The sequence below is a fragment of the Camelus dromedarius genome, chromosome 17 (genome assembly GCF_036321535.1).
Source record: "Camelus dromedarius isolate mCamDro1 chromosome 17, mCamDro1.pat, whole genome shotgun sequence".
In the NCBI taxonomy this organism is placed as follows: Eukaryota; Metazoa; Chordata; class Mammalia; order Artiodactyla; family Camelidae; genus Camelus; species Camelus dromedarius.
Window position 1 is genome coordinate 14,054,134 of NC_087452.1, and position 288,358 is coordinate 14,342,491.

At 36.9% G+C, this 288,358-nt stretch overlaps 1 protein-coding gene across 1 annotated transcript; it reads left to right on the plus strand.

Annotated features, from left to right (window-relative positions):
* Window positions 1-572: 572 nt before the first annotated feature.
* Window positions 573-225,234, plus strand: CNTN3 (contactin 3). The gene is made up of 22 exons (XM_064496308.1): window positions 573-704; window positions 24,995-25,121; window positions 36,969-37,144; window positions 89,071-89,166; window positions 133,268-133,471; window positions 134,915-135,017; window positions 135,549-135,733; window positions 138,145-138,281; window positions 139,435-139,564; window positions 142,401-142,551; window positions 163,177-163,304; window positions 166,060-166,235; window positions 190,500-190,617; window positions 191,850-192,008; window positions 192,107-192,256; window positions 193,734-193,804; window positions 194,787-195,021; window positions 198,326-198,441; window positions 209,519-209,702; window positions 220,527-220,639; window positions 221,272-221,440; window positions 223,245-225,234. The coding sequence occupies exons 1-22, from the start codon at window positions 650-652 to the stop codon at window positions 223,343-223,345; spliced, it is 3,084 nt and encodes a 1,027-aa protein (XP_064352378.1). The 5' UTR covers window positions 573-649; the 3' UTR covers window positions 223,346-225,234.
* The last annotated feature ends 63,124 nt before the right edge of the window (window positions 225,235-288,358 follow it).

Sequence of the window (288,358 nt, forward strand, 5' to 3'; positions counted from 1 at the left end):
ATAGTTTCATTTGCAAGATTCTCAGACTGCACAGTTTCATCATTAGCATTTTTTATCTGTTTGATGCAACATATGTAATTGGATGCTTTCTGCAATTTGTCTCTGAAAAAATAGGTTTAAGATGAACATTGATAATGCTGTTTATTGTGTATATGCCTTATGAGGGATTCAGAGACTATGAAAAGTGGTGCTTCAAGATATCTGCTGATTTGACCCTTTTAGTTTTATTAAAATGTTATCACGAGAGGAAATGAGAAAAGTTAGAATTTCAGGGTAATATTTTATTTGTTGTAATTACTATCTAGCAGTACTTCATTATTTAATATACTAATATTGAGTATTTTAGTATTGTTCAACATTTCTGATTTTGTGAAGTTGCTTCCACCTGCATATTAGTTACATAAAGCATTTTTTAAAGTGTGTACATTTCATACATCCTTTTTGCATCAAAAATATTCACTTTGAGGGTTTTGAGTGGCTGTGAATGGTAGTTTATGAAAAGAACACAATCTACTTTTTAAAGCAGTTTGTTTTTTCAAGTCTGACTTCTTTGTAAATATATTTTACAGATTAAAGGATTTACCTGAAGACAAAGCAGTCTATTCATCAGAGACTGGACAAGAGTTACTCTTGCTTTTGGCAATTAAAGATGATGTTGTCATGGAAACAGCTGATCCTGCTTTCATTCATTGGCTGCCTAGGAGGTAACAATAGGCTGTATTTTCTAAGTTGAGGTTAGAACTATACTTGAGTCATATGTTAAGTAATTTTTAAATGTTGAAGTTATACTCTACCAGTAGCAAAGACAATTTTTTCCCAGAAAGAAAATTCTAGTGTTCTCTTCTGCTAATTGGATTCTCATTTCACTCCTAAATTTTTGCAAGCCATTTTATTTTCATAGCAAATATAATGGAACTTAATATTACAGAACTACTGTAGTATTACGAATTTAACAATTAATCAGAATTTAAGAATGTTAATCTGTGACTTTTTTCCAAAATGGCTAAATGTTGTAATCTTTAGTGTAAATGGAGAATATAAATTTTAAAGAATGTTGATATTTTCATATCTAATCTTAAAAACAATACTATTTCTCTTTAAGCAAATAATTTATTTAAGGGACCAAAAATAAAGATAGGATTTTTTTTTAATTTGAAAGTTTGAAGTTTAGAACAAAACAAAGATAAAGGAATAATTCGCGCATATCCATCATACAAAAGCAACTCTAAAAAATTATTTGATGTATTTCCTTTTGTTCATTTTGTTTTGTTTCCTGGAGGGGTGGAAGAGTAAGATAAGGATTCTTATAAATGAAATAGTTTATTTTATCTTACTGTTTTCTTTCTGTTTATTTTAAAAAATTCTCTGGCACCTAAAAAGTTGAAAGAATAGCACAATGAATATTCACATATGCACCATTTAGATTTAACTATTGTACAGTTTTACTATATTTGTTCTGTCTATTTACATATGGGTATGTATTGTTTTTGATTGATTGACTATACCACTTGAAAGTACATTATAGAAGTTATCATCTTTTACCCCTAAAAATTTCAGCATCCATCTCCTGAGAAGACCAATTTTCTAGATAATCATGAGTTCTTTATGATACATAAGAAAATTAACAAAAAATGTGGCCTGTCATTTTTCTTTATATGAGGAGGAAATTGGTGTCGAATAAGGCCAAATACACTGTCAGGTAAAACACATGTTATTTGAAGACATGTTTATGTTGGAGTAGACGTCTAAGCCCTTAAGTCAAACTTTAAACAGCCTTCAAATATTTAAATGATATTAAAACCGTCAACTGTTTTTAAAACCGTCAACAATTTTTCAAAAAGCATGAAAAATTATTTAATGACAGTACTCTTGAAATTACACGTCTGTAAAGAGTATCACAGTAATATCATGATGAATTTTGTTTCTGGGGAACAATCTAACACAGAAAGACTCACTCGATAAGCAGTTGGAGAAAAACCTCCAACTTTGAAAATAAAGTTTTTTGAAACAGGTTTTCCCCTGTGATGCCTCAGTTTTGTTTCCTAAAATATTTTCTTTGCTACTAACCTAGCACTGAGGGAAAAACGAGTAATTATTTATAAATGCCTGCCTTTTTAAATAGTCTTGCAGAAAGACCAATATGGATATCAAAATACATTTGTTTTTCTTGGTTTATTTTATTCATTTACAAAATTTTAAATTTGAGTTTTGTTGTTGTAGAGGGAGCAAAATGAAGAGAATATACTACAGCAGTATTATTATTCACAATACCAATTTTCATAGAAACAACCCTGAAATTTTCCAATTAATTGGAAACAGGGAGAAACACTCAGAAAGTAGATATGCAGCTAAAGAAAATGAGATTAGTTTTTCAAAAGTTTAAAATTTTAAGTTGTAATTTTACACTATGTGCGAATTGTGTTGATTGTTCTTCAGCATTTATTAGAAATGCTCTACATATTTATGAACAGACTTATGGAAAAAGCAGTATCCATTTTTCTAAAATGTTAAGACATTATTAAAAATTGTAAAAGTCAACCTGATTTTCTGGATATGTTGGTGAAAAAGCTGTAAGGGTTGATAAAGGAGAATTGGATTAATTGATATATGATAAACTATATGTAGGATATTACTTAGAGATTTGGTCATCTTTACAAGTAAAATATGGAAAAGAATTTGGCTCTAGTCAATTTGCTAAGGAGTATTAATTGTATACAATTCTTCATATACTGAATGTTGGTACTGCTTTTGGATTGATATCAAATTTAGATTAAAAGATCCGCTTGTAAATGTTATATTCTGTTACCCAATATTGGGTCATTTTTAAGTAAAGTTAAAAATCTGTTCATAATATAAGGAAGATCTCTAAATAAATGCCAAGTAAAAACACATTGTTTGAATTCACTTGCTTTGAGTTTAGCCACAGACGTAAACTCAATAAATGCAGTAAATGCTTGATAATTTGTGTTTTCTATTTTCTCAAGTTTAAGGTTTTTGTTATTCATTATTCTGTGCATTTTTCTCCATGCTCTTCTGTTGTTGTGTCTCTGCATGTTTCTCTCTGCAGCAGAGAGGCAAATAGTCATTTTTAGCCGGGAGTTTTTCCTAAGATGAACTTGATTTTGTTTTTCCTCAAAAAAAAATTTAAGATTCATTCATTCTTTAAAAAATATTTATTAAGCATCTATTATGTGTCATGCGTTGTTTCTGATGAAGAAAATGGACAGGGACCTGTGTCTCTATGGTATTTAAATTCCATCATGTTGGGTTGAAAATGACTTAGAGTTAGTTGATATAGAAATGATAGTGTTATGAAGGAAAAAAAGCAGAATAAGATGAGAGTGTGGGGGGCTGGCATGTGGGTTACCATTTTAAGTGACGTCATCCAGTTCATCTTCATTGAGAAGGTGACATTTGAGCAAAGACTTACAGGCGAATGAGTTGATCTTGTGGCTATTTAGGGAAGAGAGCTCTGGGCAGAGTCGGCAATCCATGCAAGGTTTTAATATATGACATGCTGAGTATTTCTAGAAACAGCAGAAAAGTTAGCATGGTTGAACAGGGAGGTATTATAGGAAAGAAGTAGTAGATGAAAGCCAAGAGGTAAGATGGAGTTGGTTGCAGCGAAGAATGGAAGGCCTTGTGTATCACTGAAAATATTTAGAGCTTATACCCTGAATGTCTTCAGGAGCATTGGTTTGGTCAGAGACTTTTTTTTTTTCCCTCAAGAATCTCACTGGATGTCACGTTGTGGATTGATTGTAAAGGGGCAGGTGAGCAGGCAGGGGCACCTGTGAGAAGTTAATGCAATACTCAGGCAAGGGCTCATGGTGACGACTCCAGGGGGCAAGCAGGGATGGTGGTCAAATTTGGGTTATTATTTTGAAGGTAGATCCATGAGGATTTGTGGATGGAATGTATGTGATGTATGTGGGGTATGAGAGAGAAGGAAGGGTCGAGGATCACCTCAAGGCTCTGTGTCACCTTATGTATACATCACCCTTGTGTGTGAAATGAAAACTCAGCACAAAAAAGGGATGAGAGTTTTCCAAACTGAAGTTCACTACCAAATAGTGGATTAAAAAAATCAATTCTGTGGATCATAGCCAGCATTTTTTATTAGAATAAATGAATTAAAATTAAAATAAGAATAGAGTATACTATATCAGCATGTACTGCCCGCTTGGTAAATATTGTCTACTGGGCACTTCTGGGCATTTGGGATATAGCAGTGAACAAAACAATGTCCCAGGCCTCATGAGCTGTCCTTTCAATACATGTGTATTGCGTCGTGATCTTACATACATTTCTTACTGAGCTGCTGTGAAAAAAGTTTAAGAGCTACAGACCTAGGTAGAGAATAGAGAGCTAGAGACAAGAACTCTCCAGAATTCTGAGAAGAAACCAGGAAAAGAAGGGACACTCAAATCAGGAAAACAATAGTGATAACAGTAAAATTAATAATACCAGCAATATTAATAAAGGGAAGCTCAGTCACTGTATACCAGGCACAATGAAAATGCTTTACTTAGGTCACCTAATTAACAAAAATACAATAAGATAGATATTATTTCTATTTTGGAGACAAGGAAACTGTCTCTAAGAGTTTAAGTAATTTGTCTAGTCTATTTAGTCGTCTCAAAATTTCTGTTTATGTCTAAAATCAAAGTAGAGCTCCCTAGTCACTAGTATTTACCACTTCAATGGTTTCTCTTCTGGAATAAAGTCAGAGGTATAGGCCATGGGCTAAAAGTCATCAGGGATCCCAGGAGATTGTCGTCTTGCTTCTTAATTACCTATCAGTTCGTTGCTTAACTGCATTCGATACTTTAGATGTTCACTATCCTATATGGGAGCCACTAGCCACACGTGGCTGTGGAGTGTTTGGAATGCAGCTAGTCCTAGTTGAGATGTGCTGTAATTGTAAAATGCACAGAGAATTTTAAAGAAGTTACCAAAAATATTGAGTTTAAGTAAATTATTTAAATATCTCAGTAATTTTATATTGATTAGATGCTGCACTGATAAAAATTTAGTTGTATTTGTTCAAGTAAAAATGTTGTTAAAATTAATTTTGCTTGTTTCTTTTAAACTTTTTTAACATAGTTACTAGAATTTTTAAAATATATGTGTGACTTGGATTATATTTCTCTTGGGTAACATGACTCTAGATATTTATGAAATAGAAAGCTGTAATTTTGCAGAGGTTTTCTAATATTTAATAGCCCGAAGGGGATCCAAATTGTGGAAGCTAATGAGAACTTTTTGATTTCATATGAAAATTTGTAAATATTTCCTGAATGTGTATTAGCAGCAAATCCTGACTCCTCTGTCAGATGAGTTCATGTTTCAGGCATCATTGCTTAATGAATGTTGACAAATTCTCAATCAATGCAAGTGGAGATTCTCCACTTTGTGGAGAATCTTCTGTTTTGGTTTTAGTTTTAATCTTTTGGTGGTACCAGCAAGGTAAATGTAAGTCTTTTGGAAAGAGAAATTTCTTTGGATAGCTAAAATGGTTATCAAAGCCTAGTTAAAAACATCATCATGGAAAATATCCTACTTCTGTAAATGTTCTACAGTTTTCTTATTTCATCAAATTATTTTCTTAAAGTTGTAGTGAACAATCAACATATTGGAATCTATTGTTATTTTGGTAGTATCCAGAAATTACTTGTGAATGTAGGTAGCCATTGATTTTGGAAGGGATTTGTCCTCAGAGGCAAGATGATTCTTAGTTGTCCTTAACTTTCTTTTTGTGTATATTGTGTTGGTATCTCCAGTGTCTACTGTTTATCGCAGCCATGAAGCAGCCATGAGGCCTGAGAGAGGCTGACCCTGGGCAGAGCTCCACAGATGGATTCATCTCCTTTGTCCCAGTGATTGGTCTAAGCCAGTGAGCTCATGGCTTTTTTCCTTTTTTTTTTTTTTTTTGGCCTTAAGATTTGATTGATTCAAGGACTTTTGTTCAAACTTTGTGGAAAATGTCCTTTCTCCTAGTGCATCTGAATGAGGAATCTCAGAACCCTGGTTGCTGTAGGTGGCCAGCCTACAATCATCAGGGAAGCTAGCCTGAGGGAAAAGCTGATTCAGTGCATTCAGGTCAGAGAAATAAGAAGACACCAGCTCCTCCCTGATGTCATGTTGACACGCCCCCTTCTGGCTTAAACTCTTCAAAAGCAGTAAATACCCCACCTGTAGATCCTGTGACCTGTCATCCTTATTCCACAGAGCTTCAGTGACCTATGAAATTTACCTTTGCCTCTTTGGGGAGTTACCAAGGCAGTAAAGGCCTGTGTCCTCTCATAGGTATCTCTAAATGTATTATAACCGTGACCACAGGTCAGCTTTAGGAGATGATTTAGATCACCTTGATAAAATCATTTAAAAATTCTTAGTATTATAATTAAGGATAAAATGTGTGATCACCAAACATGAACCTTGGCTTCCTTTAACAGTGTAGATTTAGTGATAGACAACATGGACAAACAGAATCACTTGCTTGGGCTGCATTTGCAAATCATAAACTCTGCTTGTTTTAAAGCCATTAGTTTGTGTGCGAATAGAACCAAACCTACTAATGCACCTTCGAGTGCCTTCCATTATAGCCTCTGTCCTATATTTTGTCATCTTAATGTGAATAACTTTCCATGCTAGGCTTTCATCCAAATAGTGATTAAGGAAAGCTTTGAAAGCAAAATAAACTTTCCAAGTTCTCCCTGAGATAATTGAGGAATATTTTTCAATTGGTTTTAATCCTGCCACCCTTGTAATCACTGAGAAAATGAGTTTGTGGCATTGGATGTGGCACTTGAAGTAAATGGTTGCCATAAACTCAAATGACTGTCATTTTTTCTGTGGTATTTGTGTGCAGTGTGATATGATTTGATAACATTCATACTGGTGAAATGGAGATGTCGCTGATCTCTCCTTATAAATCTTGACATCCTCCATGTTTTTACCAGTAAACTTATTTCAAATCATTCCCTCAATTGCAACACCCTAAATCTTGAATTGCTTTTCATTTATTCCATTTAAATCTTGACAGTTTATCAGAGTATGCATGTAAAACTCAGGGGGAGGAAAAAGCAAACATTGTTAGTGTGTTTTGTTCCTATAACCTTGATCTCCTCATATCTGATTTTTCTAAGCTTGATGGTGACTAAGAAGGCTTTTGAGGGACTTAAAAAATAATATGTATTGGAAATGCTGTTAGAGTTCAACAAAAATATAAGGCTAAATAAAACCCACAATTTTATTTAGCTCTTTAAATAGCTATTATTGTCTCAAAAGTATCTGCTGATCAGTTCACTGACTCCTGCAAATAAGGTGCTCATTCAAACCAGTTTCATTGACTATTGCCTAAGTGTTCAGCAGTCTTAAAGCACTCATCATATAAAAGTGTTTTTAAGTACCCCTGTGCAATTATGTTTTCCCACGAATTGTGGTAGCAGAGCTAAATGGACTGGGTTCTTGGTATGTAAGGGTGCATTCCTAAGTATTAACTCATGACTCGTGGTGAACTTTGAGTATAAGATACACACACACACATTTATGCATGCATTTATTCAAGCCACAACAAAAGGAACCTTGATGCTAGTCATCAACATATATTTTACATGTGTTTTGCATGCAATGTATATTTAATACATGCTAACATGTATTTTGCAAATACTCTTGTAAGCAAGGAGAAGGCAGTAGTTACACTGTTATGGTTTATACTTCCTCATCATTGTCCCCTATTCTCACCCCATCCCTGTTCCCACTTCCAGGATACCATTCCATAGGCAGCTCAGGTCTTTAGTATCTCTTATCTTCACTCGTGCCCCAGCCTTGCTCCTCCTCCCTCTGCCTGCTCTTCCTTCCTCTCTGCAGTGCATCTTATATGTTGCAACCGGAGTTCTCTTTTTGAGCAGCCATTCAGCAGGCATTTACGGAGCATCTGCTTTGTGTGAGGCATTGTCATAAGTGCCATGGAGGAGTCCAAGATGAATCAGCTGTCTGTCTAGGAAGGAAAGAGGGCATGTGCAAACAATGGCAGGAAGAAAAAGGCTAAGATTTAAGATCCTATGTAAGAAAAATATGAAAAGACTGGCATTAAGTTCTAAGAGAGATCTTATAGAAAGGAAGATAGAAAATATTTGTGGCAAGAAGCACATTTGAGCCGGGTCTTAAAATAATAATAATTAAAGTGAACATGCAGTGAGTGCTTACTTTATACCAAGCACAGAGCTAAGGGCCTTGCCTGAATTCTGTCCTCTGAGCCTTGTGTTATTGTGACCCCTATTTTATAAATGAGGGCTGGAGGTCCTGACAGGTTAAGGACTTTTCTAAAATTTACACAGTTAATAAGGGAATTCAAACAGCAGTATTTAAAACAGCCTCACTCCACTGCCCATGGAAATAACTATTTTGTTAAAATTGGACATAATCTAAGAGAACATAATCAAGAGAAGCAGGTTTTAGTCTGCTCAGATTGCTATAACAAAATACCATTGACTGGGTGGCTTAAACAACAGAAATTTACTTATCATAATTCTGGAGACTGAAAAGTCCAAGGTCAAGGTGCTGACTGATTTGGTTCCTGGTGGGGACACCCTTCGTAATTTTCAGATGGCTGTCTTCTTGCTGTGTCCTCATGTGGCAGGAAAAGAGGAAAAGCAAGCTGTCTGGTCCCTTCTTTAAGGGCTCTAATCCCAACATGAGGACTGCACCTTCATGATTTCATTTAATCGTAATTACCTCCCAAAGGCCCTTCCTCTTATTCTCATCATGTTGGGGGTTGAAGCTTTAACATACGAGTTTTGTGGGGGACACAGACATTCAGTCTATAACAGACAGGAGCAGTCATTCAAGTTTAGAGAAAAGTGTAACAGAGAGTTGGTTCCTAGTTTTATATTTATATTTATATTTATATTTATATTTATATTTATATTTATATTTATATTTATATTTATATTTATATATATATGGCATGCATGGAATAGCTTTGATAATGTCAACCCCAGCTTGAGCAATCTATTTGTGTTAATTTATTTAATATAATTCTCCCAGTAACTTTAGATATTAATTTACATGAGGAAACTGAGGTACAGAGAGATTATTACTTTGCTTAAAGTCACAGGCAGTTAAGTGGAGCCAGGTTTCAAACCCAGACTGTATTTCTCTAGATGTGCACTATCCAGTCTGGTGGCTACATGTGCCTGTGGATCACTTGAAGCATGGCTAATCCAAGGCAAGAGTTGTCGTAAGTTTAAAATATACACTGGATTACAAAGGCATAAGAAAGGACAGAAAATATTCCATTTATAGTTATATTGATTGCATATTAGAATAATATTTTGATATATTGGGATATACACAATATATGAATAGATTAATTTTACCTGCTTCATCTTCCTTTTTTATTACTAGAAAATGTAGACTTATGTATGTGTTGTGTATCTTTATTTTGTGAGAACATGTAAGTTCTGCTCTCTTAGCAGACTTCCCTTGTACAATACAGTGTTATAAACTATAGTTTTAGTTCCATTGGAAATTACAGGTCTAAACTATATGCCTGTCACACACTTGAAGACAAGTGGTAGGGAGAAGACTAGGGGAAAAAAAGGTTGTGTCTAGAGGTTGTTAAGTGAGGAATGTTGGCATCTTAGTTTTGCTGTATAAGACCTTTGAGCCCATAGGAGGTTTGTAGGGTAGATTGGAAGGAATAAAAACAAAGAAAGAAGATCTGCTTGGAGGATATTGTAATACATCAAGTGAGGGGTAACTTATGCTCAAACTAGGACAATGGGAGTAAAAAAAGATAAGATTGGAGATGAGAAGAGGGGCAGGTATAGTTCAGTGGTAGAGCACGTACTTAGCATGCCCGAGGTCCTGGGTTCAATCCCCAGTACCTCTTCTAAAAATAAATAAATAAATAAAAATCTAATTACCTACCCCTACCCCCCAAAAGAAAGATTGGAGATAAGAGAAATGACAGATCCATGATTGAAAGGATGGTGGGTGTGACAGGTGAGAGAGAGGAGATTGTGAACAGGGACTTTCAGGCTTCTGAATTTGAGTGGGAAGATAATGAGGCAATTAACAGAAATAAGAAACATAGAAGGAGGCAGGGATTTTGGTGTTTGGGGCATATGGAGTTTTGAGGTGTTTGAAGAGCGTCTGGGTGGTATGAGCCGGTAGTCTGTTGAAACCAAAGGATTAGAACTCAGTGTGTGGGGCTGAGGTAGGTTTCAGAGCAAGAGATCAAGATTAAGGGGAGGTGTCTTCAGAGTGATACCACCCAGTGAGACTGTTCAAGGATAAAACGTGGAGAGTTCAATGCAAGGGGGTAGACCTGCACCCAGGGCCGGGGTGTGACAGGTGAAGGCAGAGCGGAGATGTGTAAGGTTCTCCAAGCCAGCAGGATATGGTGAACATTGAGGAAGCATTTCAGGGAAAAGGAGATGGAGAAGCAGATGTGGTCTGAGGAAAAACTCCTGAGGCTTGTGAACAGGAAGTGCAAATTGTGAAGGAAGTAATCTTTGGTAAGAAAGGAAGAAAATACACTGATAACAGTCATCTTTGGTAAAACTGAGTTGTATTTTATGCACATGCACATCCATATGCTTTTGTACATATTTTTGTGTATTTCAGACTTTCCTCACATCATAAATCAGAACAGGGTGGTTTAGAGCATTTCTGGGACTTGCTCACTGTCACACAGCCGGTTACTGAGTTACTGGCCGAGGGAGTGCCTGAATTTCTGTCTGTGGAGCCTCCAGCTGAACTGAGACTTTGCTGAGTATGATGGGTTGTAGATCCTTTTAAGAAAAGAACCAGATGGTTCCTCCTTGAGGCTGGGTAAGGGACAGTTTTGATCCTTACCCCAATGTTTGAGAGACAGATGTGTATGAGGCTGGGTGTGCACTGACAGGAGTTGTGTCCTGAGAACATCTTCATGTGTTTTCAACTTCTTCTACTTGCTCTCCAGGTGAATAGCCTCAAGTGAATGTGCATAAACCATTGTCCCAGGGAGGCTGGACTCCTGCAAGGAAAATGGTTCCTGTGAGATAGAGCCGCCTCTAAGTCAGAAAACGTGAGGTTCAGTTGGTATTAAGTGACTCGAAATTACCTTGGTGAACCAAGTGGCTTAGGGATCAGATTTCCATTCATAGTACAATGGGCTTGGTGTTTGGTAAATTCTAGTCCTAGCATCTGTGTTTATCTGCTTTGTCTTTCCCTCTTGAGGACTGAAAAGTGCTTTCCTGGAAGGAATTGTGTGTTTCAAGCCTCTCTCATTCCCTACCCCGGTCTCCATTTCTGCAAATTCACAGCTGAGACATAGAAAAATGTCCATTCACAAGGGCCATTTCAGCATCCATATGACTTTCAAAGGGAAACTCTTACTTGAGAATGGCTGCGTATGTTAATTTGAGAAGTGGCAGGGCTCCCTCTTCTTGTTTTGCTAGTGAGCCCGAAGGTGCCACGTGCCTTTTTCTTCCACATAAGTGAGACATGCAGGTACAATTTGTGTTCACTTCTGCATGTTCCTTTTTTTGAACATTAACCCAGCCTTTAAGGTTGAGACAATGACAAGTGACAGAACTCTGAGATTAGATACGCAACACTGGATGCTATTTTAGAGAAAGATATTTTAAATTTAAAATTATTTTATGAGAATAACATGCAATAGGGAATAATCAAATTATGTATGCATCATTACATATTTAAGTATCTGTGTGTCTAATTTGAAGAAACTAGGAGAAGATAGTCATTTTCTCTGTTGTGATATGGCTTTCCTTAATTTTAAAGCAGTATCACATTATTGAACAACTTTCAGAGTTTTTATTTGCTAACCGTGGCAAGGAGGGATTTAGCCAAGGTATTTTACTATGGTTATTAGTTGTCCAGTGATTGGCAGTTTTCTTTTGTTTTCTTCTGAAGCCTAACTAATAATGCCACAAGAAACTCCATATTAATTTCTTTGAAGTGTGTCAGAGAAAATGAAAAGGCACATGACTTCTAGAAAGAGATGAAATGTTAGAATTCATTTGTCTATCAGTAAATAAATACATAAATGAAAATTATCCAACATTTTATTTATTATATTTTTTGTCTTTCAAATCAATGACATAATATTTGGAGCCTGAAATAACCACCACTGCATTAGAAATTCAATTGTGCAATTTTGCATCATGGTGATACTACTACTTATAAAATTCCATGTTAGATGGTTAAGATTCAAATATCGCTGATAATAGAATGTTTACTCAACATTGTGCTCATTGTGAAAAGCATCTTTTGAGTGTGAACACTGCTTTTTGGCCATGCTGCATCATTGGCAATTATTGCTTAAAAAGAAGAAAAACAACAAACTTTATCTCGGCAAAAAAAAGACAAAAACCTGTACCCCTACCTGGCCACTGGATTTATCCATGTGCTTCCTCTTTCAACTTCTGCTTGGCAGCTGAGTAATTAAGCTCTTATCTTGGTATTTGACTTACTACTATCTCTTTATACAACTTGGGTTTACTTGTCTTATTTATAAGACTGCTGGAGACAAAGGTAATATTCCCACCTGTCACTTAAACAGGAGGCAATTTGTTCCTTTTAACTAAAAAAAACAGTTTAAAAAACAAAAAAAGGAGTACTGCTTCAGGTAGACCTGAGACCCAGCTTGTGACAAGTGACCTTGGGAGACTGTTTCAAGGAAGAAGCAGCTCTTTTCTTGGACCTATTGAGTAGTCATGGAAAATCTATCATTGGTTGTGGAAGATAGTCAAGAAAGAAAACTCAAGGGATGGTGTGTGATGGTGTAGTGACTCACAAATCCATGTTCTTTAAATCTATAATTATTCAGTTTTTTTTTTTAACATAAACATCTTTGTGGTATCTGTTGACCTGAGAGAGTAGAATTTGTAGGCTGCCATTTTCAATGGTTCTGGTGACTTATTCATTGTTTATTCCAACCACAGAGGGGTGGTGAAGGCTGCCATTGCCTGGACTTAACACCTCCAGGCAACTCTGGGATCGGGTGTTGCCATTGTGACATTGATTGGTGTCACCCATGAACCTGACACTAGCAAGTTTCAGCAGCTATTCAAGGGACACTTGAATTCTGGTTCATGAATAGGGTTTCCCTGTTCTACCTTGTTCATGGTGGCATCATACACTCTCTTGTTCTGAGAACCTGTACAACTTAAGGGCCAATCTGATGTGCCACCCAGGGATTTTTAGGACAGATGGCAATTTGCATGTCTTTTGTGTGTTTTTATATTAGCCTTAGGTTTTTGTAGCAGGGCTCCTGGAATTTTAGTCTCTGAGTAAGATTTTTCACTACTAAGTGTTCTTTTGTAGGATTTTAAAATACTTTGTATGATTTTAGACCATAGGAAAACAGCTTTTCATTCTAATCCCACGAGTATGTGTGTGCGTGTTTGTGTGCACTCCCACACATACTTGTGCATGGTATTTAAACTGGAACATATGTACTGGAAATATAGAGAAGTCATATTCAGAGCATAATTGTGTAGATAATTATGAAGTATTGGCTGTTGAATGATGTACCACATGTGTTTCTGGGTGACCATCCATCTTTTAGTTAAGAAATAATATTTACTGCAGCATACACAATGCTGCAAATGCCTTTTTGTGTGTGCTTGATTACACAGCAGAGTAAATTGAGAATCCTCAGTGCTCTGGCTATTATTCCTATTACGGGAGAATAGGGAAAATAAACATTCAGCTAATGACAGTATAAAAGAATCTCATGTTTTTTCTGCTTCATGGGGTTTTTGAAAGCTCTTTGCTGCTTATTTTGAGTTTTCCATTGATACTGCTTTGGTGAGTAATTATTGGAAGAGAGAGTGGAGAGTAAATACTTGTTGGAGAATTGTTTCCGTAAAGAGCTGAGTGGGCCGTAGAGAAGACCCCCCCCCTTTTTTTTTTAGCTATTTGAAGTTATCACCCTCCACAGATTAATAAGCACCTTTTGTCTTAGACATAATACTTGAAATTATTTGCTCAAACCAGATAAGTGAACACAGGTGTCAGTGTTCACAACCACTATGAAGATTAGGACAGCTCCATCCTATTTTTCATGCCATGTAGATATGAGGTTCTAATGAATGAAGTCATTAATTAGACTACCTTCTCATAAATTAGTAGTCCTCAGTCACATGTAATTAAAAGTTTGATACAAGGGCAAAGCAAAAATATGCAATAATAATGCCATTTATGGCACTGCTGCTGTATTAAAAATTTTTTGCCTATCCTTGTATCAAAAACTGTATATATAGTGTTGGTATCATTTCCATATAACAGTAGAGAACTCAGGGGCTCTGAGAGCCTAAATGACTTGCCTAAAGCTTGGTGAAGGTATTAGAGAAAAAATCTTCTTCATCACAAGGCAGAGTCATTGTTCTGCTAGTAGGCATGCTTCTTCCTAAAGCAGCAATCAGCAAACTTTTCCATAAAGTATTCAGATAGTAAATGTTTTTTGCTTGGCCCCCCATATGGTCTCTGTCATAACTACCCATCTCTGCCATTGTGATGCTAAAGCAGCCATGGACAGTACATTAACAAGTGAGATTGACTGTGTTCTAATGGAACTTTATTCATGGACACTGAAATTTGAATTTCATATAATTTTCATGTGTCATAGAATAATATGTTTTTGATTCATGGGTCATGCAAAAACAGGTGTCAGTCGAATTTGGCCCATGGGCCATAGTTCTCTGATTCCTGTCCTACAGCATAAATAAGGGTTTTTTTAGATCATGTTTTATCAAACCCTTATCATGCTATCATGTGCAAGGTCTTTTTCAGTGTGCTGTATGGGAATCAAAAAAGGCCAGAGGTTGAAGGAAAAAGAGGAAACATACACACAAATTACTGAAATACAGATGCTTTGGGAGAGGTATAATCCATACACTAAACTGAATTGCTGAGAAAGTGGGAATTCATTTTGGCTAGACTATCAAAAGAGACTCAATGTCTTGAAAGATCAACTGGGAAAGCCTTCCAGGAAGAAGAATGGCATCAGTCAGTTCGAGGGAACTTCTCTGGCAAACAGTTATTTCGTACATAATTACAGGTGAAGTTCTTACTGACAGCCCAGCAGTCTCACTCCCTGTAGGGCTGCCTTCTGGGAAAACTAAGAATGTGCTCTCTCTGTATGACGGTGCCCAGATGAAGGATTGCCAGGGGGAAAGAAAGCTCAGTATTGCTAGACTTAGTGATTTTTAAAGGTGAAGTTTCACTTGATGCCTAGTACATTTGGATTTTTAAACGAGGCCAACCCAGAGTTTCCAAATATATATGATAGGTCACATCATACACGTTTCATATAATTTAAGAATCTCTTTTCACAGTCCTAGAAAGACAGCCTAGTTCAGGTTCTATCTGAAAAGTGAACACAGCGTCCTAAGTAGAGCTCAAATCCTGTGGTAAAGAGTTCAGGCAGTCAACAGGTGCCTGACACATCCTAACATTACAGCCTAACCTTAAAAGATTTAGGCTAAAGTAAGAATTGCACGCTGGTTACATTGGTAAGTAAATTCATGGTTCACATAAATGATTTATCATGATTTGGGGATATTTTGCAAAGAGAGCCATTCCATGTAATGGTAAGACCTGATGTTTTGAAACCCTCTTGAAAACCCTCTCGAAGATAACTTTGAGCCCAGTCAACTTTCTTAGAGGTCTGTTTAGTAAGCAGCCCACCAAAAGCGCAACTTTTTTTTTTTAAATGACTTTGGTGGCTGTTACATTCAAGCAAGTCATTAAAATCCAGAAATGGGGCTTGGCTTCAGCGCTCATAGTTATGCAAGAGACTACTAATAAAGCACTGTTGCTTTTCAAAAGTGCTGTTCATATGTGGCTTTAGGGAAGCAACTCCTATATAGTACCTGTATTTTCAGTGGCCAGAGAGTGTGGCTGAAGTGTAGTGGCCAAGCTCCTGCAAATTACCCAGATAGAAACAGCCCCCAAATAATAGCAAATACCTCTACTGTGAGAACACAGCAGGGTATTGTTAGTCATAGATGCAGTTATTCAGTTAGCTTCTATAAGTTCATATGTTCATATAATAAATGATTTTGTCATTGGACATACATATTCCAGTTGGAGATAGAATATCTGCTTATGGTGTTCTGAAATGACCAATTTTTTTCTTTTGATCAGCTGTAAGATTTTGTGAATTAAAATCATTTGCAGTGAAGCATGAATGCATGCATTTCCATTCAAATGTTAATGTACCAAGTTTTCTAGTATATACAGTAAGAGAGGTATGCCTAGGTGGTAGAAATGTGTGTTACATGTAGTCACTATCTTCTATAAGTTTAAAGACTGGGGATGAAGGAGGTATCAGTTAAAAACAAGTAAAGATAATGTATAATATACAAAAATTGTTTTAAGAATTCAGAATGGGGAAAGATTGCTACTAAATGGTTATATAGAGGGAGAACTAATGAAATAATCTATCAGAGTTTCTTTAGACTTCCAGCATGACTATAGCTTCTCTTATATACCACCAAAAAGTTCTCCAGAATGGTGGTACCAAACAGAGAGAGAGAGCATCCACTGTAACTCATCCTCACCAGTCCTGAGGATTATTATTTTTAACATGTGCCAGTATTAGCTAAAGCAGTACCATTCAAATGAGTACCATTTTTTATTCAGTTTTAATATTCACTTAGAACTAAGTGACTTGGTGGATGCATAGCGTCTAGTACAGGGCCTGGTAGTGAATGTTTATTTTTTCTGAGTTGACATTTGAGACTGTGCATGTGTTTGTAAAGTATGTATAATGAGTGATGTTGCTCCATACTGTACAGAACTGGGGAACAATGTTTTTCAGAATAGAAGAAAATGTTTCCTTAATTGCCAAAGCTACAAGTAGTACACAATATTATTTGTTCTCCCCAAGACTACAGAGGATATAGCAGTTCATCTGATTTGGGGATGGCTCTCTTGTCATCAGTAGATCTTGGGACCACAAATACTCTTTCTATTTTGAATATGGTTGGTTCTTCTCCTTCATTGCCAAGGTTGGTATTATTGCTAAGTGAAGGAAATGAAAGAAATACCTTACATTCCTTGCAGTTCTACCCCTCTTCAAAAAATAATAATCTAAGACATCGGGATCAAGGAAGGATGCTACTAGACCATGGATTATCAAATTAGAGGTAGAAAATCATTGATGGGTAATGATATTAATAGAATACTTTATGCTTACATATGCAAAAATGAGTAGGACAAAACAGATTGAATGGAATGGAATAGAATAGAATAAAATAGAATAGAATAGAAAAGAAAAATGTTATGATTCAGCATGCTGTAAGAATTTTTAATCAGTTGTATGTGTGAGTGTGCACACTGTGTCTATAATAGATCATGGGGAAAAATAAATCTTAATTGTGGATCAAATGAAAAATAATTAAAAAAATTTTTTAACTATTCAAGTTTCTGCAACTCTGAAACTCCCCCATCCACAAATCATAGTTCCAGATACAGTTTGGGGAGTGGTTGTTCTTTGTCCTATTTCCTCTGACCTGCATACCTACCCCACAACCCAGCTTAGTTCCCCTCAATGGTCTAGAGATATAAAAGCAGGATCCTTGTTTGGGAAAAGTGGGAAGAGGGAGCTAGATGGTATCTTATATACTCAGGTATCTACAAACACAATGCTGGCTTCTGCTTACCAAGGTGCAGGTGGGAAAGATTATGCTCTCTTCTACATTATGAGATTACAGCTACAAAAATATGACAAAATGCTATCACCAGTTCACATTATTTCTTAATAGCTTCTCCATTACAACCATTTTATAATAGGAATTCTTTATTGTATAATTTTTTTTCATAGAAACAATAGCCTTCAACTAGAGTTTGATAGAAAATACTCTTATGAAAATACACGAAGGGAATCATGCCTGAGCCCCAGAAAACCTTGACCAAGTCTCTCTGGTAAAGAATAGAAACCACAAATATAATCAACTCTATTAAAATCTTTGAGAGAAGAAATGCTAAAGAAATGTTTTTAAAAGAGTTGATTAATGAAGTCTTTTCAATTCAATATCGTTGGTGAGAACCTTGTGAATTTACACCCTTCAAAGATGTTCAGTGAAAGTTGGTAGAATGGAAAGTGAGGATGTTAGGTGTTTTTTCTTTTCAAATAAATGTCATGGGTTGGATTGTATTGTAGCACTGCACACTGCATCTAACAATAGCATTGTAATATTTTTTTAATCATGTGGAGTTGCTATTAAACCATCTAGCAAGAAAGGTAACGTTACGGGCTGGGAATTATGGTATGGAAAGATGTCAGGCAGGTTCAAAAGCACTAGATAGAACTCACCTTCATAAAAAGACAATAACATGGGTTTAAATAAAGAAATTGACAAGGTATTATGAAAATGTTTTAATCTACAAAACTTCATCCCATCTCCTCTCAGCTTGTTTTCCCTCCAGTACATTATTTCCTGCAATATGTAAATTGGTTAAACACATTCAATTGTAAAGAATATTTCACAAATAAGAAGTACAGCTGTTGGATTAAACACACCAAGACGATATATTAGGCACCCTCAGAATTACTCCCAAGTTTTCTTATTTTACTCAGCTATAGTACAAGTTAAATATTAATCAATCCAGTTAAGTAAATGATAACTTTTATCAAAATCTGTAATCGGTTTACCAAAGTGCTAAAATCCAGAGATACAACCATAGACACGAATGTTGTGTACATAACGTGTGTATGGGTGTGAGCATTCTTGTGCTTTTTTTAAGCAGGTTACAATGAGAGGAAAAATAGAATTCTTGGTTAAAAAAAAAATTATCATGCTTTGAAAGAGCTCGGCCACTCCAAGGAAAACTTAAAGAGACCCTTTCTGGTCTAATTCCCTAGCTATTGAATATTTCTTTCTATGAAGTTACTCTATTTCTATTTATGGACAAAGTATGAAGTAAAGATGGAGCAAATCATGTAGTGGACTATCAATTTAGCAATTTAAAGAATTTTTATCACTTTTTATGGGCCTTTGTCATGCTTTGACAGAGGTGTTTGTCACACTCCAACACTTTTTCTTTTAACCTCATGGCTTGATAAGATTTCCAAATGCGGGAAATGGATAAATTAGTTATTCCTGGTAAGCATTTTATTTTTTGCTCATCTAAAGTATGCTATATTGTCTTTTCCCTTTTTTAGCATGTAGGTTACAGTAGATTCAGCTGCAGGTAACAACAATGTATTAGAGGGTATTTTTCTAACATACGATGTTTAGAGTTAATGTAGTTCATGTTGATTTAAGAACTCAAAGATGTGAGGGCTCTGGGCTTGCTTTTCTGTGACATGTGTGTGTGTATATATGTGTGTGTATGTATACCTGTATATTTATTCCATCTCATGGTGTCTAGATGACCCCAGTATGTCCCAGCATTCCTTCCTTCTTCACATGACAATTTCCATATCATAAAGGAAGAGAAGCAAGATCAACATTTCCTTCATTTTCCCCCTAAAATCCAGGTAGAGGCTCTTTCCCAGAAGCTCCTAGCAGATTTTCCCATGCTTCTTGTAATGAGTTGAATTGTATCTCCTCGATATTTGTGTTTCAGTGTCCCAGTCCCCAGGACCTCAGATTGTGACCTTGTTTGGACATAGGGTCATTGCAGATGTAATTAGTTCAGATGAGGTCATTAGGGCGGTGTCCTCATTAAAAGGGGAAACTTGGACATAAAGACGCACGTATAAGGTGGATGAGGTGAAGAGACATAGGGAGAAGACAGCCATTTACAAGTTAGGGAGACAAGCCTGGAATAGATCCTTACCTCAGAGCCCTCAGGAGAAATCAGCCATGCCCACACCTTGTTTTGAGAATTCTAGCTCCCAAACTGTGAGACAAGTTAGGTTCTGTTGCTTAAACAGCCCAGTTTGTGGTACTCTATTATGGCAGAGCTAGCAAACTAAAACACTTGTCTTTGGGTGTGGTTGGTCTCATAACTCAGGCTCCCCTGTCTACACTATTGCCCAGTAAAAACCCTTTAACAAAGAGTTCTCGAAGGGTAGTACATCTGGTGCTTTCAGTACCTCTGGTGAGAGGCAAGTTCTGAAGGCAAGGCGAACAATCAGAAGAACTGTTGGGCAGACAACCAGCAGTGTCTGCCAGGGCTTATTTTTCACATGCTGCATGTGTCTGGCATTCAAATATCTGTTAAAGAAATGAATTATCTTAAGATTGAATTCTTCAGCCTCTCCTGACTTTGGAGGAATATAAATGGAATTTTATTTTAGCTGTTCCTTGTCTCTTTTAGCATTTTCTAGCTGTACACCGTCAATGCCAAAAAAGAAAAAAAAAAAAAAAAGATGACGTCCCACTGCTTCAAAATGTTTCCATCTTAAATTGTCTTTCCTGTGGAGTAATACAGCCTAGAATACAGATCTCACCTCATCAGCGACATGCTATTTTACATTCTCTGGCCCTGAGATAGAGATCATTCTGTTTGGATTGGATATCTCTTAATTAAATACATTAAGAGAACGTTGAGTATCTTTCTAGATTTCACCTTCTCTTCAGTTCTGCCTGAAATGGTGCTGCCCACCTTAGCTGTCTTTTGGGATTTACATTCTTCGTTTTAAAATCTGCTCCTGTTTTGTGTCTTGTAGATAGGATGTAAATCAGCAAGGGAAAATGGGATATGCTTTCCTTTACTGTAGGAATTTCAGAGATAATGTTGTCTTTTAGGAATTTCATTTATTTTAGTAAAAGTAACACAACTGCCTGTAATCCTTTGTCTGTTTCTCTTTGTCATTCTTCATAAAAATTGTATAGAGTACGACCATTAGAATTGATTGGCCACAGTTTGATCTTTTAGTGACATTACCTTAGGAGCTCATAAAGCTTGTACTTACATTCCAAGGCAGTTACTCCTAGTAGCCTCTGGGTGTTTGGAGGGGGAAAATCACCTCAGGATTGGACTTTTGGACTTATTAATCCTGTTCGGAAATGTTATATGCCCTTTATTTTAGGTTGTAAACTTAAAATTGAGCTCAGGAGCCAGGCCAGCATATCAAAAAAATACCCCTGTCACAAAAAGTAAAGTTTAGCATCAATCTAAATGTTACATTGAATCCATTTAGTTAAGGGTATCCCCTTCTGTTTTCTGCCAAGCTGCTTTTTCACTAGTTATGAATATCTTTGTGAATAGTAAAGGTTTTGTCCTTTGGAGGATCAAAATGTGTTTTGAAGAAACTGTTGGATAATTTCCTTTAGATTAGTGAAGACTTCAGAATTTTTTTCCTTTTAAGCTTATATTGCTAGCAGGAGACTAGAATTTTATACCCTAGAATCTCTCATCACCTGTTTCATTCCAGGGAAACAAGATTGAGTGGCCTTTGTCCCTTTTTCTGAGGAGGAAGCATGGATCAACCTGTCATGTTTGATTATTAATTCGTACTTATATTTTAAGAGTCGTATGGCTGCTGATGTTCTGAAAAGCCTTTAGGAGCCTTAAATTTCAGAAATGGTGGGTATATGTCTCACAGGCTGTTAACTCCAGTGTCATCAGGAAATACTGAAGTTGAAAAAAACAAGCTGATGGTTAATTTTCACCTTTGATCATATTTAGAACAGCGTGGTTTAATGGAAAGGGAAACAAACCAAGAATATGAGCAACAGGGTCTGATCCTAAAAGTTTTTGGTCTCTCACCAAAAAACGGTTTTAGTATGATTGGTTATTTAACTTCTCTGGGTCTCATTTCTTCTGGGGAGGCCAGACAACTACAAGGTAATAATATAAGCTCTGAAATTAAAATCATACCTTTATCAATCACCAGCTGTAGAGTAGTATCTGCCTTTATATTGAATTATTGTGAGAATTTTTTCATTCATCTTAATCATCCATTCAGCAGACAGATATTGAATATCTGCCTTGTTCCAGGAGTTGAGGATGCAGCAATGAATTAGGTAGAAATAAATAACAAACATATATATAAACATGTATAATGTTTATTGATAGCAAGTTACAGTGAGATGTGCTTTGATATATCTGTGACTTGTGAAAGTGAGGGGTAATGATTTTAGATGGTGGGAGGGGAAGTCACATTTAAGCTGAGAAGGTGGCATTTATGCTGAGTTCTGAATGACAAAAGGAAACAAGAGCACAAGAATATCAAAGAAGTCAGCCCAAAACTCAGCATGTCTGAGAGTCAAGGACAGTGGTGCAGCTGGACCTCAGAAGGTAGGGGCTGGGTCAGAGGCAGCTTGGGAATAAGGGAAGAAAGGCTTGTAAATGGCTAACTATAGTGCCTGGTACATAAATGTTAGCAAATTAGCTATTATCATCACTCAAAAGGGTCTCAGAAAAATGTGCTTCTAGCTTTTTAATACCGGCATCTGAAATTAATAGTGGTCTCTAGAGAAGAGTTAGAACAGCATTTGGGATTTGACTTTTCTTAGATGATGATGGATATTTGACTTTTCATGGTGGTCACTTGTAAGAAAGTTTTCAAAACACCTCTCTGAGTCTTTTTTATTGAAATCATTCTCTTCTAATCTAGACCTAATTTTCTTCTGTTGTTTCCTTCTCCAACTTACCTGTTATTTTCAAACATATACCATTATGTTATTATATTATTGCTTTCAAGCGCTACATACATCAGTTTGTCAGGACAGTGATGCTATACCATCTCATAAATGAGTGAAATGTGTTTAAGTCACTCAAAATAAATCAGAAGCCATAGCACTAGGAAGAATGCTATGAAATATCCACCCTCTTAGCCAGTGTTTACAAACAGACATTAGAAGTATATTCAAATTTCTAAGACAATAAATTTGATTAATGAAACACTGCTGTTTTTGTATTTATTTTTATGCAGTAAACTATTTGAAGGGAAAAAATTCAAGAAAATGACAAAATTGGTTCTTTTTGATTAGAGGCTGTTTGATTAGTAGCTATTTCAAAATCCCTTTCTCCCAGAGGTTGTCCTTTTTAGCAAAGGAAAAGTGAGATTTTTTTCCTTGTGACATTTTCCCCTTGTAGGTAAATAAAAACCAGGGATGATGGAGGATATCACGCTGCTTTCTTAAATCATGATCGGCAGTATAAGGGTTAATTGAGTGGTGATGTGTTAGTGGAAAGTGCCCAGAGTTAGCCAAACATTGAAGTTTGAGTGCACATTCCCAGACTGCCCTCATTTCTAACACGAACTGCAAGTTCTGGGTTTGACAATTCACTGGAAGGACTGACAGTAGTCACTGGAAGCTGTTATACTCATGATTATGGCTTATTACAGGGAAAAGAGCCATATTAAAATCATCCAAAGGAAGAGAAGCATAGGGCAGAATCTGGAAGAGTCCTAAATGCTAAGCTTTTATTGTTCTTTGGATGTACTTCCCTTCTGGTGTTGACATGTGATGATACATGAGTAGTGTCGCCAACCCGAAAGCTCATCACGCCTCAGCATCCAGAGTTTTCTTGATGCTTTATTATCAGTCATGGTGGACTGAGTGCACACGTGGCTGAGCTCAGTTTCCAAGTCAGCTCGTACCATGTGACCCAGGTCTCCCACTGTCAGTCAGGTGGTTGGTCGTTCTGGTGTGGACAGCCCCCATCCAAGCTGATCAGGTGTTGACAGTCCCACCATCAGACCCAGGGTGGCAGTCCTCACAGTAAACAAATTACCTGTCAGGCTGGACACAGATTACCTGTCAAAGGCCAGATCCAGTGGCAAGGCCAAGTTCATTGGGCAAAAGGTCGTAGGGTGTCTGGCCCCTAGAGCCAAATCATCTACAGCGTATCCATTTCAGAATGGACAGCATTCTAAAATGCTCTGTGAACTTGTTCACGTCACCTCACAGCTCTTAGACTCAACACTTCACTTCTGCACATTGGGAATAGTTATGGTACTTACCTCTCAGGGCAGTGAAGATTAGAGAACAGATGTGGGCACATAGGATTCACATGGTGGCTTTAGCTGTTGCATTTCTCATCATTTCAATGATTATTCTCAGTATTGTGTCTGCCCTATTACTATGGGAAATATTTTTTATTAATGTTATAATGTTATTACTACTTCAGTAGCAGGTTAGTTTCTGGGCTTTTGGGGTGCTTTTCCATGTCATTTTCTTTGTCATCTGTCCGTGGTTCCTCTTTGTGTCTTAGTCTGGTTATTCATGAAGTTTTACTCAGCATTTCAAGATGGGAGAGTAAAGAGGTGTTTTTTTTTCCCCCTGTGAATATGTTTGTTTTCCGAAATGCTCTGGCAATGATTATACAATTGCAGTAGCTTAAGCAGTTGGTGATGGCATTATCTCATTCCTTTTTACATTCATAGTACAAAGACACAGTTTTTAGTTTTTTGTGTGCATATGTGGAAATTCTCAGAACGTTCAAGTTCTCTTAACCAAATTACAAACACTTTCTAAAAGACATTTATTCAGTGCTGTATCCTTCTCTTCAATTTGCTAGTAATAAAATAGAAATCCCACCAACTATTGAGCGTTTTGGGGTCAAAAGACAAAATAACATTGTCAGCCTTCAGATTTGTAGACATGGCAGATTTCATGAGAAAGACAGTACTCAGGGTTTCCACTGATTTTACAGCTTTGGTTTTGTAAAGAGACTTAGGACAGAAGGACTTCCTGGAGTAGATAATTCACCAGTGATAATTTTGGTAGAGCTTATGTTATAAAATGTAATTAGTACAGCCTTATTTGTTCTTTTAAGTAATCTTATTAATATGGCAGTGGTTTTGATAGTAATTTTCATTCTCTGAGAAGTGTTACTAGGCTGTTAAGGACAGCTTAATTGATGCTCATAAACAAAGCAGGATCTACAGAGCATCTTTGTGGACAAGGGAAGAAGCAATGCTGCTTTTTCTTTCCTTTTTTTTTTTTTTTTTTTTTTTAAAGAGCAGACACTAGTTGCTTGCTTTTATTCTTCAATTCTAGAGTACAGCTTATGCAGTACCTTTCACTTATGATGGTTATTTTTTGGATGTCTCCCACCCATATAGGTGAGCTGCTCTTACAAGGCCCAGTGTTTATCAAAGAGCCCAGCAACAGCATTTTTCCTGTTGATTCAGAGGATAAAAAAATAACTTTAAATTGTGAAGCACGAGGCAACCCTTCACCTCATTACAGGTACAGTGGAAAGTTTGAAAATCCAAATTAAGAAAAAATGATGTGGCAATTGTGAATTTTTTTTTTTGCTTCAGTGTATTTATACCATCAGTAAGGAATAATACATGAAGCTAAAGTTGTCTGCTATATTCAACAGAGCTAATCTGTACACATTTGGATCCATATTGTGTATGTTTGATTATTCACTTTACAGGAAGGTTTATTGATTAATGAAAAACATAGTAGAGTCTCTTAAGCAATGTTTTTTCATTGTTTTGTGGTAGAACTTAATGTATAAACTTGGATTTACATGCATTCATTGAGAACATATCCATTGTGGGGATGAAATTACATTTGTTGTAAAGGTATGTAGCAATCATAGTTTTAGAAAAAGATACTTCAGCATCTGTCCTTCCTTTTTTATTTTACTGGGTACATGTTAGAAGGTTCATTAAATATAGAAGAATAAAATACATTCTTACTAAAGTCATTTTAATTATTCTTGAAGAGGAAATAAATGTATTAGATTTTTTTCACGTAAAGGTATGTAATTTTCAGGTTATATAAATAATACTTGTTCACTGAAAACCTTCAAACAACACAGAGAGGTATAAGGAAGAAAGAAAAAAAAATACCTCGACTTCCATCACCTTAAAAAAAAATTAGCATTTGGAGGAGGATGGTGGATTATTTGGATAGGATGGATATTTACTTTATTAAATAATACAAGATTAACAATTTTTTTTACTCTTAGGGGTGCTTAGGAGACCCACTTAAATGAAGAGATGAATTATTTATAAATAGCACATGCTGCTTTCATATAAATGGTGATGAGAAAGTACTTGAAGTACCTTGAAGGCAACATGCTCTATTGAGTACTGTGAGCATTTGTCTCGAAAACTCTGTTTACAATATTAGTTCGCTTGGCAAAACCTTCTCTATAACTCGCAGAACAAGCCGACTTTAGCCTGTTATTAATGACATTCTAAATTTTTTGATGTAGCGATGTAGATCTTACTGAACTTCTGTTGTTCTCTTAACCCGTGCAGATAATAGAAGCCAACAGGCCAACAGTCAGTTAAATTGAGTCAGTGTTAGGTAAGAAGGTAGACCTTTGTATTTTTGCATCTAGAAGTCATCAAGGTCTATCTCTTTCAACATTGTTCAACAACATATTTATTGAACACCTGCTGTGTGTTTTCAGCAAAATAAATGTAATGATTCCAGGTTACTGGTCAGAATTGGCACAGGTGATAGGAAGTTTTCTCTCTGCCTCTTCCTCACCCCATAGAAATAAGAGAACTATAACATGATTAAAAAAAAAAAAAACTAAAACCTACGTTTTATGAGCCTGTTCAAATTAATCAGATATTAGCACATACAACATTTGGAAATATTTTCTCCTTTTGGGGAAAGAGGAACAGATAAACTTAAGATATTATTTTGTAAACATTTATTTTCCCAGCATTTTTGTAGGACTTTCTCACACTTTCTTAGTGCATCTGTTTGTTTCTCCCTGAAATGGAAAATCGTCCTTTTACCTATTACTGTAAATATTATAAAGAATCCATGTGAATGACTCATGGGTGGGCTGCTTTTTTTGTTGTTGCTGTCAGTAAATTTATTTCCTGGCATTTATCTTGTGAATAATTTGGTGATAAATGTGTTTAGCTGAAAAACTATCAAGATACAAGATACAGTCATACAGGAGTGTGTGTCTAAATGAATAGATTAATTACGTTTGTGAGGTTTAATCAAACAGCAAGAAGTCTTGAGCTTAGAAATCCAGAAATAGCTTTTTGTTGTAATTATTTCTTTATATATCAGGCACTTATTTTAATACTAGAGTAATACATTTAAAATAATACCAGATATTTACACAATACCATTTTATAAACACAAAATATGTGTTTAAACATACTGATAACCTGTATAACATTTTGATAAAGTTCTGCAATTTGTAGAGTAGTTCCTATGTTTTATTTTGTGTCCTGACATAGTATATGTTGCAATTTTTACAAAAATCTGTACCTGAGACTGAGAGTTGTGTGAATTAAGTTGATTTACTCCTTTTAGTTCTGATAAATGAAAAAATTTAACACGCTAGGTATTGTTTCAAAGTATTTGGTTTGTAGCCAAACAGAGCAGATGCTTTCACTATAGCTCCAAAGATTTTCTAAAGTTGAGACTCCTAACTAGCGTAAAATGTCACTTTATAGTGACTGGAAATTGAGACCTTGTAAAAGCACGAGGGAACCTCTTTTCATTGTGAAAATATTAGGCTTTCCTATAATAAGAAACAACTCCCCATTGTCCGTGTTATCTGTGTAAGTGATGGATGATGGTGATGGAGTAAGTGAGGGTATAGACTCATGTGAGTTGTGACCATAACTACCTACTTAGACAACATCTTCATCTATGGCCTGATTTTTTTCCCATAGCTTTTGACTTTAATAGTCAACCAGGTAATATTCCATATTATTCTTTAAATGTTCTAGAAGAAACTATGCTTGTTTATTCTTATTTGTCTTGCTCTCACTTAAAAATTACAAATAGTGTAAGTATGTAGTTACATTGCTGACATAAAAAATAACATAATTAAAAAAATTAAGTCTGAGGAAGAATAGGTTTTTATCAGTATTTTTAAACGTAAGTGGACAGATAAATAGTTAAGCAAGTGAAAGAAAGAAAGAAAGAAAAGAAAACGACAACAAGGAGAAAAATTAACAGTCCATGTGAATCTGTAAGTTAAAAGCAACCCAAACATATTTCTCAAGATACAGATTAAAGTTGAAGAGTCTTGTAAAAGTATGTTCTTTGAAAGCCCGGGGCCTGTCTTGTAGACTGAGGCAAACTCGTCTGATGAGAGATCTTGTCTTTGTTATTATCCCACTGGGTAAAAAGAACTCTTAATTGGCCATATTAGAAATCCAAAAGTTCAGAAATTCTCAAGAGAAATAACACGTCTTAGGATTTAACTGAGAATTTTATTCTTTCTTTTGCATGTCCCTGCCTGAGCCCCAAAGCCTGTATTTAAAGGTTAATTAATATTCGGTCTCATCGTAATTGCTGACAATGCTAAAAGAGGTTACCCTGAGGAAGTATTAATAACTTTTTTTAAATGGGAAGGATTTCCTCTGACTTTTCGTAGGGTTAGAAATACCCAGCATTTGCTAAGATGAAAGATCCCCAAATCGGAGGTTCCCTGGTCGCTTCTACTGCTGCTGTTCAGCCTTACAAGAGACCACATGTTTGGACTAGCCTGGGGCATAATATGCAAATACCAGTGGGCACTGGGCAAATAACAAAACTGAAAAAGGTGGCCCTTACAAATATGTGGGCACATTCAATAATTCCTGAAAACTGTCCCACATGCAGCTGTAGGTACATCCAGTGATCACGACTGCATCTCAGCACTGGCCAGTTGTCACCAGCCAGGACTCCTGGTCTCATATTACAAAACCTTTTCAAGAGATGTTTAAAGCTGAGAAATTTTCTTTTTGGAATCTCTCTATTTCTCGGGTTGACTCTGTTTTTGTTTTTTGTTTTTTTTTAAACATAATGTAGGCTAAAGGAGATAAATCTTAAAGGTGCATGTGGCCCATGTGGGCTTTGGGTTTTCAACGTTTCGTCTGGCTCCAGATTTACTTGTGCTTGTCCAGTATGGTAGCCAATAGCCAAATGTGACCATGTACGTTTAAATGAGTTCAATTAAAACTTCACTTCCGCCGTCAAAGCGGCCTCATTTCAAGTGCTCATAGCCGCATGTAGCTGGCAGCTACCACATTGGACAGCACAGATGAACAGTTCTGTGCTTGCAGGAAATTCTCTTGGACAGCACTGCTCTACTCTGACCCTTGGATCCACAACTCTTTTCTATAATGCTCTTTTCTATAAATGCTCTTCTGTTTTTCTGTTTTTTTGTTTTTCTCATTACAAGGAAGCAAGCAGAACATCATTCTCTCCCAGCTTTATATAACAAGTAAACAATTTTAATAAAGTTCAGTGTCTGGCATCTTGGATATACACATTTTAAGGACTACGTATCTTTGCAAAATGCAGCTCTCTCCTGGTGACTATTCTCCCTTTTAAGTATGCTTTCCTATCATGGAGTTACATCCTACATGTTTAATTTACTCAAAGTTCACTAAATTCATTCAGTATAAGAAAGAGGAAAAAATAATGGACCAATTTCTGCTCACCATTTATTCAAGGAGCAAAATTCTCTTGGCCCTAAGGAAATATAGTCCATTATGCTACATTACTAGGCCCAATTCTCTCTGTTTATCCTCAAATTCAACTCCTTTTAACACCCTGACTTTTCTAGCTGATGAGCTGTGGTCCCCACTCCCACAGTCAGCCATTGAGAGCAATGAAATGTTTACATAGTTGGAATCATTGCAAACTATAAAAAAGAAAGAATCTCTATAGTGCCTGAGGCAAGTAGAGGCAGACAACATCTCTTACAGGGCATTTTAGACTTGGCTGCACTGCTGTCTCTCCCAGAGGCTTCTTTGTATTCTCAGTGCTGGTTCCGTCCTCCAACCATGTACTTACTGCTCATTGCACCCATGCCTTCCTGAATGCTTCTCACAGTGAAGCGTGACTGCCCTGGTTAGATGTAAGTCCCATAAAGGATACATTCAAAATGCTTAGCAAAAAGCGAAATGCTTAGTGAAAGCTGAATTGGTGACATGAAAAAAAAATGGACTGAAGTTAACAGAGGGGAAAATCAAACAGAGGAAATCTGGTATTAGATCATGATTCGGGAGTCAGGAGTGTCATGAAGGATCTTGGGATCAGAAGTGATCCAGAGTTTATTCTATAAGATATTATTGAGTTTGGATTGAGTCCCCTTTTTTGGCTCTTATTTCAAGACAGATTGCCCTTGAGGTGACAAAGATGACTGCTTAGAATGCCAGGTCCACTTATATCCTCCCCAGAATATTACCTGGAGAAAGAGGGCATCTTTCCTATTCATGTCATCAAAAGCTCCAAATGGTGTCAGAAAAACATGAAATGAAAACATAGCGAATACTGCCAGCAATCAAAACCCAGGTGAAATGTGGAGGTTAGAGTTGAGATATTAAAGATGGCAGTTTAAAAAAAATGAACATCTTTTGGTTGTTGTTGTCCTTCTAATATTTTTGCAGTGGGGTAAGGAGGAAGGAGAACACATACTGATCAGACACAAGATAAATAAATTGGGTCACAGTTGTGCTCTTAACCAATCACTAAGCCCTGAGACATGGACTGTTCTCAGTGGCCAGGCCTGGGTCCTGGGAGGGGTGCCCTGTTCAAAGGAGGATGAGAAAGACGGTACCAGAAAAAGCTAAAATGGGTGCAGGGAAGGCAGAAATAGTAGCCGTCTTCTATGATGCTCCTCAGAATGATTTTGAGACAATCACAGATCAATCTGGACTAGGCTATAACAATGTAAACTGAACAGTTGTTTTTAATGCCAGTGTAGCTCTATTCTCTGTTGCTTTTTTTTTTTTAATATATATGCTTAAAATTCATCAGTGAGTGAAAAATGGGAATCTGTGTAATAAAACACATTAAAAAAACTTGATTTCTAAAAACATAGCATCACAATTTAACTCATTTGTATCTTCAGCAATTATTGCTGAAGCCTAACTAGTTATTTTTGGATAAAGTATTGAATATGCAAATTCAGACATTCATTCTTTCAAGGGCTGCAATTATTCTCATCACTTCAGTAAACATATTAACAAACATTGCATTTGAACACAAATGTATTTGCTTATTAACTTGAAAGCTGCATCTAAAACCACAAATTGCTTCTGTGATTAAATTCCTAATTTTCCTGTCAGACCCCAAGTAAAGTATTGCCTATTGATTTAACAAATATTTAGTATGAGCATATTTTCCAAACCCTGGCCCATCCCCCTTAAGATTTTAGTAAATTATTTTGTTCTTTTTGCTTGGTTTTGTATCAAAGTCTAACACATGACATTTGTTTTTCTTCAGAATATTGTTTATATTTCCATTTTCCTGACCAGATTTTAGCTATCTTGAAGGAAAATAACTTTGTACAATCAACCATGAAGTGAATTACATCCTGGGATTATTTTGAGACAACCTGATGTCACTCAATTTATTGTCACTCAGTTTTGTTAGTTTCAACTTCAAAAGGTGACACTCCCTAACCTTGTTAAAGAATTCTAGTGGAAGACCAGTTTAGAACTGGGTGCCTTAATTATACTGACAACACGATATATCTATGTTTATCTTCATTATTCTCATTCCATTGTAGTGCCGTTTTGCATGAGAGATCATCATATCCAGTAATAGCTAATATGGTCGATAAATTATAGCTGGTATGGTAAATGAAAATATCTATGCATTTATTCCCCATCTTTGAGACGCTTGTTAATAACATGGAGAGTTGGGGTTAGGGTTAGGGATGACTATATGGAGGTTAATAATAGCTAGATTAGAGGCTAAAGTAAAATTATTCAGGAAACTTCTATGAGTACCTACCATGCATCCTGTATTATAGCTGATGGTGGGAATTCAACAGTGATTGAAACAGTCATCATCCAATGCTTTTTATGTTTTAAAAAGCACCTTTCAACACTGAGGATATAGGCTTTTAAAATGGATTTAACTCATTATTATATAAATTTGTGTTTACCCAGAGACACACACACACAATCATATACAGAGTTTGTTCTTTGTATTGGAAGGCAGTGATGCATATACTCTTAATTATTGAAAACAATGATAGTTTTCATCATTTAGAAGTAATAACTACCAGTTGAAATATCTCTCATGTCAGACACCTTATATTTTCTGTTCAAGATTCAAAAACTGTTAACCTGAGGGCCTGCACAATATTTTAAAGAAACTGTATTCAAATTCTTTAGCGGAAAATTGCCATAGACTTCACCATTCTGTTGTGGTGGGGTTGGCCTTGTTTTTCTCAGTCACTTTACCTGCCTAGCCTCTCTCCAGTGAGGTTCAAACCAGTGTCCTGTTCTGTAGAAGGTGTAAAGGAGGTTTAGAAGTGGATTGATCAGACTGCTGCCTCGGGTCACCCAGCAGGCTGAGCAGCCCAGGACTGCTTCCTACACCCCATCCTCTAGTTATTGGCCTACAAACCAATTCACATATAGCCTCCACACCAAGCAGTTAGAGAGGATGAGAGCTCATTGCTGGAGAATGTGACTTGTAAAATGTGAATAATGAACCGTTTCTCACTTGGGGATTCTGAAAGCAAATCCTAATTCATGTAGAATGAACGTTTGAACACTGAAAGCTGACACTGAACTTACAAGATCATTCAAGAGTGTTAGAAGATGGTGATTATGCAGAGGTGCTTAATCTTGCGACATTTACCACTAACCTAAAGCTACAAGCTTAGTCTGTTTCTAGAGTGCAATGTAAATGTTATATGATTGAAATGCTGGTGTATGTAGCCCCAAGAGCCACAGGGCTGTCGTCTTTTGCTCCAGATCACTGCATTAAGCCTTTTTGGAATGGAATTTGGGAATGCAAATGTTACTTTTATGAAGTTTTCAATAATTTCCATATTGCAAAAAGATTTCATCCTGAGACATGAGAGTTCCTCAAAAATTTCAGAATTTCTTCATAAGAGTAGACATCTGTAACTTTTACAAAGGATTGTAAATGTGCAAAACTAAAAGGCAGTGTCTACTTCTAAAAGCTTCCTGAATTTATGACCTGAATGTGCCATTTTCATGTCACAGTCATACTACTATGCAGTCTGTTCATGAACTCTGAATTGTGGGATTACAAGTTACTGCAAAGGAAATTAGTCTAATTTGTAAATTTACTGGAAGGAGTATGTGTATGTGCCTTCAGTTTCCCTGAATATTTCTTACACTGAAGAAAATATTGTAAATATTTAGAAATCAGGCCCAAACATGAATATTTTGCATTAGGAGCTTAACTACACACTTTTCTCAGGGTAAAATCACGTTTGGATGCTTAGGCCCAGACATTGCTTACACATTGCTGAGTATAAACCAAGACAACTCTTCTGAATTCACGTATTTTCAGCAAAAGGGAGAACAATCAATATTTAGTAAGATATTAAGAAATTTTATATCACTTGGGGATGAGTTCCATTTAATGATGAATAGTGTTAAGAAGGAGAGAAATAATTATATTGCTTTGACAAAACATTCTTCACTGTATCTCAAGTGTATCTTCGCTCTGAAGAGTTTGCTAAAACAAATGCTCTCATACTTTTGGTGTAGCAGACAAGTGTAAAAGAGAATAATTTTTGCTTCTTCGCATAGTGAAATAATCTCGAGATTGTGTCTGTATGACAAAGACTGAGCTAAAAGAAATAAGAAACATTTATGCATGATAGAAATCTTTTCCACTTTTGAGTCTTCAGTCAGAACTTTGAGATGAAAGCTTTTAGATCTTAGATGCTTACTGAAATAAGGGATTTTCCCACATACTTTATGGTCTCTTAAATATCTCCAACTATTAAATAGGCAAGAAGAAGTGCTTCTCCATATTTTTATTTATCTTTACAATTTTCCAGATAGCCATTGTACCTGTATTATTCATCAGTTAAATACAAAAACAGAATTTTCAAATGAAACCATCAGTCATGCCTTGTCAGGCCATAAACATTCCAGATTCCAGAACTGAAATCTTTTCTTCCCATATGAACTGTTCTTTGTAGGTAACAAAGCCACAAGGACCCTTTGTCATGAGAGTCTTCTATTCAAAAAGAACGTGAAAGTCACAGCATCTTTCCTCCTTTGCATTTAGAGGTGTTTTCCCCCCAGGCAAGCATTAAGTCACTTAGTAACTGACAAACCCTTTGCAGCTTAAAAATTCAATCCACCCACTTGTGAATTACTGTCAGATTCATCCTTTGAAGATAAAGCCCAGCATGTGTCTCGTCCCATGTTCCACTGACTTCTCAGGCAGGTACAAATGCAGACAGACCATTTGTGGAAGACACAGTCCGTTCCACATGAGAGATGACCAAAAGCACTGAGTCAAATAGGTTACGTATAACCAACATCTACTTGAAGAGGATGGAAGGAAAACAAAGCAGACAGGTCTGCAGCCTTTATGGAGTCTCTTCCCACACTAACAGTGGCGCTCACCCATTTGTTTGATGGCTGCCATAAGCTGCAAGCTGCAAGCTTTCCATACAGTGTCTGAATAACTTGATAGAAAAGCCCAGTGGGAAAGATGGCATTCTTTTTATTTTGCATGTTAAAAACTTAGGTCTAAAGGAGTTAAACAGTTGGCCCCTGGTCACACTGCTGGTGAGAGATGAGTCCAACCCACTCACCAAGGAGCACTTGGTTCTGAATCTCATTTCTGTTCATTCTGCTGTTACATGGTAGGATCGGCTAGGACCCGGAGACTAGACAAGGATGCAGAGACAAGACCTAGGAAACAGTAAAAATGTCTCCACAAAAAAGTAAGGTCCATGAAGGCAGGAACCTTTTTCTCCATATCCTTAGAACCTAGAAAATTGCTTGACATTTAGGGACTTAATAAATTTTTTTTTCCCCACAAGGAAGGCAGGAAGAGAGGAAGGGAGGAAGGAAGGAAGGAAAGTAGGTTGACTTTTCTAATTCTAATTGTTGAATATAAAATATGCTAAATCAAGAGCAAGGAATTCTTATCTGCTGTGCCTCTATGGTTGCTTCTTGGGGATAGTATATAGACCAGTTCTTCTCAAATTTAAATGTGCATATTAAGCACTTGCAGATCTATTTTAAGATGCTGATTCTGGTTCAGTAGATCTTGGCTAGAGCCCAGGATTCTGCATTCCCAGCGAACTCTCAGATGATGAGGAGGATGATCTTGGTCTGCAGACCACCTCGTGTATCAGGAGTGCAGAGTATTCAAACAGGATGTTGATGGACAGTTGTCCTTGATTTCATTGCCTTTTGTGAACTTCTGTAGTTCTAGGATTTTAGCAGGAATAAGATGAAGGAGTCTTAATAAGTATTCATGTTTTGACTTAACAAACTCCAAGGGCAAGATTAAAGTCTGAACAGAAGAAAGTGACCTCAACTGCACATGCAAATATGCACTTGCCCTGAGAAGGATCAAAAAAAGGTTACTCTACAAACAAAGCAAAATCAAACCAATAGCTGAAATCTGCCCCAAGTGAGAAAACAGTTACAGCCTTTTCTATTTCTTTGTAATTTTGCTCTTTTAAGTTCAAAAGAAAAGACATGAGGCCTCCAGTTTTTCCTCTTAATTTTATTTTGGTTTTTCAGAAGAAATGTTGCTTTAGACCTGGGAGACTTGTGTGGGAAGATGGAAAAAACTCAATAAAGTCTTGATTTTGAAAATGAGCAAATGATAAAATATTACTTTAAGCAATAGGAACTGGACTTCTAAATTTATTCGTTTTCTGTGGCCTCTGTCATTACAATTATGTTATTCATTATTTCAAATATAGAAAATGAAGTAAACATATAATCAAGTATAATGACGAACATCCATATACCCACTACTCACTTTAATAAAACCAAGAAAGCTAAATTTCCCAATGTTTGCCCCAAAATGTATCCCTCTTTCCTCTCCATGCGAGCTTTAAAGTCTCTTAAACTTGAGGTTTTTTATTTTCATACATTTTAAAAGATGTTTAATACATTCCTAATACTGCTTTATGTGTTTTAAACTTTTATACATGGTATCAAACTGCATTTAAAAATGTTTTTATCATTATTGGCAAGATTTTTCCATGTTTACAAAATTCATACATTTTCACAGCTGTATAGTATTTCATTTAACTTTACGCACTTTCATTTGTGATAATACTCACATTTCCTCTCTTTGTATGCTTTCACAGTGTATACCATTTCCAGGTTAAATATTTGACATATGAATACAACAATTTTTATATGGCCCATGACAGGATGAAAGATCTCTGGACTAGAATTCAAATGGATACTGTTTCTGATCCAGCAATTAATAGTTTGGGAAGAGTTGACATCCTCATCTATAAAATGGGCATTTTATTACTCATTTTCTCAAACTTACTATAAAGAGAAGTCACAATACCCTAAAGTTTATAGAACTGATAGCTGTGTAATTTTAATATAAAAACCAAATCTTCTGGGAGGTAGCTGGCTTGATTTATACAGTGGATGTGTTCTTGATATTTTGGGATATTTAATAAGTTTTTAAAGGCGATACCTACTTTGATGTCAGGTGTACTTTCTATTTAAAAAATTCTGATTTTTCCATTTAAAAACCAGCTTTCTTTTTTTTTTTTCTTCTTTTTCTTTTGGCTTCCCAGTGATAAATATGGCTCTGGGGTTAGTGTCTTTACTGTTTCAGACCCCCTAGGTGGCATTTAGGGTCTTTTACCACAGTGTACCATTTAGGAAATAACACTGTGATGGCTTGGAAGAGTGGAGAGAGCCTCTGGGACAGGTATTTACCCAGACAAATTGAAATGGATAGTTGAGCACTTTGCCAATTAATTTATTAAATGTGCTCAGTCAGTCTGGATAAATCAAAGAAATGAGGTTTTTCTCACCTTGATCGGCAATATGAGATTGGCCTGAAGTGCATGAGATAATTACCTCAATTTTCTACTTCGCCTATACAGACCTAGCCTAATTTTTCCCCTAGTGAACAAACTGAATTATTCTCACCTCTTCAGAAAATCTTTAACTTTTAGATGCTCTTCTGTTCTGCTTTCTAGTATAATTTAACCTTTTGTTTCTGTTAAAAAAAACTTGGGCATATTTGATCTTCAGTTATGTAACAATTCAGTGATATATTCGTTGCCTTTCATTGATAAGAGAGCTGATGTTTAAAATGGATAAAAATTTTTTAATATACTGAAAAGGGGAAAAATCCTGGATATTTGTTTTACAGATGGCAGCTGAATGGAAGCGATATTAACCTGAGTATGGAGTATCGTTACAAGTTAAACGGAGGAAATCTTGTGGTCATTAACCCCAACAGAAATTGGGATACAGGAAGTTATCAATGTTTTGCAACAAATTCACTTGGAACAATTGTCAGCAGAGAAGCTAAACTCCAGTTTGCCTGTAAGTGTTATGTTCACACATCTAGCCAGTCCAAGATTTAAAAATATATTACTGATTTTATAGTCATTTTGGATTTCAGAAACTAGACATAGATTTTATTAAGTAAGTTGAGAAAACAATTCAGTATGATTTTTTGGAACTCTAACGACTGTGCAAATCAGAGCTTAAAATGTGTGTATGTATGTGCGGGTGGGTGTATGTGTGTGTGCATGTTTTCTGTTTTACTATTTTGTAAGGATTCTGTTGAGGGGAGGAGGAAGAATATAGTTAAGGATGTGTTTATTCATTAGTTACTCTGTGCTTTGTTCTGTGTTGGAACTGAAAAGAATACGAACGAATTGTCAGGCATGACCTTTGCTCAGGAAGAGCATGAAGATTAGAGTATTACATCTAACAAATCTGAAAATATTAAGGCACAAAGAGTGTGAGAAAGAAAAGAATGTGACATACCTTTGACCTCCATTGCCTGGCTCAGGATGACCTTCAGCACAACCCTCATGGAGGCCTGGCTCTGGGAGCCAAGTTTGTATTAATTGGAGCAGGGTGAATCCATGTCCCAACCTGAGAAAATCACATGCTTTCAGCAGGGAATTTAGAATTGGGACCAGAGATTGCATTTAGTGTTTGTCTTCCTATTTTGTACGTTTTGTTTCTTCTCTCTAGTCTCTCTTCCTTTATTTTTTGGTGCGTATTTCATATACAGTGAATATCAGCGTTACCTTGGTTCTGCAGTTTCTTTTAGTTCTTTACACCTCAATAATTCTAAAATTAGATTGCATGTGTTCTTATAATGGTAGCAGTCTTCCCCCCCCGCCATTGCCACAAACCATTTATAAATTGATGAGGTGTCATTTAATGCATGGTTTATTCTATTGCTTTCTGTTTTTGATAATGGCAATGGTTGGTTTTATTCCTGCCATTATATTCTGTGTGTTCTGCCTTTCATACTTCCTTGCTCTTCCTTTTGATTCTCTGTTTTTTTTCTTTTTTCCCCCTCTATGAACATTTTTTTTTACCCTGAATTTTCCCTGAGTATTTTAAAAGCTATATATCATATTTATATTACATAAGGTTAAGTTTACCTTTTAATTTATGGAAGTACCTTTTAGTTTATAAAAGTTTGCTTTTCTAGTAGCCAGAATTTTAAATTTAAATTATTTTTTCAGAGTCTCCTCCTTTTGAACAATGAGTTTAGCTCCTTTTTTTGTCGTACTGTACACTTTACATTCATAGTGACTCACATATTAGTGATTTACATTGGTATGATGTCATTTTAATATATATATAAAATCTGTGTGAACATATATGATACTATTTATATATGCAAATATGTGTTTATATATAGTAAATATAAATGATATTCTCCTTACAAATAATTTTATATGTATATATTATCTTTAACTAGGATTTTGCCAAAATTTATGATACATCTATGTTTTACCTGGCTGCAGTGTCAGCCACAAGATTTTCCTGTCTTTTCAGAATTTCTCAATTTTTAGATATTTGGAATATTTCATAAATTACATTGAAAAACAACTATATTTCATCATATTGCATTTTAAAGAATTTTATTATATTGCTTTAAATATGAAGACACCTGATTGGTACAAGTGTTGGATCTAAAAACTGTTTATCAGAGAATCCTAAGTGTGTTGTTCTGTTGCCTTCTGGAATTTGTGTTACTGAACAGAAGTCCAGGACTAATTTCTGTTTCTTGGGAACTTACTGCTATCTCCTTTTTTGTTGTTATTTTTTTTGTTTGTTTCAGCTGGTTGTATTTTTTGTTTCAATTGGTTTTATCAATGAGATAATTTTTTCTCCATCCTTTTAGTTAAAAAACAAATACATATATGGAAATACATATATGTGTTTGTGTATGTGTGTGTGTGTATATATATCTCCAGCATATAGCTAGGTTTAGATCTCTTAATTTACTTTACTTAGAACTTGAAAAAATTATTATTATTCTTACACATCTTATACACAATTCAGGAAATTTTCCTATATCTTTTAGTTGTATGTTTGATTTGATTATATTTTTAAAGGATTTATTTTTTTGTCCCATTTCTTGAAATACTTTTTATTTCAGGCTGTGCTTTCCTATGAATTTCTGTTTCTGATTTATTATATTATTCTGAGGATAGAGTCAGTGTTCTGAAATGCTGTTTTGGATCTTAAGGCAGTCTTCTCTTGTACTTCCATTTGATGTTTCCATTCTTAGGCTTAATATCTTGAATAGGTTGTGAAGCAAATTTTGTCCAATCTAAGGCTTTATCAACAGATGTTAATGGACTGCCCTGGCTCTGCTGTCTTTGCCACATGCAGTGACCAGATTCTCTTCTCTGATCCACAGGGGAATACGCAGTTCCCAGTCTAATTCCCTATTTCCAGGGGTCTTTCACAAAACACATTATTCCTCTTAATATTTTTCTACTGCAGGTTCTTGATACCCCATAATAACTGAAGAAGTATTATTGACTTACAAGTTTTTCCCCCTGTACAGTCTATCCTTCCTAAAGAGTGTGGCTTGTTTGGAAACACTTCTAAAATTATATCATGTCTCTTGCAGTCTGCCTCTACTCCCTGGCCAGTACTTTATCGGCAAACTAGGATAAAATTATTAAGTCTGAGATTTTATTGTACCGTACTTTCAAACTAATAAGCTAGCCTGCTACTATTCAATGGATGGTGGCAGATGATGTGATATTCCTGGGTCAGTAACAAATTATTATTCACAGCATAGCAAGCAGTGTGCTCTTGCTGTCAACCCCGAGTCCCATGGAGGTGATACGATTTGGGCAGGACAGATGCTGCAAGTGCAGCTGAGGAACACTGAGATTAGAGAATCCACCTCTTTTCTAGCAAGCAGTAAGCAAGCCTGCTCTTTGTCCTAGTGGGAGAGTTTGTCTTACCCCTCCTGGTTGCTCTCTGAAAACACATCCCTGAGAGTCACTGGGCCTTTCATTCTTGGCACACGCAAAAAACTTTCAAAGAAGCTAAGAGCACATAGTGAGTGGATTGCCTCTCCCAACAAGTTTTGTTTTTTTTTTTTTTTGGTACTGTCCTTGAGTTTCTACATTGGGTGCACCCTATGAGGATACATGTGGTGGGTAAGGTACACAATGTCTTCCTACCTTTGCTGTAAATTTTCTCTTTCATAAGGAAAACCTAGAATGTACCATTTAGTCCCTTGGGTTTCCCCACAGTCTATCCACATCGGCCTGATAAGTTTTATTTACTCCTGTGCTTGCTGTTAGATTGCTTTTGCAGTCTTGATGACAGTGAGATTTATTGTTTTGTTTGTCATTTTTTTTTTTTTTTTTGGTGTTGTCTTAAGTGGTTTTTGGAAGTTACAAAAAGCAATGTGGGGTATTCTTAACTTGATGCCACATTGGACTAGAAAGGTAAAAAATGAACTTTTGAATTCATATGGTTGAGATAAAGGTTTCTGGTAAAGAAACCAAAGAAGTTGACAGAAGTGGAGGATATTTAATACATCAGGGATTCCAAATTACTAGGTATAAGAGAGCATTGCTTTTACTTGACAGCCGTGAAGGGAAGTAATACAGTAACTGAAAGAAGGGGTTAGCTAATAAGGAGACCCTTGTACTACTACATGCAAGTCCTATGATCCTCTTGACTCCAGTTCAGGGGAATCGTGACTGCCTTTGCCGCAGGTAAATGGTCAGTAAAGTGTCACTGAAAAATGTTCTGATTATTCTATAGTTAGTTACACTATAGTTACATCTCCTCTTGACTATATTGTATGTTTGCATGCTTAGTAATACTTGTTTCTGTCAGCCATGCAGAAAGTACTAAAAATGTGCTTCCTGGAGAAACGAGTAAATGATAGTATTCTCAATGCACCACTTTTTTTTAAATCTATTTTTATATATCGTGGCTAACTAACATTTGTAAATCTCAAACTCCCAAGCGCACCACTTTTAACACTAGTGAAAACACAATGAAATTTTGTTAATTTTCAAGTTGGTTAAAAATAATATTTGTAATAAAATGAAAATGAAAAGCCTATTTGTAGTTTAAGAAGCCTGCTTTCGGTAGGTATTCTCTATTTTTTTTAATAGATTCTTTGTGGAGCAGTCACAAAACTTAGGGAGGGGAAAAAATACCTAAAACGATGCAGTGTTTGAGTTGCAGACATTTTCACAATTATTTGCTGTTATGTTATATGTGTATAATTCTTGAAGCTTGTTTAATACATTTGAAAATCTTTTTTTTAGATTCTTAATTCTAACCCCAAAAGGTCAGGATAGTACCTCCAAAACCCCAAATATTTTTGCTTAATTAATACTTAGTTTTACTTTTCTTATTCTTGAATTTCTTGTCAGTCTTTATAAAAATTTTTTCTTTTAGCCATTTTTGAGGTACAGTATATTTTTCATCATAAATTAGACATACAAGTGGTTTTGGAGGAAAGTCTGTCTGTGTAGCCACAACTTAAGATTTAAAGATTCAAAGTATAATTAAACCTACCTGATAAGTCACCTGATGACTTTTCCTTCTCTCTTAAGCCCCCTCTGCATTAGGTATTCACTGTTTGGAATTGAATGTGTTTTCTTTATCCTTTGAATACATATGTATGTGCTTCTATACAATGTGGAAACCTGGTTTACCTTCTTAATTTCTTAAACTTTTATATAACGGCATCATACTGTACTCCTACATCTACAACTTTTTCTCCCTCAACATTGTATTTGTATCTGTTGATCTGCATACTTGCCAACCCTTGTTATTGTTCTGTATTTTAATTTGTGCAAATTTGGTGAATTTCAAGTTGTATTTTACTTTTTAATTTGCATGTTCATTTTTAACTTAAAATTTAATTTTGGTTTTAATTTGCATTTCTATAATTATAGTGAAATTAAGCTCTTTTTCCTTTTTCATATATTTGTTGACCATTTATGTTTCTGTTATCTAGATACTTTTCACTGTATGGTAGTCTTTTTTTTTTTTTTAAACTTACAGTTCTTTGTATACTCTGAATTAATCCTGTCAGATATATGAATATTTTCTTTTTAGTGGCTACTTTTTTTCCTGATGCTGTCAAATGATGAACAGATGTTCTTAATTTTACATAAAGTATTGATTTTTCTTGTAGCTTATGTTCTCTCATGAGTTGTTTAAAGTTTTTTTCTTCCTTGTCCTGAATGGTAAAGACATTCTCCTAAATGTACTTATAAAAACTTAATATTCTCCTGTTTACATGTAAGTCTCTAATTACCTGGAATTGACTTTGTATATCATGTGAGGTAGAGGTACCCATTTATTTTATCCCAGGATGGGAAGTCAATTCTACTAGTTCAATTATATGGAGGCCAATTATCAAGCAGCCAAAATGCAGTGTCTGATCATCACCTCTGGTTTCTCTGGGCTTTTGTGTTTGGAGAATCATATTATCTGCAAACAATGAGAGTTTTGTTTGCTCCTTTAGTGTCTTCTATATGAGCGCACTTTCTCTTGTCCAATACAGTGTTGAATAGGTGTTTTGAGCTTGGATAACTTCATCCCTATCTTGCTCCTGATTTTAAAGAATGAATAAGATTAACATTTCACCATTTGATATGATGTTTTCTGTAGATTTTATAGATACTTTTAAACAAGTTAAGGTAGTTCTTCTCTAAGTTAGTTTGTATCACGAATACTTTATTTTTGTACTTTTCCTGGGATGGTCATGCTGTTTTTCTCCTTGAACCTGTTAATGCCATGAACAATTTTTAGTATTAGCCAACTTTCTAGTCCTGAATTAGTTTCAACTTGGCTTTTATGTAAGTTTTTTAATACTTGGATGTTATCTGTCAGTTTTTTAGCATTTTGCATGTATATCAATATAGAAGATTTTATTTTCTGTTCTCATACTATCCTTTTTTTGACTTTAGTATCAAAGTTATATTCATCTCTATAAATAAGATGGAGAGTACTCTTTATTTTTATATTCCCTATAAAATCTATAAAATTTTGAGAAATATTGGAATTATCTACTCCTTGAATAAGAAGTAACACTTATAAATAAAACTGTCTGGACCTGGAGTTTTCAGTAGGGAAGTATTTTAAATATTGATTGAATAATTTGAATCATTATAGGACTAACCATATTGACTCCTTCTTTATGGTCAATTTTATTTTTTTTAGGAATTCCATCCATTTTGTTTATGTTTTCTAATGCATTAGCAGAAAGTTGTTTCAGAACATTTTCTTTTATTATCCTTCTTGTCTGTGCTTTATCTACACGTACATTCCTATTTCATTCAAAGTTTTATTTTAGTATCAAACTTGTCAGAACTTGATGTTGTTATTCCTTACTTTTGAATCTTTATATTATATTTCATTCATTTTACTCTTACGTTTATTGTTCTTTCCAGCTTCTTGGATTATTTTCTTGTTCTGTTTTTAACCCCTTAGTTGTATGGTCAACTCATTACCTTTCGACCTTTCTTCTGTTCTAATTTAAATATGTATGGATTTAAATTTCCTCAAAAGCACAGTTTTAGCTGTAAACCAGGGTTTTGACATAGAGCATATTTATTATGGTTCAGTTCTATAAATGTTATGATTTCATCATAATTTTCTCTTGGACCCATGAGTTATCAAAATATGTTTCTAAAATTTCCAAACATAGGAATTTTTCTAGTCATCTTTGGTTACTGATTTCTAACCTAGTGGTCCAATGACCAGAGAGGTGTCCTCCATATGTTCTTTGGGTCAAGGTTGGTAATTGTGTTGCTCACATCATATATTTTCATTAATGATACTTTGTCCAATTAACCTATCAATTTCTGTCATGGTGATGGTGAATTTCTCAGTTTATCCTGGTATTTTTGACTAATTTTCTTTATTAATTTACCAATTACAAATTATTTATAATTAGTAAATTATTGATATCTAAGAATTGATAATGGGTATACTTTTGGTCAATATGAGGTGACACCCTGTCTCTAATAAAGCATTTTGCCTTACTGTTTGGATATTAATATAGTAATATAAAAATGTTCGTATTTGTGTTCTTCTCTTTGGACTGATTGAAAATTTATTTCCACCTCAGTAACATTGAAAGTTATACACTCTATTTATTTTCTTATATTAATTGCCCTAGAAATTTTAGTACACATCTTTAACAAAGTCTAAAGTTAGTATCTCCAACAGTAGAGGACTTGGCAATATTTTAAACTTTTTTCCCTCCTCCAGGATACTGTGCTATTGTTGTCCAGTAATTTTGTTGAATTTTTTAACACCATGTATTAGGTATTATTGCCACTGTTCCTTTAATTTTCTAGTTTTCCTTATATGTATAAAATAATGTAAACATATGCAAAGTTCTACATAGTTTTGGGGTTTTTTGTTTGTTTTTAGAAAAAGTTTTCAAGACTTCTGCCCAATCCTTTTTATTTCTCCTTTCCTAGAGGAACCAACTTCCAACTTTTGGACTGGCTCTTGATATTTATCTCAGCATTTTTTGTGTTTTTTTTTTTAATTACTTGCTTATACTGCTGCTGCTTGATTTTTCTGTTTTAAGCATTACTGTTGGCCATCAAACATTCTGGTACCCTTGGCACCTCAGAAATGTGAGGTTGCCTTTTTATGAGGTTTATGGGAAAAAAAAAGCATTTTTAGTCATAGCTCTTACAAAAGCATAAAATTAAAAATAGGGAAGTCCACACTATATTTTCACTTCTTGTACTCTGGATAGAGTCCAAGTGATCACAAGCCAGTTAGTTTCCCAACCCTGTCCCCATCCAAACCTCCACAGAGAGTAAACATTTTCACCTGCCTCTGTTTGACACTGGGGGGCTGGGAAGAAGCCAGTTGCCAATTGATTAATATTTGAATATGCATTAATTCTGGGCATGTTATTGCAGGATTTTATTGGGTCAAAATTTGAATTAGGTCAACATTCAGTGTTTACATTATTATGACTTTGTAAATGATATTCAGAGCTGACTTTGTGGCAGACTATAATAATGATTGTTTTTTCCTTCTTTGCCTAATTTTTCTTTTCCTGTAATTCAGTAATCTTATTTTTTGATTTCTTAATTTTCTGTGATCTTATGTCAGCCAAAGTTTTGGCCAGTTTTCTTGATGTCCTCTCAGATTGTGAGAGGTGTCAGATGTTCTGTCAGTTTTACCTTCGGGGAGAAATCTGTCTTGAAAGTTTTTGTATGTTTCAGTTTACACTGATTTTCCTGAACATCGGGGGCAAAACTGTCTTCCCAGGATCTCCCTTCAGCAGTATTCCACCTCCACCTCTTCCTCGATCTTGATGTTCGTTGTTTTAAAGAACCATGTCCTCAAGTTTTCTAGCTTCGAAAATTTTATTGCACTTGGCTTTTTCTGTTTTCCTGTCTTCATGGGTTTGTGTCTCAAAAAGTATCTGTTTACTGCAAGCAAGTCTTAGTTTGGGGAACATCTCATAGAAAGAGAAAAAGTATATGTGTGTGTTTTGCCTAGGAGATTTACTCTTATTTCATATAATCAGTATTTTTTCAGATTTACCTACATATTTACTGTTTCCTTTGTGCACCCTCCTTCTTGAATCCTGTCGGGGGTTGGAGATCTGCATCTTTTAGAAATCCATTTAGTAAGTTTTTCTTTATAGTCAGTACTGTTTTGTTTTTCTTCTCTTTTCTCCTTTGGTCTGAGAGTGTGTTACTTGCCCTTATTCTTCAAAAAATAATTCTTCTGTAAAATGTACTGTTCAAGACACAGAGACTCGAGCCAGGCTGCCTGGGTTTGAACCCCAGCTCCACCACTTAGCAGCCATGTGACTTTGGACAAATCCTGAACCTCTCTTTGTTTCCAACTCTTCATCTGTAAATCAAAGATAACAGTAGAACTTACTTCATCAGGTGTGAGAATCAAATGAGCTAAAACACGTCAAGCATCTGGACCAGTGCCTGGTACACAATGTGTGCTGTGCAAGGGTAAGCTGTTATCTTTTATTAAACCATTCTAGAATATGATTCCTAAGTCTTGAAATATACATCTTATGGAAATTCTGAAAATTTTACAGCTGTTACCTCTTCCAGGGTTGTTTATCCCCATGCCTGCTGTTTACTCCTTCTGCATGTATTTTTAAATGTCTCATTCTCACGATCTCTGTCAACCTGTCTGTCATGTTTTCTGTCTCCACTTACTTAGTTCTAGTCTGTAATTCACTAATTTCGTTTCATCTCCGTCTCATTTACTATTAAACTATCCTTTGCATTGTTAATTCCATTGACTATTTTTTCATGTCTAGACATTCTCGCTGGCTCTTTTTTCATGTATTCCTGTTCTCACTTCAGAGCATCCTATTTTTTCTGGTGGTTTGACACCAACCACATTTAAAAAAAAATTTAATTGTTTAAAGTCTTCAGTATTGAGATATTCTTTCATAATGCTGTTCTGTTAGCTCAGGATATTGTTGATGTTAACCTATCATTTGTTGGTCTGTTGGCTCTCATTTGTAGTAAGTATTACCTTTTTGGGGGGGTAATTTTTCAGGTGAATTTGATCTTTTGGAGAATTTCCCCCTCCCATGCCAACATAAGATTCTTGTTAGCCTTGGTTTAAGAAATGCCCATACCCAGCAGTTTTCATTGCTTTTGCCTGGAATCTCAGGGATATACCCAACTTGGGAGCTGTTTCGTGTTAATGTATTGGCTTAATGTAGCCCACTGTGTATAGTCAATTTTTATTATTCATGGTCATTATCTTCTATAAAGTCACTGATAAACCTGAATTAGCAAATACTGCACCATCACTTCTAGAAAATACAGGGTTAGATTCCTACAAACCTTGGTCGTAACGTCTTCGTCAACCAGTTGGTACATAACCTTGTTTTATGAATGTTTCTATTTAAAGGCATCTTATGTAATATACATTGTTGATTCACTAACATTAAACTAATAGTCAAGAGCTCTCAAAATTATACCTGAACGAAGCTTATCTAACACATGTTTTCTTCAGAAGGCACAGCTTCCTGGTGCCTGAGAAAATTAGATAGCATTTCTATGCTTGGGGTCTGCTTTAAATAGCGAAGTTCACAAAAAGCACAAAAATGCAACAGCAACAAAAAGCACTAAATACATAGCAAAAAGGTCCCTAATTTGCAGTCTGAGAGCTGAAACAAGAAGGCAGAGCATTGCTTTATTCAACTTCTGCTGGGAACATGTGCGTGGATTGAGTCAAATTTTTCACCACTTTGAGCGTATCTGAAAATGACCTTTTATCTGCCCCATATATGGATTAGGTGCTTTACAAATAGTTTAGGGAGTAGGTAAATTCACAAATAAATTCACAAATAATGAAGATCAATTATCTGTTAAATACATGTGAAGCCCCAAATCCTGTGAAGTATAGACCCCACCTAGTGAATCCTTTATTAGAATATCTGCTCCCTCCAAGCCCTCTGACTTCACCACAACCTCAGTCCAAGGAGGAAAAGATGGACAGGTTACTCCCTAGTTCTCTCCCTGGGTCCATGGGTGGGTTTAAATGTGAGTGCAGCCCTTCAAGCATGCAGCTGGGTGCAAAAGGGCTCATTTCTAAATGGCCAGTTCCTGAGTTCCTCATCATCTACTGTTTCCACGTGGACAATTTAGCCTCAGCTACCAGATTGCCAAGACTGATTCTCCCATTCCCTATGCCCTCATTCTGCTACCCCAGCAGCTGCAGCACCAGCTCTAGAATTATTGCTCTGCTTTTCAGCCTACTTTGCTTGCTTAGCTATGCATTCAACTTAATTTGTATTTTAACCAACATTGCAGAACAATTTGTAGCACTAGAAGTCTTCTACCATTTCTTGTGCTTCTTTATATTTCTATTTGGTTTGATTACTTAGGAAGATAACGTTAATAAGCAAAGCCACTCTGTGTAAGCCGTAAGGAGCAATGAGATCTGGGGTGGACCAGATGGCATGATCTTCCTGTAGGGGGCACCCACTCTCAGCTGCCCAATATTTACTCCTAGAAGTCACTCTTGCAGCTTTGAGCTATCCCCGAAACTTAAGGTTCAAATAACCACCTGCCAGTTCTCCTCTGGATATCAGTAGACATCTCACACTTAGATTTCGAAACCATGATCTTAATTTTCCCCATAAATCTGCTTCTCTCCAGAGGCATCCTTGAACGCAGTCTCTCTCATATTCACCCCCCACGTCTATCCACCAGTCAGTCCTGTTCGTTCCACCTTCAAAATGTACCAAGAAGCAGATCCGTTCTCAGCCCCTCCACTGCTACCATTTGAATGGGAATCGCGTTCAAGCCTCATCTCACATACTGCAACAGCCTAATGTAGCCTTTTTTTTTTTTTTAATGGAGGTACTAGGGATGGAACCCAGGACCTCACGCATGCTAAGCATGCACTCTACCACTGAGCTATACCCTCTCCCCAACATAGTCTTTTTAAAATTTATTTCTTTTATTTTTTATTTGTGTTGAAGTGTAATTGATTTACAATGTTCTGTTAGTTTCTGATGTATAGCGTAGTGATTCAATTATACATATATAGATTATTTTTCATATTCTTTTTCACTATAGGTTATTATAAGATACTGAATATAGTTCCTTGCACTATACAGGAGGCCCTTGTTATGTCTCTATTTATATACAGTAGTTCGTATATGCTAATCCCAAATTCCTAATTTACCCTTCCCCCCTTATCCCCTTTGGTAACCATAAGTTTGTTTTCTATAACATAGACTTTTAATTCTTCTCTTTTCCTAGTACCACTCCCCACCTTTCTCCTCCTCTCCCTGGCACTGCCCACAATTTTCTGTTCTCCACTCAACAAGCAGAATGATTCCTTGAATTTTATACTTGCCAGATCAGTCCCTTTCTGCTCAAAACCTCCAGTGGTTTCCATAAGAATAAGAACAAATCTCACTCATTACATTCGCTTCTGGTTCTCAACCTGTCCTGCCTCCCGTACATGGTCTCCTCACACTTCCCCTTCCTCTTTCCTCACCACCAGCCCCACTGACCTAGCCTTTTCTCACTCTGCGAGGAAGGCCTTCACCTCGGGGCCTTCTGTCAGATCTGTACAGCTTGCTTACTTCATTCAGGTCACTGCTTTAATGAAGTCCTAAAAAAGACAAGTGAGAAGCAGATCACTATCCTCTGTATCTTTCCCGTGGCCTTGGTCCTTACCTGACATTTTACATCTTTTTACTTGTGTATTTTTACTTGTGTCTCTCTTATGCAACTGATAGATTGTGTTGTTCACTGTTTCAATAGTTATTCAATGAGTGAAATGATGAATGAGAAAATTCAGGAGTAGTGTTACCAAAGCTAAAGCTAATCACTTTCAGGATAAACCAAAATCCATTCTTTACGTGCAATGTCTTGACGTTTTTACTAAATTTAATTTTTATGAAAACACTGTGTGGGCCAACTGTGTTGGCATCAAACAAATCTGAAGGCCAGGTATCGCCCATGGGTCATCATTAGTGACCTCTAACCTAGATGTTGAGAGCACATAGACTATGAATTTAAAAGGATTTCATTGGATATGAATGGTCCTACCTCCTTCTCTCAAAAAAGATATGTAAGGCAGCACATCTGTTGAGCCCAAAGTTGCTTTTTCCTTTTTTGTTCCTTCCTTTTTTGCTGCTGTCCATTTGCAATCTTCTTGTAAAGCAGAAGTTGACCATGTTGCCCCTACAAAGGGTTACTCCCTCCTTTACCAGCAGAGGGGGTAGAACATTATTCACTTTAATTAGATTATAATCTTTAAAAGAACATAGAGACTTAGAAAAATAAGTTTGACGAAAGATTAAAGAAATACAGAAATTTCTTTGGATGAATCCCGGAGTGGCTGGTTGTATCTGAAAATAAAAATGTTAAAGACTAATTAACTAAAATTGTTGTGTTATAATTAGTAGGAGCTTAGTTTGCTGTGAGTTATAGGCAGTCCTGTTTCTCATAACTAAATAATACAGCTAAAACCACAAATTTCATCTTTGAATATAATGACTTTGATGAAGTTCAAAGCTGCTTTGCTCTGATGGTCTAAAAACAAGTTGACTTTCAAACAAAAGGTTATAACTTTATCAGTACACTATTCATTCCATATAAATTTGAAAAACAAAACCAAACTTTTCAGTCAAACACAATACTTTTTTAACCCAGTCACATAAGAAGGTTGTGATATTTAAAGCTAAGATTCTATAGAAGACAACATTGTTTTAGTAACTTCTCAGTATGTGTTTTTTTTTGCTTTTCAGTATAAGTGGAATATATTTGTTGCTTGCCTTTTGAATCATAAAAATGTTTTAGTTTGTAAAATGTCTGCAATTATCTTAAGATATTCATTATATGACAATATTATTTTAGCTCTGCCTTTTGGGGAAAAAGTTGATGGTGGAGATTCCATTGACAAGTATCTTAGTCTAAATTTCCATTGAGTTTGCTGTGTTTACCCACTGATTTTCTTGTTTTTGAAATGTTTATATGTGAATGAGTGGGATGGAGCTGGCAGAACACATATGACAAACATACCTGATTTAATCAAAATGTTGCCCTGTCCATTTTCTCCTAAAAACATATTGATATGAATTTCCATCCCAGGACATTCCATTGTGTTGGAATACTGGAGAGTACAGTATTATCTACACCTTTGAGGTTGAGTTGCAGTTGAAATCTTCATCATCAAGATCTGCATTGTATAAGCATACCATGATTCAATTAGTTGGCCCAATCATGATAACATAGTTTCCAAATATAAACAAAGCTTTTTCACTGTAAAGTTTATCATGGTAAGAGTCAGTCACCAAAGGAAGTAACAGACTCCACAGCTGGAGTTCTTCATTTATTCAGTAAGCATTTATTGAGTATTTGCTGTTAATGAGACATTTTACAGGAGGCTGGGCATTCAGGGAAAGATCTTATTTTCATGGAACTGAGGGTCTCGTGGAGAATAGAATGTCATCAAATTAATGCAAAAATATGTACTAACCACCTAATATGAAGGAAAACAAAAGCCTACCTTTTCCCATAATCTTTGTTTGTTACCTGAAATTCTCCACTTCAGTCTTCATTCTTTAGCTTCAAAGAACATAAGGTGGGAAAGAGCTCAGTATGATCTAGACTTGAATGAAGGTCAGTTCAGTGTAGCCAGTGAAGGGAAGAATGGCATGAGATGATGCACAGAAGTATTCACAGGCTAGATCGTTCAAGTTCACGTAAACTATCCTAGTCCAAGCATTAGAGGCTGATAAACAGGGTGACATGTTTTGATTTATAAGGATCAAATTGCTGGCTGTTCTGTGGCAGTAGATCAAAGGGTATCAAGAATTCAAACAAGGAGACCCATAGGAAACGAGTCCCTGTGTTTAGACAGTTGATGAGTATTAAAGGGGAGATAACATTTTGAAAGCTTGAGACAAAAATGATATAACTTGGTAAGCAGTTGGACATGGGGACTGTGGAATATTTTTCTCATAGATGTGAATGGAGGGTGGAACAGTTCATGAAGATAAGCAACATTAGAGGACCAGTATATTTTGTGGGGTAGGGGTTGATGGGAGGAGTTGTCGGCTCCGTGGAAATCATGTATTTGTTATTAAGCAGACTAATCTGATGACATCATATATAAGTAACCTGAAAAGCATCTCTTCCATCTGGTTTGTTAATAACAGAGGGATATATCAGTCAGCACCACCATGTGTGTTTGTTCAGGCTCCTTGATGAGTTCCAGCCAAGAGTTCTTTTTCTGCCTGCCCTGGTTCTAGCTGGGTCGGCATGGAGAAGGAGGTGACTTTCTAATTGTCTTGCCCAGAGAAAGCAGCTTTGTATAATTTTCACACAGGCACTATATGTGCTAACAATGGTTCTGCCAATAACTAGGGGCATAGTGAGTCGAGACAAGGGACAGGTTCAGACGATATTCTTTTATGACAGCTTGATTGAGATATAATGCACATTACCATATGATTCCCCATGTAAAGAGTGTAACTCAGTGATTTATAGTATATTCACAGAGTTGTAAGTATACTAATGCACTCTTGTATATTGCATATAATTTACAACTCGACCACCAGCGCAGCCAATTTTAGAACATTTTCATCATCCCCCGAAGAAACTCTACCCCATTAGCAGTCATTCTCCATTTCCTCCCAAGCGTCCCCTCACCTCAGCTACTGGAAATCAGTAATACAGTTTCTATCTCCATGGTTTTTTCTGTTTTGAACTTTTCATATAAGTGGAATAAGATAATATATAGCCATTTTTGATTGACTTATTATGCATAATGTTTTGGAGATTCATCTATATTGTCATATATCAATATTTCATTACTTTTTTATTGCTGAATAATATTCCATTATATGGTTATACCAAGTGCTGTTTATTTCTTCATTAGTTGATGGTCATTAGGGTTGTTTTCACTTTTTGACTATTATGAATAATGCTGCTATAAACATTTGTGTACAAGTGTTCATGTAGACCTAGGTTTTCATTTCTGCTGGGTTTATACCTAAGACTGAAATTGCTGGGTTATGTGAGAACTCTATATTTAACTTTTTGAGGAAATGCCATACTGTTTTACAAAGTCACTGCAGCACTTAACAGTTCCACCAGCAGTACATGAGGGTTCAAATTTTTCCCTTGTTAGACAACATTTGTTATTATTTGTCCTTTTGATTACAACCATCCTAGTGGGTATGCAGTGATATCTCATTGTGGTTTTGATTTGCATCTCCCTGATGGCTAATGATGTTGAACATGCTTTGAAGTATTTATCGACTATTTTTCTCTCTGCTTGGGAGAAAGGTCTATTTATATCCTTTGCTCATTTTCTATTTAGGTTATTTGTCTTTTTTTGATTAAGTTGTAAGAATTCTTTATACAGTATAGATACAAGTCCTTTGCCAGATACATGCAAATGTTTCCTAACATTCTGTCAGATGAGTTTTTGAATCACCTCTTTAAATCTGTGGGGTCAGTGGTAGAAATCTGTGATTAGTAGGCTGAAAAGGCTGAGAGTCAATTAGCAGGGTTAAAATGAAAATACTCTCCTTTTTACCATTGTATTATTCTAAGTTTAAAAATAAAGCTGAATTGAATGAACCTAGGTTTCCTTTCGAGGCAAAGATCCTAACTTCAAGACTTTGAAACAACTAAGAGCTTTGGATGGAATATTTCCCCTTTTGTTTTTGCTGAAAATTCTCCAGATATCAGAGTACAATGGTCCTTAGAATCCTCTCACCTTTTTCTCTTCAAGGGAGTACTTGTTGAAACTAACAACTAAATGGCAGGTTTATAAATTCTGTTTCTAGAAAATGATGTAATTCAGTTTGGAGAGTAAAAACTCCTCAAAAATCTCATCTGAAAGAGGTTCATCTGTCACATGGATGGTGATCACTGAAAGTGGCTCTCGTTTGCTATAACCACACGGTTGTTACTCTGGAGAGTCTAGAAGCCTCCTTATTCCAGTGTTGAAATGTGGTAGCATTCATGGAAACCCAGTTAATTGTTAATGTGTTTGTTTGTTTTTGGTTTTTTGAGGTTGTTTTGTTTGTTTATTTATGTATTTATTTATTTTGCTTTTTATCTGGCTGTAGTTTGTGTTATCCAATTAGGTTTGGCTAATTCTATCATTAAAATTGATTAATTTTAAGAATTCAATTAGGGCATCTCACTCAGACATGTTGGTATTAGAATGGAATCACCTCCATCAATATGGGCCAAACACAGGGTATTATATGAAATTCATTAAGTTAAACTCTTTGGTAATGATGACAGTATGTCTCAGGTCTGAGCATCTAAAAGATTTCTGATCTCTTAATTACATGTACATTTTAGTGTTTACTCCATTTCATTAAAAAAAAAATTAGATCTCCTTTGATGTTAAACCTTGGCTGGATTTTAGCTCCCTCTCCTTTTCTGTCAGTTAGCAGTCATGGGAAACTTCTAGACCCAAGATTTCACTTGAGCAGTAATAATATCTTATTAACTTCCTATAAATATTCTTTAATACAAAACATGTGTATATCACTGTAGGGATCAAAGAAAAGTGCTGAGGGAAGATATAGCTCAAGTGGTAGAGCACATGCTTAGCATACACGAGGTCCTAGGTTCAACCCCCAGTACCTCCTCTAAAAATAAATAAATAAACGTAATTACCTGCCTCCCCCCCAAAAAAGTAAAAAAATGCTGCTTATTCTTTTATGAAACTGATTCTGACTGCTTTCAAATTGAATGCAATTATATACATATATAATGCACATGAAATCCTGTCTAATCAAAATCCAGTGTCTGAGACTTGAAAATTTCCCAAAGTTGGCAACATCATCAGCCTTTTTTGGCCCTTTGATTAACTGGCGTTCTTCCATATGGATTTTCTTCTGTTCCAATACAATGCCATTACAGTAGTAGATTGGATACTTCTCAGGATAGATCAGTTTTATTTCCTTGAACCTCAGAAAAGTTCTTGCCTCGAAATCATCTGCCTGTTGTTTTGTTTTACTTTCCCTCTTTGGTCACTGTAGGAGTGTTCCTTTATTGATGCTCTCCTGGGATTTTTTTCTTTTTTATCATTTCTTCTTAAGAACTCTAAAAGCAATTTCTTGTCTATAGGAGAACTGTTATGGCTTGTCTGTGAAAGAAAGTGTTGCCTGGTGAAGGAAGCAGCTGCTTGGGTGGTATATTTAAAGTTAAAACCAAATGGCCTGTGAAAAGGCTGGAATTGAACTCAACCCTTTAATTTAGGCTAAGGCACTATTATACGTATGGTATTTTATAGTGTATCATGTACCATAATTTTTAGGCTGTTGTGTTCTCCTGCTGCAGCATGCTAAAAATATTCTGTAATTTCTTCTACGGGAGCATCTATTTAATTGAGTCCTGGTTTAAAGCTCATCCATTATATTGCAGTGATTCCATTTTGCAAATGTTGGAAAATGTCTTTAAAATCATACCTGAAATCCTGTAACTTTCAGAGTAATGATCTCTTTCAGAGGATTTTTTTCTCTCTCTCTCTTCTTCCCCCTCTCCCTTATTTGTGTTCAATTTGGAGTTATGGCTTTAAAAATCAAAATAGCTTTTATATGCTTTACATCTTTTCACATATACACTGTACATCTTTTCATAGTTCTACATTTGGCAAGGTATGTTTTGTTTGTCAGTTTTAGAATGATGTGATTTGCAAAAGACATATGAATACTACCTTTTCTTTTCCTTTTGTGAATTGTCTGCCCTGATCCTTCTGTGATAAAGCCAAGAATTTGCTACTCAAGAGTACAGTATGTCTTTTTAAAAAAATTCTTTTTTACTATAAATTATTCTTCAGAACTTCAATTTCAAAATCTCAAAGGACAGTGCTTTATAAAATAGAATATTTCATTACTTTGGTTATTTGATTTGGTAAACTTAATGATAAAAATTTTGTACCATGAACACTAATCAGTTTTTCTTCTATATATGTACAGACTATAACTAACAATGTTGTCACTTTCCCACTAAATTTGTATTCCTTTCTTCTCAAATACACTTACATAATGATTTTAAATCAATAGACAACATTTATTTCTTTCACATTTCTTTTTTTATCCTAATATCTTGATTATGACTTTGATGATCAAATTCACATTTTTTGTGGTAACTGCCTTCTCAAATTATTAAGTTTGTTTTAATGTGTACACTGGAAATGTTTCCTAAAAATCTATCTTTAGCTCCAGGTTGTCTAGTAGACAATTTATTAATAAAATGTCTCACTCAACCCAGAGTTTGTAGACAAATTTTCCTCCGTGACAACTAGTCTTCAAGCTCCTATTAGAATAGATATTAATGATAAGGCATATAATTATACATATTCTTATTTTTCTTACTATCAAAATAGTTATGTCTCCTAATGCATAATAGTAGTTTTTACAGCATAAGTTTTAGGAATTGATCTCAATTTCATTATTTTTCTTTCTTTTTTGACTATGAATAGCTTTGTTATTAATATTTTAATCATTTTTTTTTCTAAGACTGTTTTGTTGCTGTCAGCAATTCAAAATCCTTTTGTCTCGACCATGCCCTGAGTTCCTTTGCAAGGAATTCAGTGTCCAGTAAGACTAGTATTATGCCACCTAACATTTTTATCTTCTCCCATTTCTATTACTACCTCCTACCTGGCCTCTGCTCCAGCTGGGAGTCACTCGCCCTCCCACCAAGCTCCCTGGTGTTCATCTTTCTTTCCTGCTGGTAGCGTCTTTCTGGATTTGTGCAGGCGCCACTTCTTTTAGTTTAGACTCTTTCAGTGACAAGTGATAGAAACTCAAGTAAGAACTGGCTTAAGCGCCAAAGAGAATTTTTAGCTCCTGCAGCTGAAAGGTCCTAGGTAAACTGGCTATAGTCAAGACTGTATCCAAGGGTTCCAGTGATGCCCCAGGCCTTGGTTTCTCTGATCCCTATTTTCCTCTCTGTCGGCCTTACTCTGGGTCATCCTCTGTCTGCTCCTTATCAGGATCACTGCCAAAATCCCAAGCTTAGCAATCTCAGGAGAAAGGAACTTGCTTCTCCTTTAGGGCTCAGACATGGCTCCCAGGTGTAAGCCTTACCACCTGGAATAGGAGACCTACCTTTCCTGGACCAACTCTGACCAAGTAGCTGGAATACAGCAATTGGTAAGCTTCATTCAGTCTTTTTACACTGAGGGATGTTGGGCAGGGTTAAATGACCTGAAAGGAAATTAAAGTTTCTGTTACCAAAAGTGATGGATCCTACCTGAACAAAAATAAGTATTCCACCGTAACCATTTTCTTGGCCAGAGAGATATATTTTGTGTGTGCAAAGATGACTCCTGGACAAGGATAAGGAAGTATTTAATGCCCTTGGAAACAAGCGCTACTTTACAGTGCTTTCTAGATTCTTTCTTTTAGAGAAGCAGCAGGGGAAACCATTTCAGAGGTAGTTGGCTAATTGAGGTTGTGGTCCAACTGTTTGCTTTTATTTTTTTACTATTACAACTTTTTACTATCTGGTTATATTTTTTTCTTTATTAAATGGTGTACCAATCACCATCCCCCTTAACTGACTTGTGAGCCTAATAATAATGTTAATGACCTTTATTTTTTGTGCTTTTTGTCTATATGTACAATACCTAGCACTCTTTGTGGGATCATTTTATATACTTTCTGTCCCCAGAATGGTACACAGTGCGTGACAGAAAATATTTTTGGTAGCTAGCTGTTACCTACAGCCTCCTATATACCAGCTGCTTTCCTGAGTATTTTGGAAAGCATTTAAGGATCAGCTGGGTTTAACAGGTAACTGAGATTGTCAGGGGATTCTTAGAGAATATCTGTTTACTAATTTCATGTGAATTATAGAATCACATGTAATAAAAACAGTAAAACCTGTTACCTATAGTCTTGGCTGGAAATCACCATTTCTTTTCTTTGTGGATTTTGTTTAATATGGATTTACTATATAAAATAGTTTTTTTTACCTGAGTTGGCACATTTCACATGCTGTCCCCTGGGTTCAGTAGCTCTTCAGTAAGTGTTTTTGATAGGCCTCCTCTGGACTGGGATGTAAGTACTATGGTCTTTGGCAGCTAGTTTTTAAGCTGTCAGCATGTTCTACTGTCATTCTCTCCTTTAAATCCCTCTTCTTAGGTCTGTCTTAGCACTGTTTTTCTACACTCTTGCTCTTATATCTGCATATACTGTCAAGTATTTCAGCAAAGAAGAAATCAGACTACATCAGCTTGGGTCCTATAACCAAGTTTATCTGGAGGTCAATACATTCACCTGAGAATTTTAAGTGCTGCTTAAAAGAAGCACAGATTTTATGATTTTTTGCATGTATATATTTGAGATCTAGAAATGATAAATACTATCTGTTAAGCATTTATTATGGCCCTGCACAGTGCTAATAAAGTCATATATGTAGTCATCTCATTTAATCTTTATAACAGTTCCATGAAGTCACACAGCTTCACCCACACTGAAGCATAATATTTTTCATCCAAAGTCCATGCTTTAACCACTACTTAGATTTTGACTCTAGAAGAAAAGAATTATGGAAAACATTTAAGGCCCAGGTAGATTTAATGGGAAACTGACATTGTCAAGGGATTCTTAGAGAACGTTTATTTACAAATTTCAATTGGATCAAATGTAATAAAAACAAAACAAAAAAAAAAAACAGGCATCTCCACCCTTGTCTGGGAACCACTGTTTCATGTCCCTGTGGATTTTTGGTTTTAGACTCAACAGTTGTGTAATATGGAATGATTTAAAGATGCTGGTGGACACGACAGAAGATTATTTAGACAACAGCATCATTTCATTTGAGAGAAAGTGAAGGGTGTGAGTAAGATGCGCTGGCCCCCCAGGAGATGTTGACCTGAGAACAGAACAACAACACAGACATGTTTTTCAGGTTTCCCTAAATGACTGACCAGGAAACCAGCCAGAACAGTGTTAAACTGAAAACATGTAATGTTTCTGAGGTAGTCTGGTCCCTGCTGTGAGATATGTCTGCGCGAGGTGCAAACTCATTTGACATCTTGTGTAGGAAATCTGGAATCCAGAAAACCAATTAGTTCCTCATCGTGGCATTCACGAAGGGAGTCGGCTTCATAATGAGAGAAAGAACCATGGATTCTAACAGCAGGAGGCTAGAGTAGGTATGCCTCACTCCCTCTCCAGGCTGCCCAGAATCCTGCATAGCAAGCTTTTAACCATCTACTTTTACTTACTAACTAAATTTGTGTCTATTCATATTGATGTTATCGATTATTTGCAGATATTCGTAGCTATTAAGCATTATGGGAGAGAAAAGAGGGACAGGCTCATGTGGTTTCCAGTCTTTTGCAGAAAAGAGACATACACAAAATGCAAACTAGCTGAGTCTAGACATCGTAGAATCAAACACTTAATGGATCAAAGCTTTTACAGACCTTCATTGAACCAGTGATTACTTGAGCACATTTAATGCTTTATTTAAATTAATATTCTTTATTAGCAAGTTCTATGTGCCAGTCTTTATGCTAAATATGGGAGATATAAAGACATACTCCCATGCCTTTAATTGACCCATAGCTTACCAGGAAAGACAGACTGATTTACAGATAACAATTTGAAGAAATCATTGAAGTGCAAGGTAGGGAGAGATTAGATTAACAACTTCAGGAAGGATATGAAAAATTGTACTTTGGAGATGCCAATTACTCTTGAACTTCAAAAACTTATATAGGTCTTACTTAGATAAATAAAAGAATGGCTTTATTCTAGGTAGAGTAAGGACATTAAAGATGAACCTGGGAGCTCTGGACCTCAGGAAGTTTACAGACTAAAAGGGGAAATGACATATGCTATTACTATTGAAAAGGAACTGATTTGATCCTTACTTTAACATCTAAACAGGACTACTGGAGTGCAGAGGAATCAATAGAAATATTGCAAAGGAAGGAGCCTAGCACATACTTTTCTAAAGAAAGCTAAGGCTTTGTAATAGGACTGCTGTAAAACCTGTACCAACTAGTAAGATTTATCGGCTGATAGTCTATTTGTTGGTACCCATGTCATATAGCTCATCAAAAACTTTGAATATTGACACTGTTTTCAATTTTTAGAGATGATATTCTAGGCAGTCATCCTTTTAAACAAAATAAAGACGTATGGCCACAAAGGAATAGTTTTTTTGTTGAGTACACAAAGGAGAGTGGTGAGAAATAAGATTGGATGACATAGGTCTCATATGATATTGTGTGGAATTAGAAACCTACCTTCTGGGATATGGAGAGATATTAAAAGTCAGAGTTGACATGGTGACCAGATTTGTGTTTTAGGATGTTTAATCTGGCAGGATTGTATGATGGTTTGGATGTGAAGTAATTAGAAAAAGAAAAGCTAATTAGAGGATGTGGATAGAGGCAATAGGAAAAGAATAAACATGTTCAACATAGTCTTGAGTAGACTTGGGTAATGAATAAATAAGCAAGATGACTCTGAAAATGATTCTTAGCTTTTTTTTAATTTTAATTCTTAGCTTTCTGTAAGATTGAATAGTGCTGTGATAGAGAAGACTGGGTTAAAAAGGGTTTTGTTCTTTGAGAAGTTTACTATATAATTCAACAGCCAATATTTTAGTTGTTATGTACTAGGGGAGAGAAAAGTTTACATGTAGTATAAGGAAAGGACACGTTGTTGCCTGCCTCAGTATATTCTAAATTAGAAGGATGAATTATAATGGAGGAGCATGGGAGATAGGTCATTTAAGGGATAAGATGCCTTCTTAATATACAAGTAGTCATTATCTGATTCCTTATAGTTGTGAAGTACAATTGGGTAACAAAGTGATTTTTGACAAGAAAATATTCATTAATGAATTGACCATTTATAAAAGCATTTCACATTGAAATATCCCTCCTTAGTAATATCCCTAGTGTCAACTATGTCCACTCCTAATTTTTTTTGTCAAGCCATCTCAGTGATTGATAATTTAAGTATCCAATAATATGATGCAAGTTAGATGCAAATAAATTGAAAAGTGAAATTGCAACTTTACCAAAACTCCAAATTAATGGAGCTTAATGTGCCCAGGTGGGGAAACATAATACTTCAACCTGGTAGTCAATTTTAACATCACCAAGAAAGAGGCAACCAGAATTAGATGCCTCTTGATTTGATGCCATAGAAAATATACAGCAACACCTATGAACAATGGTTAATGTAAATAAATAAATAAATAATAACTTTAATCAAGTATATAAGGCAAACTCCAGTTTAGGAGATAAAAGTTCAAATTTAAAAAACCACAGAGATGTGGTTAGTTCATATTGTAATCAATTCAACAGCACAAATGACTGATTTTATTCAGCAAATAAATGACATGAAAAAAGAGAAGGAGTAGGAAGAGTAGGAAAAAAAACATCAGTTTTTGTTTTTTGGTTTTTTTTTGGAAACAAAAAGCTTGTTGTCTTGGTCCATTTGGGTCAATTTGGGTTGCTATAGCAAATATCACAGACTGGGAGCTTGTAAACAACAGATATTTATTTCTCACAGTTCTGGTGGCTGAAAGTTGAAGATCTGAGAGCTGGCATGGTAAGATGAGGGCTCATTTCTGGGTCACAGACTTCTCCTTACATCCTTATATGGGGGAAGGGGTGAAACCAATCAGTATAGTACATCATACCTACATGCTACAGAAGAAAAATCATATGGCCATGTCAATTGACACAGAAAAAGCATTTAAAACAAATATAGCACTTATACATGATAAAATCTCAAGTCATGCATAATAAAAATCTCAAGGATACAAGGGTATTATTACCTCACTAGTAGGTAACATTATATTTAATGGTGAGACTCTATGCTTTCCCCATAAAATCAGAAATAAGGCAAAGATGTCCATTCTCACCTTTCTTATTCAACATAGTACTGGAAATGTAGCCACTGCAATAAGGCATGGAAAAGAAATAAAAAGTATACATATTGGAAAGTAAAAAGAAAAAACTGTATTTGCAGATATATCTAAAATCTGAAGGAATCTCTAAAAATCTTAGAACTAAGTTCAGCAAGATCAGAGAAAACAAGTCTGCCCCAAAAATAATAATGTTTTTACATGATAACAAGTGAACTTACTGAAACCAAAATTACAAACACAATATCAGTTGCAGGTGCCCCAAAGAAAATGAAATCCTACGGTATACACTTTACAAAATATATTCATCACCTTTATGGTAAAAGTTGATGAAAGAAAACAAAGAATATCTAAATTAATGGAGTGACTTACCATGTTCATAAACTGGAATACCAACATTATGAAGATGTCAGTTCTCCTCAAATTGATAAGTTTAATGTAATTCCAAACAAAATCCCAACAAGGTTTACTTTGGTTTGTTTTGTTATACTAGGCACAGACTCTAAAATATGTAAAGTAATCTTGACATAGAAGAATAAAGTGTGAGGAATCACTGTACCTGATATTAAGGATTACTACTTAGCTATAGTAATGAAGACTGTTACATTGGAGGATGGATAGACACAAAGATCAAGGAATAGAATAGAAGATCCAGATATAGACCCACACATATATTCTAAACTGATTTTTGACCAAGATGCAGAGGCAATTCAAGAGAGAGAGGATAGCTTTTTCAACAAATGGTGTTAGAGCAATTGGATATGCATAAGAAAAACAATGAATCTTGACCTGAACCTCGTACTTTATACAAAAGTTGACTCAAAATTAATCATGAACTTAAATGTGAAATATGAAACTGTAAAACTTCTAAAAACTAGGAAAAAATTCATGAGAACTAAGACTAGATAAAGTGTCCCTAGACTGGACCCCAGAAGTATTATTCATAAAAGGGAAAAATCTATAAATTCGGCCTCATCAAAATTAAGAAAAAAAATTTGGTTTTTTTTGCTCCATGAAACAACATGGGAAGAGGATGAAAAGATATCCTACAGACTGGAAGAGAACATTGCAAACACTGTGTGGTAGTGGCAAAGCTGTTTTGTTAAGTGAATTTAAAAAAGGTCCTAGCTATCAGAAATAACACTGCAGTTCAATTGTCCCTCTGTATCCCAAGGGGACTGTTTCCAAGACACTACCCCAAACACCAAAATACCCCCTTTCCAACCCAAATGCTCAAGTCTCTTATATAAAACAGGGTAGTATTTGGGTATAACCTATGCACACCCTCTTGTATACTTTAAATCACCTCTAGATTACTTATAATACCTAATACAGTATAAAATGCTATGTAAATAGTTGCCAGCTCGAGGCAACTTCAAGTTTTGCTTTTTGGAACTTTGTAGACCTTCTTTTTTTTTTTTTTTTTAATATTCTTCATCTGTGCTTGGTTGTATCCCAGGATGCAGATCCCATGGATACAGAGAGCTGACTTTATTTAAAGTAAAATAATGAGCTGTTTGGATTTGCTTTAAAGTACTACAGGAAAAATATAAAAGTAGAATTTATAAAACCTACTAAAAGTCTGATTGGAAGTAGTGAAAGACAGGTATAATTATGTTTGGGAACATTCAGGCAAGCTACTTTCAAGGTTAAAGACAGCTTTAAAGTGAGAACTCATGGATGAGTAGGGGCTGGAAGAGGAAAGTGAAAAGGTGAGGAAGAGTCAAGCAGAGGGAGCAGCACGTGTAAAGGTTTAGTGGTTGTGAAAGCGGCAAGCATAGGACATTCAAGGACATGAGGGAAGTTTGATGGTTGAACCCTATTATTTACAGAGATTAGTGGAAAAGATGAGGCTGAGGAAGCAGGCAGGTAGAAATCTTGCAAGCCTTGTCAAGAAGTCAGGTCAGTGAGAAGAAATTGGAAAGATTTAAGCCGGGCATTAGGGGAGCGAGATTTGCCCTTGGATGATTGTGGGGACTCTTTGGTAGAATGCATTGATCATGGTGGCCTACATAAGGATCTTAGCCCTGGAAATGAAGAGGAAAGGCTCAGGAGGTATTTAGAGATAGAAGTATCACAACTTTTTGATAGATTGTTAGAAGGATGAGTCAGCAGTGCTAGTGAGATCCCCCTGGGTCTGGGAGAACGAGGAGAGCATGAAGAGGTAACAGGGAGTAAAGACAGCCAGCACCCTGGAGGAAACTTTGCACAAACATCCTGATACAAGCTGACGATCCAAGGAGCCCTGAGGAGTCCAGTCAGTGTAGAATTTATGGAGCATTAGATCAGTCAAGTGGAGAAAGGCTTTGGCTCATCTTCACACAAGGCAGATGAGTTTAGCAATCTTGAACTGAATAAAATACAGCTCCTGTATTGAAAGATACCTGAATTGAGACAGGAGATTTTCAGCTGGTCAGTAGCTTCCAGCTGGTAGAAAACAGCACTGGTAAGAGACAAAGCTGTGCTCTATTGAGTGTGCATTGAGTGTCTATTGAGTGTGTCCAGCCAAATGTTTGTCTTCTTGATGATTTTTAGAAAGCTCAGAATGAAATTTAAGACTCTAGTTTAAGGAAGTGGGACTTTATAGCAGTTCCTGGCTCTATTTTATATGTTGTATATCACTGCTTTTACTTTTTAAGTTTCTTAGATCCTTCTGGTTTGCATGTTGTCATGCTTTATCTGCCCTTCTGAGTCTTGCAAAATGTTTTCTTAAACAAGGCAAGGCATTAAAAAGTTAATGAATTTTATGTTCTATCAGACTTTCTTTATAAACATTGAAAGTAAAAGATTTATTGTTTTTAATAATGAGTAAAAGGAGCAATGTTTTTTAATTAACCTAATTATTTTAAAAGGGCAATAGGAATAATTCCACAACATCTCTTACCCTCTATGCTGCAAATAATGTTTTAAATTTGAATAGTAGGTGTTTTTTTTTGTTGTTGTTGTTGTTTTTGGTTGGGGTTGTTTCTGGGAGGGGTATCTTACTTAATTTGGTTGAAATAAATGATATTATTCTATTATTCCTGTTTTACTGATGAGAATACTGAGACTCAAAAGAGTTTAGGTGATCTGCCTTAGGCACACAGTTGATGATGAAGTAGAAATGCAAACCTTGGCTACTTACCTGTAAATGAAAGCCTGTTAATCTATGCATATCTGACTTGTAAAATTCTGTCCTAATGCCGAGTTATTTTCTGAAAACTATTACCCATTTGGAATACATTAAACATTTGCAAACAATCAAAACACTTTTTAATTTTTTCACTCTTACGTTAAATGGTGACTTTTTTCCCACCTAAGTGAATTATGTAATCTTGTTTATCACAGGCTTCTACAAAATAATCAGATTTTAATAATCATAAAATTAAATAGATTATTACCTCCTGGAATATTAATGTCATCATAGAAATTTACAAAATATAGTATTTAATAACATTAAAACAAATTCTGTCACTAACATGTAACATGTTTGTAGAAGGAGTTTTAAAACTTTAGTGTTTATTGGCCCTAACAATTATTTGCTCTATTTATGTAGTATGCAAAGTACATAAAAAAATTTCTTGGTACATTTTATTTTTCCTTTGCATGTACTCTGAGTAATTTGCTATTTCAACACAAAAGGAACATTTCAAACTCTCAGCTAGAAATGAACACCACGTGTTCATCTGCCAGAAAAGTTTAACCTAAGTCATAACAAGGAAAATTCGGAAAGTTTTGTGTTTCTTTAAATTGCCAATGCAAAATTACCTGCAATGAAACTTCCTACCAGTCGTTGGCTTCCTTTTAGAGAAATGTTCAATAACCCAACTGTTTTTGACAATTTACTTTCCACCTGTGAAACCTGTATGAATATCAGGTGCTTTTACCAGCACATACCGCCTAATGGTAAATGAGCAGATTATCTCTTTCTGTGTTTTCATCTGTTCCTACATGCTGACATTGTGTTACTATTTTAGTATTGTGCTTTACTGCTCTAAAAGAAACACATCATTTTTCATATTCATACCCCTCATTCTGAGCCCATTAATGCAACATGATTCTAATACGTTGCCAAGAAAATGTATAAGTGGAGCTGGCTTTAGGATTCTCTAGATTTCAAATTTTATGCTACTGCAGTACTTTTGAAGTAAGACGCTCCTGGGCAGGGAAGGTGATATGGGGTTTTGTAAGTCAGTTGAGAAGTAATTAAAGTTGAACATTGTTAAGTCGCTTTTTGTTCAGTAAATAGATTTTCATTTAAAAAATAATATATATGCATATAAAAATGGAAACTGACTCACAGACAAGGAAGACAAACTTATGGTTACAGGGGAGGGTGAAGGGGATGGTAAGGGATAAATTGGGAGTTCAAGATTTACAAATACTAACATATATATATATATAAAATAGTTAAACAACAAGTTTATACTGTATAGCACAGGGAATATATTCAATATCTTGTAGTAACTTATAATGAAAAAGAATATGAAAATAAATATATGTATGTATATGTATGACTGAAACATTATGCTGTACACCAGAAATTTATACATTTTTAAACTGATTATATGTAAATAAAAAATAAAAAAATAATTGATTGAAGAAAAAATGTTACTAAGACCAATGTAAAAAATAGTATATGTGCATGTAAATCTTTAAAGATACATAATGAAGAGGATGCTTCCTTCCCACCCCCATTCACTTGGTTGCCAGGCAGCAATTCCTATTTACTATTCAAGCATATATAGGTATATAGAGTCTTTAAAGCAGTAACACCAAACAGGCTGTTCAGCACCTTACAATTCCCATTCATTATATTTTGGACATTGTTCCATATCAGAATATATAGCTCTTTTCTCTCCCCCACAGCTGTGTGTGTCCATACCCTAGACCAGAAGATTCCAAGGGTGGTTACTTAAAATCAGTAGCATCAGCTTCACCTGGGAACTTATTACAAATCCAGATTCTTAGACCCTACCTCAGACTTACTGCATCATACACTTTTGGGTGGGACCTAAGAACCAGTGTTTAAACAAAGATCTTAGGTGATTCTGATGTCCACTATAGCTTGAGAATCAGGACTTCAGATGAAACCATCTTCTTTATAATCATGTCTGTTAAGAATCATTTATATTTTCTTCTAACCTTTTTCTTTTATAAGTAGTGCTACAATGAAGATCTTTGTATGTAGACCTTATAAAGAGATTGATGGAAATTTGTCAAACTGCTTTCTCAAGTTATACCAATTTAACAGTTCCATCAGTGATATGTGAGATTTTCTGTAGTATTCCTGAAGTAATGTTTCTTGATTTCTTCTATTTTTTGTAGCTTTTAAAAATTAATGTTGGTAAGAAGTGGATGGCAAAGAAGACTAGATTGAGGATCTGTGAGGGAGAAAAAAACCTTCAAAAAAGACTGGGCAGAAATGATCCTAGAGGTAGGTAGGTGATTACAGTAGGAGAGAATTAAAAGGGGGCTGTGGTAGGTTGTGTTTTTCAGGATGGCCATCGTACAATGTGATGTTGAGAATCCTCCCATAGAGAGGTTGGGGTCTGTGCTCCCTTCTTGAATCTGGGCAGGCCCATAACTATGGCAGAAGGGACTCGATATGATTTCCAAAGATGAGGTCAGGAAAGGCAACACTCCTGATCTTCGTTTGAAACCCCCTCTTGGAACCCAGCAACTATGACAAGAGGAAGCCTAAGCCACCCATTGAGAGAACCAAGGCTGCTGGCTCTCAGGTCTGGCTGTACTCCCTGCTGACAGTTGGCCTCAACTTACTCTCTTGGAAGAAAACCTTCCAGTCCCAAGTAGCCGCTCCACCTGATGTCACCTGGAGCGGAGATTAGATTTCCCTGCTGAGCTCTGCCTGCATTGCATATTTGTGAAGAAAAATATATTGTTTTAATTTTAAGCCATTAATTTATTGGGGTTGGTTGTTACACAGTAGTGGACAACTAAAACAAGGGCTGATCAAGATCTATTAGGCATCTAGCACTCGCAAAGCAGTGGAGGTAGAGACAGTTGCTTAAGAATAATAAGTTTAAAGTTAAGTATTTTGTGTTCTGAGTTCTCCAGTCAAACCAACTGGGAACTGAGCTACTTAGAATGAGCAAGTCCTCACATTCAGGATAATTTATAGACTGCACATGTGTGTAATTAGTCTAAAATATTAAGTCCCTGGTGTGCTCAGAAAATTGAATACCTGGGGTATGTCTATATTCTTATAACTGAAAGATTCAAAGCCTTTCTTTTTTAACTGTTTCAAAAAACTGTATATATGTAAACTGTATTTCAAATAATTACAAAGCATAATATAAAACCCTCCCTACCAAAGCACAAGATGCTTATAGCTACTATTTACTAAAAGTCTGTACTATGTTTTAGAAACTTGGGTCACTCAATTTTCATGAGCTTGCAAGCAAAGGACTATTTTCATCTTTTAGATAAGGGGTGAGGGGAATAGACTCAGTGTAATTCATTCTCTTGGCACTAAATGATTATGTAACTACATATGATCACAAAAAATTATTATAAAAATAGCAAATGTACTTTAACATGCTCTTTTCAGAAACATGAAATTATATTGCCTTATGTCCAGAATTTTCAAACTACTTCTCTTGTTTAATGACAGTTTTCCAAGGATATTCCTCTGGATCTTAGGGTCCTGGGTAAATATGTTTTTTACTTACTCTGTAATGGAGTGGGCAGCTTTTCTCCTGAATATTTGGGAAAAGACCAATTAATGCTAAATGGCTTTTGGTAAATGTTAGAATCAAAATGACTTCAGTCAACACAAGCTTACCTTTTAATGAAGGATAAAGTATGTCAGATGGTTTTACAGCCTATCAGGTAGACTACCCCTTGGTGCGAAATATTAAAATGTGTAGGCCTCAGATCATTAGCCAGACTTATCTATTCTATATTTGTATTTTATGTGTGTTTCATATCTAATAAGTCCAAAGCCCTTCCCCCACCTGCAGAATCAGAATCTTTAGAGTTGGGGCGTAGAAATGTTCACTTTAAATGTGCTTCCCTGCTGATTTACAAACCAAAGTGGATTTTATTCTTCTCGCTATTAAAAATGATGGCTGGCTTTCTTTTTAATTGAGCAAAGATGACTAAAGAGATTAGTGTTCTAAAAGAGCATATAAATAATTCAGATTTAAACTCTTTACTATAATGGTGTGATTTACTTAAGACTCAGAACCTCATCTGAAATGATTAATTTAATTTTCAGCCCTTTTCTCTTACTTTGTCTTTCTTGTGGTAGGATGTCAGCTGGCAGTGAAATGGCCCCAGAGCAGGCACAATAAGAAGCCACAGTGAATCTCCATTAGATTTTATTATATAATACATAGATATTTCTTTATGATTTATACTTAATGGCTTCTGAAAAGACTTGAATTGGCTTACAGAAGGAAATTAATATAATATAGGTCAGTCACAGATAAAAATTGAAGGAGGCCATTTAAAAGAATTAGAGGCACCGGGGAGATGTTGATTCTAACAGCTGGGAAGTATCCTGATAGCTACAACCAAATGAAGCATGTTGGTTTATAAATTTTTCATCTTTGATATAGAATTTACATATGATGATCAGAAGAGGCTACATTTTTTCCTTGAACTAAGTAAGCAAGGATGAATGTGGGATGTCTAGTGGATGGATATTGCAAAACAAAGAAAATGAGGAATGTTTTGCCAAAGATAGAGAAAAATGTTTGTGTACCATTCTGGTAGACTCTGAGGGCCTTTCATTAAATGTAGCCATGAAAGACACTTCTGGTTGGGCTGATACCTTATAATAACCGGTAGTATTTATGTTTGTCCTGCCCCTGTATTTGGTATCTCATTTAATCTTCACCAGAAAATCCAGAAATGTATTCCTTGTTTTACAGCTGAGAACCTTAAGTGTGTATAGGAAAGTTAAGCAACTTGCGTTGCTCAGATCAGCAAGTGGCACCTTGACTTCAGAGCCTGTTATTACATTTTATACTTTCATACTTGTCGGATTCGTCCACGTGGTTTGCTTGCTGATGCCCTAAACTAACATGATAAATTGCACAGAAGGGACAAAAAGGATGACTAGAGAGTTAGCAGTTACATTATCGCAGTCTTTAATTTTCTAGGTCAAGGCAAATGTCTTAATCTGTTTATCTAGTGTCTTGAGATGAAACTAGTATCTAGTGGTTGTGTGGTTATTCTGTGTTGTTGGTTAAAAGAAGCCTGTCTGCTTATTTGTCTTACATGGCCATGTACACAGCAAAAATGTGGGTTTGGAAGGCATATAAACAACAAGGAAGGAAGACGAAGTTTCCTCTTATTCTCACCTAGATACTGGGCTATCGCACTTCAGTGTGGATGTGTATGATGGAATTCCTGAAATAGCATACAAAGGTTCTCTGTCCATAGAAGATCCAGGAATCATATTAAGCATGTGGTTAATGAAGTTGGTTAAAAACTCTAGAGTTCTGTCCCATGTAGCATCAAAGACAAGGCTTAATGCAGGTATTCCCAGCTGAGCGCCTTGTCCCTAAAATGAGATCAGGCAGCCGGCTATAGTGGATCATTGAGTTTTAAGCTGGGCTGTGTCCTGACCGATCTGCCAGAATGAGTTATTCCCCAGGGAGCTGAAAAAATTCACCGATAGAGATTATTTTCACCTCTTCATTTTAAAAGGGTTCATGTTTTTCAAATAGAGCAATTTAATTTGGGGTCCAAAACATCCATTCTCTTGCTTTGAGAAACTTGGAGCTGTGTAATGTCTTATGAAATCTTCACCTAAGGGATAATAACGTCCATAACACCAGATCATTCATTCTGAAAGAGAAAGTCGATGGTAAATCTGGAACTTGAACATAGGACAGATGGTGAGAATATTATGACATCACTGGAGACAAAAGTGCCAGTTTCTTCAACTAAATTCAGTTAAAAATGGGGAAGTTTCTTAGTATGTCTTCTTTTCCATGTAATTACTGATCCCTTTATTCACTTCACTGACAAGAAAACAATGAAAAAGATAAGCTGTGCTCGATGTCTTCCATCTGTCCTTCCAGATCTGCCTTCCACCATGTTGGTCGGCCCCCGGAGACCCACATAGAGTGCGTCCGAGGGTTCTCTTGCCGTCTGGCTTTTGGGTGGTTTTGGCAATGAGAGGCAATGGTAGGCGGTTGTGGAGTGGGAAGAGGAAAGGTCAGGGAATTTACTTGCCCAGCTCTCTGCCTTCCAGGTCACGATGTTGTCTGGGAGTCCTCCTACCACAGGCCACCACTCCTGACAGCACCCTCTCCTTAATAGCTCCCTTCTCTGGGTTCTGGAAACCTCCTGTCCCCTCACCCTTCAGGCCCAAGTACATTCTGGTTCCCCACTGTCACTAGCCCCGCAGTCCTGCTCCATCCTTTGTTGGCTTCCTTGTCCCCTGCTCTTTGTCATTCTCTCCTCCAGTTACCCCACTGAGGTGTGCCGCCTGCGTCCTGCTAGAAGCCTTGTAAATACACATTTATGAAATAATTGTAAATGGAACAAATGAAGGAAACAAATGTCTTTGGAACTTTCTAACTCCTTGAATTATATTCACTTATAGTATGACCTGGTATGGAATATTTGTACAGAAGATATTAGAGTGAAATTTATCAGCATGCCCTATAATGCAAATCTTTCTGTCTAAAGGTCAAAACCATACCTTCTGACCCCCAGTCTCTGGAAAGGTATGTACTAGAATTTTGGCTTCCAGAGGCAAAATACTCTTAAGACAACACCATCCAGTAAAAATATAACTTATGTCACATTTGTAGTTTAAAATGTTCTGATAGCCACATTTATAAAAACAAAAAAAAGGTGAAATTAATTTTAATAACATATTTTATTTAACACGGGATATCCTAAGTTTTGTTTTCAACATGTCTTCAGTATAAAAATTATTAGTGAAATATTTTACATTTTTTACACCAAGTCTTTGAAATCCAGTTGCACCACATCCCGATCCAGAGCAGTCACATTTCTAAGGCGCAGTAGCCACATGTGGGGAGTGGCTATGGTATTGGATTGCATTAGTTCATGCTTGTGAAACACTTAGAGCAGTGCCTGGTGCATGGTAAAACTTCACATATGTTATTTTTGTTGCTGGTTGTCATACAGACTTTCTGAAGTAGTCCAGGTGAGAATTCCTATTCTACAGATGAGGAAACTGAGTCACAGAAAGAATAAGCAACTAGCCCAGAGGTACAGAGCTGTTAAGTAACAGATCATGGACTCATATCCAGTCCTTCTGGCTCTAAAACCAATGCACTAGAAGTCAGAGATGAGTCCTATAGGTCTGACAGGGAGGGGCGGGGGTTGACCCTTAGGGGTTGACGGTAGGAAGGAGAGAAATTCAGATCTGGCATTTGCTTGCCTTTGCCCTAGGCCACAGCATTGTGAGTTGGTGCAGTGTGGTGTAAAGATCAGGACCGTGGAGACTTGGCATTTAAGCAGAACTTCTTTGTGTGATTGACAGTTGAGCCCAGCACACACCGTCAGGGCGCCAGTCACATCATATCCATGTGAAAGATGCTCACTTGAGTTACACAGTACACAACCATAGGTGGCATAGGTGGCAGCCCTGACCTCAGGTCCATATGGGCCCCAGACCAGTAAGCACAGGCAAATTACTAAACTCTCTCCTGCTTTTTTCTAACCTACGTGAAGAATATATGCTGATGCCATCACAGAGGCCCTGTCTTGTCCTGTGATTCCTAATGGCAGGGAGCACATCTTTCTCCACGAGCTTTGCTCATTTTTGGTACCCTTGCTTTGGCAGTACACATTAAGAAGCTGCATAAAATGTACTGCTTTCCAAGTGCATGCCTTACTAGCGCTACTTTTGCTTGCTGTCATAGTTAAATACATATCTTATTAAAGCATTTCTCTTTAATTTCATTGAGCCTAGTAGAAGGCACTCATAAAACAAGAGTAGTTTTTAATGTTCCCATACGTTACTGTCAGAAGACTGTGACATTCTATAAAGTGTTGCATTGCAAACATCAGTTAACCTCGTAACTAACATAAATCATTAGTGCATTAAATATTATGAATGCCATTTGTGGCATCAAGCATGCTGAAAGGCAGTATTTATCATGGAGTAATAATGCAGTAGACATTTAAACACTACATACTTTATTGAAGCTATTCTGTTTGCCGACTTCAGGAAAGATAACTGTATTTAATTCCTTCTGTGTGTAGTTTTCTATCATCTTTCTGTGTTAGCCTATGTGGCATCATGAGTAAGATATCTTGGTAGTATGTAAAAATATTCAGAATCATTTATGTTCGACATTACCTAGTTTTAACCATTTGTGGATTTCAATTAAGATTAATTTTTTATGTTGGCAGTGTCCCTTAATTGAGCAGTAAAGAAACAGGTCATATTCAGCTAGTTCTTCACAGGTTTTATATATATGAATATATATATATATATATATATATATTATAATTGAGAAAATTTATTTTTTTGCTAAAAGTACCTGAATTAAAATGGTTTTCTTAGAAGTATATCAAGATTTAGTTAAAGTGGTAATTAAAAATAATTTAAGAGAAGATACGACGCATTTAGTTTTAAAATGCCCATTGGGTTGGTAGTAGGTGACACCAAGAAAAAGAATATTTACTGAAAACTCAGATATACCTCTGCTGGATGTAAGAAGAATCTAAAGAAATATGTCATGATCTTGCATGTGAATAAACAGGCTCAGTTGTCTGCAGGTGAAAATTTCTGGGACAAGATGTAGGAAGTGTGACTTTCAGTAGGATGCTGCTCAGCATTCTGTCACCCATGTAGGTAGTGTGAGAAATGCTTGAGTCTGTATTCTTAAATTTGCCTTTTGCCCCAGACATGACACTTTCACTTGCTTTATTCATACTATTATTCGCTACCTGTTGTGGGTTGAATTGTGTCCTCCCAAAAATGACATGTGAAAGTCCTAACCCAGTACTTCAGAATATGCCCTTTTGTGGAAATAGGGTCGTTGTAGGTGTAAATAGTTAAGATGAGGTCATGTTGGAGTAGAGTAGGCCCCTAATCCAATGTGAGCAGTGTACTTATAAGAAGACGTCCATATAAAGATGGAGACACACAGCGAGAGTGCATGTGACAACAAAGGTAGAGATTGGAGTGATGTGTGTACAAGCCAAGAAATGCCACAGATGGCCATTAGGAACATGAAAAGATGCTCAGCATCACTAATTATTAAAGAAATGCAAATCAAATCCACAATGAGGTATCACTTCATACCAGTCAGAATATCCATTATCAAAAAGTCCACAAATAATAAATGCTAGAGAGAATGTGGAGGAAAGGAAACCTCCTACACTGTTGGTGCGAATGTAAACTTGTGCAGCAACTGTGAAGAACAATATGGATGTTTCTTTAAAAACTAAAAATAGAATTACTCTATGATCCAGCAATCCCACTCCTGGGCATACCTCTGGAGAAAACTCTGATTTTAAAGATATATGCACCCCAGAGTTCATAGCAGCACTATTTATGATAGCCAAAACGTGGAAGCAGCCTAAATGTCCACCAACAGATGACTCAGTAAAGAAGATGTGGTATATATATACAAAGGAATACTACTCAGCCATTAAAAAGAATTAAATAATGCCATGTACTGCAACATGGATGGACCTAGGGATTATCATACTAAGTGAAATAAGTCAGACAGAGAAAGACACATAGCATATGATATCACTTATATGTGGAATCTAAAAAAATGACACAAATGAGTTTATTTACAAAATAGAAACAGATTCACAGACATAGAAAATAAACTTATATTTACCAAAGTGGAAAGAGGGGTGGGAGGGATAAATTTGGAATTTGGTATTAACAGATACACACTACTATATATAAAATAGACAATAAACAAGGACCTACTGTATAGCACAGGGAACTATATTCATTCTCTTATAATAACCAATAATGGAAAAGAATCTAGAAAAGAACATATTTGTGACTGTGTGTGTGTGTGTGTGTGTGTGTGTGTGTGTGTGTGTGTGTGTAAGTGAATCACTTTGCTGTACAACTGAAACACTGTAGGTCAACTATACTTCAATAAAAAAAAATTCTTTTTAAAAAGAAATATTGCCAGCAAGCCGCCAGAGCTAGGAAGAGGCAAGGGAGGACTCCCCTACAGATGTCAAAGGGAACATGGCCCTGCCAACACTTTGATCTTAGACTTCAAACCTCCACAACTGTGAGACAATAAGTTTCTGTGGTTTTAAGCCACCCAATTGGTGGTATTTGTTAGGACAGCCCTGGGAAACGAATACAGCACCTATTAAGTGCTGAGTCTTGACCAAGAGTTCCCTCCCCCCTGAAGCTGACATGGTACATAGTAGGTCAAACCCTTATGATAAGGAACCTGTAACAAAGACCTCCTGGGTGGGGCACAGTGTCTCAGCGGAGACTGAGGGGGTGAATGGTAGTTAGCCACGGGGAGGGAGTAGAAGGAAGGCTTGATCAGGAGGAAGTCATGTGCCTTCCACTTAGAGAAAGGAATTCCATCTGTCTAAAGTGTGGAGTGGGCCGCGGGCAGTGGGGCGGCGGTGCAGGAGACCAACAGGGTTCAGGTGCCCCTGGCCCACAGAAGCCACGCAGAGGAATTTGGGTTTTCCTCTAGCACTTTTTTTTGGTTTCAGTATTTCCACACAGTATCAATTATCTAACTTTACCTCTCAGAGGTGTTCCTGAAATTTCTCTTTCTATCTAGTTTCTACAGTCTTAATTTGGACCTGTTTGCCAACTCATCTGTTTTACTGTCACAGCCTCCTACCTGCTTATGTAATCATGAAGCAAGAAATGCAATTGAATAGGAGTATCGAAGTCTTGTGTTGAAAAATTCAAGCTTATAGAATATATACTTAGGGGAAGTATTTTCTGTGAGAACAGTAGCCTAATTTACTGTGTCAGTTAAAAGCAAAAGAGAATGTATTTATGGAAAGAAACATCATACGCGGGTTTTTTTTTTAACATTTTTTTATTGCGTTATAGTCAGTTTACAATGTTGTGTGTAATACGCAGAGTTGATGGAGTACGTCTCCTACCAGCTTCATGAGTTCTGCCACTTTGAATAAACAGGTCCAAAGGATAATATAACCCATTTGATAAGTTGGCACATTTATTCTAACAATAATATATTTACATTTGTTCCATTTTCACTTTATTTTACCCTTTGCCTCAGAACATTTGCCCTAATTGCTTTCTAATTTGTATACATGCTTGTGCTTAAAAAATTTAAACCAAGAAACATTTTACAAAGGCTCTTTAAGTACTGGAGTGTGGGGAGTCTACAAGACTAATGGAGCCGCGTGTCACCTAGCATCATGTGTAATGCATTTCTGTAGCACAAAATCGCACTCTTGTTCTTTGCTTATTCAGGAACTCAGATATAACTTATAAAGAAAACAAGTAGTGTGAATTTGTGCTTATTTTCTTAGCCAGAGAAACACAGGCAAATACATGTTCAGAGGTCTACTGATGGTGATGTTTCCATGGCAACAAACAGGCTATCATAACATTTATAACCATCTATTACATGTTAGTTTATTTTAGGGTATGGTGTTAAAATGACAAAATAATATACACGTTTATCTTCTTAAATAATTTTACCTTAGGTTGATTTTTTTTCTGGGTTAAATATTTTTAAAACCTCATAAAATGTAGACTTTTATTGTTCTCCATTGGTTTTAAGTTATTTACATGTGTTTGTTTGTTTATAAAAGTTTTGAAATTGATGTACATGACACAGTAAGTCTCACCAAGTATTAAAGTTGGGGAGAAATACACTCATACACATTTCTTTAGATTTCACAATTATATTTTGTGGGAGATTTTTTTTTTCTATAGCTGTTTTGCTTTGTAAGCTTTAAGTTCATAATTCAAGAGATCTGCAGCAGAACTACAGAAATCAACTGTGCACAAGGTAGTGATCTAAGATATTACCAATCTTCCACCAAAAGACAGAAATTAGTTGTTTTGTGTTGTTAATATAGGGGCAGAAGAGAGTGATCTTTTACTGAAATCATGGTAACATCTGTTTATATACTTAACAGATAATGTATGTAAAACACTGTTCTGTGTTCCCAGGATGTAAGAGTGAAGCAGAAGAAAGACTATAATCTTATGAAGCTTACTTCTAGTGAGGATGGGGTGTGGGTGGGTACTAAATCAATAAACAGTAAACACATTCTGCAATATTGTATCATGACTAGGAAGAAACATAAAACTGCATAAGACTGTAGAGAATGATGACAAATAGGAGCCTTCATGACTAAATGTGGTATTGTCGTGTATACTTTGAAAGCTCTGTTTCACTGATCATTGCCTTTGATCGTTATATCAAATCCTAAGGGATTCCTGGGCAGGTGTTATCCTTCCTGGTTGAGAAAGAGGAAGCCAAGGCACCGTGTGGTTAAGGAACGCATAGGCAAATTTCAGAAGGGCAAACACATCCTCTCACTCAGGCTTGTTGGCACTTAGTAACATTTGTTGAATAATTGAATGAATGATTGAAAGAATGAACAGATACCTTAAATATGACTTGCAAATTATTCGTTTCAGTTTTCTAAGGTAGAATGTCTAAAGACTGAGAAGGTGTCAGAAGCTTAAACTTTAATTTGGATGTGATGTTTTTCCTTTTTCTCCAAGTTAGAAATCAAAGAATGTCATCAACCTGGCTCTGACACTTAATTAACAGTGTGATTTTGGGCAAAATATAACCTCTCGTGAACCTGGTTTGCTCTTGTTAAAATTAGGAATAATAATAATATATATCTACTAATATATATAGCCTATCTCACAGATTGTTTTTGAGAATCATATGAGATAAAATATGACAATCTCAAGATGTTCTTACATATATAAATTATTTTGATGCTTTAGAAAGTAACCTCCATTTAACTTGCATTAGGTAAGTATTTTTTTCATGCAATCCATAAATAATCTTTGATATCTCTCTTTGTCTTTCACACACATATTTTGATGAAAATTTTCAGTATGAAGTGGTCATGTAATTAAAGAAAAATAAAACTAATTTGCTTCTTTCTGTGTGACAAGGGTGATCTTTGAATGCCAGACCATAGGAGTTCTCATCACCTGTGAGCCAGGCTGTTAGTCTACAAGTGTGCTGCTGAGTGAGTCATTAAAATTAAACTATTTGTAAGTAAGGATAAGGATTCAATATTTGGTATTTCTTTTTGTAGTGTGGAGGATTATTGCATTATGCTAATTTATTTTTATTTTTCATTATTTCTATGTTAGATAGAAGTAAGCATATAGTTAACACCATATATTCATTGCTAAAATTATGTGTCTTAGTGACAACTCTTCTATGAAATTTATAAACAGCCTCAGTGACTGATACACTCAACCAGTGTAGCAAATATCAGGGGCTTTGAAAACTCCCTTCATGTGTTGAATTTCAACAAATGTTACTTAGCAACTACTCTACTAATTGCAGGGGGAAAACAAGAGGAATTATGATGTTCCTGGGAAGAGAGACATGTCTATAAAAAGCAAGAGGCTAAATATAAATAAACTGGAGTAGTTATTGAAGGCTTCGAAGGAGAAAGAAAACTCAGCTGGTCTTGAATGACACAGCTCCAGATAGATGAAGATAGAGAGACATGTGAGCTTATCCTTGCCCGGGAGAGGGGAAAGCTTCCCAATACTTACTGAGCACCTAATACCGTCAAGAATGCTGCATTTATATTCTTGTGGAATCCTGTCAGCGGGTTTCTGACGCAAGTCATATTATGTGCATTTTTCAGAAGAATCTGCATATCAAAGAGTCGGAGAAAATTGTCTAAAACCATAGAGCTAGTTTTAGAAGCAGGTACTCTCACTACAATCTAACTTCAGATTCTTTGCTCAAGAAGCCACTGGGACATTTTAATCTAGATTTTTAAAAGCTTTTTTAAAATGTTTGAGAGTATAATTAAGATAACTGCATTGAAGTGGTATGATTTGTTAACATATCCAGAATATTGTCAGTTTGTGTGATCTTTTTATTTCCAAATTGGCAAGTAGATGTTTCTAAGTAAAAAGACTTAAGTATATCTTTGTATAATTCATCATTAGAACTTTGTGACATACCTAGTGAAGGTTAGTTTTTGAAATATAATGTCCTTAAATAGTCTTGAAAAAGATTTTCTATATTTGGTAATATTTGGTATAAGAATGCTTGCTCTTTCCATGGCCGTATTTAATCAAATTGACTTTTAAAATTTGGTTTTCATGCAGATTTGCTGAATTATCTCAAACTTCTGGTATACCTGGAGATCTTAATTTCAAAGAAAAGGAAAATGATTTGTAGTATTGCCGCATCCATTTTTTTAAATGTGGTTTTAATGACAAAACTAGCTTTTTTTAAATATACATGAAGTATAAGAGGAAAAAGTTCTCAGAAAGATTTATATTACTCTTCAGTTTACATTAAACTGTTCATGTTTTAAAACTTAATGTTACAGATGAAATTATCAAATGGGAAGATATTGTGTTCGTTTCTTTTTCCTAGATTTAACATGCTAGGAGAGCAAATCTGCCAGTATCAGAAACCTTATTCTTAATTTACCTTGTTTGAATCCTGTATTTATTTTTTCCAAATATGTAAGGGAATTTTTTTTTTTGAAATAGTCTGGACCAGCAATAATAACTGAAAAATTTTCTAAAAACAGGTAATAATTTTTTAAAAAAGTACCTATGTATTCTAAAAATTTTATTTTTGCTTCAGATATGAAACTGTATGTGTCTTCTGCTTTTTGTGTTTTTTTTTGTTGTTGTTGTTTTTCAGTGTAGGGCCAAGCACTCTTTTTTGAGGGAAGGTTATTATATATATTTTTTTAAATTTGAATGATAATTTGAAAATATTTCTGGAGCAACCTGGGTACAGAAATAGTCTAGAGATTTTTATTTTTGTGTTTGTAAACCTTTATGATATGTTGCCCTGTCTGTCCCACCTATTTTAGCCTTAGTTTTGGGGAAAGAGTGAATTTCCTTTATTGAAGTTTTCAAAAATCTTCAAATTTATCTTTTATAAACAACTGTTCCCTTTCTTATCATACACATATTTCATCAACTTTTTTAGTATTTCTCTAGTAATTTAATTTTAACAAAAACATGTAACAGGAGTTTTCAGTTCTGTTAACAAACACAAGGAATTCAGCTGATGGAAGCTGAAGGAGGTGCTGGAGAGTGGCCAGGAGGCACAAGCTTTCTGGGTGCTCTGGAAGCTGACGGCATCTTTTATAGAGGAATGAATCATATTGCTTGAGTTGAAGCCATTTGTACTGGAGAGGTGTTTTTTGAGGTCTGTGGAGGGCAAAAAGAGGAGATGGAGGTGGGCCCAGCTCTCAGCCTTGGTCTTGTGATACAGCCTAATCTAAAACACAGTGACCATACAGTTCAGAATTATCAGAGAATTTTTCCTTCAAAAAAGATGACCGTTTTTAACTAGTCCTTGAGATATGTGAACTTAAGTTGAAAGGGGAAGGGTGAAGCGTAAGTAAAGTTTTAGAAGCAGAAATACTCAAAATGACAGTCCATACTCTCTTGTCCCAATACTTGGAACCAGAGGTACATATATCACACATATATGCACGTGCATGTGCATGTACAAATACATACACAGCTGTTGAATGAATGACTCAATGTTAGGACAAGAAAGTGGACTTCATCATCTAGAAAATGAGAAATTCTTGTAAATTTTTAATCAGGCATTGAAAACTAGAAGTGTGTTTTATGGGGAAAAAAAACTGAACTCAACTTTATGGGTACAGAATAGATGGATTGGATGGGAGTGGGGAGACCACAGGTGGAGAGACCAGCCCAAAGGCTGGATGGACTTAGCACATAGTATAAAGATAAAAAGAGCTGGTCTTGAAATCAGTGGAACTGACACCATCACTTACTGTGTCACTTTTATCAAAGTCCATAATTGCATTGAGCCACAGCTTTCTTGGAAAATGGAAAAAATATTACCTCTATAAGAGAGCTTTTATGAACATTAAATGAGATAAATTCCAGGAAATTCTATCACAGAGCCTAGCAAATCCATTCATCCATTAAGTCCTGCATATATCAATTTAGTCAGTGTTGATAAAGCATATTCTTATGACACTGGGGATGCTGAGATATAAAGACAGACAAGCATACTGGAGCCATATGCTTAATACATGCCAGGTGAATTTGCATCATAAAATTGTTCCAGTAAAATTAAAATAGTGGTAGTGAGAAATCAGAGAGAAATGGAGAGAGAGAGGCTGAACTTCGCAAAGCAATTAACATGATACAATTGAATGAAATGAACAAATGCAGGAATGAGAAGTGACAGATTAGACATGGGAATCTTGGAGATGAACATCACAAGAATGGAAGTGGTAGGGCTTTGTAAGGGCCACTGTAAGCGTACGAAAATGAAATACTGAGTATGAGATGGCAACTGGAAATCCAAAATACATTCAGAAGGCATGCAGAAAATGCATATATTGAATCAGAATTTTGATGGATACATCATTGGTATAGACACAGTGGTAGAAGCTCCAGACTTGGCGAGGTTTCTTAGAGAATGTAAAGAAAAATGATAACTGTGTTTATTGAACACTTATAGATTAGACACTGTTTTAAGTAATGGTGTAGATTATCTTATTTCTTCCTCACAACAGTAGCAAAGATAATTGATATTATTATCCTGAATTGACAGATGATGAAACTGTGGATCAACAAGTGAAGTATCTGCCCTGGGTCTGATAGTTAGTGTCATGAAGGGGATTTGTAGCTGGGTTTGTCTGACTCCAGAGGACAGAGACATGAGCTCAACCCAGGTTAAAAAGTGGAGTGAAACAGAGGTGGTCGGGGGGAGGGGATGCTGGTTTAAGAAAAGTGGAGCCTGCAAGTTATTGGAAGTTGTATTTTACTTTTTAGATGAGGTGATCTCTGCATGTTTCAAACCATAAAGGACAGATGAGAGAGACTGAAGGAGAGTTGTAAAATCAGAGATTCAGAAGAAATAAAGGACCTTGTGCGCCTATAATTCTTATTTTTCAAAGGGCTTGTAGATCTGTGATGCTAGAGCTCCTCTCTCAGAAACTCCTGTGAGGCTCAGAGGGCAGGGGTTGTCCTCACTTTCCAAATGAAAAGCAGGGAGGCACAAACCAATCAAGTGGTATCTCCTCCACTAGTGCAGGTCTGGATTATTGTGGAGCAAAGATGGGACTCCTGGTATGCCCATTCCTGTGTTCTTTTCCTAAATCTCACTGGTAGGAAGTTAGGAAATCTGCAACCCAGGCACAGAGGATTTAACTTTGGTGGGGAAACCCACTATAGAAATTCCAAGGAAAATGATAGGATGGTTGCAAAGATAATTTAACTCATTTCAGACGTCTATTGATGACCCCTGCAATGCCAAAAAATATGTTATAATATAGAAATATAAAGATGGAAATGACAATGCTGTAATCTTGGTGGAGCCCTCAGATTAGAAGAAAAATGGAAAAATATGAAAGTATAGAAAACACAGACGTGAAAGGATGGAGGTAATTTCAAGAATTTTAAGAAGGAGCTGTGGATGGAGCTGGTTTGGAAGATGAATAAGAGTGTGCAGTGTCATTGAAGGAGTGGGAACACTGTTGCATGATTGGACCAGCTGGAGGGAATCCAAGTGTTTGTTATTGTTTGAATGTGTGTGGCTGAGAGTTGGGGGTGCTAGAGCAACAGGGTGATGGGAGACAGGGAGGAAGCAGAACTGTGGGTTACTCATGTGGAAGGGCCTTGTCAAGTATGCTTAGATGCTCAGAGGTCACCTATTGCACCCATATTTCAAATGTGTTTAAAGAACAAAAACAAAAACAGTTCCTGTAGATGTTAACATACTAAATGCTTCCCTGTTTCCTAAATAATTTTAGAAAATACAGAATACTTAACTCTGCTTGGAAGCTTCCAATACAAACCTGTTTTAAAACCTTGAAAAAGACCAGGTTTTAAGTAGGATATCTGTTTGCAGTAGACATTTTTGGTACCCCCCAAATTTATTATATCCCCTCTGCCCACCTCTGATTGATGTGCAGTGGAGGGTACACAGTTCCAGGAAAGTTCACAGTCAGGGCACTGGTGAGTATGGAGGTATTGTTGCCTCCAGGGAAAACCCTCCACTGTTAAGGTTGGGAGCCTGGATACAAATGCCCCAGAGTCCCATCTTTGCTGATTCTGTACACTTATCGGAGGTTCATGCAGAGTCTAGCCCTCATTGGCCACAGTAGCAGCTTCAGTAATGCACGCAGATGATGGTTTTTCTTCCATCCCTCTTTTACTTGCCTCAGCCCCTCCCTCCTACCTCCTGAGATCACCTGCCATATAAACTAAGTCACCCAAGTCCTTTCTGAGGCTCTGCTTTTGGGGAAAAAAAACTAAGATACCGTTGACCTTTGTTGAACAAGCCATTGTTTTTACATAAGGGGACATTCTAATTTTCCTAAGATGCACCTATTGCCTGCCATGGTAGAACTTTCCGTTAGAAACTACATTGTTGATTAAATGTTTTGAGAACTGGACTGACATGTTAAGTAGGAAAAGGAACAAAATAAGAGGAGACAGTTTGAATTTGGGGGTTGGAATATAGAGCAGGAAATGATAGTTAAATTTAAGTCTTGCTGATACTGAAGATGATTAAGACTCAACTGGCTATGTGTTATATTCCAATTCGAGATAACCTTCCAGAAGCTTCAGCTGTGTCAGAAAAAAGGAAAAGCTATGATCATCCACTGAACCAAAGTTTTGTTTTTGTTTTCTTTTTGTAGTAGGACATGCTTTAATGTGCAACTAATTGAAATTTTACCTCTTGATCATGGTAGCTGGATCACTGTGTGGGATTCTTTTTTTTTTTAATAACATCTGGTCTGAGGGAGATTCAGATGAAAACCTTAACCAAACTGCAGTCTTGATTTTTATGGTCTTTTTGGGTGTGTTCATTGGGGTTTTTTTCTAACCTTTTTTTTATAGAAGTGCACAAGTTTCTGTTACTGGAAGCTCTCTGATTTGTTCAGAGTCAGTCTTGTCATTTACACTATTTGGATAATGATTTAATTTGCTAACTACAAACCACTAAGCATTTTAACATTAAACATTAAAGACACTTAAGGCATGATGCATGGGAGACTATTACATTGCTTATTTCTGGGTCCATTTACAATATATTTACTATCACTAGTGGGCAATACTTTGCATTTTAACTGAAAAGGTAGCACATCACCTCACAGCATGAAACAGGGTTGTGTTACCAAAATAGTAAAGCTTACATGCAATTTTCAGTGATAATGATTTTATTAGTTCCTCAGTCGAATTGTAAGTGATCTCAAGGTGTTTTTAGACTGAGCTCTAAATTTTTAAACTTTGGGACCATTTAGTCAGCTGACCACAATTTCAGACCTATTGCCACTTTTGTGTGCCATTTTAATTCTCTTAGGGGTATATTTTTATTTTACTTTGCAAACTCTTATTGTCATCTTTTTTATATTTATGACATACCCAATTGCACATGTGTACCAAATCCAACATATGCCCATTGCCAGCATTTCTTATAAAATGACCTACACAGAATTCTTTGGTCAAAAATGTTCAGGCCATTTTGGAACATCCATCCCACCTTAGTAGACCTTATCAGCATGTGTTATATTTTGGGTCTCTGGCCTATTCTACATAAAGACTCTCACTTTGCTTAGCTTAACACAGTGTTTCCCAAACTGACTTGTTGGGAAATAGTAGTCGTTCTTTGGCTGATTTTAAGTCATACAGAGTAGACTTGTGCGTGACAGCTCTGCAGCTATACTGCGTGACATTTCACACCCCCTGCTTGATAGCCTACCTGGATCAATCCACATGGAGAAACCAATGCCAGCAATATGTAGCCAGTGGAATCAGATTCCCAACTGAGCACGTGAGCGTCAGAGGGGATCAGTCTCCTGTCTCTTTACTCTGTGTGCAGTGCTGCATTCTCATCCTCATTCTTCCCCCTGGGGGAAGTAATAGTGCTGCACTCTTATTTACTTATAAGGACAGTCTTCCCATCTGTGGGGTTACATGCTTGGATTTGGGTTACATACATAATCTGCCAGGATATTTCAGTAATGTGAGACTTTCAAGATATTGATACCTGAAAGTGATGTGCTTGAACAGCCCATAGAAACTTGGCCCAATATGGAAAATCAACAGACAAGTGTCAAGGTAGAGTGTTTTATACACCAGGAATGGTCCATGTTTATGTTCAGGGAAAACAGTCAGAATAAGTAATGTATTTCTCTCTTAGCTCTTTATGCCTCTCTTTGATGTCACTTTGGGAAATCCTGTCCCCCAGATGTGGCTAGTGTTCTGGGATATCTTAGAGGATCACAGCATAGCTGGTGGCCAGAAGGGCAGTAGGGGGTGTGGAGGAAGAGGAAGGAAAGTAAAAGCGTGTGGAGAGCTGGATTTTATCTTTGTTTTTTAATTCAGATTTCCCCAGTTGTATATGCACTTATTTGTGTGTGTGTGTGTGTGTGTGTGTGTGTGTGTGTGTGTGTGTGTGTGTGTATTTAGTTCTATACAAGTGTATTACGTGTATCCACCCTATGGTCAAGACCCCTCCAAGTGCCCTTTTATAACCACACCTCTATGCCTGCCGCCAAATTCCCTAAACACTGGCAACCACTAATTTATTCTCTATTTCTGAAATTCTGTAATTTAAAATCTATTATATACATGGAGTCATGAAGCATGGAAGCTTCCAGGATTGCTTTTTTCATGTAGCATCATTTCCTGAAGTTTCCTCAGGTTGTGGGGTGTATCACTAGTCCACTGCTTTTGATTGCTGAGTGGCATTCAACAGTATATAAACTCCACTGTTGGTTAACTGTTCATCCACTGAAGGACAGCTTGGTTGTTCCCAGTCCAGGGCTATTACGAATAAAGCTGTACAGACTTTTTGTACAGGTTTTCTTGACAGTATATGTTTTCATTTCCCTGGGATGCATACCCAAGCATGCAGTTGCTGGGACAGATGGTATTTGTGTGTTTAGCTTTTAAAGAAACTGCTCAACTGGTTTCCAGAGTGGCTGTAAAATGCTGTACACTCCCACAGCCACCAACAAGGTGTGAGTGACCATGTTTCTCCACATCCTTCCTTTCCCGGCTTTAGTGTTGTCCCTGTATTTTACTTTAAAAACTACTCTAATGGGGGTACAGTGATACCTGGTTGCAGTTTTAATTTGCATTTCCCTATTGGCTAATGACATTGAACATCTTTTTATGTCTTTATTTGCCATCTCTGTATCTTCTTAAGTGAAATGCCTGTTTTTTTTTTGTTTGTTTGTTTTTTTGCCCAATTTCAAAATGGATAGTTTTGGTTTTTACTATTGAGTTTTAAGAGTACTTATTCCAGATTCTCTTCCTTTACTGGGTAGGTGGATTGAAAATATTTTCTCCTGATCTGTTGCCTGTCTTTACATTGTCTTCCATGGACTTTCATAAGGCAAAAGTTTTAAATTTTGATGAGGTCCAATTTATTATTGTTAAGCCTAATAACTTTTTGCCTAACCCTAGATCCCAAAGATGTGCTCCTATCTTTTTCTCTTAAAGTTCTATAATATTTCTTTATTTTTATGTTTTGCACTTAAGTTCATGATCCATTTTTGAGTTAATTTTCATATAGGAGTGAGGTTGAGGACAGGGTTCCTTTTTTTTTTTTTTTTTTTTTTTTTTTCGCCTATGGTTGCCCAACTGCTCTGGTACCATTTCTTGAAAGACTGTCTTTCTTCTATTGAATTGCTTTTTGCACATCTGTCAAAGACCAGTTGAGCATTTTTGTGTGGGGCTGTTTCTGGGTTCTCTGTTTTGTTCCACTGATCTCTGTGTCTGTCCTTCTACCAGTCCCACGCTGTCTCACTCACTGTGACTACATAATAAGCCTTAATATTAGGCAGAGTGATTCTCCCACTTTTTTCTTCTTAGTCAAGATTATCTTAGCTATTCTAGGGTCTGTGCTTTTATTTATAAATTTTCGGATAAGCCTGTCTGTATCTACAAAAAACCAAAAAACGAAACAGAACAAAAAACCCGCTGCTCTCTCCCTACAGGACCAATCCCGCACCGATTTTTTCTTTTTTCTTTCTTTCTTTCTTTTTTTTTCTCTTACCGGGTTTTGTGAGGACCCTCCTGCATTTTGAAGCAAGAGACACCCTGCCAGAGTTCAGTAGGTGTTCTGTGCAATTCAATGGGTTTGTAGATGTAATTCTTGGTGTACTTGTGGGAGAGGGCGAGCTGTGAGTGTCTCTACTCCGTCATCTTGGCACCTCCCCTTTTGTGTTTTTAATTTTGGTTTCTGCATGTGTTGTTGCTATCTAGAAATTGTATCCTGTGACCTTTTTAACTCACTTTGTAGTGGAAGTTCTTTGTTTGCTTTTTGTTTTTTGTAGATTCTCTCTGATTTTCTATTTAAACAATCATATCATCAGCAAACAATGATATGGGTAGTCTTATGTTCTTCCTTTCAGAACTGTATGCTTCTTATTTTGTTTTCTTTCATTATTGCAGTGATTAAAACTTCTGTTGTGATGTTGAGTATCAGTGGCAGGAATGAACATCGCTGTATTCCTGATGTTGGGGGATGCAGTCAGTCTTTCACCATCAAACGATACTAGTTGTAGTTCTTTGTAGATGCTCTTCATCACATTGTTTTTTTTTTTCCTAACGTCTGACTAATTAGAGGTTCCAGAATAATATCAGAGCTTGCAAGAATCAGAGAGGAGACAGAAAAATCTGAGAAGTTTCTACCAAATAATACCTGGAATGACTTCTTAATTATTTTGACTCCTAAACAGGGCTTGTTCTAATATAGTTCTTACCAAGATTGGACCATGTGCAGTGTTGACTTGGATTTGGGTTACATGTATAATCTGCCAGGGTATGTCGGTCATCTGAAACTTTTTAGATATTGATACTACTTTCATCTCTGTTGTCCTTAGTGTTCAACAGAAAAAGCCCTGAAAAACACTTAAGTCCACTACAGTGATTTTTCTTTGCTATTCCTGATTCGTATGTTCTATAAACTGGCCACATTGTATATCCAAAAAAGAATGTTCCTTGCCCTTATATACTGTAGAGACAGTATCAATGCAAGTGTCTTGAGCAGTGGGCAAACCTGTGACCGACAATATTAGTGTTTGGACAAAAGAGATTTGCATCTCTGGAAGAGAGGAGACATTATTAGTTTCCTTAGAAATTATTTTTATCCTTTTTTTGCATATTCTAGGTAAAATCAATGATAAGTATCTTCTATGGTGTGAAGTTATGTAATGGGAGAAAACAAGGAATTGGATAGGAAATCAGTAATTATGATATGTACTTGGTTGTCAAAAAATACTAATTTCAAATTAATTTTTCCATGGATGGGCTACATTCTGATATAATGTACTCCTCCATTTAGTCTTTGGGAAACATTTGGATGATATAGTTTGCAGTTCCAACTCAGTTGCCCTTCAAGGGCCTTAATGTTTTGATAATGTTCATTTTAGTTACAGATTTAAGATGATATAATGCTATGTTGTATCATTTTGGTCGGGTAACTTGTGGATAAAATAATAAGTACAACTTTTTTTCTTTTGCAGTTGCACATTTGTGAGTTTTGCTGAATTGCTTTTACTCCATGCTTATAACCTAACAATTTAATACTATTTTTCAGTAACTATAAAATGAAACATGTAGACCTTCTTATTTCCCTCTGATGTATTGATTTATGGTGCTTAGAATGTTCTTGTGTCTGCAGTTTGTAGTTTTATGAATCTGAAGATGATGATTTTGGTTTTTGCATTTTTCAAAGCAAACTTGAAATTTTTCAAGTTGTCTTCTAAAACGCATACACTGCCTTCGCTTTTTACAGGCAATTTGTATCAACCCTTAAAAGCTATGAAATGAGTATATCCTTTCACAAAATGACAGTGCAATTGTTCTGATATGGAAAGTGACACCACTCAGTATTTTAACTATGGAATTTACAGTATTTTTTTTAAAATCAGAGTTCAGAGAAACAGTAGATTTTTCTTTTTTCTTTCCCCATAGTCTTAAGCTTTGTTCAAAATGAAGCCAATAGAATTTTCCCCATGCTAAATTTAAGCTGGAGAGTGTGAATTGTAATTAGCTGTCCTGGGATTGTTATTGGAAGAAATTAAATTTTTTTTAAGTAAGTATCGGTGATCAAAATCGTGTTTGCCTTGATTACTTTATCAAACACTTGAAAAAATTTGGGGGGCAAAAATAAAAGCAGTTTGTATTTTTTCACAGCTACAGATAAAAAAGAATATGTAGATTTAATTTACCAGATTAGTGTGTGTGTATTTTAATTCTATTGCTGAATTTCTAGAAGCCTTCATAAAGAAGTCAAAATTCTACTTTTCCTTCTCAAAACAAATGTTGAATATTCTCCCCCTGAAGTTCCTGAGAAGGGATTTTAAGAAAATTGTTCTACAAAATAATGTCTCTGTGTGAACATTTTAAATGTATGGTCCTTTCTGAAATTCTGTTTTGTTTTGTTTTTGAATCAGATCTTGAAAATTTTAAGACCAAAATGAGAAGTACAGTGTCAGTCCGTGAAGGCCAGGGAGTCGTCCTGCTCTGCGGCCCCCCACCACACTCTGGAGGTAAAAAGTGCTCTGTTTTGGCTTTTTGTATTTATTAAATAAGTTTCAGGGCAAGAGCCACAGCATATATACTGTTATTGCTTCCATAAATTACCCCGAGAAACTTGATAACCCAAGCATTGGATTCTGTCAGCTGAGCTGCAATATGAGAAACTCTACAAAAAATAGTCTATCCAGAGAAATATATAAACATAATTTACCCATTCCAACAAGGAAGGTTCTAAAGGCAGGCAAGTTCAAGTTCATTTCAATTACCTAATGGTGCTAAACAATGCTTTATCCTTACATTGTTATCATTTATCATTTAGTTGTAGGCTATGACATAGGATGGAGTCTTTGTGGCTTCTCTCTCACTCTCTCTCCCCCTCCCTCTCTCATACACACAATCTTACACATGCTTATTGCTATATGCTGTTGGACCCCTTGATATATGTATAATATATATTGAAAATTATATATGTATGTATATTCCATCATTTTTATTGAGTTTTTGGAATTGCAAATTTTGTGCCTCATTGGTATAAATTGAAATATGGCTGGAAATTCAGAAGCTTAACAAAATAGCTACTAAGAGTGAAAATGAACTTCTGCACACATGAAAATAATTTAATAAGCGCCACTCCCCAGGAAGAGCCTGGAGTGCTGGTTTGATTTTCCTCTCATGCTCAGTGTTGTGAACTTCATCACTTGTAGGAACAAAGAGGGGCATTATTAGTGTACGAATCACTGTTCTCAGAGAAGCAAAATCATTCTGTTATGGAGAGGATGAGAATTACTGAGAGATAAGTAGGTTAGAGAGGATCCTTCTGACCAGAGGCAAAACTGAGTTTTCTTCCCACCATAGTAAAGTTTATTCAGATGAAAATGTGCTGGACTTTATTTGTTCTCTGGACAAACCAGAATCCTTTTCCCCCAGAGACTTGGTAGTTTTAATCACAAAGCCCTCAGCCCAGTAAAATCAACATTTCCCATCTTCAGTATCTGATCACTTGGAATGTCTGAGCCAGCTGCACACTGCAGATTTGGGACTGGATCATCAGCCATGATTGCCCTTGTGTTGGTGGGTATGGGTATAAATTGGGATCCCCAGTCTACTTCAGTAGTGCATGTGTTGCTGAAATCTTAAAGTTCCAGAGGAACTTTCACTTTGAAGGGAACCATAGACTCTCTTGATTAGAAATTAAAATAACTGAGCTCAAACTGGCTTGAAGAAAACAGGGAGTTTCTAGGCTCACATAGCTGGGGTGATCACGTGGTTTCTAGTAGAGCTGTATGGTGGACACAGAGATGTGCCACCCAGGGGGACTCGCCACCTCACTGTGGGTACAGGGTCAGAAGGTGGCCTGCAGCCCTCAACTCGTTCCCCATTTGCCTTGGCTGCGGAGAGCCACTTGCCTGTGGTCTTACCCTTCCAGGGGCTGCCCACATCTGGTGACTGAGCAAGGTGGTGACATAAGGGACCAGCCCTTTTTCTCCAACACTGGACAGTTCTGGTGGACAGTACTCAGTCCAGAGCTTCCTGCCAGGATGACCAAGGCTTTGTTGGATCACATCACATTTTGACTTCTTTTTTGTCTCAAATCCTGCTTCTGCCTCCTTGCTTTCACAGGTTTTGATCATAATCATTGATAAAATCTTTGATTCTAAACTCTAATATTTTCTCCCTGAGAACCCTGTCTACTGGACTCAGTGGTTCAACCAATTTCATAAGCAACTGGTCTTTCTTGGTGTTTCTTGGCTCTGCTTCCCTCCTTGTTGATTCCACTGTCTTGTGGACTCCTGTGGTGGCACAGGTGGCCCCTGGCAACTCCAGGCTCTTATGGTCCTTAGTCCTAAAGATCCTAATGGACCTGTTGCTTAGTGGCTCCTGATTTTAATTGGATCAGCTTTGCTTATGAGGTTTTCCCTGCAGCAAAGGACGAGAGTCAGCTCCATCTACAGACAAGCACTGGGATGAGAAAGACGGAGTTTCCAAAAGAAAAGAAGGGTTTTTATTATGAGGGAAAAAAAGAGGGAGTGATATATTAGATAGAAACTAATAATGGTTAGAACTACACCTAGTAGGAGGCATCAAAATAACTAATATTTTACAAATCAACATAAAATAATAGCTGGACAGTCTTGTCTATGATGAGTTTTGAAAATGTTGATCCAATTTAAGAGTCTGACTAAGGGATCTTCTTTAAACATTTTTATGATTAGATTTATTCACTGGACCTTTTAGTTGACTGGACATGCACACAGTGAGAATGCTTAAAAAGCTGTCAGATAAAACATGTTCCAAAAGATTAATCTTTTCTATTCTCATGAAATTGGAGAACTGTTGGCCAATCACAGCTTTCCTAAGTAATGACATCCTGATCTACCTCTGCCCTTGGGGACTTCATATAGTTCTCTTTTCATTTTTAAAGCTCATAGTATGGGTTGACCATGGAAGTCAAGTAGAATTATAGGTGAAGAAGGGAAGAAATCTCCCCAGATATGGCACGTTAGCTTTTAAGAACGTGGTGCATGCACCGGAGAGCAAATAACTGAACAAAAGCATCCTTTCCTTAGTGCCAGATTGTGCAAGAAAATGATCAGGGCCAGAACATCAGGCTGAGATGCTGAAGATATGATTCTCATTGATCCAAGTCTACCTAGAGAGAGTCAAAAGTTACATCCTCTGCCCTGACTCCTTGGCTTGGGAGCTTCTTGAGGATAGAGCCTAGGTCCCTGTTTGCTCTGCACCCAAGTGCCCAGCACAAAGCTGATTTGTAGCAAGCAGTCGGTAAATATCAGTTGAACAAATGAACACATTCATGAAGTGAATAAAGGAATCCTTTTTAGATTTGACCAGTTATAAATGCTTTTTGAGAATGCACTGCAAACTCTGTTTCTGGAGGTAGAAGCATTTAACAGCCAGTATGCCCTGGATGCCAAGCAAACAGGTGCAGATACTGACAGATCACAGTGAACTCTGACCACAGCAGCTGGTACCAACCCTGCTTCAACCCCTTGTTGACTGAAGAACTTTTAAATCAGTGGAGGATGTGGGTCACAGAGCAGGTGAAGCCGTGACTGCAGGGTTTATTGGTACGTGCGATATGTGGCACTCCCAACCCACGCTGTGATCCGTTTTGTCCTCTTCTCTCAAAGTCCCACCATCCCTGCAGGACATGACCTGTCCTTCTCTATCTTCACCACTGTATTTCTTTTATTCACTTTGTCACGTTTCTCCAGTTCTACTTCGTCCCTTCTCAGTGGTTGGAAATTTTTAATTTTGTTTTTATTTTCTGATTATTGAAGACACCATCATGTGTCATTCATCCAGCATATTTTTGAACAAAGTCACAGAGTAGACACAAGGGCAAAATAATAATAATAATAGCAAATAATAATAATAGTGCCTTCTATTTATTGAGTGTTGCTTAGTTGCTAAGCAGTGTGCTGGCAGAAATAAATCATCTGCTAGGAGATTCTTTCAATTAAAAGTATGGGAGGGAACTGATAAGTGACAAGGGGGACGTGCAAGGAAAGAGTCTATATAGAAGTCCCAAGCATGAAAACTGCCTATGTTATCCATACTCCCTTAACTAACTTGTCTATGCAGATTATTTATAAGGAAGTAGCAGCAACCTGGGGCTGCTTTGCTTAAGAGCAGTCGCCATTTATTTGATGCTGTAAAACAGAAAAATTGTTTCATGGTGGGTGACAATTAGAAATGTTTCCTGGGAGTCCCAATAACTCCTAAGCAAAACAGGTTGTTGTCATCGGAGAGCAGTCTTGTCTCCCACTCATTCTGTGACATTTTCTGCCTCTTCCTTTTCATCGTCTTCCCTGCAGAATAATCCAGCACCTCTCTAAGGCAAAAGGAATTAGCATCCTCTTGAAAATTAGCTGGAAAACTAGAAATTGACAAGCCAAAAATAAGGTACCAGGCACGGATTCTCTGTAGCTTAATTATTAATCGAATTACCAGTAGTGTGGAAATCTGGGAATTTGTGTAATTACCACACAGTTGGTGACATCACTACAAGATCGTTAGAAATCAAGGTGCACAAGAAAAATTACCGCATATAAATAAGGACACAAGACTAGTCTGTGGGCCCTGCGTGATAGATACTAATTAGATAGGGATTCGTAAATGAATCAGGTTATTGAAGACACACATGATAATAGAATTGGTTTTTGTCCAAGGATGGCTGCTGAGATTCACTCTGAGTAAGAATGGTCCTGAGTGTTTCCCAGTGCCTCATAAGCCAACAACTTTAGTCTCAGCTCCTGTGCATACTCTTCTGGCAATGACAGCCCTGGACACGGCCATCCACTTAGAACAACATAGCCTTTGGGATGTGGAAAGGAGAATGTGAGAGGCCAAACAGCAGGTAGTAGAGGAGGAAGCGACTTCATGCTAAAAATTGCTTTGTAAATCCCGGTGTGACAAAGGTGAGAACTGTTAGCATCATAACCAGATGGCATGGGATTTACACCCACTGTATCAACATCTTTTTAGTTTGTTTTTTTTCCTTTCCCTAAGACCAAAAAACAAAAGTCATCTCAGGTAGCCAAGATGGGGGAACCTGAAGAAAAGGTGCTAAGTAGGAATGTTCTAGAAAGACTTGTCCAGTTGCTAGACCTTTCGTCAAGGTGACGAGACATTAGCTAGTGTTCTTGGATGTGGTTTTGACTCAAAACAATAATTTCCCCAAATAATGTATAAGCTTAGTACCGTCTTGTCTTAGGCACTCATTTTTACTTGAACTACACTCCTCTCCTGTTCACGTTTGTAATTTGGTCAAACCTAAAACAGTAGCTTTTTACAATACTTCAAAGTAAAGAATACGTAATGTGTTCATGGGCAGAATGTGCTTTATGGCTCTCATGATACTTGCACCACTGGTTTCCCCTTCCCTAAAGCAGAGTATCTGAAATTTGCATCGTAGCAGGAGTTTATATCATCACAAATTGTAAGATAAAGGTAAAGCGGGTGGGTTGCTGAGGAATAAGCATCCCTCTGCACTACAGGATTTTGCTCCTAATTTATCGCTCCTAATTTATTGCTCCTGACCTTAGGAGTCGGGGGTATGTTAACATGTCGTGGCAGAGAGTTAGAGAATCCATCTACAGACTCAATGAATAATATATCACAATTGTAAAACTTTTTTTTTTGAATACATGCCGGTGCTGATATGACTGTTGACATTTACAAGACTCCAGAATATTAACAGATTCATAGTAGCATTCAGACAGGTATGTTCTGAATCAATTGACACATACACCTCAGCTGCTACTGTGTGGATAACATCAAAATATTTTGATCTCTAAAGGAAGTATCTGTTGGAGTGAATAATCTTAATTGTTGAACATCCATTTTGTAGTTGGAAATGGAAATGAAGAATTCAAAGTTTCTCCAAAGTCCTTGAATGTGGAAACCATGAATTTAAAATATTTACTGAGTTGAGTTTGCCCTCCTTCCTTCCTTGCTTTCTTCTTTCATCCATCCATCCATCCTTTGATCCACCCACTTTATTCCTGTTTTGATTTACTCATGCATCCATCAAATATCAGTTGATGTGTAGAAGATGTTTTACATCTTATAATTCTATTTCACTGTAATATAAGCATGGCCCTTTACTTGCATGATCTTCGTATTTAATAGAGAAAAAACTGAGAACATTGCTGATAAACTTGATAGGAATGTATTCAAATCATTATTTTTTAAACCCCACCCAAAGTGCTCCCCAAGTGAAATGCACTTCCCTCAGGGTGCAGGAGATAGAAAGGTAAATAGGAATCCCTCTGTCCTCAGGGGCGTGGTCCCACAGGAAGTGAGAAAGGAGGGCTTGCAGGTGAGTGGTTAACCCTGTGATGTGCCATTATTCATCTGGACACTGGGTTTATTACTCATACCATCATGGAAGGGAGTATCATTCTCATTCAGCCTTGACAAGCTGAGGCTCAGAGTGGTTAGGTAATTTGTCCAAAGACACACATGCACCAGTAAACTTGGGCTTTAGACCTAGATCTGTTGCTTTTTGATGAAAAATTTTCTCTTGCTTACAAAAATTATAGGCTTCAGTTTTTTGATTTACACATTTTCTGCATTCTAGGACAGTGTTCTCCAAATCCTCTGGTAGATGCACTGGTACAGTTAAAACATTTTTAAGCACCAGCACCCTACACACACCCAGGTGCACACACTCAAACATACCTGGGAGGCATAGTGAGTATAAGCCAGGCATCTAGGAACTAGACTGAGTTCCAGTTCTAAATGACAGTACTGCAAACTTTGGGCAAGTTGCCTAACCTCTGAATCTCTATTTCTTATGTGTAAATAGGGAATATCACAGAACTTATCCCTAAAGGATGGTTGTGAGGATTTAAGAAGGTAATATATGTGAATTGTCTGAAATGTTTGATTTTTATATAGATAAAAATATATGTTCCTAATATGTTTACTAGGTAGAAAAATTTTAAATACATAAATAAATCTGTAAGGAGGGTTTATTATATTTTCTTCATGTACCCAAGGGTACAATTTGTCCATTTGCCTGGAATATTTGTACCCCATTTTAGAAAACATGGTTCTAAAAAACATTTGGGTTTCCTTCCTCCAACCATAATGGTTGAATTATCTGTGATTGGGGATTTAAGAACTTGACTACTTTTTGTTTAACAACAGTTAACAACAGTTACCCTTAGAGATAGAGGTGCCGGTCCTGTACAAGCATCAGTGATGGCCTGTCCTTGGGAAAATCCCTCCCCTCCACAGGCGGGACCCACACACGTAGGCAGTTCCAGCTGCCCTCAGCTGATTGGCCCAAGGAGGGCCCCTGACATGAGCTGGTCCAATGAGATGCTCTCTATGGGAAATTTGCTAATTGACCTGACAGGCTACATTTTCGAGTTTGGGAGTTTGAGGTAGACCCCTTCTGTCATGCCAAGAAAGCTGGTGCTCGTGGAGCAGAGAAATGGCCTTGCAGAGACTGAAAACAGACCGGGCAGAGAGTAACGACTGATGACTGCCCGGCCGCAGGCTCTCCACCCTTCTCCCTTGGCAGCTGCTTTCTTGCCCTTGGGTGCTATGCAACAGCCCTAGGATGTGGATGTATATTCTGTAACCTTCTTTATTTTAAACTGAATCTGGTGGTTTCTGTTTCCAACAACCAAAGCCTAATAGCTACTGCAAAGGACTTTATTGTTAGAGCTACACCAGTAGGGGTGGGTGGTGGGGTCAGGGGGAAAGTAACGTAACTGATGTAAGGAGAATAGGAAATTTAATATAAAAAAGTAAAGGAACAGAGGCTGCAGGTCTCAACAAGTGTCCCTGGGCTGTTCCGGCATCTTTTTATGATTGGAGTCAGCAATGAACACGGCACAAATAGCCCTGCAAGGAGGTAGGGTCACAGAAGACAATTTGAAGAAACTGTGCATTCATGACTACTTACATATTCAGCCTGGGAGTGTGAGTTACTCCAGAATTTCAAGGCTACCACCGACCACCCCACAAATATTTCATCCCAGCGGTGTGGCTTCCTGCTCACCCCTCCCATTTTCTCCTCAGATCCCATAAATGGTCTGCCGTAGTTTGGTGAGAAAATCATTTTCTCCCACTCTAAAGACCGCCGAGTTTTCCTTGCTGTGATTCCATCCACCCACAGACAGAAGTCAGAAGGAGCCTTAGGCTCATCCAAAAAAAAAAAAAACATTTATATGCGTAAGCTGAAAGTTTAAATCCACTGTTACAGCAATAGTACTTCAACAAGAGTTGACTTAAACATAGCAGAGCTCTAACTGATGTTTTCTGCTGTAAGTAAAAATTGCATTGTTAATTTAGTACAAATTAAGGGTGGTAAAGGCTTTGATTCCTAACATCTTAAACAGAAATTAAGGATGATTATTAGTTGGTGCTTTTTATTTGGGAAAAAACAAAACACCATAGTAGCACTAGGTGAAACCTAAGAATCAATTCCTCCGCTTGCAAGAGGAACAGTTAAACATTCATTGCTTTGCCATACAAATGCATTTACGTATTCTTAGTTTTAATTAAGATTGCATGAGCTACTGTAACAAAGAAACCTGAAAATATATTAGCTTAAACCAAACTGTGTTTCTTGCTCAAAGTCCAAACTAAGTGTTTTTGATCATAGGTCTTGGTTCCATCCATGAAAATGCCTCTTCATTTCAGCATCTAAAATCCATGGTCACTGCCTCTGTCTTAGTCAAGCTGGCCGAGAAAAAAGGGGGAGAGAAGTCACCTGGGTGGTTTTCATGGACTTGTCACCTTTGTGCACACTCTGCTGATTGGTCATCAGTCGCATGTCACACCAAGAGCAGAGGAGGTCCACTCTGTGCCAAGGGAGAAGTGGGGGGATGGACTGGGAGTATAGCTGGCGTGCTCTGCCATGCTTAGGTAGACCTTTGCTTTTGAAAATAAGCACAAGCACGTTAGGACCGGAGACATAAGACAGTGTGTCTAAAGGGGCAATGTTTGTGAGCAACTGGACTTGTTAGAAATGTATATTCCACAATCTCACTCTCAGAGACTCTGGTTCTGTAGTGTGGGGTTTTTCCTGGGAATCCACACTCTTTATAGATGAACCAGGGGATTTTCAACCCAGCTGGGCCTCAAGCCACACTTTGATACACACTGTCATCAAGTGATATAAATTTAAATGTGTTAAAGAAATGTTTCAAGGAATAGAGAAATGTCACTTATTATGGAGCCAGTATAAGTGTTCAAATATTTCAGTGTTGCATTTTATTAAGTAGGACATTTGGGTCTGTAACAGGGAAGTGGAACTCAGCTTCTGTGGGACATTGATGTTCATTTATTTACAAGCCAGGCAGTTCCTATCTCCACTGAATTTTTTCTTCATTAACATTAGCTGCCCTAGGGGGCATGGTTGCTGGTGTTCCTAGGTGTACAGCTCAGTTCCTGGTGCTCACCCACCCTCCCAGGTGTCGAGTAGTTAGTTTGATGGGTTCTTGGCAGTCAGCTGGGCTTGTGGATAATCACAGGGACTGAGCACGGGTTACGTTTGTACAGCTTTTAATCCTCCGGGCACTGCTTGACATCTCATCCCTGAGTAGTTTGGACTTGTTTATTGTTGTCACTGTGTCTGTGTGCTTGTGTGTGTGTTCATCTCAAGAGGGTGTGCCTCTCTGGAGTAAAACACAGATGGATCGCGTAGATGGGAGTTTCAAAACCCATCACTTTCTCTTTTCCCTTTGAGTCCTCGCTCTTGTTTAAAATCTCCTTTTCCCTATTAACTTTAGGAAGTTGGGCTTTGAAATGATACCAGGATTTAAAACTAAGACATTATGAAATGAGTCATCTGAAGTTTTCAGTAAGATTACAGGAATCAGTTTCTAAACGCATCCATGGATTCATCCCAGTGATCACCTTTCCATTTCCTCCGAGGTCTGCAGAGGCCAGCCAAGTGATTCAGAGAAATGAGCAGGGCCAGTTTTGAGACGGGCAATTTATTCTCCCAGTAACATAGTTAAAGCGCTTAACAGCATCATTTACTTTGTATGCATTTTTTAAAACATAGAAAATACAGTTCTTTACTGAGTTTATTAAGAGTTTTGTCACACATATTTTCCATTTGCTGGTTACAGTTCTTACTGTGGCTTTTTTCCTGTTGTCCTCTTAAGTTAAACTCATTAGATGCAGACACATTCTGCATATTAAACACACAGAGCTATTTTTCACTATTTATATGAAATTTGCTCCTTATCAGTCAGATTTTACTAGGTTCTGTTGCGGTAACAAATGACTCCAAAGTCTCAATGGCTTATAATAATGAGGATTTATTTCCAATTTGGTAGGCTCTAGGCTATGGGTTGGCTGCAGCTATATTCCACATGACTTCTTTATTTGGGGAAAAAGCAGCCCCTCTCTGGGATATGCCATTTGCACGGCAGGAAGGAAATTGTCGGAACCATTCAGTCTTTTCACAGGTAGTATATACATCATTTCTGCTTTCATTCTATTTTGCAAAGCATGCTTTACAGCCAGCGCTGATCAGATGGCCAGAAACCATTATGTCACGGAGAGGAGCAACAAAGGACCTTAATAATTAAGATGACTGACTCTATATTCTCTCTCATTTTTCTCTTTAGCCATTTGGCCTTTGTAGTCTTTCTTTGGATTTCCCCATTTTGATAGAAATCTGGATGCAATAAGTAGTTTACATTATCTCAACTCTTCCAACAAGAAAACATGAGAACGACAATATATCATGATGAAAAATGGTACTCCCAAAGTGCTACCACCTAAAGGGTTCAAATGCTACTCAGTCCCTGCTGATTATACCATGGAGAAAGCAAGAAAAGCTAGAAACTACGTGTTGTCAAAATCTTCCAAAATGTTAACAATGTGGGTCAAACAGAACATGGTTTGAGGGTGACCTTTAGCCTGTGGGCCATAGTTAGAAGTTTCTTCTTCAAGGACATTTAATTAATGCTAGTCTGAAAAAAAAAAAAAGCCTCATTCACTCAACAGTCTAAGTGAATACAAATCTGAGAGACAGTTAAGAGTATTGTTTATAGCCTTTAAAAGTTCACGTTTATTAAGTTCAGGAATACATAAAATAATTCTAATCAAACCTAATTAAAACCGCTAGTTGTGGGCTTCTGGAGGCCTGCAGTTTTTGAAAGTGGCATCTCAATCCTTCTGGAAACAGTTTTCCAAATACATTTTACATCTGTTTTCTGAAGTAATTAAGCATGCTCCCTTTCTCGTCCAGTTTACATTATTACTTTTCTTAGCAAATGTTTTATGCCCCCAAAGCCAGAGTAAACCAATCAACTAAACACAACAAAGTCATGTGGGTGTCTCACGTGTGAGATTTTATTATATGTTAGTACAAACTCCCTAATTTTTGAGACCGCATTCAATTTTATCTGGAAAAGAATGGACTCAGAAGGTCAGTGATAGGTGTCAGCTAAAGCCCGATTCCCATGAAGAAGCATTGCATTCCCAAGAGGAAGGAAGCGCAGTAATTAGACAGAAACATAACCGATTCTTTTATTGTAGCTGTAAGTAAATAATTTGTTGTTCCTAATGTAAATTTTTATGTAAATCTAGAAATTCAAGGATTTTTTTTCTTATTTTCCTAACATAATCTTAATTTGTTCAGTGACATTATTATATTTGGAAGTATTATGCATTTTGCAACCCACTGCTGTTATTCCTTTTAATTTCCCCTTCGATTTTCACTCAACATGCCTCGTACTCTCTGCACTGGCTAGTAATGATCACTGTCCACCAATAAGGGACCTTACTGTTCACTGTCTCCCTGCCAAGACCGGCTAATACATGGGTTGGTACATTAAATATAGTTGGTAAAGGTAAAGTCTGTGTTCCTACCACAGACTCCTGATTTTCCCTTTTACTTTTACTCACAGACCATTTGTGTGACACTGAGCAACATTTTTCACTATGTGTTCTTTTGAAATAGTAATAGGCATCATGCAAAAGAGTTAGATTTTGTTTTGTTTTGTTTTGTTTTGTTTTGTTTTGTTTTGTTTTGTTTTTTAAGCAAAACACTTTTTCAAAAATGCTGGGTAAAGCCAAAGAAAGCATCTTTTTTTTTTTTTTAAATTTCTCAGAGCTTTGACTAGTACAGTATTAGTTTTATGTATCCTAGAGGAGGGGTCTAATGTGCAGCTTCTCCCAAATTTACCTGACAAGAGGACCCTTTGTCTCTGTCTCATCTTGCAGGATCAAGTGTTCTGAGAAGTACACTTCAGGAAATGCTAACCTAGGTTGAAAATCATGCACACCAGTAATTTTCAAAAAATCCTCTACCATATGGTCCAAGAGTTTGTGATAGGGGACAGCTTAGTGTACAGACCTTGAATTTCCCCAACTTCCTCTTCAAGTAGAACAGTTCTGTTTTTACATAATTTAAATGTTGTCATCCTATATGAATATTCTTTAAAGATAGGATTCTGTACTGACAAATTATAAAGATAAAGGAAGGAAAGGAAGGAGGGAGGAAGGGGAGGAGATAGAGGACAAGTATATCTTATTTTGTCAGTGAACAAGTGGAGTCATTTCCATGAATTTGCTCAGATTCATCTTGGCTGTAGAATTCTGGATGTGTTAGGGAGTGGTTTCTTCATTATATCACCATGAAAACTGGGGAAGAAAATTAAGGGATGCTTTGACTAGTTAATATACTTCTGGCATTTTATAAATTCAATTAATTATGTGTGGATCACATTACATCTGTTATAGTAATAACAACAGGCTGGTGTTTTCTGGTAAGGAAACTAGTCCATCAATCAGCTTACAATCATTGATCTTCAGACAAGGGACCCATGGTGCCTGGCTTATAGTAACCAGAGTATGCTTTCAACACTGTTGCCAAAATATATCATATTCCACACATCTCTTAAGAAGGCCTCTTCTGTTTCCACTTGAGATGTGAAATGACAGCTGAAGTGGTGATATATGTAGACTTAAAGCAATCTTTTTCAATCATTATAACCTTTAAGCACCACTAGCATCTCCCAGGATTCTTTGACCTTTTCTCTCTGTATTATGCTTTTTGACAGCCCAGAGAGAGGAGTGGTATGCCTGACATCTGGTATAAACATGAAATGTTAATTCTTGGCACATACTTAATATTGCCAACCCCTTACAGATGCTCATGTGATATATTTTGTATTTCCCATGGCTATAACACAGAATCTTTATGAGTTTTCTTAATCCAGTGCAGGTAAGCAGGATAAATTGTTTTGTGGTTTTCCATAACTGTGGTTGTGAATCTTGGATTCCTCACCATAGATTAGGCAGGAGATCAAGTTTCAACAGTCCTTAGCCACGCAGTGAGACGATTTTGTCCTCTATAGTACCAGAGTAGAGAATAAGGAAAGTTAAAGGACTATTAGAACAAGATACAAACACATAAGGAGAATTGTAACATCCAGAGGGTAAAATTAAGGCTTTATTAATCTTTCTATTATTGAAGAATAGCAGAAGCAGAATCCCATATCTCCAAAAGGCGTTGGAAGGTATCAAAACATCCATGACTTCTTTCTGATTCTTAGTGAAGTTATATTTGGAGGTATGTATTCCAAGCTATGAGACATCATTAAGAATTCTCAACTAAATTGAAAGAAATGCTGGCTTGCTAAAACCAAGTCATTATGATCAGAACATCATAATACAGTGAAGGAAATCTCCAGGAAGTAAAAGGAGTCGATGAAATGCAAGACTTGCTGGATATGCAGATATCTCCAAGTTGGGAGAACTTGAAAACAAGTCTAGAATTGACTTCCTCATCAAAGGAAGCAAGCCTTAAACAGACAGGCTGGAAATTTCAGTTGAGAGGATTATGTAGAGAAAATGTGGAACCGAAAATGTGGGAGGGTTCTGCCCAAAGAACAGGATCTACGTATATCTTTTCGTTACATTTGTGAACCTCCAGGTCTTACGCGCATGATTAGAAACTGATTCCTTGAATCTATTTTAATAGGAATTGGGACAGCTAGTAATGGGGTTATTAGGGCTTTGATAAGACATCCTGATAGGAGACATAACATACAACCCTTACACATATGCAAAATTCTTGAACTATTTGTGTCATGGAAAACTGCTGCTTCTAAGCTGTGTGTAGTATGTTGGCAGAAGGACTTGAGAACCTTTCCATTTGGAATTGAATAAAATATAATAGAGTTGATAAGTGTATAGACAATCATTATTCTATTTTAGTGCTAGCAGAATACTAGTAAGACTTAAGGAAGCAACCTTCAAATGATCTCTGGAACAGTGGGAGGCTTCACTGGGAGACAGAAGGGCAGGCGAATTCTATGAACATTCTTTTGGAATTACAGGGTAATTTTCCTGAAGAAGAGAAAGGAATTCTTGAACAAAGTTGCATAAAGATTCCACATGGAAAACAGGGGACATTTTCTGAAGAATTCCAAGTCAGTTTACAAAGTTTCAGCATAATCTCTGCTAAGATTGAGGGGGTTGGGTGTGAATGAATATGAGAATGTCTCCAGCAATCTGGTCCAGTTTGGAAATACATCAAGAGACATTCAAATTGCAAGCCAGCTTCAGGCCTCAGTCATGTCCTTTCCAAGAACAGGGACAACTTCCAAATCCAAGTGCAGTTGAAGGAATCAAAACATGTACTGCCCCCTGAGTATGCCCTATTCTTGTCTTTCTTATTTCCGTGATACCTTTTAAAAACCAACCAGTTACTGTACTAGGGAGATAATCCAGGGATAAGATTTACTCAGCACAAACCTTTTATTAAAGGCCTACAGTGCTGTGTTCTGGAGAATTTTGTTTTCCTTTGTTTAAACGCCAGTTAGATCAGATTTTCAAAAGCACATCAGAAATATTCCTAGTCTTAAATCCAGGGATTTATACAACACAGAGTTGCAAGACCAATGGGAAATTAATTTCCTTTGAAGCACATGAGCTTGAAGTTTGCAGCCTCCCACCGTGGAGCAGAATTTGTTCAAGCATTTCTAATGACCTCTTAAGGTCCTTTCTACCCCAAGTTATAAGTTGACTGCAGGAAATCAGTGATTGCCTGGACCATTCTGGCTAAGCTGGAAAATACCTGATCAAAGAAAGATTAGCTAGAGGCTCATCATGTTGCTCACGACCATCAACCTTCATTGGAGAACATCCCATGTTTGTATGGCCTCTGTGATATGCGCCTTCTCCAAACAGGACAGAGAAAATGGTTTCTTTAAATGTCAACAAGGTGTTATATTTTATCACACTGAGGTATCGTTGCATGCCTGCAATGTAGTGTGATGTTTTACCATCAAGTATTTATTTACCAGTACATTCTAAACTTGCTGTTTAAGATGCTTCTGTAGGGGCAAAAACAAAACAAAACAAAAAAAATGCTGGATCTTCTGCGAAGAACATTTGCCACACTTATATTTCACTCCCACCTTTATATTTTCTCGGTTATGATTCTTCTACTACCACTAAGATTATGTATTCCTCAGTTCATTGTGTCTCTAAAGTTCCACATTGCTTTCTCTTGGACATTACATAGAAAAATACAACAAATCCCAGTTGAATACTAAAACCAAAAGACAACTTCAGTGTTCACTTGTCAGGGAGAATACAGGACCCCTTCGATTCTGCCACATCACTCTTCCAAACCTCTGGTCTAAGAATTGGATGCTGAGAAAGAGAACTTTCATTGTTCTTTTAGTCCTTTGTATAGTTTTAAAGATACAGTGTAACAAATGAGGTGGTGGTGTCATTTTAGCCCTGAAAAGAATGAATAAGTACATGTTCACAGCTGAAAGTCTCCTGTGTATCTTTCCTTTATTGCCTTCTTCCTCTGGCAGAAACAAATAATTATTAGCAATGAGGAATAATGTAGCTGTTGTATTTTAGGAATTTATTTCCAATGTACATATGTGCACAAGTGTAGCTTCTTTTGCTTTTGGCAAAATTATAGATTTACTAAGGAAGACAACTGTTTGGACGTAGGAGAATTGCACACATGGAGAAAGGAGGTATTTATTGGCACACAGTCTCCGTATATAGTTAAACTGAGGAACATATAAAAAGTTAAGATTTCAAAATGAAGCCAAGCTTTTCCCTTGAAGGTACTTTAAAATAAAAAAGAATTTGTGGTGTTTTGCTTTTTTTTTTTTTTTACAGATGATAAAAGCAATGATGCTTATTATAGAGCATGTAGAAAACTTAGCTGGTTTAACTCACAAAGGTAGAATCACCCATAGTACCACTTTGCCAAACTAGCCATCATTTTAGTCTGTGTATTCTGCTCGATTTTTTGGTTACTCATTCTTTTTTTTTTCATAATTGATAGCTACTCTACAGACAGATTTGTCTTTTTTTTTCTATTAATGTTACAGTGTAAGCATCTCCCTGTTATAAAGACCCCAGAAATAATCTTTTTTGTAAGAAAAAAGAACTTTAACTATAAAAACAGTGCCTTTAAATCATTCCTTATATTTTTAAGATGGTTAGCATTTTGTTTGTTATACATGGCACATTTTTTTTCTAATTTGTTACCTTTTGTTACTTTATTTAGTGGACTTCATTTATGTTAGTTTATTTTGCCTTATTAGAGAATTAAAATTTTATATAGTAAAATCTCTGATTTTTATATATACTTTTCTGCCTGGTCATTATTAAAAAAGTCTTCAATTAAAAATATGTTCAACTGTATTTTTCTTTTAGTATCTCTGTGATATTTTTAAATTTTAATTTTAATTCATCTGGAGTTTGATGTAAAATGCAAGATAGGGATATGACATCATTTTTGTCATATGGATACCTAGTTATCCCAACACTCTTGAGTGGATAATCCATTCTTTCCCTACTTCTTTGAAATGCCACCTCAATCATATATTAATCATACAGATTTATTCATATAAACATAAATACATACATATATACACGCATGGGTCAGTTTATGAACTCTTTATCTTGTGTTATTCTTCTATTCCTACAGTGCCACTATGATACTTTAAATGCTATACCGAGTTTAATTCCATAATGTTTTAGCAATTTGTAGGACAAGTCCCCCATTATACAACTCATTTTGCCAAAAAAGAAAAATGTATTTATTTTTTCAAATACACTCATTCTTCTGAATGCACATCAAAATCTCAGAGTCTTCACATTTTAAAAAAATTTAAGAATTTGATTGAAATTATCTGACATTTGCATGTTATTTTGAGAAAACTGATATCTTTAAAATATTGAGATTTCACATTTACAAATATGTTATATATCTTCAGCATTGCAAATCACAGTGTTTTGCAGTATATTTCTGTTTCTTTCTGCACAAATGAACTCCACATATCTTTTTAAATTGTGTTGCTGTTTAGCCATTTACATATTATTTTTTAAACATGGTGATTAGATACAAGAATACCTAGTTTTCTACATTTATTTGCAAGTTTTCTAGTGTCAGTAGATTCTTGGGTGACACTCAAGTGTTCCCAGAAGATATATAATCACAAGAGCCATTTTTGAAATACACCTGAGGAGAATTTCATTGGTCTCGTGGAACTAAAGTTACTATTCTCTGTAGTTCTGATAGATAATCATTATCATGTTGAAGGAAGAACCCCTTTATTCTTCGTTATTTTTTCCTTTGGTCGTTTAGATTGCTTGGACTAATGCTGTTAAAATGCTATGATGAATATCTTTGAGTGTAGAGTTCAGTTCATTGCTGGGTTATCGTGAAAGGCTTTTCTCTGTTTGAAATCTCTTTTAAGAGCACAGACAAGTAGTGTGGACTATTGATAACATTTCTGTAGTTGGAATATGAACCACTTTTATCTAACTCATCTTTTTTCCGGTTGTTTTCCCCTACTTTAAAAATGTTCCTACAGAAAATAAACAAAATCAGTATCTTGGGCAAACTCCATTGTTTTATAACTGTGTCAGTGTTTTGCAGTAGTGTGCTGGGCATGAAACACACTGTGGAGAAATCTAATTTCATTTCTTTATTTTACAGATGAGGAAACTGAGACCTCAAAGTCTGATTTGAGCAAAATCATGTGGTATACGGCAGGACTGTACTGAGACCAGGTTTCCTAGTGACTCTAATCCTTCTTTTCACTAGAGCATGCTATTTTCTAGGTTACTTTAAGAACATGTTGAGTTGTGCAAGGAAAATCCTTTTTTAAAGCTCTTCTTAAAAAGAAGCAGACTTCAGTTTCAGTTGGGAAGAAAAGGTGAGGTTATAGTCAAAGAAAGACAGATGTGGAAATGATTTATCATATTCAAGGCCTCCTAGTTTGAGAAACCTGAGTAACGGACATTGAGAAGACTTGGCCATCCTCTTTTTCTCCTATTTGTCCAATGTGTACAACATCCCTAACACATTTGGAAAGGCTTATAAATAGTTATTGAATTAACAAATGTTTATAACTTCACTTTCACCAAATAGAAATTAAAAAGAAAATCCCTGATTCCTTGGCATCTTTTCTAAAGTAGAATGTTCACCTTAGCCTCACAGTTTAGGTAATTGTTCATTTTGTATAGATTTATTTTATACCTGCTGTACTAGGGGTGGGGGTTCTATCAAAGAGGTAAATCAGAAGCAGTTTGTGGTGTGTAAGACTAGACTTTGATCTAAATAAGGAAAGAATAGAGAATGGTGAATCCCACAAGAGCCAAATGAATGAAAGTATTATAAACGTAGAAAAGGGAAGACTTCATGGAGGAGGCAGCTTGTGAAAGATTGTTTTACATAATAAATAGGAGTTTCCTGGCAGAGGAAACCTCTAAAGTCAGAGTATGGAGTATCAATAAATCTAGAGAAAAGAAAATCAGAGGAGAACTAATTTAACTCCCTTTATTAATGAGTTTTATGGCCACACAATGGATAAGGAGGTCAGAATGTTTCTAAACGTCCAGAAAGTTCTGTTTGGTTTCATGATCACCTTGAACAGGCCCCAGTTTCCTGTAGCATTTTTATGAGTATATACTCTTGAAAACAAACAAACAAAAAACTGAAATTTTAAAATATTGTGGTGGGGGGATGTTGTAGAGGGGCATCAAACACCCGGTTAGGCAGATCAGATTCAACCTTCAGCCTCTTACGTTTCGCCTTGCCTTTCTGAAGTACTGGAGTTCCCTAAGCGATCAGTTGACATTGCAGGGTTTGTGGGGTGGAGTCCAGATTCTGGTCTCCGTCCTGATACTAAGTGTGCCCCTGAGTCCTCAGGCTGTAAGGAAGAGCGCAGGTGGGAATGCGTGTGAGGCAAGCTGTGTTCTTCGCTTTCCTTTGTTTTCTGTCAGCAGCTCCACTCAGCAAACTCTCCCACAGTTTTGCAATTCTCTAAATCTTGTCCCGGTCATGGTGCTTTCCCAGTTCCACTCTAGCCTCTCCCTACAATCATTGTCCCCATCCTAGCCAGTTATGGCTTTAAAATGTATGTTCCATCACCTCACTCCCTTGCTTAAAGCACTTTAGCAGTTGCTTATCACAGATAAAATCAAATCCAAATTCCTGATCCTGCTCCCGAGTCCCAGAGCATCTGGCATCAGCCCAGCTCAGGATCCCCCCTCATTCCACTCTCCCAGCCTCTCCTTCCCCAAGACTTGTCCTCTTGCTCCTCCCAGAAGCCCTAGCACTTAGGGCAGTGGCACTGCTGTCCTGTCTGCCTCAAGTGTTCCCCCCCGAATCTTTTCATGGCTGACATCTTATTTCTATTGACGACTTTGCTGAGGTGACCTCTGTCCTGACCACTGCATCTAAAGCAACCTCCTCTCCCTGTCACTCTCATATCACCCAGATTTATTTTCTTCATAACATTTATCATTGTCTTCCATTTTACTGCTCATTTATTTTGTATATTTAAAAAATTGTTTCCCCTTTGCCAAAACAGTGAGAATCTACTTCCAAGGGAGTTAGGACTTCGCTAAGTTTTTTCACCCTGTACCCTCAGAGCCAAGAATAAAACTTAGTATATAGCACGCCCCCAATAAACAGGTACCCAATACTGCTGGGGCACTGGAAATGTTATTTACCACCTACTAATTCAAGGTCATGTGCTCTAGGAAGTTTGTATCACACAGATTAACCAGATACAGTTTGTGATATAAAAGAAGGAGAAACAAGCGTGGCTCTAAATAAGGCAGGGTAGAAAGTGGTCAGTTCCAAACATTTTTCTGAACTTAGATGAGGCTTCCTTTGGTGCGCTGTTATTTAAAAAAGTAAAAAGTCATCATTAAAGACCCCACCCAGCTAGATTACCAGAAACTTCATCTATTCTTGATACAATTCCATATCCATGCCTTCAGCAGTGCCTCTGTATTTTTTTTCCTGGGAATTGGAGAGAAAAATCACAGACCTCTGGGGTTCTGGGACATAACCATGGGAGACCAACTATCAGCCCAAGAACCCTTTGAAGTTTTCACATGTTACTTTGAAGATTCTTGCAGTTGGCGCCTTCTACCCCATAGCACGTGCACGTGGTAAAATGAATGGCCTTGAAAGATGTGTGCTGTGCACCCCAGGGCCTCACGTATCCTCAGCACCCAGGCTTCTGCTCTGGGGAAGCATACCCTCCAGTCCAAGAAACATGAAAGAGCTGGTATCTTTTACAAAGTTTACTCTTAGGAGAAGATGGGCTTCTTTCCTAAGAGCTTCCCAGCCAAAGCCTATTGCTTAAAGCTAGGTATAAAATCTTGCCGCTGTAAAAGCTTAGTTATTGGAGAGAGATGAGGGTGGTTGGAAGACTGGGCTGTTCTGGAAAAATGACTCGCTGAGGAGCAGAGACCTAGGGTATGTGGAGGGAACAGAATGAGGGAGAGAAGGGATTGGGGAGCAGTCATCACAGAATCGTCATCTTCATCCCTGTGGCTTCCCTGGATTATCTCTTGGCATCAGTTTATTAACTTACGTTGCTTCATGCTGCTTATGCTGAAAATGTTAAATTATGTTTCTCAGATACAATGTATTAAGAGATAGAAGTGTCATACATTTTAGAATGGTTCTTATGAATACCATTTTTTAATGTTTAACGAGACCCCTAAATCAACTTGTTTCAGATAACTGGGAAGGGGCGTGGTGGGGGGAAGGATGCATGAAAATATGAATAAAGCATTCAAATTCACCTAGAGGGATTGAAGACCTGCAGTTTAGAAGTGAATTGGCTAAAAAAAAAAAGTTTCTGTAAATACTGACTTCCTATTATCTTTTTTATCTTGAGTTCATGCTTTTATGAAAACTAATTTGGTTACAGTAAGGACAGTTTGAATTTCTTTTTTAGTATGAACAATTAAGAAGTTGTGGTTAAAGAAAAACTCGTCTTGTGTAATGATTGAGCTTCAAGAGTAAATTAAGTTGAATCTTTTTACATAGTAGAACTTGTTGATGAAAAATTAATCAATGTAAGAAAGAAATGGAAATTTCTATTTGAGCCAAATTTGAGGATTGTAACCCGTAAAGAGCCTCTCAGAAAGCTCTGAGAACTGTTCCACCGGTTATAAATCAAGGCAAAGTTTTTTGAGACAGAGGTCTGTACATCAAATGAAGTATTATTGACAGTTTACATAATCCAGATCTAAGCATCATCCTGGTGGGCCATGTGACCCCTTACGAGATCAAGAAGGACTGTTATCTTTTAAGGAGTTGTCTTGTGGTTGCTGGGAGAATGATGCTCTTTACGGCTGAGCAGGTATCCCTGCTGATGAGGGAGGTTTGGTTGATGCATAATGCAGATAAACACTGCACAGTCAGGGGACAAAGTAGGCCAAAGGGCAGAGAGAATTTTTTTATGTTTAAGTTTTTCTTACCTTGTCATAAAATATGAATTTTATTTCACAAGCCAAATGTATTAAACTGTTTTTTTGATATTTTCATTAATAATTAAGTTGAGTCTCCTCGTATTCCCGCACGTATAACTTGTCGGTTAAGATGCATTTTTCTATTACAAGGTCACCAGTTAATCCCTCTTGAGTTTTTCTTTCCTCCCCTTCTTACATAAACATTAATTTATCTTTGAAAGAAGTAGTGAAAGTCATGAATGTCTTTTTATTTGGAAATTCAAGTTAGAGGGAATCCTTCACTTTGATCTCAGTACTGATATTAAACACTGGTCCACAAACTTAGGGAAACAAATACTGCATTAAAGTTTCCTTGGGTATGCAGACCAGTTCTTAAAATGTCATAGTTGTTGCTGGATTCCCATAAATGGTTCCCAGGAGCTGAAATGTTCATGTACACCCACGTAGCCCAAAGTAATCACCAGCACTCATTAACCAAGCTGAGTACCCAGAGCTTTTATCTTATCCTTTGTAAAGGTCACCCAGTACAGGCTGCCTGGTAATCTTAATTCCCTAATTCCTTAAAAGTAAACAGCTAGAAAGGGGCACATTGTGTTGCCATGGTTGCAGAGAATTGTTGATCACAATTACACTTTTAAACCTGAAATGGCATGGTGATTTTCACAATGGTCTGCAATTGCAAGTTCGTATAAAACTTGCCAAAATAAGTCTCTCTCAAATAGAAATTTTCCACACTGGAGCTCTACAAAGGATGATTATTTTGCAGGCTAAAGAAAATGTGTTAATTACTAGGAAGCAGATTCTAATTGAAAGAGTAATGGAGGATGCAGGACTTCTATCATGACCCCAACTGGGATGGTGGTCTTATTTGAGAAAGCAATTTCACAGCAGCTCTGAACTTCAGTGTTCCCATCTGTTAAATGGAGATGATCATGAGCACCTCCTGTTTGAAGATAAACAAATGGGAGAGTTAAAAGAAAAAGTAATGGGGTCTTTGAAGGAGAAAAGAAGAGCCTTATGTTAATTTGGAGAGTCTTGTCTTTGTGTAAAATTTGCTGACAAATTTTAATTAGACACATCTTTCAGAAATTTATTTTTAACCATTTAAGACCCAGTTATACATCTCTATCCAAAGCGGTTGAACTTTTTGATTTATATGACACAGCCAGGCACAAGCAGACTGGTCATGAGTTTTTGAGATTCTTCCAGTGAAACTTGTTCATTTAACTCAGCAAGCGTTTATTTTACTCCATGCTGTGCTCAAAGGATATTAAAATAAATAAGACATCTCTGTTGCATTGATACTGCTCATGGTCTGTTGAGGGAGAAGCATATAATAGGCCATAAGCCATATGATAAGCAATAAATGGAGGCTTATACAAACTGCTCTGGGGGTAAACAGGTGGGAACCACAGGTTAGCAAGGTACTTCACCTTTACTTAACAATCTCTCACACCTTTCTTTTTGTATGTCTTTGCATCATCAAAACTTACTATATCAAAAGTAAGCTATTTAAGAATAAAGTTTGAGACACACATTAAAACAGTTGAGCTAAATCAGTTTTAAATGTGTAGACCAGAGCGTGGAGAAAATGAAGTAAGGTTTTTTGAACACCTGCGTGCTAAATACTTTTCTATTCATTTTCACATTTACTCCTGACAAAGACCCTGTGAAACAGGAAGTATTCTATTTTTCAGATAAAGAAACCCAGGCTCAGAGCAGTAAAGTAAGTTTTCCAGGATTGACAAGGTAATAGCCAGCATAGATATGACCTAGATTGGTTTTTGGGTTTTGTTTTTAATAAATCGAGCACTTATGTAACCCTTAGTAAATGCCAGACACTGTCATAAATGTTTCATAAATATGTACTTATTAGGATTGAGACTCAAGTCTGTCTTGCTCTAATTTCACGGTTTTTCTAACGTGTGTGTGTATGTGTGTGTGTGTGTGTGTGTGTGTGTGTGTGTGTGTGTAAAGATACAGCAGGCAATGGTGAATGCTTAGCACACTGATGGTTACAGATGAGCTGAATCAAGCCAATCTATTACCCAAAAGCTGGGTTTCCCTCTTGGTGGGTGTTGAGCCAAAAGACACAACCAAGCCAATGATCAAGAGAAGGAGGAGTTATTATTGGCAGCAAATACGGGGAACGCTGGGGCTTTTTCCCAAAACAATATCTCCCCATCAGCAAAACGGAAAATTTTAAGCTAAGGGTACATGCACAGTTATGAAGGGGCTTGGGTGGTCCACAGAGTCCAAGCTTTACTTGAGTGACATCGCGAGGGTCAGAAAAGGTCAACATCATCATCCTTTAGGTTCCATTTGATCTAGTGGTTGAGCTAATCTTTACCATTGATACAGAACTGGAGGTCTTTACAACTGATGTATTATTTGCTATTTTTACTCTTCCTGCCTGATAACAATGTTTCTGCATTCTTTTGTTCCCTTAAAATCATTTATTACTGAGACCTGTTCAAGAACAAGCATTTTTGCCAGACTTAGATCACAAAATTGCTGAGGCCAAAATTGGCTTCTCTTATGTCAGGAAAGCCATGCCTGATTCTTTTTCTCTGGGGACCCCCTACCCCTTTTGCTTACAAAGCTTGATTTTTATTCGCTGAAGCATGTGGGTTTCCCATGGTTGCTGATTAGGTGTGGTGGTTCAGGTACATGGATTCATACATTTCCTGACCTATTACACCATCCCACACTCTGGAGACACAGAGGTGAAATTATATTCCTGCTGTGAGATGCTTACAGTCCAGTAGGAGAAACAAAAAAGAATATAAACAGTTTTCAGGGAAACAGTGAACATTATAGGTGTGTGCAAGCAAGTCTGTCTAATCGAGACTTCTCAGGTGACTCAGTGAATTACAGTTGTTTTAATCATTGTATCAATTTTTATTATTTGCACTTTTATCTTAATACTTTAACATATATTTCATTTTCATTGCACATTAAACATTTCCATATATTTATTTATTTTAAAGAATGAGAGTTCTTTATATACAGACTCTTTCTTTCTATGAGTTCAAAGTCCTTCCATGCATATCAAATTTCTTATCAACACAGCCGAGTACCAAGGAGTGATTTAAATGAGAACTTCTTTTAAAATTAGAAGCCACTGATACAGAATAGAGGGGAATCAAAGGTTTTCTTAATTGCGATGGTTATTTTAACAGTTCTTGCAAAAGCTTGGGAACTAGCTTCACCCTTGCTTTGTTATTCTACACCATCTTTTCAAATCATGACTGAAAAAAGAGATTAATTTTCCTTTTAATGTTTGAAAAACCTTATTTATCTCTAGATAAATATAAATACACTTTCCTCAGTGTTTACTGTTCTTTTTTTTTTTTTTTAACCACACTCATTATCATTTTCTTGATGACTTTTTATTGTTGGCCAAACAGACAAATTGAAGTTGGGTATCATGTGTCACAATCAAATGCACACCATGGTGCCACTCAAACAAGAGATCCTTTGTCATTTTGCTCTGTACTGGTTTAAAACACTACGTCTTCTATTTCTGTTCTCCAAGAGCCTTAAAATATATTGCTTTAGAATCACATTATTTTTGTATTGCTACATACTTAATTAACATCTGAAAAGTTTATGTATTTTATTAAAACTCTCTATATAATGTTCCCTTTAATCAGCTGCAGGCTTTTTTTTTCTTTCTTTCTATTTTATAGCTATTAACTGACTACCTTTTGACTATTTACTTAATAAATGAGAACAGTTTGTCCTTAAATTTAAATTGTAAAATTCCTTACCTTGTGTAGACTCATTTCTATAGTAATTTGGGGTGAACATCTCCACAGACTGGTCTAATGAAACAAGTATATTACTATTATTATCCTTTTTGGTTTTTCCCATGAGGAGTAAGCAATCTTCTGAGCTCTCTCAGTGATGTGTCTTATTCTGCTGCACAAATTCTCCTCTAGTATGTAATCTTTTACCTCTTTGTTATTGAATTTTTTTATAGAATGTACTTTTATGATATTCTAAGTGCTTTGAATCACAATTGTTGATCTACTTTTATTACTGTTAAACTCTCAGAGGCATATCAGCTACAATTGTGCTTGTCATTCTCCATTCATTGATGGCTGGTAAGAGGTCAGGTTCAACGTTAAAAATTCTGTAGATGGAACAGGAAGACTCTGCACTGCCTGGCAGATTTTGAACCACAGAGCTGTTTCCAGCCCTTCCTCCCTCTCTGACCTCATCTGTACTTTTGCCCTCTTTCCCACCATGTTGCAGCCACACTGGTGGTCTTCACACAGCCTCCATCCTGCCTGGGGGCCATTGTCCTGGCTGTTCCATCTGCCTGGTACTCCGTGATCTTTGCAAGGTCTGCTCCTTTCTCTTAATCACATCTCAGCTTCTGTTACCTCCTTAACAACACTCCTCTTGCAAGTGATCAAGAAAGGGACAGCCATGCACTTTGAAAAATGTGCCGAGGGAAGGACCAGTGAATATAAGAAAAAGAAATTCAGAAGTTAGAATTGTGTGAAAAGATTTCCTGAAGTATGAGATGTCAGAGCATGTGAATTTAAACAACAGTCAGAAGTGCACTGCTGGGGGGACCACAGAGCGGTGCACGTTCTGGAAAGCAGTCTGTAAGTCAAATTAATTTTCTCATAGACTCAAATGATGACTTTCTGCTTCTACATGTGAACTGAAAAAAAAAGAAGTCATATAGCTCAGTAAGGATTCATGTTTGAGGATGTTCCTTTCAGCATTCTTTAGACCTCTAGGATGTTGGAAGCAACCTTAGAGCCTTTGCTAGATTAGAGGATAAGTAAAAATGTGGGTGATGCACATTGCAGGGTATGTGCAGAGGTTGGAAGCCATAGGTAAAAAGTACAATAAGCACATGTCTTAAATTAGTGCCTGGTGAAAAAAATTAAGAGAATTAAATATATAACACAGTGTCATTTAGGAAAAAGTAAAATGCATGAACCAAATCTCTGGGAACATTCTAGACTTTGATCTGGGTGATAGATAATTTGCACAGGTATAGACGTATGTCAGAACTCACCAAGTTGTGTGCTTAAAATGTTGCACTCTGTGTATGAATTGCACAATTTAATTCTAGAATTAGAGAAATAAGCCCTGTTTCTGACTACCCTGCGCAATGGAGTGCTCTCAAATCCATGTCTACTGCATCATCCTTCTAACACTTTCTTCATGGCAGCTCCCATCAAATGATATTATTCTGACAGAGTTACTGAGAACAGAGAATTCCTCTAACTTGTTAGTGACTGTCCACTCACACGTGTTCATGCTGAATTCTATCTTGATCAGCTGTGCAGTATCCTCTCTCCCTGACATCTAATCTTTTGACTTTTGTCATTGGGGTTTATATGGTAGAATGCACTTTTATGATGTTCTAAGTGTTTAATGATTCCTGAATAAATGTTTGTTGGATGAAAGAAGGAAGGAGATAAGGAAGGAGAGAAGGAGTGTGGGGGGGGGGAGGGTAGGATAGAAGCAGAAAGGAAAAAAGGAAAGAACAAATAAGAAAGGAGGAAAAGGAAGCAGAGGGCGAAGGGGGAGAAGGAAAGTGAAGGAGAACAAGTGGAGCCCTGGACCTCCTCCCTCGCTTTGTCACCTCTAATTCTCTCCACCAATAACCCTCCTTTGCCTAAGCATAGCCCCTCTACTGGGGTAATGGTCTTTAGTGAATCCCCCTTAATTAATACTCTCTATTCCTAGACCCTGGTTTAGACTCTGCCCTTTTTCCTCCCTCCTCTCCTTCCTTCACTTCCCCCTTCCTCTTCCTGCCTCTTCATCTCCTTGTCCATTCCTTCTCATCTTTCTTTGTCATTTCACCTCCAGTCTCTACTTACATGAGTAAAGTCACATAACAACCCTCACTGAAATTAGAAGGCACTGTCTTACGAATCTAAGTATGAGATTATGCAAAAAAAACAAGTAACAAACTATACTGATAACCAACATTTATTGAGCTTTTAATATGTGCCACAGAGATCATATTAAGTTATTTAATCTTTCCAAGGACCTCATATAGGTCAAGGGTATTATTTTCTCCATTTCACAGTGAGGACAGTGGAGCTGTAAGTAACTTGCTCACGGTCATGTTGTTGATGGGCAATAGAGTCAGACCAGCATTGATGCTCTTGAGCACAACTTAATACTGCCTCCCATCCAAGGAAACAAATATTTACTGTTTACGGAATGTCCGCCTTCTTAGCGGTTTTATGTCTATGATATGACCTGCCTTCCTGTCTTCTTTAATCTGAACCCGTATCATGGTAAGGAGGAAGCGTGCAGTTAGGCAAACGTAGATTACTCACATGGAGCCTGTTTCCATTAAGCAGGGCTGCTAACTTCAGCGTAAATCCCAAGATGATCATAATGTTTTATTGGGCTGCCAAACTCAAAGTTATTAAAACACCTTCATTCATATCACAGGCTGTTACGTGTTTAATTCCTCTGGTAAGACCCATCTCCGGTAATTCATGACCATGAATGGGTTCTTATTATCCTTTGATAAATAGAGTCGTGGCAGAGAGACTAATAAATGGGAGAGAAAATACTTTCAGAGCATACACAGTGCCTTTATAATTCTACCTTTTCGCCTAAATTAACCTTTGTATCATAACTCTGATTGCTTAGTGACGTTTACCCATTTGTCTGAATACCTAAATCTGACTTTTATTGTTATTCCATTACCACCTGTATAATGGTGTAATTTGTATTGGGAAAGCATCTGCCGGTGTTAAGTAGTACCTGAAGAATGTGTGAGTGTGTGGATGCTGTAGATGAGGAGGAGAGGCTTTGGGCTGGGCTTACCCGGCCTCCTGTCAGGCTTAGGCTGCTTGGATCATTGCAAGGATCCTGTGCAGTTCTCTGAGGAAGGACTCCTTTCCTTCTGTGACTTCTGCTTTGCTTCCCATGTGCCTAACTTTCAGACGGTGCTATGGGGCTCCTAGAATGGGCTGAGTCTATTTCCTGATTTTTATTTTTTTTCCCCAACGCAGCTCAAAGCTTTCTGGGGCCTCATGGAAGGAAGAACACTGACATAGAAAACTGTGGAATCAGAAACAATTATTCTGTCATGAAATAGCCTTTTCTTCAAAAAGAACAGACTCTCAGCAGAGAGATAAAGTATAAAACGGCACCTTTTTAGGGCTGTTTAACATTTTTCTATTTAGTCAAAGCCGTTAACAAAAGCGGGCATTCTGGGTCTCAGTCCCCCCAGGTCAAATACTGCAGGATTTGGGAATCCAGCTCTGTTAGAGCTCGAAGCCCACGGTCGGAGTAATGCCCCTTAATGAGATTGCTTGGCTAATAAATGACAGTTTTGTTCTCAGTACCTCACAGAGTACTTTTTGAAGATCATTGCATGTAATTCCCAGCACTGTTTGGCTACAGGGAGAAGTGGGGGAGACATGGGGCTGGGGAATCCATTTAAAAGAAGACATTGAAGAAAGGCAGGGGTGGGTGTGGACTCCTACGAGTTATTATCATGCTTATTCCCCAGATTCTTAATTATATCTGTCAGCAGCTCATTATTTATTTCAGAGAGAATAATAAGGCTTCCTTCCAAGTTGTTAGGCCTGGGATCTAAATTTTAAGCCTTCAGTTTCTCTCTTTTATCTCCAGCATATGGAACAGATCTTGTGTTAAAGAGTGGGGAGGCAGTAATAATGGCAAGTCTGAGTTGGTGGGGTCGAAACTGCTTAGTCAGAGCCAGGACTTAGGAACTAGGCTAGATTCAGCTTTGCTTCCTCTCTTCCTACATATGTGAGATCTCAGTTAACCTTAATGGGCCTCAATACTCCCATCAGTAAAATGGGACTGAAATTATTGTAAGATACTCTTCTCACAGATACCATACTTCTCAAAGTGAACATAAAGCACAGAAATAATGCCATGGTCCTTTTGTGAGTTATTTTTATCTATTAAAAAATTTATAACTGTGAGTTTGTAAAAAGTTTTTAAATAGACTTTGTAAGAGGCAGACATATGCTTCCCATGAGAAAGGGGTGATACCTATTTTCTCTCAGGGAGCTTGCAAATCCTTACTTTATTGAGCAGTGTGTGAATTTCCAAAATTAATCTAACCTGTTAATTCAGTGACAGCATCAGGGTGATTTGCTGTCGTTTAGTCTTTCTACAAATACAGAAAGCCAGTGTAACTGCGTAAGTTTGTCTGTAAATTATCTACTCTAACTTATAGGATTTGAGTGATAAGGGTCTTTAGTTTTAATAACTAAAATTATATTTTAAATGCCTTCATTTCTTCTGTCAGTAACTTGCGTACAAAGTTGGTTGAAGCTGCATGTTGACAGAGTGAATCCAAAGTAAAAAACTATTCGGTTGTTTGGGACAAATGTGGAGTACATATAGTGATCTCTAAAATGGAAAACAGTGGAAATTAGCTTTGGTAATTGAATTAAAACTTGGTAACCAACCTAAGAGATGAAAAAAAGAAGATGAATTGGACTTGCCATCCTTTTCTCTGAAGTAAGTCTAAGTAAAGGATAAATCCTTATAAACTCTGATTTCCCTGATTTTATCCAGGACTTTATACCATGTGGCCTACAAGAGTGCTTTCTTTGTTTAGTTGGAAAGGACACTCTTCTCTTGCCTGTGGGCCTGTGGGCAATTTTGTGAGATGTTCTGTGAGGAAAAATGGGTAGACGTCTTTGTGTATCCAAAGACGATTTTAGCTGCCCCTTAGAATGTAACTTATCAAGAAATACTTGTCAAAATGAGTGTGATGATTAAAATTTATTTTATAGCTTTTTGGGGAGTAGGAAAGTTTTTAATAAACTTTTTATTAACTGTAAAAACTATTTTCTGGGTACCTTTGCTTCTTTTTTTAACAATTACAAAACATCTCTGAGTATTCATATGTTATAATTTTTCTGGCACTGATTGTTTGAGTCATATTTAAAATACTTGAAATTCTAAAATCAATGATTTGACAGCTGCTGAATATGAGTGTATCTGATCATAAAAATTATGGAATTATACTTCCAAGGTGCTTTATATACTTAATAAACTTCTAACATGTGAAGTTTTCATAAATATTTGCAGCATCGACTTTTATTTAGATTCATATTCCTTTTTAAATTTGTCAGTATTATTTGTTTTTACAGTCTGTTAGGTGCCCACCTTTTGAGAAACACTATGATAATTTTAATTCACTGAATTGGTTTTTATCACAAACTCCTGGCCCTGGGATGAACTATTTTCTGGCTGTTCAGGGAGCCTGGAATAAACCTTTCTGACTCAGCCATCAGCCAGGACAGCTACTTTGGGCTGATCATCTGCGTTTAAACATTCTCCTTTTAACCCTAGGATGACAACTTATCAACTAAAGAAAAATAGAGAACATTCTTAATTACCAGGTTCCATTTTATGTGTATGATATTAGAATGTTGAATATAAATTAAGTTTCTTTTCCTACCTCTGTCATTATGTCATCGTTAAGGTTCAGAAGTTAAGTGGGATGGGAATCTGTTCTTCTTTTCGTTTAATATCTGTATACCTCCCAAAACAATGGCACAGAGGTGAGCATTTAATTAACAGCCCTTCTGATTTTAAAGGCAATGCCTTCTCTCAATATCCTCATAGAGATATGGGAGATATTTCTGTGCCTTAAGATCACAGATAGTCAAATGACATTTAGAAATGATTATTCCAATTTGGAAACATTTCCAAGAGCAAGTTAGAAATAGAACTCCAAATCATTGCTAGCTTTCAGCTCTGTGTGGAGCCTCATACCCAACTCCCCAGCATGCTTGGCACCACGTGTACTGTGAACCCCTGCTTTTGTGCAAACTTCAGCTCATCTGATTAATTTAGCCAGAAGGATGCTGCGTTTTGTCATGCCCGCATTTTGAATATTTCTCAGAGTCATTGTTCGGTCCTATTAGCTTTCTGTTCAAGTGAGACCAGATGATTTGTTTCAGAACACTTTTCTTGACTTACATTTTCTCATAAGAATAGAATTTTAATCCTAGTTGTGCTATATAATGATTTTGTTCTGCCCTGTTCAGTTCTCTCAGTTGTTTTTGTTTAAGGAAAACATACTCTTGCCAAGTTTCCCTTCTGTTTTGTATATATAATAGTCATTATATATCCAGAAGTATATATCTCAGTATCTCCTGATAGTACACCAAAACCCTGTCAAAAAGCATCGCCCACTACTCAGCTGAGCTGGTTTTAGGAGTCAAATGTCTTCATGCACATCATTCCTTCTCACAGTCAACAAAGCATGGAAACCTGTTCGACGCCTGTTTGCCATGCCCTCCACTACCAGCATCTTAAGCTCCTCCAGTTGGTTTGGTCTTCTCCGCAGATCAGCCAGTGAAAAGTGTATCTTTACTACTTGAATCAAGGTGGGCTGGTTCACTGCAGTGTCTGTATCATGCAGCCCTGCTTCTGCTTCCTCCACAAAATCTGCATTTCACATATTTAACGTCTTTGTAGCACAGAGGACAGAGGACAATCAAACAAGAGCAAAACAACAGAAACCATGACCAGACCACAAATATTTACTGAACACTCACTAATTGTCATGCATGCCTGTAAATACTTTGCATGTATGTATTATGTAATCCACACACCAAACCTAAGGGGAAGGTACTATTAATATCTTTATTTTACAAATGAGGAAACTGAGGCATGAAAACAACCTTGCCCGAGGTTACATAACTGTAGGTACCAGGACCAGGGATGGATCCTAGTCAAGGCTGATTGTTGATGTTTATTTCCTTTTTACCAGTCATTTTTGTTTTTAACCACTACCCGAGGCTGTCTTTTGTTAAGAAGTGAAACTTGTAAAAGAGAGTCAGTATTTTTAGGGATAAAAGAATCTGACCCACCAGTATTCTTCAACGCTTTTGAATTTGTGGATTCATCTTAACTGTCGAAATTTTACTATCGCTCACGTAATTGAGAAGCTACACAGAGAAGGCAGCCCTGTGTCATGGGTTAGGCTCTGTTCCACATTGCCTGCATTCCAATCCTTTGCACACTCTTTGTTACTTCGGACTTCCTTAATTGTCTTTGTTGTCTTGTCTGTGTAAAAGGTATGAAAATAGCACCTGCCTCATAGACTTTTGTGAGGATTAAATCAGGTAATACGTTTAAGTTTCTGAGATCAGTGTCTGGCTCACAGTACGAACTCAGTCGTTTTGATTGCTTTTTGTATTTTTGAGAGAGAAAATACATGATGTCCAAGAGTCACGGTGAATTCAGTAACACTTTTGAATTGAATATATAGTTTTGTTCATCACAGTGTAGCTCACATTTTAAATAGTAGGACCTGTGTATACATTTTGTAACATAAATTATACAGTCTCTCCATCAAGTAGAGCCTGCAGATGGATTCTAATCTTAACGGCGATCTCACAATCCCAGAGAATGTACATCCTATAGATTAGCAACCAGGGCAATCTCATACAGCCCACAGGTCAGCAACTAGGGCCATCTTATGCAATTCTCTTATTTTTCAGGTAAGAGAAGCTGTGACCAGAGATTTTAAGTGAATTTACCCAAAACACATACCTAGAATGAGACAGAGTCAACTTTAAATCTCAAAACCCATGAGTCCAGTGCAGAAATCCTTCTTCTTTCCAAAGATGCCCCCAAAAGCTTATTCCAGGTTGTTTTTACAGTCAGAGCTTGGTCCAACACTGTTCTATCCTTAAACAGTACTTCAAGCCCTCCTAGTTTCTGTTATCCACATTATCTTTGCTGTTTCTCCCTGTTAAGTGGTAGAGAAGCTTCTCTTTGTATCTTCATATATCAGAGGCTGAAAGGAAATTTGGAGAAAGGATGCAACAGGTTCCATGTTCTGTCTGACCGCCACTGTGAGAAGTCATCTGGCACCGAGGGGTCAATGACCAAATCTTTAATGCTAAGACTGATCTCACTGCCTTTTTGCATTCCCTTTGGTGAACAAGTAGCGCAAAAACAGCTTCTCTAACTGGAATTCGAACATCTTTCTCTAAAGAGAAGTGATAAAATGTATTAATTCTGCCAGAGCCCAAATATAGTGTCTATGAGTGACAGAAATAAAATATAGCTGTGAGGTTGCTCCATCTGAAACATGGCACGCTAAACACTCTTTGATTTAACACATTCAAATGGGAAGCTAGAAAATCCCTTCCTTGCATGCCTGCTGAAGGTCAGCTAATTGAATTAATAAAATAAAGGGATGAAAAAAGTAAACATGCTTGTAAATTTCCCAGATGTGTTGTTGGAATAAAATGTGGCATAAAACAAATCTGAGCAGTTTCAGTAATTCCCAGAGCCTTATACAACATATGGCCTCAAAAAAGACAGAAAAACTGTGTAGAAACGGAGGACTAGAGTCCCACAGGGTAGCTAAAATAGATGCATTACTTTTGCTTATAACAGAATATTAACTGCTGAAATGTATTTGACAGACGAGATCTTTCTATCACCCCAGGTAATGTGAAGGGAACAGAATCAAAATAAGCAGGGTAAATCAGCAGGACAACTTGTTTAATATGAATCTATTCTGAAAATAAAAGTGCAATAGTGTTACTGAGAATAAATAGAAGATGTAATATTGAATTAGAAGTTGAAGGAACGAAGTTCAGTATCCCTCCTGTTGAAAGAGGATCAATGAGCATTTATATCAGACAGATTAAAATTTCTACATAAGTTTATTCTTGATTTTGATCAGGGCCCGATCTGGTGCTTTCATGCTGCAGATCTACATATTAGCTTCTTGGGAAGAAAAGCTTTTCATCATGTTGACTGAAGAATACTCATGTGATTGCTGTTACTTTTCAAAAGGAAACCCATCTCCTTTATTATAGAGCTTTATAGAGAAATGGTTGAAAGAGTGAGCAGGTGGTGGCTTTGTTTTGCATTTCTTTGTATTATTTCGGGGATAAATACATTTGGAGCCAAAAAACAAGAGCCCGTGCTCTTAAAGTTTACATTATAACTGTTTATTGTTTGAAAAAATGCAAAAGGAAAGAAAGAAATTAAAGGAGTAAACATAAAATTTACTAAATTTTAGGGACAACTGTCAGTCAGTAGATTGTCATAGAGGCAGACCTCAGAGATATTGTGGGTTTGGTCCAAACCACCACAGTAAAGCAGCTATTGTAATAAAGCAAATCACACCATTTTTTTTGGTTTCCCAGTGCATATAAAAGTTATGTTTACACTAGACTGTCATTTATTAAGTGTGCAATAGCATTATTTCTTTAAAAAAAGTTTAACCTTAATTTTAAAATATTTTACTGCTGAAAAAATACTAACCATCAACATCACCTTCAGCAAGCTGCAGTCTTTTTGCTGGTGGGGTGCCTTGCCTTGATATTTATGGCTACTGATTGATCACAGTGGTGGTTGCTAAGGGTTGGGGTGGCTGTGGCAATTTCTTTAAATAAGGCAACAATGACTTTTGCCCCATCGATTGGCTTTTCCTTTCAAAGATGATTTCTCTGTAGCATGCAATGCTGTTTGATAGCATTTTTACCCACAGTAGAACTTCTTTCGAAATTAGAGTCAATCTTCTCAAAGATTATTTTATCAACTAAGTTTATATAATATTCTAAATCTTTTGCTGTTGTTTCAACAATTTCACAGTATCTTCACCAGGAGTAGATTTCATCTCAAGAAACCACTTTCTTTGCTCATCCCTAAGATAAAGTTTCCCGTCTGTTAAAGCTTTATCATGAGATCACAGCAGTTCAGCTCCACTTCTAATTCTAGTTCTCTTGCTGTTTGCACCACATCTGCTTACTTCCTTCACTGAAGTCTTGAATCCCTCCAAGTCATCCATGAGGTTGGGATCCCCGTCTTCCCAACTTTTGTTTATGTTGATGTTTTGACCTCTTCACATGAATCATGAGTGTTCTTAATGACATCTAGAATGGTGAATTCTTTACAGAAAGTTTTCAGTGGACTTTGTCCAGATCCATCAGAGACATCTCTATTATGGAAACTGTAGCATTACAGAATATATTTCTGAAATAATAAAACTTGAAAGTTGAAATTACTCCTTGATCCATGGGCTGCAGAATGAACATTGTGTTATTAGGCATGAAAACAACCTGAATCTCGTTGTCCATCTCTATCAGATCTCCTGAATGTATTGTCGATGAGTGGTACTATTTTGAAAGGAATCTTTGTTTCTGAGCAGTAGGTCTCAACCATGGGCTTGAAATATTCAGTCAACCATGTTGTAAACAGATGTGCTGTCATCCAGGCTTTGTTGTTCCATTTATAAAGCATAAGCAGAGTAGACTGAGTATAATTATTAAGGGCCGTAGGATTTCAAAATGGTAAATGAGCCCTGCCTTCAACCTAATGTCACCAGATGCATTAGCCCCTCACAAGAGGGTCAGCTTGTCCTATGAAAATTTGAAGCCAGGCGTTGACTTCTCCTCTCTAACTGTGAAAGTCCTAGATGGCATGTTCTTCTAATATAAGGCTGTTTCATCTACACTGAAAATCTGTTCTTTGGTGGAGCCACCTTCATTCATTACCTTGGCGAGATCTTCTGGAGAACTTGCTGCAACTTTTACATCAGCACTTGCTGCTTCACTTTGCACTTTTGTGCTATGGAGACACCTTCTTTTATTAAACTTCCTGGAACAACCTGTGCTACCTTCAGACTTCTTCTGCAGCCTCCTCACCTAAATGGGACCTAAGAAGTGGCCAAAGTGGGCAGCTTTCATACTTTTTAGAAAAAGAAACCATACGTTTGTGAGGAATTGACAGGACAAAGAAACTTTGGCTTGGATGGTTAATTAATGAAGGATCTAAACAAAGTTTGGGCTTGGGGTAGTAAAATAAAGAAGTCGCACGGTTTCTGTATGTAGGCTTCTTGGCCTGACTTCCCTCTCTCCAGCGATAGGGTGTACTTCTACCTCCAGATGCAGGGGGTGTATCTTTCACATGAGAAATTGATTTCTTGCTTTCAGGAGAAAGAAAGGAGGGCCAGAGTACACCTCTTGCCTTGGCCATTTAGGTAACTTTAACTGGAAATAATCAATATGCTATTGAGGTGTATTTTGGGATGACCTGCCCTGGGCCCCAGCAGTTTGTCATCTTATATATGTGCCCCAAAACAATGATAGTAATGACACCAATGATCACAGATCATGATAGTAAATATAATAGTAATAAAAAGTTTGAAATGTTGTAAGAATTACTGAAATGTGACACAGAGACATGAAGTGAAGAGATGCTACTAGAAAAATGGCACCAGTAGACTCAAGGTAGGGTTGCCACAGACTTTCAATTTGGAAAAAATGGAATATCTGTGAAACAAAATAAAGAGAAACTAAATAAAATGATGTATGCCTTTATATATGTGTTATTAGCATAGCAAGCAGGGCAATGTGAGTTAGTCTAAAAGCTATTTTTCTGACTCTATGATCTATCACTTTTCAAAAAGCCTGCAAACTACTCTCTATACTTGACTTGAACCTGAGGCTGCCATGAAATCTCCAGAGCATATCGTTCAGCACCTAAAGAAATCGGCACGTGTAGAGCCCTTCAGATTTGAAGGAAGGGAATTACTTTTGATGATTAGTTTCTTTGGGCATTGTTTTTTGTTATCATGTTTATTTCAGATATTCAGGCATAACTGCACATCCTGCCATAACCAAATATTTATTTGATTTGGATTCATTTGATTTTGGTTTGATTTATTTGATTTGTTTTTTCAGTCAGGTGAGTTAGGCTATTTTAATAGTATAATTTATAACAAAATCATCCCTTTTTAAAATCTGTTGTTCAGAAAAGCTAAATCAGAAAGGGTAAAGATTTGTTTTAAAAGAAGTTTTTAAATGATGTTTAACTCTATTTTGATGAACAGTTACATTTGTTACTAATGGTAAGTAATAGTACTGTGTGTGTGTGTGTGTGTGTGTGTGTATGTGATTAAGTGTGAGTTTGAGTGTGTATTTGAGAGACAGAGAGAGAGAAACATTAATTTCTCCAGCTTCCTGAGAATTCATTTATTGTCCCCAGTAAGAATACCCTTGTGATTTGATAGGATGACTTCATCTTCTGCTAATAACCTCGTTTCTATTTACCAGTGAAAATGAACATTTATTCTGCTTTAGAAAATCACCCACGTGGCAAGAAGAGAAATATCAAGTCCCCAGTGACTTTCCTTAAGGAAATAATTTTAATTTTCAAAAAAGCAAATGAGACCTAATGAGGAATGGACACTTATTGTGATGCCGCTCCTTTATTCACTAGCCCTTAATTATTTCATGTATTTTATTGCACGTTTTCCCCATCCATAGTCTTCTTTTGTATCATTTGCAACTCAGTGAAGTCCCTCTCTGGAATTAGCTTCTGAGAGTTGATGTGGGAAGTATAACCCAAAAGCACCACCTTTAGATTCATTAAAGGGTGGGCCTCCTGTAGTTAGCTCATACTGAAGAAAATTTCCATTTTGCAAGGGCAGTGTAAATTTTGCGTATCATTTTAATAAGCAAGGCAGGTCAATCAAATTATAATTGGCTCCAATTAGCACTCCCATGAGCTATAGGATTCTCTATCTTCTCCTGACTGCACTTGAAAAGAAAATGTTATTTACTGTCACTGAAGTCATAAAAAAGGTCCATTATTCTGTGTAAGTGATGAAGGAAGTACAAATCTGGCCAGAGGGATTTGGCATATATTTAAGATCTGTGCACCAAAATGTACATTGTATCAAGCATAGCATTGTGCAAAATGTGCTTGTTACAAAGCACTTTCTTCTAGATGCAGGTCTTGGCATTGAAGCTTCTAGTGTTGGCTGCATTGGAGTTTTGAGCTAATCTGAAAGTTCCTTTCTAACATTTTCAGGGTCTCTGAACTCCTTTGAAAAAGTACATCTTTATAATAAAAACAAGGAAGCCTAGGAGAAATGTGTTGTATTTCCAAAGTCTCTTCTGTCTTAAGTTCTGACTCTGCCATTTTGGGGCCCTCTTCCTGAGCCTCATCACTACACCAGCAGGTCCATATACAATACTGGGGGATGAGTAACTGCCATTTGGGTCTGTGGCATGAAGTTCTTGTCATGTCTTCATAAAACATCACAGTAACTCCATTCTGTCCTCATTAGAGCTCATCTTTTCTAGTGAAATTCGGAACCACTTTCTGTGGCAATGTTCTGCTCTGTACCCCCCTTGCAAAGGAAGTATGGCGATAAATGCCTTGCCAGTGTTTTTGCTAGTCTGCCTCCTGCATTACCCCAAATCATTGCAGGGCATCGGGTATTGAGTGTCATTGAAATCAGCGCCCATCTGTATTTCCTCATCCTGAGATTTCCTTGCAGCAAGGAGACAATCCCACTAAAATAACTCAAACTAAGATTGGGAGAGGGGAGGTTCATTGGAAAAATAAATAAAAGTTCTTCTTGAGAAAAAGGAAGAATGCATATATACTAGTGAAAATACAACATAACCTCTAGAGGGTGCTCTGCATTTCTGTATCAACAAATACGGAAGAAAGAACTTCACTTTGGCCCCATGTCAGTTTTAGCAGCCAAGGTACCAGGAAAGAGGTGAAGGCACTTGTGAGGAGAGGGGCTGCCCTGGCAGAAGCACTAAAAATGAAGACAAGGATGGCAGTGCCTAGTCAATTCCGAATGTGATGGAAGATGCAGGTGCCCACTAAAGATAGTCCAGTTTCTGAAAGAAAATAGTAGAACCAAAAGGGGTGGTCACAGAGCTGCATTATTTCTTGGACACTTCTATTAGGCAATGGGAGTGGCTCACATGTGCTCCCTAATGGTAGTGAATAAAGGGAGAGAAACAAAGAAATGCGGAGTATGGAAGGCTAACGGGCTCGTGTAAGCTTTATGAAATATTTTTTCACAAAGGCAGGACAGCATGACAGCCCTATAAACAAGAGTCTAAATAAGTAAGATGGCTAAGGGATCACCAAACTTGTAATTCGGTCTAGAGATAATACTAACCTAGACCAGGAGTCAACAAACTTTTTCTTGAAAAGGTCAGATAAACATTTCAGGTTTCTGGAGCCCTGTAGTCTTTGTTGCAGCTGCTCAGTCTGCTCTTACAGCGTGAAAATGGCCGAAGACAAGAGCAGTTGAGTGGGCGTGAGTCTGTTCCAAAAGATGTAGTTTGCAAAGCAGGCAGCAGTCTGGGCTTGACCCCTTAACCATTCCTTGCTGATCCCTGGCCCTTCAAGTCTAAAAGGAGGAAATAAATGTCCTCTTTAGTGTTTTCCCTCCCTGATCACTGGTCTCTTAATCTTAGGACCTTCACAAGCCAGGCATGTTAGGATTCTACATCAGGAGAGATTAGGCAGACACGTATGGGCTAAACGAGGAAACTTACATAAGTAATGTTGTCACCAAAGCAACAACTTACAAAATAGCTTTTGAAAGACAAGACGGTGAAATGTTGGAGGTGGTGATAGATGCCTTCTGCTCTGAGGTACAGACTTTTCAATCTTAACCATTGATCTGTTATTCTTTGAAAACTTAAATTGTCTTCAGTTTTCTACATTACTTTAGGTTTTTGAATATGTACTGTGTCCCAGACCCTCCATCAACGTGGTGTCATGTGTAAACTCCATAGCAAAACTTCCTTCCCAACTGTATGAATCAGTGATAAAAATCTTGAGTGACATCAGGCAAGCTCTCACACCCTTTTAAATATGTTTCATTTTAAAGTAGATCAAACTTTCCACTTGGCACCACAGAAAGTCACCAAAGTTACTTGCACAAATTTGCCCAACTGCTATTTTCTTTGACAGAATTTCTTCTAGAAAAAGCCTATACAAAGGATTAAATCTCCCTCATAATAGAATTTTATACTGGAACTAGAAATAAACCCTTAAATGTCAGTAGTATGTGTATTAATGTATCTCCAGGTAAACACTAAAGTGACATATTTCATATTAAATTGACTGGCCTTGCACTGAAGTGACCCAGGAAAGGGATGTGGCTGGAGGAGTGATGTCATTTATCAAACATTATTTTTTAGAAAGCAAAGTTTCAGGACTCCATCTTGTTAATTTATAGCTTTGATTGGCAAAACCTCTTTGTTCTTTAATAAAAAATATTTCACATTCTTAATGTTCACATAGCATTGTTAATAGAAAGCCCAACAGCGAAGAAATTTTGGCATAATATGCTTGTGATTTATACAAGAGGCTGTGAAAGGTTTTGTAAAGCCTAGCTCGTTTGAGTATATAAAATTATCATTTTATTATAGCTTTGTATTTATCATCATGCATAAAATGATGTTGAATAATCTCCAAAGAATGCTGATTTGATATATATTTTACTTGGCAGTATGCAATTAACATTTATTGCAAATGCAGATTTTTATGGTGAAGAAACTCTGATAGTATTACAGCAGGTATTTTTTACTTTATTCAGAATGTGATAAATCACATAATTCTCTAATGTTTTCAATCAGAGTGATGCTGTATATATTTTAACATAGACATGCAGGCAATAAATGAAATAATGCAAATCTTTTCTCTCCTCTCCCTAAGACGTAAAAGTTATATTTTGTTCCATCTCAACGAGAAAGTCTGTAAAGAAAGTTAGATCAGTACTACAAAATTCTGTGTACCCCTCATGACAGCATATACCATAGTAAATACAGTTTGATTTCTTTCCTGGAGTCTTTTGTACAAAACAATCAAACGCTGATTCATTTGCTTTGGGGTTTTGGTTGTTGTTTGACATCTCTTTTGGAATTACCCCTCCCTGAAACTGTATTGATCTTATAAACAGATTATATAAAATCTGATTCTTCCTTAGGCATTCTAAGTGCAGGCTTTCTCCACTTCTGTCTCTGGATGTTTGTTTTTCTTTGAAAATTGTGTCTACAGTACTTAGTACTGTTACCGAACTCAGGTTTGCCTACTCACCACTCAAAAGCCAATACCCCAGAGGCTGCTGTTGGTTGGAAAGAAAAGGTTGCTTTATTCAGGAGGCCAGCAACCTGGGGAGAAAGCCAACTCATGTCCAAAAACCAACTCCAATGATTCTGCTCACTGGCGAAAGTTTTTAAAGGGAGAATCATTTGGGGAAAGTCAGGGTCTTCCTTATCTTCCACTGTGTGCAGACTTTCTTCTGATTGGCTGGTGGTGAGGTAACAGGGTGGTGCTACAGGAATCTTGTGCTCAGCCTGAAGTTGCCATCCTCCACCTGCATGGGAGGCCTTAGTTCCTGCAGAAGAACTCAAAAGTATTGTCATGTATGTTCCTTGAGGTGGAACCAGGACCCTGTCCCATTGCTGCACTATTGTTTTGTGACTGCTCCTCCTTTGTTTATGCATTTCCTCCCTTCCCTGATTACCCACTGTTTGAATCTGCTCTTTGGAACTCAGGGAAGGTCAAAGAGACTGAATGAAGCCAATTTCCTACAAACAAGAAATGGGGAGTGTGGGAAGGATTTATACTCACTTGGGCGGGGGGAGGCACAGTGTCCTGCTAGATTGCAGTTTTGTACCTGACATATAGTGAACCCTTCACTGTTAGCTGTCATCATCATTTGTATTAGTTTCCTGTTGCCACTGTGACAAATCACCTCAAATTTAGTGCCTCAAAACAACACAAAAATATTGTCTTCCAGTTTTCAGGTCAGAAGTCTATGGAGGAGGAAAAATAATGTTCCCTCTACCCTTCCAGGCTCTTGGCTGAGACCTCTCCTGTAATAAAAGACAGATTAACAGGAGAAAAACAAACAGAATTTGAATAACATTTATATCTCATATATACATAGCAGATACCCAGGAAAACAGCTTAACTCCCTGAAATGTCCCAAGGCACCACCTTAAATAACATCTCCAGCTAAAGACAAGAAAATGTTGGGTTTGAGGGAGGGGGCCCATGTGCGAGGGCTGTTGTGGGAGCTGATCAGGAAAAGTACAGTAAACCAGGGTAAGGTGATTGTGGAGATTTAAGACCTTGTCTTCCTCACTGATAAGAGTTTGTAGAGTTTTAGTCATCCTTAGCCTGAAGGACTATTGTTTCAATAGCTGTCAGTTTTAACAACTGCAGAACAAAGTAACCTTTCCATATCAGCATTCTTTAACTGTGTGCTTTATTTAATACTAGTGCTGTTGCACCATCAGGGTAGGCATGAGGCCACATGTGGAGTGGATGTTTGAGATACATATTTTTCATAGCATCCAACAAGCAACTTTATAGACTTCACGACCTATCAAATGACTGACTGGAATGTCATGAAATGCTCTACCTTTATAAGCATGACAAACATCAGTTTGACATTACAAATCAATGTTTTTGAACGTCTGCACAATATGCCGTGGACTTGCTAACCTTGGAATCATCAGACATTCGCATTTGCTTTGAAGGTGAAAGGAAGAGTCACGTTTCATTTCTACCAGGTGCTTAGCATGCTCTTCACTCCACCTGGAGTACTCATCCCTGTGTGTCAGAATGACCTCCTGTCCCTTAAGGCTTGTTCTTCAGTCATGAGAATATCCCCTCTCCTTCTTCTGAAACCTGTAGTCACTCTCACCCAGTCCTGACACATTGTCCATTGTTATTTGGAGACTGACTTACTGTCCCCCTCTACTGAATGGAGAGACCCTTCACTATTGGAATTGTGCCTTAAGTATAATATTGAACTTGTTATTCATTAAATTGATCTTTATTACCTATGTTTTCTAAAAATTCTTTTGGAGAAGCATTATGAGATGAATCAGTGCAATAAGATTATTGAAAATGTAAAAAAAAAAATAAGAAAGCAACAGAAAGAGGAAATCAAATACACCACAGTAACTATATGTAAATAACAAGTTGCTTCTGAAAAATACATGCATCTAGAACAAAGCAGCATAATCGTACTTAGCCATCATTATCACAGAGGAGAACAACAACAATTCCTTTGGGGAAAGTTGATTTCCTTGGATCCTTGGATCCTAAAGTTCAAGAAAACACTAATATTAGAATTTACATAGAAGATAGCATAATTTTATCTTAATTAACTCAATAAATATTTATCTAGGGCTATTAAATGTTCTTGGATGTTTCAGTTTACTAATTTAGGGAGGGGCAGACAGGCAGGATAAAAAAAATGACATCACTTGTTTACCAAGTGGTGGGAGGACAGGTAAGTAAATGGATCATTACATAAAAAGTGCTAAGTATGTTAAGTAATGTAAGTGTAGACTTGCTTATATAGAAGCTCTTACTCAGTAGACAGGGTTAAGAAAGACTTCTCTGAGGAGGTAATTCCTGGTTTTCAAACCAAGCTTTGAGAAACATTTGGAAGTTATTATGACAGAATGGGGTTTGATGTTGAAAGGGGAAGAACCAATGAGTGGACAGAGTAAAATGGACATTGCAAGCTCTAAAAGCAGCATATGGTAAGTCCCAGATGCAAAAGAGAGGATTGGGCTTCTCAGATGCTAAAACTCTTTTAAACTGGGGTTTAACCACGCAAGGTTTCATTTTCAAGTTAGTCAGTTTTGCATCATTCCAGAGGCTACAGAGAATTGCTGGAAGTGTTATGTCGGGAGTTGACATGATGAGATTGGTAATTTTGAAAGATCGTAGACCATGTAGTATGGAGATACAAATTAAAAGGGAGCAAGACTGAAACCAGAGAGACTTATTAGGAGGTATCTGGAGTAGTGATAATGATGACAGTAATAATATTACTCCCACAAGAGGGCTAATCAGCAGTGTCCTCCATAATAATGCAGAATGAACACAGAGTCATTTCACACAGCCATTTCTCTTCATGACCTGCAATAAAAACACCCAGCATTGCTTTGCACTGAAGGTGATTTTGTATATTTTAATATACTGTGGAAAACTTTCCTTCATGATGGAATTTCTTTTCTCTAAAAATTTTATTAGAACTATCATATGCTTGGATCTTCAATGAGTATCCATCCTTTGTGGAAGAAGATAGTCGGAGATTTGTCTCTCAAGAGACCGGCCACCTCTACATAGCGAAGGTGGAGCCATCTGATGTGGGAAATTACACTTGTGTGGTGACAAGTACGGTGACAAACGCCAGAGTACTGGGCTCCCCAACTCCTTTGGTGCTACGTTCTGATGGTAGGAAATGTTTCAAGGGGCAATTCTAAGTGGACATGGTGTTGTGAATACAAGAAGAAAGAAATAGGGGGAAGTGAAAAGTATATCCTGAAGAATTATCATTTTTTTTCAGAACAAAAAATATTTATAAGTATGGTAACTAAAATGATTCCATCAACTATAGGTCCATGTACATAATTCTTACTCAAGACCGGCTTCATAATTTGTAGGAACCAGTGCAAAATGAAAATGAGGAGCCACTTGTTCAAAAAGTATGTAGAATTTCAAGATGGTGGCCATAGGCCATTAAAGCAAGCGTGAAGCCCTCTGACCCTGGGGTTCTCGTTGCCTTCCCATGAAGTCACCTGTCCTGACTTTTGCCAGCTTGAGGTTATTAAAGTTCTGGATATTTTGTTATAGGCTATAAAGCATTTCTAAATAAAATATTCATCTTATAATTGAAAGCTTGTGTAATTTGACCAACATTCTCCCCTTTTCCCCTACCCCCACCAGCATGGTAATTATAGTAACACTATGTTGTATACTTGAAACCTTGCTTAGAGAATAAATTTTAAGTGTCCACGCTACAAAACAAACTTAATTTAAAAATTAAAAATGGTAACAATATTAGATATCAGATATGTTAACTTGACTAATGTAATCATTTCACAATGTGTGTGCGTGTTTAATCATCACACTGTTCACCCTAAAAAAGTCACATTGTACAACCTAAATATATGCAATTTTTATTTATCACTCATATCTCAATAAAGCTGGAAGGGGAAAAAAAGGGAAAATACCTGTTTCTTCAGCCCCTTGATGGCTGTTTCAAGGGAGCCCATGAACTGCAGAGGAAGCATATTTGTCAGCCAGGGTAACTGTCCCACTTACACAAAACCATGTCTGATACAACACAATGCCATGAATGCACAGTATCTAAGCACTGCTTTCCAGTCAGTTGTAATTGAATTTGTCCTCTCCCATTTATTAAGTTAGCATTTCTTGTCTCCAGGGAGCCATTTAATAAGTTTGAGATTGGTGTCTGTGCTACCAGGATACCATTAAGTAAATTTCCTCCCATAATTTTTGCTCTTTAGGATATTTTAAGAAATCATAATACATTGTATATTTCAATATGACTAGAAATGTCCAAATTGAATACAGAATAAAAAAGGCTCCCATTTTATATAATGTAAAAGGCCTAGTGGTTTTCTCAGAACTGCTCTGTAAGCGGTAAGTTATGAATCCCGGAATCCAAATTTCTTGAATGTTTATTAATGTTGCATGTTTGGCCCAAGGTAGCACTACTCCTAAAAGTACCTACCAAATGGCTAGTTAGTAATTTAAATCATTAGGACGAGCTAGTTCAAAATGGAACAAAGGAAAAAAAAGTTTTATTTAAAAAAAATGGAGCAATTCCAAAGGAAACGTTGAAATTATTAATTTTGTATTGTGGATTTACAGGTGTGATGGGTGAATACGAACCGAAAATAGAAGTTCAGTTTCCAGAAACTCTTCCAGCAGCTAAAGGTTCAACTGTGAAATTGGAATGTTTTGCCCTTGGAAAGTACGTTTCATAACGTTTACTCCAATGTGCTGAAATATTAGGTTGCCGTAAGAGATCAAGATAGCTTTTGACAGACTCTTCTTTTCCTTATTTTCTAAAATTTTCTTTCAGTTAGAAGCAAAAGAAAAGTAAAATACAGGGGAAATGCACATATATAATTTAGTTTGAAACTTTAAAGGCAATTTGCAGAAAATGACTGTGCCTGCCTAATTTCATAAACTAAATTGGTGCTATTCTTTTGTTTGTTCGTTTGTTGTGCTATAATATGGTGGGTATGATTCAGAGTTCTTTCTCTAAATCATGAATTAACTCGAGAAAATGCATAGTTTATTTTATTAAAATACCAACTTCAAGAGATGAATCTTTGCATCAGGTTTATGTAATAAACAGACAAGTAGAGGTATTGTTCTGCATGTGAAAACTTGTGCCCTTTTTGCTCCATCCTAACAAAAGTTTCATTTTTTTTTCAAGCCTAAAAGGCTTCCAGACATCTGTTTACATGAGCAAATAACTTGGCAGTTTTCTTCTTAGTCCTGTACCTCAGATTAATTGGAGAAGAAGTGATGGACTGCCTTTCTCCAGTAAAATTAAATTGAGGAAGTTCAGTGGTGTGCTTGAAATCCCCACCTTCCAACAGGAAGATGCCGGTTCCTATGAATGCATCGCTGAGAATTCACGAGGAAGAAATGTCGCCAGGGGGCGTCTTACCTACTATGGTGAGCCTTCACTTTGGGTATATTGGATTTTTTACTTACTTTTTTTACAAAGTAAAAAATAAATTATTGTTACAATAAATTATTGTTACGCTCTCTATAAATTATTGTTACTGGGGTTGGGGAAGTGGTTAGAAGATTTTTAGCAGAATTCCAATGTCTGACTTGTTCTGTTCTACATTTTGTTAAATGAAGATAAATAATTATCATAAAAGGAATAAAAAAATACAATTTTACAATGAAGTTGGAGGCATAATCTATTCTTCCTGCATTTTAAGCTGATTCATATGATAATGAAATATTTCACTTTTTTCCCCTCTAAGAATGCACTTACCCACTTAATCATATCAAGGAGAGATCTCCTTTCTGTCTGCCCACACCTCTAGAAAATGGGATTTTGTATCTTTCTTTATGATCTTTATTAAGCAGAAGGAAACTTGTCTACTGGGAAAATTTGCAATTACTTCATTAGACAAACCACATAAACTCAGGCTCAGTTGACTTCTTCAGTGTTATTCTTCCTTTCCAATAATGTAAGTGTACTGTGTCTGCTGTCTCTAATTTGTAATCATATTTATTTGATGGATGCTCAATTCGGATAAGGAGAGATTAATAACTTTACCTTTGTTTACAGTCTATTTGTAGGAAATTTAGGTTATCTCTTCTTTCAAAATTTGTTTTCAGATCCCTTTTATTTAAAAAATTAGGTTTTTAAAGCATGATTTAGAAAGTATAAATAAATGGTTTTACAAAATGTACTATAAAGTATGTCAAGATGTAAGCCCAGTAAATATATATTTGCAGTTTCATCATGAGAAACATTGTAAGATAAGTGGGAATTGGCCACTTGTGAAAGGCAAATTGCAACATATTCTATTTATTTTAGAAACTGGAAATGGAAGTAGTTGGCAATGCAAACTTGAAGAGCATACATTAATGTTGCAGGGAGGAAAACGTTTGCAAAGACAAATATTAAAATTATAAAGCTTATTATGATCCCCCTCAAAAAAAGGTGAAGTTTACGAATGCGTTGCCTTTGATTAAATTAACACTTACTTTGTTGGAAGGTTATAAGATCTGTTAGGAACAAAGTGGAGGCCTGGCTTAATAGCATGAGTCATTCTGTGTTGTAACTCTCCCCATCTGGTTACATTATTAGGTTAGAATACGTAACACCAAGTTGAAGTTTCCCGGCCAGTGGACATTTTTTGCTAGAAACTTGAGTCTCAGTCAAGGGATCATGTGTGAGACTGTTTGCCGTCTCATTGCACCTAGGCTGATAATTACTGAAAGAAGAAAAAAATCTGTTTTGATAGAGAGAGAAGTGATTTTGGACTGAACTACACTTCAGACTGGGCAGGTTGCTGATGTTTTTTAAAAAAACGAAATAAGGTAAAACTTAGTTGGGTGTATTTTCTCTAAAAGCTAAATAGCTATATTTTCATTTCAATTTCATTTATTTAAAAAAAGCAATTTTGTGAAATAGAAAGGGAAAGACAAATCTTCCCATGGCTGAAATTAAATAGAAATAGATCAACTGTTTCTCCATATGGAGGATGCAAATGTGAGCCCCGCGGTACACATCACATGCATAATGCAATGTGAAGCTAGGAAGACATCTCACCTCTTAGTCTCAGATCTAAAACACAAGCTGAGACTCGGCCAAATACACTGCGAGCTTTGAGTGTCTTTCGTTGTAAGTGGTACGTTGCTTTCATCTGTAAAAGAACTTTCCAAGTATCTTCTAAAATGTAAGTGAAAATGGTAAGTCTACTTGATGCAACTGATTTGCATGCATAATTTAAGGTTGCCTGAGTTACTTCTTTTTCATAAAAAATCATATGATTCAAATTGAACCAATTTATCCATCTTTTGCTGCTTTCATTTTAATTCGCACAGAGGTTTATAAGATGCTCACTGGTTTGTATTTAATTAAGAGTTATTTCTAACTTGAAGGAAATATTTTTTTCCTCTGCTATAGAAGTTTCTCTTCTATGGATGGTAAGTTTTAGTGCATAATTAAGACTAGTATTTGCTGTCATTCACTTATTAGGTTATCATCAATTGTGATCTTATAATTCAAAAATGCACTTGGACAAGAAAACCTATTTTGTGTACCTGCATTCCTCTCTACTAATAGACATCTGAAGAATGAAATACAGTGCCCAGAAATTTGAAAACAGAGAAAACGTAATGAGTTTGGCTTAGGAAAGGGCAGATTGCAACATCCATCCTCAAATCTAGAAATGTTTCATATATCCACTTAGTAAATGTTTAGGGAATTAAATACAATTTTAGCCACTATGCTTATATTAATCTATTGCTCATAGTCATATCCATTTATATTTATGTGGATAAAGTATTTGTTTTTTACTTGTGGAGTGGTTTGATTTTTTTTTTTTTTTTTATTGTAGCAAAGCCTCATTGGGTTCAACTCATAAAAGATGTGGAAATAGCAGTGGAGGACAATCTTTATTGGGAATGCCGGGCCAGCGGTAAGCCCAAACCCTCCTACCGATGGTTGAAAAACGGAGAAGCCCTTGTGCTGGAGGTGAGATAGTGTGCCTGATTTATTTAGCCTCCCTCTCCCCACTTTGTGGTAAATAAATGCCTTCCGTAGTACCTAGAGCCAAAGTAAACTGTTGCATTTGCACACAGTCATCTGAACAGTTCATACCACATTCATCTAAGAAGTGGTAAGGAAGAAAAAGGCATAAGTTTGCCAAGGAGGAAGTATTTTCATCATTGAATTTCATTGGGAAAAGGTGATTTTATGAATTTAGTCCACAAAATTATATACAATTAACCCTTGAACAATGCAGGAGTTAATTGTCATATAATTTACAGTCAGTCCTCTGTGTCCTGGGTTCTTCTGCATCCTTGGATGCTGCCAATCAGGGACTGTGTAGTACTTTAGTATTTGCTATTGAAAAACTATCTGCAAATAAGTGTACCCCAGCAGCAGTCTGAACCTGTATTGTGTAAGGGTCATCTGAACTTTTTTTTTTTTTTTTTTTTCGAAATTAGAGAAGGCCTTACTTTAATTTAAATTTTAAAAGATAATTTCCTTTTTCCTGTTCGATAGCTTGGATGGCCTCTGGAGGATACATGTATTGATTACCTGTTTACCTTGTTATTTGAGTACTTATTTTCTCAATCACTTCTCTTCTTCAGCCATGTGATTTTGGCTCTTTTTAAAAATTGTGTACTGAGTCAATTATGTTCCTTCAAATTTCTACACATAACCTTTCGTACTATCTACAAACCCTTAATAAATGTGTGTTTCCCAGAACCCTTTTTAATACACAGAATTTATAATGTCTTTAATTTACATGATTTTTAGAAATGGTGAAAACCCCTTTCTAGTTCATGGTGGGGAAAGCATAGTACATCTTTTTTTAAGTCTACAAATTTATCTACAGCAAAAAATGCAATGGTTGCAGAAAGTACATCTTGCTTTGTTATTTATTTTACAGATATACTTTTTGACTGAAGGGTGTTTATTAGCATTTCCAATGTCTTTTATGTAGAGTCAGTCTCATAGTTGCAAATAAGGGAAAAGTTTAAATTTTAAGTTAGATTGCCTAATATGTAGAGGGAAACTAAGAAGGTTTGTGTATGTTTGAAATAACATTCAGTGGTTATCACTTGTCTTCTGAAATGGTATGTATGTTTATATGCAAGACGTTTTTGTTATCATCTAGGAGAGAATACAGATAGAAAATGGAGCCCTTACAATATCAAACCTAAATGTGACTGATTCTGGCATGTTCCAGTGCATAGCAGAAAACAAACATGGTCTTGTCTATTCCAGTGCTGAGCTCAAGGTTGTGGGTAAGACTCACTTTCTCCTTTTAATTTTTTATTTTCTTAAATCCCCCACTTTTTCCAGAAGCTGAAATATTTACTTTTTATATTAGATTCCTACATCTAATAACATCTACAGTATTACAGCAGAATCATGCAAGGTTTCTAATCAAGGCATACATATGAATGATTTCTAAGGAAAGGCAGGAATTATGGCCAGAATTCAGCCCCAGAGTTTGAAGTAGAGAAATCATAGGGAGAAAGTGTTGACCTAAGACATCCTCATCCAACTCCAATAGTACAAACCAAGCAATACCATTTAAGAGAATAAGTGACTCTGCTGTTCTCTTTTGCTGGTCTATGAAAGTGAATATCAGAATTCAAATCAATAGTTTATTGATCCAAAAGGAGTTGTCTTTGTCTTAAATAACCCTGCAAGCACCCAGCACTGGACACACTGAAGCTCTAATTAACCAAGGCTCAACTCCTTGAAATTATTAATTATCTTCTTCTTCTTGTACTTTAGGTATAGGAGAAGAAAGAAAATGTTATATCATGTTCAGGGCAATTGTCCAGAAAAACACTTTAAGGAGCAAGTGACTGAAAGTCCAACCAAAATTGTCAGAGTATAACATAATATATAGAAAGAAAGAGAGGGAGGGAGGGAGGGAGGAAGGAAGGAAGGAAGAAAGAAAGAAAGAGGAAGGATGGAAGGAAGGAAGAAAGGAAGGAAGGAGGAAGGGAAGGATGTAAGAAGAGAGGGAAAGAAGAGAGAAGGGGAGGAAATTTATTGCTCAATGTAATTAAAATGGAAAATTTGGATTTCAGTCTGACCTGACCCAGGGTTCAAACATCATCACCACCATGAGGCGTGATATGATGGTCCCAGCACATTCAGTTTTGATGACCACTGTCAACATAGTGCAGGAAGGATGGCTTTCTTATTTGCTCAAATAGATGTCACAGTCCTACATGTCATTGGTCCCATGTAGCCTGATTTGGGTCACATACCCATGGCTCATCCAACCCAAATGGCCAGAAGGATGAAAGGCCGTGATTGTTCTAACTCAGTGTTCCTCAACTGAGGACAATTTTGCCCCCAGGAAATAGTGGGAAATGTCTGGAAACATTTTTGGCTGTCATAGTCTAAGGAGAGGAAGGGGAAGGAGTAAGCCAGCATGTGCTCCTGGCATCTTGTGGGCAGATACCAGGGAGCTGCTAAATTTCCTGCAGTGCAAAAGAGAGCCTGTCAGGACAAATGACCATCTAGCTCAAAATGTCAAGTGTTCTAATCAGAAAACACTGATGTAAGAAAAACAGGTCTCTCTTGGTGCATGGAAGTTAGAGACACATCATCTGCACTAGGAAGACTGAACCTTTGGGAGGGTAGATCATTGGCTGAAAATCTGATTAGTATTTTCCAAGACAGAGTAGTAGGGTGTTTTGACCGAGAGGAGTGGAATTTGCATATATATTAAGTTAAAGCACTGCTGTACTTGTATTAAATTACCCTTACGAGCCATTATTAATTTTTAGAATGGATGGATCGCTACCCCATGTTTCATGGGGTGTTTGTATGGAAGAAAATTTGACTTACATTTAAAAAAATTTTTGTTCAAATATAAACCTATTTTGGGGATTAACAGATACACCTTACTATATAGACAACAGATAAACATCAAGGACCTACTGTATAGCACAGGGAACTATATTCAATTTCTTGTAATAACATAATGGAAAATAATCTGAAATGTATATTTATATATATATATATATATATATATATACATACACACACACATATATACATATATACATATATATATCAATCACATTGCTGTACACCTGAAACTAACATTGTAAATTAACTACATTTCAATTAAAAAATTTAAAAAATTAAAATATACATATATATGAACTTTTTTTATATTTCTTTTAGTAAGAATTATTCTCTTAGGATCTTAATTCTTCAGACCAGCAACCTCTGGACACCATGTCTTCTTTATCTTCAATTATATATGTAGTCTAACTCATTGTACGACCTCCACTGATAAAAAAAAATTATATTCACTGGGATATGCCAAAAGACAGAGGATTAGATATTTGGGGAAATGCACTCAATTCTTACCTTTTTTCCACATTTGTAGTGAAAAGAAGGATAATTTTCAGATTAATATATAGTTTCATTCAAAGCATACATTATTACGTATCTTGAATATCAACTACTGTTTCAAGATCAGCGTTCCATGCATTATTAGCAAACATAGTGTTTTCTACATATTATATTTTATGTAATATTGTAACAGTGTAATAATGCATGTTATAATATATTTGGCCAACTTGGAAGTTAAACCTAACCACATGAAAATTTTATAATAGATCTTGATCACTTTTATACAAGCAAATAAGAATTCAATACTCAGCCTTTATTCTAAAAACGTCACTGAGCACGTACTGAGTGCCAGGCACGTGCCAGCTGCAGTGTCCTAGAAGTCACAAGAGAGACTGGCTCTACTATTCCTTCATGGAACTAACTTTCAAGAACATTCTATGATAAATATTTTTAGTTTTAATAATCTCATGATTGAGCTATTTTAAAACTTCATAGTAAACTTTTTAAATCCCTGTATAAATTGTCTCGAGAATTAGAACTTGGCAGAAAACACAGTAAGTAGGGATTACTTTTTGGGCATTGAAGTCGTCCTGTATGTGGTGCCCAGTCAATGGAATAAATCAAATACTGATACCTTATGTGTCAAGAAACTTAAAAAAAAATCATTATAAAGTCAACCTTTGAAATTTATGGGAATTTAAAGAAAATGAAATGTCTATTTCTCATTCTTTATCCTTTCTTTCCTTTCAGCTTCTCCTCCGGATTTTTCAAAGACTCCAATGAAAAGGTTGATTCAGGTGCAGGTGGGCAGCAACGTCAGCTTGGATTGTAAACCCAGAGCCTCCCCCAGGGCGCTCTCTTCCTGGAAGAAAGGAGATGTGCTCGTTCAGGAGAATGAAAGGTACTGTGTTGTCCAAAAAGGTGGTGATTTATTTGCTCTTGCTTTCTATAGTGATGCCGAAGTAGGTTTTCGGTATGAAATGAAAATGCAGTTGCATTTCAATAAAATGCAAGGTGTTCAAAGACCACAATAGCAGTGTTTTTGTTCTGTAATACTCTCAAAATGATATTAAAAATAGGGATATGTTTCGCCTCTTCCAACATAGAATACTTTATTTGAGGAAAGATTTTCCTCCCCACTTGCCTGGTAAGCCTCCCACTGGAATGATAAAGGAAAGTCAGCCCTGGACTTCGTCAGCGCCTGGTGGCCCAGCATCTCAGTGCAGAGAGAAGATGTGATGACAGCATTTGCCAGATGAATACCAACACTGCTGTCGCCCTCTATTGAAATAATTTAGCATTACTGGTATTAGCTTAAGCAAAAGCTTTCTTGATTTCCTGGCTGTTATAATAACATTTAAAATGAAGCAGCAGAATGGGGCCTAGCAGCAGATTCTGGAGCCAGGCTGCCTAGGTTCAAATCTTTATTCTTCTACAGCTCAATGAAGTGACTTACTCTTTGTGTGTTTCCTGTCCTCATTTGTTAATGAGGATGATGGTACTAGCACACGCTTCATGTGATGAAGGTTGGTATGTGGATAAAACATAGAACTGCTTCTACAGCAGTAGGTCAGTACCTGGCAGAGAGTAAACATAAGTATTGGCTGTTCTTGTTATTTATTGAGTACTTACCACGTGCTGGGACACTGTGCTGAGAGCTCGTGGTAAGCAGAATCATGGCCCCAAAGATGTCCCTGTCCTTGTTCTGGAGACATATGACATGTTATGTTACATGACAGAAGGTAATTAAAGTTGGAGATGAAACTGAGATTGCTACCCAGCTAACCCTGAAATAGGGAGATTATCCTGGATTATTTGGAGGGACTGAAAGAATCACCTGAGCACTTGGAAGGGGAAGATAAAGAGGAGGACAGAAGTGTTTGAAAGGTGTCTGAGAATGAAAGAGGAGGCAGGAGGGATTTCAAGCATGAGGGGGACCCTGATCTGGATTGCTGGCTTTGAAGGTGGTGGAAGGGGGCCAGTGAGCGAAGGAATTTCAGACTCCTCTCCACAGTGGAAAAATCTTCACCTGACAGTCAGCAAGGAAATAGAGACATCAGTCCTGTAACCGCAATGAACTAATTCTTCCAACAACCTGAAGGAGCAGGAAATGATTCTAGAGCCTTCCAAAGGAACACAAGCCTGACTACACCTTGGTATCAACCCACTGAGACCTATACTGGACTTCTGTCCTTCAGATTTGTAAGATAATACATTTGTGTTATTTTAGGCCACTAATTTTATAGTAATTTGTTATTAAAGAAAAATTAAACTAATACAGGGCTCTACACGCATTATCTCCTTTAAAGGTCTCCATAACTCTGTGTTGTTTAGATCATATTATTATCTCCATTTTACTAATGAGAAAACTAAAGCTTAGAGGAATTATGTAATTTGCCTAAAATCACATAGCCAGAATTAGTCACATAGCGAGGGCATGACCATGAAGCTTTTTCAATGCCACATTTTACAGGGAGCCTAGAATCTGAGGGTGGTCTCAGCCTTTGAAGTCATGGAATTCAAATTATTCTTTTTGGAGGTGGAGGGAAAACAAAACAAACAATAAAACCTTAGACCAAGAAATGTGGATTTCCTGTTCCAAAATTTCAAAGTCTTATTGCAGATCGACAACCAGTTGAACTGCTTTTAGGTTATAGGCCCAAAGTTATTTTTATGAGTTGTTTATAACAACACAATCTATTCCTCCAAAATTGTACAGGAGATACCTCCTTAAAAGGCATCCACAGCAAGGTGACAACGCAACGTTGTGGACTGAGTGGTTGCAAAACACAATCCAGCCAAGTGCTAGGCCACACAGAATAGGTTTCTGGAACAAGAAATAAATCAGTGATTTGGAGTTTAATTGTGGAAGCCAGTTTAAAGAAGTATAGTTAATTTTGTCTATGCTGGAAGTTAAATCTTCCTATTTAACTGCTGACTCCTTTGTTGTCAAAAACATTTTAAGTAGTTTTGTTTGTATATGTAAATTAAACAGTGATTATATTCCAAGGACTTAAGTGCTTTGCACAATAATAAGCCCACTTGGCCTCACAGTAGTTCCTATAGTAGGCAGAGGTTTTTAATCTTAATTTTAAAAGGGAATAAAAGATTAAGAGATTAGGTGAAGGCACACAAGGAGAGATTTACTCCCACATTAGAGAGTGGTTGGGGTAATACAGGAAAAAAATTTAAATTGTAGATTCTCACCCGGGATTTCTGACTTGGCCACATACTACCTTGTTATCATTAGGTCAGTTACATAACCCCTCTGAACATTAGTTTCCTCATCTGTGAAACAGAGATAATAATTCCTACCTTCTACAGTTGCTATGAAGTAAGCAATTTACATGAGTGAAGTAATTTACATGATGTCTGATATTTGTAGAAGTGCTGTTCCGTAAGAATGAGGTTATGTTATAAATAAAATGTTGGAAGTAACAGTGACTAGAAGAGACAGAAGCCTTTTGTCTGTTGGTTGGGTGGCTCATTGGCTGGTTGGTCTCTCTGAAGGTAGGCAGTCAAGGTTGCCTGGAGTCCACAATCATCAGGGACACAGACCCCTTTTACCTTTCTGCTCCTCTGTCCTCACATTATGAAGCAGGATGATTGCTAGGGCTTCAGCCTCGCAAAGACATCCTTCCCAATGTGACTGCAATGTCATCTACCGATTGCGGGAAGGAGGAAGGTAAAAATCAGGGTACACTTCCTCCCTTTTAAGAAACTTCCCAGAAGTCCTATACAGTGATTTTCCTTATACCTTACTGGTCAGAAATTAGTTAGTTCCCCACTCAACTCAGCGGAAAGAGAGGTTGGGAATATGGACTTTTTTCGTAGGTGAAAATGCGCCCAATGAGAAATTGGGATTATGTTTTAAGAAGAAAGGGGGAAAAATGGTTGTTACTCCAGCAATGTCTCATGTTCATAAATGATATTTCTTTAACCCTTTCAATCCTACTGATCCTCTACTTTGTATTAAATATTTCTAGCATCTCCCCTATGAATAAGGAAGCTTTCGAGTATAAAAATAGGGTTAAGAAGAGAAAGCATATTTAAGGAGAGGGTCCACAGAGTTACAGTCCTTCCTAGGTATCTTAGTTCAAGGTTTTATAACAAAATACCATAAACCGCGTGGCTTAACCAGTAGAAATTTATTTCATGCTGTTCTGTATTGTGGAAACCTGGGATCAGGATGCCAGCATGGCTGAGTTCTGCTTAAGGCCCTCTTCTGAGTTGCAGACAACTGCCTTCTCATTATATTCTCTACATGGTAGAAAGAGAGATGGCTCTCCAGGGTCTCTTCTGTAAGGCACTAATTCCCTTCATGAAGGTCCTACCCTCATGACCTAATCACTTCCTAAAGGCTCTTCCTCCAAATGCCTTCACATGGGGGATTAGGACTTCACATATAAATTTGGGAGGGCTCAGATATTCAGTACATGGCACCAAGTCTGGTGGTTTGGATTTTGCTTTTATCTCTTTGGACAGTCAAAGCACTGATGAGCCAGGGCCTTGGTGCTTAGGGGAAAATCTGCTAGAAGCAATTACAGAGCAAGTTACAGAGTTGAATCTTCTCCAAGTTCATGTGAAATCAGAGTAGGTCTGAGCCATCACTTGGCAACAAAAGCCCCATGTCTGTCCCTCTCGGTCTGCAGACTTAAGCCAAATTGGGAAAGCACTTTAAATGATAGATTTATTGTGGTTGTTCAGTCATCAGCTATTCCAACTTAAAACATGCAGATTCAAATCTCATCTTGGGGACAAGTGAATTCATTGATGCATTTGAAAACATAAGAGAAGGCAAACATTTTTCATGGGGTATTTATGGCAAGATTTAAAATCTATAATTTTTTTCATTAGTTTTTTTTTGTTTGTGTTTTGGTTTTTGTTTTATTTTGTTTGTTTTTGGTAGATCAATGTGGGTTTGTCATTGAATAAGAAACATGACAAACAGGAAAACTTTCTCTAGCCTAGCATAGGGGTTGTTGATGGTTGCACTTTTGATTAAGCCTATATGTATAGTAGGCTATAGATATAGATGTAATACATAGATATCTGTATGTAATACATAGATATCTTATATATTTATATAAATTATATAGTGTCATTCAAAGCCTAAAATAGAAAAACAAATTCAAAAATTAAGTATGTCTTTTAAAAATTACGTAAGTTGATAAATATGTCTACTATGTAAACCACACGGTACATTTGAGTGGTCTTAGTCTACCTGATTTGTAAGTTTTTATATCAGCACAATTACAGTTTTGTAATTTTGCATCAGCAATAGTCATGTGGCTCTAAGTCAGTGAGACACCTCAATTACAGAAAAGTTTTGAAGACATCAGTGTTACTGCTTTCAAGCAGAGAGAGCATTTCAAGCTAAGGTAATAAAAGGATTACTTTCCGACAAAGGTCTTAGGAAAGCTGCTCTGAAGAGATAACAAGGGCTTCCAATGCAAATAGTATTCCTGGGCTCTTAAAATGACGTGCTCATTCGTTCATTTAAAAATATTTTGTACACCTACTATGTGCTAGGCATTAGGTATTTAATTTTCATCAGAGAAGCCCATCCCGTTATTTGTAACTTTTCATGGTATACAGACAGGTAACATAAGACAGTTATAATAAAACCCAACTGGCAAAGTACAGGATGTTGCGTGATTACCTGAGCAGACCCCATCTCCAGATTAGGGTGCAGAGCAGGCTTCCTAGAGAATGTAGTATCTATAGCAAGACTTGAAGGATGACTAGGATTCACTGGAAAAGAGAGCTCCAGGCAGAGGAACAGCATGTGCAAGGGCACAGAGGCAAGGACAGTGCAGGCATTTGAGTAACTAAATGTTCAGTGCATTTCATGTGTGAAGTACCTTAGGAGGAAGGGTTGCTAAGAGAGTTGGGCCATAGAGGTATACTGTGAATGACTTGGTAAGCCAAATTAAATGAAGAGTTTGGACTTAATTCTACAGGCGCTGGAAAGCAACAAAATAAAGTAGCAGAGTTAAAAGATCAAATTGATGTTTAACAAAAAAAATCATAATGGTGACGGTCAAGCCCATGAATTGGAGTGGTCGGAACTTGAGGCAAGACCCCCAGTCTGCACAAGAGAGGGTTATTGTCCAAACAAAACAAATAGCAATGAGAATAGAGAGAAGTAGTGAGGGGTTTGTGAAAAAGTTTAATCAGCAAGACAGAGTTGATTAAAGATTTGAAGAGAAGATGCAAGTCAAGGCAGAATCCTAAATTTCCCGTTCAGGCATCAGGAGTGTGGTAGACCTGTCCTGTGAGATGGGGAACATTACAGAAGGAGCAGGGATCAGGGCACGTATGTTAAGTTCCGTTTGGAATTGTTTCAGTGTGAAGAACTTGTTGACAAACCAACTGGATATATCTGTGTATATATAGAGGTTGACTCTATGAATCTAGAAATCAGGAGAAAGGCCTGAGCTACAGATAGAAATGTAATGTGGGTGTTATGAGTATATATATATGGAAGCTGAAACTGTAACAGTGCATGAAATTCTCTAGAAAGGTATATATCATTAAATGGCAAATCACTGAATTAAAAAGAGGTCTGTATCTTATCTCTGAAGCTGATGGAAACTTAAATGTAAGTAGAGGGTGCCTTTTTGTACAGTATCATTTAAGTGACTGACAGTCACAATGAATAAGTAATTGATTTATTAAGTAAAAGTCAACTCAAGTCACCTGGAATACAGATACTTTAACCTTTGAAATTACTAGCATTCATGTTGAGTAAAGGTTTTTTTTTTCCTTTTTTTGTTTTATCTTTGTATCAGGCACTGAATGTAGAGAACAATTGTGCTTTCCCTCCTGCAGAAAGTAGGTGTTTCTGTTTCAACAGAAATGCTCTACCCTTTTGAGCATCCAATGGCATTTCACTAAGTGTCAACATTTTAGTGCTGTTGCATTCATTCACTTAAACCCACATGTTTTCAAAGGACTTGAATTAAAATGAGATATTTTGTCTCCTTTAAGCCAAGGAAAATTCTTTAAAATCCTAGAGAATGGAGTCAGGCATGGTATGCAAAAAAAAAAAAAAAAAAAAAGGTAGTTGGCATATTTTAAAGAATGTTTAGCTTTTCTGTAACACTTAGTGGTACTTAAAATGCATTAGCCAATTATCTTTAAAAATGGGGCTTTCACTGGAATGCTACTGCTTGTAATAGTAAATATTTTATTACAATAGCCTCAATTCAGAAGAGAGTCAAAGAATGGCCCATTACTTCTAATTAAACACATTAAAATTGTTTCAGAGATTCTATGCAGCATTTAATGCTATAGAAATTTAAATGCTTTTTAAAGAAGTAAAGATTTTTTCCCCAAATATTAATAGTTATAACCCAGACGATCTTTTTAAAGTGTAGTAACCAATTCTTAATGTATTTTTTTTTTTGCATACAGTTAGAAGCTGGCTTTAAAGTGCAATAGGCATTGTGTGCTGAAAGATTCCATTTATAATAACAACATGCATGATAAAGGCATGCTTTCCTGGCATAAAACATTGATCGCTGTTTGCTAGGGGCTGGGAGTAGGTGGAGAAGTTGACTATTTAGGGACATGGAGGAGTTCTGGAAGGTGAGAGAATTGTTCTAGATCATAATTATGACAGTGGTTACATGACTACATTTACTTACTAAAACCTGAAGAACTGTACCCAGAAATGTGAATTATTCTGTCTATGAATTATACCTTAACTTTTTAAACAAAATTTTACATGCAATGTTACATTCATCTCCTACTTTCATGAGTAGCTTCATAGAGGAGTTCAAAAGCTCAAGAAATGCCCCCCAACAGGTCATTTTTGCCTCTTCTGGAGCACTGAGTAATTTGACGACAGTACTTTGAAGCAGAATCTAAAGTTTGGCCAGTGAACAGGGTAACTCTGTCTGAGCAGGAACCACTTGGCATTTCTGCCATTGCTGCTGCTAGCCTCCGCAGTCTTGCTTTGTAAAGATGTGTCTGGGAACTCTTGCTAACCGGCAAATCTGTTAGGTGGTATTTCCCCTTGGCTTGAGCTCTTAGAGGAAGAACAAAGATTCCTTCGCCAAAATGTTTCTGTCTCCATCCCTTCCCCATTTCCTCACATTTCTTGGCTCCTCTCTCTCTTCTCACTGTGAAGTTGATTTTTCTTCATACTGTTCAAACTGCTGCTCTCTCCCTGCCTGCCCTGGTTCCTTTCACCAAAAAGCCAGGTTGGATTATCTTCCCCGTCCTCCGTGGTCTCTGCGTCTCCACAACTGTCCCCTGGCCACGATTGGATAGGCATGGAAGCTCAGAGTTTCAGTTCATCTCCCCTTGGGCACACAGTCCAGATCTCAGCTAATCCTCTACTCCTGTACCCTTCACTCCAAATTAATCTCTCACTGGTATATTTACAAGAACAAAGGAGAATTTTATTTAATAAGTATGATGTTGCCAAATTCAGGACCTGAATATTAGTTGCATAGAGATTGATGTCCTGGCTTTCTGGCTGCAGGGAAGGTACTCAGGCTGTTCACTGGTTTATTATCTTTATTCCACACTGGGGGCTGTGCCCAGGAATACATAGATGAATACGAAACAGCAGGAGCCCTCAAGGAGTCCACACATTCTGTTTAGAATGTGGAAAACCTAGCCATCAATTACTCTGGGATAGACAGTATGATTAAGGTGACCATATATAATTTATTCTATAATTTGAGATATTTTGAAAGAGAAAGGGGACACCGTTAGTAATTCCCACCAAGACAGCACGTATAAACCAAGACCAGCCCAAGGAAATGGGACATTGCTGCCCTGTCTATCATGGAAGTGTTTATACACCAGTAAGAAGCACAGAGAAGTGATGCTGTCTCAGCCCTGAGGTGAAGAAGATGCATTTTGAAGAATCTGTGAAACCAAGCAAAGCAAAAAAGTAGGGAAAGCACCATCTAAGCAAAATGATTGCATAGACAGGAGATGAAACTGGTTATGTATTCTGGTTGTGTCCATGGTAAAGGTCCCATATGATCAGGAAAATAAGAGTGTCTAACCTGAGTTCTTCCCCAGGTAGAGAACCATCTCTCCCCTTTAAAGGAGGTGAACACTGGAGGAAGATCATTTTCCTTGAAGGGGAGATTGAGATACCTAGATAAATACTCAAGAATCTCAGAGAAAACAGACGCCTTCTCCATCTGCATCCCCCATACCTGTGCCTCCATTTCTCTCATGCTTCTGGCTGGAAAGAGAAGAGGAAAGGGTGCACTTGCCCCATAATCCCAACACCTTGTGAGAGGATTCAGCTAATATTTAAGAGAAGAGTGAAGATAATCAAGAGAGGTGTCAATGCAGTTCAAGACTTCAGGTTTGGAACGGGCTCATGGGAGATCATGATAATCACTTCTCCTCCATTCTCCATTCTCTAGCCACCAACACATACGTACAGATCTTCCCCTCTTAACCACAGGCCACTTAAGTTTCTGCATATTTGTATCATTATCTCCATGCGTCACTTACACCGGATGGACATGCAGTATCCTCATTACTGTGCACTTTATTCACTGTGTCAGATGAAGTTAAATGAGAGTTTTATTTACTTCTTGATTTAATCTTAGCACATGGAAAGAGCAGAGCATCCAAGTTAAAAAGATGGGTTAAATCTTGGCTCTGCCAGTTACCATCTAGGTGCGATGTTAGGCAAGTTACTTAGTCCCTGAATCTTGGATTCTTTATTTATGCAACAGGGCCAGAAATTCTCACCTTGCAGGGTTAAGTGGCATTTGGTTAGTGGCATAGCCAATTCTTAGAAAGAGGTTGGCTAAAGAAAACTGGTCTTCCCTGACAGGCAGAGAAGCCACAAAGTTTCCTTTGGACAAATTCCTTCCATCTCTGTCCTGTCCCATTTCTCTCACCTTCTGAAATGCCTTTCTTTCTCTCAGTAGACCCCGAGTTGCAAAGGTAAAAATAATAAAGTGTGTGAAGCATTTACTATGGGAGGTTCTACGTAGCCTCTCAGAAGAAGGTACCTGCTGCTGTCTGCTTTGAATGTTAATTTCTTTCATGATGTTGCTCATATACATTAAGAGTAACAAGACTGCTTACTCTTTACTGGGTTAAAAAGAAAGGTGAGTAAAAACCTTTCTTACGATAATCAGTTGAGTTTTACCTTATTTAAACTTTCTTAAATCAATAAATTCTACCCAAATATTATTAAAGAATTTGCAGCTTTTGAATGATTTCTAAAATTAAATCAACTAGATTTTGCAAATGACCATGTGGTTCTTAAATGCATATTTTAAATTTGATTTTTTTATGGGTTATAAAAGTTAAGACCCCTTTAAAAATGATTTGTTAAGTGTTAGGATTTTGGTAGGGAAACCAGGTGAATGAATTTGAGTGTGCTGGGCACTGGAATCCACTTCAAGCCAGTTCCATGTTAGAACTGGATACATTAATTCACATCCACGCTCAACATCACTGTTTTATTTACTGGGTGTTGCTCCCCATACCACACCCGTTTGATCATATAGAATTTCTCAGTCAAGCCCAAAAAACCCATGTGGATTATCATGTAGCCCAATCAATGCTCTGTACCACTGCTCTCATTGAAAAGTCAAAGAAAAAAAATTCTATTATAGATTTTGTAACGTCATTACACACTGCCTTAGCACTTCTTCTGGCAGTAATGTTGAAGGTAGGAAAAAACAGGAGCTTTCTCTCAAAGTAAGAATACTGATTCCCTTAGCATTATCTGCTGTATGTACCTTTGCCTTTTGAGTAATTCCTTAAAAAGAGGAGAACGAAACCAAATTCTCATTGCGCTCTGCATTTATTCTCTTGTGATTTCCTCTGGCCGAAATACCGTTTCTTCTCAACCAAGAAAACCCCTACTGATCACTCAAGGTCCAGTTTATTGTTAGTCACCGAGGGAAGCCTTCCCCAAGCCCAACAGGCGAGATTAATTGCTCTTTCTTCTGCTTTGCCCTTGTGGTTTCTTTAGGCCCAACTCTTATCATTTAACACAGAGTATTCCGGCTAGTTGTGCAGAAGGCCATCTGACCTGGATTCTCACCATATTGATCTTTGCAGCCTTGGTCTCTGTTCCAGACATGGTATTTATTTCACCATTCATTTACTTATCACATGTTGATTCAGCACCTACTCTTCCCATTGACCAATTCTGCATAACAGATCACCCTAAAACTTAACAGTGTAGAACAAACCAATCACTTTATTATCTCTCATGGTTTCCATGGGTCCAGAATTGGGGAGAGGGTTGGCTGGGCACCATTTGCTCAGAGTGTCTTGTGTAATTGCAGTCAGACAGGTGCTGGGGCTGGAGCAGCTGGGAGCTGTCTGTCACTCCTTTCTCTTTGACAGTCCCATGACCTCTCCATGTGGTCTCTCCATATGGGATGGTTTGGGTTCCCTTAAAACATGGTGGCCTCAGGGGGAGTTGAATTGCTTATATGGCAGCTAAAGGCTTTAGGAGGAAATATTCAAGCAAGGAAGGTGTAAGTTGAAATGCTAGACTCAGAAGACACAAAACCTTACTTTCCTTGGATTCTTTTTTTACCAGTGAATCACTCACCCAACCAGATTCAGGAGGAGGAGAGTCTGACTCTGTGTCTCAATGGGAGAGGCAAGATTCTAGGGGCGCATTTGGGATGGGAAATCTTATTGTGGCCACCCTTGGGAAATGTGGTCTGACACCCCACTCCACATGCCCTGCATTATGCTGGGCTCAGAAGAAACCACAGTGAACAGACAGATGTGGTCCTTTCCTTGTGGAGCTTGCAGAAGAGAGAGACAGAATACAAATAAATTGAAAAGATAATTTGTTTAGCCACAAAAGAAAAAAAAGGATAATTATATAAGGAATTTCAAGGAAGGCCTCATTAAGGAAGTAACTTTTGAACAGAGAATTGAATAGTAAGAAGCAGTGGGTCATGCCAAGAATGGGAAGATGTGCCTTCCAGGATTTGGCCCCAATAAGAACAAGGTCTTGGAGATGGGGATAAAATTGACTTATTTGAGAATCGGGAGCAAAGCCCATGTGACTGAAGTGTCATGCTTAGAAAGGGACCATAATAAAATATGAGGTCCTAGAGATGGGCCAAGTCCAGAAACGGGGTCCTTGAAGATCTGGATAAAAATGTTGGATTTTCTTTTAAATGGAATAAGAAGTCATTGGGTATTTTAAAGCAAGGGTGTGACATAATCTGGTTAAAAGATAACTCTTGACTGTCATGTGGTTAGTGGGTGGAGGAGAGAAAGAAGGAAAACAATGAATCTGGTTAGGAGGCAGCTTGGAGTTGTTAGGGCCAGATTTGCTGGATGCTTGACATAGAGCAACAGTGGACAAAATGGAGAAAAGGATACTGTGTCTTTTGAGGTAGAGCTGGATGAATTTGTACCCCAGATACAAAATTCCATACCGGATCATCACATTTTATCATGAGTTGTGCATGAAGTTTATGAATCCCCCTTGGCCATTAGACTGTTAAGTCTCTAAAGGCTGGGGGCTAGTTCTTACTCATACTTATATTTTTCAAGACTGTTAGTGCATAGTAAGTACTCAACAAATCTTTATGGAAGTGAATTTCATTCTTTTTTGGATGGTTTTCCATGTCTTACAAGTACCTATAATTTTCTTATTTAATGTATTGCACCAATTTCTTAGAAATGTATAAAATTGATTTTTTTATAGATTTCTACTTGAGGCTTCCTATTAAAATATGAAAAGTGCTATATTTTAGTTTATTCTTCACCCTCCCTGAAGCCTTTAACAGAAATAGGAGTGGATGGATGGATGGATGGTTGACTGGGGGATCAGGTGAGGTGCTACTGAACTTCTGTGAAAAAGGAATAAAAATGTGCATTGCTGTTGATGATTGCTGCCTCCCACATTGTGATGGTGGAAAGGAATTATTCATAATTTATGATCTGTTATATTCTTTCTAATGAGTCAGTACACTGAATTAAATTTCTTTCTGCCTAACAAACTAAAAAAAAAAAAATCATTTTGTACTTTCACCTGTTTTCTACTTCCTAATCTAATTTGTGATATTTTATCATTCTGACTTAATGTAGATTTTCATTGCTAGAACAGTTTCTGTTGGGGGATGAGAGTGTTTGATCCTTTGTGAGTCTTGTAATCCTGAAAAAAAAAATCTATAATGGAGGTTGAATATATAAAAGTCTTATCTTGTTTGGGAGAAAAAGGATGTTCTGATTTTTTACACTCAAATGCTAAAGAAGGAAGTACCTCTAACTTAAAGATTTTCTTAGGTGTTTAATTTTCTGCAGTATTTATAATTTACTTAACTGAGAAAATCGTAGTTTGTGAAGCTTGATGTAAATTACACATTTTCCTAGTTTAAGTCCTTGAAACACCATATAGCTCGCTAAATGTATTATTTATTATTTTCTTATTACTCTAGCCTCATTTTAATAACTTTGTATCTTTTAGTTTATTTCATTTACTTACATCATGCCTCATTCCAAAAGGAACTTGAAGACAGTTAACCAAAGGCACACCAGGTTAACATTGAAGCAAAAAAAAATACGCCAGAGTTCCAATTGCCTAGAATGTAATTTTCATTAGCACAGAATAAATTCTTACCAGTGAATCCTTTTTGCTTATTACAGAGCATGGTTTATAGTACATGTTCCATAAATACTTGTAGAATGATTGTCTTAAGTTACTTTACAAAACATACACCAACAGATCCATTCACTTAGTTGTCCACAGTTTTGGTTCAGAGCTTTCAACAAATGAGCAGAGAAAAATACTGCTAATTACACAGTCCACACTGCCTATAAGATTAAATGAAGCCATTTGATAAAGAGCTGTGCAACTCTTCCTGAGCAAAAGTATGCAAATAGGTATGTCCAAATTCAATTGATTGTGATGGCTAACAGTCAGTGTCCTTAAAATAAAGTATGAGTGTTAATGTTTTATTCTTTCCCTTAATCCAAGGGTAACTTTGAATTTAAGACTTAAGACTCTTGAGGAATAGATAGGCATTGTTTTTAGCTAATCTTCCATGAATATCATTTCTCACATGTATGTTTTAATAAGCTTGGAAATAGAAACTATTTTGAGGTTATGTTCGGTGTCAAGAATTTGGGGTAAAGAGAAGGCACTGTTATGAAAATGCAGAGTCAAATGCTTAAAGAGTCAAATGAAGTAGTGTTTAAGTATATATCATCTTATTAAAGGGGCGGTGCATCACCAGACTCTGTGTCTGAATAGATGATGTTAATTACATGTCTGCATGGAGATGGGACAAGAAAGTTCATGTTATTGGGGCTGAGTTTTTTTCTCAGAAAACCATGGGACTCACTCCAGGGTATGGATGAATGTATCAACTAAGACTCTACATTCTTGAGCTATGCAATATTACCACTCAATTTTTGTGCAAAATAATTTTTAAGGAGCCAGTCATCAAATGTACACAGTCATCATAAAAGAAAACTCAATAAAGCATGTCTGAAAAGGCTCATCCTGAAGCATCCAAGACAGTGAGATTCCAGACGCACTCCTGTGTCATCGGATGAGTTAATTGCTAGCAGGAGTTGCTAACCTGGTGTCCACAGAACCTTAGATAATTCATCTTGAATCGTATCAGATCTCTTGTTATTGTCATGGGTGTCTGTGTGTGTATTTGTTCTGCACACATAGTCCTCATACTTTTCAAATATTCAAAGAGCTTCATGACACAGAAAAGTTAGAAACACTGCCTAAGGTTGCAGTTGAGCCATTTAAATATTGACAGACATCTGTCAAAGAGGATGACCTGGGGTTGGAGTAGTGGGCCCCAAACCATTCTATTTTGCAAGACTTTACCATAAGGGCAGGTGTGTTTTGGGCCATTCTTGATCTGCAGTAAAACCTTGTCCTCTCTATATAGAAAACTGTCTCTGAACCCTTCATACTGATTGAGACAACAAATATTTATTGAACAAATACTATGTACAAGGTACCAGCTTTTAGTAGCTTGTATCCTATAGGGGTTGGGGCCCTCTCGTTGAGAAGAAATTCAAGGATATTGCACAAACTTACTACATGAGCTGCAGAAACTGACTTAGGAAAGGACGGGACTGGAGGGCTTCTGGAATCCCAGCAGCAGGATTGCACCATCTTGTCAGGGCAAGTGCTGAAATGAATGAACTAACCATTATTTCCGTCCTTGTGTCACTGATCAAAGTCTGAAGAGGGAGAATCCAAAGGACGTAGCTTAATTACTGATTTTCGAAGTGTAATCTCTGTATCAGCGGCATCAGAATCACCTGGGAACTTGTTAGAACTGTAAGTCCTTGGGCCCCATCCTAGACGTAATCTGGTGGTGGGCCCAGCAACGGGTATTTGAGGAAGTGAGTCCTCCTGGGAACTGGTGCACAGAACAGCTGGAGAAACACTGCCCTGTGTCCCGTATTTCCTCCTCGTCTAGGATAGGATGGGGGCCTAGACTCATATGCTTACCAAGACCGCATCCAGTAGTGCAAGAGAATTCTCCAAAGGAAGGTCAATGTTGGGTACCGAAGAAATGGAGGTAGATTGTGGGCAGCTAAAAAATCCAGCACCTTCTACGTCTCTTGAGTGAATGAAATTTCCCTTTTGCAGACAAAGTAAGTATCTGGCTCTTTAGCGCTATTGTTGGAGGTGAGCCCCAATCCAGGCCTGTTAGTCTCTAGGAAGAAGGTGCCCATTTGGGTAACACTGTGTCTCTCTTCAGCCCCTCCCCGGAGGAAGAGTCTGACCCCTGGAATTGGCTGGAAGACCTTGGCATTGTAGCTCAGCCCTCTCCCTTTTTCTCTTCAATGTCTGCCTGCCTACAGAGAAGGAATGTGTTCTGCTGTTCTGCCTTTCAGTAAGGGAGCTTGTGCTTGTCGACCTGTGCCAGGAGGCTTAGGTCTGCCTAATTCTGGGATGAAGTGTCAGGAAATCATTATTGCTTCACCTGTGCAGTTTTGCATCACCTTTCCCTGTAATATAAGTAATAGAACAGGCATCTTGATTTTCACTGATTTGACTCGTGAGTCTATGTCTCAGGCAGAGGAAAAGAATGTCAAGTGCGAGGCCCCTTTGCATTTTATTAAGTATTCCTTTCGAGGAGTTCTTTGACTCCACGAGCCGTCAGAGAATTGTTGATTTGTCATATTCACTTGTTTGTTTTACTGACTCACTCATCTGAACACTTACAATTTTTGCAGATACTGTATTGTATGAGGATTTAACTGTTTCAAATGGATGCTTGTCTGGGCTTCATGAATTACTTGAGTAGTTTTATATAATCGTTCAAACAGGAAACCTACTTTTAAGGGCCTTTTTGTTCTATAGATTTGAGTCTATTTTAGAAGGAAAGTGTTGAGTCCCCATCATAACAGTAAATGTAGCTCTAGATATATTTGTCATGGTGGATATGCATTTGAAAAGGTATTATAAATGTGATGAAAATGTTCCTTTATTGTTGATTCTCTTCTTATGAATATGAGGAAATATTAATTGATATGAAAAATGTGTATTTATCTTGGCGGTAAAGTGGAGCCACACCCTATTTCACTAGGACCTCAGGTGCCTGTTTCATGTATTCTGTGTCCAGCAAAATAATGGAGCCACATAGTATTAGCCTGGTGCTTAGTCAAAGATATGATAATTAACTGCTGAATCTTCTCTAACTCTGCCTCTCTTATCCTTGGAGATTTTCTAACCAATAAATCACTAAGCTAACACTGTTGAATTTATAAGATGAAAGTTCAAAATGATAAAGCTGAAAGAATGAAAATTCTAATATTATTTTGCCAAATACTATTTGTAGGTTATCTTTGAACTCAAGGGGGAGAAGTTATTTCACCAAGCATATGGGAGATTGCTTGTAAATGAAAACATACAATATATGCTCTTTGTCTCTGACATTTATTTCCTCATGCATTTTCATCAATTTATATTTGCTTTTCTTCACCATCATTATTTATCCTGTAATATATGCATTGTGAGTACTTTTTCTTACAGCTAATTGTGAGCATCCATCTCTTACAATATGTACTCGGAAAGTGAAGTCCAAAATAGCCTTGTTATTTTCTATAGAACAGTTTAATCATTACAGTCTCATGTGATCTCATCTCCACTGAGATGAGCTTCCTGAGAAAATATAGAGTTGGCAGTGTGTTTGTTAAAATTCAAACTTGAATAAATTACTGTGATATTCGGGGCATAGGCAGGGGAAAAACAATGTTTTCAGAAATTCTACCTTGCATGCATAATACTCCACACTTCCCCCATTCTAAAACACAGTGTGTTATTATGGATGCTTAAATGTCATCATACAGTACAGGTCAATGTTGCCTAGACAACAGTCTACTTTCTGAGCAAAGAGTTGTAAATTCAATGCCATCTCTGAATTACAGCATAGACCATTAGAGCAGCTTAGAGCAATTAAGTTATTTATCCCAAACTAACCATAGACTGCACAAAGTTAAGTGAAATAATTAACCTCTTTTACTACAAAAGGCAAAACCAGTAAGAGGGTACATATAAAGGTGTATTTATACAACAAATCGAGGAGTTTAAAATGCCACAGTGATTAAAATTGCACATTTCTCAAAGCACCACATTTCTGAATGCTAATCTCATAAATCTTCATTTAATTTTTTGTGCCAAGACTAACGTCACCCATTGTTATCTACATTTTCAGCTCTACCTATTTGCAGAAGAACGTGTTCCCAGAAAGTGCAGAAAGCAATTTCATTTATGGTGAAGTGGTATAAAATTTTCACTTCGGATCTCTGTAGGGAAGCATAGGTTATTGAAGGTTTTCTGTTGAGAAACAATTACTCCATCCATTTGCTGAATATTGTTTATTTTTATGTTGTGTGAAATGCCCTGTGGGCATCTTAGAACTTACTGGAAGAACCAATTTAGGAAGAAAATATCCAATTAGCTCAAAATTTTACAGTGTACAGAGTTTGCATTCTTTGAGCGTCACTATGTTTGTTTTGGCGTCTTTGTGTGATTCCTGAGGTGTTAGCTTTGCCTTTGAAACTTATCCTATGCCTTATGCCTTATCTCAACTTAGTCATGAGGTTAGGCCTGCTCTTTTAGAATCATTAAACTTCAGGCACTAAAGGATTTCTAGTTCTTCCAACATTCTTAATAGTTTTATGTTTTAGTGAAAGGTTAGCTGTTACACTAATTCATACCTTGGGAAGATATCTGAAATTGCCCGCTTCTGCTTTGTGGCCCCCAGATCAGAAGCTCTAAGCTTAAACTGAGTATTTGTTCCGTCAACAAGAGACATTTTCACTGTGTTTTATTGCTTACTAATCTCAGAAGTGGCTGATTGCACAGCCTCCTGGAGTTTCCAATTCTATTTCCACCTGATAACGCAGAGCAGATAAGGTTGCCTCACCATTTAAATGTCTTCAAGACCTTTGGTTACCATCTTCCAGCTTGCTTTCTTTACATATGAAAACCCCCAGCAAACCTGCACTTCTTTTTAACAGCAGTGGTAGGTAAAATTTACTGAGCAATAATGCTGTGGGTCAAGGACTATGTTCTTTGGGGATCAGGACCAAAAATTTTACAAGTAGTATTAGCAATCAGAATGGGTCAGCAGCTCTGCCCTTGTCTGTACCCTTCCTCCTCTGAGACTTCCCTCAACCAGTTTTCTCTGTTAGTCTCTTTCCCTCCCTCCCTCCACTCCTCTCTCTGTCCCTTATCTTCATTTCCTCCCCATCACTGACTTCTTCCTTACTAGTACGAATGTACTTGCAGTCCTCTTATCCTAGGAATTTCTAAATTCTCTTCGAGTCCTCTACTGCCTCATCTTTCTTTGTTCCACATATATATTAATGTACATATGTATTTAAATATGTGGAAATACAGAGTGATCTGCACACTTTTTGAATTTACTTCCTTATAATTTGTAAAGTGCCTTGCAACCTTCCTTCACCAACCCGATCTCGTCTATAGTGACTCTCTAGGGCGTACGATCATTTACTCATTCAACAAGCATTATTTTTTTTTAGCATCTCCTCTATGCTAGGATCTGTTGAAGGCTTTAGGAATTTAGTGGTGAGTAATCCAGACACTATCCAGACACTCTCCCTGCCTTTCCAGAGAGCTCACAGTCTCTGAGCTTACTAGAGGAAAAAAGTATTATCAGATAAGCAAAAATAGGGTACATAATCAGCCAGTTGGCACATGCTATGACAGAAGCAAAGATCTTGTAAAATCAGTTCAGGAAGACATAATCCAACCCATGGGTTCAGGGAAGTGACCAAAATCTGAAAGTGGAGTAGACATAGAAAAACAGGTTTAATAAAGGCCCTAAGATAGGAAGAAGCATAAAAGCAATTAAAAGAAGGCTTGTATGATCAGAGAAAAGGAAACGAAGGGTAGAATTCAGGAGACCTCGTGTAGTTAGAGAGGCAAGGTCCTGATGGGAGAATGTGGCTAAGGCTTAGGATACAGGCTTTGTCCTCCAGGTAGTGCTAGGGAAGGGGGTCTAAGCACAGGATGGGCAGGAGGGAGTGAGCAGGATTAGTGATCAAATTTCTGTTTCTTTACACTAACTCCCCATGTTTCTGAAAAGCGTCTTCATCTCCTAAGTTCTCATTCATGTGCACCTCTCTGCAGGCTTTCCTCTTTTGTTTATCATCACACACGATTAGAGAAAAATCTCTGTTCTCTGATAAGGTAAGATCTAAAGAGATTTTTTTTTTTTGATCATCTATTTGTGAAAAGTGATCAGATTACATTTCACACCCAACAAAGTAGTCAGGGTTCCATGAAGGAAACCAGGCATAACACCTTTTTTTCTTTTTTTTTTTTTACATCTTCCTAGGAAAGTTCTTAGGCTTTTTAACCCTTCAGCTTAGTTCCTCAAGTTGAAATACAGTGGTGTGTTTTCTTATTAGCTGTCTAGGACATTGTTCTCAAACCCTTGTGTTTTAAATATACTTTGACATGTTAGAAAAAAACACACACATGAGCAGCTAACATTCATGGATAGCTCTGTCTAGCATCATGAACAGGTCCCTGTGTGCTAGCTCTCATTCCACTGCAACTTTCTCACTCAAGGAAACGTAACCAGGATGCATGTGAAAGTGGATGGATCACAAGCTATGGAAAACCCGCACGCGTGCACACACACACACACACACATTCACACATATACATGTAACATAAAATTCATATCTTCTGTATTGTTGATACATAAACTTGTACTAGTAATCACATTTTTGACACACACCTAAAAATCTTGTAGCATATAGGATAGTATTTAGAGACTGAGTCGAGATCCTCCAAGTCTATTCTGATGTCCTCAGCATCTTTTCTGTCTCCTCTACCATATGGCCCAAAAGTTGGAGGCATTTATTGACACATGTCATGTCATGCTGACCCTGGAGTTGCAAACATTTTCAGAAGTTTACCATCCATTTAGATAGATGCTAAACTCACCTGTCAAACATATGAACCATAAAAGATAAAAGGCATCCTAAGCATTAAATGCATGGTATGGATAATGAAGATTTTAGGAATTCGAAGAAAAGAGAAATAATGCTGAGTAGACAAGAATGGCAGTCACGATTCCTGTATCAGACTAAGGACAGGCCAACTCTTTCTCATTCTTCTTTCTCAGTTCAAATGGCACCTTTTCTAAGAGGCAACTTTTTTGAAGCACCTCATCATGGAGGCACTCCCTGTAGCCTTTGCTTTTGTTGTATTACCTTGTCTGTATCCTTCTAATTACTTCTCAAAAATCTGAACTTATTGTATTTACCTACTTAATCACTTACTGTCTGTGCCACTCACTACACCATCCTTTTCACGAAGGTGGGGACTTTCTTGCTCACCCAGTACTCTCAAGGACTCTACTAGCGTCTAGCACATATAAGACACTCATTTGTATTCCCCTTAGTTAATTAGTTAGATGCAAAAGCTTTAAGTACTTTTGATGTATGTTTAGAAACTCTAATATGATGTGCATTTGTGTTGCCCAGATTCTTTGCTGTAGCTCATGGGTGACCATGCGTATGTTCTGTTGCAAACTTTGGATTTATGCTACGTTAAATGTGACTCTCTCTGGTTCATAATGAGAGGCCAGTGAGTTTCTTATTTCTCATATGCTGTTTCAGATTTAGGGGAAACAGTGTCATGTCTGCTTTTTTTTTTCCTCCAAATTGATAAGGCTAACCCATGAGTAATCTACTTCACCATGTGCTTTTGGAAGACATTTCACAGTTATTTGATAAAGGCATCTCCCGTATCAGGTGTACTGTTAAGTAATGCTGTGAAGTAAAGCTGTGTGAAAATGTCAAGAAGCATTAGTAAATTGGTAAAGCATCTTATTTAAGTCAGCTATGTGCATGTGTGTACAAGTTTTCTTTTAATTTGCTCTATTCCCAAGAAGTCTAAGGGCTGGTTTATCTAGCCTTAAAAATAAAAGCTTAAGGCAATACTTCTGTTAATTTTTTTCTATGCATTTTGAAAAAAAAAAAGTGATGACTCTACATTTATTAGTCCCATTTGTATTTCCTTTAGGATTTCTTTTTTAAAAGATGGTGGATTCAAAATTACCAATGTGACCAAAGCTGATGCTGGAATTTATACCTGCATAGCAGAAAACCAGTTTGGGAAAGCAAATGGTACAACACACCTGGTGGTTACAGGTAGGTGCACCTCTTAAAGATTGCCTTACGTAGGGATGCACTGGGTGCTATGTTCCTAACATCACAAAGCAAAATATTTTTCACAACATGCAGTGCACCAAGAAGGTAGGACTTGTATTTACACTTGTGTTATTTTTAACAAGTGAAAGTCAAGAGACGATTCTTGATATTTCTTTATATACCGCAGTGTGCACCAGGGAACACACGAGTTAAACCTCTGCAGGCCTAACGGGCAATAGAATTACAAATAGTACATGCTGCTGGTCTGCTTTTAGCTTATGCTATTCTTTTATGTCACATCTTTTGGGTACACTTTTTTCTTATTTCTTGTCTTTGCTATTTCCTGGAGATGTTTAAGCCCATGGAATAATCCTTGCTACTATAAGAGTCACTTAGAGTTGTGGATATATTTTGTTCATTCGTTCATTCAAAGAAATTGAGCACCTACCACGTGCCAGGTACTTGGGTTAATCAGTAAACAGAGGGACAAAGATGCTGTCTATGTGAAGCTTACCTTCTACCAGAGGTAGAAGGGAAATAAGCAGTAGGAATAAAAAGCAAGGAAACTATTAGGAGGGAAAAAGTTGCCAATAATTAGAAAATATAGAGGAGTGTATGGGAGACATAAGCATGAAACAGAGTGATGAGAATCAGCCTTGTTGAGAAGGAGAGGTGTGAACAAAAACTTCTCAGACATGAAGGGGTTAATAGATTCCTTGGGGACAGTCCTGTAGAGGTTTCGTAGACCTTATTAGGACTTCAGGTTTTAGCTGAAGTAGAAGCTGGTGCCAAGTTTTAAGCAGAGGAGTGAAAAGATGGGAAATACATTTTTAAAGGATTGCTCTGGCTGCTCTGTTTAGAAGAGACTGTGGAGAGTCAAGGGTGGAAGCAGGGCGATCTCAGGAGACCATCGCAGTAACCCAGGCAGGAGTGCTAATGGCGTGAATGCGGGTGGCAGCAGAGCAGTTGTTGGGAAGGTATATGATCCTGCATCTGTTCTGCAGGCAGAGTCAGTAGGAGTTGCTAACAAATTGGATGTGAGGTCAGAGAGACTGAAAGAGAGGGATGCCTGCAGGGAAGAATAACAGTCAAAACAACTGAGATGGGCAAGGCCGAAGTTGTACAGGTTTGGGAGGTGGAGGAGGGTCAGATTTGTCTGCATGTGTTGCATGTAAAGTTTTTATTAGCCTCTATCTGTAAGTCGGACCACAGTATTCGGCAATAGTAAATAAATCCAAGATAGTGGGTTAAAATAGCAAAGATTTACTTTTTGCTAATGCTCCAAGTCCATGGGGGATCAGCTCTGCTGTCTTTATTCAGGAAAGAAGTGTCCCAGTGCCTCCACCATCTGGCACCTTGCCCATCATCATGGAAGAGGAGAGAAGATGTGTCAAATTGCCCATTAGTCCTTCCAGGCTTCTGCCTACCAGTGCCAAATAGCACTCTACTTACATTTCATTGGCCAAAGCATAGCATTTGGCTATGCCTGAGTTCAGAAGCATTGAGAATTTAATCCTACTGTGTGCTCTGAAAGGAATAATGGTGAACAGTAAGGTCTATCATAACACCTGAGTGAAGGTGCCAAGTAGCTAGTTGGATAAATGAATCTGAATCTGGGGAGAGAGATGGAGGATGGATGTATATATTTGGGTGCTGTTAGCATATGGTTAGGTACTTGACTTGAAGAGACTCGGTAACATCACCAAGACAGTGAGTGAAGTTAAAGAATATGAAAAATCAAGGGCTGAGCTTGAGACAGTCCAACACTGAGAGATTTAGGAAAAGAAAAGGGACTCAAGAAGAGACAGAAATGGAGAGTCCTGCATGGTAGGAGAAATTGAAGAGAGTTTGGTGTCCCAGAGACCAAGCAAAGATAGTGTACCAAGGAGAAGATAATGAAAAACGGTCGCAGATGCTGCTAAAAGGTCAGTAAAGTAAGAGGAGGTCAAAACATTTACCACTGGATTTCGCAGCAAAGTGATCACTGAGGACCTTGATGAAAGCAGACGGGATGGGGGTACTAAAGCCTGCCAAGAATGAGTTAAAGAAGAAATTAAGTAGAGAAACTGTAGACAACATAAAAAATGACTTTTTTTGAAGACCTTTGTTGCAACATGGAGCAAAGAAATGGGGAGTAGCAATGGAGAAGAGGAATCAAGAGAAGTTTAACTCACAAAGGATGGAAGGGCTGTGGTGATGATGGGGAAAGAAATGGGCATGTGGACATTTGCATTGGGGGAAAAAACAAGTCAATTTACATTCTAACTTACCATTCCTCTCATTGTACCTATTCTAAACGTCTTCCATGTAGTCTTTCAGAAGTCTGAGTCTATTTAAATTTTGGTAGTGATGCACTTTCCAGTCATTCAAAGTTGGTGAAAATACGGTGGTTTCTATTTCTACTCCTGTATTTCATGATGCAGTAACACTAACATGAAATTGATTTTGTAGTGGTATTATAACTCTTGTTTACAGGTGACTTCAAGTTTTAGACTTATATATCCCATAAATTTAGATAACCTAATTCTTTTAACAAGAATTTGTGGATCCAATGAAATATGTTATGGGTCTGCATCAAAATGTCTTTTTTAATCTTGAAGGCCTTTAATTATATAGAGGTATATATACACACACACATATAGATATCTCTACAAACTTAAAATACTGTAATTTAGATGAACAATCTGTGAAAATTGCTTTCATCGAAATAAAAAATGCTGAAGTTGTGCTTAAAACTTTGTTATTTCCCCAATAGAACCAACGAGAATAACTTTGGCACCATCTAACATGGATGTATCGGTGGGCGAAAGTGTCATTTTGCCCTGTCAGGTGCAACACGACCCCCTTTTAGACATCATGTTTACCTGGTACTTCAATGGTGCCCTCACAGATTTTAAGAAAGATGGATCTCACTTTGAGAAAGTCGGTGGGGTAAGTTGTGACGCTTTCCTCATGCTTTTCACACGTGTCTTTGATATATTGTCCCTAAAGAAACATCTGGCACGTATGTGATACTCTAGTAATATTTGTTCTATGAGTGAATTGAGGTTTTCGATTCTGTTGTGATCTAATTTTATTATCATAATTACCAGAAAGAGCACATTTACTTCAACCTATAAATTACAATTTTATTTAAAATTGATGTTTGCTGTGTTTATATTAAATATTATTTTGCACAATATTTTTGTTGTTAGGATTCCATAGAAGGAAAATATTCTCTACAGGTGGTTATTTTCAACATGACGTGTTAATGAAGTTGAATGAAGTCACATTTGCTAAGTGCCTCCCATGTGTCAGGCCAGGCCCTTCATCCTAGTTAATCCTTACAATTGCCCAGGATGTTAGTGGTAAGAATTGTCATTTTCCATGTGCATAAACTAAGGATTTGTAGAGTTTGTTAACTCGCCCAGGGTTGCTGAGCTAGTTAGTGATGGAATTTACATTCAAACTGAGATCTGTGAGTCCTCAAATAAATACTTCCTATTGTTCCATTCTGTCTCCTCATTAGTGATGGTTCCACGTGAGGAAGAATTACATATTTGAAGGAAAAGTGGACACCTTGAGGAGAACTGTTAAGAAGTGACACTCAGTGACCACACAGACTAACAGTAGGCCTCAGACCTGGTCACATGTCTGTGACCCCAGAATCACAGGGCCAGTTTCCCTTGTAGGCCTGTTTGCACTGATGCAGAGTTAGCTTCATTCATTTTGGCTAAGATGTCAGTGGTGGATCACAGGAGAGTCTGGGTTTTCTTCTTAAGGACACAGTGGCGTGATGGTCAACTCTGCTATATTCATTTGATACATATTTCTTATTAAATGTATGTATGTGTATACATAGGGCTATCAATGTACAAGGAGTGTGTGCAGCTTAAAAGGGTGGTGTCAGAACTTGAATGATGTCCCCTCAAAAGATATGTTCAAATCCAAATGCCTAGTTGTGAAATATTAGACTCTGTTAGTCTCTGCTTCTGGTACCTGGCAGAGCGTTCCTAAAACCCTTGGAGTTTCCTGGGTGATAAAATATCTTTTGTTCTAATGAAGTGACACTTTGGGCTCCTGGATAGCTTCAGGATGCTCACGGGAATGACCAAGCCAAGATAGGAGCTTGGAGGCTTCAGCAGCCCCCATCCTACCCCATCCTCCAGGAAGAGGAGAGCAACTGGGGACTGAGTTAACTCGGATGAGGCCTCTGTGATGAATCTTCCGTAAAAATCCCCAAAATAGAGAACTTTTCATCACGAGAGCTTTCGGTTTGGTGAACACATCTACGTGCTGGATGAGTGATGCACCCAACTTAGAAGCACTTGGATCCCTAGCCACAAATAAGTGCACTTTCAGTGCCAGCTCTATTTTCTGTCATCTAGCTTATTCCACTTTCAAAGTTCTAGTTTTCTGTGTTGTTCTCACTGATGGAAGGCTTTCAAGAACTTCACCAATTGCTACAACCCATTAACATTTCTTTCACTATTGCTTTAAATGTTTGGTTTTTTTTTAAGTCACTTATTTCTTCTATCAGAACAGGCTAGGGCATATGCCAGTATTCTCAGCCAACTCTTTTCTCATTTGCCTTTCCTTGGAGAGAAAGCAAGGGAAGGCAGAAAAGTGTAGAACGTTACTTTCATAAACGATTCTTATCCCATCGGGGAAAGACTCCTTCTGTAACCCAGCTCTTGTCCCAACTTTAATCCATGAGGAATTTGATTTGAAACATTAGTTACCTTTGCTGTTAAATGTAGATAACTGTATCTCATTGATCTCCTGGATTTTAAATTCTTGATAGTATCTAATCCAATACAATGTCCTCACTCTGAGCTAATGCTAAAGAAATATATGTTGAAAGACTGAAAACCCAAAGTAGTTTGATTTTAGTATGCATTAAACATCCTTAAAGAAACATTAATTAAAACTGAGCTAGATGGCTGCTTTCTGTAAGAGGATCTTGGAATTAAGAATATTCAGGATTATAATGTAACTTAACTGCTTCTGCACTACTGATAGGTTCTACATAAGGTCAGTCATCTCTACGGAAGTCACATATTGCAACATGAAATTTCATGAATTAACCCTGTCACTTGCCAATTCTGTTCTTTTTCTAACATGCTGTTTCATGGCCTATGAATTTTTTTATTGACTTGTGTCATGAGTAACAATATTCTCTCATCAGTATGAAACAGTAAGCCATGCAAGATGACATTACCCTTAAGCACAGGCAATTAAGTAAATTGGTTTTCTGTTGCATAAGGAGGGAATCTTAGAACAACTCTTATCCTCTGATTGTGTATTCATTGCAGCATTCACTTGATACCTAGAGAGTCTGCGTTTCTTTTATCCCAGGATGTTCATAGATGTAGCCCCTGATTTCAAAAGCAGCAAAATGTGAGGAGGAGCCAGGAAGTGGGCAAGTTGCCTAGAAAGCTGGGTAGTGTAAGAGCCAGGTTTAAAGGGGGAGGGGTAGTTCAGAAAATGGAAAATCCGACTTACAGCTTTCAGCTGTTTCAGCCACTTGTCATTGAGAGTACTCTGCATATTCAGTACTCATTCATTCATTGAAAAAACGTTTTGGGGGGAAAATCCGAAAAGCTCAAGAAGCTCCAACAATTTAGATCAGATCTATTGTGAGGACCTGTACATCACGCCAGGAGTGTGGCGGCAGTGTTACAGGAGGGGGAAATGTCACATCCCAGGACCCGTGCAAGTCCGCTACCAAGGGACATACTACCAAGTCAGGGGCCTTGGCTTCACACAGGAAGGAATTCAAGAGCGAGCCAAGGTAAAGTGAGAGCAAGTTTATTTAGAGAGAGAAACATTAAGTGGGGTGAATGCGGACCTTCTTAGATAAAGTGGGCGTGGCCCCAGGACATGGGGTTGTTGGTTTTAATGAGCTGAGTAATTTCATACGCTAAGGAGTAGGAGGAATATTCTTGCTATTTCAGGAAAGGGTGGGCGTCTTCAGGAATTGGGCCACTGCCCACTTTTTGGCCTTTTATGGTTCGCCCCGGAGCTGTCATGGCATAAGGGGGAGTGATTTTTAGTATTATAATGAGGGTGTAAGGAGCTAAGGGTCAATGACCAGACTGTTCTCAGTGTTCTTGGTTTCAGCCAGTTCCAGCCATTTTTTATCACATCCTCACGGCTGAGCCGCTTCTTTATTTATCTGACAGTTGTGTCCTGCCCTTTTCCCTCCTGTCTCAACAGCAGTTACAGGTTTCTGCCCAGTCAGAACGCGTAACATTCAGAAAAGCTTATTAAACCAACTGTCTAAAGCAAATTGACACATCACAGAGGTGAAGTGTGGGTCAGACATGCCGGTTTCCGTGGGACAAATCAAAGTTGTTTAAATAAGGCAGCAGTAAAAGTCTTCCACTTAGGTCTACTGTCAAGCAAATCATGCTTATAGGCACCGTGTGGTTTAATCAGAGAAGCAGGGGATTTGTGTTCAGATACACATGAGCTCTAGATTCTCTTGCTTGCTAGATGATGTCCTCGTGTGAGTCACTTCACTTTCTGTTCCCCATTTTCTGGTTTCTTTTCACATCAGTTTTTAGTATTTGCCATGTTCCCTCTCACCACAAGATTCTGCCCGTACTGGTCCCTCTTCCAGGAACAGTATTCTCTTTCCTTTCGGCCTGTGTCTAGATATCTTCATATACAGTTGTGCATATGTAGGTAAGAATGTATGTACTTACATGTATGCACTTTTATTTCAAACATGCACAGTAATAGGAAGTGACACAGTCCCAATAATACATATACAGTGGCATTCTAACATAGCCTTATTTAACCGACAGAATTCCACTCCATGCACTCAGCCAAAAAAAAAAAAAGAGAGACAGAGAAAGAGATTGCATCACTCACCCGGTACCCAATATAACATCTTTCTCTGCTTTTAAATATACCTAAGCTTCCACTGACAGGAAAGAGGAGATAATAGCCCAAAATTCAAGAGAAATGAAAGAACATTATGATTTGGTACCTGAGGATCTAAGGGCTTGGCAGTTGAAGTATGCTTTTAAGAACATTCAGGAATAATTTGACTTGCCTTGATGAGCTAACTTTTGGACTTAGACATATTATATAATGGAGAGTCAGTGTAGATAAAAACTTTTGAACCAAAACACACCAGGTGTTCCCTGTATATTGTAAGGTTGTTTAAATGGATATGCTTTGATAAGCCTAATGTGGGGCAGATACTTTAGAAATGAAGCATGTATAGAGCCAAGCTGAACAGCTTCACAGACGTTTTATGGAATTGGATCTGTGATGAATTAGAATGTGTGTGGATAAAAGTCACGGGAAGCAGTAAGAGGTTTAGCAGTGACAACCAATCTGCTATTCATTGGACTGGCTGACTTCAGCATGATTTATCTCCCACAGGCCACAATCTCACTCCAGCTACAGCAGCTACATGTGAGCTTGAGGCTTGATGTCTTTCCCAGCTCTTTGTGGTGGAAAAGAATATCTTTGAAAGAAATCGTTTGTGTGTAATAATACAATCTGGTCACTTTGATTGGATTTATTTCATAGAATTATTTGGATATGAGGACTAAAAGTTTGAAAATAACAGCTATTTTTACAGCACAAAATTCTGTAAAAGTTCTTTATGTGCATTTTAAATACAGATCTGGGGTGAAAGCACTCTCCAAACACTACATGCGGCGATACGCCACCTTTCTAAACATCTCCCACTTAGAGTGTCTTATAAATGTTATATCTTGTCCAAATTCAAAACATCAACTGATTTCGAAGGATCATTAAGAGAGTATATCCAGTAATAAGCCCATAAAAATTAGGGATTAGACCAGAAGAATTATTATTCATCTTGTGCCTACATCCCTGAAGCCCAGCCCCTCCCAAAAGCTATTCGGAGATTAAAAAAACAAGGATACTCCAATGTCTGTTGGAAAAAGGGAAATGCACAAAGTAGTTGAAGTAGAGTTTATTTCCCTAACTGATTATTTGCTCAGCCAGGCATAGAGAGGCTCGGTTCCTACTTAAAGTATGATTGGTATCCCAGGGCTGTGTTTATTAAATACAATGTTTATTAAGATAAATGGGCCAGATCCACCCCTAATGGAAACCCTGTAAGCTTTAAATTTATAAGACTAGCAGAAGTCAAACCAAGTAACACATAACTTGAACTAAAACCCATAAAACAACAGAGCTACAATAAAAACTGAGGCTGTAAATGAAAAGATGTGCAAGTATTTATCAGTCAAATTCAATAAAAAGAAAGAGTGGCAATTGTTAATTAAAAAAATTTAATTCAAGACAAACATCAAAAGTAAAAAGGGTAAATTTATTTTGGAAAAGTTTGCTCTGCCATGAAGGTAAAACAATCATATAATACTCCAATTGGTGTACCATTAAAATATATTAAGTCAAAAGCAGAGAAAAATGAGAAACAAAATTGTCATGTAGTCTGAGACCTCCTCTTTCAACCATCAACAGATTAGTTTACCAAAAATTAGAAAAAGACAATTTTAGTACTATATTGTAATGGAAGTAAAAGATACACACAAAAAAATTGCCCTAAAAATAGAAACTACCTTTCTTTTTTATTCTTTTCACACTCTTATGAATTTTAGGAAAGAAAAATAACAAAACATGATATAGAAAGGAGATGGAAAAAGAAATAGATGGATGGATGGAATGTCCAAAAGTAAAAGAAAAGCTCTGGGAATTATTAAGCAAGAATAAAAGTTAAAATAACTAAAATTAGAAGTGAGAAAGAGAGTATAACAGATAACAAAGAATTAAAAAAAAATTAAGAGTATACCATGTTAAGTCATATATATGAAAATTTGGGGGTTAAAATAAATTATCAGGATTAACAAGCATCAGGAAACCTTAGTAGATCCATAAGTATGAGAAACTATAAATCAAACCACCTTCCCCCAAAAGAGGATTCTAGGGTTAGAATTTTACTGGTAAATTTTTTCAAGTTTTTAGGAAACAAATAAGTTGTTATATAAACTATCTGATGATATAAAAAGTTAAAAATATTTTAACTTATTTTGTAAGTCTAACATATTCCTGAGAAGAAAACCTGGCAAGATAGCAAATAATTAGTAAATCTAAATCGATATCATGAATATTGTATGAAAACCTAAATTAAATTTTAGCAAAAATGACTGAACATCATATTAAAAGGATAACCTTTCATAAGTACTAGGTGATATTCTGGGAAATATGCATGCACCATACCAATAAATATAATAAAATAGACCACTATATTCTCTCTGGGCACTTAAAAAACATTCGGTAAAATTAATGACCAACTGCAGGAACAGAAAACTACTTCCACCATGTCTCAAAAATATCTTTAAAGGGAATACCAAGAATATTTTTAATCAGCAACAAGACAGGATACAAACAAGTACCATTACGGTAAAACCATTTGGAGGTGTTTGAGCCAATTCAGTAAGGTATGAACAAGAATAAAAAGTCTAGTTTTAGAAATGGGAAACAGAATTACCATTACTTGAGGGTGAAATGGTATTAGGGCTAGTCAAAACCCAGGAGTATCAACTCTAAATTTTTTTTTTAAATATCAGTGTTAAGGCAACTGCTTGGGTACAAGATAAATTTAAATAAAGTAATAACTTACTTATATATCAAAAGTAACCAATAGAAAAGTATAATGGGGCAAAAAGATTCCTCAAAAGATAGGTAAAATACATGTTAATAATTTGCACAAGTACGTATGGCTTAATAAAGACAACTACAGTACTCTCAGGATGGATGGGTGAATGGATGGATGGAACGGTGGGTAGATGGAGAGAGAGAAAGGGAAAGATTATAAAAATTCAGTGCTCCTAAATGAAATAAAACAGCTGTATATTGTAAAACTTTTAATTTTTCTTATATTTTTTCCATGGTTTTAAAATGACTCACAATCTGATTCCACTTCAAACAGTTCTGAGAGTGCTTAGAGTAAGAAACCAGGTAAGGAAAAGGTTAGGTAAAAGTATTTTGAAAAAAGAATAATGACACCTTGTCAATAATTCCGAGGGAGTTTTCTGGGGATATTGCTCAGGTATGGAATTGCTGGATAAGATTTCAATTACACATATAGTTGCAGCATTAAAACATCTGAACTCAGAATTTCAGCTTTTGAAAGCTGTTTCATTCTCTTATGAACTGTTGATGTTTATCTCTTTGTCTCAGTTTTCTTATCTGTAAAACTGACACAATCATAGTACTTTATTCTGAGGTATATATAAAATAATTAGAACAGCACATGTTAGCTGCTGCTGTTTTTGTTGTTATTATTATTACGGTTACTCCTACTGTCACTAGTGGTAGGGTTGTTTCTAAAGTGTTCTCCAGGAAAGCTGCAGCAATTTATGTGCCCATCCACAGAACAGGAGGGCGTCTGTTTCTTTGGAAAATTCTTTTCCACACACTATTTTTTTTAAAATACTTTGTCAAACAGATGGTTGAGAAGTGGTATCTCATAATCACCAGTTTCTCATTTCTCAGATTAATAGTAAAATGACAATCTCTCCATTTTGCTTATTAATAAATTAGATACTTAAGAAATGAGTCAGAATTATAACTGACTCCTCCAAATCAAGAAAATTAGGGGCTTAATACTGACTTATGAAATGCAAGATTACTTTTGTAGAAAATAGAAAAAAATTGCCTAATTTCTACCTAGAGAAATTCACAAAAGCCCAGCTGCCTGTATTGTTTGTACAGAAGGATATTCAACAAATTATTTTAAATCTGCCAATAGAGAATGACTTCAAAAAGCTTCAGTGACAAAGCACACACAGCTTCAAGACAGCCATTGGCCAGATAAGACCTATTTTATTTTTTCTAGAAACAACGTAATGAAATTTACATTTACGTATAGTAGATTTTCATCTCATCTATTTCTTGTCCATTGGACAGTATTCTCCTTAAGATCACAACTTGAAATCCATCACTTACATACAAATTCACATTGTGTACTGGCCATATCCAGCAAATGCAAATTTGTATTCTCTGCTCATTTCTTCCATCAGAATTCAGAACTTTGTATTGCTTTACAGATTTACAGTAGATCTTTATGTAGTCAAGCTATTAATTATATCTTAGTTAATTCGCTGGAAATATCTTCTTTTAATATGTCACTTTTGTGTTAACTGGTCTATTATATCATTCGTAGAATAAAAGTTTTCATTTTCACATAGTCAAAAAAATCTATCTTCTTTTCCTAAGAGTTTTCATAACTTTTCTTTGGTTGAATGGGATATTCAAGCTGTGGGAATTTTAAGAGAGTTACAGAGATTTTAGAACTAGTGTTCCAGGGGGTTACATAAGAACATTTGGAAATGTTAGAGAGGCTGGTGCCACTGGGAAAGAAACTTTGGGAGAGATGCAGATATTTAAGGAGAAATTCAGGGAGATTTTGCCATGAATTTCATCTTCTTTTCCCACAAAACTTCCATAAAATTACATCACTCCAGTTCTTAGGAGTTGACTTTTTTCCTGAGGTGGGGTTGTCAGTTGTTTGCTGTTGATCTTAGGACATGCTGGGATTCCACCATTGCAGCCACCCTCCTGTTAGCCAGTTGAAAACTGTAAGCTACCTTGAAAGAGACATTAACGTGTATGTTTGTGTACCTGACAATATGTTTGTATGCATACCAGCACATGAAAATCCACAGTTACTTGCACAGATACTTGAAAAAAAATCTCTAAAGAAAGTTCTGAGAGTCACTAATAATTCATTCGGTATTGCTTACAATTCCTTCAGATCCTCCACACTATTAATTTCCATAACACATACTTACCTGCATCTGTGATTTGCAGATTTGAAACATCTCATCTCTGGAGGGGGAGGAAAGAACTAGCAGCTTATAATTTCGGTTTTGTTTTGTTTGGCAAAGGAGGGTGGGGCTAAGGCTCATGAATACATTCTGAAAAAGAGGACTTGTCAAAAAGAGGCTTAAATCTAATAAGTCCAATAAATGAACAAACCAATCAAACCAAATGAAGCAAATGGTATCTGCTAATCATAGCATTATTTTTACTCATGACAGCTAATTTTTAACAACTTGATTGTGAAATAATTTACATAATTCAATTATTTCAAGTGTAAAATTAAATAGCTTTTAGTATGTTCAAAGAGATATGCATCCATCAACATCATCAATTTTAAAATATTTTAATTACTTCAAACAGAGACCTCATACCCACTAGCCATAATCCCCCAACTCCTCTACCTCCCCCACTCCCAGCCATAGGCAACCACTAATCCACTTTCTGTCTCTCTCTATTTGCTTAACCTGGACATTTTATATAATGGAATTATGCAGTGTGTGGTCCTTTGTGACTTTTAAAATTTATATTATTTTTATCTGTTATTAATTATTCATAATAAGTATTTAATTAACTTATTTTTATTAATGCATTTTATGTTTAGAGGAGTTTTACACTCACAGAAAATTTGAGTGGAAAGTACAAAAAGTTGTTCCCATTCAAACCCTGTCTTCACACATGCACAATCTACCCCCTTATCAGCATCCTGCATCTCAGTGGTAGATTTGTTACAATCCATGAACCTACACTGACACAACTTTATCACCCAGGGTTCATAGTTTACATTAGGGTTCTCTAGGTGTTGTACGTTCATTGGGTTTTGACAAATGTATGATGACATGTATCCACCATTTCAGTATCGTACAGAATAGTTTTACTGCCCTAAAAATCCTCTGTACCCCACCTATTCATTTCTTCTCCCCCACTAGCCTTGGGAGCCAGTTATCTTTACTAGCTGCATAGCTTTGCCTTTTCCCAGAATGTTCTATAGTTGGAATCATGTAGTACATTGCCATATAGCCTTTTCAGATTGGCTTCTTTCACTTAGAACTATACAATTACGTTTCCTCCATATCTTTTAATGACTTGATAGCTCAGTTTTTTTTGAAGCACTGAAAACTGTTCCGTTGACCAGATGTAGTATAATTTGTCCACTCACCTACTGAAGGCCACTTTGGTTATTTCCCATATTTTGCAGTGATGACTAAAGCTACTGTAAACATCTATGTGCAGGTTTTGTGTGGACATGTTTTCAATTAATTTGAGTAGATATCAAGGAGTGAGGGTGCTGGGTCATATGGCTAGAGTATTTTTAATTTTGTAAGAAACCACCAAACTGTCTTCTAATGTGATTGTACTATTTTGCTTTCCTCTAGCAGTGAATGAGAATTCCTAGTGTTCCACATCCTTGTAAGTACTTGGTGGTGTCACTGTTCTGGATTTTGGCCAGTCTAGTAGGTGTGAAGTTATTTCATCATTGTTTTAATTTGAAATGCTCTAATGACACATGATGTTGAACATATTTTTCATTTACTTATTTGTGAGCTATGTATCTTCTTTCACGAGGTGTCTGTTCAGGTCTTCTGTCCTGTTTTCTAATAACCTGATTTCTAGTCAGGTTATTAATTTTCTTACTGTTGAGTTTTAAAAGTTCCTTATGTATTTTGGATAATAATCCTTTATCAGTTGTGTCTTTTGCAAATGTTTTCTCCCAGCCTGTGGCATGTCTTCTCAGTCTCTTGACCTTGGTTTTTATAGAGTAGACATTTTTAATGGTTTCTTTCATGGAATGTACCTTTGATGTTGTAATCTAAAAAGCCATTGCTGTATCCAAGGCCATCCAGGTTTTCTCCTATTTTATCTTCTAGAAGTTTTATGTTTTGCTGTGTACATTTTGGCCTATGATCCATTTGAAGTATTATTTGTGAAGGGTGTAAAGTTTGTGTCTAGATTTTTTTTCTTTTTTGTTTGGTGATGACTAGTTCCAGGAAAATTTGTAGAAAAGTCCATCTTTGTTCCATTGAATCATTTTTATATCACTGTCAGTTGACTATATTGATTTGCATGTTTCTGGCTTCTCTATTCTGACCTGTTTGTCTGTCCTTTCGTCAATAGCACACTGTCTTGATTACTATGCCTTTATAGTAAATCTTCAGTGAGAAAGTGCCAGTCTAAGTTTGTTCTTCTCCTTCAGTATTGAGTTAGATATTCTGGGTCTTTTGCCTCTCTTTGTAAATTTTAGATTCAGTTTGTCAATATTCATGAACTAACTTGCTGGGATTTTGACTGGGATTGCATTGACTCTTGTACATCATGTTGGGAAGAACTGACATCTTGACAGTACTGAGTCATTATATCCGTCAGTATGGACTCTCCATTTATTTAGTTCTTTGATATCTTTCATCAGAGTTTTGTGGGGTCTTTTCACATAGTTCTTATATGTATTTTGTTGGATTTACACCAAATTATTTCATTTTGGATGATGTTAATGTAAATAGCAATGTGTTTTGAATTTCAAATTCCACTTGTTTATGGCTGGCATATAGGAAAGCCATTGGCTTCTACGACCTTGCTATAATCATTTATTAGGAACTATTTTGTTGATTCAGATTTTCTAAGTAGATGATCATATTGTCTGAGAAAAAAAGGACAGTTTTATTTCCTTTTCTCTTTCATTGTAGTATAATTGACCTACAGCACTGTGTTAGTTCCAGGTGCACAACGTAGTGATTTGACACTCCTATACATTATGAGATGATAACCATAATAAGTCTAGTTACCATCTGTTGATGTACAAAGTTATTCCAATATTTTTGACTATATTCCCCATGCTGTACATTTCATCCCCATGACTCATTTATTTTATAACTGGAAGTTTTTACCTTCTAATTTTTGTCATCTATTTCCTTTACCACCACACACTACCCTCCTCCCCTCTGGCAACCACCTGTTTGTTCTCTGTATTTATGAGTCTATTTATATTTTGTTCTGTTTGTTCATTTGTTTTATTTTTTAAATTTCACATATGAGAGAAATCATATGATTTCTTTCTCGATCTGACTTCTTTCACTTAGCATGATACACTCTAGATCCATCCATGTTGTCCACAAATGGCAAGATTCCATTCTTTTTTTATGGCTGAGTAATATCTATTGTATGTGTACCACATCTTTGTATCTATTTACCCATCAGTGACCACTTAGGTTGTTTACATATCTTGGCTATTGTAAATAATACTGCAATGAAGGTGGGGGTGTGTATATCTTTTTAAATTAGTGTTTTTGTTTTCTTTGAGAAAATACCCAGAAGTGGAATTGCTGGATCATATGGTAGTTCTATTTTTAATTTTTTGAGGAACCTCAATACTGTTTACCATAGTGGCTGTAGCAATTTTCATTCCTACCAACAGTGTACAAGTGTTCTCTTTTCTCCACATCCTCACCAACACCTGTTTTTTATTGTCTTTTTGAGCATAGCCATTCTAACAGGTGTGAACTTGTATCGCGTTGTGGTTGTATTTGCATTTCCCTGATGATTAGTGATTCTGAGCATCTTTTCATGTACTTATTGCCCATCTTTATGTCTTTGGAAAAATGTCTATTCAGATCTTCTGCCCAATTTTTAATTGGGTGGTTTATTTATTTTTGCTATTGAGTTGTATGAGTTCTTTATATATTTTAGATATTAACCCCTAATCAGATATGATTTGCAGTTATTTGCTCCCATTTAGTGAATTGCCTTTTCATTTTGTTGATGGGTTCCTTTGCTGTGCGGAAACTTTTTACGTGGATGTAGTTCCACTTGTTAATTTTTGCTTTCATTACTTTTTGCATGTTTTGCCACTTTGTGTTAGGTATGTATACATTAAGGATTTTTATGTCTTCTTAGACCTAAAAAGGTCCCTTTATCATTGAATAATGCTTCCTTTATCCTCAATAGTTTTCTTTATTTTAAAATCAGATCTGTCTGAAATTAATATAGCTACTCATACTTTCTTTTGTTTTTTGTTAGCATGGTACCTTTCTCCATCCATTTACTTTTAATCTATATATGCTCTTATATTTATGTGTGTCTTTTGTAGATTATATATAGTTCTTATTTTCTGATCAACAATGATAATCTCTTTTTAATTGGTGTATTTACCATTGACATTTAAGATGATTACTGATGTAGTTGGATTAATACCTACCATATTTCTTCTCTTTTTTATTTGTTGCCCTTCTTTGTTCCTGTTTTTGCTTCCCTACATTATTTTGCCTTTTATGGTTTTAACTGAGCCTTTTTTTATAATTCTGTCTTTCTTTCTTAGCATATCATTTTTTAAAGCTTTTTAGTAGTTACCCTAGAGTTCACAGTATATTTTTACAGCTAATCCAAGTCCACTTTCAGATATCCCTGTACTGTTTTACAGGTAGTGTGAGTACAACATAATAACAAAATACTAGTAATTTCTCCCTCTCATCCTTTGTATAATTGTTGTCTTTCATTTCATTTACATGTATCCATACACACACACACACACACACACATAATAAAATACATTGTTGATGTTTTAAACAAACTGTAATTTATTAGAAGAATAAGAAAGATAAAAGTTTTTATTTTACTTTGACTTATTTATTTTCTGATGCTCTTCCTTTCTTTATGCAAATCCATGTTTCTGACCTGTATCATGTTCCTTCTCTCTGGAGAACTTCTAACATGTCTTGCAAGGCATGTCTGCTGGAAACAAATTTCCTTAATAGTTTTAAGAATGTGTGTATTTCTCCTTCACTTTTGAAGGACAGTTTCTCAGGGTACAGAATTCTAGATTAGTGGGATTTTTTTCTCACACCACTTTAAATATTTTATCCTGCATGATTTCTGCGAAGTCAAATGTAATTCTGATCTTTGTTCCTCTATAAGTAAGGTGTTTTATCCCCTGCCTCTGGCTTATTTCAGGAGGTTTTCTTTACCTTAGATTTTTTGAAGTTTGACTGTGATGTACCTGGGTATAATTTTTATGGCATTTATTCTGCTTGTCTTTTTTATGAGCTTATTGGACCTGTGGTGTCATTTCTGATATAAATTTGGAGAAATTCTTGGTCACTACTGCTTCAGATAATACTTCGGTTCCCTTTTTCTCTTTCTCCTTGTTCTCATATCACTATTACATAGTTCTTAGGTATTTTGTTCTTTAAGTCTTTTCATCTCTGATTTTCACCTTCGGAAGTTTTGATTGTCATATGTTCACACTTAGAGATTGTTTTCTCAGCATGTCTAGTCTACTAATGAGCCCATCAAAGCCATTATTTACCTTTTTTTTCCTTTAGAATTTCCATCCCTCTGCTTACATTACCCTCTATTTTTGTAAATTGTCTACATTTTCCATTAAATCCCTTAGCCTATTAATCGTAGTTCTTTCAAATTTCTGATCTGATAATTCCTGTCATATCTGATGCCTTTTCTGATGTGTATTCAGCGTCTTAACACTGTGCTTTTTGCCTTTTAGTATGCCTTATCATTCTTCTGCTGAAGGACAGACAGGACATACCAGGTGAAAAGAACGGGCCTTTACTAGTACGGTGGTAAGGTGTCGGGGTGGGGGAGTATTCTCTAGTCCACTAACGAGGTCTCGTTGTTGTGGTGAGCCTCTGCCTCTGGACTGTGAAACTCACCCATGCTTCCGTGTCTCCCCCTTACCAGTCTGGTGAGACAGGATGACTGGAGGTACTGGAGCTGTAAGTTTTCCTTCCTCCATGTGTGAAGCTAGAGGGATCTGGATTGGGGTATTTTTCCTTGGAAGAAGTGTTAGGCTCTTATAAAACCCCAGCAGGTTAGACAATAGTGAAACAGTTTCTCCTGAAGGCAACCTTTGTTAAAAAGAAAAGAATGCTCTGCCTTATTTCATAATGGTTCCTTTTCTCGTCCCCTGCCAGAAAAATGAGGGGATTTTCGTCTACCATTCACAGTGAGGGCCTGGTAGAGGTGCTGGATGTGAAACTCACAAAAGTGTGGGGGGCTACCTATGTCTGAAGTCCCTGGAGTGTTCACTCTCAGACTTGTCCACTCTGAGCCTCCGACAATTCATCACTCACGGTTCAGGTTTCTCTACCCCTGGACTGGCTCCCCTGGAAGTTTCTGCAGGTGGGTTTCTGCTCTAGTAAGCTGTGGCCCTCTGTATTTACCTGTTTGTGTCTCCAATTTTGGAAGCAGTCGGTTTCTCTGGGATCCCACTTCTCTGTCAGATCTAAGAAGAGTCGTTTATTTTTCAGTTTGTTCAGCTTTTTGCTTGTTGTCAGAACGGAATGGTGACAGCTAAAATTCTTAAACACAGACCAAAAACCAGAAGTCAGAGTGAATGGCCCATTTTTAACTTGGTTATATGCCTTTTTATTATTAGTTGTAATTGTCCATAGTCACTTAGATTTTATGCTCCAGTTTCAGAAAGAAAATTATTCTACTTTACAAGACATGATATTTAATTATACCATTTAATTGAGCTGGACATGAATAAGTAAGTGAAGAATAAATGGGTCATTTAGGACAATTTAAAATTTTAGACCTGAAACTCACGAATTTCAGCTGTTTTTATTATTATTATTACTACTATTATTATTTTTTATTATTATTACAGTAAACACTCTGATTTTATAAACCATTTTTTAGCACTGACTTTAAAATTTTATATCATGCTCTTGACCAGAAAAATAGTCTAATGGTAGTCACATTTGACGTCCAGCATACTGTTTTTGGCAACTTCTTTTAATAAGATTTTGAGATTTAAAAAAAAAAATCTGTGCTTCTGGAATGTCAGGAAAAGTGTTGAAATACATTGGTCTGCAGCTGTAATAAAGTTAGTGTGATCTCCTTGGGAGCTTATACTCTCCTGGGAGAGAGTATAATTTTATTCTCTCAGACTGCTTGTGTGTCCCTTCTCTGGTTCACATACAAACTACTGGTATGAAAGAAAGGGTGATCTAGACCAGAGTTACTGGGGTTTTTAAAAATCTACATTGGGTTCTTGGCACAGTCAGCTTAAAATAATCCTACAAAGATGCATCTTGATTACTAAATACCGCAGACTGTTCTCCCTCTCTCCCTCCTGATGGGAGGAACCCGAGGAAAAGATAGAAGGGAAGGAAACCCATTGTGTATAGTTCATATGGGTCAGCTACCCACAAAAGAGACAGTGTGACAGAAACAGGATGGATCTGGAGGGCTGTGGCGCCTGCTGTTTTCCAAAGACGGCTGCAACAACACGCTTTGCCCAACATGCTCTTCTTTCAGTATGACTGACACTCTTCTCCATCAAGTGGAAAAATGTATGCCTCTCACTTTGACCCTAGTAGGCCTTTGTGACGGCCCTGACCAGTGAAGACCAGCAGGAGTGATGCTCTGTGATTGCTGAGGCTAGCTCATAAAAATGCCTGCACTTCCACCTTGTTCCACTGGTGCAATTTCTCTTCGAATCCAGCCACCATAACATGAAGAAGCCCAAGTAGACTGTGCAGAGGTCTACCTCCAGAGGAGCTAAGGTCCCCAGCCCGTAGGTGTGGCTGAACTCCCAGTCAGTAGCCAACACTGCTCTCCAGTCATGTAGATTGGCTGGCTTGCCCCAAATCACGCTGCACCAGCTGATGACGTTCACAACAGAGATGAGCTGTTCTCCCTGAGCTCTGCTCAGATTGTGCATTCCTGAGCAGAATAAATGATCATCATTTTTTTAAGCTACGAAGTTTTGGAGTAATTTGTTACATACCAAGAGTAATTGGGACTAAAAGTAAACATAAGACATTTAGGACAACTTGGTCAAGTTTCAACAAGGCTTTTTATTCCTTTGTATCAGTGGACTTTCTTTTTCATATACTAGCCTTATCATTCTACAAGGGACAAATCTACCCCAGGTATATTTTAAACCTCTAGTATGAGGGTAAAAACAAAACAAAACAAAATTACATTTGATCTATGAGTTAAATTGTTACTCGGGATAGGTTCTTGGGACTTGAAATAGTTTCATTCTATGTCAGAATTGTTAGATCAATTCAGAATAACCCTTGGGTGATTCACATTGACTAATGATGAATCTATATGAACCTATAGAAATCTATCACCATGTTGAATTATTTCAATGACTATTGTTTTTAAATGACAAGTACATCAGGGCCGTCTAATATCAAGGAAATGAGCCTTGTGCTTGACATGTAGTACCTGTTTCCCAAATATTAGTTTTCTTACACATCTTCGAGAATGAAAATATACACAGGAGTGCTGTTCTCAGCTTATAAAGCCAGCACTAAACAGCCTAACTTAATGATAATGTTATGCATTTATTAACTGCAGAATTTTAGAGTTAGGAAAGATCTGAGTGATTATCTTGAACCTTGTATTTTCAAGAGTGAAGATGGAGAATATAAAATCTCAGAAGGTTTAAAGATTTTTATTCCTAATTGATCATTAGTATCAGCTAAAGGGTCTCCTCTTTCTAGTCCATTCTGATTTAATTGTTCTGTGAAGCAAACTAGGCATTTCTGGTTTGTTTGTTTTTTTAAAGACTCTCCAGCTGAATTTGCTGTACAGTGAACACTCAGAGCTACTGGGTTTAGTGAACTGGGTCACCTTGCGTTTTTCAAAGCACTGACTAGGTATTCAATAGGCAGTATTAAATAAGGCAGAATGAGACCTATTCTATTTCCAATTTTGTTTCAGTCTTTTAGGTTAAATCAAGGAGAGTAATTCAGTATGGTGTTAGGTTTATCACTAATGATTCTCTAATTATTGCTAATCTCCTTTTTTAATTAAAAGAAGGCAAAGGTTCCAGTCTCAGAGACTTTGACAGCATCCAGCTAGTGTCCATTTATGTTATTTTGGACAGTGTCCATTTGCATTATTTTTTACTCACTGTATTCATTCTGACAGTTAACAGTTAGCAGTTTTCTGTGCTAGGTAAAAGTACACATTTTCTGCATTGACTTACATATAATTTAAGTTTAAGAAAGTTAATCAGCTTAGGAAAGAATTAAGTAAATAATAGAGCATTTAGTACTGGAATATAGCAAAAAAAAAAAAATACAGAGGTGTATCTCTAATGACTGATGTTTAGAAAACACTGAGGTCCCATCACTGTGGAAACAAGCACTGGGTATCCTGAAATCACCAGCTTCCAGTAAGATGCTCCACAAACACTGCACTGCCTGGAAAAAAATAAATCCCAAAGTTGTTAATATGAACTTGATGTTAAAATAGAAAAGCTCATACCTTTAAGGTAACTTGGGCATTTGATACAATTTTAAATATGCATGAAGGATCTTTGACCAAATTTTTATCTTTCATGCATCACTTTCGAAACAGTTATGGCAAAACAAGCTGGGCCCTAAATCTTGTAGTGGAACAGTTATTCCAGCTTGTTGGGATCAAAGAAAGTCAAAAACTTTTGATGTGAACAGGTTACATATAAACTGTGTTAGCCATCACCTGTTCGGACAACTAGGCCTCAGACAGTTTCAGATAAAATTATTATTTTTTTTACATTTTTTATTGATTTATAATCATTTTACAATGTTGTGTCAAATTCCAGTGTAGAGAACAATTTTTCAGTTATACACGAACATATATATATTCATTATCACATTTTTTTCTCTGTGAGCTACCATAAGATCTTGTATATATTTCCCTGTGCTATACAGTATAATCTTGTTTATCTATTCTACAATTTTGAAATCCCGTCTATCTCTTCCCACCCCCCCACCCCATTGGCAACCACAAGTTCGTGTTCTATGTCTGTGAGTCTATTTCTGTTTTGTATTTATGCTTTGTTTGTTTGTTTTTTTAGATTCCACATATGAGCGATCTCATGTGGTATTTTTCTTTCTCTTTCTGGCTTACTTCACTTAGAATGACATTCTCCAGGAGCATCCATGTTGCTGCAAATGGCATTATGTTGTTGGTTTTTATGGCTGAGTAGTATTCCATTGTATAAATATACCACATCTTCTTTATCTAGTCTTCTGTTGATGGGCATTTAGGCTGTTTCCATATCTTGGCTATTGTAAATAATGCTGCTATGAACATTGGGGTGCAGGTGTCATCCTGAAGTAGGGTTCCTTCTGGATATATGCCCACGAGCGGGATTCCTGGGTCATACGGTAAGTCTATTCCTAGTCTTTTGAGGAATCTCCATACTGTTTTCCACAGTGGCTGCACCAAACTGCATTCCCACCAGCAGTGCAGGAGGGTTCCCTTTTCTCCACAGCCTCTCCAGCATTTGTCATTTGTGGATTTTTGAATGATGGCCATTCTGACTGGTGTGAGGTGATACCTCATTGTAGTTTTGATAAAATTATTGATCAGTCAGAAAAATTAAAACTGTTCCCAGGGTGAGGTCCCATTTTCATGTTTCAGCGGTTGCCAGTCATTTCTGTTGCTTGGGCACGCTGTGTACATTTGTAACATAGGTGGTCTTGTTGCAGCCATTTGCATTTGGTGGGGGGCAAGGTTTCACTTGGTTGGTCAGAAATACAGAGGTGAGTCATGTCTACCACCAGTTTCTTCAGGAAACTTCACAGAGAAAAACACCACTCAGGTTCCAGAAGTTACCTGTGTGTTCGACTGTTTGCAAGGCTGTGTATGATTTACATGCAGTGTCAGGGCTTGGAAGGCAACCTGGTGTTGGGATGAATAATTAATATTGGAATCTGTACAATAACAGGCTGTGAAAAGTGATTTTAAAAAAAAAGGGGGGAGAACCTTCTGTTCTACCTTGCCTTCCAAATAGTTGTCAAAATGTCTCCACCCCCCCTTAAACTGGAAAAATGATGCTTCTTGGCAGCCCAGCAGTAGCATTTACATCAAGAGTGCTTCCTAGGAAGCTGGTTTCTGCCAGTGGTTTGTGATATTGAACGTTCATGCTACATTTGCACTGTTCAAGAAGTTTCTGTGGGTTCCAGGGTTTATGTTATACCTTGATTTTTAGCATATTGTAGATATCACTTGTGCTTTCTTCTTACCTGTAATTAGTAATGATCCATCTGCTTACTGATTTTCACCTGGCTTGGGTTAGCACATCGTGTAGTGTTTTTCTTTCAATGCACAGCGGTTTTTAAATTACATCAAAAATTCTATTAGCATCATCACCTAAGAAAATACAGGGAAAAGCTAATAAGCTCCTCTTCTATTTCATTTCATGCACACTGGATTTTCCTTTGCCATTTTTTTCAAATCTGGATTTGATTTACAAATCCATATACTGTTTATACCTGTAACATGGTCTGGAAATGTGATCTTTTCTAGGAGAAATCTATATGATTAGATGAAAAAATAATTAGACAATTAAGTAATTCTAGCAAAGCTTAAAAATATTTTCAAATATAAGAGAAATTACTGTTGTGAAGATGTGAATATGAACCTCTAGTGTAGACCATTTTCTTCTTACCGTCTGTTGCTCGGTAGCTTACACCCATATTGCAAATCTTAGCGCAACTATCAATACATTGAGATGCCAGAAAATCATAGATTCCTCTATGTACTCTGAACTTGCATTACATTGTAATTTTACTTTGATTTGTTGTAGTCATTTGATTAATGGCTGTCTTTCAACTGTAAGATCCATGAACATAAAGACGGTTTTCTTCCAACACCATTGTATCCCCAGATATAGCCGTTGCTTAAAAAATAATTTTGAATGAATGATCCTATTTAAAAAGATAGCACTACTTTTGAGAAAGAGCTAAAATTCATACGACATAGGGAATGTCTTCCTCTTCTTAAACCTGTGTTTAAGTCATAGGAATAGGCTTCTCCCACTGCCAAAAGCTCTATTTTCAAATAATTCTGTGAACAGAAATAGAATAGAATAGAAATAGAATAGAAGAAAGCCTTTCTTTCTGGAAAGACTGGGAATTACTCTGCTGCACTTTGAGGGGGACTTTTTAAGAGAAAGGGAGACAGGGAAGTACAGAAAACGAAGCTTTGCCTCTGCGTCTTCCCAGTTCTAGTCTGTTGTATTTGAGGGAACAGGGAGAAAGGTGGATGTAGGAAAACAGTACAAAGACTAACTAGTTTAATGGACAATAAAGTAGAAGCTATTTTTATTCAGAGTTATTAGTGTTCCTAAGAATTTATTCGAAGATTATTCATGTTGGTAATGTCCATACATTTTTTTATGTGAATTCTGTTTATACTGTAAACAATGACAAGCATGCCTCTAATTATATGTAAATAATAGATGCAATTTTACTGATAAATGTATTGAAAAATTATCAAGTACTGTTTACCACATTTAGACTAATTTTACTTGTATTTTTTTTGGACATTCCTGTCCTATCCCCTTTATCATAATTAATCAGTAATGAACTATTTTCTAACCTTTAACAGTGAAAATTGATGGGGACAGAAACTGGTTTGATGTAAGTGAAAATTCCCTCTGGAATTTCCTTTTCATTTTTTTAACTTTTATTAAATGCTTAGGCTTAATCAATTGCATCTTAATAAGAAATTATAGAATGTTCTAATTAATAGCACTTCTATTGTTATTAAACATTTAATTCTTCTGGAAGAAATTGAAGTTTATAACCACAGTCGCGTTATTTGATCACTTCAGCCTACGGTCCTATTTAAAGAGAAGCAGTTAGAGCTATAGTTGTAAAGAATAATGACTGCATTTTGAGAGTCATTATATCCTACCAAACAACACAAATCATAAGTCTACAGCCCAGTGAATTTTCACAAAACGAACACACTCAAGTAACCAACACTAAATCAGAAGCAACATGACCCATATTCCAGAAGTCCCCAACGTGCCTCATTGCAGGGCACTGTCCGTCCAAAGGTAGCTACAGTCTAGGTTTGTTGTATAATCGATTAGTATCATTGTACTGTTTTCTATCTGATTTGTATCTTTTATGTTGCGACTTAGCCATGTTGACATATGTAGTTATAGTACATTGATTTTCATGGCCTAACAGTATTTCCTTAAGTGAGTGTTCCACTACTTATTAATCTATTGTTATGGACATTAGGCTGTTTCCATTCAGTAGCTATTATGGACAGTCCTGCTATAAACGTTCTTGTAAATGTCTTTGATAAATGCATGCACATATCTCTGCAAAGTATATACTTAGGAATGGAATTGCCAGGTTGTAGATTATACATATCCTGCCTTAGTAGGTATTTTTTAAACAAGATTCTAAGGTAGTTGCGCCAGTCTACACTGGCATTAGAATGATAAGAGTTCAGTTGTTACATGTCCTCATCAGGACTGGAAATTTCCTGCTTCTTTCATTGTATACATATGGTGTGTGCCATGTGATTTTATTTAACCTTTATTAAATAAACTTATTTTAAATTTGTAAAAATAACTTGTTCCCCATGTATATCTATTACCCTGACGGGTATACATCGAAAGAGCAGAGATCGTGTATAAAACACTTCTCTACGCTCAAGTGAATCTCATACGGCAAGTGTTCAATGACCTTTTGTTAAGATGCATCTTGATTCTATATATTGTTCCATTAAACAGCAGTAGATAGGGTGAGAGCAAAAAAGCACTTAGAAGAGAAACAACATGAATATATTCTATTGAGAGAGACAATAATTAAGGACAAGTTCCTTCTTAATTTTTGTTATTTTCCTTAAATGTATTGATCCACTCTACTTCATGTTGGTACAGAAAAAAAATCAGTGGTTCCTACTGTCTACATGTTCATTGCTTCCTTTTTCACCCTACAGTGTAAAAAATAATTAAAAATTATATTTCCCCTGATGGTGAGCCTAGCTGCATTCCTTCAGGAAGATGGTTTGGTTATTACACAGTGTAGCTAAGTTATGTCTCTCTTCACCCATCAATACCAGAGTGAACAGAAGTAACAAGTCCAACATTAATCTCTTCCTCACCCCTTCAGGAGGCAAAAACCAGCTTATATGCCTAAAAGCTATATGCATGTGTCTAAGGACATAAAGAAAGTCCGGGTTCCAATTCTCTTTTTTACCCAACTGCTTTCAGAATAAGCAAATAAATGCAGGGAAGGATAATAACTCACCCCACTGCCTTGATGGAATTTAATAGTAACCATTCTTACTTCACTGAAAATAAGAGATTTCTATAGAAATGATAATCAACCTCCTGTGAGTATATGGAGCTCATAAAACCTGAAGAGTTTCTAAAGGTCAGCGAGCATTGAAGGTTTTGTCCTGGGGATAAATTTGTAAATAGCCCTGAGGAAAAAGAGAGAGAGGGAGGGGAAGGAAAAAGTTTAACTTGATGAAAGTAAAATGTGCAAGCTTAACAGTTTCTGGATTATCATTTAATTACAGCCATCAATCACCTCACATCTGCCTTTTCCCAGTACACAGGAAGTTTAAGCTAAAGCCATACAATCCAACCAACAGAGAATAGATACCCCATTAAGAATCCTATGGATGGGAAGCAATATTTAAGAAATTACCCTATAGGAGATCTTAGGAAATGACCTAAAAGCATGATAGGAGAATCTATCTTTCAACAAATACTTGGAAAACCCAAGACTAAAACTATCCTTTTAATTAATAAAACAAATCACTGATCACTTCCTCTGCTGTACCAGTTTAGAGATTTTCCAGTAAGTGATCATTTCCCAAGGGCTTTGCTTTCCAAATCATTTTATTTCAATCCATACTTTTACTAATGCATGACACTGGCCTTCAGTTAGTCATTTTATGAGTGTGATTTTACATTCTTTTAAAACGAGGACCATTTGAAGTTGAGCTTTTAGAAATACATTTGCTTTTAGAAAATACATTAATTGGCTTCGTGGAGCACCCACCAATGTCTTTATGGACAGCTATTATTTTTTGGTTTAAAATGTTTTAATTTATTTTTTATTGAGGGGTTCATACTGACTGTCCCTAAATTCTATAGCAAAGGAATTAAATAGCATTAGTCTTTTTAAATGCTCCAGTGTGTTCAGAAAAGTGTTTCAACCGTGATAATCCCCTTGTCGGGCCGCGTTTATCTCCCAGCAGATACCTAAATGCTTCCCTCTTCTTCTCAGGCAGATAATTGCAAGGAGGTTGGAACCAGAGAAAAAAGTCGAGCTGGTGCTGAGCAGCGGATATAAAAAGAACTGTCACCCTGGTGGAAGTAAATGACTCTGAGACTGTAATCTCTGCCCTTATTTATTTTTGAAACCATAAATGCCCAGGGGAAAGCGTGCCATTTATTTAGCTACAGAAGTCCGTGTCTGCAGTCATGTATGGCTTTTAATGTGTTTCTGTTTCTGTCCTTTCCATTGTTGCAGTCTTCTGCCTTATAACCACCTTGGTCTTCTCTCTAAATATAGCTTTTATCCCAATGGTGTTATTGGCCATAGCCTTCAAGATTTTTTGTATTTTCAATATAGTGATATGTTCATTACCTGTTTTTTCCAACAGAGTTCATCAGGCGATTTAATGATCAGAAACATTCAGTTGAAACACAGTGGAAAATATGTTTGTATGGTGCAGACGGGGGTAGACAGTGTTTCATCTGCCGCCGACCTCATAGTTAGAGGTAAATATTAACGGCTTGATGTGTTTTTTATTTTAATTTTGCATCTTAACTGATCATTTCTTACGGAAGGAAAGACCATGATGAGATAGCTTATGAGCATGCGAGTTACAGTATTGCTTTGATTCCCATCCCCCACTATAGACCAGAAGACGTGACAATACGGATGGCTAATTCAAAGAAATAAAAATCTCAACTTTGCCATTCAAATAGCTCACACTGTAATAAGCATCCCACAGCTGATGCCAAGCTCATGTGTTTTTGAGCATGCCATTAATTCAGCGATGTTTAGTATGAAGGAGAATTGTGATATTGTGTGTGTGTGTCTCCTTCCAAAGAAACCAGAATCATCCAGGATGCCTGAGAAAATTTGCCAATCTGAGCTCCTGTCCAGAGTACTGATTTGCTGCTGGGCTGAAAAATGACCAGAGTGCATCACAGAATAAAACAGCTTTAGATAACAGACTAGGAACTACAGAGATGTACCAGTATATGAATGCAAAAGGCATCAAGCCAAAAGTAAAGCATGTTGAATTTGGAAAGGTGCAGGAATCCTGCTGAACAGAGGACTCAAAAAGCAGATGTCATTTGCAATTGTGGAGTATTAGGATTTTGGAATCCCTGACTCACATCCAGGTTTAATATCTAACAACAGAAATGTGAAAGTTAAAAAGTAGTAGCTTTCTTGCAGGGTAAATGTCCTTTTTTTCCTAAGTTTTTTTTCCTGTGTTTTAGTCTCCTCTAACTATATTCAAGTGCCTAAAAGTAAGACTGTACAAATCTCAAATTTATTTTTACGTCATTGTGTAATCCTAACGAAAGGGCTGCCCCTCGTCTCTTCCTCTTGGCTCATGTTGATAAAGAGCCTCCATTCACCTGCTGGCCAGGTTTCCCTGTGTCAGGCACCCTGCACAGCTGTGCCCAGTGGCCCTCACCAAGGTCAGAACTTGACTGTGGTGGTGGTTTCACTGGTGTATCCATCTATCAAAATTCATCAAATTGTACAAAAAAAAATTTATTAAACACTATAGGCTATGGTTTTATTTTCTGTACTATTTCAGACACACTTTTTTATTTCTTTGAGCTCTGGCTTTAAATCTGGATTTGTTCCCTAAGTGTTTTTGAAATTGGGATCCATTGGCGATGTTAAAGTGTCACGTGACTTGTTCTCCACTTTGATAGAGGATGACATTTATGGCATTGCTCACCGTGGTTTGCATTATCACCTTTCTCAGGTTCACCTGGACCACCGGAAAACGTGAAGGTAGATGAAATTACAGATACAACAGCTCAACTATCTTGGAAAGAAGGTACAGACAACCATAGCCCGGTTATCGCCTATTCTGTCCAGGCGCGGACACCCTTCTCTGTGGGTTGGCAGACGGCCTCAACAGGTAAAGGGGGAGATGCAGATGCCACCAGTACTATAAACGGATTTCAGGTCAGTGCTCAGACATACAGACTTTCACCTCTGTGAAATACTCCTTTGTAGTGCCTGAGGTCATTGATGGGAAAACGCACACAGCTACGGTGGTCGAGTTAAATCCGTGGGTGGAATATGAATTTCGAATTGTGGCCAGTAACAAAATCGGAGGTGGAGAACCCAGTTTACCCTCAGAAAAAGTAAGGACTGAAGAGGCAGGTTAGTGTTTTTGTTTCCTGAGTAATGGTTTCATAGGTTTTCCTGAGTATGTGTTTCCACTTCCCCTGGCCTTGGTCTCCAGGTCAGCAGGGGTTCAGCCTCAAATGACCCACTGTTGCAATTATCTGACCCATCTAATGGCAGACTGGCCATCTGGCATTTGTCAACAGACTCATATGTAAGTGATTCTGATGTAGCAGGACATTTGCAGGAGTTCAGTGTATCATCAGCATTCATTAGTGCATGTGGAGTGAATATGTTTTTGTCACTTAAGGTTATAATTACTCTCTGACATAGTCACCCTGTTAACAGGGGAAGCGTTGTTTTCATTTACAACAAGCATTGACAGATTGGTAGGATAATGACATTTGGGAGTTCTACTGCTAGGAAATCTCATTCTGCTACCAAGCACAGTGAACGAGCTTCAGCGATTGATGAATAGGTATATTTTGGCCCCTCACATATTAAAATAAGAGAGAATCATTGTTGAAACTTTCCGTGTGGGGCAACTATTAATATTAACCATTAGAGTCTTTGTAATGCTAAAAATATCCTAATGTTAAAACTGAAAAGTAGAAAGTATACATGCTATCACATTATTGAGGTATCAGAGAAGATCTGAAGACTTTCCTTTTCAGAATCTGTAGTATCAACTAAGTGACTAGAATTGTGTTTGAAATACAGCCAGTACGTCACTTTAGGAATGAAGCCAAGATAGAGTTATGGAGTACATTTCAATAACTTTAGTGATGCTTTTACTCAGGACCATGCATATAATGCCTATGTCAGGTATTGTGAGAAGTTGGAGAACCATGTCTGTCTTGGTTCTTTGCTCATTTATTCACAGAACACATATTTAGGGAGCATCTGCTGTGTGCTGAGCACTTTCTAGGTGTGATGGATATAGCTGTGAATACAACAAAGACCAGCCTTCAGGGAACCTGTCTTCTAGGTGTGCCGTGGGATTTACCTAGCATAAAGTTCTCAGTGTCAGTGAGAAGTCTGATGCCTCTGCAAGATTCATAGAGAATATCTCATAACAGGACTTGAAGATTTGAGTCTGGGTCATTTTTATATACAGTCAATAATGTTCTGAGATTTAGATCTCTACTTGGAATAATCACAAGTTACATGTTCATGCTGGCTTGATTTACCATCACTTCTGGTGACTCGCTTTTTCTTATTTTATTAACCTTCGTACTGAGTCATTTTTTTCTTACTATTTGAGATACTTTGAATCTTTAAAAATTTTATGCAAATAGAAATGTGATGATCTCCCCAAAAGATATATATATATACACACACATACATATATATTGCATATATATGTACCTGTGCACACACACACTTAACACATGTGTAATCTGCCAATGATCAAATTACTTCAGATTTTAAAAGTAAGCCGCACTGAGTCTTCTTTCAGACAAGCATTACCAAATGCAAATCGAGTTTCATCTCTTCTCTCTAACCTATACAGTTCCAGAAGTGCCTCCTTCAGAAGTCAGTGGAGGAGGTGGAAGCCGGTCTGAACTGGTGATAACCTGGGATGTAAGTGTCTGGGCAGAGTCTTCCCCCTCAGGGTGATGCTCTTCCCACAGTCTTGGCTTCCTGTTGGTGCTAGTGGCGCTGACGGTGGTGGCGGTACCAGAGGCTGATATTTTGGAACGTTCACTCTGTGTTAATCACTGTTCCCAGCATTTTGCTTATTTTTTTCACTTCATTCTTGCAACATTTTTTAGATGAAAACGTTAAGGCATAGAGATATTAAATAATTCACCCAAGTTCATGTAAATAATAAACGTGGGGTGAGAGTCAAGTCCTGGCTCTTTACTCGGGAGCTGCCCTCAGGGCTCTCCCTGCAGCTGCACCCCCGCTGATGGTGTACACCCCACTTTTCCAGCAGGTGCTGTTTCCTGGCCATTGTTTCAGCCCTTGCTTTACATCATAATTAGGAAGAATGTTAATTAACACAGTCAGAAGGCACTGGTTTTATTTATTTTATCTGAAAATGTCGAGGAAAAAAATTTAAAAATCAATAGATCATGATGGTGGGTCAGTAGTAATTTCTGACACGATGCAAATACAGTTTTGAGTTTAATACATTGTTTTTACTTCCTCTTTTTAAGTTTCACTCTTTTGCACTTAATCATCATATCAATGTGTGATTTTTTGCCCCATGAAGTCAACACTAGGGATTAGATGATTTTTATTTGATTTAGAGATGCAATATATTCAACTGAAAGTGTATCTTTATTACTCACAACTCAAATGGGGGCTGCAGGACGCTCAAAAAATCTGAATAATTTTGGAGAATTTCAGTTAGTTATCTGGATGGCTATGAAAGAGTGCCATGTGTCTATTTAAAAGCAGCTGACTGTTCCTCTGACCTTTTTCTCTTTTTTTAATCTAACCACTTAATAAAACATAGACTGTTATTCGATGGCTTTTACAAAAGATTTTGTTTTACAGCTGCATTTATTTTGGTCTTTCCTCAGGAGTAAGCGTGATTTAATGTATCTTTGCTTTACAGCCAGTCCCTGAAGAACTACAGAATGGTGAAGGTTTTGGTTATGTTGTTGCTTTCCGCCCACTTGGAGTTACCAACTGGATCCAGACAGTGGTCACATCTCCTGAGACCCCGAGATATGTCTTCAGGAATGAAAGCATCCTGCCCTTTTCACTGTATGAAGTTAAAGTGGGTGTTTATAACAACAAAGGTGAAGGACCGTTTAGCCCAGTGACCACAGTATTCTCTGCAGAAGAAGGTACAGAAACGTTACAATTATACAGATGGTCTTCGACTTAAGATTTTTCAACTTTACAGTGACGCGCACGTGACCCACCCATTCACAAGAAACTGTACTTCGAGTTTTGAATTTTAATCTTGTCCTAGCGACATGTAGTAAAATAATCTCTCGTGATGCTGGTAGCAGCAGCCACAGCTCCGAGTCAGGCAGGCAATCACAAGGGTAAATGATGGATACACTTAGGACCATTCTGTACCATTCAGCTATTCTGCTTTTCACCTTCAATACAGTATTCAGTAAATTATAGGAGATATTCAACACTTTATTGTAAAATAAACCTTGTATTGGATGATTTCACCCCACTGTAGGCCAATGCCAATGTTCAGAGCATGTGTAAGGTAAGCTAGGCTAAGCTATGCTGTTTTGGTAAGTTAGATTTTTTAGCATTTTTGACTTATGCTATTTCCAACTTATGATGGGCTTATCGAGCTGTAACCCCTTCATAAGTTGAGGAAGATCTGTATATCAGCTCCAAACTAATAAGCCCATTGGGCTCCAAAAACCAATTTGGAAGTTCTTTGTGACTTCAGATACATTTCTTCAAAAGAAGAATGAAGTCATAGTTAGATTCCTTGTCCAGGTAATGAAGATCAACCATGCCTGCTTGAGACTCAGTGGATAGTTGAAGGACATAACAATTAGTTAAAAAGCTGTTTGTGAGGAACACATTGAGTCCCAGCCTGTGAAGCAGGGATAACATGGCCTTCCACAGCTTTCTTCTTGGAGATAAGATTAAGATATCTTTGAAGTGCCCTAGTCTCAAGCTTTATCATGGTTTCTATCCCTGAGTAAATGGTTGTAACAGGATGGAGAGGGAGGACTAGAAGTGTGACACTGGAGAATGTGGAATGTGCATGTTTGAGAATGTGTCTTCCCAGTTCCAGATGCTGTAAATTCGTACCAACTCCACTCTGGACTCTCTCCATTTCTCTGCCTTTTTTTTTATACCTCTCCCAGATATTGTATTTCTTTATTTTATTTTATTTTTAAAAAATTTGTATTGATTTATAATCATTTTACAATGTTGTATCAAATTCCAGTGTAGAGCACAATTTTTCAGTCATACATGATCATATATATATTCACTGAGACATTTTTTTCTCTGTGAGCTACCATAAGATCTTGTGCATATTTCCCTGTGCTATACAGTATAATCTTGTTTATCTATTCTACAATTTTGAAATCCCATCTATCCCTTCCCACCCTCCACCCCCTTGGCAACCACAAGTTTGTATTCTATGTCTATGAGTCTATTTCTGTTTTGTATTTATGCTTTGTTTTTGTTGTTTTTGTTTTTCGATTCCACATATGAGCGATCTCATATATTTTTCTTTCTCTTTCTGGCTTACTTCACTTAGAATGACATTCTCCAGGTGCATCCATGTTGCATTTCTTTATAAGATAACAACGTTAGGACAATCCTATGAAACTGCCGTTTTGTAGCTCAAGAGCAGCTGAATATCGGCTATCTCATGTGGTTCTACCTAATTAGAATGGCAGGAGCTAACATGTATTGAATGCTTACGATCAGCCAGACATTACCTAATATGAATCTTCCAAGGAGGAGTGCCATAGAGATACTATTGTTATTTCCCATTTACACAAATGGAAAGAAAATGGAAGCTTGATGAAAAAAAATTAATGAACTTGCCAAAATCCATACAGACTCATATTGAGCTAGTATTTTTAACGCAGGGCCTTTGCTCTTGACACATTTGAGCTCATGAAATATGACCTCACAGTATCTCCTCTACCCTCCAAACCTTACAGGAAATTGCAAACACTGGCATATAATTCTCATTCCTAAAAACAACGAGACTCAGTTTTTCTTATTACCCTCTCCCTCTATTTCTATTCTTTTTCCACTGAGTTCTGAGAGAAAAAGGAACAGGCATTATAAAAATTTTTGCAAAAGAAAGAACTTTTATATTCATAGCCAGACCCCATTTGCAAGAGTTGCCAGGCAGATTTTCATTACACAGGCAGTTCAGGGGTCTGGGGAGTGATCGCAATTAACCAAGGAGTTTTCAGGCACTGCCTTCACTGTGCATCCTGAATGCGGAGGACTGGCAGTGGGGGAGGGAGGGACAGCCAGAGCCTTTTACTCTTCTTGCCTCCTGCACTTTCCTTCTCCTGTTGCCATTCCTGCCTCCACTGATGAGTTGGTTAAAGGTCTTTCTGTTCCAAATGTCAAAAAATGATTTGACTTGTCTTTGAAAAAAGTGAGGGCATTATTGGAAATATACTCAGACCTTTTGTTGAATCAAAGGAGAAGTAAACAACGAACCTCATGAAGAGCCTTAGTCAGAGAAGCTCTGGGCCCTCAGAAACCTAGAGCCTCTCTAGGGCAGCAGAGCTGGACTGACTGGCCCCAAGTCTTCCTTGTTTCTCCAAACCAATTGCCAAATTCTCAGGAGAAAAAAAAATCTAATAGACCCATCCTTGGAGCTGGCGTCAATCAGCCATGGCCAGGGCATCATTTATCACAGAGATGGATAATAGGGGAGGAGGCATCTCTGCTCAGAGCAGTGCCCTGAGAGGGGAGAATCACTGTGAGCCCCAAGAGTTGTCCATTACAAAGGGGATCTTTTTAAAATTTGTTGTTGTTGTTGTTGTTGTTGGGGGAGGTAATTAGATTGATTTATTGATTGATTGAATGAAGGCACTGGGGACTGAACCCAGGACTCGTACATGCTAGGCATGCACTCTACCACTGAGCTATACCCTCCCCCGGCAAAGGGGATCTTTTTACTGTGCAGAAAGCTATGTGCATGATTATCTACTTCACAAGAGTACAGGGTCTCATTTAACCTTGCCCCTCCTGTGGCCCTAGCTAGACAGGATAATCACTAAATGCTTATTGAATAAATGAACTCTGTAGACCTTGACCTTTGTTTGGCAAGACAAAAAAAGTAGCATTTGTGGGCATAGGATTTCCCATGGGGCTGTGGGAAGGAGAGGAGAGAAATAATGATAGGGAGGAAAGAACAAAGGGAAAAAGAGAGGGAAAGTGGGAGTCCCAGAAGGAAGTGCAGGAGAGGGAAGTAGAGTTGCTCTGACTGTTCACAAGTAAACGCTCATGGCTGTGATACCGTCTCTTCCTGAGAAATGGAAAGTGACCGAGACATGGTTCATGATGTCAAATACTTTTACAGAATATCTTATAATACTTTCAAATGTGTTAAAATGCTTTTTTAAACAATAAAATTTTTTAATTAACTGTAAAAATTATAATTGTATTTCACTTTCTGTTCCCAAATAGAGCCTACAGTAGCTCCATCTCAAGTCTCCGCAAATAGCCTGTCTTCCTCAGAAATTGAGGTTTCCTGGAACGCCGTTCCTTGGAAGTTGAGCAATGGACGTTTACTTGGCTATGAGGTGATTTCTTCTGCAATTAATTGACTCATGTTTCTATGTTGCTGTGATGCCTTTTCTCTTTAAAGTCTTTTTAACAATGATATCCTAGCTGAAGTCTGACTTCAGTTCTTAGGATATTTCTGCCAGTAGTGCCAAAAGTAAATCACTTTCTTCCTGCTTTGTCTTATTTTTTTGGTGGCCTTGTTACTTCTAGACTCTGGAGAAGTCAGCTGTGTCTAATGTAATTCTTGCCTTCCAAGAATTCTCTTTGGTGACATAAGATGAAAGATCTGAAACAGGATAACACAAGACCAAATGTAACGAAGGTCAAAATTGGTCACACAGATAATGGTTAAAGGATGAGCGATCTTGAAAGGTGTCATAAGGGTAGTAAGGCTTAACAGGACTTTAAATAAAAAGTAAGTAAATGTAGAGAACTTGGAAACATTGCAGATGGGACATGGTACATTGGAGGAGTAGAAGGAGTAGAATCCAGCTGCAGAAGGTGGTTCCTGTAGGAGAGGTGACGGCAGAAAGGTACAGCAGGGCAGGTCACAGGCAGCTTTGAATGTTACAAAGAACCATTTGACTGGACCTCATGTTTCATAGGGAGCAGTCGGAGAGAACTGGGAGCAGCTGAGCTGAGAACTGACAAGATAAAAAGTAGAGTCTTAAGAAGATTCCTCTGATGATGATATTGTAGTAGCCAGAGGTGTGATTTCACCCCCACCCACAGCCATGTTCTTAGGAAACTCCCCTCCTGACTCAGTGGCAGGCTTGCACAGGCACATTTGCAACGTGGGACCCTGTACCCCGCCACGTGTCAACATAACCTCCAGTGACTGCACCAGGGTGGCCACTGGAGCAAAGGCAGCTGACTCATGGACAGTTAAATTGAGCAAGTCAGATTCTTGTTTGTTGTGTTGAAGTAAGCAATATAGAGAGTGTATTTAGTGAGTGCAGTGCCATTATATGTCAAATGTAGGATTTATTTCAGACTTCTCAAGCAAAGGCTGTGGGCGGACAGGACAAAGCTCGTCTGCAGAGATGAGAATGGAGGGGACATACTCTCATGCAGCCCTGAAGAATGGAGGAGACAAGGCCATGGAGTCTTTAACGAGCAAAACAGAACAGCTCTTCAACTGTTGCCCTATTCTCAAGTGGACTGTCTATGTTCTTTATGTTACCTTGTCTTCCTTTTCAGTCAACTCTCTTTACATTTGAACTTAAGAGTGTTTCTGGTCTTTGTAACCAAATAAGCAGAGAATTGAATAAATATTAATGACAAAATAAAGAAAGGATAAGATAGAGCAGTGATGCTCAAAGGATGCACCATGGGCCACGTTCCCCACAATTACCTGAATTTTTGCTAAAGATGAGCCCTCAGAATCCTCCCTGGACCCACTGAACCCAAACATCTAGATGTGGGTGTTGTTAACACACGTTTTCACTGAGTACCTATAGAGAAACGTCTTCCTGCACACTGATGTATAGGTAGCACTGGTCTTGACACAGAGACACTTGATCATGGACAGAGCTGTCCAGACATAAGGAAAGCGAAGTGGTATTGAAGGAGTGAAACACCACATACATAAAGCAGAGCCAATTGATCAGCATCTCAAAGGAAGCCAAGCCCATTTGGATGGAAAATGCCTTTAATTCTATGCCAGTGAATGAAAGCAATGAAAGATGGTAGGCAACCCATAGTAGTTTCCCAGTCATTGGAGAAACACAGGTGGGATAGGAGGAACACAGATGTGAAGGAGCCTAGTTCTGAAGTCAAACCTAGGCCACATCTCAACTCTGCCACCCACTATGCTGGACAAGTTACATCAATTTTGTGAGCCTCATTTTCCTCACCTGCAGAGTGGGAACACTTAGAGGGCTAAGTGAATTAGGATTTTGAAAAGATTGAATGAGATTAGACACTTAATGTGCTTCTCACAGTTTCTGGCTCATAATAATAAGCAATGAATAAGGGTGAGCCGTGTCTCCAAAGAATTTTTGAGATATTAGTTTATAGATTTCTCCCTAGGAAATATTTTCAAGCACTTCCTCATCTTCAAGCTCCTTTGCCTCACAAGAGCTGGTGACAGCTATCAAAGGGAGTCATCTGCAGGATCCCTTCCTTCCTCATTTTGTTTCCAAAACTTAAGCCTTTGTTCCATGTATCCTAGAGGGTAAGAACAGAGAAAAGGCCACAGAGGAAAAAATAAAAGAGAAACTTCGGGTGACATTGGAGGAAACAAAGATTTGAGGCTAACAAAATTCTCCTGGACCCCACACCTTTCTCCCTGGCAGTGCCCAGGTTGGGGGCAAGACCGCAGATGGGGACAGCAGTGCTTCCTATGCTCAGCAATGACGTCTCCTTCCCCAAGTGTGGCAGAACAGCCCAGACCAAAGGGATTAGATCAGTGTCAAAGTGAATTCCTTCAGCAGGGCTTTGGGAAGGGAGCCCCAGGAGTGACTCAAGTCATATTTTCCCATTAGGTGAGCAGTATATGGAATTTAATGCTAAATCAAATTCGCTGAATAAAAATGAATGAACACATTTTGCATTCCTCAGACAGTAGAGTGAGATCAGCTCCTCCCCCATTCATAACTTGGTCCTTTACAAACCATGTGACAGGATCATAATTCCTGGCCTGGTTGTAGCTTGTGACGTAGGTAAGAGAAATAAACAAGAGGCTGTGTACGAATGGGCTTTGTGGGTTCCAGGCACCACAGGAAGATTGCCAGTCACTGCACTGGTGATTGTTTGAAAACACGAGGGCGGGTAGATGTTGATTTTAGAATGTAACAGTTTAAGCCAATAAGGAGTCATCCACATAAGCACACTGTTTAAGAAAGTAGAATTACACCCCTCTGGGAAAGAGACGTTGATTGAATAAGAGAGACAACCAAAGAATCTAAGTAGAATTAAGCCAGCATAATGTCTAGTTTAGTCCACACCATTTTTGAATTAAACAAACCTGTCCTCAAATCCACTAGGATAGAATATAAGCTCCACCAGGGACAGGGACTCTGCCTGTTTGTTTATTGATGTCTCCCCAGTGCCAAAAGCAGTATCTGGCACACTGGAGGCACGCCAAAAATACATGATTGAATAAATGCAGCTTTGGCTCCATTTTCTTACTGCTGTGTGGCCTTGAGCATGTTCTGAAAGCTGTCCAAGGCTCAGTTAAAATAAAAACGACAGCAGTAAATAACTCACAGCATCACTGGAGAATTAAGTGAGATAAGGCAGCCATTGTCAAAATGGCCCAGAGAGACTTTGGGAGCTTCTATTTGTCTCTATTTTGAATATTGGTCGTTGGGAAGAGATTTCGTTGGAAGGAAAATTGTGAAATCCAGTGAAGAAATGTAGAAACAACACAATCTGAGTATGTGACTCAGCATTTTGTTTGTGTTGCTGTTGATGTTGCCATTAGGTGAGAGGCAAAAAGATGAGGGGGCAGTGAGCAAATGGGACTTTCCTTGAAATTAATTGTGGTTTAGAATGCATGGTATCTTGCCTATCTATGAAAGGAGTGGCAAACTTCACATCCAAAGGGAGCCTGAATACAGTATTGAAAGGAAGCAGCTAGTGAAAATTTCTTACACGAGTGCTTCGTAAGCATGAAGAGAAGGAAAACAAGGGAATATTACTGATTTGGTAGTCTGGCCCCACACCAGGGTCCTAGCCCAGAGCCCCAGACTGGAACAGCACAAGCTTTATTCAATGGCCAAAGAATGGAGAAGTGGGAACTCAGTTCACCAACCAACTTCTCACCCTGCCTCTGGCTGAGACACCATATATATAAGAGGGTGGAGGTACAAGGGAGGGAAAGAGTAAAGAGAGGGAGGAATATTCATGGCTTATCCAAGAACTAGAGTGTGGTTTGGACTTAGAACAAGTTAACACTCCTTTTCAGTCCTTGTAGGGCCCTTCTGGTTGTTGCCATGACAACTATCAAGGGACCAGGCATCGGTGGGTGTGTCATTTAGCATGGTAATGTATTAAAGTGAGCTTATAATAAGGCTCAAGGTCTACTGGAGGTCAGGTTCTCAGCCACCTTGGACTCAGCTAATTCTAACCCGTTCTTGTCTCTTTGCAGCTTCCTCCTTCTGTGACTGAGCCTAAAACTCAGAAAAGGGCAGTTGGTTTCCATTCAGGGGAGGGGCAGGAGTATGATTCTGGGGTAATTGCCTTGGTAACATTAAGAAAAGATGTGCTAATTGGAGCAATCTTAAGAAATAATTTATATGATTATACCAAAATAAAAATACATGTTTTCATGATTTAAACACTAACCTGGAAGAATAAATGACTGAGCAGAGAATTTAATTAGCAGTCTTGTGGCTAACTTTCAGGGTTGCAGTTTCCCCAACATGGCTTTAAAATTGTTAATAGCTTCTGCTTTTCTCTTATCTCAGTGAGGGTTGAACAGGTGCCACGTGGCGTGCTGAGCACGCATCATCATTAGCATCTCGACTAATTTCCTTTCTGATTTGACCAAGGAGTCGTCAAGGAGCTCATGTCCCTGGGCTCCAATTTATTTCATCTTCTCAGCCATTAACGCTCAGGCTCAGATCTTTTCTTGTGCCCTTTGAATAGGAACAAGAGATACAGACAAGATGAAGAGGCTGCAGATGGCTTAAGTTCGTGGGTAGTGAGTCTAAAGCTCCAAAGTTCTAGTATGGGACATACAGTTTCTTTAAAGTCTTTATGTGTCTTGAGAAAATTAAACTTAGGAGAATGACCTTGATAAGTGATGGAAACAAAAATCTGTACTTGTGAAATAATACCAATTAGCATATGGGGGGATTCTGGATTTTTTTTCATGTTTGGCAGGGGAACGTAACTAAAAATGTGTATGGAAGAAGGATATGAAAATGAATATGTGTATGTGTGTGTGTCTATATATATATATATATATATATATATATATATATATATATGAATGACTGGGACATGATGCTGTCCCAGTCACCAGAAATTGACACGTTGTAACTGACTGTACTTCAATTAAAAAAAAAAAAGCAGAAAAAAATGTGTACAGGAGGCCAGACTACATCTTCATTGGTATCTTCTTCCAGCCTCCTGTTCTAAACAGCTGTACAGCATGTGTGTAGTTTCTCACATTTTAGTTAGAATGGAAAAAGATGTCAAATATTTGAATACTGTTTTTGAGAATATGAAAATTCTACTGGAAAAAGACAAAGACACGGAGAGAGAGAATCAAAATCCTTACTCTCAGGCAAAGAATTAACTTCATTCTACCACAAGTCGCATATACATAGGAAAATTGGATAGAGGCAGTTCAGGCACATGCAAATACATAGAAAGCAGGTAAAAATGAATTGAGTGAATAAAATGCAGACTTTTTAGAGGTGGAAGCATCTGTTCTGCTGGAGACAGCAGTGAGTATGTGTGTGAGTGAGAGTTGCCCAAACAAAGATGTCGTTTGTTGTTAAGCAAAGATAGTCCCCACCAGACCGTGGCTCAACTTTGAGGGATACAGGGCAAGACATACCCCAGCCTCTCTCTCCACCCACTGGCACATCTCCTGGCTTCTCCATCCAGTGTGAAGCCAGAGGCTCAGGGAGCCTGGCATGGAGTTCACACGGCTCAGCCCTCCCGGGATGAGAGCCCAGTAAAGAAGAGGAGAAGGTAGATCTGGTTGTTTTCCAAAACACCGTTGAATGCATTTGCTTGCCTGATGTTTATTAAGATGTGTTTCGTCTAGCAGCTAAGGTGAAATATTTGCCTCCCTGAAAACGTCTAAGTATAAATGAAATTATCTTCGTCTATTAAAATAGCATTTCTGACTTAATACCTGTACTTTAATGGCTTAAAAAGGTGCCATTTTTCAGTACGCTATTTTTACAAACTGCATTACATTTTAAGGTTAAGTGAAATCTGTGAAGCTGTGATATTAAGGACTCCTCACAGCAGGGACATTAGTTTTTGGAATAACCAAGTTACTGGCAGAAATGGAGATAGCATTTTAAATCCTGACATTCCTCAAGTTTGTTTTCTGTTTACTTGCCAAGATAAAAAATATATTGGCTTGTGAAATGGTGTTATGGTTCTGAAGGAAAAAAAAATTATATTACCTCATCAAGAAATTGGAGTTCCAGTGTTTTAGAGACACATAGAATATTATGACCTGATTAACTAGCTTGGTGAATAAAAGGAAAAAAAATTTTTCTTCCTCTCTACTCTATCCATAAAACACTTTTGACATCAAACTTGTGGGGTTTTTTTCTCTACACGGACCAGTTCTCGGACACTAGGTGGGTGTCCTAAAGTTCAGGTCAATTCTGACACTCTATACCTGGAGTTTAGTTCAGATCCTACAAATTAAGTGTTCAGTCCCACAAGACTGCCTCCCTACCACACGCACGCGCACACACACACACTCACACACAATTCATATGTCAGTCACAAGTCCAGGCCTCCCGTACTCCGATCAATTGGCTGTACATCAGAAGTTCCCACAACCCCCTTCTTGGTTTTGATTATTTACTAGAATGGCTCACAAAACTCAGGCAAGCACTTTACTTACTATTATCCATTTGTTATAAAGGATACAACTAAAGAGCAGCTAAGCAAAAGAGATGCATAGAGCAAAGTACATGAGAAGGGGCACAGAGCTTCGATGCCCTCTCCGGCGCCCCCACTCTCCTGATCACCTACTTGGAAGCCCTTCAGACCTCTCCAGGTGGAGTTTTCTATGGAGGTTTCATTGCATAGGCAGGATTGATTAAATCCACCTCCAGCCTTTTGTCAGAAGGTGGAGCTGAAGATTCCAACCCTCTAATCACCTGGTTGGTTACCCTGGCAACCAGCCCCCATCCGGAAGCTACGCAGATGCCACCAGATGTCTCATTAGCATGCAAAAGATTCCAGGGTCTTGGAGGGGCTGTATGTTAGGAAACCCTGGGAGAGACCAAATATTTGTGTCTTATTACGTCACAGGGAACCTCTGTGGTGGGAAGGAGGGAGGCATTTTTAAACAGTGTGTGTTTGAGTCATTCAAGAATTCAGCAGCACTGGGTGCTTAGTGTGTACAGGCTTTGTCCTGAGTGGCAGAGCCCTGATGGTGACCAAGACAGACCCACGTCAGGGGTGTGATTCCACCTTAGTATCTGCCCCTCCTGCTCTCTGCTGGGCCAATGAATGCAGTTGATTTCACAGGTGCACCCGCCACCACTCTAGCAAACCAAGCCTAGTGACCCACTACTGATGGAGGGAGTGGCCTGTATCTTTCAGGAGATGAAAAAATGTTGAGAGCCACAAATTAGTCTTAATCACCCTCTCCTTTGGATTTGCATTTTATCCCCCCCCCACCCCAACCTCAGAGTGAATCTACAACATGAACATTTCTGTGTTTCTTCCATTCTGGAAAATTCTCAGGCGTTTTCACTTTTACTGTTGCCTTTTTCTTATTATCATGTTGTTACCTCTTCTTCTGGAACTGGTTGGAAAATTTCATTTCATCCTCAGTGTTTCTTAACTTGGCTTCCATAATTTTTATGTCTTCCTGCATGTTCTGGATTTATTAATTCTCTCTTCTCCCTTCCAGCCTTCACCTTAATTCTGTCTCTGATTTCTTATTTTTTAATATTGTATTTTTCACGTGTCGGAATTCTGCTTGATATTTTTCAGAATCGCCCCATCTTTTTTCTTTATCTCCTATTCTCGCATTATAAATTCAGTCCCTTCTTTAGTAAAGGTGGACATTTTAAATAGACTTATTTTAAGATCCATTGCAGATAAGTGTATTTTACCTAGTCTCCTGTGGTCCAGTCTGCTGACTCTTTCTTGTTAGCGGGGTTCTTCTTGTGCTTTGTAATATTTCTCTCTCTGCTCACCTTTTGTAGATGCTGCCTTCATGTTCTGTCAATGTGGTATGAACTCTTCTCTGCACAATTATACTTTCAGAGTTTGTTCCTTCTGTCTAGACACATTTCCTTTCTTCATCCTTGTTTTGTGGTTGTGCCTATAAAATCCAAATTAGTGTGGAGTTATATTCTGTTCTCTCAGGTGGGGAACTTTTACCATTTAAACCCAGAGCACAGCTGAGAGGAAAAATGGTGTCTTTTTATTCTTAACTTTTCCATCATTTTTTTTAATATCCTTATGTAAATATTTTTGAGCAAAATTTTATAGAACATAACTGATATTACATATAGAAAATAACTGATTCATTACTTGTAGAAAATTGGAACTATTCATGTCACTGCTTTGTTACCTTATGTTTTAGGTATATGCATATTTATTCAATTTTTTTAAAGAAAGTTATTTTAAAAGATTACACAATCCATTCTAAGTAATATCATGCTCAATTTTGGCACAAATTTTCTCTATGTTTACATACTTTTAATATCTGTGAGCAATGGATAGCTAAAAATAAATCTCTCATTCTGATACATGGAGATTGATTAGAGTACTTCAGAAACAAACTGCTAGCAAGAACCTTCAAGCACCTTCTGTGAAATGATTTATACAAGATAATCCGTATGCCAATCAAAAGTTATTTTTATTTCTTCTTTAAATCAGTCTCCTAAGGAATGATTTCTTAGGCAACTTATATTGAGGTGATTTGGATACAAAAGGAATGACACCTGGATTGGAACCTAGCAAGAGGCCAGTGTGTATCACAGATGATCCTGAGTTACTTAACTACCCCCTGCCTCTGTCACTCCCTCTGCTAAGTGACAGTTACTATAACTTGTAATGATGTGATCTTTTCCCCAATCTCTGCTATATCCCAGGCCACAAGTTTTCAGGTTGTCTATAACATTTTATTGTAATTATTGATTATGTGTCATTCTTTGTTAATACCTAGACAGTGCTTTCAAGGGCAGGGAGAGTGTCATCATTTTTGAGTCATCTAAACCTAGCAGCAACTGCCCCTCCATGTTTACAACTGGTGAATTTAAAATATATATGTGAGTTTTTCAGTATCCAGTAACAATTTGCTTAGCTGTGGCTTTATAAAAGACAATTTGGCATTTTAATCTTTAGTTAATGAATAAAATCTATGTGGTTTTTTTTGATAATACTAAATGGAGTCTGTCAGTTATATGGATTTTTTTTTTTGCTAAAATGTTATCAAGTTTTAGAGTTAATTTGATGCTTTAAAGCTGTAGGGCCTGCATATTTAATTTGTCCTAATAATTTGAGTTCACATCCTCCTTTTGAGGTTCTATAAAAACCAATCCGTTTTTATAAAAAATTAGTAACTCTCCTCCAGGAAAAATGCACATCCACACATATATGAATCCAGCATTTTGCATGAACTTAAAGGGGCCTATATGTAAGTATAAATATATGTAAATGTACACACATACACATATATATGTACATATAGAGGGAAAATATTGATCTGGTGTAATATTAGTGCACTAATTTCAGATCATTATGCAAAAATCTGAGATTTTACATTTTGCTACTTATTTTTTTAAAGAAATAATTTTATAGTTGCTCATTTTCCCCAAAAAACAGTAATTTCTAGTGTATTTTTCTCAGACGACTGAAGCAGGTTGACCTTGTGCATCCCATGAACACATTTTGTTTGGCCCACACATTGTCTTTAAAAAATGAAACCAACTCTAAATTTGGGGCATTTCACATTAAAATCAGGGTTTCTTCTTTCTTCTTAAAAAAGACCTGTAATTGCTGGGTCCACCTTCCCCGCCGTCAACAAGAGCTGAACAGAGGCGCCATTACTAAGATGGAACTTGGCCGTCTACTTTGCTGCAGTCCCCACAAGTCTCTGTGGTCTTCCTGACTCTGAAGGCTAAGGACTGGTTGCCATTTTCATTGTGCTCAAGCAGCTATTTACTTAACACAAACTATAGAAATGGTTTCCTGATTTGTATTTTGCTATCAAAGTACAAAAATGAAAGTCAAATCAGGGTGGAGAGGGAGGGCATAGCTCAAGTGGTAGAGCATATGCTTAGCATGCACAAGGTCTGGGGTTCAATCCCCAGTACTTCCTCTGAAAATAAATAAACCAAATACCACCCCCCCCAAAAAAAAGCTAAAAAAAAAAAAAAAAAAAAAAGAAAGTGAAACTAAAAGGGCACATGTTACCAGGAAAACAGGAAAATGCCTATTTATTTATTAAAGTAAAAAATATATACTCAGTCTCCTTTACATATTTATGTTAAGTGTCTAACTCCTGTTTTGGATGGTCAGATGGTGATACCTGGTCCCAACACAAGGAACAGTTGGACTTCTCATGAGCCATTTTTGTTTGGTTGTTTTGTTGCTCATGTTGGTTTTGTTTCTGTTTTTACTTTATGAACAATCCAAACTTTCTAGTGAAGTGTAGCAGAACTTTATACCGTAAATTGGAGTTCATTGGTGAACATGTCTTATTATTGCATTTTTTCTACCCTTATTTCTTTTTATTATCAAATACTATCTTATTTTTATATTTTAAACTGTGTATGTATATATCTTTATAAGAAGTCTCAGATCATTTTGCACGATTTGTATGAAATACAAATAAAACATTTCAATATGTAGGTATATTTACCCATGTTACCTGCTTTCCTGTTCTGTGCAGCAGCTGTGCGTGCACAGGTGGGCTTGGTGACACTTGGCCATCGCTGTAGGACAGCCCAGTGGCTAGCTGGCTTTTTGATGGTCCTTGCTCTGACAGCTCACTTTCTTCACAGGAGGAATCTTCACGATCCATCGGTGTTTGAGCATTGCTGCCAGCCTCCTGGAGTTGAGCTTGGGCTGCGAGATTAGAATCTGAGAAGGAGGGAGCAGATCACTTCATTAGATATGCAGATTTCTCCTTCATTTTCCCATTTAGAAGACCATGGTCTAGTAGCACTTAGCACTTAGTCTCTTTGAGTTCATCTGATTTATTTATATACTTGTCTATTATCTCTTTTTTCCTGGAGTCCATTTTCTTTCACCTCTGTGGCACAGAGCCTAATGTAGCACCCAGCACACAGTGGGTCCTTAAGAATTACTTGTTGAAGAAATCAGATAAATAAAAATTACAGTGCCCATCTCAAAGAAAATCACTTAATGTAGAGGATGCTATTTTGTCAGCCCTTTGCATCTTTTCTGTTTTCTGTCCACCAGGTACGGTACTGGACTAATGGAGAAGAGGAATCATCCAGCAAAGTGAAAGTGGCAGGAAATGTGACGTCGGCCAGACTCCGCAGCTTGAAGAGCAACTTGGCCTATTTCACTGCTGTCCGGGCTTACAACAGCGCTGGTGCTGGTCCCTTTAGCGCCACGGTTAATGCAACCACCAAGAAAACTCGTATGTATATTCTGATATTTTAAATGGCAAAAAGAAAAAAAAAAGCTTTGCATTGAAAATAATGGCCTTCTTTATCATTTTAAGTGGGCAACCCAAGTCATTAAGCCCACGAATGACGTAAATCCAACTCCAAACCCTCATAAACTCAGAGGCAAACATACATGTCTTCCCAACGTCTCTGAATTTTTAGGTAGAAACCCCATGTGAAAATGGGCACCATTTGAAAAATCTTAGTGTGGGGTGTTTAAGTCAATTCTATCCACTTGGCTTTTAAATGTGATCAACTTAATTGGTTTATTTTGTGTATTTTTAGTTCTCCAAACCTTGACAGTTTTTGATAAGCATGAGAAAGTTAAAGTTCAGGCCAATGAATCAAGAGGGTTTTTTTTCTTCTTTTATTTCCTACATTATTCAAAAGAAGGCCATGTACAATAAAACATTACCATCCAAAGATGTTTGTCCACAGGAATATATTGATACTTTAAAAAATCTGACCAGAGATGTCAGTCAGTGTTGCCTTCAAAGCAGAGTCTTTGCTTAAATAAATAATAATAAATTCACAAGCACCAGTTATGAGCTAAGCATTCCTATACATTCACTTGGCTTTTAAATTTGCCTACAAGAAAAATCAGTGATTTGCCATTTTGTTGTCTCTTACGTATATTTCCATGAAACTGATAGGACCAGTATATATTTAGCCATTGTGTTGTGTTGCTGCCTTCTTACAGTGCAGTCATTTGAATTGGCATTGTCATGGTCATTATCATAGCTAGTAGCATACCTGTCTCATATGCTGTATGTGTTTTCCCACATTCAAATTTCATAACTTCTGCATGACGTAGGTACCATTCTTATTTCTTTTCTGAAAGTGAAGAATGTGGGAGCGTGAAGGGATTAGCTTTAATTTTAATATAATGATGCATTACTTTGACTTGCAGAAAATTTTTCTTCTTATTTTCAAAATTAATTCAATAATAATGTTTTCTTAACTGGCTTTATATGGGAATGAGACAGTTATTTTGCTTGATTTCCAGTTTCATTAATGCCTTTCTATTTCCGTGTATAATCCCCAAATTTTTATGAAAACATACATTGGCTGTGTAAAATTCCTAAGAACAACAATAGTATAAAATTGAATATTGTTGGCTAGTGTTGTGGGTAAGTTAAAGTCTCTATAAAACATAATTCTACCATTTTGGATTTTAATTAACCAGTGTTAGTTTGATCAGGGAAATTCCCATGTTTACCTTTTCATTATCTATAGAAAAGAGAGTTTGGTTACCAACTTAGTAGTGTAATAAGTTGGCGGAGCAAACGTTTAACAATGAACTATTTTAATCCCTTTAGTAGTACACATTTACAAGCAACCAACTAATGTGGTAATTAGATTTTATCCTTCACTAATTAGTAGAGGAAGCTTGACCCAATCTCTTTTTCATAACACTTGTTTGGGGTTAGACCAAGGAGCATGTAGGTTTGGCAATAAACTGAAAATATTCTGTATTTAGAACTTCTGACTAAATGTCTCTGGTATTCCCAGTAACAATTCTGAATTAATAAGATTTAATTATGCATCGTTATTTATATATTCAAAGCACAGCATCAATCAAAATTTCTGATTGCAGAAGTATATGCAAACGTGTATCTGGCTTTTTCCTCTGACTTAATAATTGATGTGATTACTTGCTAGGAAGTTATGATTGTAGAAGCCCCTGTGACATCATCATGGAATCAGTGAAGGACTCAGTGAGTTGGTTAAGTGGAAGGGAGAGATTGATTAGAAGTCAATAGGAGTATTGTAGTAATGTCAAGTAAAATAAAATTTTAAAAAGCAGCAAAACCCCTTTATAATTTAGGGATAGCATATCAATGCCTAATCTAAAGTAGAAATTTGAGGTTACGATGATGATGGTGATTTTAATGGTTAACATACTTATGGAGCAATTTCCAGTTACTGTTCTAAGTGTGTTTCATGTATTGATTCTTTTTTAAAAAAATTTTATTGAGGCATAGTTGATTTACAATGTGTTAATTTCTGGTGCACAGCGTAGTGATTCATTTATATATACGTTTTTTTGTATTCTTTTTCATTATAGGTTACTACAAGGTATTGAATATAGTTCCCTGTGCTGTACAGTAGGACCATGTTGTTTATCTGTTTTATATATAGTAGTTAGTATTTACAAATCCCAAACTCCCAATTTATCCCTTCACACCCTATTTCCCCCTGTAACCATAAGTTTGTTTTCTATGTCTGAGTTTGTCTCTATTTTGTAAATAAGTTCATTTCTGTCCTCTTTTTTTGGATTCCACATATAAGTGATATCACATGGAATTTTTCTTTTTCTTTCTGGCTTACTTCACTTAGTATGACCATCTCCAGGGCCATCCATGTTACTGCAAATGGCATTACTTTCTTTTTTATGGCTGAATAGTATTCCATTTTATAAATATACCACAGCTTCTTTATCCAGTCATCTGTCCATGGACATTTAGGTTGATTCTTAATTCTCACAGCAACACCATGACTTGGAAGCTATTAGTAGTCTCACTTTAGAGATAAGAATGCTGAGGCACATGGAAGTTCCCTGAGATTACAGAGTAAGTAGCAAGAGAGCTGTACAAACCCAGACATTGTCTGAACCACTGTACTAGCCTCACTTTCACCCATATAATTAGAATATTCATGTTTTATTTAACACCAGTATTTACTGGGTTTTACTCTGTGTTTAGGAACCAAGTAAGGTTGTTCAAGACGGAAAGGATCTCTGTGCTCAGAGAGCCAGAGTGATGGGAATCCCCAAAATTGAATAAAATCCCCCTGAAAATGATGCATTTCTTTTGCCATGATTTAACTGGAGTCTGTATGTGGGGCTGTACGTGTTACTGAAGAAAGGTTTCCTATGTTAATTGGAAAATTCACAAAAAAAATTAAAACCCCTAATTATTCAAACATTGTATATAAAGAACATTGTTAATTTTTAAATTTTTAATAGTTTTTCAAACATACCAAAATACAAGTAAGATAGTCTTTTAAGACTATTTCTAATATTTTTCCTGGCAGCTCTTAATAGTCATCCTAACCTTTAACGTGGTGTTAGCTTCAAATCCTATTTAGGAATTTTGATAAGGCTTTTGTGATTATAGCTTCAAAGAGAATTATTGTCGTGCCTCAGACATAAAGACCTAAAATAACATCTCTGAATCCTTCCTTGCTTTCTTTCTTCCCCTCTAGATTATAATCTTTATGGGGAAGAAGTTCTTCTGTGTCTTGTTCACCCAGCCCCTGTGCCCAGCATGGCACTGGGAGCCCTTCATTAAATATTGAGAGGGTAGCTAAATGGATGAATGAAAGCTAAAGGAGCAGGCCAGCCTGAAGAACTGTATTAATCAGGTGTACTGCCTCTTGACTGAACATGGTGAATTCAGAACACTTACTGTAGTCCTTCACCATCTTGCTTAAAATGCGCCAGTTTCATGTACTTATAATCATGAAATTCTGTATGCAAGTCTTTGCATCCATACAGATCTTGGGTGATATTTTTGATTAATGTAAATAATACAAGGATTCTCAAGTTAAGTACTGTAGCTTCCATTAAACACTTAATTTTTGATATCTAAATACTTGTGTTTTTTTTAAAGCATTTCGAAGTTAAACACTAATTAGCCTCTTGAAATAATCTAAGATGGATTTTTGTTACTTTCAACCCAAAGAGAGCTAATTCTTAAGAACATCTTTTATCTAAAGGCACTGATGAGGAAAAATTGCAGATGGCATTTAATGACGAAATGTGATGGCTTCTAAAAGGAAATATGTTGAGACGTTTATGTTCGGAGACTGCAAGAAAGAATGTAGAAGGCAAATATTCTGCTTTGTATAACTGAAAAGTCAAGTGGTAATTCGGGCTTTCAATATAGATAGATTTAGCACTCAACATCCTCAAGAATCATCTAACATCTTGAATTGAATATTTCTAAGACTAAAGTTCTTGATTGCCTTATCTACCCCATTTAAAACCCATCTCAGTAAATTTAATCCCATTATTTCACTTGCTTAGGGCCCAAAATCTTGGGGTCACCCTCAACTCCTCTCTCTTATACCCTCCACCTGATCCAGAATCTGACTTCTCCAAGAATCTCCCTCTTCTTGCAGCATTCACTGCAGTCGCCCTGGTACAAGCTGGTACAACCCTCACATGGGTCAGGTCAGTGGCCTTTTATCCTTCAGCCCATCAGCCTTTGCCTCCCTTAGGCCAGAGTGGTTCTAATGATGTCACTTCTCTGCTCAGAACCTTCCAGTCACTTCTCATTTCACTCCAGATAAATGCTAAGTCCTTAAAATGCCTAGCAAAGCCTATACAATCCATCCTCCAAATCCCACTTAGACTACTTTCCTACTATTTTCATTCCACTTTCCTTTTAGGGTGTGTACCTGGGCTGTTCCTTCTACACAGAAGGGTCTTCCTCCAGACGTCCATGTGGCACACTCCCCCATGCTCAGATATGACCTCAACACCACCTGACCGCCATATTTAAAAGTACAACACCTCATCCCCCTACACTCCGTCTCCTTCCCTGCTTTATTCTGGGGCCTTGCACTTGGAGCCACCACATATGCTTTATATAACATGTTCTTATTTATTTTATTGTTGTCTCACCAGCCTGCTTTGACTGGAGGACAGACTCCTTTAGGGCAGAGATGTTGCCTCTTCTGATCATTACTCTATCTCCAGAGCTCTGTCTTCAGTGTCTGAGTCATCAGAGTTGGTGCCATACAAGTATTTGTTGAGCAAGCAAGACTCTCGCCATCTCATGGCTCTGTCCTTGGCAGCATTGTGCTCACCAGCTTCTGTCTTCACAAGTAGCAGTATTGCCATGAAGCACCTCATGGCCTCCTTCTCTCAACCAAACTTGCTGGGAAAACTTGCTCCTTCCTGATTACTCCACTCAGAGCCAAGTAGGGTTCTTGGCTCATCCAGAACCAATTGTTATGGCCAGTTGGTGGAAAACGTTGATTTGCCTGGCCTGAATCCCATGCCAAGACTCTCCCCTAGAACAAGGGATCCTATTTTTTTTTGTGCCTTCACATATGATTTTACATGTGTGTCTGTTGAGAAAACAGTAATACTGAACAGTGAAATCAGTTTCTCACTGGATTATTTGCTTTTCCAAATTGAATGCTCATGCATGTATGGTGAGCCAACATTAATTACCTGAGTTTAAGGAAACCAGTTAAGCATATCCTCCGGAAAAGACAAGGAAATGTGAGTAAAATAAGCACTAGAGAATATTTCAGAGGTTTTCAATAAAATGAATATTCCTGCTTCAAACACATAATTTGGAAGTTCTAGGTTTTTCATATGTACAATTTAATTAAATTATCATCCACTCTAACTTATAACTCAGGATACATACTAATGCATGGTTTCCCAAATTTTATGTGATCTGCCTTCTCAGTTTTTGCCATCTCTGTGAGCCTTCTCTAGTAATACATACCTAATTTTTTTTTCTTAAAAGCTAACTTACTACTTCTACTTAAATCAACTTAGAAAAAATGGAAACTGATTTTCAGAGTATGGAAACCATTATCATTGAGATAAATAGCTGTTAACAAAATAGTAAACAGTTAACAATGACAACAGTAATAAATACAATGAAAAAATAAGCTATTCTCCATTTTAAATACTACCAACATAGTCTTGTCTGTTCAAACATCTGAACCTGCTCCCTCTTCGTGCTGTTAGCATTGAAGGGATATTAAAGACCTAGTAGCCCCCGTATCCAGCTATAGCTTCAAACTAATGGGAAGACTGAAAGGGAATTCCTTCCTAGGTGACTGAATGTTATTTGTTACCTTTTCTGTGTGTCACATATCACATTATGTATGCCACCTACTCCTATCTGGCTATGATATGCCGCAAATCACACAATCAACACTAGAATACACTGTTTATTAATAATGTGCATTTCTTAGATTTAGGGGTTTTTTTTTCCCTGTCTATGGGCTTCAACAAAGTAACTCCTGATTTTGTAAGCTCTGAAGCAAGATAGCAATATAATATTAAATTTGACCAGAATTCAATCAGGAAGTTTCAGCTAATATAGAATCAAGTAATTCCTCTTGCCAAATGTATAACTCTGATGAACTTTACTTGTAGGAGCTTTGGCACTTTTTTGAAAATCTGTCCAACTTGCCCATGAGTTCTCTAGAAACTTGTAAGTGTTCTGATTATAGTTTATGAATTTTCATAGTTTTATTACCCCAAGTAGGAGAGATTTTGGTCAAGGAAATTACCAGGCACTTAAAGCAAAGAAAGACTTTTTTCACTGACATTCTAGATTAGACTGTCAAGTACAGTCTTTTCCTGAGTTTCTGATGAGTTAAGAAGCAGGCTTTTTTGCTGTGTTTTTTTAAACTTTGAGTCAATTTCCTATAATGAATTAATTTACTTAAAATAATTACAGTGATACCAAGACATATATATCTCATTATTTGGGAGAAACTGGCTTTTGGTGACTTGTTTTCTACACAGTGTCACATGTTTAAGCAGTTTAATTATAAATGCCGATGTCTGACTCAAGTGAAGTCCAGATGGAAAGTCTACCTTCATGCTACCACTTATCACATGAGTCATCTCATTACCATCATGTAGTCAAGAAATCTGTTGAGTTTTGCATAATTAGTCACAGCAAGATTGTATTCCTAAAATTCCGTATTTTGAAAGTAAATGCCAATTTCACCATCACCACTCTGAAGATATCATCACTGAAAATTCTGGTCAGTAATATTCTCAATTTTATCAATCTCTATTTTTTATATATAAAGGAAAATATATTTATTGTTGAAACTTTGGGGGGCAAATAGAAGAAAGTAAAAAGTGCCCATAATCCTATGATTCAGAAATGCCATCATTAAAATTGTTGGTCTTTCTTTCTAGATTTATGTTCTATAAAATGTTTCTCTTAGACAGTGGAGGTTATGCCATATATTTAGTTACCTGATGTCAAAACTTTCCCTAATGACATTTAATCATGATTAAATATTATTAATAATTTTTCATAAATGTGTTAGTGTAGATATAACATTCTGTTGTGATAATGCACCATAATTTAGCCATTTTCCTATCGGTAGACATGTCTTATAGTCCCAGCTTTGTCCAATCAACAGCCTTTGGGTAAACACTTATTTGCAGTCAAGTGGCTGTGGACTTCACAGAGTCTATAAAGCTGATGTTCAGGAGTCTTATAATCAAATACACAGAGCATATCAGGATAGGTGCTGAAAGAACGATAATAATAATAAAAACCTTTGATGTAATATTATTTTTGCCACATAACATTTGAAATTGTTGAAATAATGTTATAGCCTGTCAGTTAGTGTTGTGCCATTAATACAGTGATATACCACTATTCCACTGGAATTAAATTAGTTTTTATCTTTTTTTTTCTGTTTTAGCATACTGTCAATACAGCAGAAGTTGAGTTGACAGAGAAAAGAATCTGTAGGGTATGAAAGTTGAGATATGATTTACAAAAAACTTCACAATGTAGACCAAATATTAAGTTAGTTCTAATAAAGTGTGGAAGTCAGTCAGCATTCCCTGTTGGGTTTCCAACAGGATAGAACATGAAAAATGAAATCGGAAATCCTAAGAGATAAGCTATCAACTCTCTCCTGCCCATTTCCACTCCAGTACTTGACCCAGTGCTTTTATAAAAATGTATTGTATTGCATAAGAGCTATTTAGGCTGCTGGTTAAAAGCTGTATCAGTCAGATTGGGCCAGCTTGGGCTAGAGTAGAGTAGAGGCCAAAGTATCCAAAACCTCCAAACCTCAGAGGAGAGAGCTACGAGTGTTTCCTTCTCATTCACACTTCGTGTCCATCATGAGTGAGACTCGGTTTGATCTAGTCCGTCTTCACTCCAGGACCCAGAATGAAGCAGCAGCCACTCTCATACATGGAAAGAGGCCCTGTTGCACTTTAGTTTGAGAAGTCAGGAAAAGCATTCCTGGGAAAGTGAAAGTTGAATTTACTTTGAGATGTACATGTTTCTTACTCATTTTTATGACATGTACAAATTTGTTGTCAACTGTTCAAGAGTTAAATAAGGTCACAGGTAGTTAGCACAATGTAACCGGAGCTGGTTTGAATCCACATGATACCCCTTACCAGTTGTGCATCTTAGCACGTTCTTTGCTTTTAATTTTTAATTGTGATAAAAATACACATGACATATTTCCATCTTACCCATTTTTAAATGTAAAATTCAACAGTGTTAAGATTTATTATTCTGCAGCCAATCAACCAAACCCTTTCCACCTTATAGAACTGAAACTCTGTACCTATTAAATGACATCTTCCCAATCCACCCTCCCCTACCCCTGGCAACCACCATTCTACCTTCTATCTTTATGGTTTTGACTATTCTAGCTACCTCACATAAGTGGAATCATATAAATTTTTCTTTCTATGACTAGCTTATTTCACTTTGCATAACTTCCTCAAGGTTCACCCATGGTATAGCATGTGTCAGAATTTCCTTCCTATTTAAGGCTGAATAGTGTTCCAGTGTATGGATATACCACATTCTGATTACCCATTCATCTGCTGATGGACCCTTGAGTTGCTTCCACCTTTTGTCTATTGTGAATGATGCTGCTATGAATATGAGTGTACAATCTTTTTTTTTAAACTCTGCATCTAGATTACCCATGTACCAAAATGGGCATTATAAATAAAGTGTAATGAGGATTAAGTAAATTCTATTATATAAAAGCACATTCTCCCATGCCTGACATATTATAGGTTTTAATAAGCATTTGTTGCTAACAATAATAGAATTTTGAATGTGGAAGGAAGGTTTATCTGGTCTAGGATTTTCCAGATGTTATTTTTACCAGTAGTAGTAAAGGATGATTTTAGAGTGGTCCACAAATATATATATTTTTAATTTTTAATGCTTCATTTATTATAGAGTATCATAAGAATGTTAACTAGCACATCAAGCTCATGACTGTATGAATATTAGTGTCTAGGACAAGACTAAAGTTGATGTTTGTGTGTGTGTGTGTATATATATATATAAACAGATATATAAAAACATATATATATGTTTTTAAATCCAGTTCATTTTGTTTTTAATATGAAAAATGGTGAAAATGGGACGTGACTATCTGATGCTTGGAAACACCGATGAGGAAAATGAGTGTAATCAGCCCCTGGAACAAAGCTTTTATTTTCCCCTTCTTTCTCTTTTCCAGTTTTTTTTTTTCTTTCTTTTTCTCCATTCTAAAAGTATTCAATTCAGCCTGGACTCATTCAACTCATCTATTTTGGGACTCATACAAAATAAACCCAGTGTTAAACTTGCAGTCACTGCTTCTGTGGAACTAATGTTGGAATAAATGATTCAACCAAAATCACTCAAATTTTCTATAATCTACAAGCGCACATCTTTTGGCAGGACAAACCATGCTGAAGTATGTCATCTGAGCTGCATCAAATGGAACCTGTCCTTTTATAGTGCTGCCAGGCCACAGGAAATCACAGACTTTGGGACAATGTTCTAACGATTTTGCATTTATAGCATTTGGATTGAGCCACCAGCACATGGTCATTAGTATTTCACCCCTAAGCAATGGCTGTTATATATTTTTGGTTATCAAAGCATTGCAGCTTGAAGGCTTTGAGCTGACCTAAACTCGTTGTTAATACCAGATCACAAATGTTAAAGGCAATGTAGAATCGTATTAAAGACCAGACAGTGAGCAAAAGAATCTGCAGGGAACACAGTCTTGTTTAGTGTCATTAGTCACATAAGTGTTATCTGAGAGCTCTTCCCATCTGTAAGTCCAGCCGTCTTTCCCTCATGGCAACAGTCAGTCAATAATGTTTAGAAATTTCGCAGCATAGCCAATCTTTAATATCATTTTCCCGTTACCAATTCAGTTAGCCACATCACATTCTGTGGCTAACTCTGCAAGTGCAACATATTTCAGCACTGTTTTGGGCAATTGTAATGCTGTTGCCAAATGGATAGTATTATGTCTGTTGTTTTGGGATTGATGAGAAACTGAATTTTCTGTGTCCGATGTTGCTACTGATAAATGCTATTGAACCCCCTTCCTCCAGCATCCAGTGTTCATGAGAAGTAAACCATGAATCCAAGTATTTAAACCTCAGAGGGATTCATTAATTATCTAATGGAATTCTCATTAACGTTTTAGTGTTTTGCTTGATTTTTCTCAAAAATTGATTTAAACTTGCAAAACGAAGACTAAAATATAGACTCTCTGCTGCAATTTTTCATGTGCGTAGCTATTACTTCATGGGAATACATCAAAGTAATCCTTATTTTTGACTGCCTCCCATTTTGCTCATCTCATCATACATGGCTGGCTTAAAAATCATCTACACTTCATTTCCTGCCACTCTGATCTGCTCAGTTGGCAATTTATCTGTATGTGTCAAAACAGGGCATGCTGCCTGCCTTTCCTGGTCCATCAACAGTTATTCCTCTAGTGGTGGAGAAAGGAATTTCTTTCTCTCCACTATCAACTTGTTTTCCAAACCATTGTAATAAGTAAGAAATGCCCTAATGTATGTGATGAATACGATAAATTCTCACAATGTAATGGAAAAGCCTTTTTCAAAGCAAATTTAGCTACTGGGTTATTTTTTCTGATTCAGCCTATAGACTACGTGTTACCAAAGAGATTCCTTTTTCTATTTCTGCTGCTTTCTATGATCCTCCTTTATCTGTTCTATGTAAAATATCGCTCCACGCTCAAATCTATTTTAATTTCTCATTTTGCATCTCAAGCTCCCAGTCAGCCACCAGGAAATGTTGTTTGGAATGCTACAGACACGAAAGTGTTACTTAGTTGGGAGCAAGTTAAAGCCATGGAGAATGAATCAGAAGTAACAGGATATAAAGTAAGTTGTATCATTTGCAGTGCTTTCTTTTCCTACTTCTGGCAGTACTTTTCAAGGGAAGCTAGATTTGAACAGCTTCTCTAAACACTGATGACGTGGTTTCTATAAACTACATTTGACATACAGATATCAAGCTATTTACAAAAAGGGTGTTTTTTTCCCAAAATGTCTGATGCCTTAAATATAAATTGAAGTGAAATAATTCTGCTCATGTGAGAATTTTAGACAAAATGTTGGTAAATTGTTCTATATGTTAGTTTCTGATTTCCAATATTCACCTGTATACCACGTAAAAAACAACTCACAGTATTGGCTCTGATTCTTTGGTCTGGTTCAAGATCCGTACAGTAGGGCCTCGCCCCATTTCTCCAGCCTTATGAATTTCTAACCAGCTGAACCCTTCCATGGAAGAAGTTCACTCTTTCCCATGTCCTTGATTTTAAGAACCTGACGATTGTACCATGTGCTGATCCCCAGCCTAGTCTCAGATCTATGAGAAAGCTATGCATGCAGCATACATTCTAGTGGGTACAGGAAATCAAATGATAGACATGAAGTAACATCAGAATAATAAGTTCCATGAAAAAATAAAAGGGCGATATAAAACAAATTTATTTGTTCATGCATTTTAGGTTTTTTATAGGACTAGCAGTCAAAATAATGTGCAAGTGCTGAACACAAATAAAACTTCAGCTGAACTTTTGCTGCCCATTAAAGAGGACTACATTATTGAAGTTAAGGCCACAACGGATGGAGGGGATGGGACCAGTAGTGAACAGATCAGGATTCCAAGAATAACCAGTAAGTTGGTTGAAGTCCACACTTTCCTTAATTCCCAGCATCGGTGTGATGAGCCCCCAAGAGGGAGTCAATCAGTGACGCCTCTCCACTGTTTTTTTCCCACCATATCTTTCATCTGAATGCTGAGAAGGTTTTAGAGTCTGAGAGATGAGGGCAGGAGGGATTCCTCACTAGTGGTGCAAAATAAGGAGACTGGTAAGAGCTGAAAAGACCAAAAAGACATGGAGAAATATTTAGCAGACTTCATTAATTTTATTTTTTCCTCCTTCTGAGCTATGCATAAATTTGCCTTTAGATTGTCATAAAAACAGAATTCCTTAAGCATTTCTCAAGGGCAGTATTGAACCCACAAACTGTTTTTAAGATCTCTACTATTCCAGTTGTTTGCCTCTTAGAAATTTTAGATGAATCTTAACAATTCTTTACCAAGTAGAAAATTTAACACTATTAAGGTCATAACCCAATTGGCCAAACTAAAAGAAAATGTAAAATATATGTATCTTATTTTCTGATTTCAAAGGAGGTTCACACTAACTTTTCCTTTCAAAATCCAAATGAAGCCTATTTCATGATAGAAATTTTACTTTTAGAGTTAAGGAAAACAGATTTTTCATACGTATTTTATCAGTGACTCTGGTAGAAAAAACTTTATCTTTTCTTTTAAATCTCAAGTCTGGAGTTTTAGGGCCTCAATTTAAGTACTACAAAAGCAATCTTGTCTTCATATTCTAATGTCTGGTTTAGGTTATTTAAAACCTAAGTAACTTTGTTTCCTGTTTCTTTTCATTGAGCTTGGCCTAGTCTACAGTCCTGGGCAGTCAAGATTAAACATTTTATCAGTGATCTTGGGAAACAAAATGAGGGACATCATTAGCAAGTAAAGAGAAGGGGAGATGTGGAAACTTGGGGGAATTTTATCTTTTCATAAAATCGTCAAGATGGCAATACTTAGAAAGTATCTGTATGGAGAAAATTGGAAATAGTTATCTTCTAACTGAGTACTACAATGTAAAAATCTATAACAGCCATTCAGGGCTACAGACATAACTGTATGCACTTAAATAAAGCAAAACCAGGAGTTAATTGAAACATTATTATTATTATTATTATTTAGGTTTTAAAATTGACATGCTGTCTTGTTCCTACGGTAGTGCAAGGTACAGAGTTAACATTACAATATGGCCAAAATGGAGCTGTTAAAAGGAGTAAGTTCTATGCTTTTGCGGAAGCAGACACAATTTTAATATTTGAGGGCTGCTGAATCTAGAGTAGCCTTTTCCTCTGACATCTGTCGTCTTGCTGAGCTTGCAAAGATTGTTGCAGACAAGTCCACCTCTAGGAAGATGGAACTTTTACTGATTGCTTTTTTAGGATGATGTGTTATATTATGCATAATAATTTGTATCTAGAAATGCACAAAAGAGAAACAAACACAGATTTCCTGAGTCTGTCTCCAATGAAGCTTTCTTTAATTAAGCCATTGAATTATCTCAAAGTTCTCTGTAATGGAATATAATTGTTCTGAGAATGATTAAGTTGTTTTTCCAATTTCAATTAATGTTAAATAGTACTAGATGAACAAGGCCCAGAATTACTTAAGAAGCCTAAGTACATCAGAGTTTTTATAGACCCTCTTGGCACATAATATATGCTACACTGATAAATAAAATGAGGGCTGATGGTAACTTGAGATAGTGGGTTAGGCTCATGAGATGATTTGATGGTGATAAAGAAACGTTGCTTTTGCCCTGATTACTGAAAGTGGTACCATCCTTACTAACAAGCTGTTTATCATCTTTGACAGATGTGGATGCAAGAGGTTGCACTTCCGCCCTCCCCAATGTCCACCCTGTGTCAAGTTATATCTCTATAGTACTGTTCTTTATTGTAAACGCCCTGTGGTGATACTAACTTTTTTTTTATTATTATTTACTAGAAAATCAATGGGTTACAAAAAAAGTGCTTTCATGAAATGCAGTGATTATGCATGTTTTTTTCCAACTCTGTATTTTTAACTTTCTACGTAGGTGAAATATGAATAGAATTTAAAAAACCCATAAATCCTTTTAGGAGACTCTGACTGCCTTAATATTTACTTGATAAACCAAAGGAATTTACATATTACATACTTCAGATTTTTGATATAGACATTCTTAAGCTATGGTTTTAAGCACTGCCTATGGATAAAGACTCACATGGTCCCACATGTACACACTCACACACACGTGCACATGTACTTTTCTTTTTGTTAATGCAGAAAAACTCATTTAATCTAAATGCTGTGTTCCTATTAGAACATCACTGTTTGGAAGACGCAAGGAGTATTATTTTGAAATGTTCATTTGAAATCCTCAAGGGTGAAAAATACATTTTGAAAATTACCCTGTTTGAGAGAGAGTGCATGTGATTCAAAAGAGTGTTGTTGGAAGATGTTACACTGGAGTTGGGAAGAGGCCGTTTTGTTCAGACAAACTGCTGAATCGTTGTGAGGTTCTTGACAAATCACTTTGCTCCCTCTACTTCTCAATTATTCGTCCATAAAATGTGGACATAATAATACCCGTCTCATCTGCCTCAGCCCCAGGAATTACTTGCTAAAAGTTAAAGAAGGAAACATGAAAGTCCTTTGTTACCCCCAGTGTGCTCGATCTGTACAAAATAATAGTATGGATTTATTTAATATAAAAGTCCTGAGGATCACCATGTTTTTAAAGTTTCCACTCCATTCTAGGGAATGCTTTCTTTTTCATTCAATGATATTATATCATTGAAACGATCACGTTTTATCCCTTCTCAAAAGTTTTAAAAAGGAAAGTAACATAAAAAGGAATAGTTTTCTTCAAACCTATGAACGAGCATTCAGGTTTTATTAAGACATGGTGGAGAAAGTAAAGAACAACCTGAATCTTAACCCAAATTCACATGATCCTTCATTTCCAATTTCTGATTCTATTAAGTGACTGGCTCTTTTTTGGATGGGGGAGATGGGTTTTTAATGAAATCCACCTGTCAATCAGAGTGAGGCTGGCAGGCTTTTCCGTTCCTGAGTTATATCTGGAGAAGAATCATGGTGATGCTGCTGACTTCGATATGTATGACTCATTCTCTCCGTGTGTGCTGTTCAAAGAGTTGCCCAAGACATGACTTCATAGCAATATGTAAAGAATGTATGAAAACTGGCAGATTGAGTGTTACAGACATTGCAAAATCCATTTTTTAACCTCTTTCCTCCCAATTTCACATTTTGCAGGAACTTGTTCTTCTTTGCCAAGATATCTGAATTTGAAACCAACAGTTCAGATATCAAAGAAGAATACATTAGCAAAATTCTGATAATCACCATAAAGTGTTACTTTACATTGAGAGATTACTTTTAAGATCAAGTCATTAGACACAAAGGAGAAAAATATTTATAACTTTCTCTGCAAGGACTGTACATACTGTATATATATATATAGAAAAATTCTGAATGACAAGTAGATTTCATATGACCATTGTTATTTCTGGTCAAAAATTGGAGAAACATTTTCTCCAAAACCTGTATTTTATGCTACATGTAATGGAGTGGTACCTTTTTATGATTTAGTGATTCCTATAATATGTTCCTATACTTTTTATTTTCAAGACAATTACTCTATTGTTTCATGGCATTTCTAAAAATATATCTCCATGAGATATGTACTTTGTTTCATATTGAAAAGTATAAAATTTATCTTTAAATTCCTGTGTGTGTATCCTATGGTTATCTGTATGTATTATTTTTTATTATTCTAATAAAATGTATAAAAATCAAATGCCTATGCACGATTAATTGTGTTATGGTCAAAAAGAATATTTTAAGGGGGAAATAAGAGGAGAGGGCACCATCATAGTTTTCCTGATGCTATTATTTCTTATATACTTCAGCCTACTTTCAGTCTTTCCAATTCTTACCCTATGATTTTTTTATACCCTACTGACTGAAGACTGAGTAAAATGAGCAGTTTGAGGCAATGTCCTTTATATTAAAGATATTTCATGTCTGGGGAGTGGGGGGGCAGGGAAGAGGGGCAGAAAATTCCCTTTATAGAATTATGGTATCTAGTTTCTTCTGACTTTATTTGGTTGCTCTGGCTACTCCCACATTTTTGACACGTATTTTCTGAAGATTAATATCGACTTAACTCTTTCATTGACTTTCTCCTTGGTACCAATGTTAGAGACTCGCTTTTAAACAATCCTTGTGGTATGATATAGCCTAAATATTTGCAAACATATGCTATAAAAAGACTAGTTTTTAATTTGTAAAGAGTTTTAAATGTTATTGTTGGTGTAAGGAAAATTAGAGCTAAAATAGTAATTCATTTTCTTACATGAAAATTCACAGATACATTTAGAGGCAGGAGAATTAAGTGGGAAAAGTGTGTGTAGGGGTTGCACCAGCAGGTGTGAATGTGTGTGTGGGGGTAATGTGAAATTTAAGTACAGTCGTACGAGGTGCAGCAGTGTGCCCTAATGAAGGACAAAGAGCTGCAAATTCGCGGAAACTGATTATACCACCCAAACCAGCCCAGTGTCCTCTCCCCAAGAGCCAGGGCTATTTGACATGGCAGAATCAGGTCAGCCATGACGCTCTGCCTTGATCTGAATAGCACCTTCACCAATTAGTGGTCATGTGGTCTTGCTCAAGTTCCATAACTTCTCTTAAGTCTCTGTTTCTCTGTCTGTGGAATGGGACCATGGTGGTATTTCCCTCATAGAGCTGTCAGATCTTCAGTGACTGCTAAACTCCCCTGTGCTGATGTTTCCTCTTCTATGGACATTGAGGTAATTGGTGCTTCTCACTTAAAGGACTGGCAGTTAGTATATAAGCTGATGTGTGTGAGTGCGTAGAACCCTGCTCTTGGCATTAGTCTTCCCATCAGTAGGTAAGTATATGACACTGGACAACAGAAGACAATATCTGAAGGTGGCTTTGCTTTGTATGTTTAGATCTCCACTTTGATCTTATTCTACTAACAAGAAAGGTAAATGATTCTCAAAGTTCCTAGAGGAGAGGGTAAAATGATCCTGGTATCAGATTATGTTTCATAGGAAAGTAACATAATTTTACCCTCCATGTGCCAGACTCTGAGTTAAGCACTTTGCCTTTGCTAAATTAATCTTCACAGCAGTCATTATTAGTTGGGTACTATTATCAAGCCCATTCTACAGATGAGGAAACCAAGGCTCAGGAAGATAAGGACACTATACAAGGTCACCCTAGCAAGGGTATAGTCAAAGGGTATTCTAACACAGGCAATCTGGATGCAGCTTCTGAGTCTGAGGCAGGATTGGGTTTTTAATCCCTCTCAAAATCAGATCCATTAGACTTAGAGATTGTGAATAAGCATCTCTAATGGCAATTTGTAGTATCATTTGTTCTACCTCTATTATTGGTCATAATTCAAATTGGAGAACCAAACACCTGAGAAGCCTTTTGGCTATGGTAAATTTTGATACTCTCTAATTCTTACATGGGAAGCTTTCTAAGTTAAAACTGACCCAGCTTCAGAGTTCTTTATGTAAAAATTATAAAAGTATTTGTTTTGAAAATATTTTTTAGGCTTTATGCTTGATTTTCACCATACCTTTTTTTTTTTTAACTTTGAAGATGGTTTCTGTTGATTTTCAGTGATGTTACCAGGTTTCTGTTGATTTTCAGTGATTTTACCACGTTCAATGAAAACCTAACAGTATAATTCAATTAAAAAAAGAAAAATGATTAGAACATCACTAGTTCTTTTTTTCCAATTAAAATCACCCCTGCCATTTCATGTTCTTATAATGCCATCTCTTTTTAAGTTTAAAATTAATCTTAATTGAATTCATTTTTTTCAGAAGTATTTTACCCTTTTCAAAAATGAAAATTGTACTGATATTCATTATAATTTGGATACACTTCAGTAAATATTGTAGGTAAAAATCACAGCAGCAATTACAAATTTGGCAATTAGTAAATGGTACCATTCTTTTGGAAGAAAATATGTAAATAGGAATATGATTCATTTACATAGTTAGGTTTTTCTGCTGTTGTTTACATTTGAACCCTGTGCCCTAATTTAATGTCTTGCTTTACATACTGGTGATAATTACCTCTTGAGCTCACACAAGAAATAAATGCAATTATACAGATTTAAATTTGTAAGAAAGGGTGTTTCTATTATTTGTCAATGTTTATTCTTATTCTTTACTCCTAACCTGCCTGCTGAAATTATTTTAGAGCCTGATGATTCTACCCTGATCATCATTAATACTATGGGGAAGAGAAAGAATTATATCCTGTATAATTGGATGTTACCTGGAAAAAAACAGGGGGAAAAAAAACCAAAACAGGAATGAATGATAAGAACAGCAAATTAGCAGTTAGTTTGCCATCTGACAGTAGAATGGGAGAGACTACTGTAAATGACAATACTGATGTAAAATATCTATCTAGACTGGCTAATACGGAAGTGACAGGTCCATTCAGGGTGATCATGGTATTAGCCTTTCCAAAGCATCCCAAGGATGGCTGCCCTTCCAAGACTACATTTCAAGATTACATATGGAAATGCTCATTGGGACCATAAACTCTGGCACAGTAAGTACACTTACTCTGTGTGGCTCCTGTGTATCTGTTCAGTACATATTTGTCGAAAGAAAGCTATGAATTATTCACCATTTTGTCTTACCCTCTCCTATTTTGCTTGCTTACTTTTTGCTCCTGTGCTGCCTCTAGAGATTTTAAGATATGATAGTTAGGAGAATAATGGATATTTCAAAATGTGTTTGAAATAATCATAAGCAGTAGGTCATCTGTATTGGGAAAGTTCACCAAATTGGGAAGAAGACAGTATAGCGTAGTGGTTAAGGATGTTTGTTCCCAGTCATGGATCTGGGTTGGAATTCTAGCCATATCCCTAAATAACAGTGTAACCTTGGACAAGCAGGTTAATCCTTCTAAGACACAGTGCTTATCTCTAACAAGGCACCCATGTAAGGACCTGTCTTGAAAGATTGTCATGGTAGAGGACATGATATAATCATAGAAAGCTTTTATCATAGTTTGGCTAATGGGTACTCAATAACAGAGTCTAATAAATTATTATTATTATTATTATTATGTTTTAAATGCTGAATTATTCTTCAAGGGTTATGTGTAAAATACACATACATAATAATAGTATTAAACCTCAAAGGGTCGTTCATTAATTCATCCAGTTTCAGATGCTGATCTTGGGGCAAGAGATAGAAGACAAGATGTCTCCTCTCAAGGAGCTGAGAGGCAAGTAGTGAAGCAAAGGAAGGGACTAGAGAGTAATTTGAGGATGAAAAAGATGTTTTAGAATATATGCTCAAGTAACTGTGAGAACCAAGGTCACGCCTATAGAGCTTGCAGCACAATACTGGGCACACTCAAGGCCCTCAGCCTCTGCTGGTTGCAATCCTTATTCTCTCAAAACAAGATCCATCCACATGGCAAATAGCTCAGAGCGTCACCGCAATCAAAGCCAGAAATACTATTCAGAGGGTGTTATTCAGAAAGATAGTAAATCTCAGACTAACAGCTTTACAGCTTCTGCCATAAGTCAGTATAGCCTATTTATAACTTCACACTTGTTCCTCATGAATTAACGGTAATTAAGTTGAAACCAGTGTCCCTTGATTTGGTAGAGCTCGTCTGGGCTACAGAGAAGGTTCTAGACGTTAGTCTGAAGAACATGAGGAGCTGAGGAATTTTTAGAGCGCCTGGGCAGAGAAATGTGTTGAGTAAAAGGAAAGAAACCATGTTAAGAGTGTCCAAGAGCCCCGTTTCGAGAACAGTACTTAGTTTAGCGTTCTTATCTAGAGCAGGTTACCACCAACTGCCACGACCGCTGCTCCTGAGTGACAATCCAAGTCCTGCTGGGGCTGGAAGCGCCAAAGGAGATTTCTCTCGCTATTGCTACACGTGAAGAAAAGCTTTCTTCCTCCAGGAAGGAAGCACGTTGTTCTTCATTTGTAACCCGGGACTGGGCCCTTTCAGTAGGAAAGAAAGCCACTCTCTGGGTTTCCCCACTTCTGTTAAGAGCAGATGCTAAGCAATGCAGAACCGGGAAACAATAAATTCTACTTGCCTCATGCCATAGCTCGGGAGATGCATCGTGTAGTAATGAAATAATCTTTAAGAGAGTAGATGTAGGTCAAGATTTGAGTCTAAACAGAGGGCAAAGGGGAGAGTCAGTGGTGGGTATATTTTCCAATGTAATGCCAACTGAAAACATTTTAACTTACTTTGACGGACATGCACCTTTCCCTGAAAGATCGTTCAATACCTCAATGAGAATTTTCTTTAAAATGACACATACCCATACTTGCACCCAGAGATGTGTTAAGCTCTGTGGCCAGCGTTCTGCCTATGGCGCCCGTACTGAGGAATAGGCAACAGCTGCGTTTCAATGCGCATGAGCCCCAGCTGTTGAGGAAACAAGCAGGAGCTTAGAACCTTCGCGAGAAACCGGAAGTGGCTCGGGCGGCGGGGGGCGGAGCCCGAGGCTGCGCGGGCCGCTGGCGGGAAGGGAGCGACGCAGCGCTGCGAGCTGAGGCGCTGAGGGGAGACGTGCCTTCCGCCCGTGGGCGAGAACTAAGCGAAATAGTAATAGTATGTGGTGAGGACGCCACCTCAGGAAGGAAGCCCTCAACACGCCAGACTCCAAAACTCTGCTCTTCTCCCGTCCCAGACACGGCAGGAATGAGGTGAGTGGCCATTTCTTAATACTTGAAATTTTATCCCATGGTTTATAGTGTTCATGGATCCCGTTTGTAGGCTTGTTTGCCGCTCAAGGTGAAAACTGACGACGAAAACGCCATGTTGAAAGGAGATGCCGTAGCGTTTTCTTGCGTTCAAAAGGAAGCCCCAAAAGGGAAGAGTGGCCTTCTTTCCTCTACTGGTTCAGCACACTTTCCCAATATGTAAATAATTTGAGGGCCCGGTGTCCCTAGGCATTCGACTTCAATTATGTTTCTTGAAACTGAGTGGTATTTTTAAGGGAAAAATTACCTCAAAAATATCAATTTTTTTCCCTCTTCTCTAATAGCGTATTTCCACCTCAGTGTTTTGGTTGTCTTAAAGCCTTCCTATCAAGTTTAAAAAACAAACAAACAAACAAAAAAACAAGATAAAACAAAAAAACCGACTCTTAGATACCTTCAGATATTTATGAGTTTAACGTGCGTGACATCCTGGACTATCTTTGGCCTCAGTCATATTTATGGGATGTTTTTAAGAATTTGAATAAGACTCTAACATGAAAACCAATGAGTTTGGGTGATTTTAAGAAGTCTCTTAATTAAACCTATTAAGATGGATATTTTTCTTTTTCATCGACAAATCACTTGTCGCTTCCTAAAAGATTAGTCACTTTCCTCAGAGCAGAAAAATCCCAGGAAGTTTTTCAGCCACTAAACTTGGGATAGAAAATCTTGGAGGGCCTTCACTTCAGTATCTACTAGGGATTCTCTTCTTGGCTTTTTCTTGAAAACATCGTGTTTCTTAGGCCGAGATAGACGCTGTGCACAGCTGTTTGTGATTTGTAGATAATCTTGATACGGAGTTTTAGAGATACCAGCATGCCTCGCAGTTTTCCGTACTGGAACATCAGAGGTTATTTTCTAGATGCTGCTGCCATGGTAGAGCATGGGGTACGCATGGAAATAATGTATCCTGAGAATTTTCTTTAAGAAAAATTTAATTGAAGAAGGAGGAGTTTGTTTTTAGGTCTTCTTTCTCTATTAGAGTTTTTCAAACCAAAGTATCAAAATTGGGCTTCTCCCCAGCTGTCTTGAGTCAGTCTCTCAGGATGAGGCAAGTAATCTACAGATTTTCATCTGATGAACTGATTAAAACGAACAATCAGATTTCGTATCCAATGTTCTAAAGTATGAAAGAATAAAAAATAACTGCTGCAGGACAAAACCATTTCTTAGTAAGATAAATAAGGTGTAAAGTAAAATCAGACATCATGATTAAGACCTATGAAAGAATGAATCTAATTAAAACACCATCTTTTAGACTTAAGAATTTATAAACTGAGATTTACATCAAAATTCTTTGTTCGTAGTGTAAGAAGGAATTGTTGTCTGTGAAGGAGAAAAATATTAAGAACAATTTAAATGTCCACCAGAGGAAAAGATTAAATATGATAAATAGATGCTAGGGATTAGCATGCAGTACTTGAAAAGAAATTTGCAAGTAAAAAATATGAAGGGCAGGTTGTTGCTTCAAAACCTCCCCAAGAGCTTCCTGGGTGTGATCTGAAACAGGTTCCTGTAAGTGGAGGGCAGGAGAGATCTAAGGAAAGGGCAGACGACTCCAGGTTGCTAGATTGCAGGTTTAATGAGCAAGAGAATGTGCTTAGAGGAAGGTTGTCTTGGGCTGCTGCAAGAGGAGTGTATCTCCACTCCCACCAGCCAAAGGGAAAATGTTTATATAGAGCCCTTAACTGGACTTAGTCACGTACCCAGTCCAGATAGCCTGAACACCACATCCCCTTTCAAGGCTGTATCCTTGGTGCAGCTTCTCAGAGCAGGGAACGCAAGCTGAACACATACTCAAAGGACAGGGAGGTGAGAGGGTGGCAGGCGGGAGCCTTCAATTGCCTGGATCCATCTCAGCCTGGATCTAGCTGAAAGTTAACTGGCAGTCACTCTTTCTTGATTACCTCCTCCAACACGGGTTTTTGAATGTTACAGGCAAATATAACATGAGAAAATGAATTTGTTTCTATTTATTTGAAAATTTAAATTATATTTTTCATGGGTATACCTTCATTTTTAAAAGCCTAGGACTGGAAGAAAATGCGTTGAATCCGTGATAGTCGTTACTTCTGGAATAAAATGGCAGTGCTGGGATTAAGAGTTGTAGTCAGAGGTATATATAGCCTTTCCTATGCTATTTCTATTAAGATACTCACCTTAATTAAAGTAATGCATTGCGTACTTTATAATTTGCTGAGGTATATGTGAAAAACAAAGTGGTGAAATTGTGTAATTGTGTTGTAAAGTTGTGGTGGATGAGCAAGCCTCAGGGGTTACAACTGTAAAGGATCTTCTTGTCTTACCATCTTTGTATTTTTTACCAGTTTTATTGAGATACAATTGACATAAAACACAGTGTATGTTTAAGGGGTACAGCACAATGATTTGACTCATTCCATGAAATGATTACAAGTTTAGTTAGCATTCATCATCTCATATAAATACCAAAAAAAAAAAAAGAAAAATTTGTTTCTTATGATGAGTACTCCTAGGATTTACTCTAAACAGCGTTCATATATACCATAGAGCAGTGTTAACTATAGTGATCATGTGGTACTTTACATCCCTAGTACTTATTTATCTTATACCTGAAGTTTGTGTCTTTTTACCACCTTTGTCCAATTTCTCTTCCCCACCCCCATACTTCATCTTCTCTAACCACAAATCTGGTCTCTTTCTTTTTTTCTTAGATTCTACATATAAGTGAGATCATACAGTATTTGTCTTTGACTTAACGGCACATAGCATGATGCCCTCACGATCCACCCATGTTGTTGCAGATGGCAGGATTTCCTCGCTTTTTATAACTGAATATTTCATTGTGTGTGTGTGTGTATATATATACATACCACATTTTTATCCTTTCACCTGTTGATGGACACTTGGTTGTTTCTACATCTTGGCTACTGTGAGTAACACTGCTGTGAACATCTCTGCAACATGATGTTTTTGTTTCCTGTAGATTTATTACCAGAATTGAAATTGCTGAATCATATGGTAAATCGTATTTTTATTTCTTTGAAGAAATTCTGCACTGTTTCCTATAGTGGCTGCACCAGTTTGGAAACCCACTAATGAAACACAGTTTCCCTTTTCTCCAGATCCTCACATCATTTGCTGTCTCTTATCTTTCTGATGATAGCCGTTCTAATAGGCTCATCACCCTTTTAAGTATCTTATGATGCTGTTTTTTCCTCTACTCCTGAATATGATTTATATCAGGTCCAATGACATGTCAGAACATTTTCATGTTTTTTTTTTAATTCTCTGTTCAGTAATTAACCTTTCCTGCCTAAATCAATCCAAACAAAACAATATAAAATTGTCCCCTTTCTTGTCTCCTATCTACTGCAGCCTATCGGCTTCAAAGGAAGAAGTGGACACAGCTTCTCTCTTTCCTTTCCCTGGAACTTCTTTCTCTGCTTTCTCACGAACCATGGCCTCTGATCAGAGAAAAACCTAAGGAGGCAGGAAGGGACTTGGTGTGTCACCACCTACTTGGCGTTCATGTCCTCAGTTTGACTGTGGGTAGATTAAAGATGGCTGCAAATTTGTGACACACCCCCATCAGGAGATGGGGTCTCTTTCCCTTCCTCTTCCATCTGAATTGGCAGGTAACTGCTTTAACCAGTGGAATATAACAGACATGACACTGGACCAATTCTGGGCCTTTACTGTAAGAGGACTGGCACTTTCCACTGTGGTTTCCTGGACCTTTGTATTCCCATCTAAGAAATGACTGTCCACAGAGGCAGCATGCTGTGAGGATCCCAAGGTCCAAGAAGAGTTTATTGAGGTCACTTTCCTGGGTTTTTGGGAGACATTATTTCCACCCACCTCCCCATCCTCAGGAATCCTTAATAAATACCTTGACTAAGGAGCTTCAAGCCCCCATATTTCTCATAACACTAGACATTTTGGATCTGTTGCCAGCTTGTTTTTGCTGAGCTACGCTGGCTCCCCAGGTGGCATCTGGGGACAGGATTAAAGGCACCAAGTGTTCTCTCACATGCTGCACATCTTATCCAAGTAATTGTGAACACTTGGGCATTGACTGACCTGACAAACTCCAGATTTATGAGCTATACCAATGCAGCAGTGAAGTCTTTTATTTAATTCCAGCTCAGAAAGGCAGGCTGGACAACTTGCCCTTCACATAGTTGTGTATAGGAAACATGTTACCGAACCAAACTTGGTCCCCTTGTCCATGCACAGTAAAGCCAATCTGCCAGCACCAGGTTGTGGTGAAGAAAAGTGCAGTGTTTATGGTAGGCACCATACAAGGCGTCCAGGCAGCTCATGCTCTAAAAACCTGAACTCCCCATTGGGTTTCAGGGCAGCATTTTTAAAAGCAAGGTGAAGGGAGAGGAGTCATAGGGTAAATTGTGCACAATTCTCTGATTGGTTGATGGTCATATAACAAGGTGGTATCACAGGGGTTAACATAATCTGGCTCCAGCCAGTTTGGGGGCTATGTGCTCATGGTCCTCAAGTAGTTAACTTCTTCCATTTGGTTGGGATTTTAGTGCCTTGAGTAAAACAACTCAAGAGTATGCATCAGATACAGTTCTCTGTGTATTTCAGGGAGGAAATAAAGATTCTGTGACGCCTTATGGCTAATTTAGTGTTTAAATTCTTACCATTTCCCTGGCCCAACTGCCAGGTCTCCTTGGAGCCTCTCTCATAAACTGAGATAAAGAGGAAGAAATCATTTTCTTCCCACTTCATGGGAATGAGTAGTTATGATAGTAAGACCCTAAACCCTCTTCAGAAAGTCTTGTAAGGACTTTTATGGAATGTACTCTATACAAATACTGAATTACTGTTTGCACACCTGAAACTTACATTGTAAGTCAGCTATAAATAAACTTAATTATTTGTGAAAAATCTTTCTCTGCTTCCCCCTCTAAACTTCCTATGTGTATTTGAGTCAGGGGTTTGAATCGTGAAACTTGTTTTGCCCCATTCTGTTTTGCAAGTCTCAAATGGTGGTTGAGCACCACACTCTAGAATGTGGCTTCTGTTGTCCTCAGGCCTCATCTCAGATTTATGTTTCAGATTCGGTTACCGTAGCATTGTCTTATCAAGGGTGGCTGGAGCGTGTATTCTTTTATGGGCTACAGGACTGGCAGTGGGTGCAATAACGCAAATCCATGCGAGAGTCTTAAGGGAGAACGCCCACTGTTCTCTCGTCCTGAGAGCCAGCAAGGTGGACTGAGCTAAGATTTAAAATGCAGGTTTTCCTCCTTGATTCACCCAGACAAATGTTTGAGGATGTAAGTGGAAAGTTTTCCTTTTCTAACCTTAAATCATTCTTGGAGCCAAATAAATAGGACAGTGATGGACTTGGAATCTGAATAACAATAAAGTGCAGGCCAAATTTGCATCTCTAGGCAAAGTTGGGGCAGGGAAGTGGCGAATGGAGGAGTTCCTCATGCAGAGATTGGGTGATTAATCAGAAGTAGTGAGAGAAGTTTGTGAATTGCTTGCTTGGGAAGAGGTTCTGAAATTAAATTAAGGTTACTAGATAGAGCCTGAGGTTAGGTGTGTTTTACAAAATCTCGGTGTTGTAGATACACCTTTCTGTTTTACTTTTCTTTCTCTAAAGAATATATAGATACATATAATATTATATAATATACATGGTATATATCTTATCATGTATGTATTATATAATATGTATATTCTTTAACCTTTAGAACTTTAATCTCTGAAAATCTAGAATAACATAAAAATAGCATAGCTGGAAAAGAAGAGAATATTGCAAACTGAACATAGAGATTATAATAAAATTTGACTAAAATTTTTAAGTGTGGGAGTATATAATAATTAGTGTTACACAAATGTAAAGAAGAGAAATAGATATGAATAAAGGGTAAGAAAGGAAATAAACTGTAAATGTCTTAAGTAAAAACAAAAAATATTTCATGAATGGAAATGCTTTTGTCAAGTATTTGTGTTTACAATAATGTGTGTATACTTCCAGCAATGTCAATTTGAAAAGATGCTTTCAATTTGACTTGTCGGTGTACAGATATCACTTGGATTGCAAGACAACTGACTGTCAAAAATATTGCATAGATAAGCTGCATGTTTTACAGCTATCTCGTCTAAACACTAATTTTATACATAAGAATTATTGGAAATCAACTTTAGATAGTTTTCTTGAAAAGGGTAAACTTGAGGTCTCTTCATTGTGAGAATGGAAAAGTTGAAACCATCTGTTGGGCAGTGGCACTTAGGAATTAACTTCAGGCAATCAAGGATAAAGTTTTGCATGAGAGCATGCATTAATTTGACTGCTTTATGTCTAAAAGAACAGTATGATTTGGGGGAGTGGGATAGGTTTATAAACAAACATTAAGAAAATATATTCTCTTATTTCACAGTAACATGAATTTTTCTATTTTCTCCTGAAAGAATTTTTTCTGTTATGTGTCTATATACTAAGATGTGTATATACAGTTAATTATTTATTTAATGAATTTTGATTTCATTGTTTCTCTACTGTCTCAAAAGCATCTGACACTGGCTTGTCTGGCAGTTTCATTTACTCAGAAGTTAGCTATATATTTAACTCTTGAGGTTCCATAAATACCAACTATTAGAGAAGTTTTCACACTGTAGTTTCTTTACTGGTTTACTTCTCTACTCAGATGACAATAACTGGGTCTAAGGCAGGGAATGCGTTTATTCGTCTTTGTATATCGGGCATATAGCACTTTTCTGGGTAATTGATAGACAATCAATAAATAAAAGAATTCATGAAATAATTTAATAAAAGAGTTCTGGAACATTCTCTCTTGTCTTAAAGTCAGATGTAATCTTCCCATTCCTGTTGCTTCCTTTGCCAGTCTCTGATAACTGACATTTCTGCATGAACCATGGGGGAAAACATGAAATGTCTTTTCTCTTAATTAACTGAGCATTCCACAATCTCTCGATTCTTCAGCAAGAGACAGAAGTTAAACTAAGATTCATAAATGATTAAGCACAGCGGTAAAATCTGTAGTGCCTTTTTTCCTATAAGCCTTGCAGATGACTTGCTATTCTTATTTCTGTGGCCCGTTGAGATAAGAGATTCGAGATTCCCTACTCTGCAAAATGAGGATGGTGGTCCCAGCATCTCAATAAAGTTGTTGTGAGGATTGACCTAGGACACACTTAAAGCTCAGTGCATAGTCTGGTACAGTTAGGAATGTGATAAGTACCTGTCATTTACTGAGACTTGACATTTTGATAGAGGGATGCTTCAGGTCAGGCTCCTATTGAATTTTGGGACAGAAAATCAGTTGCATAAACAAAAGCATTCTGTTTTGAAGCTTTCTTGTTCTTTTTCAGCATAAACAAAAGGGTTTTTAAAATGTTCTGACCGTAACATTTTCCTACCTGGTCTATCCACATTTAATCTCCTATTGTAATTAGAATATTTTCAAGAAATGCCTAGTAAGGACTTGAGGCTTTAATGATAAAACATCTTGTATGTGTGTTTTACTTAAATTGTTATAATTTTATTCTTGAAGCTGCAGAACGTTCATGTTTCATGTTTGTCTCATTAATTAGTATCTGATTATCTGTTCTGAGTGGGCCTTCTTTTTAGATACTGGGATCTAGGTGTTAACAAGAAAAACAATACCTTTGTCCTTATGAAGCTTCCATTCTGTAGTAAGTAACAGGCGTTAGGCAAGTGATCAAAAAATGAGCTGAATGACTACAGACTGTGTGGAAATACAGTGTGTGGACTTACCATGGCAATGGGAGGAAAGGGAGACTTGAGACAGAGGATATTTCAGCCAAGAGCTAAAGGATGAGAATTTTCTAACCATAAAAGGAGTTGAGACTGTTGTGGAATCCAGGTTCATGTGAGGTGAAACTAAAATGTCAGAGTTTGGAGTTTTATTGCAAGAGCCAAGCAAGGAGAATGGACAGCTAATGCTCTGCTGAAAGCAAAGACTACTTAAAGAACTTCACCCCTGTCCTCAACTCGGATGCCCTTCACCACAGGATATTCTCAGGAAGGAAGGTCACCACTTTTGAATGCTCAAACTCTCCGGGAACTTTCTAGCCTTTTTTTTTATTTAGTCACATTGGGTGTTGTTGACCACTCCATCTTTGCTGAAACTTCTCTTCTGATGTCCTGGTTCGACTCTCTTACCTCTCCTCCTCCCACTCTATCTGCTCCTTGTCTATCTTTTGGGGGAACTTCCTCTTTTGAAGTCTGTCTCCTAGAAGCCGGTGTTTCCCAGAGATCAGCTCTGAGTAGTCTTCATGTCCCTTACACATCCTCTCTGGGCCATTTCAGCTACAACAACTTCTAAACTCTCAGGCCATCTCCTTTTAGATCATTAAAAATTTCCCTGCAGGAGAATACATGAACTTTTTTTTCTTTTAATGTGTACCTGGTCTTTTAATTTATGCCACATGTTATAAATATTGTCTTCTCTTCACATGGATTGCATATCATTGTCAACAAAAATCAAGAAATCCACCCTACCCTTATAACACATTAATATTTTTGGTCTAAAGTTTATTTTAATCTCTGTGAAATTAATACACCTGCAAAGCTTAATTTTGCAAATTGAGTTTATTTTAAAAGATAGTGTTGAATTATTTTTCAGACAAAACAGCTTAATAAACTCAAGTGAGGGCCTACACATATAATGCTTTGAGTATGGTAGGATTTTTTTAGCATATTGATATTTATTTGGTGATGTATAAAAAATATGTAATTTAACAAAACTGCAGATGTTTCAAATCCCTGTTGTTTTCTTTAGATTATTTTTGTTCTAGAAAAAGATAGGCTTCATCAAATTAATTCTAAAATATTAATAGCTAATAATGATGCCACTCATGGAAATATTTTAGACATCTGCAATCATAGAGTAAAATGGAGGAAAAGCTTTATCTAAGATTGTCTATAGATGAGTCAGTTCTCCAGTTTTTGACAGAAAATCTACACTGGTTAATTGTTGAACCACCATTATATATAACAATTTTGGTCAAATCCTTGACATTTTTAATGCATACTTGAAAAGAAATATATCCATGACATTGACATTTTAGCAATAGTTTTATCTGGTGGTGTCTAGGAAGAAGGCCAGCTTATATTGTACTACATTCAGTTTTAACTTGGCTAAATACCACAAAAGCTCCCAGAGCTGGTGCTATAGTAAAAGTCAGCTTGTTGCCCTTTTACTTCTGCATACCACAATATCAACAACATTTTGTCTGCCAATATGTGATTCCAGTGACCTTTGACATTTTTGAGCATATCTTCTCATGCATCATTAGAAGTTTCGTGCCAAACCAATAACACACTTCTCTGTTGTTTTCAAATGTCTCCTAAAGCAAAAGGTTAATGATCAATAAAATGCACTGAAATGGTTCTTTTTGCTACCATACCTCATCTATTTCTCTTTTCACTCAATTGCCCCTTGCTTTTAATATTTCCTGAGTAGCTTTTGTTTTTTCATTTAATGAAGAGTAACTAATGTGCTATTCTCTCTTTATAAATTAAAACTCTCTCCAGTGGATTTCTATCCATGGGGACCAGTTCTATTCTAGATGCCTTTCATTTGCCCTACAACTGTGTTTAACTCATCATTCGACAGTTGTATGCCTTTAAAAATTAAAAGTCTGCCTGAAATCTCCAATTGGCATGAGTTTGCACAAGGTTATATAAATTCATGTAAATGCTGTCTGGGTTAGGGGGCTGGGAACTAGCATTGGATACTAAAAAGTGATCTGAAACAGGGCTCAGCAGACAGGACCCTTGGGTGAAGTCTGACCCACAGCCCGTTTTTGTCAATAAAGTTTTATTGGGACACATCCATTCCTATTTGTTTACATATTGCCTTGGGCTCCTTTCATGCTTCAGTGGCAGAGCTGAGTCATTGCCGCAGAGACCATATGGCCCTCAAAGTTAAAAATATCATCTGGCCCTATAGGGAGAAGATTGCTGACTTCTGATATAAATAAAATTGTCTCTTTTTGAAGCTATGTAATCACAAGAATATATACTAGTTGACCTTATATACTTTGTTAAATTCAAGATGTTTGTCATATCATTTGAGGGGTTGTAGAAGGCACAGCTTGCAAAGCAAAACATGGACTGCTGTCCCTTTTAAAAATATAAAGCCTGCTCTTAGTCAGCAGTTGGATATACTTCAAAAAATACACCAAGCTTAATAAATGGTTATACTTGTGGAGGAAAGGAAGGAATTTTGACCTTTTAACTGTATTATTTCAGAATTTTTCTGTAATAAGCACGTGATATATTAGTATAGTTTTAAAAATAGATTTATTACTAGAGACTTTCTACTTTAATAGATAGCCCTGTCACAGTCCACTGTAATTATCATATTAGACACATACCTCAATGAAAAATTTTCAGGATTTCTGTTAAAATACAATTATTAAATAATACTACTTTATAATTATGTGAAACACAGAGGCTGTTGTTGCAAAATTTCCCTTGAGCTTCATTTCAACCCAATAAAATGGAGACACTATTTTAACTACTTCTTAGACGAGGATATGATGCTTGGAGTATATAACACCTATGTGCATATAGAGATGATGATGGTGATGACCATTCACTATGCCTCTGATGTTGGGATAATTGCTTAAAACAGTGGAATGAGGTTAGTGCTGTTATCCCTGATTTACAAAAAGAAACAAAAGAAAAGCAGGTTTGGCGTGGTTAAGAGTTTGCAGCCTAGATGAGAATCTGAACGTTTGACACAAACCACCAGTGCTGGCCCTCAACCACGACATTGTGGTGCTTCCCAGCAGGTTGTGTGAGTACATTTGGGGTAGAATGAATTGACCAAGGATACTTATTGAAGTTCTCTGTACAAGATGTTGTGTCAGGTTCTGTGCTTTTGAAAAATTCGTTAAACTGAATTTTATTTTGCTCCTGCTAGATACAGTTGACCCTAGATCAGTGTGGTTTTGAACTGCAGGGATCCATTTATACAGGGATTTTTTTCGATAGTAAATACTACAGTACTACACGATCCTCAGTTGGTTGAATCAGAACCTAAAATTCGGAGAAACTGAGGATCCAGAAGTACCTCCGTATTTGGTTAAAGGTTATACATGGATATTCAACTGGGTGGAGGGTAGGCGTCCCAACCCTTGTGTTATTCAAGTGTCAGCTGAATATCAAACCTGTCCTAGATTCTGGAACTAAAATTTTTAGAGAAACTTTTTGAATGGTCACTTCAGTGTAATCCTAAAAATGGAGTAAAGCTAGCCATTTGCTTTTTTCTCCTTATTACAAGTGTCACTTTTATAAGTATCCTGGCTAATTTGTGTGCGTGTTTATAGGCTTGTCTTGTAGAAATGAAAGTGTAAGTTCCAAAGATAAATATATTTAATAATAGAAGATACTGCCAAATGACCTACCAAAATGGTGTATCAAAATGTTCCCAGTAACATTTTACCAGGATAGCCATTTACCCACAGTTTAATTTTTCTTAGGGGGTTCCTTAGTTTGAATCACTAGCATATCAGTTAATAAATATTTCACCCATCAGTACATGCAAGACCTACATCTTAGTTCTTTACTACATGGGTGGTTTTAACATGTTATAATATGTACTTTTATATGCAAAATTAAAATGTAGCTAATTAATGAATCCAGCTAACACTTATTCAGTAACCGTATTGGGGGACAGGTAGGTTCTCATTCTGTGAGGAATTGTCTTCTGAGATGGCTGTCAGAAAACGTGGGTGTCTATTCCAACTTCTGACTTCTTGCCTTACCTCTTTTAGTCCCAGACAAGCCAATTCACTTCTTTGGTCTTAGGTGTCTCATCTGTCAAATGAATGTTGAAATTAGGTCAACCCTAAGTGCTCTTCTAGGTTTAAGTTTTCATTGATATGTAAATATGGATATGCTGAATGATGTATTAATCACTGTTAGCTTTTTAATTTTTTTTGCTTTGTTTTATTTTGTTTAATTATCTAATTATTTGTGATTTAATCTTTTTAGAAGGAAACACTAATCAGAGGGCTGGATGTCTAATTTTCCCCTGCTTGAGTGAAAGCTCTTAAGGGCATGTAGCTTGTTCAGCAACACATTGTGCTTGCAGTTCACCCTAGGTTTTTTTTTTCCTCTTTTCTTTTTCTTTTTTCTTTTTTTTTTTATTAAAGTATAGTTGATTTACATTAGTTTCAGATGTACAGCAAGGTGATTCAGTTATACACATACATAAATATTTTTTCAGATTCTTTTCCATTATATGTTACCACAAGAAATTGAGTATAATTCCCTGTGCTTTACAGTAGGTCCTTGTTGTTTATCTATTTTCTATATAGTAATGTGTATCTGTTAATCCCAAACTCCCAATTTATCCTTCTCCTGCCCTTTCCCCTTTGGTAACCACAGTTTGTTTTCTGTGTCTGTGAATCTATTTTTGCTTTGTAAATAAAATTTGTATCTTTGTTTTAGATTCCACATATAAGTAATATCATGTAATATTTGTCTTTCTCTGTCTGCCTTACTTAATATGATAATCACTAGGTCCATCCATGTTGCTGCAAATGGCATTTTTTCATTTTTTTTAACAGCTGAGTAATGTTCCATTATCACTCTAGGTTTTGATGGATAAATGAAATAAATTGTGTGACTCAGCTTGGCTCTCACATCTGAAACCATTTCATAGAGCAAACCAGAAGATTATTATTTAAGTTTTGATTTCAAATCTGAATATAATATCACAGATACTATAAATAATTTTTCACTTGGCCACATTCTTCCTGTTTTTTACTAAACACCAGCAAGATTTTCAAAAATTATGATAGGTCATTTAAAAATAACTTCAGGTATTTCTGAACTTAATTAGTAAGGGCCTTTTCAAAATCTGAGCACATAAAAGAACTCTCACATAAAATTTAAAATGTATATAACTTGGTATTTTTGAGGATACATTCTCTACTTTGAGTTTATTAATAATTATAATGATAGATCACTTAATTGTTGAAATAAAACCAATGTCTAGCTCTACTTTTTTTAAGAAAGCAATTTTTATTTGAATTTTAACTCATTTATTCAACAAACTTTGACCATCTTTTGTAATCCAAGTGCCACTCTAGAAATATATCCAGTGCACAAGGCAAAAAAAAAAAAAAAAAAAAAAAAAATTCCTGCTCTTGAGGAGTTTACACTCCTGTGAGGTTTTGTTATATCAGGAAGTGCAGTGATTGAACCTAATAATGCTTTTGTTCTTTTAAAATCCCAAGATGTGGCTACATCAGAGTATTTTTTTTTTTCCTGTTCTATTAAAAGAGCATTGTGTTGATTAGAGACATACCTTGATCCAAAATAATACATCCACTTCTGTATAAGATAGTGATATTGAACCTTTTTTCATTTTAGACAGTGTAAGGATCTTCTGGAAGCAGTGATCCTTTCCCCAGGAGGGAACAATACATTTAGGCCATTAACTCATAATTTTGCACATAATTTCCAAAAGCACTGGGACCCTCTTGAGTCCATCCATGGAGCTAAGAGCCCTGACTTAGACCAGCTATTTGACGAGTTGATAGGATTAATGGTAACGTGGTATTAGATATTTATGAGCAATTTTGAATATATAAATCTATTATACAGTTTATTCATTCAGTGATTGATTTATCCCACACATATTTTACCAAATACTAATGCTCCTTTGCACCAGACATTGTGCCAGGAAACACTATTATTCTAAAAACAATGTTTTTTGATATGATTACTTAACATGTGGGTTTTGTTGTAAAACTAATCAATCGAGCATCTTTGCTGAACCTACTTCAACAGTCATAAAATTCATAAGCAAACATTTGTGCATTCGCTAAGCATCACCCCTTCTAGTTTTTATCATAACTTAACAAGAGGAAAATTGTTTCTGACTTTTATCAGGACTGAAACAAGAGAATTTGCCTATGTGATTATTAAAAACCTATATTTCATAAAAAATAAGTAGATATAAAAATAAACTGAGATTCCAGTGTGCTTCGCTTGTGAAGAGATTGTACATAAGATGAGAAGAAGCAGCTTCACTCACTGAATTCTAAGACAAGTCATTGAAGCCCTTGTACACCTGTCAAGAATCTGTAATAATTGGAAGCACCGTATTAAATACTGCATATTTTAATTAACTAACATAGTTAAATTTTTCCAAGTGGCATTAACAAGTTTTAATGTAATAAGCATTACCAACTTTAGATCAGGTCTTGTGAGACCGTATGACACCAGAATTATAAGTAGAGAGTGTCTGATATGAAATTATACATTGATTTAAAATCAACACACTCAGGGATCTTATGGTTACAAATGAGATTTTAGTCCCAGAACAGCCCCTTTGTGACTTAATCTTTACATCCAGGTATTACTCTTGTCCATGATTAAGTACTGCAGGAAACACAAAACTTTCCTTTTGAGGTTACTAACTTTGCAACTGTAGTCTAGAGAGATTATGTCACTTACCAAGTAATGCAGCTTTTTTAGTATGGAAGCTAGTGCAAGTCTCTGTGGGTGTGTCAGTAAATCATTATCACTTAAAATATTGAAAGAAAATTATTGATCTTCAATAAAAAGAAAAGCAATCCAGTAACGGGGAAGATTAAAATATGTCAATTTTTTGCTTTAAATTTAAAGTTGGGAGATAATCCATGTCATCTGAAATGGTTTTTCCCCCAGATGAATTTTAGCAGTACATATCCTTGAACTCTGAAGTTTAAATAACTGAATAAATAATGAAAACCTTGCTCTCTGGGTTCTGTTTCTAGCAATGTAGCAGATGAGGATTTAAGACCAATCTTTCTTCTGAGAACAATAAACAAAATGGTGAAGAAAGAAATGTACATGTAGTCGAGCAAGAAAGTGAAGAATTTAAAGCAAGAGCTAAATAAGGCAAGAAATTGAAAATAATTGGCACAGTGCTGCCCACTTTGACCTTGAGGGCACATGAGAACCACAGTTTTACTGAGTACCATTTTTTGATATTTCCCAGGACTGGTGTAGGTGCTAGTACAGACAGAAATATCCTAAGGCTGAGCCAAAATGGGAAAGTCAAAGCAGGGGTCCTCTTTTCTTACAGCTGGGACTCACAAGTGCTATACTTGCCATCTAAAGGTGAGTTAGAAATAGCTGTGTACCAACATGAGAATGGGGAAGTTTCCTATCTGCAGACTTGGTACTGACTGAAGGAGTAAATTATCTCACCTGAAAATACGTAAGCAGAAGCTGACATTTGAACAAGTCCACAATGTAAATTCATACTATGTGGTCAGTCCCAAAACACTTCAAGCCAGGAGTTTAGATACAAGTGTTTCCCATGTCCTAGTACATTTAAGACCTGTGCCAGAACCAGATGGCAGATCCTCCCAGAAGGTACCCACCTGTGGCTCAAAGAAGTTTCATATGTAAGTTTACAAATAAAATGGGTAGCAAGCAGTTAAAAAATCAATAAACACATAAGAAAATAAGGCACCATGAGTAAAGGCCAGTAGAAATAAGAGAAACAATAATTAAACTCGCCTTTCATATAAAATGTATAAATTGTCACCATTGGGATAAAATCAGTAAATCATTACCTTAGAAAACACTTAATTATCTTACAGCCATAAACATTTCATCACAATTTTCCCTTTAGAATATACAAGGCTAGTGTATACTGATAAGGTATTTATTGTAACATTTATTAAAGTTTGGGAATGATGCAACATCAGAAAGGCTACTGTATCTGGGAGAGGACTTTTCTTTTTAAGGTGGAAGTAAAAAGCTAAAAATATAGGCTCAAAATCGGACTAAGATCTTTGACCCATTAATATCCTTGCTCAAGGTCCCAACTAGCAGTATATTTAAATTTGAAGCTTTGCGCTGTTCATTTGCAAAATAGTCGTACAATATTCATAGTCCCAGTATTCATAGTGAGTTGAGAGAATTGAGATGAAACTTACAAAGCATGGATCATAGTTCAGCATATGCTAATGTCTTGGTTCCGGCATTACCCATTCCTCCTTTTCCTGCGCTGGTCCCAGGAGACCCACGGTAACTTGCTCTTCTATATCTTATGGATGAGAAGCATCTCCTGTCCCCACCATTATCAAGTTTAAGGCTCCTCAGTCTCTAGGTGGGTAAATTGGACCCTTAATTCATGCCTTTAAGCCTATGATACATAATTATGCACTGGGTCTCAGGAAAGTCTAAGGATTCATCTGAGACTCATCTGTCAGCTAACAGTGTTGTTTCACTGACTCGAGTAATCAGATACCAGAACTTCTCAAGTGCTTCCTTATTGCCTTCTTAAAAAAGGGATTCCGTGGACACCCTCTTCGTCTCTATGGCATTTTGGTGTCTCCATTCTCTGACAAGGAGAACACCAGCTTCCATGTCCTTTAAAGGATTTACTTATTTGACCACTCTCCCTGAGTGTAACCAAGAGAGCACTGCCAACTAAAACACTCGCTGCACCTCCTCTCCCCGTCCGTGTCCCTGTACCTTGTACTGAGCGCAGCGCCCCCCTCCACCACCTCACTTGTTCTCCCCCTGCAAGGATGCCTTCGTCACCCAGAAAAGGCCCTGACACCCTGAGCCAAGCTTCTTTCCCACATGCATGACACCTTCACTCTGCTTGAGCTCAGATAAAACTCTGTGATAAAGTCTTCCATGTGGATGACCTCTGAACCTGTCCTGGGCTCTCACACCCCACACCAGGTAGCCTGCCATTACCCTGCCTGTACTCTGACACACTACAGCAGGCTGCCTCCTCCATCCCATCCCACACTCACTCATGAAGACCCCTCCTCATCTCTGATCATCTTTTCTCTGGTTACCTCCCATCCATCCCCTGAACCCCACCTGGACACTTAGCCTGCTCACCCCCACCTAATGAGTTTAGGCCTGAATTGTTTGAGGAGGGAGTACCATGTTAACATTTAAACATGAGAAAAGTGAGACCATTCAGCAGATCTTGGAAACAAAATGAAAGGACCTTTGTATTTTGAATTCTAGAATATACCATCTTCTGTTTAAGTTTCCCAAATATTGCCCGAGTATTGAAGTCTCCTTTGTCTCTGTGGATGTTAGTGTAAGTCAGAATTTACAAAAGTGAATACAATATGATGTGCAGAGTTCATTCACACAAATACACATAAACCACACTCTTAAAATCCCAAATTTTTGAAAATTAATTTCCACTTCAGTGATATATACAATTTCTTATTAGAAAGAACTGCAAGGTGGAATTATAGGGTTCACTTAACAGTACTGATACTTGAGATTTGCTGGCTTATTTATCTGAGAAATGATTTACCTCATAACACTTTTCACTTGAGCAACACCCTAAGATCTAAAGATTATGTGAGTAATTAAGATTTTGCTAGACTATGTCCCTAGAATGAGCTTTGAAGATGAAGCTCTTTAGAACTTAAGTGGACAGTATTCTAGGTGGTGTAAGGAAGGACTTTTAAAATGTTTCAACATACTTACTTTGGGACATAGGATCAAGATTAAGTAAAGGAAGGTGACTCCCAAGAAGAAGGTGAAATCACTGTGTGTCAGACAAAATAAATGATACCCTTTAGGAATATTTCTGGTGTTTTACATAAAAAAGAAAAAAATCTAACCATCCTTAGCTTGTCCACATAAAGTAAGAAACAAATCTAAGTAAAAATATTATCTTCTCCCTCTTCCAACTTCTGAGAACAACATTTTAAACTAGACTGTATTTCTGTGAAATTTTCATTTGTAGCCAAGGCTGTTCAGTCCAGATATAGTAGCTGTTAATATCCAGGGTTTTAGTGAATTACATACTTCACTTCTTGGATAGAAAAGAAACCTTATACAAACCCAGTTCATTACATTACATAATTCTACTTGAAGTTTCTAGTATAATTCTCTTTTTATTACTTAGAACTCATTAAGGAAGACGTGTGCATTAAAACAATAGACATACAGCAAGTGGTATGGTTTTCAGATTAAAATAAGTAGACACCTACTTGAAACCTTTTATACCATTGGTTTAACATCCCCATTGGCTTACAAATATGTAAGTTAGACTCTTAATCAGTTTCATTTACATACCAAAAAAACTTCTTTTTGAATATTTCCTATTTTTGGAAATATAATTCCAGTACTTTAATGTAAGTTTTCAGCAGCTTTGCTATATTTTGGCTCAAAAGAAGAAGATGGAAATTTTTTCACATTCTCATGTCAATGTACTGTCTTGAGAAACAGTCCATAGGATTTATTAGAACTGCATAGGTGATACCTTTCCTAAATAATTTACAGTTGGAAAATGAACTGAATGTCTGGGAGAACTGATCATTTTTAAAGACAAGTATTTCACTGCTAGTAAATGCTGCTGCAGAAAAAGTGGCTGTAATTCTTCGTTGGATTTAGTCTGAGAAAATGATTCTTTCTTTGGAGACTCAGCTGTGTATGTCTCAAAACACTGAGGATCATACACAAAAGCTTTTGTGAAGGTGGTCTTGCAGCTTTTGGTATTTAACTCAAATCTTTAATTTCATTGAGATATGCAGTGCCATGAGTAGTGTGAAATCACACAAGTAAGTGAATTCTGAAAGTATGAGCTTTTTAGTGGTCAAGAACTCAGTCTCTTCAGCAAATGGTGTTGGGAAAACAGGACAGCTGCATGTAAATCAATGAAATTAGAACACTCCCTCGCACCATACACAAAAATAAACTCTAAATGGCTTAAAGACTTAAATATAAGACAAGACACGATAAACCTCTTAGAAGAAGACAGAGGCAAAACATTATCTTACATAAATCTCAGCCATGTTCTCCTAGAGCAGTCTATCCAGACATTAGAAATAAAAGCAAAAATAAACAAATGGGACTTAAACTTATAAGCTTTTGCACAGCAAAGGAAACCATAAGCAGAACAACAAAAACAACCTACAGAATGGGAAAAAAATTTTGCAAGAGACTGACAACAGCTTAATTTCCAGAATATATAAACAACTCATACAATTTAATAAGAAAAAAGTAAACAACCCAATCCAAAAATGGGCAGGAGACCTAAACAAGTAATTCTCCAATGAAGACATACAAATGGCAAACAGGCACATAAAAAATGCTGAATATTGCTAGTGTAGAGAAAAGGGAACCCTCCTACACTGCTGGTGGGAATGTAGTTTGGTGCAGCCATTAGGGGAAACAGTATGGAGATTCCTCAAAAGAATAGAAATATACTTACCATATGATCCAGCAATCCCACTCCTGGGCATATATCCACAGGGAACTCTAATTTGAAAAGATACATGCACTCCAATGTTCATAGCAGCAGTATTTACAGTAGCCAAGACATGGAAACAACCTAACTGTCCATCAACAGATGACTAGATAAAGAAGCTGTGGTATATTTATACAATGGAATACTACTCAGCCATAAAAAGAATAAAATAATGCTGTTTGCAGCAACATGGATGGACCTGGTGATTGTCATTCTAAGTTAAGTAAGCCAAAAAGAGAAAGAAAAATACCATATGATAGCACTTATATGTGGAATCTTAAAAAAAAGAAAGTTTGAGATTTGCAGATAATTAACTACTATATATAAAATAGATAAACAAGTTTATACTGTATATCACAGGGATCTTACTCAATATCTTGTAGTAACCTATAATGAAAAAGAATATGAAAACATGTATATATTTGTATGACTGAACTATTATGCTGTACACCAGAAATTGACACATTGTAAGCTGACTGTATATCAGTAGAAATAAATGAATAGTGCTTAAAAAAAAGAACAACTCATGAACCACACTTTCTAAGGTTCAATCTTAGAATTGCTATCTAATAAGCTGGATAACTGCAGCATTTCACTTGAGCATAAACTAACAGCTTGTTTGAGTGTAATAAATAAATTAAGTAAGTAAATGTATATTGGGTATGTTTGTAATATAAAAGTAATATATATGTCTATCTGTAGATATAGGTAGATATAAAATGTAGATATAGATATACCTTGCCTCCCCAAGTGTTTGAGGATTAAGTTGTAATGCACTGCAAAGAATGTACCATAATGGGTTGTAAATATAAAGTAATTTCTCAGTAAAGTGTAGGTCTGACAAGTGACAAGGCAGAAGACAGAGTGAGTTCTTCCAATCAGGGATTAAAGTAGAAGAAAAATTATCATGTTAGAGAAACTTTTTTTTTTTTTTTTGCTAATTATGGCCAATTTAGCAATTTCTATTAAGGTACTCTATTCTAAATGTGACTTTGCTATGAAATTATACTCTCCTTTAGCAAAGGGAGAGAATTTCCCAGGCTGGTACAGGGGAAAGCAAGATCTATCTACAAATATGAGACGTGTATTGATTTTCTTTGCTTAGAATGGATACTTTTGGGCGCTGAGTTAATATTCTGAGAATTTTGCTTATTGCTTCAGCCTGAAATGAAATGTATATTTCAGAAACAGGACTCACCAGCTCTGCTGATGACATCTGAGCAAACAGATTGGTGCAGGAATTATTACAGAGTTGATTGTTGCTAGAATCAGTGCTATTTGTCATAGAGTTTATAATCCCATAGAAATCACTAACTAGGGTGCCAAGCAATTAGAGTTAAAAAACAAAATATATAAAGAATTCTCCAGAGCAAGACAGAGCTACTGTTTGTTTTGATTATTGATCCCTTTGAGTTTACCCTCTTTAGCCAGCCTCTGGTCAGTCGGAGCAGAGCCAAATGGAAATCCATTATGTTTCTTTTGTTTTCAAGATAAAGACTAAGTCAACCATAAGATCAAATTTACTATTATTGTGTGGATAATCATGGATTGGAGCCAGAAAGCCATTAAAAAAAAAAATGCAGTTCCTAGACTAGCTCAGAGTCTTTTTCTAGGAATTCAGGTTCTCTTTGGTTCTGCCCCCCAAGCCTCTGAACCCAAAGCCTAAACTAACCACTATGCTATATTGCTTCTACCGGTATTAATGACCAACATGATTAATTTTTCTGAACTCCAGACATATAATTAGATCCGCTTACCAGTGAGATCTCCTTGAGAATGCTGATAGGCATCTCAAACTGAGAATGAACCCTTGGTCTCCCCTGTCACTGAACATGGAGGAAGGGCCACCACTGTTCATAACCCTTATAATTCCCTCTGCCATAATTCCTCATATTCACATCGTCACAAAATTATCGTTTTTATATACATTAGATCTATGCACATTTTCCTGTACTCACTAACATCATTTTAGCTCAGGCCACCATCTTGTCTGGCATGAAATAACTTCAAAAGTTGGTTGTCTCCACACTGTTGCCCAAGATATCTTTTTTGACATGGAAACTGCTTATGACACCTCTAATGTGTAAGTCTTCAGATTATTTCTACTGTTCTTAAGTCTTCACAAGCTCATGAATTCTGTGTCCTCAATGCCCTTCCCCCACCTTGCCCACTCTCCCCCAGCCACGCGGCCCCGCACCTCCATTACACAAAATAGTGTCCCAAGTCAAGGTTTTCTCATGCTTTTTTCCCCCCATATGATTCTACAGTTCAAATCTGATCCACTCTTATGTCCTCTCCTGAATACCTGTCGTTTCCCACATATTTTGTGTTGGTCCTGAGGACAAGAGGTATATTTCATTCATGTATAGCCCTGGCTCCCAGCCTAGTTCCTGCTATAGGTGCTTAATGATTTGAATAAGTGAGAAAGAAAAGAGAAGGTGATAGAAATGTGTAGATTACTAGCTTCAGATTTAGAAAGCTTTCTCTGAGGTACATCAGTTGTTGCTCTAAGGACCAAAGGAAGAAAGTGATTAAATTTAAACTAGAGTAGTTTACACATGAAGAACTTAGCCAACAGAGACAGGAGGAAAATATGTCAAAGATTTGACTAAGACATTCCCCTGGATATCTGTTTTAGTGCTGCTTCAGAACATCTTGAAACTCAATGATTATATAAAAACATATGGTGATGATAAATTCTTATGCATTCATGATTTTGTCGTATGTTTATGTATGAGACAACTTTCAAATTATCATTGACATTTTCATCTAGTTGAATCGCTCCATCCCGTATCAGAATCCTAATCTGTCACCACTCCAGCTCTCTAAAGGTACAGAGAGCACCCTGGAATGTGAAGCACTCCTCTTACTGGTGGAGTTCTCTTAGATTCCTTTCTGGTCTTTGACACAATTGAACAAGCCTGGGTTATTTGAGAACTTCAAGAATTCACAGATACTTGAAATTATTCCATGGTAAAAAGCCGCCATGACAGAACAAGTATAAACAAACTTGCCAACTCTTCTGTAATCAAAAAGAATTCATTGTATGTCTCCAAGTTGCCTACCTATCTCCTGAGAAGGTGAGGTCTGATTGGTTTTGGACAAAGGAAAGGTTCTGGTTCCTGTTACGTTTTGTTTTCTAAAACCAAGGGTGATAACCCATTGGAAGGTTTGAGGAGGTCTTCTGCGATGCTAGGTATTAACATCTGATTGCTAAGTTCATGGGTAGGTTGAAGGGAATAGTGTGTGTAGGGAAGGGAAGAACTTACACTTGCTTCAGTGAAGTGACTCTTTAACACCCCGTACAGAAGTGTTTTTATATTTTGCCAACCAGTATAGATAGTGTTACCAGCAAAATATCAGCTCTGACTCAGTTGTAATTATCTGGTATAACAAACTGTATTTATAAAACTACTGCTATTGGGGGGAAATTCAATTTAAACATTTTTTTCTTAGTGATAAAATGGATAATATCCTTTAGATCAATGGCATCACCTTGAAACTCTTGGAATGCATTAACAATGCACATTTTCAGTTGCCAACTTAGACATACTGGGGTGGCCAGAAATTTGTGTTTTAAGTCCTCTGGATGAGTCTTACGCATCCGATGTTTTGAGAGTCATTGTGTGAGATCATAAGCCCACTCCTCACATGTCAGAGTGCGGTCACCTCTGGCAGTTTTAAGCAGCTTGGATTAGGGTTTACATTAACGCAGATAGATGTTTGTGAGGTACTCAGCTGCTGGGCAGTGAGTCACTATCTAAGTGACTTGTTCTTGAGCATCTACCTCCTGGCAGGCAATTCAAATGCAGAACTCCAGAAAATTACAAATTACTCCATGTCATAGACATTGATAGTCACTGCTAATTGTCAAAATCATAAAATACAAATCTGGGAATACCAGTGGTCTACTGTATTCACTGTAACTGTTAAAATTTAGGATGGTGAAAATGGATTTTAGAGGTGTAATAATGAATAAGATCTGTGATTACATTCATATTGAATTATTAAAAGTAGATAAAATGGTACTGCTCTATTTAAAGGCACTTTAGAAATCAGATTATTATTCTACGTGGGAAGGACATATCTACAAAAAAAACCTCAGGGTCATTATATTGTCCTCAAAAGGTGCTTACTTGAAAAATTATACTTAGAGGGTAAAGATTAGATTCCAAATCCTTTTCAAAGAAGAAAGATAAATATAGTTTTTCAGATCATTTTTTAAATTCAGTGAGACTTGAACCATCTCTATCCAATGAGGGGTCCCAATTCAAACATCACCACTTGCAGCAGCAGAGAAACGTTCAGAGTGTTTGGTACTGATCCCTGCTCAAGCTCAAACTTTGTTTTGATGTAAAGCTCTTATTACATATTCCTTTGTCTTCTTGAAAGATATTCTGATTATATTTCACCTGTTCTTTAGTATGTGCATAGAAATTATGGTTTAGCAATAGAAATAGAAAGTTCAAGGCTAGAGATCCAAGCCTTTATTTGTTGAGAAAAAACAAGCAAGGACCAAGTTTTGGATAAATACTCTCATCTCAAGCTATTAATCGCACAGTCCAACTACACAATGGGTGTAAGAACTCTGGAGTGTTTTTAAAGAGCCTTTGTTCCTTTAAGCAATTTTCTTTTCACCTATAACTATATTCATCTCTATTGTGTTATGCCTTGGTGAATTTCTATCTTCGTGCCTGTTCACCTATTGCCTTCTGAAGGGAAACTGGAGAGTGTTCTGCCTTCTTCATTTTTGAGTAGATTCTGTTACTGCTTTTAACTAAAGGCCCAGTTCCAGCCCTGGATGCAGCCATTGCTGAATTCAGTCTGTGGCATTGGATGTGGACTCTGTATGTTGTCTGCCCAGAGCCTTACTATCTGCAGAAAATCACCCCCTTACTGTCTGCAGAAAATCACCTCCTCCTCCTTCCATGTGCTTTGCTAGCACTGTCACTCGAGGGCCTGGCCCACCCTTGTGGATTTGCAGTTTAGACAAGGGTGAAATGCAGCCTGAGCTCCTGGCTCCAAGCCCTGGCCCCATGGGCCTGTAGGAAGAGCAACCTTTTGAAGGCATTTGCCCAGAGAAGGAGCTTCCTTGTAATTATCTGCCCATAGAGAGGGCTTTTAAAATTATTATTATTATTTGCACCAAAGGACTTGGCAGGGCCTTCCTCCCTGTTAAAGCAACAGGACAAAAATGAAAACGTTAAGCCTTTAATCACTTTCTGTGATAGTAACAGTGGAAGCCTAAAACCAGAGGCAGCAGCCCCTCCCCCTGTTCCATTTCTCCTTGTGGAGCTGAGTACCCCTGAAAAGTCAGGCGATCAGCACCAAGGAGGGGTCGTGGGCCCTCTCCCTGCTGAGGGAGCCTGGAACTGAAGGCTCTGGCAGTTTTATGGACCCTGCAGTTGAGGGGAGTGGGAGAGGGAAGATCTGGGAGTAGAAAAATGCTGGGGACTGAGTCTCAGGGAGCTGACCCGTCCATAAAATGGGGCCTCGGCAGGTGAGGTGCCTGAGGAAGGCATGTGCATGAGACCTCAGCTGAAGAGACCCAGGAATGAAGGCTCTGGGACTAGAAGTAAAGAGCATGACCACCCAGGGATCTTGAGTCCTTGACTGCACCTCTTCGGAGACCTCATTGGCTCTGCCCAGATCTGCTGCCAGAGGGCAGCTTTCTGCTTGAGATCGGCCAGCGGAAGCCTCGCAATCTCCTGTCAGGCCTGAAAAATCACACTCGGGTTTTTAACCTTGAGCCAGACTCCTCGCTAATCCTGTCCTCTTCTTCCTGCCCCTTAATATTCTGTCATGCGTCTTGAAAGCTGCAATCTGATGGGCCACGCTTGAATTTTCATTTTAATTCATTCTTACCTCATTTTAGGTGTTCTTTAGGGAATCTTCCCTTTCCCTAAGGGAGAATAGCCTTTTTGTCAGTTATCACCGAAACATTCCTTTTTTTTTTTTTTTTTTTTATCTTGCCGATTGATTGTGCTCCAGTCTTGACTGCTGGTATTTTGTGAGAATAACCTCAGCATAAACCTATTGTGTTGTAGTGTCAGTGAGGAACCTGCCCTCCTCTGTTTCTGAGAGGAAGGCGCTGTCCAGGCTCCTTAGTTGGACGTGAGCACTGCTACTGCTGTTGTGCTGGGTGTGCATTATCTGGTCCAAAAATGTGTTGACTTAAATAAAGATGACTCCTTTAAAAAAAAAAGAAGAAGCTGACATTTCAGAGTGGAGTAAAAGAAAGCTAGATGAAACACTAAGCTATACAGAAAAGTGTCATTACCTGTGCTGTAAGTTAGGAATCCACAGAGCGAACAAGAACATTATCAGACCCTGTTAGTAGTGAAACACCTTACGGAGCTGGCCATTAAGAAGGAGACACAGATGTAGTTTGTATTGTCCAGTGTCTTTACTTTCTTTTGTACACTAAGGGGGAGGTTACAGAAAGAAAACCGCATGAAGGAGATAGTTGGATGTGAGGGGAAGAAGTGTGGGGAGGTAGGCAAAGACGAAGGGTTTCAAGCCTCATCTTAACTAGATGTTGATTCTGTTAATGTTGAACTCTTACTCTGCTACCAGTCATTGCTGTGCATAATGGAAACCAGCAAAGAAAGGAGTCTATGCACTGGAAATAGAGATTACACAGCTGGCATTCAGCATGCTAGATTTTAGGTCAAAGTGAGAAGTGGTGGAAACAGCCAACAGGCAGTTTGAGGTGTTTGTTCAAATTAAGAAGACAGTTCAGAGATGTTGATATGGGTGATTATCCATATAATGAGTATCATTAAATTGGTAAACACACACAATAAAACAACCACCACCACCAAAAAAAAGAGATTAAATCAGTAGGGGGAAGTATCTATACAGTCCAATTTAACCTCCACATAAAAAGTGGAAGTATATCAGTAATAATGGGGACAATCATAGAGATACTGTTTCATAAGAATTCTACACTAACACTTAATCTACAGAGCAGTGCACTTAGATAAAGACTGTAAATATGTTTCTAATTCTGGCTTTGAGTCATGTGCAAATCTGACTTGCTATTACATCCTAAAACAGAGTCAATTTCCAAGGAAGGACAATATCAATGAGAAAACATAGTATTTGGAAGTAAGCACAATCAGGTAGAGGGGGGAAAAACAAGCTGTTATATTACAGACTGGCTATGTTTCACTGTCTTGTAAAAGAATATTTCACATTGGAGAATGCTTGGAATTTGTTGATTTAAGAGGGCAAACATAAAATTGAAAAGAAAAGTACTCTTTCTCTGTAATAGAAAATATATTCTCTTGATCATTTTGTTGCTGAAGGATAAAAATACTCTTGTGTATTTCTTTCAGTTAAATACTAAGTTTGTTGCATTGAAGATGTTTTAACCTCTTAGCTTTATGTGGAATTGATAGATTAAACTTGTGTCAGTACAGGTCATTGTGTCTCTGGGAGGGGTTAACTCCTCCCTCTACATACACACCCAAATTATGATGTCTTACCACTGAATCATTGCATCCCTTGTGGTCAGGAGAACTTACCACCTATGTCAACCAAATGTTATCCCTGCTCTCCCTGACATTATAAGCTTCACCCACTCAGATTGTAGGAACAATTATTTTTCTCTCTTTGGAATTTAGGTTGCTCCCCATACAGCCCAGGGGTGATTGATAGGTGTGATATGTGTTTATGGTACATCGTTTGAATCTTGAGTCTGTAAGTCTCCTTGTTTATCTCTTCTTTCTCATCGACCTGTGGTTTAGAGCTTTCATTAGAAGGGTCAAATGAAATGAACAACCTAGAGAATTCCCTTGGACTCACTTTCCTGTCTTCCAGAGAAGGATTGCTCGACTGTACTTAGGATATGATTGGCTTTCTAGAAACGGAGGATGTGGTGATATCAAGCCTCCACTTTTCATACTCTCTCTTTAACTTCTTTTCATCTCCAGTATGTCCTATCAGGCACAAGACTCCCCAGTCACTCATCAGTACCTGTTCTCAGGGTTGACGCCTATCACAGTCACACCAAAAGTTCACTGAAGTCAAGATGTAAACTCTTCCAAGGCTATTGAAATTTTAAGTCTTCTCTTCAAAGTAAAAATGAAAAATTTTGCCCCTCTCATGGGAATTTCCAGATTATGTGCTCCATAATGACATGGTAGTGTCATTAAACTTACATTTCAGGCACCAGAGAAGGGCCACAGAACTGCCTGTAGAAAAGTTGAAATCCTCTCTCCTTCCTACTTGTCCTGGTTAAAAAAAAAAAAAAAAAGGGGGAACATTGAAGGTTCATTCTTTGATATTCTCAAAGTACATCTCTTTGTGAAAAATGAATAATATTTCCAGCTATAGAGACTTAAATCTGCCTGTTTACAAGTTTTGAATGATCAACTGTAACAAAGAGATTCTGTATGCACAAAACATCTTGTTTGTGTAATTATTATAATATAAAGGCGATACTTCAAGTATATTAGTACAGATGGATTTATTTTTAGAATAAATAATACTTGACCACTTGAGGGAAAAAAACAAGTTGAGATTTCTACTTCACGAAGTGTATCTAAGTGCCAAATGGAAAAAATACTAAATCATTAAATATATACTTTAACTATGTAGTATTTAATAATACATGAATAAGGAGAGAAATGTATGTAAATAGGTAACAGATATATGGAAAGAGTTTTTCCTAAGTAGAAAGACAAAAAAAGAAAAAGTTATATATATAACTATATAAAATATATATGTATCTTAGTAAAGGTTAACATCTTTTAATATGATAAATATTAGACAAAACCAGAAAAACTTTGGCATATATATTGTACAATAAAGTTAATATCTGTAATGTATAAAGAATTCTTAGTAATAATAACAAATGACTCTTGAAAAATGAGCCAAAGACATGAATAGAATATTTTCACAGGACTAATAAATGTAAAAGTAACAAGGCCAACTCCACTACTGTTCTGAGAAATATAAACTAAAAGAGAAAAATGCAGTGTTTTGCCTGTCAAGTTGGCAAGCTCTTTCCATCACCTGGTGCTTAACTAAAGAAAAAGATGGTCTATTTCAACCCAGTTGGAAAAACTCACTGGGTTTGAACTTCTAAAAAGATGACATGTTAAGACTTTCTTCAGCATACTTCCTAACGGAAGAGATTTTTAAGAACAGCTGTGTGTGTGTGTGTGTATAAATAAATAAATATATAAATATAAACATATATATATAAATATACGTATTTTACAGTTTTATTTCTTTTTTCCAACCTGTATATTTTTAACTACTCCATTAAGGTATTATTAGTATACAAAAAGATGTACCTATTTAATGTAGATAACTTGTTGAGTACTTTTAATAAAAGTTTTCAAGCATAAAAAATACAGAGATGAATACAGCGAATCTCTCTATATTCAATTAACTATATTCAACATTTATCAAGATTCGAAAGCAATTTTGATCAAAAACATTTTTTAAAAATTTTATGACCTAATCTTGGATATGACACAAGTGTATGGTACGTATCAAAAGACTTATAATGTTCAAAAATTGAACCCTGCACTTCAGCCTGTAAGGTATTCTAAAACAGTAACCTAGGATTTGAATATGACTTATTTTTCAAATGTTAAGATCAACAGAAAATGGCATACAAATGTACTTTTGTTAAATGAACCTTTATACGAGTTATGAAATCAGGCAGAAAAGTTACTCTGCTTAAATGATTTGGATTCAGTCCAGATCATTAGACTCCGTAAGCCCTGCTCTTTTCACAACTTCTAGAAATTAACAGGTCTCAATCTCATAGATGAGTCAGACACAGCGCTCAGTGATTTAACACAAACACTTGCATCCTTATGAAAGCTCTAAACTTGATCCTGTGGTCACTCCCCTTCTCCAGATGAGGATGAGTTAGTGGAAAATATTAACACATCGAGGTCACGTTAGCATCTGGGCTTCAAGGATCCAGAGCTTCCGTGTTAAAGCACTAAACAGTGACTACAATGCTAAAATTGGAAAATGGAACCACTTTAAAAAATGAGTCAATAACAGTTGAGTCCAAACTGATGAGTCCTAAAAACATACCCAATACTTATTTTTCTTTGTTTTTTAAATTAATGTATTCATTTTTCTTTCTAATTTGACTTTCATATTTTTCTGGTAAAGCAGATGCCTTAGATATGTTTGCAAAGAGCCTAGTGTGTAATAAAGCTAATATTTCAGCTCTTGGGTAGAACCAAAGTCTCCTACCAGACTTTTCCTTGTTGTTGTTTATATATTTTTATAGTAAAATAAAATACATTTACAGAAAATTCACACAAAGCAAGTGTATGCCTTGATGAAGTATTTGATGGCAACTACCACCAGGCTAAGAAATAGAACTTTGCCATCAACCCCAGTTCCTTCCCTGTACTTCTTCCCAATCACAACTCCTTGCCTCTCTCATAAGTAGCCATTACCTTGACTTCACAGTAAACATTTTTAATGGTTTTTTTTAATCACTCAGATGGGCAGCCTAGACACTTCAGTTAGTCTTGCCTCTTTATTTTAATACCATAAGTCTCTCTTAATCTATGGGTTCTCTCTCTGTCCTCCTTCTCCCTTACATTTTATCAGCACAGTATTATTTTTAAAGCCATCCTTTACAGGTAGTGACATGCTTTTCCTGCTAATAAATTCAGCCACTAAACAAGACTAGTGACCTGTTTTCTAAGATGCTGAATCACTCTTTCAACCTCCACAAATGATTCTTCAGGGTTTCCCAATGTGAATATTCCTCACTGTTTATTTTCATTCTACTTCAAGGAAGGAAATTGTTTAGAAATTAAAGTTTGTTTTAAGAAATAAAATTGAATAGGTAAAGTGGGGCTTTCTGGGGTCTGCTTGTAGCAGGTAGCGAAAGTCCACTCAGGTTAGCTGAAAGACAAAAGACAAAGGGTATAGGTTACAGTGACAGAAAAGTATTGCTGGGTATCAAAGTTTTGACTTATAGGCTGTCAGCGATAGGGTACTCTAAGGCCGTGTGTCAGAAATTACTGTGCATTTAAATAAATCATCTGAGGATTTTCTGGAAGTTCAGACTTTGATTTACGGTAGGGTAAGAGATTGTGGGTTTCTAATGATCTCTCAAATGAAGTCAATATCCTGGTCCATGGAACACTCCAGCAGCAGGAGCCCACTCACCAAGTATGGCCAGCTGGGTGCTGTCATGCTTATTAGCATGGAAGCTGCTACTGTACTCATGTGTCCAGGTAGAGGGAAATGAAGTCTGTATGCAGGTGAGCTGGCATGTGCATAACATACCAGGTACCCACTGCAGGACACCAAGACGGAAGCCCCAAAGATGCTTTGTTTCTGTTGAGCACAGGGAAATGGGCTTTCAGACCTCAGAAGAAATCATACCTGGAAATTATCAGCTTTTCCCTCCCGACTCCACATAGTGTCTTTCCTATATCCCTGTTCACCCTCTTCATCCCTAAATCTGCTCTGCCATTGTCTGAAATGTAGTTCATAATTGCCATTAGACTCTGCCTTGAGGGAACAGATAAATCTATTCTATGGCTTTCCCTGTAAATAGAATTATCATTCCTTAAATTTTGTGGATGAGGTAGAAAGTTAAAAGCATAGAGCATGCTGGGCTGTCTTGGGTTTATTATTTAATCTTAACTTGGTCTCCTAATTAAGCATGTATTGTTAAATGAAGTAACACCCAGGCTTAGAAATTACCAAGCAGGTGTTTAAAAGACATCAGTAAGCATTTCTGCAATAGTCTAATTATTGTTCTAATATATTTCCCACTGCACAGTCATCATTATTTCTTCTTCATTAGTTGCTGCTGTGTTGTATAATGCATCTTATAAAAATGTTTCAAACAAGTTTCAGAAAATATGACTACACCCAAGGAGGAAATGCTACAAATGTGTGTTCTTGTAAACACATAAATAAAATATATATATATTTTAAAAAGCTTATAATCTAGGCATAGTTACTTGTATATGATAAAATACACTTGTTAAATATTTATATTTGTGCAAGTCTATTTACTCTGTATTGCAAAACAGTACTTTATAGAATTAGGAGAATGAGCCATAGTCCTTGTCATTTTTACGTCAGAAACGACTGAGCAATTAAATGAGGTATTATCCTCTCTCTCTCTCCATCTTGCCCCGCTTCCTCCCAAACACACACCACCACACACCACCACCACATACACTGTCCTGGGTAAAAATTCAGCCATAATTAGCTATCCTCTAGCACATGTATTCTTTTTTTAAATGAGATACAAATTGCATCATGTAAGTTTAAGGGGTAGAATGTGATAATTCAATACACATACATTGCAAAATGATTACCACCGTAAGCTCAGTTAACACTTCCATCACCTCACATGATTACCATATATATAGGTTACATAGTATGTTTGTGTGTGTGTGGTGAGAACATTTAATGTTTACTTTTTTAGCAATATTCAAGAGTATAATACAGCATTGTTAACTGCTGTACCTTATATGCCTTGAGCTTAGTCCTCTTACAACTAGAAACTTACACTCTTTGACCAACATCTCTCAATTTCATTGCCTCCTCAGTCCCTGGCAACCTTCTTTGTACTCTGTTTCTACATATAAGTGAGATCACAGAATATTTGTCTTTCTTTGACTGATTTCACTTAGCATAATGCCTTCAAGGTCCATCCATCTGTGTTGTCACAAATAACAAAATTTCATTCTTTTTTATGGGTCAATAATATCTCATTGTCTACATACACATGTTTTTTTTTTTAATCCATTCATCCTTCGTTGGTCACTTAGATTGCTTCCATGTCTTGGATATTGTGAATAACACTGCAATGAACATGGGGGCTAGCTAGCGTATGTATTTTTAATGGAGATGGTGAAGATACTGCATTCAAAAGGACAATCTCACCTTAGGGAGAAATTAAATTGAAGTCAATTAAGTTAATCAATTTTAAATAAATTTAAATGTGATAAAATTTTTCTCTTGAAGTGGAGGGGGGAGTTGATAGTGAAAAAGATTTAGAAACACTGCTCTAGTAGATAATAGGTTTAAAGAGCTGAAATTGTGAGTTAAAATTGCAAATTGCAAATTTAGAAAGTTATTTGTTAGGTACCTGTCAAGTCTGGAGTAGTGTATTGAGTACGTGGGGAAGTCTTAAAGAGAATAGACTTGTCCTTCTAAATTATTTAGCATGCTTTGATTTTTCCTTATATAACTTTAATAAAAATTGGTTAAAAATAAGGACATTTATTACCACATCTCCAGTGATATGTCCAGTGATATGTCAGCTCCAAGTAAAACAGTTTCAGTAGATCAATAGCATCATCAAGGACCTAGGTTGTTCCATCTTTCTTTTCTTTCATGAGGCTTATCACTCTAATCCTGTAAACTCTGTTCTGTAATACAGATTAAGTTAATTGTAAACACATGAATAATCACAAGTTTATTTATCATAGTCAAATGAAGTTTGTGAGTTTTGGCTTTCACTGATCTCATATTTGCTGCTGCTGCCCAGATACTGGGGTAGAGAAAGGAAACCTGTACCTTTCCTAGTGCCTCTTTTTGAGCAGAGAAAAACCTTTCCCCAAGCCCCACTAGCCCCTCCCCACATGTTACCTTAGTCAAAAGTGGGATCACCAGTATTTTTCTGCATCAATCATTATCAAAGAGAATGAAGTTTCCACAACTGAATTAAACAAATCATGTCAGGGATGCTCTCTGTTTTAATAGCTTTTAACTTTGTGGTTATATACCTAGTGAGATGACTTGACGGGTTTATGTACAAAAATTATAGAAGGAAAAATATTTGGGATTTTATCAAATAAATTATGTAACACATGGCTTATATTTGTCATCCAAAGAAGTAGTAATCAATAAAAATAGAAAATGTTTTAGATGACTCATAGGGAACATGTATGAAATGATCAGATTATATAATAAGAATAAAAAGCACCTGAATATTGTATTTTTTATTTTTTAGTTTGCCCTTCGCTCACTCATGAAATGAAGTGCTTTAATAGATGCTCAGACTCATACTGTTAATGATTTTATGTTTTTTTAAAGTATTTTATTCCAGTTTTTTACTTAGCTTATTTTGAAAAAAAATTTGCAATAAATTGTTGACATAAAGACAAAATCAAGGGAACAGAACAATGAACAAAGCTCATTTAGAGAAAGAAAGGAAATTAATTTTATTGGAAACCTGGGGTTATTTTTTCAGGAGCTAAAGTTTTATTTTTCAACTTCCTTGTAACTGATTTTAGCAGTGTCTAACAGTGGAATCATAGATGGTCCTGTGAGGTGAAAATTCCAAAATTAGTGGATTTTTAAACTGGAAACAGTAGAAACTTCAAAATTGTTGAGTTTTCAAGGATGGCCAAAAGCTTGTCATTTTTTAAAAAATAATTTTTAATATATTACAACATACATAAGATAAAGTACACAGATTATCTCCTGCAGTTCAGTTTATTTTCCATAAAATGAGCCCAGCCATGTAACAAGCACCTAGAATATATCATCAGCTGCTAGTGACCTTGACACTCTGCTAGTCACAATGCTAATTACCCTTCTAACCTCCAACACCATAGATGATCTTTGTGTTTTGAACTTTGCATAAACAAAATTTGGTATCATATACTCTTTTGTTTCTGGCCTCTTTGATTTAGTATTATGTTTATGAGTTTCATCCTCGCACATTATTTAGTTTGCTTGTTCTCACTACTGTATAGTATTACATAAATGTGATGCATAATAAAACAGGTAAAGTATTATTTATTTAATGATGGGGAGTATTTGGGTTTTCAGTTTTTTGACTGTTCTGAAAAATGCTGCTATGAGTAATCTTGCACATATCTTTTGGAGAACATATGGACACATTTGCTTAGGTATGACCCTAGGTATGGATTCCTAGGTAGAAAGGAGGACATATATTCATCTCTCATTGATACTGTCAAGCAGTTTTCCTGAGTGGTTGAACAAATTTACAATCTAAACAATTTACAGTGAGAGATCCAGTTGCTCTGCATCCTCACCAACATTTGGTTTTGTCAGAGTTTTGCATTTTAGCCATTAGTCTCTCATCGTGGTTTTAATTTGTACTACCCTGATGGCTAATGAAGTTGAGTCTTGTTGCAGAGGTGTGTTGGCTATTTTCATACCCTCTTTTGTGAAGTGCCTGCTCAAGTCTTGGGTGACAATGAGTTTACATTTCATATCCTCAAAATAAACCCTTGTTTGCTCCTCTCTTGTGCCCTATCATTGAATGTATTTGTGAGATTTTGCTAGGATTCATTTGGAAAGAGGTCTAGATTAGACAGGCGATTTCTGCTCTTGGGTGGGTGAGAGAAGATGTCATGCGTTTGCAAATGTTAATATGGATTGTTAAAAAGAAAGAAGGAAAAAAATAATAATAAAAAAATACTTCCCATTGAAAGATTATTTAAAATTTTTAGAAAAGCATATTCAGTGATACTAAAAAGTTGAGATGATTTTAAAATTGGCCTCCTCGTGTTGCTTAAAAAGTGCTTTTTTGGCAGCCAATAGGACTGTGATTGCCCTTCCGTAATATTTTAATAGAAATATGCTGTCATAAAAGTATAGGGTAGAAACCGTGTCTTATTCATGTTTTTCCTACTCCCTGGTGTAGCATCTGGAAAATTTGTGGGTCCTCAGATATTTTTTGAATGAGTAAAATGCAGCAACAAGATATGGAATATTAAGGTCAGTTTACCTCCTGGGTAGAGAGTTTTAAATGACCAGAACAGTTCTGCCAATTTCTGTCAGTTTGTTGATGTGTAACCTTTGGCCTTAACCTTAGCACCTTTTCAAAATGCATGACTCAGTTTTAATGCTAGAACGCTAAATGAGAATTATTATTCCAACAAATAATAATACACACTCAATTCTGAAGAAGAACTTTAAAAAGCATTCCCTGAAATGATGGTTGTCACATTAAAGTTATGAAGACAAATACCCAACCCATACATAAAACCTAAAATGTCCAGTAAGAAACTTTCATAAACCTCAGCCAACCTGCCTCCTCTCTTGAATTTCTCAGCTACACCTCTTTATTTCCTAATATAGATACTTTGGAATCAGTCTCTTGTCCTGTAATTCCTTTTCAACTTCACATTTAAGTAGCCACCAATTTCTTTCACGAAATTTCTTTCAAGTGTGTCCACTGTTTTCTGACCTAACGTCACTGTGTTCATTCATGGCTTTTTTCCACCTTACATAGATTTACACAAGTTCATTGTCATTTATTCTTAACATTGCTTTGTCCCTTCAGTGGGTTTTCCATAATATTGTTAAGAATAGTATTATATTATTAGAAGAACCTAGAGGTGCTTCTGTTGTACACAGGCTGTGCTGGCACGGCCCAGGCCTGAGACCTAGTGGCTGATGACATTGTTTCTGTTCATCATGATGCATGAAGCTGTTGGGACCTCAGATCACCCAATACATCCTGTATTTCCTTATTATCAGCTGACAGCATTCTCCATGCACTGCAGCACACCCTCTTCCCTGCCCACTGGCCTTCCCTTCTCCTCTTCTACTGCTCTCCCCATGCTCAGTCTCCATCTGCATTGAGCTTCTTGTGAGTCCTTTCCAAGCCAGTTACTCTATTATTCATTTGCTCTTGTTCCTAATATTCCCTTGGATATTGACATGGCTCCCTTCTGCATTATTTCCCAGTTTCTGCTGAAGTGTTACCTGGTCTAAAAGGCCTTCTCAAATGATCCCATATTAAACAGATCTCTGCATTCACTTTTTATTCTTATCTGTTATCAGCAAGCATCTGATATATCATGTGATTGTTTTCTCCTTTTTCCCATTAAAATAGAAGTTGAATGAGAGCAGGGTTTGTTATGTGCACTGCTGTATTTCTAGCATTTTTAAAAGGTCTGATCACATAGTAGTTATTCAACACATGTTTATCAGGTGAATGAACCAATGAATTTATTGGCCCTGATGGTGAAGATGAGATGCTCATTACAGTATTGATTACATGTTGGTAAGGTGATGAATGGCAGAATAAAGGAACGGAGTCCTCATATTTTAACTAGGTATTTAATAGTGTCTCACATCGATAAATCTAGAAATATCATTGTAAGTGTACTATTCAGGATTTGGTAGTAATCATTAAAATACCTAATATCAAATGTTTAGAAGTGGTTGATTTTGTGGTTGGAGATAGGGTGGAGAATGTGGTAGAGCTGGACACCTCAGCTTCATTTTTAATACTTTGATTTCTTAACATGTGAGTTGTTTTCACATGATTTTTTAAAGAATGTTCTCCAGAATTCATATACCCGCTTTTTCTCTTCTTAACACCTTGACCTACTTGCAAAAATAATATATAAGAAATATGGGGAAGGCAAAGACATTACCTAAAATATCCAAAAGACCCTATGTTAACAAAAGGGAGACTATAAAATCCTTAAAGGAAAAAAGGGAAATTTTGATGTAACTGAGTATCTTTCATATTAACTTTTGCAAAGTGCACTCCAAGAGAGAATAAATGAACACAGATATTCACACTAAATTGGTAAAGTAGTTTTGACTTACCCACTGTAAGGCTTTGGCATTGAAGTTGAGTGCCTGGCATAGATCCATCTATAATTCAGTTTTTGAATCTCTTCCTTTATAAGCCTCCACTCTGTCTATAAAGCAGTTTACAAGGATAACTTTTAAATAATCCCAGTTATTTTCAATTATCCCCAGACATAATCTTGTCAATGTATATTAACAATTCATAAAGCTGTAGCTATGGTGAAAAAAAAAAACAAGTTACATAGGAATATAAACTGAGGTTCATGAAAGCAGGAACTTGAAGACAGGGTCTAGTCTAGTACCAGTGGTGCAGAAGATAATAAAGCAATTTAGTAGATGAGGCATGACAGTCTGTCTTATGAAATTGTTTGGAATGGATCTCTGGGTTTGACAAGTTGTTAAAAATAGGCAGGGGAACAATGGAGCTAATATTCGGTCTTGAGGGTCATCATTCCAGGAAGCTAAGTCGATAAGTAAAAGCATGACACCATATAGAAATGTCACTCAGTGAAAACTAGAACTGAAATAGCCATTCATTTTGACATATGTTAGACACTAAAGAGTAACACTTGTTTGTTCAGTGTGCAACACGTTATTGAATGATGTCAAACAGTATAATATCAGAGTCGAATGCCAGCAAACCTCTTGACAGACTTTTGATTATCAGGGAAGGAATTCAAGTACGTTTATGTGGTGTAGTACATCTTTTTAAAAAAGAGCCACATTAACTTGAAACCAAAATAATATTGTGCTGTGGGGCAGTAGGAAAACAGTGCAGAAAAATGAGTGTTCCATATTGAGAATTAGCTCCCATAATAAACATATTTGAGAGGAAGGTTTAACTGGTTGGATATGCAAAACTATGACTTCTTACCCTCTGTCTCTCAAAATGTCAGAAGTGTCAAAACATTCTTAATGGGAACATTGTGACATGTAGACAGTCTCATATAGGTGATAATAGTTTAATGCGTGGACATTATTTTTGAGTTGACATTTTGGGCATCCCATATACAATTAGTTGTGTATGAGTTTCAGTTTGTGCTTATCTTGGATGTTGTTGACTCTGTAAAGGAAGCTGATTGACCTATTTATCAACTAAGTGTAGGAAAGCTATTATGCTTTATGACCTCTGAAGTGATGTCCATCCATGTTAATGAACCATGAAGGAAGGTTTAAAAACCCATTAAAGTTTCAGTGTATTGCATACCTGATGACTCCTGAATGACAAGGGCTATTCTGTAATAAATGACTAAGACCCCAGATATTGAAAATTCCTGTCTACAGGCCAAAATAGCTTGAAGATAAACTTTAGCTGTCATAAACAACCAGGTTAACATCTGAAGCTCATTATTTTATGCGAACTACTCTTACCAAATATTTAGAACTGCATGTTTTTAGATTTATAGATTACCCAGTTCAAGCCCATTCATTTTACCAAATTAAAACTCAGTAGAGTATGAGTAACTTTCTAAAGGTGGGACAGACACCCACCCCACAACCCTGCTCGAAACACCTCTCTCCTAGGGAGAGGTGAACATTACGTCATATCTTCTTTTCCTTACCCACCTTCTCTCAAGCCTCAGATGAAGCTGAGGCCTTCAATAGTCTTGGCCCCTTGGAACTCGTGTTGAGCTTTCTCTCTGCCATTAGTTATTTTACCTTCAGGATCTTTGATGAAACCTGAAGGTGCAGAGTGTAGTGATGAAGGAAGATTAGCATCGAGTTCTTAGCTAGGGTGTCCCCTACCCTTTATGAGAATTTTAGCAAGGTGAAAGTAACCCATGGTTCTGCTGCCCTCGTGGGAAGACTCACCTGGTATGTTCATTGCCTCTTTCAACCTAGAGAACATGTGTTTTGTTTTGTTTTGTTTTCAGCACAAAAGAGGCATGCTTTTGCATTGAAAAATCAAGAAAAGTATAAAAACGCAAAATCAAGAATATCATTTCCTCTTAGAGAAAAGATGTAGGATAATGTCCCAGGCCTTGACTTCCCACTCCCAACCCCTAGAGTTGGCACTAACACTCAGATTCCTACTCTGAGACCTGGTCCCCTTGGTTACCATGCATTGCACCAGGATAGATATGTGACCCATAGTAGACCAATGAGATGCTCATATTATTTTGAATTCAGGGGTACTAGTCAGCCATCCCTAGTTGCTTGAAGTGAGAATATGTGAACTTGGATAAGGTGGGGTGTTCAGCTTCTGCCATGTGCACACAGAAGCAAAGAAAGCCAGTCTAAAGAGGAAAATAAAACAGATGTTCAACGGAGCAGAAGATATTGACCAGGAAGTCTTGAGGAAAAAGAGAGATTCCAAGCAAGCCATTGCCTTGTTTTGCAACAGTTCTCCAGTGCTCAAATCCTATCTCTCCTGAAGCCCAACTGTACTTCTACCCTTGGTTTCATTTAGACGCCCCTGGATCCTTATGATAAATTCACCTTTTTCACTTAAGCTAGATCCAGTAGTTTTCTACTCCTTGCAATCACAACAGCCTTTGCAGAGAAATTCCCAGGATCCTTTTATTCGGTGATAACTGAAAATTTCCCTGTGTATATATTAAGATAGAACTAAAGAGTCACATTATACACAATGTTTAGTGTCTTGCTTTGTTTTGTATATTGTAGACATTTTTCATTTTGTTATATATTATTCTGTGAAAACATTTTTAATGGCTTCTAAGTATTGCATTGTGTAATGAAGCAATAATTGATTTACCCAATTCTCCTTTGGACATTCAGTTGCATTCCAATGTTTTACTATTCTAAGTTACATTGAAATGTAACAAATTGATCACATTCAGCCATCTAGAAAATATTCCTAGAATTAACCTTGCTCTTTTAAACAGTACAAGAACTTTTAAACCTTTGTGACACACTGTCACATGCTTTAGAAAAGTAGAATCTAGACACTGTTTTTGTTTGTTGGAGAGGGGACCTGATATGAGAGAGGTCAGTAATAAACTCTAAATATGTGAAACAGATTCAGTTTGAGCTTACAGATTTTTAAAAAACCCTCAGTATGAAAACTGAAATAATATGAATATAATCAAGATATATCGATAGGTAGGACAAGGGCTGGCAGTAGAAAAAAAAGATGTTGGTTTAACTCAGATGACTTAGATTTGAATCCAGCCCAGCAAATTAATGCTATACCTCTGCCTATTGACTTGAAAATGGGATTGGATTATGCCTACCTGAAAAAGTCCTTGTGGAGATTTAGTGAGAAAATTATGCAATAAGCCTAGAACAGAGACTGGCCCATTGTCAAAGTTCAATTGTAGAAGAATTTACATTTGTATGTATTATTGATAGTTATTTTATTTAGGGATTTAAATCTTCTTTAATAATTCTTGTGTTTTAGAACTCAACTTGTTACTTATATTCTAGTTAAATTTCATCCCTAGATTTAATTAAACAACAATTTTGCTAAAGATAAAAAAATTAAGAGGCTTAATAGAGACCCTCTCCAGAGAATCAAGATTGTAGTGGAAGTGGAGGCCTTCAGCTAGCTGATTTGGGCTTGGTTTTAAGTGAAGACCTTTTGTGAATTTAATTTCTGAGCAGTGTCAGGCATCATTTACTGAGCGTTCACTCTATTAAAATTGTATTAGTTATGAGGCTTATGAGCAAGTGTCTGACTTAGTTTTGCTACATTAGTTACTTTATCACACAATGGTTTTGTTGTCCATATGTCTATATATTCCCCTCAAATTTTTGCTAAATTTCAGTGATTTGCTTTCAGTGGTAATAAATTATTACAGTAACCCTGAAAATTCATCTTCTAGGGTTTATATTTGTAGTGGCAAGAATAAAAGTATTTCTTAGAAGTCTCAGAAGGGTGTTACTTATTGGGTTACATGCACATACTTAGACAGTTGCCAAGGCTAAGAAAATGTGATGCTCTGATTGGCTTAGGCCAGACTCACGTGATCTATGCTTGCGCTAAGTGAGGAAAGAGTTGGATACTGAGAGAAAAATCTAGGTACACTTACCAGAAGAAAATTGCATTAAAGCTGGAAAGGAGAAGCATATGCCCATTAGCTTGTACTACTTGGAATCCCAGAATTGCCCTGATTTATCTTTGTGTGGAGAAGTCATTCTTCTTTTGATTATGTGAATCATCCTATTTTCTTCCAATTTATGTATATGTGTGTGTGTATACATGTCCATGCACCTGTTGGCTGGAGTCTCCTGTTGTTTGCAGTCAAGTAAGTCACATGAATTTGTTTTCCTTCCAGTGACTGTTTATTCCTCAGTTCTTCCTGTATGATCAGCAACCCTTGTTTTTGCTCTTCTACATTTAAGTCAAAAACCAAAGGCAACAGAAAGGTCTGATAAAATACACAGGGATCCATCAAAATGACCTGGTTTTACTGTATATGTATTTTTTCCTAAATTTCAGATTCATTGTTCAAAAATACAAGGACCTATCTAGGGCATCTCTGATGTCTCAGGTGTAAATTTAGATTTTTAAATTTTGGAGCACGTGATGCTTTTCTTTCAGGTCATTGTCAATACACCATTCAGACTTTGAAAATCAAGTACAACATATTTAAAACTCGGTATGAAGTTGTTGATTTAAATCCTATTTAAAAAAAAATAAAGATGACACAAACCAAAATTCTCAGCTATAAAAGGAAAAGTTCTATCTTATGACTTCTAAAATTCTACTTCAGATACTAACTTAAAAATGCACTCATCAGAAAATAACACTACCACCTAGTGTGAAATACAGTTATGGTTTGGGGCCAGTTTTACTCTATGAAGTTTTAAGGTTTACAGCCTTCCTAGTGTGTGGCCATTTCTCCTGAGAATCAGTTATCACATGCCTGTTCAGCTTATTTTGAAATAATAATTAAACAGGCATTTTTCCCTTGAAAGACAAATTTGACCCCCCCCCCCCAACCATGATTTTGAAATACCCCTTTCCCTGGGTGGAGTTGTTTAACTAGAAAAACCAGTACCAGCAGTATAATCCTTAGAATCTAATAGAGATTCCATCAGTATAAAATTGTCATCCTTAGGCAGAAAGAGAGCCAATTCAGTTATGATGTTGGTTGAAAAATTGAAAGGCTTTTTACCTTGAGGGTGGAAAAGTTGTAGTACATATTAAAATGGTTAGTACAAAATTCGTGCATCTAGGCTAACAAATGCTAATATGTTCTTTTGTTACCCTCTAATTTATATGATTCATGTAAGCCTCCAGCCAGCGAAACTTGTACTAAATTTCATGTGCATTAAAAAATAGCAAAGCAATGAATTGTGAAGTTATTAACATTCGTGTCTACTTGCATTATTAAGCCGTACACATCAAATCTGGTAGTACAAGGAGAGAGAAATGTCATAATGAAGTACAACAGCATTTAATCAGAAGAATTTTTAAAGGTCATCAAAGCACCATATGATATCCATTCAAGCAGAACTGCAATCTGAAACAAATATCCAGTAGAACCTGTTCGATGTCCTGTTCCTGTTAATGAAGGGATTTACCATTCTAATGTTGGAGATAAAACTGATTCTAGTCCCAAATCATATATGCTTCTCCCTTAATTAATTACAGATTAACAAGGAGATAAGTGAGCACAAACACAAAGGAGATTAGTCTACTTATTTATCTTCTACCAGTGAGTAGGTGACTGGCCAGCCCAACATAAGAGCCCTTTGACTTTTACCATCTAGGGGAACCACAAACTGCACAATTCAACTGATAATTTATTAATATTTTCTAACTTGTAATAATGCTCTATGTGCTTCAGGACAACTATTCACATTTTCATACTTAACAGCTGCAAACATGTGACCTTTCTAAATATTTTACATTACCATTCTATGGAAGGACTAATGTGCTTTCTCACTTTGTTATGAGCCATTAGTGGGGGAACAGAGCAAATACCCCTATAACTCCTGGGCTCTGGATAGTCGTATATCTAATTTTTAATATTTAGAGATTGTGCAGTGGCTTTAAAGGCAGTTATAGTTTGTGCAGTTGTAAAGACCAACAGGAACAGAACATGTTTAAGATGGTTACTGTGGATTTGTGCCTGGAACCACTGTTTACTGCAAGTGTCACTGTTTACTGCAAGTGTCACATTTTATCACTGCCCTTCACACTTGAATTTGACCCCACAGTCATAGCAAAGACAGCCTCCTTCACTCCTTTATAGACTCATGCCTGAATGAGCTATCTTTATTTCTTGAGAGCCCGATAAGTAAATGGGCTCCAGAATTTTCTTATAGATGTTCATTTGGTATACCTGTTTCCTGCACCTCACTGCTCCCATCCCCCCAAAACATTGTCCTGTTTACTGATAAGACTGGCACATGTGTACTTTCTACCCTTTTCCCACATCCAAGCCAGAAAAGTGCAATTCTTAGCTTACTTTACTTAAAGATTATAAAATGTCAACTTAAATAATTGGAGAGCTAAATATATAAAGTTGGGTGTCCAAACCAGTGTTTTTGATGAAATAAGACAATGTTGAATTGTTGAATCCTTTTGATATATGTTTGTTGAATAGCTACTCTCTTCAGTGGTCAGTTCATTATATTATTCGATTTTTTCAAAAATTTTTTTCAAAGTGTAATATACATACAAAAAAGTGTACATATTATAAGTTAAGAACACAATGAGTTTTCTCAAAATAAAAACACCTGTGTGTTCAACACCCATAGTTTTTTTTAAAAAGAACATTTCAGTGTCCTTAAAAGCCTTCTCATTCTCTCTTCTAGTCACCTGGCAGACCAAGGATAAACACTAGTCTAACTGAACAGCTTAGATTGGTTTGCCTCTGTTTCTATTTATATGTGGATTCATACAGTACATACTCTTTTGTGTCTGATTTATTTTACAAACATATGGTGGATTCATCCACATTGTGTGTAGTTGTAGACCATTTATTCTCCTTGCTGTATACCATTCCATTATATGAGTCTACCACAGATTATATATCCATTTAAGTACAGAAAGGCATTTTGCTGTTTTCTAGTATGAAGGTGTTGTGAATGATGTTGCTGTGGACTTTTGACTATCCTTTTATTAAACGTGTTAACATGTGGATATAATGGGTGTAATCCTAAAAGTGGGATTCCTGAGTTGTGGGCTATGTGGTAGATACAAAGCAGAGATAACTTTAACAGAAGCATCTGGGCTAAGTCCCCTTAATGGCAATGTGATGTGTGAACTTATATAAAATGGCAACTGGGAAAATATCAAAGTAGAATGTAGTTACATTGTTTATTTCAATTGTTGGGAAATAGTCTGAGATTCTGGTAAAATTAGGTCTAGAATTAGACTGACTGGGTTCAAATCTTGGCCCTCCAAGTTTAGGAAAGTTATTGATTGCTCTGTGCTTCATTTTCCTTATTTACAAAATGGAAACAATTAGAGTTTACCTGATAAGCATGTTGTGAGGATTAAATAAGATAACATCTGTAAAGTGGTAGGAATAATTCTCGGGTTGTAGTAAGTGCTCAGATGTTGGCCATTATTCTTATTATAAATGTGAATTCCAAAAGGTTATTTCTCAGAACTTCAGACTCAAACAATACAAAACAAAAAAATTTAGTTATAATATAACTCATAATTATGGTGTGATATAATCTAATTACCAAATTCTCTAAGAATTATGTTATATCTGAGAAATGGTAGAATTACAGGTGAGTTAATCAAATTTCAGATGAGGAAGTAAAATCATATCTTTTGTTTCTGGATTAAATCTCCTTAGTATGTTCTACCTAAGTGACCTTATATATGCATCTTGGAAATCTCCTCTTCAGTGAATCCCTTGTTAAACCCTAGGCCCCCATCCCCACTTCCACTTCTTCTTTCTACATAATCTCTAACTTGTATCCAGTCTGTTGTTATTCTTATCTCACTTTATTGCAATTATTTATAGTTTTATTTGCTTCCTGTTTTAAGCTGTGATCAGCTAGAGTGTAGTATCCCTGTGTTCAAAATAGAGTAGGTATTTAATAAGTTTGAACTGAATTAAAAAGGTAACAAAACTTTTCAATATCCAGTAGCATGATCTTTTTCTACATTATGTTACTGGTGAAATTCTTGATTCCAGTTTTACCACTGAATTATCACCGTTAAGGAATTGAAGTCTTTCTCCCAAAAATTTTAAATATATTTGATAAAAATTATACAATTAGTGGTTGATTATAGTTGAAATAATGCTGTGTAGTTTAGCTGTATATAATATATATTATGAGTTAGAGCTGTATAGATTATAGAAAGAACCTATAATGATAAAGTGAAAAATGCATTTCAGCATACAGACAATTGCCTTAAAATTGAATATCTAGGATGTAATTTATTTATAACCATTTCTGATTGACTGTATGCGACCGAAAATAATCTTAATTTGAATGGAATTTGGGGAATAAATTTATATACGTTAGTGTTTTTGCTTGTTGATTGGTTTTGCTTTTTATATCACTTTATTTCAACCTGAGCACGTTAATATAAAACTAACTGGTGAACTGTTTTCCTTGCTAATTCTGAATTACTATAAATGTACAAGTTTCACTAGCAGTTCAGCACTTAACTAGATTAATCATCTCTGACACATAGTAGATTTCATGTAATGAAAATACCTAAAACAATTAGTGCAGTACACTAAACTGATCAAAAGAAAATACAATTTAAGAAATAAACCTGAAAGATTGTTACTAAGATATTACAACAGTTAAATTGCAAGTTACTGGCACATTTTTTGTTGTGGTTCTAACTAGTGTAGGATCAACCGGAATCCTCTTCCTTTCAAAGGGGGAGAGGTGGAAAAAATTAGCTGTTTTATTACTGTGCACTTTGTATACTTTTAAGCAACTCTTAAATATTCCTAAAAAGCAACAAACACATATGAAGACTGCTATGCAGTTCCCTATACAGTATAGCTGAAGACTGAGTTTAAAATGACCAAGCTTGGATATACATGATTGTTAGTACATCACCTATAGTATTATGTCTGAAGGAACCAAAATTCCCCCTCTGCTCACAAAACAATAAAACTTATGTAATGGCCAGCAGTCATTAGACAGAAATGCCTGTTACCTGATTTATTTGACTCTTGTTGCAGACCTCACAAGTTTGAAGGGAGCATTATCCATTAAGATGCATTGATCAATCTTCATATTCCTACAGCATGGGGTTACATGTGATTTTTTTTTTACCCCATTTAAAAAATAACACGACTGGCTATAATTTATGAAAATATGGTGAGATCCAAGATGTCTGAGAAAGGTGGTAAGCCATTACTCAGTAGTGTTTAATTTTTTGAGGTGGGCCTCTGCTGGTGTACCTGCATTTGTACACACTCTAGGCCCCAGAATGAGCAGACTCAGATCTCAGTCACTTTGGGTCAACAGTATTAAAGACAGTGGAACTGGCAGATTCAGCATGTTTGTAGTTGATTTACTCTGGGGCACTCAGTATGGATTAATGACATAATACATCTTTTTGAGACTAACTTTCCTCTGTGAACATACCATCGTGAAATGAGAGGTACAGGCATGAGTAGCAGTGATGAGATGTCTGTCAAATAAGATAAGTTGGTCTGGACTCATGACTGATGAAGAAGTGCTTTGGGGAAGTTGCCTACTTGCTTTCCCTCAACCTTACGCTATAAAATTTTCTTTCAAAACCACCCTTAGATGCTTCTATTAGTTTCTGTTGCATTTATTTAGATATGAAATTTTCTACTGTGTCTGTATAATCTTAGGCAACAAATTCAGAAGGTTGATACTGTAAATATATTTCTATTCATTCTAGGACTCTTAGTTTTAACTCCATGATATTAAAAGAATGAAAAGTATGGATGAAAATTTAGGAAGATAGACACTGAATTTTTGCTTCTGTCTTTTACCAAGTTGTGTGACTTTGAACCGAATCTTGGTTTTCTCATCTACAAAATGGGATTCTGCCACCATATGGTAACTAAGGGTTAATTGTTATAAGGTATAAGGTATCACGTACAGTGCCTAATACATGATAAAGTTTCATTGCTTAAGAGAGACGTTTACCCTTCTCAGTGAAGGGAACAATTTCTCCCACCAACATTCATTCATCTATCATTCCTGAAATAACCTTTCATATTCCGAACACTGAGGTAGCTACCAGATATATATGTGTTGAAGGGATATTGAAAGTGGAAAAACTCTTTTATTATAGACTGTAATATGTTAATTCTCTATAGTCTGTATATCAATTATTGCATAATAAAACAAATTGATTATAAAGTGTGTATTTATAGAAGGGCTTGAGGCCAGATAGTTGGAAGTTAAAAAACGACCTATGACCTACTCCTGTCCCTCAAAGAACTTAAGACTACAGCAGTAGTTCTTAATCAGACGTAATGTTCCCCCATGGGTACTTAGCAATGTTTGGTGACATTTTTGGTTGTCACACTAGGAGAGGGAATGTGCTCCAGATGTGTAGTAATCTGGAATGCCCATAAACATTCTACAGTGCAAAAGACAGCCACCAACAACCCAAAATTATCCATCCCAAAATGCTAGTAGTGCCTAGGTTGAGAAACCCTGGGCTACATGAGGGAATAAAGCAAATGCACTCAGAATTAGGCCACAAGGTACGTTAACGTTATGTAGCAGCTATTTACAAAGGCCCAGACAAGGTTCGGTTGTGACCATAGTGCTCTTATCTGCCTTTATGTCTTAACTCATTTAATTCTCTATATAACTCTGTCATGTGGGGGTATGATGATTATATTTATTCCACAGATGAGGAAACTGAGTTCCTGGGAGATGGGATTATGTTGAAGTTGCAAAGTTAGTATGAGGTAGAGCCATAATTTGTATCTGGAAGTCAGCCTCAAAAGTGTACCATCTTAACCATGGTGCGAGTTCCTGTTGCGACCTCTCTTAATAAGAACAGCAGTTTTTATCAGAGGAGGAGTTTGAGAATCTGGGTTATAGTTTCACTGTAGCTGTAATATCTCTGAGCTTCAACTTCCAAAAGCAGAGATTGAGATTTGGCCAATTGTACTGTCCTTTTAAGGTTCTTCTTTAGCTTAAAAATTGTATTCTTCTTTTGGTCAACTAATCTTCGACAAAGGAGGCAAGAACATACAATGGAATAAAGACAGTCTCTTCAGCAAATGGTGTTGGGAAAACTGGATGTCAGCATGTAAATCAGTGAAGCTAGAACACTCCCTTACACCATACATAAAAATAAACTCAAAATGGATCAAAGACTTAAACATAAGACAAGAATACAATAAACCTCCTAGAAGAAAATATAGGCAAAACATCATCTCACATATATCTCAAAAATGTTTTCCTAGGGCAGTCTACTCAAGCAACAGAAATAAAAGCAAGAATAAACAAATGGAACCTAATGAAACTTACAAGCTCCTGTACAATAAAGGAAACTATAAGTAAAACAAAATGACAACCTGCAGAATGGGAGCAAAGTTTTGCAAATGAAACTGACAAAGGCTTCATCTCCAGAATATATAAGCAGCTCATACGACTTAATAAGAAAAAACCAAACAACTCAATCCAAAAATGGGCAGAAGACATACAACTAAATGATCAATAGGCACATGAAAAAATGCTCCATATCACTAATTATCAGAGAAATGCAAATCAAAACTACAATGAGGTATCACCTCACACCAGTCAGAATGGCCGTCATTCAAAAATCCACAAATGACAAATGCTGGAGAGGCTGTGGAGAAAGGGGAACCCTCCTACACTGCTGGTGGGAATGCAGTTTGGTGCAGCCACTATGGAAAACAGTGTGGAGATTCCTCAAAAGACTAGGAATAGACTTACCATATGACCCAGGAATCCCACTCCTGGGCTTGTATCCAGAAGGAAATCTACTTCAGGATGACACCTGCACCCCAATGTTCATAGCAGCACTATTTACAATAGCCAAAACATGGAAACAGCCTAAATGTCCATCAACAGGTGACTGGATAAAGAAGGTGTGGTATATTTCTACAATGAACTACTATTCATCCATAAAAACCGACAACATAACACCATTTGCAGCAACATGGATGTTCGTAAAGAATGTCATTCTAAATGAAGTAAGCCAGAAAGAGGAAGAAAAATACCATATGAGATCACTCATATGTGGAATCTAAAACAAAACAAAACAAATACAAAACAGAAACAGACTCATAGACATAGAATACAAACTTGTGGTTGTCAAGGGGGCAGGGGATGGGAAGAGACAGACTGAGATTTCAAAATGTAGACTAGATAAACAAGATTATACTGTATAGCACAGGGAAATGTATACAAGCTCCTATGGTAGCAGCAAAAAAAAATGTGACAATGAATATGTATATGTTCATGTATAACTGAAAAATTGTGCTCTACACTGGAATTTGATACAACATTGTAAAATAACTATAACTCGTTAAAAAATACTGTATTCCTCTGGGGGAAGGATATAGCTCAGTGGTAGAGTGCGCATCAAGGTCCAGGGGTCCTGGGTTCAATCCCCAGTACCTCCATTAAAGTAAATACAGCCTAATTACCTTCCCCTTCCCCCCAAAAAGTATACAGTGTAGTATGTCAATTATAGCTCAGTAAAACTAGAAAGGAAAAAAAATTTTTTAATTTGTATTATTCTTCTATTAAGCAAATAGTATCCTTTCTACAAAGTTTTGAATGCCTGATATGATATTGGCAATATCTGGGTGCTTGGAAAACACAGGAAAGATACTATTCTGTGTAAAAAGACAATAAAATAAGATTCCAAGACTTAGAGAGTTTACATACTCAATTAACAGTCTAAATTTCATCAGAGGTGTTTACACAAATTTCTGTGCACCCATAGAAAAATAGATTAGATTAGACTAAAATATGAAGTCCAATTTTACCAGTGAAAAAACTGAAGGCCACAGCATTTGAATGATATCAGCAATAACATAGATCGGATTTTAGTACAAATATATTATATTTTAAATAGTTTCAAAAGAAATTGTGCATTTACAGTTATGCCATTCTTTGTAGAGTCATATAACTCATATGAGGGAGCAATTCTAAGTCAGTGCCTACTGTGAAAATAATGCCAAATTGTGTCTAGTTCAGTTTACCATTGAAAATTCCTTATATTTCCCCCCAAGTATGGGATACTTAGTGTAATAGTTTCCTAAGGCGAAGTGTCACAAACTGGTGGCTTTAAATGATAGAAATTTATTCTTTCCCAGTTCTGGAGGGTAGAAGTCCAAAATGAACGTTTCTCTAGGCCATATTCCTTCTGAAGGTTCTGGAGAAGAATCTTTCCTGGCCCTTTGCTTGCTTCTAGTGGCTTCCAACAATCTGTGGAGTTTCTTAGCTTGCCGCTGCATGGCTCCAAACTCTGCTTTTGTCTTCCTGTGGCCTTCTCTGTGTGTATCTCTGTAAGTCCTTTCCTCTTCTTATGAGGATAACAGTCACTGGATTTAGGGCCAACCCTCATGTTATATGACCTCATATTAACTAATTATACTTGCAAAGATGCTATTTCCAAATAAGGTCACGTTCTAAGGTTTCTCTTGGGCATGATTTTGAGGGAACTCTATTCAACTCACTACTTCTGGTATCATAGCTAAATATAACTCTGTATGAGAAAAGGAATATTTACATGTATGATGTGCACCCAAAAGAAAATGATCTCGCAGATGTAGTTTTCCACCGCTGTATCTTTAAACACTAGAATCAGATGCAACATAATGAGACACTTAAATTATTATAAGCTGTAAGACCTGAACCAACTCATATTAACAATCCCAACTCATGCATGTTGAGCAGAATTGCCCACACAGTTTTTTTTTTTCCACTTTCTTTGGTGCATGGTTAATTCCATTTAACTAAAATGACATTTGATGTGCATTTCCCTGAGAGAAAATGATGAATCATTGTAATTATTTTATCTTTTTGTGATTTTTCCTGTGTATCTAAATGATTCTTTTAAAATGAATATTACCCTTTTAGATAGATCAAAATGTTCTAACCTTTATTTTGCACATTTCAAAGTTCTTAACCCTGTGATTTATCATTATTCTTTTGTGAGGTACTTTTTTGGGTATTTACCATTATCACTGTAGAAAAATCGTTTATAATAAGCTCTATCAGAGTCATATAAAAATTTCATGGCATTCATATACATGGGAGTGTTTTTTAATAGTTTGAATTCATTGACTTCTATATCAAGTGATGGTGAAAGTATTAGTAGAATAGGGTGCTTCTAAAGAGCCATATTCTGAGAACAATGTAAAAAATTAATCTGATACAAAAATGAAAAAGGAAACCAGTAAAGTCACTTCTAGAATAGCACCATAAAGCCCTCTAAAAATTTGTTCCTACAGAAGGGTAATAAAAATACCTTAAAAATAGTTTAAAAAATAACTTTTTCAGTGCTCAGGAAATTAATCAAAGACTTCCAACAACAGGATGAGTTTATCCAAGAAAAAAATAGCTGAATCTTGTTAAGAACAGCACACTTTTAAGTTTGCACTGTTTATACCCCCTCTTCCCTAGGTCTTTGGTAGACTTGAAAATCAGCAACCTTGCAAACACAATATATGTGGAAAGTAGTGGCCGAGCAGTAACTGGACAGGCAGAATGGGTTCAGAGCTCCTGCCAAAATCATACACCTAGAGAACCTTCACTATTTGATCTGTCTGACAGCTCCTAGAAAAGCTTCATTTTCTGTATTTGTCTTTATTGGACTGACTTAGAGCTTACCCAACAGAAAAAGCTTTTTCCTCAAGGTGCTTGCTGAAAATAATTAGGAACAATTGTTTAACTTTAAAGCTTACTGAGGCAGTGATACTAGTTAGGGTAAATAAGAAGATGGCCAAAAAGACTTAAAAAGGAAAATTGAGTAATGTTATGTCAGAGGAGGCTTTGAAAAGCTCTGATATATTCTGGATAATATAGAAGGCCATACATACGTTTAAGCTTTTCACAGGCCGAGGAAAGACCAAAGAAAGCCGTGATTTTGCACCTCTGTCTGACATTGAAATTCTGCACAAGGGGGAAGTGAATGCTAAGACAGAACAGAATTACAAAACTGCCAAACTTCTAAAGGTTTGTCCCAGCACACACGGAGTCATTTGGCAAAGGATGAGAGACTTACTCATTTAGAGCTGTTAAGAAAGTCTTTGTCCACTGATTAGCTGACCACAAAACTAATTGAGCTGAGATTTCAGTGGCATGTGATAAAAAATACAAACTTTATGTAAGTTTGCTGCTGCAATAGTAACAACAACAAACCCTGGTGAGGAGAGTATGTAATTTCCAGAATTGTCCCATTAAATTATTTGAATCATTCATTGTTTAATAAAAGGTTGCAGAACACACAAACAAGGAAATATGTCCACCAAACAGGAAAAAAGCAGTCAATAGAAAATATCTATAAGTTTAGACATTGGAATAAACAAAGACATTAATCAGATATCATAAATATGTTCAAAGAAGTAAAGGAAGCTATGTCTAAAAAATTACAGGAAATAATTCCTCAGCAAATAAGAGCTTAAAATTATTTTTTAAAGAAATAGGAAATCTGGAATTGAAAATTACATTAAGTGAAATGAAACGTATACAACAGAGGCTCAACAGCAGATCTGAGTCGGCAAGTTCTGAATCAGCAAACTTAAAGATAGATCAATTGAGATTATCCAGTCTGAGAAAAAACAAAACAAAAATGAAAAAAAACGGTATCTCAGAGACCTGTGGTGTATCATCAAGTGGTCTAACATATGCATTATTGGAGTTCCAGAGTAGATGAGAAAGAGAAGGAGGCAGAAAAAATTTGAAGAAATAATGGCTCAAAAATCCTAAGTTTGATGAAGAACATAAATGTATTCATACAGGAAACTCAAGACATTCCAAGTGCAGTAAACTCAAAGAGATCAACAGCTAGACACATCATAGTGAAATTGTCAAAAGTCAAAAACAAAGTCCACAAAAATCTTGCACATAGAGGTATATAGCAAATTTATTCTTAATTGTCTAAACTTGGAAGCAATCAAATGCCATTCATTAGATGAGTGGATAAGTTAACAATGCTGCATTCAGATAATAGATTATTATTCAGCACTGAAAAGAAATGAGCTATAAAACCATGAAAACACATGGCGGAAACTTAAATACACATAACTACATTAAATAAACCAATCAGAAAAGGCTACGTACTGTATGATTCCAGCTCTATGACATTCTGGAAAAGTCAGAACTATGGGGATGGTAAAAAGATCACTTTTTCCTAGGGGTGGTTAGGAGGGGGATTTAATAGGCAAAGCACAAGACAGTGAAAATACTCTATGATATTTTAATGATGGCTAAATGTCATTGTACCTTTCTCCAAACCCACATACAACACCAAGAGTAAATGCTAAGTAAACTATAGGCCTTGAGTAATTAATTATGTGTCACTGTAGGTTCATCGATTGTAACAGATACACCATCTGGAGAGTGATAATGGGGGAAGCTATGCATGTGTAGAAGTATATGAGAAATCTCTGTACCTTCTTCATTTTGCTGTGAACATAAAACTGCTCTAAAAAAATAAAATCTTAAAAAAATTGCAAAACAAAACAAATCAAAGCAGCAAGGATTCATGAAGTACAAGAGATTCTCAGTAAGTTTAATAGTGGACTTCTCATCAGAAACCAAGGAAGCCCAAATTGCTGCTTCTGTCAGTAGAAAGTATAGAAATAAAAATGGAGTAAAAGTCAGGTTTCTGGCTGAAATTAAGAGAAGAAGTATTGGCTTTTACCATGACTTTGCTGACTGTAATTACAAGTAGCAGTGAGAGTGAGATTAATATGCCATCTAAAAAATAGAATCATCTAAAAGAATATTTTTTCTGGCTTGTATGATTTCATAAATCATTTCCCCAGTATTCTTCAGTCCAAAATTAAGTCTAATCTATCATATTATATGCTTACTCTTAGTATAACATGTCAAATTAAGTCAAGTAGTTTATAAGTATATAATGACAGGTGCCAGCTCTGTTGGAATTCCATGTGTATTAAGCATTTGACACAGGCTTTATAGATTATTACAATTTCAGAGTTTTATATCTGTCAGGCTCCAAACTATTTAAACTGATTATTTGTTGGAGTACATTGTTGCTATGTGTGATGAAAGAAAATCAATAGGCTGGATGCAAAACAAACAAACAAAAAACCAGAAAAGGTCTTTATAATTTGGGAAGTCCTGTGACAAAAGAACTTTTCTGAGATCAAGAATGGAGAATAGATACAAATCGTAACTAGTCAAGCTAGACCAGTTTAAAACCTTGCTTGACTTCAGTTAATTAATTCCATCCACATGAATAAGGAATAACCTTCATTTTGTACATATACAGTCAGCCACACTCTTACTTATGAGACAATAAAGCATCAGTGGTTTTGTTACTAATATGACATCTTCGTATAAATCCTGGTCTGGGTCTTACAATGGCACCCATCCTCTCAGCTTTTATGCAGTTCAGAAGGGCTTCCTGTCATACTTCATTTTGAAATCTGATTCCATTTTTGTGATTCCCATTTGGGCCTTTGGTCATTTTTTTTGAATTGCCTGTTTGAGAGTTTGGATCAAGTCCACTCAGACACTTACATGAGTATGTGAGTGGTCCCTCATCTCTGCACTGTTTCTTCTCATCTTAGTACACATTTTCTATTATTTTGACCATGATTGACAGTTATTTGAGGCCAGGGGCTGTCTTTCATCTCCTATTCCACCTAGCACCCAACAAAGGTTTTGGTGCAAAAAGCATGCTCAAAATTTACCTGAGTGAATGAATAACTAGACTTTGTATATAAAGAAAATGTAATTAGTTGTAGGAAGTTTGGCCATCTCTTTCCTGGGCTATAGTTTTTTATTTTCTAGATACATGTTAGAGCTGATTTCCAGTTACCAGTCAATATCCTCTCTGAATTTGGAAGTAAATGCATCACTTCCTTATCTGTAAAATGGAATAAAAATAGTATTTACCTCTTAGAGCTGCTAAAGAGATTAAGAAATTCAGTGTATGGAAAGTTACATTAACTTACTCATTCTACAAATTCAAGTGAATGCCTGTTGCTAGAGATGTATCAGTGAACAAAGCAGCTGACAAATTCCTACTCTTGTGTAACTTGTAGGCTCTTAACAAGTTGAACACATGGTACAGGGTATACAGGTGAACTTGCTACTTGACCAGATAAAATCCAAACTCATGTTGCATAAGGTTGACTTGTGAGCGGGTAGAAAAGGTAGTAACAATTGCTTAAAGTGATTGTAGATTCAATGAAAAGTTTCACAGATGACTCAACTCATTCCCTTTATATTTTTGAGGCCAGTAAACTATAACAGTGACAAATACAATGATCTGATCTGAAGGGAGGAGGGGGGAGAGAGGAGAGATACTGAGTCTAAATATTCCAGCTGTGCAGTGACATTTAGAATGGCACTGTGGTTTAAAACACCCTGTGTGGGAAGCCTTAAGGAGTGTAGTTAACCACAAGATCGGTATGAGAAGTAGTATGATAAGGATAGAAAAAATAAGAAGGAATTTCTTTTAAATTCTAAGGCTATTGTAGAAGTGTGTATTCCAGAACAAGTGTTGTAATAATCTGGCTCCATTCTGTGTTAAATATAGTATGACTCTTACAACTCTGGAAGAAGTATGAATAAACCAGAATGCTTCTGGCGAAGAACAATCAGTGTATCAATGGGTGAAGAATAACACTTTATGGTAAAAGAGGAGTTTTTATGGAATTTCCAGATCTGAGATACAGAGAAGATTCGAGGAGAAAATAAAAGGTGAAAAATTGTATGAAGGAAAGTAGTTTGGACAGAATTCAGATCAAATGAGTGAAGCTAAGGAAAGGCAGATTTAAACTAAATGTGAATAAGAGCAGAAGGAAGTTAAAGTCCACACACTTGTGAAATTTATGAATTCGGTCCCTAGAGAAGAGTTCCCACAGAGGCTGGATGAAGGCACTGGCCAGGTCCATCCCAGTCTGTTTCTTTTGAAAACATGGCCCCTTTTGACTTTGGTTTACTTGTCAAGATCTGATGGCTCATTTTTTGAGAAAGTTTACATAGACTCAAAAAGTTTTAAACAAATAAAAATAAATGTGGATAATCTTTAAAAGTGTAGGTTTTATTATTATTATTGCTAATAAAACTCTTTTCTTGGGAATCTACCAAGCATAGCAGTCATAAGTTGGTCAGTGAACTTTGAAATTCATTTTTCCTTTAAATGTCATGTCTTAAATCTTGATTAATTATTTCCCCAGCCTCTCTAAATCATAAAATCAATGAAGATTGAGATCAAGAGGTTAAGGGACGCTTATAAAAGGGCACCCCCTTTTTTTTTCTTTTTCTTTTTTAACTTTTATTGAGTAATAGTCATTTTACAATATTGTGTCAAATTCTAGTGTAGAGCACAATATTTCAGTTATATATGAACATATATATATTCAGTCACATTTTTTTTAATATGAGCTACAACAAGATGTTGTTTATATTTCCCTGTGCTATACAGTATAATCTTGTTTATCTATTCTGCATTTTAAAATCCCAGTCTGTCCCTTCCCACCCCCCACCCCTCTGCTAACCACAAGTTTGTATTCTATGTCTATGAGTCTGTTTCTGTTTTGTATTTATGTTTTGTTTTTAGATTCCTCATATGAGCGATCTCATATGGTATTTTTCTTTCTCTTTCTGGCTTACTTCACTTAGAATGACATTCTCCAGGAACATCCATGTTGCTGCTAATGGCGTTATGTTGTCAGTTTTTATGGCTGAATAGTATTCCATTGTATAAATATACCGCATCTTCTTTACTCAGTCATCTGTTGATGGACATTTAAGCTGTTTCCATGTCTTGGCTATTGTAAATAGTGCTGCTATGAACATTGGGGAGGGCACCCGTTTTTTGAATGCTGTGTTGATGCTAGAGATGGCAAATAGGTTTCTTCATTCAGCTCCACTTCATTGGAAATGACTACCTAGATATCTGTGAGAACAAGAGTTCTGAAGCAGAATCATTGATTATGAGGGAAAAAGTACCGTGGTGGGCATTGTCTGTCATTTGCAGAGCACTTTGTTACACACATGTCACACAGCAAGAAATTAAGAGAGTTACTTGGTCGATTATAATTCATCCTTTCAGCCTTGATGCTCTAGTTCATATCTAGCTTCCCCTGCCAGAGGCCAGCCTGTCTGACTGGTAGCTTGTGAGACCCAAAACCAGATGCAGAAGCCATGGCCTTGCATGGACCTCCCTATTACTTCCCACATTTGCATAATGCCATCTCCTCGTACATCGCTCATAGTGGTCCTACTGTGACCAAACCCTCACTGATATATTTGACTAAACTCATGCACAAGGATGGGAACAGATGTGAAAGGTTGAACCAAGTGTACAGTATTTTCTATTGGGTAATAGTCCCTAATAAGAACAAACACCTAATGGTTCTCTATATAAAATAAGTCGTTAAGCAACACAGAGGTTTACATAGGCTCTTGCTTCAGTCAAATGTTGAGTCAAATCTTAGTATGGATTACTGCTGTGTGACTAGGAAGAGGAAATTCTAACACTGCACTTCTTGTGTTCCATGTTGCTTGTTTCTTGGATTAAGTGGAAGTTAAATGCTTTGTGCCGCTTTATTTCCAAGACTTGATTTGGAAGTTCCTTTGAAGGATAATATCTGTGCCCTATACAGTGTTAAGAATGACTTTATTTTTTAAAATAAATGTATTTTTATTGAAGTATAGTCAGTTTATAATATTGTGTCAATTTTTGGTGTACAGCATAATGCTTCAGTCATACATGAACATGCATATATTCGTTTTCATATTCTTTTTCATCATAAGTTACTACAAGACATCGAATATAGTTCCCTGTGCTATACAGTATGACCTTGTTTATCTGTTTTACATATATTAGTTAGTATCTGCAAATCTCAAACCTCCCGATTTATCCCTTTCCACCCACTTCTCCCCCTGGTAACCATAAGTTTGTTTTCTATGTCTGTGAGTCTGTTTCTGTTCTGTAAATAAGTTTTTTATTTTTGTAGATTCCACATAAGGGTGATATTATATGGTATTTTTCTTTTTCTTTCTGGCTTACTTCACGTAGAATGACCGTCTCCAGGTCCATCCATGTTGCTGCAAGAGAATGACTTTATTTTTAAAATGCCTTTATTTAGGCAGGGGAAGTGATCCGATCCTTTTGCCTTTTTGTTGTGACATGTGAGAAACATGTACTAAAATGTATAAGCATTAACTTTTTAAAACAGCCATGAAAAAGAAGTAGAAATATTACATTAAAGGATGCTTCCTCTTCTGATTTATTAATTAAAAGAAA

Excerpts from the sequence above, each read along its gene's own strand:
- CNTN3 (XM_064496308.1), top strand. The coding sequence starts at position 650 with ATGATGTTGTCATGGAAACAGCTGATCCTGCTTTCATTCATTGGCTGC. Across the intron at positions 163,305-166,059 it reads AACACACCTGGTGGTTACAG|AACCAACGAGAATAACTTTG; the intron begins GTAGGTGCACCT and ends TTTCCCCAATAG. Across the intron at positions 166,236-190,499 it reads ACTTTGAGAAAGTCGGTGGG|AGTTCATCAGGCGATTTAAT; the intron begins GTAAGTTGTGAC and ends TTTTTCCAACAG.